General features: G+C 43.9%; 6 protein-coding genes, 2 long non-coding RNA genes and 1 other non-coding gene across 16 annotated transcripts; 5 read left to right on the forward strand and 4 right to left on the reverse strand.

The window, feature by feature from the left end:
- The first annotated feature begins 1625 nt into the window (after positions 1–1625).
- Positions 1626–51065, forward strand: ELOVL2 (ELOVL fatty acid elongase 2). Of its 2 annotated transcripts, none has more exons than XM_027524288.1 (8): positions 1626–1729; positions 30407–30470; positions 36263–36450; positions 40445–40522; positions 42956–43127; positions 45527–45651; positions 46069–46203; positions 47991–51065. In XM_027524288.1, exons 1-8 carry the CDS (start codon positions 1727–1729, stop codon positions 48108–48110), a joined length of 885 nt encoding a protein of 294 aa, XP_027380089.1. In that variant the 5' UTR covers positions 1626–1726; the 3' UTR covers positions 48111–51065. The 2 variants fall into 2 exon arrangements, with proteins under 2 accessions (XP_027380089.1, XP_027380090.1); XM_027524289.1 differs by lacking the exon at positions 47991–51065 and adding an exon at positions 47351–47425 and having other exon boundaries at positions 1642–1729.
- A 4690-nt stretch (positions 51066–55755) lies between these two features.
- SYCP2L (synaptonemal complex protein 2 like) lies at positions 55756–117931 on the reverse strand. The gene is made up of 33 exons (XM_027524511.1): positions 117907–117931; positions 117015–117163; positions 116885–116953; positions 115249–115317; positions 113276–113410; positions 113072–113191; positions 108252–108356; positions 107823–107847; positions 106137–106222; positions 105948–106036; positions 103834–103868; positions 102315–102457; positions 100622–100674; positions 99634–99679; positions 96677–96769; positions 96515–96575; positions 89422–89564; positions 87548–87638; positions 86961–87058; positions 85825–85882; positions 85643–85724; positions 80201–80249; positions 79041–79191; positions 78206–78255; positions 75402–75531; positions 74258–74331; positions 74035–74104; positions 66241–66342; positions 63887–63993; positions 62759–62850; positions 62456–62555; positions 62292–62350; positions 55756–56287 (listed from the first exon to the last, which is right to left on the reverse strand). The coding sequence occupies exons 1-33, from the start codon at positions 117929–117931 to the stop codon at positions 56233–56235; spliced, it is 2814 nt and encodes a 937-aa protein (XP_027380312.1). The 3' UTR covers positions 55756–56232.
- A 1670-nt stretch (positions 117932–119601) lies between these two features.
- GCM2 (glial cells missing transcription factor 2) lies at positions 119602–128091 on the forward strand. The gene is made up of 7 exons (XM_027524512.1): positions 119602–119627; positions 120571–120644; positions 121698–121822; positions 124660–124912; positions 125104–125216; positions 125845–125970; positions 126883–128091. The coding sequence occupies exons 1-7, from the start codon at positions 119602–119604 to the stop codon at positions 127822–127824; spliced, it is 1659 nt and encodes a 552-aa protein (XP_027380313.1). The 3' UTR covers positions 127825–128091.
- Positions 128092–144297: 16206 nt separating this feature from the next.
- MAK (male germ cell associated kinase) lies at positions 144298–195691 on the forward strand. Of its 6 annotated transcripts, none has more exons than XR_003508033.1 (15): positions 144298–144382; positions 151720–152052; positions 156580–156634; positions 157902–158023; positions 160116–160195; positions 164433–164565; positions 170091–170262; positions 171234–171401; positions 175340–175651; positions 179011–179183; positions 180635–180783; positions 186398–186529; positions 189597–189716; positions 191053–191215; positions 193533–194005. XR_003508033.1 is itself a non-coding variant. In XM_027524454.1 (15 exons), exons 2-15 carry the CDS (start codon positions 151952–151954, stop codon positions 193685–193687), a joined length of 1947 nt encoding a protein of 648 aa, XP_027380255.1. In that variant the 5' UTR covers positions 144298–144382; positions 151720–151951; the 3' UTR covers positions 193688–195691. The 6 variants fall into 6 exon arrangements, 5 of the variants coding, with proteins under 5 accessions (XP_027380255.1, XP_027380251.1, XP_027380253.1 ...); XM_027524454.1 differs by lacking the exon at positions 191053–191215 and adding an exon at positions 188731–188805 and having other exon boundaries at positions 193533–195691; XM_027524450.1 differs by lacking the exon at positions 191053–191215 and having other exon boundaries at positions 193533–195691.
- TRNAE-UUC lies at positions 148796–148868 on the forward strand. Its single transcript has one exon. It is a non-coding gene; the product is annotated as a tRNA-Glu (tRNA).
- Positions 195692–197837: 2146 nt separating the features above from the next.
- Positions 197838–200389, reverse strand: LOC113881373. The gene is made up of 2 exons (XR_003508010.1): positions 200225–200389; positions 197838–199944 (listed from the first exon to the last, which is right to left on the reverse strand). It is a non-coding gene; the product is annotated as an uncharacterized LOC113881373 (long non-coding RNA).
- A 726-nt stretch (positions 200390–201115) lies between these two features.
- Positions 201116–207867, reverse strand: TMEM14C (transmembrane protein 14C). The gene is made up of 6 exons (XM_027524392.1): positions 207774–207867; positions 206706–206761; positions 206320–206396; positions 205381–205482; positions 202564–202651; positions 201116–201646 (listed from the first exon to the last, which is right to left on the reverse strand). The coding sequence occupies exons 2-6, from the start codon at positions 206726–206728 to the stop codon at positions 201592–201594; spliced, it is 345 nt and encodes a 114-aa protein (XP_027380193.1). The 5' UTR covers positions 206729–206761; positions 207774–207867; the 3' UTR covers positions 201116–201591.
- Positions 207868–211005: 3138 nt separating this feature from the next.
- PAK1IP1 (PAK1 interacting protein 1) lies at positions 211006–222934 on the reverse strand. Of its 2 annotated transcripts, none has more exons than XM_027524144.1 (10): positions 222727–222934; positions 219864–220029; positions 217199–217319; positions 217052–217126; positions 216395–216447; positions 215560–215705; positions 215356–215453; positions 213322–213421; positions 212469–212592; positions 211006–212330 (listed from the first exon to the last, which is right to left on the reverse strand). In XM_027524144.1, the coding sequence occupies exons 1-10, from the start codon at positions 222808–222810 to the stop codon at positions 212128–212130; spliced, it is 1170 nt and encodes a 389-aa protein (XP_027379945.1). In that variant the 5' UTR covers positions 222811–222934; the 3' UTR covers positions 211006–212127. The 2 variants fall into 2 exon arrangements, with proteins under 2 accessions (XP_027379945.1, XP_027379946.1); XM_027524145.1 differs by having other exon boundaries at positions 212061–212330; positions 219864–220026.
- A 274-nt stretch (positions 222935–223208) lies between these two features.
- On the forward strand, positions 223209–237855 carry LOC113881259. Its single transcript, XR_003507983.1, has 5 exons — positions 223209–223591; positions 224845–224973; positions 235769–235946; positions 236905–236950; positions 237564–237855. It is a non-coding gene; the product is annotated as an uncharacterized LOC113881259 (long non-coding RNA).
- The last annotated feature ends 5339 nt before the right edge of the window (positions 237856–243194 follow it).

Here is a 243194-nt window from a genome sequence, read left to right on the forward strand (position 1 = left end):
TTGCATATTAATTATGGACAAATGAATGGGAATTCATGTTATCTCTGGTCAGAACGTGAAGATATGATCCCAGTTCCGTGTTAACAGGGGTAGAACCATTTCCTTTTTCTATTTAATGAAATAATTAGTGGGAAAAAGAATACCTTCTGGCATTTGCCATCTCCTATGTTCCTTTATTGTAGCGACAAGAAAAGCCGTAATTTATTTTAAGTGATGGATAATAATATATCCGTGACATTTTAGACCTCCTTCTGGACCTGTGGGCTGATAAATATTTTAAAGTAATAAACAAGAATTATCAGACCAAATGGGAAGTATAATTCAAAATTTAAGGGTTTACACATGTGAACCTGGTGTTCTTTGCAAGGTATAGATGACATCAATGGTATAATTTCTACAAGCAAAGAGCAGAACGCTTAGCGGCTAGCTGTCACACTCTCCCCCCCTTCCCCCACCTCCGCCGTCTTGTTAGAAAAATAAGACTAAATCCTTCCAGAGATGACGGACTTGTGTTCTCAAAATGTGGTCCATGGCCTACGTGCCTGCATCAGCCTCACTTGTTATGCTTGTTAAAAATTTGCATTCCTGATCTGCAGCTGAGAGCAGCTTGATGCATCCAGGTCTCTGTAGTTGATTAAATCCTCAGGTGCAATTTATACACAATAATGTCTGAGAATACGTTGAGAATTCACACTGCGTTACAGTAGATTAATTATACAGTGACACTGAGCCAGTCTTTTCCTAGTTGAAGGTCCAAAGAATGTGAGAACCATTTTTGTGGATTTAAAATTATAAAATAATACGTGTTTAAAAAAACCCTGAAAAATGAAAAAATATTAAGACAAATCATTTCATAATATGGCTATTGGGGGGGAAAACAATTTGGGGTGAGTACTGGGGTGAATTTCCTTCCCACACACATTTTTAATTCAAGGAACAAGACCATCCTCTTGAGCCAGAGCCTCACGCGAGACAAGGGATCTCCTGCGGAGACTGACCAGCTCCCGACCTCATCCCCGAAAGGAACCGGACTGACCCCTCCATCTGACCGCTGCATCCTGCAAAATTCAGGGTCATCCTGCATCCCAAGTGGGAGCCTTCATCTGCCTTTAACGTGTGCTTGAAAGCCCTGGAGCCGAGTCAGCGAAGGACGAACGACGACGTCCTGGCCCCCTGCAGCCCCCTCTTCCCCCAGATCGGCTGCGCTGGCAGCCTCCGGGGCTGGGGGTGGGTGAGACCGGGGTACAGCCGGCAGGGTACAGCGGGCGGGCGATGCCTCGGGTCCTGGCTGAGCCTCCGCGAACGCTGAGCTTCCGAGCGCAGCGGGCGCCCGCGGGGCCTGCACCTCGCCGCCCGGTCGGTAGGGGGCGCCGGTGTGTATGTGTGTGTTTGTGGCGGGAGCCGGGCCTGCACATCGCCGCCCGGCCGGCAGGGGGCGCCGGTGGCGGGGGGTAGCCGCCGCCGCCTGGCCCGCGCGCCCCTCCCCCGCCGGCCCGCACGCGCGGCGTTCCGCGAAGCCCGGGCGAGGGGCTGGGCGGGGCGCGGCGGGCGCCCGAAACGGCCCTGCGGCGGGGGGCGCGCGCGCGAGCCCGAGGGGGCGGGGCGGCGGGGGCGCGCGGCGCGCGGGGGCGGGGCGGCGGGCGCGCGCGGCGGGAGCGCGGGCAGAGGGACGCCGGCTACCCTGGACAGCGCACCGCCGGCCGCCGGGGTCGCCGCGCCTCCGGCCATGGTGAGTGGGCGCCGCGCGCCTCTCGCCGCCGCCGCCGCCCCTTCCTCCTTTCCGCCACCGACGCGCGAGGCGGGAAGGGGGCCGAGCGGCCGGCGGCGGCGGCGGCGGCGGCGGCGCGGGGCGCTGCGGGTTCGGCCGCTGGAACCCGTCGCTGTCGGCGGGCCGCGCCGCGCGGGCCTGGGGAGGGGGCGGCGGACGTTTGGGGGCGGGGGGCGCGCGGGCCGCGCCCGGGCTCGCCGTGTCGCCGGCTCCGCGGTCCCGCCCGGCCCCTCCGGCGCCCGCCGCCGCGTCCAGTCCCCTGTTGCATGCACGTGCCCTCCGCGCCGCCCCCCTCGTCCCGCGGCGGCCGCTCCACGCTCCGGGTCCGGGGGACGGCGCCCCGCTTCGCGCGGGACCGGCCCCGCCGCGGGACTCACGCCGGCTCCGGGGCGCTAACGGTTGAATTCCCGCCTGCACGGAGCCTGCAAGCGCCGGGGGTGTGTCTGCGCGCGGCCCCCCCCAGGTTTGCACGGCGGGGTTGGGGCGGGGTGTCCCCGTGTGAACCGGGGTGAGCGGGCCTCTCTGCTCCGTTCTTCTCCCCCCGCAACCGCTGTCTCCGCAGGCTCCGGCTCATTTCCCAGTTTACGAGGCTTTCTGCTGGATCTTAGGCTTAGTTCCCGGAGAGAAAGGGGCGTGTGTGTGTGTCCCCGCGTGTCCCTGACCCAGGCATCGCTCGAGACTGTTGGTGGCAGAGCCCTATTCTGTGACTCCAAAAAAAAAAAAGGAAAGTGTGCGCGGAACTCAGATGTGAAGTCTCGTACGTCCTCGGTGGCCCCTGTTTATCTTTGCTTCTCTCCTCCCTCCCAGATGGCCCCCTCTCCCCCACTTCAGGGCTCGTTAAAAGAACGCGCATCTCCTTTCACCCCGCTCCAGCTGACACCAGTCAGTCCTAGATTTTTGTCCACCCTCTCCCTTTTAGGGCACACGCAATCTCCCTGTGGACGGAGGAGCCTTCTTTTTTGGCCACTCACCGCAGTTCGTAGGACCCTAGTCGGCTTCATTTTCTCCCCGCCTGAAGCATCTCTATTGTTTAACACACTCTCTATTTAGTTTATGGACTTTCTTGAATGCGTTCCCCACCGGACTGTCAGTTTCGGTAGGGCAGAGTTGGGGTTTTTATTTTTATTTTTTGTCATTTTGTTGACTGCTCCATTCCTGGTGCCTGCACAGATGCCTGGCCAATCGCCAGTGCTCCGTAATCTGAAAAAAGTAGCCCAGTAAAGGAGCATACTGATGCTAATGTACAAATAAGAAACAGCAGCACGACTATAGGTTTATCTATTCAATTAACAGTTGTAATGATGAGAATCACGGGTGATGTTGAGAGGAGACATGCTTTTGGATGAGAGGGACTCAGTGTGGTGGCCCTTGATGGTAAGAGTAGAGTTGGCCGAGCTTTTGGTAGCTTGGCACCTGGGTGGACAAAGGGTTTTTAGGGCTAACTGGCTGTGTCCTTCCGGTCCTGAACCTTTGCTCCAAATTATTATGAATTACAACGAGTAAGGGAAATGTCCAAGAAAGTCTGCTTAACTGAATGGAAGAATCATGGGAACCTAAAAAAGCCAGAATAAAGGGCAAGCTGATACTGCCTGAAGACAAGCATTTTTCAGAAACTTTGGGTCTTCAGAGAATTATTTCACTTGTAAATGTCCAAATCCGAGTCTTCCCACTTGGGAAAAAAAAAAAACGATGCAGAGTGTGTGAAACTTCAGGGTTTATAAGGTAGTGGTTTGGTTCAGAGACACCCCTCTGGATCCAAGTCCAACATGAACAGTCTCTCCAGGTGTGTCTGCCAATTCATCTTACTCCAAAACCCGTTTTTCTTTCAAGTTCCGTTTTTTCCACTTCCAGAGTATAAATTTATGGTAATCCTTTGTTTAAAGCCTGGGAAAGTGTGCTTTTATAGTCTGAGCCAAACTGCTTAATCTACCTGGTTAATGCTTAATCATTTCTGTAAATGATGTGATTTTAACCATCATTGTGCAAGTCTGTGGTTCTGACTACTGTCTTGCCCAGATAGGTAGTAAAAAATTAAACAGGAAAGAAAATTTTCTTTCTAATTAAAAACTAGCAACCAACTAAACCAAATATAAGATATCTCACTTTTATGCAAGTTTATATTTTTAGGAGATTTTGCTATGTATGACTCTAGTCAAAATATCAAGCCATTTTTTTCTTTTCTTCAAAAGCATATCAAATCCATTTTAAACGCATCCAGTTGGGTAAGCTTACTTTTTGGTTCTCCAACAAAAGGCTGAAATTTTAGCTTCCTCCAAGACATGTTTTTGTTTTTTTTTTTTAGTTAAGATATAGTCAATCCCTTCAAAACATGTTAATCACAGTTTTGGAGTCTTGTCTATCTAGTCATCTTCAGGAGGCAGGGCCCTTCTGGTTAGAGTTAGTTGCGTCCAGGATCACCTGCCTTGGACATGTGCTGTATACAACCTAATTCAGCAGGTTTGGGTGTTAGGTGTAGACGTTGACTGAAGGCACGGAGCTGCACTGGAAGCTCTTCTTTAGGCTCAACATAGACAAAGGAGGTCAAATTGCTGCTGCTAAGTCGCTTCAGTCGTGTCCGACTCTGTGCGACCCCATGGACTGCAGCCTACCAGGTTCCTCCGTGCGTGGGATTTTCCAGGCAAGAGTACTGGAGTGGGTTGCCATTAGTTCCCATAATTCTGAAGTTACAAATTTGCTCACTTGTGTTTTTTCTTAACCTTGGAATTAGGACATTGCTGGTATTTCACCAGCTCTTAACAATGAACTATTATAATAAATTGCTAGTTTAAATACAGCCATTTAAAATTTAACAATTTAATAGCAGAATATCAATTGTTCTGGGGTTGATGTAGCAATTTGGAACCTGAGGCGTGGACTCAACTTTGGGTTTGAATTCCAGCACAGCATTTAACTGTGACCTTGGGCAGATTAACTTCTCTTGGCCCCAGCTTTTTATTCTGTGAAAAAAAGATGCTAATGTTATTCCATAAGGTTGTTTTCGGAGAAGGCAATGGCACCCCACTCCGGTACTCTTGCCTGGAAAGTCCCATGGATGGAGGAGCCTGGTGGGCTGTAGTCCATGGGGTCGCTAAGAGTCAGACACGACTGAGCAACTTCCCTTTCACTTTTCACTTTCCTGCATTGAAGAAGGAAATGGCAACCCACTCCAGTGTTCTTGCCTGGAGAATTCCAGGGACGGGGGAGCCTGATGGGCTGCCGTTTATGGGGTAGCACAGAGTCGGACACGACTGAGGCAACTTAGCAGCAGCAGCAAGGTTGTTTGAGGAACAAATAAGATAATGCACTTGGTGTGGCTCATTTAGTCCTGCGCATGTTCAGTAAATGTTAACTGTTATAATGACGTGTTTTTTTTTCTTTCTTTCTCGCATATGTGTTTGCAGTTCAGACCCTCCTAAATGATGTATGTGATTCTTCTCAGAATTCTCTTCCCCTTATGTGGTCCTAAAACATTCCTAGTATTGTTCTGTATGCATGCCTTCCAGGAGAAATATAATGCAGGCCATATGTGTGATTTAAAATTTTCTACTAGTCACTTTAAAAAGTAAAAAGAGACAGGTGAAATTAATTTTTAACATATTTTTAACCTAATTCACAAAAATGGTATTTCAACATGTAGTAAGTGTAGAAAACAGTGGGTGCTTTTTTTTTTCCATGTGTAATCTTTAAAATCTGGTATGTGTTTTATGCTTGGAACTTGTTCCATTCAGCCTCACCACGATTTCTCAATAGCCACACATGACATGGTTCGAGGTCGAGGTTACTGTGTTAGACAGAACAGCTCTGGGGTGATCCACACCTTCCAGATGTACCTCCTGTCTGCTGGGCCCTTTGCTCTCGCGAGAACCTCCCTGCCACCTTAACCCAGCATTACTGAAAGAGAACTACTCGCCTTTCAGGCTTGCCTCCGGTCCCTCTTGCTGTTAGTAATTCCACCAGCTCCGGCATCTACGGTGTCAGAAATCTGATTCTTACTCTTTCTCTCTTCTTTGTGTTGTTTATCGTCTAATCTCATATTTTAACTTGAAAATGTCTTTCACTGTCTCCAGCCCCTTTTCCACTATTGCTTTTTCTCCAGGTTTCCTCTTCTGTTGTCTGATTGTTTCTTTACTTGAAGCTTGTTCTTTCATCATCGTTTTCACGTAGCTCAATGCTGGGGGCTCTGTCCTAATATTTTCACTCCCTCCCACCTCCCCAGCCCCCTGCTTCCCTTCCCCAAGCCTGCCTCTCTCTCCAAACCACCAGCCTCCACACCCTGTCCATTCTTTCACTGGCTGTTTTTCGTGAGTCACAAATGGTTTCCATTTGATCGCTTCTTTCCATGTTGAACATCTTTTCCTTTATCAAATATCCAAAGCAATAGACTTACTGTAACTGATGATGGGCTTCAACTGATGATGTGATATTAAAATGAACCATCCAAGAAAAGCAGCACAGGTAGAGGGAGGAGAAATATCAACCACAGGCCGCGAAAAGGACGTTATTGTTGAGCTTCATCTACTTTCTAAGAACTGTCAATGGACCCGGTTAATAGCAGCAACCAGCACATCAGTGATGACACCCTGCCTTTCTCAGTGCCCTAGCGGGACAGGGCACCGCCCTCTGTGCCTGGAGAGCAAGGGCACAGAGCAGAAGAAAGGCCTGAATGGGGAGCCAGGAGCCCTAGCCTCTCATCCTGGGTCTGTCGTGGACCAGCTCTGTGCCCTTGACCAGGTTACTCTGGGGCACTGGTTACTCATCAGCAAAATGGGCTCCTCTCGTTTTCACAAGATGATTTTGTCAGAAGCAAATGGGGCCTTTACACTGGCTGTTCTCTCTGGCTGGGTGTTTCCCCTGCGAGCTGTGTGGTTGTCTTCCTAATACCTTCTTAGTTGGGCTTACCCTAACATCACTATTTAAAACTGGAGCCTGCTCTCGGCCGAATTACATGCATCTCCTTACGGCTCTCTGCTTTTTCCATAACACTCCAACTTTATAATTTACTCATTTACATAGCCCTGGGAATCTTCTGATCATTTATTACGTTGTGTGCTTTCTTGTCCTTCCTACATGAAGGCAGGCTTCGCAAGGCCAGGTGTCTGTCTGCGTTCCTCAGTGACGTAGCTCAGGCACCGAGCCTAACCCCTGACGGTCGGTGAACGCTGAGCCACTGTTGACCAAGTGCTGGCAGGTTCTGCTGGCTCCCCGAGCAGTGCTCCTGTCTCCTTACGTCCCATTTCCCACCTGCCGAGGACGAATTGGGAAACGAACTTTTGCTTTGCAGACATATCCACAGTAACTTACTTCAAAGGACAGTCTCTTAATGCGTTTAAAATCACCACCATTCAGTTTAGGCCTGTTTGAGCAATATAGATACTTCACCAAGGCACAGACGCCCGAGTGACCTGTTAGTAAATGATCATGTGTGTGTATTCCCACATCTGTATTATACTTCATAATCGTTATATTTATGAAAGGTTAGGTTGTTATTTCTAAATAGGGAAACCTGTAATTTCATAAGTTCTTATTGAAATCAAAATGTGTGTGCATTTCTGTAATTCTGCTTGCATTTCATAATTTGTAGACCAGGCCAGATTATATTGTTTTTACATAATGAAATCTATAATTATAGATTTAAGTTCTATAATTATACAATTAAGTTCTTTAAAAACGAATAGTTTAATAATATAAACAAAGTTATCATGCATAAATTTACTGAATAATTACATATGTTGCCTTTTTTTGGCTTTGAGTAACCACTTCAATGCACTACAAGTATAGTAATATTCTATAGTTATTAATCAGTAAGATTTTTTTAATGCATTTTTACACACATTATCTGGTTTGAAGCCTCACAAAAGACTTTTGAGAGAGACAAGTCCTGTAGACTCTACCAATTTACAGGTGAGAAAATTGAGTTTCAAACAAGATAAATGATTTACTCAGGATCACATACTACAGGTAACAAAACCAGGCACAAGCCTTCTGACTCCAAAAATGTCATCTCTTTTGCTAATCCTTATATCCTTATCCTAGAACCAGCGCAGATGTACTCTTCTCATACAAATATGATGAAAGAAGAGCTGTTTCTTGTTACTGTAGATGAGAAGGGAAAAATCAGAATGACTTCCCCATGTAATTTTTTTCTCATAAATTAAAAGAATAGGTAGGTAGATGGATAGAGATATACATACACACATACATTCAAAAGTAATGAGTATACATAAAACCTAAAAGTCTGTTTCATTTGTATGGAAATGGAGCACATAAGAGAAAGCCATTTTAAATGGAGGTGATCATGAACAATATATGTGTGTATCAAACCTAATCTACTTACCAGTATAATAAATATGGAAACACCTGAATAGTAGATAATTAATTTACAAAGGAAGTAAAGTCTGTTTTTGAGTAGAATGACTGCAGTGTTGAGACATCACTCAGACCAACAGCAACTCTGCACAAGAATTTTTGGTTCATAATGAAAGTTCACCATTTGGGTTTATTTCCAATACTTAAACAATGTACTGATTTTTCTATAAGGCTCAGTAGAATTTGGTTACTAGAATTTTCGAGTTTAATAACACATGCTATGGCGACTTGGGAGACCGTAATTTTTTTTTTTTTTGACCAGGTTCAAAAAGTTTATTGACCATTATGCTGAAGAGTTAGGTTAAAAATTAACTCGCGCCTTTCAAGAAGAAATCAGAAGGTGTGTATAAGGCAAAAATCAGTGAGGCCACTTGAGTTTTCCGGAGGGCTCAGCCTGAGAGCGACTCTCCTCTCTGCCTCTGGGGGGTCCATGTGGGGCTCACCAGGCACCGTGGGAAGGAGGGCCGCTGCGCTTCGACTTTCTCAAAGGCTTTCGTCCCAGGAAGACACCCTCTCTTGGAGCCAGCAGCTTCCTTGATTTTTGGAAATTACAGATTTCATGGCTGTTTAATGTCAGTGAAGTTATGCCTGAGAGAGGGTGTCTTGGGTTGTCGGCAAAATACTCTGCTGTCAGAATTGTACCTGGAAGCTGTTTCACATCCCTTCTCTCCACGGGCTGAAGAGTTGTTAGTTCTTTGTATATTCAAGGAAAGCATTGCTGTCCTTTGGCCTCTTATCTATTCCAATTCCTAAAAAGGAATGGCATGTGTCACAAGTCATCTTGGGATTTACTGGCTAAAATCTGTTTCAGACTCAAAGCACACTGCCTTCCCTACTGTGTTTCTTCAGCAACGGTGTCATGCTTACCTTGACCCCTTCAAGATCCTGCCTCTCCTACTAAAATGTTTCTGTGGTTTTTTGGTTTCTTTGTAAATTAGATTTCAGTTCAGTTCAGTCGCTCAGTCGTGTCTGACTCTTTGCGACCCCATGAATCGCAGCACGCCAGGCCTCCCTGTCCATCACCAACTCCCGGAGTTCACTCACAGTCATGTCCATCGAGTCAGTGATGCCATCCAGCCATCTCATCCTCTGTCGTCCCCTTCTCCTCCTGCCCCCAATCCCTCCCAGCATCAGAGTCTTTTCCAATGAGTCAACTCTTTGCATGAGGTGGCCAAAGTACTGGAGTTTCAGCTTTAGCATCATTCCCTCCAAAGAAATCCCAGGGCCCATCTCCTTCAGAATGGACTGGTTGGATCTCCTTGCAGTCCAAGGGACTCTCAAGAGTCTTCTCCAACACCACAGTTCAAAAGCATCAATTCTTCGGAGCACAGCCTTCTTCACAGTCCAACTCTCACATCCATACGTGACCACTGGAAAAACCATAGCCTAGACTAGACGAACCTTTGTTGGCAAAGTAATGTCTCTGCTTTTGAATATGCTGTCTAGGTTGGTCATAACTTTCCTTCCAAGGAGTAAGCGTCTTTTAATTTCATGGCTGCAGTCACCATCTGCAGTGATTTTGGAGCCCAGAAAAATAAAGTCTGACACTGTTTCCACTGTTTCCCCATCTATTTCCCATGAAGTGGTGGGACCGGATGCCATGATCTTCGTTTTCTGAATGTTGAGCTTTAAGCCAACTTCTTCACTCTCTTTCACTTTCGTCAAGAGGCTTTTTAGTTCCTCTTCACTTTCTGCCATAAGGGTGGTGTCATCTGCATATCTGATGTTATTGATATTTCTCCTGGCAATCTTGATTCCAGCTTGTGCTTCATCCAGCCCAGCATTTCTCATGATGTACTCTGCATGTAAGTTAAATAAACAGGGTGACAATATACAGCCTTGACATACTCCTTTTCCTATTTGAAACCTGTTCCATAAATCTTTTTCTCTTTACAATTTAAAAGTAAGTGGATTTGTCCCTGTTGTAACAGATTTCTGAAAAGAACACTGATCTTAGTGGTGCTTGCTTTGTGTAAGATAGAACAGGTGTCTGTCATAGTCGTAAGTCTTTGGTGCACACTTTGCGAATTGATAGAATTGCATTGATTTTTGAAATTGCATTAAGTTTTCTTTTGATGAAAAGAGAACTGTTCTCTACATCGAGTGCCATGTTCTTTAAAATTGACATCAAGGAGACATGGCCGTACATGCCTCAGTGAGCCTTTGAGCAGGTGTGCCCACTGGTCATTCATCTGGCACGTGGTCGTAACAGGCAGTGTGCTCGGCACTGTCAGTCAGCCGCGTAGCGGGAGACTCCTGGGTCCTCCAGCAGGAGCGTATGCCCAGGTCAGCAGCCGAGACAACCAGTCACTCAGGCCAGTAAATGTGCTTTATGTAACATTTTATCCAGTAAGAAGACTTACATGATAAGGTGAATAGTTGTGTTAGTAAAAAAAAAAAATCTAAACCCTGCAATACAAGGCACGTTTGCTTCAATATCAGGCCAAGAATGTGATCAGGACCAGGAGGTGGCTGGTAACTGAAGAGCCGGAAATCATCAGGGTTGATAAAACTGAGGTCAGGATTTGAGTCTGTGACACCAGTGTACTCAGAAGAGGAGGCAATTCAGTGAGAGGGAAAAACATCAAACCTATCATCGGAGAGCTAGCGTGGGTTGAAGGAGCAGGAATTTTAAATGTACATCTCCAGACTTGGTGAAGCCACACGTGCGGACTCAATCTGAATGCTGGCTGTGGAATCTGTTCGCTTGGAATCTCGTGTACATGAATGTGGAAGCTAGTGTTCTAGATGGAGTTCTCAAGGAACGAGGGACACTTCGTAGCAAAGGTTAGTGTATGATCATAAAGGTGTTGGGGGTCAACACTGGATCTTGAGTAGGTTGGATTTTAGTAGGTAGGAAAAAGGAAGGTAGAATTGAACATTCCATCTAGGGATATAACTTGGTAGGGAAGCAGAAAGCAATAACAAGTGCATTTGAGTAAAAGCTGTGTGCTATGAGCAGCTTGTGGACAAGGACACATCTTTGCCGAGCCTAGCACAGAACGGGTGCTCAAAAAGAGTTGAGTTGGAAGGTTAGAGACCAAGGGGATTACGGGATGAATCGAGCCAGATTTTGAAGAGTCTTGAATCTGAGGCTGGGAAGTGTCTTCTAGATTTTGTAAACTGGATTTTGGAATGGAGAGCCAAATGATGAAAGCATTGTTTAGGAAGATTAAGCTGGTTTCCATAACAGCTGGGGCTGGAAGAGCCTAGATAAGGAGGTTATAAGGGGGCTAGTTCAGTGCGTTAGTTCTCTTATTTTCATGTTGTCAACTTTTGAAAACAACTCTTTCACCACACACTCCTAGGTTCAATTCTCTACTCCATTTGTCTCATCTATAAAATATATATAGTAACATAAGGTGAATATTAGATCAAATAAGATAATATATAAGGCCCCTCTTAACATATAAGCTAGCCAAGAGTAAATACTTAAAACTGGTGGCTGTTGCCCACAGAAACTTCATCATATTCATATTTACAAACCTAACTTTTCTCTGTGCTTGGGATAGAGATCTTTTAAAATCTAACTTGATTGATATATTTACATTAAAAAGTTTTTCATATTCCTGAGACTTTAGTTTTGACATTCAGGACTTTTTCTGGAGAGAATTAAAAAGTGATAAAGACTTTATTCTTTGTCCTTTTCTTTAGGCTGCATGAATTCTGTTAAATAGTGAAAAATGAAAGGTAAACTGTGTTCTCATCTTAGAGCAGTTTTTCTCAATGATTCTCACCCACAGATGCAGTCACATAACTGAATGTATTTTGAAAACTGTTTAATGGATTTGAAGTACCATTTTGGAACCTGCTAAGAGTGCCATGTAATCAGATTAAACTTCAGCTATTTTCCCAACTGCCCACATCAAATTGCCTGTGTCTTGAGCCTCTTAATTGTGCTTAATCTAATGCCTTAACCCTTACAAATGTACAAGAAAACAGATCTTCCGTGCTCTGCCTTTGCCACCAGATTGCCATTACTTCACATACTAAAATCCTAAATATAGCTGATTCTTGGATTGGTATGTTGTATTGCAAATCATGAGGAAAGAATATATCATATATATATGATATACATGATTTTATATATTTACTGCTTCTTTTCCTAATTTTCTCCTATCAGTTTAGTAGTGGAAATTGATTAGAAATTTTAGTGTATTTGTAAAACCAAACAAAATAGGTGGACGATATGGGGCTTATTACTTTTCATGATCTAGGAGAGGACAGTGTTAGAAGAGGCTAAGATTAGGTGAGAAAAGTCAAAGACTCGTGCGGGCAGGGAACAGACCCATCTGCCTGGCATGAAGTTGTTGCTTAGAGGACTGGTTCAGGCGAGGCTGGAGGAGGACTTTGAACCAAGGGAGGGAAGTCTCCAGGTTGCTGGTCCATGATGCCCTCGCGCATGAAACCCTTTCCTACCTAACAGTTACTTTGCCTTGTATGGTTCATTCTTTTTTAAAAAGAAAAAATAGGATAATTCTACCTTCAGTGTGTGAGCAACCTTAGAAGAACTTTCCACAATGTCCCTCACAGTGATAATCATAACACGACATATTTGTATGCTTTTCAATTTACAGAACACGTTCACAGCATCTCAGTTGTAGGTTAATTGCTTAGTTCATGATCTGCCTTCCCCTCTGCAGTATAAGGTCTGTAAGGGCAAGAACTTTGTACATCCTGCTTACTGCTGCAGTTGCCACACTAGGATGGTGCCAGTATGCAACAGATACCCAAAGAATACTCGCTGGATAAACGGTCAGATGTGTCCAGCAAGAGGAAACAGACTTGGGTTGTTTTATTCAGAGTCCTATGACTAGTACATGGTGGTTTGAGGATTGAAGCCCACTCTATACCTGCGTCTCATCCACCATCGCTTGTTTCATTATAGTAATTGACTTTCCTGCTACCCATGGTAATTTCAGCAAGACTGAAAAATCACAAATCATAGAAAGTGACAGGTTTGATCACATCAAAATGTTAAATTTTGACATGGCAGAAGACACTATTAGGCAGAGATTTAAAGAACAAGCAACAGACCAGGAGAAGGTATTTGCCATCTGTGTAAGAGTGTAGATTGCTATATAGATGACTTACATAAACTCAGTAGATGAAGGCTTCCCAGGTGGCTCAGTGGTAGAGAATCCGCCTACCAGTGCAAAAGACACAGGAGGTACGGGTTCAATCCCTGGGGCGGGAAGAACCCCTGGAGGAGGAAATGGCAACCCATTCCAGTATTCTTGCCTGGAAAATCTTATGGACAGGGGAGTGTGGTGGGTCCATGCGATTGCGAATAATCGGACATGACTGACCACGCACACATAAATGCAAACGACAGATAAGCAACCTGTTAGAAGCATAGGTGGGCAGCCGTTATTAATGGCAGCTCACTGCAGAGGAAACCACAAGTCAATAAACATTGAAAGGCATGCACAACCGCAGTAGTAATAAGGAAATGCAAATTAAAGCCACGCAACACACATGAACTTGACAGAAACTTAAAAATGCTGACAGCAAATCCTGTAACTTTTCGTAGAGCACTATGGTAGTTTTTACCAAAATCAGAAATTTTAATAAACAACATGGCAATTCCCAGAGAAATTCTCGCTTATAAACACAAGGAGACTTGTATAAAGCATCATCATTTGTAATAGCCCCCAAACTGGAAATAACCTATAAAGCCTAAAAAACCTATAATGCATAACATTATAGAATATTCATATGATGAGATACATACAGCAGTTACAGTGAGTGAACTGGAATAGATGAAGCTGCAGAAATCAAGTATGATTTATATGCACCCTTAAAATGTACAAAAGCAATGTGATTTTTGTTTGAATATCTATAAATATATAAAAAATGGACAAGAAGGCCTTATATCAAAACGATTGCAGTGGTTATATCTGAGGAGGGAACAAGGGACTCGTGGTCAGGGAGGCATACAAAGGGAAGGGCGACTTTATCAATTATGTTTTATTTCTCTATTCCCAGCACCTGCTAGGTGTATTCGGTAAATACTGAATTAGTTTTAAAAGATTTGAAACAAATGTGATAGTTTTAACACGTGATACTTATTTTACTCTTCTTTACCTTTTTATGCCTTTCCGTTTTTTTCTTAAATTGAAAATGGATGTGGGATCTGCATTAGAGATCGGATATGAATAGCACATGTAGGACAGATGAGCTGCAAGACAGGATGGTCTTCTGTTTTCTGAGACCCTAGTCCATCCTTTTTGGCTGGCGGAACCAACTCTGAAAGAAAGACCTTACAGGGTCAGACTCGGTCGCCATGCGGTTTTAGAGGACTAAAGGATAAGCTGCAGATGGGCCTGTTTGTTGTTCTCAACATTCATCAGAGGAAGAAGGGTGTTTTCCCAGGAGCCATAAATAGCCAAACACCAACAATAGCACCTGATCACACTTAGTAAGCCAGAGCTCCAGGAACTCTCAGGGGAACCTTTCCTGTATTTACTCATCCTCAGGGCAGGCCTGTGAGGTGGTACCAACACCTCCTTTTAGCAGACAGGGAAATCAAGGCAGGCTGGGGAGAGACGCTCGTGTGTCCTCTCAGGAGGCCGTGGGGAGGGACTCTGAACGCCTGCACGCAGCAGCTGTTCGCTCTCTCTAACTGCTAACTTAGGCAGTGCTGTCTCTGCGAATATTCACGTTGAATATCCCTTGGGTCCTTTTCCTGTGTTATAACTCAAACTAGAATTTCATTCCTCTCCTTTTACACTACTGCACTTCCTCTTCTAATTTTTTGAAAAAGGACCATTAAAAAATTTTTTTTTTAAAGACATCACTGTTGAGATAAGCCTAAATTCAAGAAGGGACATTTCTCCTATGACATCACTCCCTCTAGATGATCCAAGGGTGATGGTGGAGAAGAGACACAGACGTGACAGTGTGCTGCTCGGTGGGGGCCTGAAAATGCAGGGAATGAATGAACACCTGTTAAGCGTCTGCTTCGGGCGCAGGCCCATCATAGATGCTCTCACAGATATGACATCCGCTAAGCTTCACATAAGTTAGGATACTTATTTTATAAATAGCAAAGATGTTACTCTCAGATGATTATCTTGCCCAAGGTTATACAACTACTTAGTGTCAGAACCAAGACTAGAACCCTTGTAAAACTCCCATTCTTTCCAAGGAACCACCCTGAATGCCATGCTGTCTCCTTTAACATAACCCCCCCCCACACAAGACCCAGGATTGGCTAAAAATAATCACCAGCTGAGTGGGTGGCAAGAAGGCACAACATTCCTCTAAGCAGAGGGTAGTGGTTCATCATTTATTAGCTCATGGAAGTTAGACAAGTCGCTTTACTTCTCAAAGCCTCACTTTCCTGCTCTGTTGAAGGAGGTGAAAATACCTATTTTATAGAGTAGCTGAAAGAATTAAGTGAGATAATAGTATCTAATATCCCCAATAAATACAACAGCTTATTCCTGATAAACACATTCCATTTTCATTTATTACTGCAATTATTATTATCTGCGTGTGTGCTGTGTGCTCAGTCGTGTCCGACTCTCTGCAACCCCATGGACTGTAGCCTACCAGGCTCCTCTGTTCATGGGATTTCCCAGGCAAGAATACCGGAGTGGGTTGCCATTTCCTCCTCCAGAGATCAAACCGATCCTAGGAGATCAAGCCCATGTCTTACCGACCCAGGGATCAAACCCACGCCTTAAGTCGGCAGGCAGATTCTTTACCACTAGCACCACCTGGGAAGACTATTATCATCTAGTTTCTATAATGAAGAAATCAGTGATATTGGAGGTAATTCTGAAATTAGGAATTCCTCATTATTTTAAAATTCAAAAAACTTTTTTTTTTTTTTTTAATCTTGCTTCCTGACAGCTGTAGGTAACTAATGAAGGAGAATGTAGTGCTTTCTTTATGAACCAGTCAGTAAGTAAAAAGAAGGAAAGGAGAACCTACACCCATTTTTACAACTCGTAGGCAGTTCTCTGCTGATGGAAGTAGTTACTCTGGGCTGAAGCCATTCAATCACAGATCAGCCTGTTCGTTGCCACCAGCTTCTTGCCAAGAGTAAAATCTATAAAAAGTGGCCAAACTGAAGAGTCAGATAAATGTAAAGTTAAATGAAGCTGGAGCTTATCAGAGCAGCCACCGCAAGGGAGGTGTATAGCCTTCTAGGGCAAGAAGCTATTCTATTCCAGAGTTAAAGCGCTACATCCAAATCTAAGGCAAAACCAAATCCCCAAAGAGATTAAACAACTCATACACTACATTAAGAAGCTCCATAGTCATCATTTAGTTGATGGAAGAGAAGAGAAATCTGTGTCGGTAGATTCTCCCCAACAAAAGTCCAAATTCAGCCCATTTGGAGGTATGGTATTGGAGGAAGTTTTTAGGCACAGGCAAAAGGAATTGGTTATATCAATGGAAATTGGTTACTCCTATTCACAGTAAGGTAATAGTTCTACCACATTCTGAAAATGTTCACTTCTGAAGGCTCTGTATTCTACAAAGATATTGACAGACTAACTGGAATAAATCCAGAAGAGAAAGCTGAAGAAAGCGAGGGTCGAGAGTGCCTGTCACGTTTGTGGATGGGTGTCTGATAGTTTATGAATTAATGGGAGGAGGAAGAAGGGAGCAGGAAAGGCCAGACAACAAAGTTGGGAGTGAGAGCAGGGAAGGGGAGTTTACTGAGGCTTTTGGAAGAAGTGATGGCTTGGTGTGAAATGTCAGGTATGTTCAGGGCTCTCAGGTGAAAGGAAAACGGTCCTGGTCGTGTGTGATTTTAGAGAGAACTAGGACTGGTGGGTAACCGTTGGATGGAGAAAGATTTTTAACCCAAAATAAGGAATGGTTTCCTAAAAATGAGAAACACTCTAAAAATAGACTGTGCTACCTTGCCAAGCAGTGAGAAGTGTTTCTCTAGAGGTTTTCCAGTTGGGTGGGTGGGTTTCTATCAGAATTATTGTGGAAATCAAGCATTTCCGACTTCGGCTGCAAAGTTGAATTAGATGCCTTGATTTTTCCCCCCATGTTTTGTAAATGAGGTTCACGGCCACAATACTTGTTGGTGCCGGTTTCCAGGCAAGAACTGGGTCCCTTAACTCGTGTTCCAGTGCTTTCTGCCACATGAAGATGGTTGCTGACTTTATAGGGAAGCAGTCATCTTTACTAAGTGGGTAAATAAATGTGTGGGCATCTCCTTTAAGAGATCTCAGGGAACTGGGAAAGCCCCTTCTGGGAGCTTTAATTAATACATGTGTAACATTGAGTCAGTCCTACATTCTGACACTCTGCCAAGTGCATGCAAGTTACCCTTATGAGACTGACATGAATATATTTTATCCTAAAAGATTTTATCCTAAGCTAAAATAACTATTGGAAGGACTGATGTTGAAGCTGAAATTCCAATACTTTGGCCACTTGATGTAAAGCACTGACTCATTTGAAAAGACCCTGATGCTGGGAAAGATTGAGGGCAGGAGGGGAAGGGGACAACAGAGGATGAGATGGTTGGATGGCTTCACCGACTCAACAGACATGGGTTTGGGTGGACTCTGGCAATCGGTGATGGACAGGGAGGCCTGATGTGTTGCGGTTCATGGGGTCGCAGAGAGTCGGACACGACTGAACTGAACTGAAAATAACCATTGCTGTCATGGAGTTACATAGCTTTGTCTGTGAACATATTTAAGTGACTCTATTAGGAAATTCTTGAGATTGAAGGAATAGCAAGCTAGAATAAGTCCCTGGTAGCTCAGTCTGTGAAGAATGTGCCTGCAGCACAGGAGACCCAGATTCAATCCCTGGGTCGGGAAGATCCCCTGAAGAAGGAAATGAAAATCCACTCCAGTATCCTTGCCTGGAAAATCCCATAGACAGAAGAACCTGGTGGGCTGCAGTCCACTGGGTCACAGAGAGTCGGGCACGACTGAGTGACTAACATTTAGGCTTATAAACAGTTAGGTGAAAATCGGGCTCCTCCTCACTCAGAAGGAAGAGAGAACCCGGGGAAAGCGTGTGTGTGTTGTAAGGTTTTCCCTTTGATGTTAGCAGCTGCTGCCTCATGCTGCGTGTCCTGGTGGGCTTAAGAGCTCTATTTTAGTGAGACAATGGACACGAAAAAAATAAAATGCTTCCATTTCCCCACAATTTCTAGCTTGTCTGGTGAAGAAACCAAGGAGACTTGCTATTTAAGAATCAGCTGCTTGGTGGCTGTCCCAGAGATCTGTAATATAACACCTAACCCGAGTCCAGGATTAACGTGGAAGAGTTGGCTGGTCCTTGGTGTTACAGCCGAGAAGGATTGCTAAGGATTTCCCACCACGTGCTGCTCAGCTGAAGCTCGCAGCCCAGCCAGCGTCTTCTGACCTTTTCGCCCAGCCTGCTGCTGGCTGCGGTGGTCTTTCCATTTTCAGCCTCCGGGCTGTTTAAAAGCCATGCAAATTAGTTGGTCAGACTTTCTTTAAAACAACAACAACAAAGAAAACCAAACAAAAAAAACCCTGTCTAACATCTCCTCCTTTGACTTTCCACGTTTATCTAAGTCCAACACCCATTTTCACACACTCAGACTGGGGAGCTTTTTCTGTCTCTTAAGTCTCTAGAGTCCAAGTTGGGCTACAACTTGAGAAATAACTAGAAACAACTAGAATCAAGAGAGGTCACCAGTGAAGTTCACATGCTCAGCATCCTGTGCCTTCCTAAATAGAACTCTGGAATGTTGCTCACCCCAGTTCTACTGCCCAGAGGTGGTACCCGTTAGCATTACTGAATTTATCTTTTCTCTTTTAAAGACTGGGAGGGAAAACACTGTGAGCCTTTTATAGCTGCTTTAGCTGGGTTGGGAAGATCCCCTGGAGAAGGGAATGGCTACTCACTCCAGTATTCCGGCCTGGAGAATTCCATGGGGTCACAAAGAGTCAGACACGACTGAGAGACTTTCACTTCTTCAGGCATGTATTCACTTTAAAATATTTCTTCTACTCTATTAGAAGTTACATGGCAGATAAGCATTCAAAAGGCCTTGCTTGCATAAAGTTAAACTAAAAAATTACTGAATGAAAATGAGTGAAGTAACCCAGCTTGCCAAAGAAACGAGTCAGTGTTCCTCTGAAAGGCTGTGGATTCAGTTTCACCGACTTCAGTCCTGTATGCCCAGTTCATTTCCAAATTACCTGTTGGGCCAACATACTTCAGACACTGGCACCATACATGAAGTTAAACATATTTTTATTTAGTTATAAAGTAAATCACTGTGTTTTATGTTGATCTCCAGTAGTAGCTTCAAAATTCTTATATAGGCAAAGAAGGGGACGGCTGTCTTAATTGGAAGAATAGATAGAGGGTGGGGACCACAGAGGAGGGCTTGAAGCATCTGTTGCTTAGCACTTTAAAGAAAATTGAGAAAACACACTACAAAATACTTTCTATTCTCCACTGAATAGAAATGACTTGTCAATAAGATTAAGGATAATGAGCCTTCTCTGGTGGTCCAGTGGTTAAGGCCTTTCCACTGCAGGGGACTGAGGTGGTCTGGGAACTAAGATGCCACCTGCCATGAGGCTAAAAAAAAAAAAAAAGATTAAGAATGGTAATACTTCATAAAAGTGCTCATCTAACAGGATTCAAAACAATAGCTTGGGAAGAACTAGGAGAGATTTGTGATGCAATGCTGTTTTAAATGGAGAAGGAAATGGCAGCCCACTCCAGTGGTCTTGCCTGGAAAATCCCAGGGACGGGGGAGCCTGGTGGGCTGCTGTCTATGGGGTCACACAGAGTCGGACACGACTGAAATGACTTAGCAGCAGCAGCTGTTTTAAAAAATATGGGTGTCAGAGACTTATATTTATGTAATTTTCTTTATTTTGACATGGTATCTTGGCAGAAATAATTGGCTTAGCCATGCATGATGTATAGTTATAATCATTGTATCTTCTGCCTTATCTCATCTGTCAAATAGATAATACTTCTCACTGCTCTCTTCTCTCCACACCCCCCCATAGAGTTGTCTTGTTTTTATCCTCAGTGCAGTGTTTTGGGAGACAGTGTTGGCCTGATGGTTGAATGTTGATTGATGACATTAATTAAGGTGACATCCAGAAGGTGCTCAGAATAACATGAGGTACCTAAAATCAGTGTGTAAAATTCTGACGTCATCATAAATGTCAGTTCAGTTCAGTTCAGTTCAGTCGCTCAGTTGTGTCCGACTCTTTGCAACCCCAAGAATCACAGCATGCCAGGTCTCCCTGTCTATCACCAACTCCCGGAGTTCACTCACAGTCATGTGCATCGAGTCGGTAATGCCACCCAGCCATCTCATCCTCTGTCGTCCCCTACTCCTCCTTCCCCCAATCCCTCCCAGCATCAGGGTCTTTTCCAATGAGTCAGCTCTTCACATGAGGTGGCCAAAGTATTGGAATTTCAACTTCAGCATCAGTCCTTCCAATGAACACCCAGGACTGATCTCCTTTAGGATGGACTGGTTGGATCTCCTTGCAGTCCAAGGGACTCTCCAGAGTCTTCTCCAACACCACAGTTCAAAAGCATCAATTCTTCGGCACTCAGCTTTCTTCACAGTCCAACTCTCACATCCATACATGACCACTGGAAAAACCATAGCCTTGACTAGATGGACCTTTGTTGGCAAAGTAATGTCTCTGCTTTTCAATATGCTATCTAGGTTGGTCATAACTTTCCTTCCAAGGAGTAAGCGTCTTTTAATTTCATGACTGCAGTCACCATCTGCACTGATTTTGGAGCCCAAAAAATTAAGTCTGACACTGTTTCCACTATTTCCCCATCTGTTTCCCATGAAGTGATGGGACCAGATGCCATGATCTTCGTTTTCTGAATGTTGAGCTTTAAGCCAACTTTTTTACTCTCCTCTTTCACTTTCATCAAGAGACTTTTTAGCTCCTCTTCACTTTCTGCCATAAGGGTGGTGTTAATCTGCATATCTGAGGTTATTGATATTTCTCCCGGCAATCTTGATTCCAGCTTGTGCTTCTTCCAGCCCAGCGTTTCTCATGATGTACTCTGCATAGAAGTTAAATAAGCAGGGTGACAATATACAGCCTTGATGTGCTCCTTTTCCTATTTGGAAGCAGTCTGTTGTTTCATGTCCAGTTCTAACTATTGCTTCCTGACCTGCAAATAGGTTTCTCAAGAGGCAGGTCAGGTGGTCTGGTGTTCCCATCTCTTTCAGAATTTTCCACAGTTTATTGTGATCCACACAGTCAAAGGCTTTGGCATAGTCAATAAAGCAGAAATAGATGTTTTTCTGGAACTCTCTTGCTTTTTCAATGATCCAGCAGATGTTGGCAATTTGATCTCTGGTTCCTCTGCCTTTTCTAAAACCAGCTTGAACATCTGGAACTTCATGGTTCACATACTGCTGAAGCCTTGCTTGGAGAATTTTGAGCATTACTTTCCTAGCCTGTGAGATGAATGCAATTGTGCAGTAGTTTGAACATTCTTTGGTATTGCCTTTCTTTGGGATTGGAATGAAAACTGACCTTTTCCAGTCCTGTGGCCACTGCTGAGTTTTCCAAATTTGGTGGCATATTGAGTGCAACACTTTCACAGCATCATCTTTCAGGATTTGAAATAGCTCAAGTGGAATTCCATCACCTCCACAAGCTTTGTTCCTAGTGATGCTTTCTAAGGCCCACTTGACTTCCCATTCCAGGATGTCTGGCTGTAGGTGAGTGATTACACCATCATGATTATCTTGGTCATCAAGATCTTATTTGTACAGTTCTTCTGTGTATTCTTGCCACCTCTTCCTAATAGCTTCTGCTTCTGTTAGGTCCATATCATTTCTGTCCTGTATCAAGCCCATCTTTGCATGAAGTGTTCCCTTGGTATCTCTAATTTTCTTGAAGAGATCCCTAGTCTTTCCCATTCTGTTGTTTTCCTCTATATCTTTGCATTGATCACTGAGGAAGGCTTTCTTATCTCTCCTTGCTATTCTTTGGAACTCTGCATTCAGATGCTTGTATCTTTCCTTTTCTCCTTTGCTTTTCACTTCTCTTCTTTTCACAGCTATTTGTAAGGCCTTCTCAGACAGGCATTTTGCTTTTTTGCATTTCTTTTCCATGGGGATGGTCTTGATCCCTGTCTTCTGTACAATGTCACGAACCTCATTCCATAGTTCATCAGGCACTCTATCTATCAGATCTAGTCCCTTAAATCTATTTCTCACTTCCACTGTATAATCATAAGGGATTTGATTTAGCTCATACCTGAATGGTCTAGTGGTTTTCCCCACTTTCTTCAATTTAAGTCTGAATTTGGCAATAAGGAGTTCATGATCTGAGCCACAGTCAGCTTCCGGTCTTGTTTTTGCTGACTGTATAGAGCTTCTCCATCTTTGGCTGCAAAGAATATAATCAGTCTGATTTCGGTGTTGACCATCTGGTGATGTCCATGTGTAGAGTCTTCTCGTGTTGTTGGAAGAGGGTGTTTGCTATGACCAATGTGTGACCATCAAAAAAAGCCTCTTTTTTTTCTTCTTCACATACAGCTCAGACTGCATTTTGCCTTTCTATGACTTCTTTTCGTCTTAGAGCCTGCTAACGGTGCTCAGTTTGATTTGACATCTGGATTAAAATGTTAAGGAAAAGGTAGATTTTCCCTTATCTTTTAGAAAAGGCCGTACATGGTGAAGTGCGACGCAACTGTCACTATGACTAATACTTGAAACAGAGAGGATGTGATGAGGCTCTCCCTCAGCAGGGGGAGATGCTGGGGTGCTCAGTAACTCCCGCTTATCGGTTGATTTTTATAGCTTGAAAGGAGGAGAATATAATATAATCTATCCATGTGACTCATAGATGTCTCTTAGGATTAGCAGTACACATCTTTTGATGTTACCATGAATTTACTGAAATGCTGTGGGTATTGTTTTTGAGGTGTTTTTTTTTTTTTTAATGTGGACCATTTTTAAAGTCTTTATTAAACTTGCTACAATATTGTTTCTGTTTTAAGTTTTGATTTTGGGGGCCTGAGGCATGTGGGATCCTAGCCCCCCGACCAGGGATCAAACCCACACCCCCTGCATTGAAAGGCAAAGTCCTAACCACTGGGCTGCCAGGGAAGTCCCTGTAGATATTTTTAGACCATATAGAAATAGAATATAGATGTATAAATAGGTAGAAGACAAAGGTGTGATTATCGCTAAAAATTAGAAATAAAGTCTGGCCCATGTCTTTTACAAGAAACCATTAAAAACATTGCTTTGTTTTCATTTTTGGAAGGATAGCACTTGTACATGCAGAACAGCCAACCTGCCTCCCCTCTGGTCAGCACTTGATAACCAGAGCACATACAAACAGAATCTCCTTTCATCACTGCTGTTAATTGTGAAAGAGCTTCATTCTTCCCCATGTGCCCAAACACAGAAGCTGGTACTGTTCCAAGGTGTCCTGAATACAACTATCTGGCCTTGGGTTAAATCTCCAAGGAGTTTGGTATTCACTCACAACTTCCTGGGGAAATAGAAGTTGTGGTAATCATTGCAAATATCTTGCATCGCAGCCTTAGCAGCTTTCCTGGCTCCTCACATACCCCGTATAGAATCCCTGAATGGCTGTATTTTCTAACTGTGAGATTGACTCTTTTTCTGTATAGCAGATTTCACTTTATACACTTGAAATTAAGGCAAGTTATTTAATAATATCTTTTAATGAGACCAGAATATTATAAAAGAAATAATGTTGGTTCAGTTTTCTTTCCTTATTCTTGAAGAGAAGGTAATAACTTGCAAAACGACTGGCAGGGGAACCTAATATAATTAGGGCACTAATCCCATCATGAAGACCCACCCTCATCAGGTCATCAAAATCTAATTATCTCCCAAAGGCCCTGTCATTGGGGGAGAGGCTTCAACATACCAATATGAGAGAAACAAACATTCAGTTTGTAACACGCAGACTATGCCACTTGTTTTAATTAGTAATTTGAATAAAGGTGCCGAGACTTTAAAAGTGACTAAGCCCAAAGGGAAAATAAATATTTGGAGTTTGCATAATCTTCAGAGTACAAGGTGGGGCTAGAAATGAAGATAAATTCAAAAGGGATAAAGGTCTAAATTCCATTCAAGTAAAAAAAAATCAGTTGTGTAAGTATAGAATGGGTAAAGCTTGAATTTAATAGCAATTAACATGAAACATAATGGCAACCTCGGAGATGGCAATGGCACCCCACTCCAGTACTCTTGCCTGGAAAATCCCATGGACGGAGGAGCCTGGTGGGCTGCAGTCCATGGGGTGGCTAAGAGTCAGACACGACTGAAGGAACTTAGCAGCAGCAGCAGCAGCATAATGGCAATCTGCTCTAGTACTCTTGCCTTTAAAATCCCATGGACAGAGGAGCCTGGCTGACCACAGTCCATGGAGTCGCAAAGAATCGGACACGACTGAGCATGCACACACGCAACATGAGACGTACCTGGAAATGCTTGTTGACAGTGACTAACTGGTGTGAGTGTGAATGCAGGCTTCTGATACTTTAATAGAAATACAGCATCCTGATCAAAAGGGGCCACCAGTTTCTCTGCACTCTTCCTCAGTAGGCCACTTTCAGCATATTGTATTCAGATACAACACATAAAAGGAAAAGTGATTTTATTTCTGTTTCCACAGTGCAGACGCTGTCCAATGGGTTTGTAGAGACAGGTAATTACTAAACTGCCTGTGAAATGTGTGGCCACATAACCAGTGTACAGTTACAGACTCACAGTGTACAGTGAGTGTGAGTTTCACAGAGTAGAATATGCAGTGAAGTGCTCGGTGCTGTGCTCAGTCACCTCAGTCATGTCTGACTCTGTGACCCCATGCCTGCCCAGTTCCCGGTCCATGGAGATTCTCCAGGCAAGAGCACTGGAGTGGGTTGCCATGCCCTCCTGCAGGGGATTTTCCCAACCCAGGGATCGAACGTGCGTCTCTTACATCTCCTGCATTGACAGGCAGGTCCTTTACCACTTGGGCCACCTGGGAAGCCTTGATTATAATCAAAGCACATTTCAAGAGCATGAAATTAGAGCATGGAAAACTTTTAGTTGTGTTCAGTGAAAGCTTTAAAAAAGAAATCTATGGTGATGTCCCCAAACTTTCTTGTATGAGTGACGCAGTACTTCAGGTAGAGTGAAAGTGAAGGATGATGTGATATCGATGGGTGGTCTCTGAAGGCGGGCTCAGGCGTCACCTGGGTGACCCCCAGCACTGCTCCGGGGGTGGGATGCTGGGGGTGTGGGAGGGAATGCTGGCGTGGCAGTGAATGTGGTCAGGTGGGCGGAGGTTAGCTGGCTCTGGGTTGAGGCTCTGTGATCAGGTAGAGACATTTCGGATGCTCTTTATTCTTCTCTGTAAATGCTACTTTCCATATGGAATCATTTCCCACTAGATTTTTTTCCCTAAAGAACAACACCCTTCGCACACCTTGGGGTGTCGTTCTGCTGCTAGAAATTCTCTCACACGTGTGTATGAAAATGTTCCCTGTTTCCCTCTCATTTTTGAAGGCTATTCTGCTCCTCTCTCCTGCTGCCCTGGGCAACCACTGATTTTGTGTCACACAGATAATTTTTTATTTTCTGGAATTTCATGTAAATGGAAGCTGTGTATTTTTTTGGGGGGGGGTCTAGCTTCTTTAATGCAACATCATAATTTTGAGATTCATCAACACGTGTTTGCATCAATAGTTCATTCCTTTATGTTGCAGAGTAGTATTTCATTGTAGGCTATATCACAGTCTGTTTATCCATTGATCCGCCTGTGTTTCCACACGCCGGACCCAGAGTGCAGCTGCGAACTCGGTACCCAGGCTCCGCTCTCACCCTTTGCTCAGAGTTCGTCCTGGGTGACTAACGCTGCCCCAACTCTATACTTCAGCTTACCTTTTCCTGACCCGGTGGGAACTCTGATTTGTTCTTCCGAAGCCATCTCATCCTTGTCTTTTTAAACTGCATCCTCAATAACTGTTTTAAAGAACTCAGAACCAAAGAGGTAATTGTCCTCAGGTTTCTGACCTTCCCCGGTTCGCTTTGCTTCTGTCTGTCAGAAAGGTCACCAGGGGCCCTGGCCACGAGCGTCTCCCAGCTGAGCCTCGTCTCCGTGTGTTTGCTGCTGCTTCCTCTTCGTCTAGACGATGTCCTGGAATCCTTCAAAACTCAACAAAGCGGCAGCTCCTCCTTGGAAGGCTAAATTTATAAGAGATTTAAATGAAATCTAGTATTTTTCCTTTTGTTTCGGGTGTACAGTATAGTGATCTGGTATTTATAGATATTGCAAAATGAACACCACAGTAAGTCTAGTTAACATGAACAGTTACCATTTTTTTCTTGTGATGAGAACTTTTAAGATCTACTCTCTTAGCAACTTTCAAATACTCAATACAGTATTGCTATTATTTTGTAAATTGGAGTATAATCGCTTTACAGTGTTGCGTTAGCTTCTGTTGAACGACAGCGGGAATCAGCCACAGTGGCCTGCTGTTAGTTGCTCAGTCATGTCTGACTCTGCGACCCAATGGACTGTAGCCTGTCAGGTTCCTCTGTCCACGGGATTCTCCAGCAAGAATACTGGAGTGGGTTTTGCCATTTCCTTCTCCAAGGATCTTCCCAACCCAGGGCTCAAACCCATGTCTCCTGCATTGCAGGGGATTCTTTATCATCTGAGCCACCAGGGAAGCCCAGCCAGCAGCCATAAGTATACACATCTCCCCTGCCCCACTCCCCCCAGCCACTCATCTAGGTCGTCACCGAGCACTGAGCGGAGCCTCCTGTGCTGTGTAGCGGCTTCCCACGAGCTGTCTATTTTACGCACGGTGGTGCCAACACAGTGTTGCTGACTGTGGTCACCATGCTGCACGTTGCATCGCTGGGGCTCAATCTTGTTTAATAACTGAAAGTTTGTACCTTTTGACCCCTTCAGCGCTTCTCCCACCTCCCAGCCCCCACCTCTGGCAACCAGCGATCTGTTCTCTGTATCTCGGTTTGGTTTTGTTTCTTTCAGATTCCGTACGTAAGTGAGATCATATGGTATTTGTTTCTCTCTCTGACTTATCTGTTCACCTAGCATCACGCCCTCAAGGTCCACCCACGTTGTCACAGATGGCAGGATTTTTCTTTTTTTTTTTAAAGTATGTTTATTTTTTTTAAACTATTTATTTATTTGGCTGTGCTGGGTTTTCGTTGCTGTGCAGGCTTTTCTCTAGTCGGGGCAAGCAGGGCCGACTCTAGTTTCGGTGCTTGGGCTTCTCATCGCAGCAGCTTCTCTCGTCGCAGAGAGTGGGCTTCAGTAGTTGTGGCTCCCTGGGCCCTCGAGCACAGGCTCAGTGGTTGTGGCCCATGGGTTTATTAGTTGCTCTGCAGCATGTGGGATCTTCCTGGACCAAAGATCAAACCCGTGTCTCCTGTCTTGGCAGGTGGATTCTTTACCACCTTCTTTGCCACCAGAAAAACCCAGGACTCCCCCCGCCCCCCACCTTGGGAACAACCTTCTTTCCCTTTTTATTCATGTAATTATGAACAATATACTCAAGGACGCTTTTTTATGGCTGGAGTGACTTCGCTTTCACTTTTCACTTTCATGCATTGGAGAAGGAAATGGCAACCCACTCCAGTGTTCTTGCCTGGAGAATCCCAGGGATGGAGGTGCCTGGTGGGCTGCCGTCTATGGGGTCGCACAGAGTCGGACACGACTGAAGCGACTTAGCAGCAGCAGCAGCGGCAACATTTCCTTTCTCATGGTTCTTACAGCGCACCGCTGTTAACCCTTCCTATCATACTTAAGAAACTGACCCCTAATTACTGATGACTTGTCTGTTAGCCTATGTGACGATAAGGGCCATGCCTCATTTGACTTCATATGTCAGCATCTAACATGGTGCTGATACATGGTAATGTCCAGAAAATTGGTTAATAAATCATGAAGTTAATGACAAAGAATTCATTCATAGTTATCTTTCATTCTGTTTACTCTTCCTGTCTTCTCTTCTTAGCTTTTCTTTTGTTTCTGTTTTCCTCCACTGTGACTGAATTTCTGAAAGATAATAGAAGTAATACAAGCCTTGTGACTTTCAGCATTGTATTAGATCTGCTGACACTGGAAGATGGATTTTGAATGCTAGCAAACAAACTGGGAAAGTTTAAGCATTGTGGGTAGATGTGGCAATGGAAAAGATTTCGTTGGTGTTTGTTGTGAGGGTGGGTACATCAGCGAGGTTAACCTTCTTTGCTTGGGAATGAGAGGCCTCTAGACAGGTCTGCCCTATTTGGACAGCAGCGCAAATAAAACCGTTTCACCTTGAGATGTTAGGTAACTGACCTTTCCCCAATCTGGAGGTCTCCCAGGATGTCCCTCATGGAAACCAAAGATAAAAACCCTATTTAAAATCTTCCAAAGTGGGTTTAGTTCAGATAGTTGTTTGTTGTTTTTTTTTTCTAATTTATCTATTTATATATTTTTGGCTGTGCTGGGTCTTCATTGCTGTGTGGGCTTGTCTCTAGCTGGGGCAAGAGGGGCTTCTCTGTAGCTGTGGTGCGCGGGCTTCTCATTGAGGCCTCTTCTTGTTGCAGAGCACGGGCTCCAGGCACACAGCCCAGGCTCAGTAGCTGAGGCGTGCGGGCTTAGTTGCTCTGCCGCATGTGGGGTCTTCCCGGACCAGGGATCAAACCCGTGTCTCCGGCACTGGCAGGTGGACTCTTTCCCACTGAGCCACCAAGGAAGCCCAGTTGAGTCTATATACTTTCCATAGAGATACAGTGAAGTAATAAAGGTCCTAATTCACTGGTCAGCAAGTCGTGGGTGCTCATAAATGCTCGTCTTTCATCCTCATCCTCCTCCCCAAGCTGCCTGAGGTTCCCAGAGACCTACGTTTCCTTGAAATTCCCTCCAGATCAATGTCATGAATGTGGGACAGGTGCAGACAGTAAGTGCTGATCACCAACACACACGTCTTCTTTTCTGAGTCTCCTCTGTGGCACTTAGATTTTCTTTGAGAATAAACTGCGTTTGACTGCACACCAGCTGTTGATCAGGGAGAATGTTCTGCGTGAACTTCCTGACAACCATCCAGGAAACTCACTTGCTGTCAAAGACCAGTCCACTCACCTGAAATCCTTGTCAGAGTTCCCTTTCCTAGGAACACTGTGCATTGTTCTTCTCTTCCTACCTTTCCTGGAAGGAGGTGCTCCAGACCTTAGCAGCAGGGGAAGGGAACACCTGAGCAGGTATTCTGAGCGGTGTGATGGCACTCCAGCGTGAAGAGGGGCCAGCAGCCAGTTTATCAGCCACCCGATGCTCAGCAGAAACTCTCCAGTCCCACCCTGAACCCACTAAAGTGGCGGTAATTAATTTGGGGTACCCTAGTGACACTATCTATTGTAATAGTAAATGGATGCTAATGTACTGAAAATGTTTTGAAAAACAAAACATAAAGACAATGGGAAAAATAGCCATAGTACCTAATTTCCTTCCTTGAAAAATGAGTTGTCTTTGTAGTTTTATGTTTAGCTTTGTGAAATACAGTTCAGCTGAATTTTTCTTTAATATTAGGTTGTGTCCTGTGGGTGTAGACTCTCCCTGTGGCTTGCACACAGATATTTCACACATCCTGCGAGTGTAGACTCTCTGTGGCTTGCCCACAGACGTTACGTGCATCCTATGGGTGTAGATTGTCCCTGTGGCTTGCTCAGACATTATGTGCGTCCTGCGGGTGTAGACTCTGTGGCTTGCATACAAACATTATGTGCGTCCTGCAGGTGTAGACTCTCCCTGCGGCTTGCACACAGATGTTATGTGCATCCTGCGGGTGTAGACTCTCCCTCTGGCTTGCACACAGATGTTATGTGCATCCTGCAGGTGTAGACTCTCCCTGTGGCTTGCACACAGATGTTGTGTGTGTCCTGCGGGTGTAGACTTCCATGTGGTTTGCGCATAGCCCAGGAACTGCAACGGTAGGAGTTGTTTGTGGAGAAGCTTCTACTTCTCTAAGCATCCTCAAAGGACATGGGACAGTCAGTCACCCTTCAGCGTTTGAAGGTTCCAAACTGTCCTCCAGGACTCCTTTTACCTAAGAAATGGAAAGAGAAACTGTTTCCTTCCCAGTCCTTACAGGCTGGTGATGGTGAGGCCGCATCCCTGGTCCACCTCCCGTAAATCTCCGCAGTCAAAAGTCCCCGAGGCCAGGACCCTTGGATTCTGTCAACCGTGTGTTGTTGGCAGTGGTTCATTTTGAGAGATTCCAGAAGCATCTGCTTAAATCATTTTTTCTTTGTCTTTTCAGGAGCATCTAAAGGCCTTTGATGATGAAGTCAATGCTTTTTTGGACAATATGTTTGGACCTCGGGGTGAGTGAGAACTTGAGAACTCAATGTGGAAGGAGCACCGTCTAGTTAGAGAAGAGGATGGTGCCCTTGCAGGTGTCTGGGGAACAGTCTGGCGCCTCCCCTGAGAGACCTGCCGCCCCTCCCCCCAGGGCCCCTCCTCCCCTGAGAGACCTGCTGCCCCTCCCCCCGGGGCCCCTCCTCCCCTGAGAGACCTGCCGCCCCTCCCCCGTCCCTGCAGGGCCCCCGCCTCCTGCCCTCCAGCCTCTCCTGGGGGCAGGAACACAGCCCAGTGCCATCCGTGTCTCTGGTCCCTCCGCGGCTGCCATGGTGGCAGTCCTTTCCTTCCAAGCCTGCTTCTTCCTCTCTTCCCCTCCTCCACCCGCCTCCCACATCCTCACACACGGTCTCTCTGCCCCTCCCTGTCGGATAGACTCCCTCTAGACACTCTGGGCTTTCCCTGCCCAGAGCCACGGTTCAGACTCCTCAGCTCCCAGCCATCCGGAGGGTCCTGGTGGTTCATCCATCACCGCCCACTCAGACCACAGGGGGCCTCCTGACGTGGCTGCCCTTCCTCATCGTCTGCTCAGTGGCAGCTGCAGTAAGACTTCAAAAGCCTAAGTCATATTGTGCAGCACTCTAGCTTAAAACCCATCAGGTCTTCCCTGCGTCCTCAGGATAAAACCCAGCTCCTCGTGGACTACACAGCCCTGTACTGTCCGGCCCCAGCTGTCCACTCTCCCCATGCTCTAGACATCTTTTCCTTCCTCTGAGTGTAAAATTCATTCCTATGCTGCTGCTCCCCAGCACGGTCAGCTCCTTCTTACACTGTCAGATGTCCGCTTAACCGTCCCCTCCTCAGATAGCCTTTCCCTCACCAGGACGGCGGAGATCTGCCCTCAAAAGCAGCGACTCTTAAACCTCTCATTATGCTCTGTTTCAGCTTCTGTTTATTTCCTTCATGCACTTGATTAATAGCTCTTTCTTCCATGAGGACAGGACCCATGACTGGTATCTCCACGGTGTCTTAACGGTCCTAGGAACCTATTAGACACTATATATTTTGCAAATAAATGAGGAAAGTCTCAAGAGCATGCTTTTGTTTCCCTTGAGCCTTGCTGGTTCACAAAGCTGGAGAATTTACAAGTTGTCTGCTCAGCATTAGGGGGCGGGAGGAGAGGGAAATGAGGTTTTCCAGTTTCTCAGAATCTTTAAATAGAATCATGCTGGGACACAGGCTGCGTAAACTGTCCTGAGCGTGGCCACTTGCATAGTGTTAGTGAGATGCTACTCTGATTGTAGAGAGCTTTCAAATATACTCATCTGTGTATTCACATTGTCTTTGGTCTTCGTTTTGTTTTCCATTTCCTCCTTGTGATGACGCCGTGGGGCGGGCAGAGTGGGATGTCGGTCGCTCGTAGCCCGCTTTGTGTGACGTGCCCTCTGCGGCACTGCTGTAGCAGGCAGTGTCGAGGGCATGGCACTCCAGCAGGCACACGGGGCTTCCGGGTGACGGGCCAGCACGTGACGTCTCCACCAGAGACTTAACAGGCAGTGTCTGAGCCAAGGTCACACTGAGCTTTGGCATCAGTGAGGCCACTGTCACCTGGAATTACGTGGACAGGAGCAGTTAAGGACGGGATTGCAGTTGTTTGCTCAGTTTGGGTCATTTTTATGGAAATTTCCTTTGCTGCGAGGAGACTGTGAGGTTGACAGTTGACCGCTGATCAGGTGACGTCCGTGGTGACAGGAGGCTGAGCCTCCCGGCCGGCAGGCACCCTCCTCTCCCTTGAGAAGTGGGTGGGCTGAAATCGTGTGGCAAATCCCCTGGGGAACCGACAGGCGTCCCCAAGCCTTTTCCGGCTGTACCCGTGCCATGTTGGCACCATCCAGAGAGATTGTTCTGGGCAAATACCTGACCCCGCTGCAGAGTTAACGTCTCAGGTCCCAAAGACGATGATTTATAAGTGCTCGGTCCTGAGTTTTGGTTAGGGCAATTGTGAGCCTCCCTAACAACCATGGCCATTGTTTACAGTACTGTGACACAAGACAGTCACAGCCTTGAGCACTGCATCACGTACTTGACCTGTCGGCGGGCATGCGTTTGATGACTGTCCCCTTCACCGCCACACTAAGCAGCTGTAAGTTACGAGTGAGACTGAGTAGAAATACAAGGTAGTCTCACCTCTCAGAGTACACTGGCTGGGGCCTGAAACCACAACCTCTGAGACAGAAAGCGCGGAAGTCAACCGCATGTGTTCGTTTCCGGGGCTGTCGTAGCAAAACTCCCACAGACTGTGCGGCTTAAGACAACAGCAGTTCATTCTCTCCCTGTTCTGGAAACACGGTGTCAGCAGAGCCTTGCCCGCCCTGCGCTTCCGGGAGCGCTCTGTCCACACCTCCCGCTCAGGGCTTTCCGGCCGCTGCCCTGGAGCTCCATCGCTCCATCACCCCTGTCTCTGCCTCCGTCTCCATGTGGCCTTCTCCTCCTGCACCTCCCCTTCTTATCAGGACACAGTTCCCTGAGCAGGGCCCACCTCACCTGGTACAGCCTCATGTTAGCCGGTTTGTGTCTGCAAAGGCCCTATTTCTCAGTAGGACCACATCTACAGAGACCAGGAGTTTGGACCTGAACACACCTTTCTGGGGGACACTGTTTAAACTCAATACCATAAGCAGAGGCAGGGTAGGGTTTAGTGCAAGTTACTTAACTGTTTTACTCAGTTTTTCTCTATTGTAAACCAGAGATAATTCCACCTATAGGATGGAGTTATCCATCACCTTGACTGTGGTGTTGGCAGCACAGGGGTTTGCATATGAATGGCACCCCACTCCAGTACTCTTGCCTGGAAAATCCCATGGACGGAGGAGCCTGGTAGGCTGCAGTCCATGGGGTCGATAAGAGTCGGACACGACTGAGCGACTTCACTTTCACTTTTCACTTTCCTGCATTGGAGAAGGAAATGGCAACCCACTCCAGTGTTCTTGCCTGGAGAATCCCAGGGCCGGGGGAGCCTGGTGGGCTTCTGTCTATGGGGTCGCACAGAGTCGGACACGACTGAAGTGACTTAGCAGTAGCAAACTCATCGGATTGTACACAGGAAAAGTGTGCAGGGTTTTTTGTATATGGCAGTGACACCTCTATATAGCTGTTCAAAATAAGATCACCTATATAATTAGATTGTTTTGAGAATTTTAAGTTAACACATATAAAAGGCTTTAGGTCTGTGTGTGGCACAGAATCAGTGCTCAGCAAATGTTCATTATAAAAACAGTGCTATAGCCACACGGGCTTCCCTGGTGGCCCAGATGGTTAAGAATCTGCCTGCAATGCAGGAGACCTGGGTTCAATCCCTGGGTCAAGAAGATCCCCTGGAGAAGGGAACCCACTCGAGTATTCTTGCCTGGGAAATCCCATGAACAAAGGACCCTGGCAAGCTACAGCCCATGGGGTCGTGAAGAGTAGGACACGACTGAGCGACCAGCACACACACTATCGCCATGATAACATGCAAACTGTAAATTGATCACTGTTTTGTTACACTGAAGAGTTGTAGTTATGGAAGAGCAGTGGGAAGTGGCTTCCCTCAGAGGCCAGGCCCTTGACGTGGGCCTTGAAGGACGCGCAGGCTTTAGATGTGGAGGTGGACATTAGGAAGTGGCACGGTGTGCAGACCTCAGGACAGATGGTTATGAGCCCCTTGTGCAAAAGATAACTTGTTACCTGCAGGAACGCTGCCCTTACCTTTCAGCTCCGTCACAGATGTGGGAAGTTCACAGCATCAGTGATGCCACAGAGCTCGAGAAGGCACTTGGCTCATAGAAACTGTGCTCTGCAGGACGGGATGTGGAGAGCCCGGGGCTGGGTGGGGTGGCAGGGAGCAGAAGGGGAACTGGGGCTCTGGGGACCAGAGGGATCCCGGAAAGGGAGAACCCAGCTCCAACAGCTCTGTTTACAGAGATCGGAGTCAGTGTGAAGTTCTCATAATTCTGGGCCAAACCATTTTCTCTCTCTAGACTACAACAAAAAGGAGCAGAACAGAGAACAAAAATCACTTTGTGCCTCCAGTTATTTTCTAATTACTGACTGTATTATAGTTCTATTGTGTATGTTTTCTTTAGGTTGTTTTTTTTAATAGTGAAAACTTTTATATTTGGAATTAGCTAGCTGGACTCCGTTTCAGTTCAGTTCAGTCGCTCAGCTGTGTCTTGATTCTTTGTGACCCCATGGACTGCAGCACGCCAGGCTTCCCTGTCCCTGACCAACTCCCAGAGCTTGCTCTAATTCATGTCCATTGAATCAGTGATACTGTCCAACCATCTCATCCTCTGCCGCCCCCTCCTCCTGCCTTCAGTCTTTCCCAGCATCAGGTCTTTTCAAATGAGTCAGTTGTTTGCATCAGGTGGCCAAAGTATTCGAGTTTCAGCTTCAGCGTCAGTCCTTCCAATGAATATTCAGGACTGATTTCCTTTAGGATGGATTGGTTGGATCTCCTTGCAGTCCAAGGGACTCTCAAGAGTGTTCTGCCACACCACAGTTCAAAAGCATCAATTCTTTGGTGCTCAGCTTTCTTTAGAGCCCAACTCTCAGTTTACATGATCCCAATTTTGTTGGCAACATCCAAGCATCATAGTCCGGAGCCAGTCAAACATATGCCTTCTCCTCTCCATCAGGCCTGATCAGGGTGTTGACCTTGGCCACGTCAGCATTAGAGGGCTTCTCCACAGCCTGTTGGATTGGGCGCTTGTTGGCCTTGACACCCACAGTGGACACCCGTGTGGTGTGGTCTTCTGTCTTCTTCACGGCTGACTTGGTGGTGAGGGGGAACTTGACGATGGCACAGTGGTCCAGTTTGTTTCTCTTGGGGGCGCTCTTCGAGAATGTTTGAGCTGCCTCCTGAGCCACAGTGTTCTGGGCCACTGGAAGGTGGGTGACGTCCGGTCTTTGTTTGTGGCTGTGGATGCCTTTCAGCACAGCTTTCTTGGCCTCAAAGCCTTTGCTTTGCTTTGGCTTTAGGAGGGGCAGGGGCTTCCTTCTTCGCCTTTGGTGCCATCTTCATGAAAAGCTTCTTCAGGTTTGTACGTGTTCACTCTCCAGAGTGAGGGACACTTGCCTCCTGGCTGTGCGTACTCTTGGTCCACGATCAGATTTGGATCCTTGGTTTGTTTCCTGTTCTCCATTCCAAACCCTCAGCTCCAAGGCTCGTTCCAGCCTCTCGCCCTCGCCCTCCTGTAATCCCGCTGCCCTGTTTGGACCAGCTGGACTCTAACCACTCCTGGTTTCTATAGTGATCCTAAGCTGATTCCAGGGGGTGCGGGTGCTAGGAGCTAGGGCGCAGTATGGACGTGTGCTCTGTCCCGCCTCCCAGAGCTGCTCCGTGGAGGCAGCAGCAAGGTGCAGTGACCCAGGAGCTGGGTGTGGATTCACGTCCTGACAGCTGCTGACTGCCCGATGGCCTCCTGCAGGTGCTGACGCTTGCTTAGCCGTTTGTGTGGGACAGCGTAATACACATGCCTGCTGCTTACTGAGCGTAAACACAGGACTCTGCCACTTAGACATCGAGAACGGTCACTTCCCACCTCTCTGATTTGTCACTGCGTGTTCGGCCTAAGCCCTGTTGGCGCCGTGGAACCTTCCTTAACTATTTCAGCCCCACTGGTTTCTTCTTCCGAATGGAACCCGAATCCAGCTTGCTCACGCTGTGGCCCACGGTTCCCTGCTGGGCCTGGTGAGAGACACGCAGCGCACGAGACGGCATCTCCTTACTAAGCACGCAGGGTGCTCTGTGGGATTCTCACTGTGTGTTTCTTTTCAGATTCTCGAGTCAGAGGGTGGTTCATGCTGGACTCCTACCTCCCTACCTTTTCTCTCACTGTTTTATACCTGCTGTCGATATGGCTGGGCAACAGATGCATGAGGAACAGACCTGCTCTTTCCCTCAGGGGCATCCTCACCTTGTACAATCTTGGAATCACACTTCTCTCCGCATACATGCTGGCAGAGGTAAGTGTCCGCAAAACAGTTACGTCTGGCATTCCAGAACTTTCCACGGTTTCTATCAATACTGATCTTTAATATCTCAAGAAGCTGTTCCAGCGTCTGATATTATTCCTTCCACATGGGTGGAAGTCTTTGTTTCTAACTTGAATTTTTCTTACTGTAATTTAGACCTATTTCTTTAGTCCTTAGTCTTTAGTTGTAATTTAAAGTCACAATTTAGATCTAAATGGGCTTAAAGGTCATGTATTATTGTTTTCTCCTTTTATAGATTACCATACTGAGGCTTAGAAAAGTTAAACTGGTTTGCCTGAGCTATTGAGTAACAGTATTTTTTTCAATTAAACATTAAATACAGTTAGTCTGACTGAAATGCAAACATAACATCCCTTAAAGGATGCTCCTCGCATCTCCGGGCCACTGTGTGTCCTGAGGACCACCTCCCGGAGGCCTGGGGTGACATCCCAGCTTGGCTATAGTAGCCTGCATTGCATCATGTCTTCCCTATTCCTTTATAATCTGCCAAACCTGAGTGATTTCACAAGAAAAAGAACAAGTAATGATGGCCCTGCCTACACAGCCAAAGGGTATTTACTGTAATACAAGAGGAAATCTTAAAGTGTTAAATAAACCTCGAGAGAGAGAGAACTAAAACAGAATCTTTTTGGAGAAAAATTAGGATAAAATCATTCATATATATTATAAATGGCTAACAGTGGCACACACATAGCTGCCTTCCTGGGCTCCTTGGATTCTGAATGGAAATAAATTCTTGTCTAAAACAGGCCCTCTCACCCCTAGTTTTTAATCTGTGTTTAATTAGCCTAATAGGCACCATCCTAATGATGGTTAATAACCATCATCTAAAATGTTTTGAAACGCTAATTATGGGACTGGAGGCATCAGAGTGCAGGTGGCAGAGCTTGGGGTCAGGAAGGCCACCCTGACAGCTCTAAAATCACACCACCTGAGTCTAAACGGGGAACTTGCATTTTAGTTTCCCTCCTGGGTCAATTTTAATTTTCTCTTGCGAGAGAGTAATTTACGGGCTTATTCCTCCCTGTGCAGCAGGGAGAGGCACTCTTCCTGGGGCGGGTCTCAGCGGCCACGCCTCTGCAGGGCCCGCCTGGTGGGCTCACTCGGTCAGAGGTGTGAGCCCCGCGGGAGGAGTCGGCGCGGCGGAGGCGGGAGGCCCGAGCGCGGTGGCGGCTCTCCACGTCCTCTGCGGCCCTGGGGGACTCACTCAGCCAGCTTAGCTGTAAGATGGAGACGCGACGTCTGTCCTGCCTCACTCCCTCCTGGGCGTCAGGACGTCAGTTCTGTTCAGCCGGCACTCAGCGAGCACGCGCTTGTTGCGGCCCAGGGGCCACAGCGAGGTCAGAGGTGGTTCCTGTTCTCGAAGAGCTCACAGACTCACGCAAGTGCAGGAGACAGTCAGTCCTATGAGTCAGGACGAAGTCCGCAACAGGCACCGATGGCAGGAACGAGAACGGCAGTTCAGTGCCTGAGCCGCCACATACATGTACGGGGTTTGTCTCTTTTAGGGAGAAACCCCAGCACAGAGCGCATTCTCCACTGTGAGCTTTAGCTCCCACTGGTCTGCTGTTTCTCTTCTCAGACTTTTCCATCTCTCAGTTCAAAATCACTGCTGGTGGTTGAGTGCCTCCTAGTCTCCTGACCTAACCTCTTTCGGGGTTTAAGGTCTTCCCCCTTACACTACAGGCTGTGTTCGTAGACTAGTCAAGGGGTAGCTTACCTTAACCTTGCTAACCTGTTACACTCAGGCCAGATGTGTGCTTAGGCCAGGAAGCTGCCCTGAAACCACTAACACTGTTCCAGCAGGCGCACCCTGCAGGCCCTGCACGGTGTCAGGTCGAGTCCCAGGCTCTGGAGCACAGCCTCGGCCCAAGTGCAAGCGGGAGCACTGGCCCAGGCCGGGTTGGGGAGGCCTCTCTGAGGAGGCGATGGCTGAGCTGCGCGCAGTGATGAGAGCAGGCCAGGCAGGTCAAGATCTGGGGAGGCCTCCAGGCCGCAGCAAGCTCAGGGTGGTGGTCGAGGACCACGAGAAGCAGCGGTGTGCCAAGGAGAGTGGACAGAAGACGGGTGATGCGAGACGAGCTGGACGGGAGCAGGTTACCCAGGGCCTCGCCAGGAATTTGGCTGTTCTTAGGAGGAGCCATCGAAGGATGTTAATGGATGAGTGATGGGATCTTCTACATGGAGAATGGACTCAGCGAGTTGGGGCAAGCATGGAAGCAGAGGCTCTGCTGGGGGGACTTGATGGTGCTACAGTCACAGACACCAGTGGTGTGGACTGGGAGTGGATTCTAGTCATATTCTGGAGCGAGTTGGCCCACACCTCCTTAAGGCTGACAGCCCTGTTTGAAAGCCTGGTTTCCTCCTCTTCAACACTCAGGTTGGGTGCTTCCTGCAAACCAGCACGCCCAGGGCAGCAGGAGGGGTCTGGGGTGAGGCACTCTGAGCCTTCCCCAGCCTGGCTGCTTGCTCTGCCACTCAGTCTGTTAGATGGTTCTGCAGGGGCGCGGTGGGGAGGGGACAGCCGGGGGACAGCTGACTAAGCAGAGCATGGCCTGTTCTTTCCTACTGTGGTGTTGCTATTACATAAACATGGTAGATGGTAGAGCCCCGAGCTGCAGAACTACAGCCTGACCATGGAGGTTTTTAATTAATCTTTCTAAACAAAGTTAAGTAACTTTATTTTGAAAAAGGCAGAAAAAATTTACATACACTTCTAGATATTCCTGGATCCACTGGGGCCTCCCACCAGCTCCCATTTGAGAACCAACATGGACAGCTCTGGGACCTGGGGGTGACTTGATCTGTAATAGACCCACCAGGAAGGTTCAGTCTCTCTTACTTTCCCTGGATTCATTTATCCTGATAACCTATACTTATCACAATGTTAACTGGGGTGATTTTGTTAGAAGAGAAGCAGTGGAGGATATGGAAGACTCATGAAGGTTCTGAAACATTCTGTGTTCTTTGAGTTTATCTCTTTTTCTTTGTGTTCAGTTCATTAACATCCCTCCCTCCCTGCTCTGTCTAACAGTCGGTCCCTTTACACCTTTTTGATAAGCTACAGAAAATTATAGGCTTTCACATATATCATATGTAAATCAAAGCCAAAGACCTTATAGTCTAGAATTTTAAGTTTCTTAGTAACAGTGAGCAAGAAGGCAGAAAACTTTTATAGAATTTCCCACAAAGAAAGTTCATTTCCTTAAGTTGTAGAAGCAAAACTAGACAAGGAATTAGAAGACCTGAATCCAGTTGCCATTCTACTACTTACAGTCGTGTGATCACAAGCAAATAGTCATTGAGGACTTTCTCTGTGCCAGGCATTGGACAAGGAATTGTAGTTGCAAAAAATGAGCAAAGGAGGAGGCATGGACTTTATGGAGCTTTGTTTTTTGAGCATAATGGGGAAAACAGATGTGTATCAGTTATAATCGCACAAATGACTGATTACAACATAGCATAAACACAATGAAGAAAATGACTTCAGAATGTCTGTGAGCCCTGGTTTTCTCATGGAAAATGGTAATAAATACATAATTCATAACTTTGGGATGATCAAATAACAAATACTTACATGTAAGCCAATAAAGTACTTAAATTTTAGTGTAGTTTCTTCACATCTGTTTACATTTAATTCTATATTGTATTTGTAGAGCATATGATTAGATAATTGCTTACGGAAAATATTTTGTTACTCAAATGATAGCTAAATTCTGTTTCTGGTGGCTGTGAAGGTTAGAAGTAAATCCTATATTAACCAAGGATTTTAACCACTGATACCAGTTCAGCAGCAAGAAATTAGGTCCTTTGATACTGTGTGTTTGGGAACAGGATTGAGTAAAGCTCATACTGGGAAGAACTCAAACCTTGAATAGATGCCAATCAGAAACATGAATAGGAAGTTGAGTTTTCGTCCAAATTTTTGCACTGATTTTTTTCCTCTCCTTTGTTTCTTTGGCAGCTTATTCTCTCCAGTTGGGAAGGAGGGTACAACTTACAGTGTCAGGATCTGACCAGTGCAGGGGAGGCCGACATCCGGGTGAGTCAGCTGTTTGTAACCATTTCTCACTGAAAAGGAGAGAAAGCTTTCTCCTCCCAGAGACGAGGATGGAGGCTGGGCTTAGATAAGCAGGGGTCTCCGTCGTAGTAGAAGGTGCTCATTTGGGGGACAGATGGAACAAACCTTGAATAGATCCCTTTGCAAAGTGGAATGGGGATGACCTCTGTCCTGATACAGAATCATCTCCAGGATGGAGCTCAGTGAAAACAGCAACCCACAGACCATGCTTATAGTACAGGGCCTCATGTGCAGAAAATGATAGGAATATGCGTGTCTTAGCTTTTAGTTTATTCTGCCATTGTTTCTTTTTAAAACCATAAGCAAACATGCTTGTTTCCTTTTAGAGGAGGGACCAGGGCAGAGTAGATAGAGGTGGAAATTGGACTTCTCTGAATGTCCCTTGTCTAATTTTCAGAAACAGTAGGTGTTTTCACATAATTATAAAGCAAATTTTAAAAGAATGCAAGGCAGCCTCTTATTCCACATCTTGGAAATAAAATAATTACCCATATATTAAGTTGCTGACATAACCACCCAAGGAATTCTTTCATGTGCCTTTAAACAGTGTTTGAGTGCACACCCTGAGCGAGATGACCTCAACGGCATTCAGTAATTTGGAAGGGGGGGCTGCTCTTATTAATAAAAATATTGGTATTGCTTTTTGTGGGACTATTACAGGTATACTTAAGATAAAGTACATAATAATGTTAATATCATTACAACTAATATTTGAAACATAGAAAAGAGAAACCAAGACTCAGTAATCATAGATTTAAATCAGAAATATCAAAATGAACATTCTTTCTAAAACGTGCTTTTTAGCTCTGTTCACAGGAGAGGTCTAGTTAGTCTCTGAGAAACCAGCAGTGATACCCACATCATGCTCTCTAAATATAATCCACCAGGAGGGTTTAGTGCTCTTAGAGAGTTGACCGATTCCTGTTTGGTTGGGGGGAAGTACATATATGAGAAGAATCCAGGGCATCATGTGACAGAGCCAGGAAGCTGGGGTCACGACAAGAAGATGTAAGGGCCAGCTTAAAGGGACTCCCACAGCTAAAGTGGGACAGTTTGAGTATCAAAAGGAATACTGACAAATTTATAAAAACTAAACGAGTTTAAAATGACACTAAAAAAATCGTTGTTACTTTTTGAAGGTTACTAGGACACCAAGTAATTCTAGAAAAAAAAATTGAATCAAACATCTATCCTGCCATTCATATGTAAGTTTCCAAATAGCTAAAGAGGAGGAGCTTCCCTGGTGGCTCAAACAATAAAGAAACTCCCTGTAATGGGGGAGACCCAGGTTCGATCCCCTGGGTCAGGAAGATCCCCTGGAGGGCATGGCAACCCACTCCAGTATTCTTGCCTGGGAAATCCCTCAGACAGAGGAGCCTGGAGGGCTATGGTCCACGGGGTCACAGAGTTGGACACGACTGAGTGACTAACATCATCTCACCTGCTATGTAAAGTTTCCAAATAGCTAAAGAGGAAGAACTATTTCTATAAAGACAAAAACATGCACGTAAGTATGAAGAGAATTTGAAAAGCACCATTTTGCAGCTTCTAGTGAAGGGTAATGGGCCCAGACGGCAGTCATCTGTAAACGATGAAGCTACCGGGTGAAAGCTGAGTGGAAGCTTCGCGATGATTAGGTGAGGCTGTTAACACCTGGACTCTGCTGCTGTTAGTGTCAGCGGGCCACCCAGAAGCTGGGTGCCTCTTGACGTGATTCCACAGGAAGTACACAGACCCACGCCTGAAGTACAGATGACCACTAAACCACGTGGGTTTGAATTACACGGGTCCACTTAATACACAGACTCTTTTCAGTACTAAATACTAAGTGCTGTACAACCCGACACGGAGGAACCATGCTACAGAGGGCTGGCTGTAAGTTATACACAGACTCTGGCCTGTGCAGGGGGTCAGTGCCATGACCATCCCTGCCCCGTTGTTCAAGGGTCAACTGTAATCTTACCTCCAACCTTAAACCTGAATCCAGCTAAGCCTCTGTCATTGCTCTTTACAGAAAACGTGGAGGATAGAGAAATAAGTTTAAACAACACTAGGAAAAATAAGTCACCTAAATCCATACTATTAGGAATTCTATACAACTGATCAAGTTTAAGAAATAAAAGATCAGAAAGAAAACAGTGGAGCACAGAAAGGGAACAGACTTTTTGGTCCCCCCCAATATTTTGGAAAGGTACAATAATTCCTTTCACTAGATGGGGCTGGATTGCTGGGAATAAGGAATAGATGGCAGCAGAGGCCGGGTGAGATGGTTCTCGCTGGTCTGGGAGCAGGGCAGGTGAGCCGGTGGAGCATGGCCCGGCGCCCGCAGGGGCAGGTGGCCCCGGGCGGCGTCACAGCTCACCCTGTCTTCCTCCCGCTTGACTTCTCGTACAGGTAGCCAGGGTGTTGTGGTGGTACTACTTCTCCAAATTAATAGAGTTCCTGGACACAATTTTCTTTGTGTTGCGGAAAAAAACCAGCCAGGTCACCTTTCTCCACGTCTACCATCACGCCTCCATGTTTAACATCTGGTGGTGCGTCCTGAACTGGATTCCTTGTGGGCAAAGTAAGTATACATCTGTCGGTTCTGTGTAATGGGCCTCCTGCCCGTCACACGGGGAAGCACACGTTTGCTGGTGGCCGTTTCGTTTCTCATCTTTGATCCTGGCAAAACCTTTGAGTATTAGGATAAATTTTAAAAGTGTCTTCTCTTCCATGCACCATACATCTGATGGCAGGAGCGCATGCCCCAGCTGGAGCAGGTTACCCCACGCCCTGGGCTGGTAGAAACAGCGCCTTCCAGTCACGACCCCTCGGCTGTGGTACAGATGCAGTCATTTCAACTTCAGGGGCTTGTTTATCCATTCTGAAAAAATAAAATTACATCCCTCTGACCCACCAGAGCAGTGGCTTTCAATTTTTTTTTTTTTTACTAAGGCATCAATAAATATTACATTATATCACAACCCAGGGCACTCATACTGAATGAAACAAATTCCATGAAACAGTATTTAGCCTGGCTCTGTGTGATTCACTTAAAAAAAAATTGACCTCACTTTTTCAAAAAGCTAATAACTCTCACTGCACTGACTTTCACAGTTGACATGTCAGTTCTGACCTGACATATCAACACAGCGCTCAAGAGAGAACAATACTTTTCTATTGGATATTTATTGGTTTATACCCAAGAATTCAAAAGTATTCTATGAAAAATCAGGTACAACTCAGGTCAGAATGATTTTCTCCTAGGATATAGGAACTTGTAGAGATGATACTTAAAAAAAAAAAAAAAACAAAACTGGGGTATCTGCAGCACATTGACTATGAAGATGTAAATTTAAACTCCAGTAAGCTTGCTGGAGGCGCAGTGGACAGAAGAGACCCTTTTCCACCTCTCCTAGACTGACATACTCTGGTTTCAGTTTAGTTATTAAGAATATAGTAGACTGATGATATAATCAGTATGTAGACTAAAATCAATACCAAAGGACAGTTGTCAAGGCTAAGTATTTTTTTGATTATCAAGTTTCATTTCTAAATCACTAAAGCATCTAAAAGTCGATCTTAACCATTGTGTAAAGACATTGTATTTCATTCACGGGAATTCTATGTGTGTGATGGTTTCTTTTCAGTCTAGAATACTATGAAAATTATAAGCAGCAACTACTTTTTTAAAATTAATTGATGGAAATGAAAACTCAGGTTGGTAAAAAAAAAAAATCACTAATATTGTGCTGCCTGGTACTCTGAAACTATATTTGTGCTTTCATATAAATCCAGTGTCCTGACAAGTCATTCCAGCCAGTGTATAAGGACTTGCTAGATTCCTGGTGCTGTTCCTCTTGTCATATTCATTGATTTGCATTGATCTATCCAGATTGTTAATCCAGGACTGGGAAACCAGGCAGGAGAATTTAAATTAATTAACCCCCATATGTGCAGTGCCTTTTAGTTTATATAGTTAACCCCATCACAACCTTAAGTGGTACTTACTTATATCAGTTTTCCAGATGAGAAACAAAATTTACAAAGTAATATATGCAAGGGGACAGAGCTATTTAGGTGGTCCTCCAGCTGCACAGCCCGTCTCCTGGGCAGCTCACAGACCAGCCGCCTGGATCCTGGACCCGCCCATTGCGCTCACCTTCTGCGCGCCCCGTCCGGAGCCCTTCACGTACGCTGGCGTTGTTCTCACACCCTGCTTCCCGCTCCTTGGCTTGTGCACTTCCTCACCTCTTGCAGCTCAATCCTTTGACCCTTAGTTGAGCCAACACAGGGCTTAGCCCTTGCTTCTTAGTTTCCTGAAACACGACTCACCCACGTGGATGACAGCACCTGTCATGAAGGTGACTGCAGGGGACAGAGGGCAGGGGGGTTCCCCGCCACAGCTCAGCACAGCAGATACCCAAAAGTGTTAGACACCCCTTGTCCCAGAAGTTCAGGAGGCTTCCTGGCCACTGGGAAAGTCCCCAGCCCAGCTCAGCCTCTTCTCATCCTGCGGGACCTTCCCCGATTCACATTCTGCAGCATCTCCTGGTTCTAGGTCCCTTCCAGGGAGATTCCATTTACCAAACTATGAAGGGCAGTACATTTTCCCTGACTCTCAAGTGCCCTGTTCAGCCATGTACTAAGGCTATAATCATATAGTCTGTCTACAACCCAAATGGCTGGAAGGTTTAGTGAAAGCAGACACACGTTCTTTCTGAAATTCTGCCTCCTGGTTAGATGGTAGTCATGACAGAGACTGCATAGCCCTGGCAAAACGGTTTTCAGAGTCCCAGCCAGTCCCGGGTGAGCCCCCTCTCTAGGTGTCTGGTGGAATCCTGCGATGATGGCACAGGAATCGGGTAAGTCATGTGAGCGCTGGGTTGTTTGTGCTCAGTTATGTCAGGGGGAACAGTGCTTGACGAAGAACGGCCGGTCCTGCCTTCCAGAGGAACGATAATGCCTCCTGTGCTCTCCTAGGTTTCTTTGGCCCCACCCTGAACAGCTTCATCCACATCCTCATGTACTCCTACTACGGGCTGTCCGTGTTCCCGTCCATGCACAAGTACCTCTGGTGGAAGAAGTACCTGACGCAGGCCCAGCTGGTAGGTACCCCCTCGCCAGCTCCGCCCCGCGGGCTGCGGCGCATGCTCGGTCCCAGCCCTGGAGGCTGGAGGGACGAGGCTGCCAGGCTCTCTCTAAAAACGGGCTTTTAAGAGTAAAACCTTATTAAAGTGTCCTTCGTGTACGGAATGCGTCCTGTGTGTATGGAATATGCAGCTAGCTCACTCCTTGCTGTGAAATGTAGACGAATACTTTTGAAGTTACTCTGCTGAAGCGTTTCTAGCTAAATGGCCTGAGATGTTCCCCAGAGAAAATTAACGATGGCCAATTTTACACACTTCTAACTTCTGACAAAACTCCCAGAGAGGAGAGTGGGCCCCTCGGGCGCTTTGGGGGCTGTCTCGCCCCGGGAGCAGGCTTGCAGCAGAGCCAGAGCAATCTGCCCCTGCCGCCCACAGGTGCAGTTCCTGCTCACCATCACCCACACCATGAGCGCCGTGGTCAGGCCCTGCGGCTTCCCCTTGGGCTGCCTCATCTTCCAGTCTTCTTACATGATGACGCTGGTCATCCTCTTCTTAAACTTCTACATTCAGGTACGTTTAAACTCAGTCAACAGCGAAACATGAGACTGAGCATCTCTGCGTTACGTTTTTAATTTTACCAGTTAAACGTTATGGGAGTGCAGGCTTGTTGATCAGCTCAGATAACAGAGGTGCACAGAGTCCACCCTGCAACCTGCATTCCTAACTCATCTCCCTGCACCTCCTCCACAGGAGAACTAACCCCTGTTACTGCTTTGGTGGGCATTCTGCCAAACGTTTTTCAATGCATGCCTATGAAGTTTAATCAAAAATACTATGTATTTGAATCCTGTATTTGCACCAGGCTGCCAAAGTCTCACCTCTTAAAGTTAAACACTGTGTATAGTAACACAGATCCAGGAAATCTCTATGAATGGAGGAAAACATCGACTAAATGAACCTAATGGTGAAAACCTGTTGCCATTAGCTACTGCAAGGTTGTAGACTTCCTGTTTATGTGAAAATGTTCTTTTGAAGTGAACCAGGATGAGAAGGTCACATTGACTTTTCCTTAGGTGCCATTTTCTTTTTAACAATTTACGTGGAAGGGATTTCCAAAACGCAATTTCAGAGCAACTCTGTTCTAAAGAACCGGTGGCAGCAGTTACAGCACAGGCCTCAGGCGGTCGGTTTTGAATTGCTGCTCTGTAGGCTGCGGAAATAGAAAGCTTCGTAAGAAAAATGAGAATATACAGTTCATTCAGAACAGTACTTCTGAAATTGTATTGGCTGTATTTTCTCCTGCAAACAAATAAGTGCCCACTGACTTTAGTTTGGGTTGACTTTGAGCAAATGTATGGTGGTTTTATACAGAATACGGCTGGGGGAGCAGAACTTCTGATAGCTTTTCAGCTCTTGTGTTTTGGAAATTGGACTGGCGAGGCTTTGTCTCCTGTGAGATAAAAGTTTCCTTTGAGAATTTCTAAAGAAGCAACCATTGATAGAACCAAACAAAGCCACCCCTCTCCTAAAAAAAAAAAAAATGATGAATGTTGCTGGCAGACTAAGGGAATCATCTTGGTGTTGAAACTTGAAGGAATCCATAGTCCAGCAGTGGGGAACAGTGGTGCTCAAAGCCGTAGTCAAGGTCAGCCCTGACCCTGAGTTGATACTATTCGCTTTTTTTAAAAAAGTGAGATCATATATTTTGTCTGAATAGGAAGGCTGTACCAAGACATACATCAAGCCAAAATCTCAGGTACCAGTACTTTTGAAATAACAGCACTTTTTCACTTGAATTGTATTTTTTTTTTAATTTATATCCTTAAGTAAGTCATAGTGCATACTTGAAAGTTGCTGAGACTAGATCTTAAAAGTTCTCATCACAAGAAAAAATTCTAGTGGGATGGGAAATGTGGTAAATCGTGTATGTGGGATGGTAAGCTACACAGAGTGACCACTTACCAAGCAGTAAATCATTTACAAGCATTAAATCATGTTATACACCTGAACTGATGCACTGAATTTCACTTATACCTTGATTTTTTAAAAAGACTTCAAAAAATCATTCCCTCCATATAAGCAACTAATGCAGAATTTGAATGCTAATCCCATAAAACAGTATATCAATACTAACCTGATGTGGGTAAGGTGAGACAGCTTTTCCTTGGAATTCATGCATTTGTCTTGTTTTTAATCAGAAGCTTAACAACCGTCATTAAACAAATAAGCATTCATACTAGAAAGTTCAGTACCCAATGAAATCATGCATTGTTTTAGACCCTAAGTCACATTACAGACAAGGTTCTATTAAAGAATCCCTTTCTCTTTTTCTCTTCAACATGTACACATCCCAACAGACATACCGGAAAAAGCCAATGAAGAAAGCCATGGAAGAGGCAGGGAAAGAAGTCAAGAATGGTTTTTCCAAAGCCTACTTCAGCACAGCGAACGGAGTAATAAGCAAAAAGGCACAATAAGTGTCGCGTCTCAAAGACAAAGCATATATAATAGCCTAACAGATCCGCTTGTTTTAAAGCAAAGACTGAATTGAAAGTTATATATGTTTTAGCATAAACTAATTTCTTTTGAGTTTATAAATCATTTGTATCCGGAACGTATTAATATATTGCTGTTGGGTTGATCTGTTAACTGAATGCTTTCATCAGCAGTGAGGCGAGAACTCCGCAGAACTCAGAACCGGTGCGCCTTCTCTCCTCTCCCCACCAACCTAGCTCCCCACCCCCCGCCCCACCCCGCCCAGACACGGTCCCCACCACGCCTTACACACCTGCAGAGCCAGGGCACAGGGAGCGCTGTTTCTCACAGCAAGTCTGCAAATAAGTTAGTTTTGTTCAGATTAAAATGTTTAAAACAAAATGTTATTATTTCTAAATACAGGGTATGCTCTAATCTATATTTAGCAATAATTGTCAGTACACAATCGGTCCACTTGTTCCTTTAGGAATCAACCCCAGAAAATATTAAAATGGTCACATAGATGGACAACCCAGCAACCCCTTTTCTCTCTCAAGTCTGTCTTGTCTCCAGAATCTCAGATTCCCACAATTACTCCTAATTCTCAACTTAGTGACATGGTAATAGTTTTTTATTCCTTTTTTTTTTTATTTTGAAGAAAAATCTCCCAAACCCTCATAGCACAAGGGCTCGGGATAGGCCTAGTTCTTCTGTTTTAACTGGGTTTCCTTAGTTATTCATGCATTCACATCTACATCCTATGTTAAGGTACCCTGGGTTAGGATAACAGTGTTCATTTTAAAAGTAGGATCCGAGTTTGGCTGCCTATCTCCTCTCTGAACAAGGACTCGAGCCCACTAATCTGCATCACTGGGCCCTTAGAATGATCTGTCACTGGAGTATCTGTAAGTTAGAATTAATAGAGCATCGAGGGAAAAATAGATACTGACCTTGTCAGCGATTTCTTATGAGCCTACTTGAGAATATTATCCCCAAATAGCTGCTGTTTGTCTTTACAGGTTAGGTTTTTGAAAATAGGAAGAAAGAGAGGGCTATGGAAAGGTTCCAGCACTGCCCGCAGTAAAAAGCGCCGGTTTGGCAAGCCCAGCACACCCTTGCCCTGCTTGGGTAACCCGAGCCCCGCAGAGAAGCACACAGAGGAAGGCGAGAGGGACCACTCCTTTCTCCCCAAGGGCAGGGCGGTCATCTACCATTAAATTGTCCCAAGAATGGAAACAGGGTATTATCCGAAGATCTGATACAGATTTACACCCTATAAAATAATTCATACCCTGTAAAAACGAGATTTGCGCACTTTGACACTCTCTCTGCTTTCCTGCCTTACTTTAAGAAGTTTTTAGGTCGTAACATTGACATCAGAGGCTTAAATGCCCCAACACATTACAGCACAAAAGGACTTTGTCCTTTGGGGACCATTTCTGTTTTCTGAGCTTCCGTTTGAAAAAAAATTTTTTTAATGGGAAAACAAAAACACGGACTGTGGTACTGACGTGTACACTGACACTGGGCATACTGACACTTCCAACGTCTGTTTCTTGTAAACGCCCCTCGGGGTTCCGCTGCCCTGAAAGGCAACTGACCTTACCAGCCTTCACGGTGAGGGCATCGCGCCCTCCAGCCCCTCCTCTGCCAGCGGACCCATTTCTCTGGAACAGACATCTTCCGTCTGATGTCCGCTTTCTCTTGGGTCTTTCTAGTCTCCTAAAGCTGTCTTGTTCTAGGGTGCTCAACCCCCTCCTTCCATCACATCATGCCTGCACAGCTCTAAGTACTGTGTCCTCCCAGAAACTCACTTTAAAACAAGGGCTCGCTTTGAGTATGACTCTCCCTGCTCCCGTAACAAAGTCCTCGACGGACTGGGGAGGAAGCCCCTCGGAGGAGCTAGACTTTGGTGCAGTTTTAGGTCTCAGAGGGGAGCTACAATGTTATCAAAATGCACTCACCGCAGGTAAAAATGAGGCTCAGAAGGCAGAGGTCACGGGTCAGCTGCTGTCTCCAGCTTCCCCTCAGTCATCAGGCCCCGGCTCTGCACTCAGCCTCGCAGCTGCAGCTCCGGAGGCTCCCGTGGGCTCCATCCCCACACGGCAAGGACAGAGACGTCCTTCAGCCGAGGCAGACCCAGACAGCTGGAAACCGCTGATCAAAGGGGAAGCTCCATTAGTTTACACTCTCCAGCTCGATTTGGATAGAGGCTTCAGGATGCTTACTTCTGACTTGATCTGTAATCCTAGGGAAGCTTCATGAAACACTTTATAGCCTTAAACCATTCAAGGGCTGGTTAAAAAAAAATACAGAGTTATGAAGTCTTAGTCACAAAAACTGAATCAGGTAACTATCTTCACCTGTTATTAAGTGTTACAATTTTAAACAAAATGTTTACTTTTAATGTGATTTTCCTAAAGCAAAGCTGTTTTAAAAAAAAGTTCTGTATAATTTGTTAGAAAAAAAAGGGAAGTTTTCCCCCCAAATAAATTTCTCCTCACTCATAAGAATGAAAACAGTTATATGAGTATGGTAAGCATATGTTTATTCCAATTTTTCAAACAAAAGAATGTTCACTTACTGGAATTAAATACAGAAATCTCAACCCATCAAAATTACATACTAAACTATTTAGACATACTGAGGGGAAAGTCCTCCCCACATTGGAGAGGTATTTTTAAGGCAAAAGGTTACTATGATGGACAGAACTTCATTTCTTGTGTAAGAAACCAGTCTAGTTCTTTCCAGTATTTCCATTTCATTTTATGTTTCTGGGGACTTCCTTATTTGGAAAATAAGGATAGCACTTTTTGGATTTTCCTTGGAAAACACTTATATCTTAAGAACATAGTATCATGACTGAGGTGGCCAGGGAGGCAGGAGAAGCCATTTTTTCCTGTTAGATAAAAAGCATCTGTATGATTGTTGTATAATAAATTGATTTTTACACTAAAGTATGTCATGATTCCTTTTATTCGGTTCAAAGAAGTTAAAAAGTGTTCTGCATGCTATTCCAAATGACCTATTACTCAGGAATTTTTTTTTAACAAAGTTATATTTTAGCAATTAATTTTGGAGGTGTAATTCATGTCAGTAAGCAGTGGGCTTTTATATAACAGTGTCACCTTTATGCAGTGTTCATATACCAAGTTAAACTCTTTCAGAAAACGGTCATTCGTAAGGAAAAGTTAAGAGTAGACTAGCAGAGAGGATATGGTGGTGGTAATGGTAGAGTCTACCTGCCGATGCAGAAGATGTAAGAGATGCAGGTTCAATCCCTGGGTCAGGAAGATCCCCCGGAGAAGAGCATGGCAACCCACTCCAGTATTCTTGCCTGGAAAATTTCATGGACAGAGGAACCTGGTGGGCTCCAGTCATGGGTCACAAAGAGTCGGACACAACTGAAGCGACTTAGCGTTCTGCACAGCAAGCAGAGGATAGAAAGGTTATAACAAAAACAGCTACACAGCACGACCCAGGGGACAGTGCAGGACTGGCTGAAGAGGCTAGGCTGGGCACAAGCAACGTGCAGCCACGCTCCAGCCCTGGGCACTCTCTTCGCAGGGTCAGGCAGACAGGAGGCCGCTGCAGCAGCTCAGGAGTGGGTCTGAAGCCTGAGGCAGACTTAAGGTCGTGGGGCAGATCACAGACTGGCCTAGTGTCGGTGTAGAGAGAAGAGGTTTAATGTGACGTTGACAGCAATGCGCAGAATGGTACAAGAGAGCTCCAAGTCTGCTTAGGAAGTGGCTTAAATTCCTGGACAGTAACAAGGATGGGGCAGAATATCCTGAAGAGCAGGAGCGGAGGAGAGTGGGAGGTGGCCCTGGAGAGCGGAAACTTCACCTCACCTCCCCAAACGGGGGCCACAGACCTCCCCATCACCTCCTGGGGTTTCCTTACCTTAAACAGTGGGTGCAACCCGTTCATTAAAAGCCTAATAACTTGTTGCAAATTAAAAGCTGCTTGTACATGACAAACGTTCACCTAAATAAGTTTCAGTTTCTCAGTATAAAGAGAAATTCAATGTGTTTTTATTATTCAGTTTATTATTACCACTTAAATTTATTATTTAGGATTTCTTCAAAATCAAATTATATTCACATTAAAGAAGAATTCTAAAAATAGAAAATAAAGGGTTCTACTCCAGGGCAAGTTAAAATAATAATCACTCTTACAACACCTAAACGACACTCACCTAAAATATCCCTTGACCTTCAGTAACACATGACTTTCAGTCATGGGTAGGTGGGGGAGCAAAAGCTATCGATTCGTAGGTCATTTTTCTGTCTTGAGAGGCAGCACTCAGGAAACACTGGGATGACACCAGGAGGACAAGCAGATGTGAAAGTCAAACCCTCACTGAGCACTACGTGAATCAGTCAGTTTGGCTCTTGGAAGCAACCCACTGGGAGCCCATTATAACCCTGTGTGTGTGTCCCCAGCTGCTAAGGCACGTCCAACCCTTTGCAACCCCACGGACTGCAGCCCGCCAGGCTCCTCTGTCCATGGGACTCTCCAGGCAGGAGCACCGCAGTGGGTTGCCACTTCCTCCTGCAGGGGAACGAACCCACGTCTCCTGCATTGGCAGGCAGCTTCTTTACTCCTGAGCCACGTGGGAAGCCCTTTTATGACCCCATCTGAAGCCAGATCCCGTCTGACAGTGCAGCCGGGCTGCAGCAGGCACAGCCACCCTCCAGCCCTGGCAGGTACCTTGGCATCTGCACGCACCAGCCTGACCCTGAGACGGGAGCTGTGTTCTTGTGTGACCAGTTACCACCACTCATCCTCTTACATTCGGCCTGTTCACCCAGGTGACCCCCGAAGGCATCTGCATTTGTGACACCTGAGCACTGAAGAACAAAAGGAAAAATTCTGCACGGTTTTGCCTAGACCGAGTTCACACATTTCAAGGGAAATGAACTTCACTTTCCTGTTGACTGTGACCCTAATGATAAATATCACAAGTTGCAAATTTCTCTCAAAGTTTAGGCACTGTCCCAAAGATGGTCTGTGTACAGAGCTAGCCTTTATTTTTTAAGTCCAGTTTAATCCTATGAGCCTTGATAAACTCTGGAAATAGTCATGTTCAATTGCAAAATTCATTAAATCTACCTTCCCAGTGCTGTATGTTATTATGGTGATACAAAAGTGACCCAGATGAAATATTTGCCCTTCCGAGTTCATAGTCTTGTAAAGCAAATGGAGAAACATGTAAAATAATAGAAATATGGAAAACTGCTTACCAAGAAAACTTTTCCAAAGGAGACAGTGTCTGGGCTTAGCTTTAATGGGTGAGGAATTTTCCAATGAGACAGGGAGGGAACTTTGTCCCAGCAAATCCCAGAGGTTAAACACCTAGGATTTTACCAGGACTCACCATCCTTCCACAATGAGGAGGCACTTCTCCAGTGCCCCCATGTGGCTGGCATTGTACCAGGGCTTTGGAATAAAGTAGTGAAGAGATCAAACAGGGTCTCTGCTCAAAGAGCTCAGGTTCTGGGTGGAAGATGGGAGGTTGAAGAGGGAGGGGACATATGTATGTATCTATGGCTGATTCATGTGGATGTGTGGCAGAAACCAACACAATATTATAAAGCAATTATCCTTCAATTAAAAAAAGAAAGAAAGAAGGGCTCACAACCAGTGAGTACCTGCTAGAGGAAAACAGGGGTTACCGCAAAACTGCAAGAACATGCTGTTGGTGCTCTTCCAGGTGTCAGGATTCGGTCTCCCCGTGTCCCGTGGGGAACCAAAGCCGAATGCTGAGACCACTGTTTGCACCTGATTCAGCTCCCAACACCACTCTGCTACTCCTGGCTCGAGCAGAACGACCCAGACAGCTGAAACGCCGTCACCACGGGTGAACAAGCGCACTTTGGGAGTCTATTTGAAGTTTTCCCTTCTTTTGGTAACAACTGCACTGTGTATTCGGGTGCAAGCTGAGCAGCAGAACCGCTAGGTGACAGCCACGTAAATCCCCCAGAACCTGACCTCACACAGCTGCGGGAATGAAGGAGGAGCCTTGGGAAGGTGGCTGTCTTCAGGTGTGATGTGGGCGTTCAGAATGCACACCGCAGACATTCGGGAAGAGAATATGGACCTGGGGTGGGGAAGACCGAGAACGAGCCTGAGCTGCAGCCCACGCAGACAGACAGGTGCCTCTGATCTCGGTGGTGAAGGTGACCTGCGGAAGCCAAGGCCTGTGTCCCAGAGCCCTGCACACACCTGGCCCAGGAGGAGGAGCTGATAGACTGCTGGGGAAGCGGAGCAGCTGCAGGGCCAGCACGTGCCTCAGGGGGAGCCTGCGGACAGGCCATGAGGCAGGCATGCAAACCAAGCCCAGTCCTCTGCCCGCAAGCCTCCCCCTGGACCCCCTGCTGTGGCCACTCTCACCAGAAAGGTACAGGGGCACGAGTCGCCCTGCCCAAGTCAACAGGTCGCAAAGCCACCATGTCCTGTGGCGACAATCGAAAGTGCCGTGCACGTAGAGAAAGATCCAGCAACCCCAGCTTAGCTTACCTGAATTCCCAGCAAGAGAGGTCTCAGTCAACAGTGGCCAGTCCTCCGGATCTGAGACGGTGTCTGCTTCTGCTTCTCTATTATCTGGTCAGTAGTAACAACCGTATCATAAACGGGAGAATCAAACCATTCAAGGACCAGAAACGTAAGCGCTCAGTCAAGGACAGCTGGGCCTCCACCTCAACAGATCCCAGTTCATGTGGAAACAAGTTTCTCCAGCTTTCCTTGACCCAAGGCAAAGCCGAGGTTTTTTGTTTTGTTTTGTTTGTATCTTAATTAGCATACTCATTTTCTAAAAGCATCAGAATGCTGAACTGACACCTACTGTCCATATGTTCTAACCACTCTGACCCCCTTACACTTTCCTGTCACACACACACACACACACACACACACACACACACACCTTGCATTCCGTAGGCTCCTGGGAGAGGTCTCAACTACACTGGATTGGAGACCTGTATTAGTCAGGATTCTCCAGAGAAAGACAACCAATAGCACATAGATATAAATATCTTGATGTACAATTTATATGTGTATATAACATATAAACATATATATAACATGTACACATATAAATTGTATATAAAGAGAGAGAGGGAGATATCATTCAGCAGTTGGCTCCCAAAATTGTGAGAGCTGGCCAGTGTGAAATCTGCAGGGCTGGCCATCAGACTGGAAACTCAGGCAGGGTTTCTAGGCTGCAATCTTGAAACAGAATCGCTTCTTTCAGCAACCTCAGTCTTGACTCTTAAAATCTTCAACTGATTAGGCGAGGCCCACCCACTTTATGGCAGGTAATCTGCTTTACTCAAAGTCTACTGATTTAAATGTTAATCATATCTTAAAAAAAGAAGCTATTAAATAAGTGCTCTGATACTCTTATAGCTTACAATATACTAAAACATAGCTCATTAAAAAATTCAAGGAAAATGACAAATTGGGATTATAAAGACTGTTTTAGGCATATTAAACTATAACTAAGCTATATTATATAACAATTATATACTGTATAATCTGGCCTTCAGTGTACAGTCTTTAACTGCAGTTATCCAATCATGTTCCTTATAGATGGGCTTAGCTTATGTAGGTTTCATTTTTCTAAAATAAATCCAGTCAGCTGTATATACAACTCCACGCACCAGACTTTATTAGAGCATTTAGTAATTATCAAAAGATGAATATTTCTCCTCTGCTAAAGCTGGAAGTTTTGTTAAAGTTCCAGAGAAACCAGAATATCTGCCAAACAGAAGAAGAACTATTTCAAAATACAACACTGTTTTCATCTGAGCTCTTTTCATCCCAAAGTAAGCTCTCCCTTAAAGCGACACGCTAAGTGGTATATACACACAGATGCTGAGGTTTCCCTTCTCCAAATAACTTGAAGCTGCTTCTCAAAAATCAATTTTACTTTCAAAAATTAAAAAAAAAAGGGCACCATCACTCCAAGTTGCTAAACATCCTGAACTTCTTATTTTCTGACCAAATTTAAATACAAAAGGTAAACCTTTGTGACCAAATGGACAAACGACCAACATATTTCAGTCTATCCCGACTTGGCAGGTCTCAGGAACTCCACTTGCTGTGAACGTGCACAGAGCACTAAGGCACAGCCTGTGTGGCCGGAGGCTGCTTTGTCTCCTCCCCGTGGCTCAGGCTGGTGGAAAGGGAACAGGAGAACAGCTGTTAGTGAAGCCTGAACCATCCCCCTCCTAGGCCCTAGAACTCAGGGAGCCAACGTGAATGTCACTCCCTGTCATCGGCTACCTCCCTAACTCAGATAATAACTTAGCTCCACTGGGAGCTAAGGTCACTGCACTGGGGGGAACTGCCCAGGGTCAAAATCACTCTCAAAAATCTCTTAAACGTGCTGCTTTCAAGACTCACATATCATCTCTCCACAGTCTAATGCATGATTTTTTTTTTCCTTTGGTGTTGGAGAAAAGACAGCTATTTCTTGGAGGGAGGGCCAGTTAAAGTGGCTGGTCTGACCTTTGGGAAAATGCCCATTGTTAATAAGCAGACTGAGTCCAGTTGGAGGTTCACAAAACAAGAGGTGGGTAGGGCCCATATTCTCCCATCCTAAAGTGAACACTAGGGCATGTGTTCATTGAGAAGAACAGACAGAATCACCTCTGAGATTTATTTCTCAATCTTCTCCTGCATTCAGCACATACAATTTAATTTGGGCATGACAGACATTGCTGGTTACCTACCCAACATCTATACTCCCCTTTCTCCTTATTAACAGAATCCCACTTTGCGGGAAGACAGTAACAAGCTCAGTTTAAATCTGTAGCCCCAGATTCCCTTGTAACTAACAAGCTTCATGTGATTCGGTTCCAGCCAATAATATGGAGACAAAAGTCTACTGATTCAGCTTCCATGAAAACTATTTCCCTAATTTTTTAAAAAGAAAAGAGAGTCTACTGGCACACATCTTTTACCAAATCCTTCACCATCTGCCTGCCCCTCCCTGCCTGGAGAGCAGATGTGCTTGAAGGTAGAGCTGCTGTTCTGTGACCATGAAACCCAAAGCCAAAGGAAAGATAACAGAGCAGGAAGTGAAAACAACCTGCGTCCCTAACTAGCACTCAAAGCTGCCGTACCAGCCTTGGATGGGTTTCCCCGATGACTCAGCCAGAGAAGAATCTGCCTGCAAGGCAGGAGACACAGGAGATACAGGTTTGATCCTTGGGTTGGAAAGATCCCCTGGAGAAGGAAACGGCAACCCACTCCAGTATTCTTGCCCTGGAGAATCCCATGGACAGAGGAGCTTAGCGGGCCATGGGGGTCTCAAAGAGTCAGACGTGACTGAGCTCAGCACCAGCCTTGGACAAAATCCCTCTGGGCTACTGCTCACAGGATTCAAACAAAACCTCTATTTGGTTCAGCTTCTGGAGTCTGATTTCTCTTATACATGACTGATCATAACACATACATTTAATTCACATTAGATCCAATTCCCCACTAGGGCTGGAATTCTAATATACTTAGCCCAGATTAGGCTTTTATCCATATCCTCTTTTAGTACTATTTTGACTTGGAGATTTTGTTATTTTTGTTTTCCCCAAATAAAACTGTAATGTTTCCCTGATACTGAAAGTCATTCAAGATACAGTTACAAGGGTATTCACTAAGATTTGTTTGTGATAATTTAAAATAATCTGAATGCTCATCAACAGTAAATCAAATGTGAAAGTATAATAGACCCATAAACTAGAACAGCTACAGTTATTTTAAAAATTAGCAGATCCTTATTATTGACTTGGAAAGAAATCCTACTTCTGTTACTGAGAGAACAAAGGAAGAACAATGCACATAAAATTTAGTATGTCATTTATGTTACTTAAAATACACATACTGAAACTTATCAAGATGTTTGTATATATTCTTATGTAAACATAGAAACATAGCTGAGCACCGAGAAATTGATGCTTTTAAACTGTGGTGTTGGAGAAGACTCTTGAGAGTCCCTTGGACTGCAAGGAGATCCAACCAGTCCATCCTAAAGGAAATCAGTCCTGAATATTCATTGGAAGGACTGATGCTGAAGCTGAAACTCCAATACTTTGGCCACCTGATTTGAAGAACTGACTCACTGGAAAAGACCCTGATGCTGGGAAAGACTGAAGGCGGGAGGAGAAGGGGATGATAGAGGATGAGATGGTTGGATGGCATCACCAACTCGATGGATGTGAGTTTGAGCAAGCTCCAGGAGTTGGTGATGGACAGGAAGCCTGGTATGCTGCAGTCCATGGGGTCACAAAGAGTTGGACACGACTGAGCAACTGAACTGAAACAGAAAAAAAATCAAGAAGAATATATACTAAAGAGATAGTTCTCTCTGGATCATAAAAAAGAGGGAAGGTTAGGGAGAGAGGAAAATTCACTTACTTGATAAATGTTATGTTGTTTGAGTTTATTACACAAGAGTCATTTATGAAAGTGAAAGTGTTAGTAGCTCAGTTGTGTCCAACTCTTTGCGACCCTATGGACTGTAGCCCGTCAGACTGCTGCATGAATTCTTCAGGCAAAAGTACTGGAGTGGATTGCTGTTCCCTGCTCCAGGGGATCTTCCTGACCCAGGGATCAAACCCAGGTCTCCTGCAGTGCAGGGTGGACTCCTTACCATCTTAGCCACCAGGGAAGCCCAAAGTCATTTATATCTTGCACTACATCTAAAAAAATACAGAACAGCCTAAGTTAGAAAAGTCAAGTCACCTAAAATGTCACCACACAGAAATAACCATGGTTGACATTTTGATGAAAATCTCCTAGAATCCAGACCTCTCACTACATATGCATGCGCACACATCTTCTCACCCTCTGCAACACCACCCCCTCCTCGCACCATCCTCTCGCCCTCTTCTGCTGGCTTCCTCTCCCTTACCAAACTTCAGCTCCTTGGAGCATCCCGAGGATTCTGTCCTGGAACAACTTCTCTCTGTAACTGGTCCCTAAGTCAACTCATCCGGTCTCATTGTCAGACCCTCCACCATGAGTTTCAGTCTTGACTATCCGGTTACCCACTTGAGAGCTCCATTCAGATGCTGAAACCACAAATCTAATGTACACTCACACCCAGCCTTTAAGATCCAGCCACACCCCCTTCCTTCTCTCTCCATCAATAAAAGCAGAACTTTCCCAGTCTACACACACACACACCCCACTACCAGCAGTTCCCAAAGTGTGAGCCTTTGGGATGTCTAAGTTTTCAAAGATTCTGTGAGGTCAAAACTATTCTGGTAATACTGTGATGAAAACTAGCACAAAATTTGCTTCCTTCATTCCTACTCTCTCTACAAACATACAGTGGAGTTTTTCAGAGCCTACCTGATGTGTAGTGTCACGATGGATGGAATTCAGAAGCAGATATAGAGGCCCTTATTAAGGCAGACTGTGTGGATCACAACAAATTGTGGAAAATTCTTAAAGAGATGAGAAAACCAGACCACCTGACTTGCCTCCTGAGAAACTTGTACAGAGATCAAGAAGCAACAGTTAGAACTGGACATGGAACAACAGACTGGTTCCAAATAGGAAAAGGAGTACGTCAAGGCTGTATATCGTCACCCTGCTTATTTAACTTCTATGCAGAGTACATCATGAGAAATGCTGAGCTGAGTAAGCACAAGCTGGAATCAAGACTGCCGGGAGAAATATCAATAACCTCAGATAGGCAGATGACACCACCCTTATGGCAGAAAGTGAAGAAGAACTAAAGAGGCTCTTGATGAAAGCAAAAGAGGAGAGTGAAAAAGCTGGCTTAAAACTCAACATTCAGAAAACTAAGATCATGGCATCTGGTCCCATCACTCCATGGCAAATAGATGGGGAAACAATGGAAATAGTGAAATTATTTTCTTGGGCTCCAAAATCACTGCAGATGGTGACTGCAGTTATGAAATTAAAAGATGCTTGCTCCTTGGAAGAAAAGCTATGACCAACCTAGACAGCATATTAAAAAGCAGAGACATTACTTTGCCAACAAAGGTCCATCTAGTCAAAGCTATGGTTTTTCCAGTAGTCATGTATGGATGTGAAAGTTGGACTATAAAGAAAGCTGAGCGCCAAAGAATTGATGCTTTTGAACTGTGGTGTTGGAGAAGACTCTTGAGAGTCCCTTGGACTGCAAGGAGATCCAACCAGTCCATCGTAAAGGAGATCAGTCCTGGGTGTTCATTGGAAGGACTGATACTGAAGCCCAAGCTCCAATACTTTGGCCACCTGATGCGAAGAACTGACTCACTGGAAAAGGCCCTGATGCTGGGAAAGACTGAACAGAGGATGAGATGGTTGGATGGCATCACCGAGTTGATGGACATGAGTTTGAGTAAACTCTGAGGGTTGGTGACGCACAGGGAAGCCTGGTGTGCTGCAGTCTATGGGGTCGCAAAGAGTCGGATATGACTGAGCGATTGAACTGATTAAGCCAGACATTAGAGATCTGCAAAAGCACAAAACACTAATCTTCTCATAGTTCTTGTTTTGAAAAGTCTGGTTATTTTTCATAAAAATCTGTTATTTATATCAATAGGTAAACATTTATTACTGTTCTTTTAATTTTTTAAATCTACTTATTTTTAATTGAAGGAAAATTGCTTTACCATATTGTGCTGGTTTCTGCCATACATCAACAATTACTGTTCTTTTTAAAGGAACACATTTCAAAAACTGTCTCAGAATATTTCCTACATGACAATAAATATACTATTTTAAAATTAAAAAAAAACTCAGTCTCAATTTTTAACGTGGAACATATTCACAGACAGCTGACAAAGCCCAAGCTTTCTGGGGATCCTCAATAAATTTTAAAAGTGTTAAGAGATCTTAATTCCAACCAGCTTGAGAACCATTCTTAACAACCATGGGCATTTAGTGAAGAGATCTGAAATGGCTATCCACTATCATCATGCGTAATGAACAGTGCACGGAGTGGGATGTGTGTTTGGAAGAACTTTGGAAATCTAGAGGCTACACTGTCAATGTTATTTCTTGTATTAACTGAGAAAACAGTAGGATGGCTAATTCAAACGCTGACAGTTTTTGTTCTGGTTTGAAATACCTGATATGATCAGAATAATATCCTTTTTGAAACCACATGACAGATTTGTGTGACAAAAGCTGATTCTTATGTGATAGAGAAGGCTTTATTTAGCTAGTGTAAATTTATATAGGGATCCCTTTTGATTCAAGAAAGAAAAAAAACACTAGAATTCCTCCCAGGGCACAAGCACCAGAGTAAAGGACTTCACTATCCATTTGCCCACTTCCTCCCCTCTAGAAAGAGGAAACGATTCCAAATGGACAGAAGCAGCAGCCTCAGAATGGACATGGGCTAACCACAGTGAGAGGAACACCCAACAAGATAAACCCACATGTTGTTTTAAAATGTATATATACATGTTTAAAACTGGACTCTCCTGGTGGTCCAGTGGTTAAGAATCCGCCTGCCAATGCAGGGGACGCAGGTTCGATCCCTGGTCCAGGAAGATTCCCACATACCTCGGGGGCACCTGAGTCCGTGCACCGCAACTCCTGAGCCTACACTCGACAACTACGGAAGCCCGCACGCCTAGAGCCCTGCTCTGCAACGAGAAAGCCGCTGCAATGAGAAGCCTGTGCCCTGCAACAAAGAGCAGCCTTCCCTCACCGCAACTAGAGAGACTTTGGTGCAGCAACAAAGACCCAGCGCAGCCAAAAATAAACCACGTAAATAAAATTGAAAAAAAAAAAAAGTCTACATATACTACGTATATAAGGTGTGTAGAATGTACTCTATCAAGTACACAGTTCAGTTTAACTGAAAATGAACTGTTCACTCAGGAACCTCGATATTTTTCTCAAAATCTGTTTTAATTTTTTAAAATCTTGCTTAAAAAAAAAAACAATGTGTATCCAAAAAAAAAAAAAAATGAAGTTTTCATGATCCTTTTTATGCTTTTCAAAATGTATATGTCTTGATGGGTATTGTAAGCCATACTCTATGCCCAGGGAGTCCCACAGAAGCAGCTGGTTAGAAAAGATGCAGCTAATTAGCTACCTAAGTAAGGTTTTACGGTTTTACTAACATCAACCACTCATGCTTTAGCTAAATACCTCCTACTTCAATGAAGATACTTCTAGGAAAGATACTTGTTAAAAAACAAACAAAATACCTCTGCAGCTGCAGTTCACAGAATGATTTCAGGTCAGCTGACTGCTTCCCCCAAAATTCCTAAAATTGAACAAGAGGTGGGTTGGTTGAAGTGGTTGACAGTTTTTCTACAGCAGAACACATCCTCTTAAGTCACAGAGAATGTCCCAAACAAAAAGAACTTACCAGAACATCGTCCTCAAGGCGTTGAAGAACCTCAAAATCCTTGTCAAGATTGCTCAGCTCTTGAAGAACAAAACTGTGAAACTGTTCCAGTTTATTCAGTCTGAGAAAAAATAAGAGCAACAAATTTCACCAGACAGCTGGATGTGACAAAGACATCTCTAATCTTATTGCAAAGATACTCCATATTTTTCTCTAGATGTTTCTTGTCTTAAGAATATACATCTCCTTTCTCTTCTTTCCCCTTGGAAATGTTCTTTTGAGGAATCACAATTCCATAAACTTGCGTTGAAACCCAACACTTACCTGCGATGATGTATCTGGTTTAAAAGTTCTATCAGGCAATCTGGTACTTCCTTTGCATTTTTTGAATAAAGTGGGCTCCTTCTGTACCTAATCTAAACCATAACAACAACAAAATGAGCACATCCGGGTTAAACAGAACTACATAAATTGGATGTAGTCTTCATATTAAAAAGATGTTGCCCGCACATAATATTCACAGCAAACATCACTAAAGCACTGTGCATTTCATATATTACCTCAGGTTTGATATCAATAAAGGACAATAAGCTAAAATAGGAAAACGTGTATTCATGCCACGGATACACATATTGAGTATCACAAACAAATTTCCATTATAAACCAGCTTACATTAGTATTGCAGAAAATAAGACTGGAGATCTTTCAAGTTAGTTCAATGAATATACGTTAGGGTGAGATCGTAAGTACTTTTCTCAAATGTGCTAACAAATAATTCCTTAGGGATTTATAAACAGTAGGGAAATGGACAGGACACAAATGGTTTCAAAGTCCTCTTGCAGACAAGGTTCTGTGACAGCCTGCATGTGTGGCGTCTCGAAGATTTGCCCTAGTCAGCTGACCACCCACACCCAGTCCACCTGCGTCTCCGTCCCAGACGCCTCTCTTATCCCCACAGTCCCCTGGTCCTCCCTTCCTTGTCTATCACTGTGACCAAATCAATGCTTCCCGCTTGTCCAGTTTTCTGAGACTGCAATCAACAAAAACCAAAGCCTTTCCATACAGGTCCATCTGGTCCCATGAGAGCAAATGGACATGGAATAGCTGCCCTGGTTTAAGCTGGGGTTTTGTTTTTGGGTTTTTGGCGGAGAGCCACACTGTGCAGCATGTGGGATATTAGTTCCCCAACCAGGGATCGAACCCACACCCACTGCAGCGGAAGCTCTGATTCTTACCCACTGACCACCAGGGAAGTCCCCAGAATAGCTGTCTTATAAATACAAACCACAGTTCACAAAGACATTAAATTCAGCAACCACAGCTAGAACAATGTACCTCCCCAGAGACTCAGGCACACCTTCACACAGGAAGGACCACAGTGGTGTTAATGAATGTGAACCTGTTACTTCAAATGCATAACGAGCTAGCTTTTCATTTTTACTGGACCATTACCTCATAGTTTCTTTTCAGTTCTCTAGTGAAGTTTTCAAAAGCAGTGATCATCACAGAACCTTTTAAGTTCTCTGGCAGAACGTTTAAGGATGAAGTTGAAATGCCTTCTGCACAAGAAGAATAGAACATTAAGTAAAACTAACAAAGGGCTCAAAGTAGGTATGCTCAGCCTGCCTGCTGCCCAGAGCATGGGAAGTCCTTTAGAAACTCAGGCATGACCCAAAGAAGACCTGCTGGCTTCTGTGGGTCACGGACTTCGTGACCCACAGAAGTCCATGGCTGCAGCAAGACTGACTCCAACCGTGACTGACCAGACCAGCTTGAGCCAAGAGTCCTCAGCTGATGCTTCATGCAGCTTCCCACCAAAACTCACTGTCTGGCAAGGGCTCATTTCAACAAACTTTCCCAGCACCTTGAATCAGAGCAACTGATCAGATCAGATCAGATCAGTCACTCAGTCGTGTCCGACTCTTTGCGACCCCATGAATCACAGCACGCCAGGCCTCCCTGTCCATCACCAACTCCCGGAGTTCACTCAGACTCACGTCCATCGAGTCAGTGATGCCATCCAGCCATCTCATCCTCTGTCATCCCCTTCTCCTCTTGCCCCCAATCCCTCCCAGCATCAGAGTCTTTTCCAATGAGTCAGCTCTTCCCATGAGGTGGCCAAAGTACTGGAGTTTCAGCTTTAGCATCATTCCTTCCAAAGAAATCCCAGGGTCGATCTCCTTCAGAATGGACTGGTTGGATCTCCTTGCAGTTCAAGGGACTCTCAAGAGTCTTCTCCAACACCGCAGTTCAAAAGCATCAATTCTTTGGCACTCAGCCTTCTTCACAGTCCAACTCTCACATCCATACATGACCACTGGAAAAACCATAGTCTTGACTAGACAAACCTTTATTGGCAAAGTAATGTCTCTGCTTTTGAATTTGCTATCTAGGTTGGTCATAACTTTCCTTCCAAGGAGTAAGTGTCTTTTAATTTCATGGCTGCAGTCACCATTTGCAGTGATTTTGGAACCCAGAAAAATAAAGTCTGACACTGTTTCCACTGTTTCCCCATCTATTTCCCATGAAGTGATGGGACCGGATGCCATGATCTTCATTTTCTGAATGTTGAGCCTTAAGCCAACTTTTTCACTCTCCACTTTCACTTTCATCAAGAGGCTTTTTAGTTCCTCTTCACTTTCTGCCATAAGGATGGTGTCATCTGCATATCTGAGGTTATTGATATTTCTCCCGGCAGTCTTGATTCCAGCTTGTGTTTCTTCCAGTCCAGCATTTCTCATGATGTATTCTGCATATAAGTTAAATAAGCAGGATGACAATATACAGCCTTGACGTACTCCTTTTCCTATTTGGAACCAGTCTGTTGTTCCATGTCCAGTTCTAACTCTTGCTTCCTGACCTGCATATAGGTTTCTCAAGAGGCAAGTCAGGTGGTCTGGTATTCCCATCTCTTTCAGAATTTTCCACAGTGTATTGTGATCCACACAGTCAAAGGCTTTGGCATAGTCAATAAAGCAGAAATAGATGTTTTGCTGGAACTCTCTTGCTTTTTCCATGATCCAGCAGATGCTGGCAATTTGATCTCTGGTTCCTCTGCCTTTTCTAAAACCAGAGCAACTGACTGCACCTTAAATCAGAGTATGTCTAAGAAGCAGGCTGAGGTGTTGTTAGAGATCTCTAGGATAACGTAATGGGTAAGACATTCTAGGGACTGGCGTTTAACAGCTTCTGGGTACCAAGAGGCTTTACAAGGGCTCACGAAGGGTCTGGCACTGTGTGGACCAACTCATTTAATTCTCAGAAAATCCAAGTGAAGCCGGTACTGTTCATGTCACTTTTCACACAGATCACACAACTGGTGCGAGCTCACACTGACAGCTCCAGGATCAGAATGCAGGGCTGCCCGGCTCTCACCACCCACTTCGAGTACCTGGGGGCCTCCAAATTTGCCTTCTTAGAGCCTTTGGTCTCAAAGGATAGGCGTGTTGCTCATCCAGAAGGCCAACCCCATGTACGCAGACACTTCAGATCATTCTCCTTCATCTGTGGAGTGGATATTTCTAACACAAACATTTGGCTATACTAAAGCAGATACCTGTAAGTTTAAGAACACTTGGGGCCTGGAAATTGCCACAAAGACTTAAGAGGCAGAAATCAAAATGCCAGGAGGAGACAGTGCTTGCTCTTATCTACAGTTTGTGCAACGATTTACTTATGTCTGAAGACAAAGCACTTCGTTTTTTGGCTCCTGCAGCCACTATGATCTTAAAACTCTAGCTGCCTTGTAGTTCACATTGGGACTGTAAGTGCTCACACATCTGAAACATCTGGGTGCCCGGCGTTACCTGCCAACTCAGCTTCTTCTGCCACCGAGGAAAGGGCCCCTGGTTCACCACCGTCTTCCAGCCATGGCTGTTTCCACTTAGCACCGTGACGGTCAGCTCTGTCTGAAGGCAAGCGGAACACACTGATAATCACACACACACGTCTCCTTGTTCCCAGATTTATCTTGCTCTCTTTTCGCCAGTGAATATCTAGCCATGATGAGCGGCAAGTGAAACGTGTTCCTGCCTTGTTACAAATTGCTTATCATTTGGCACGTTGACTAAGGGCACGTCTCAAAGCACGAGGTGTGCTGTTGCCTGAAAGAGGACCCGAGCATCCTTCGATGAGCTCAGTGACATGCAGGAGCACTCTCCTTTCCAGGATACGGGCTGGCTCAAATGGAAAGCAGTAATGGTTGGCATCAACCAGGGCTCCTGGCTAAAGGGGCAAGGTAGCAAGGTTTCCAGGCCGCCTGGCCCTTGGAAGCTGATCGGATCAGCTCAAGGAGGGCGCCACCTGCTGGTGATGTGGAGCCTCAGCACCGGACTGAGGGCTGTCTCACGAAGGAGGGCCTCACCAGTGTGAGTGATCACATTCTCACTCGGAACCTGAAAGAGCTCACAACCAGCTTCTCTTTTTTTAAAAAAGTGAAAAGCATAAGCAATACTCTCAACCTGGAGAGGTGCAACTATCTCTTTTCACTGCTCTAAGATTCAGGTGTGTTCCTTTATTTGAAAAGTATCAGTTCAGTTCAGTCGCTCAGTCGGGTCTGACTCTTTGCGACCCCATGAATTACAGCACACCAGGCCTCCCTGTCCATCATCAGCTCCCGGAGCTTGCTCAAACGCATGTCCATCGAGTCAGATGAGTATTTGCTAGGGAGTCTGGAAAAGACTCTCATGCTGGGAGGGATTGGGGGCAGGAGGAGAAGGGGACGACAGAGGATGAGATGGTTGGATGGCATCACTGACTCGATGGACATGAGTTTGAGTGAACTCCAGGAGATGGTGATGGACAGGGAGGCCTGGTATGCTGTGATTCATGGGGTCGCAAAGAGTCGGACAGAACTGAGCGACTGAACTAAACTGCACTGCACTGTTTCAAGGCTAAATGATTTTTTAAATCCAGGGAAGAATCCAGACACAGCCCAGTCCTCTTCCAGCCTCTAAACAAATGGCACTCAGGCTTAAATCTCACATGGTGCCTACACCCCGGTCAAGACCCAAAGAAACCACTTAGAAAGAATTCTAGCTAGCCCCAGTTAGGCACCCATGAACAACTACTATGTTTCTTTACATTTCTCTCCTTTCTGCCTCTTTTGCCTCTTCTGGTTTCCCCCCCCGCCCCCTCCCCCGACATTTGTAGCAATAGCTCAAAGCATGGCCTTGAATGTTCATGCCCCACCTGTGGACAAACAAAGCATCTACTGGCATCGACAATATAATAGCTACCTCCAATGGAGAGAGGAATCCAGGAACCCTGTATAAACAATGTGATGGTTCCCTGAACAAGCTGCTTGGAATTTGTGAACCTACTATATGGGGATCATCCCAGAGGGCCCACTTCAGCGACATGGAAATAATCTGGCACAGAAAACCCTTTGGAAGGGGCAATCCTGTAAATTACTTTACCTGAAATAGAGGAGCGGCTCTCCAGAGAGAACAAGTTCCTCTAGGGAAACCAGCGCACTCCTTAAAGCATGCAGGTCCTAAGTGATGCAGCTGACTCAGCTTTGTTTCCATGGCAACTGCATGCCTCTTTGAACCAGGACCTTTGGACATTCTCATAAAGGGGCTAAAACTATGTACATGCAGCACTTAAAAAACAAACACAGTCAGTAAACACACCGTGGCCGAAACTAAGGTGATCTCGAATGAATGCTGGTTCTCTTGGTGGCTGCTAAAGGAGTGTCCACTTGCTTTCGGACACAGGTGTCTTCATCTCTGTGAAAGCTGAGGGCTTTTGCAATCTGAGGAGCTTCTGAACTTATTTTAGGCACAGGTTGTATGTAGTGAATAATCTGGTGTCCATATTGCATTTACTCACTCATATTTCCGATGAAAACAGTTTTTAGTGCATGAATACCCAAGTTCTCCCAAGTTGAGGCATTAAAAGAAAATCTTACTCTGAAGTGACACCGTGTGGCTATAAATGATAAAGGTCAAGAGCCTTCACTACGACAAGAAAAGTCTTTTTTTATCGAAATACCCTTCCTATGGAGGTACTTTCCTAATGCCAGTTCCTCTGTTTATTCTACCAATGTGTACTATGCTAAGAATCTGAAAGTTAAAGACAATCTTTACTGTTGAATTTATCAGCCTGATGGAGACCACTGAAAAATATTTTGTCTGGACTAACGCATTTCGATTGCCAATGCAGGAGACTCAAGAGCTGCGGGTTTGATTTCTGGGTTGGGAAGATCCCCTGGAGGAGGGCATGACAACCCACTGCAGTGTTCTTGCCTGGAGAATCCCATGGACAGAGGAACCTGGTGGGCTACAGTTCATGGGGTCGCAAAGAGTCAGACACGACTGAGAGCATGAACACAAACCAACTAATAATAAATACTGATTTCTGAGTATGTATGGATAATTATTCAAACACAGAATTCTGCAGAGGTTCGTCACTACACGACAGCATGTTCTAAGTTTCTTATTCACTTTCTAAGTTTCGTATTCTTCTTTCTAAGTTTCGTATTCTTCTTTCTAAGTTTCTTATTCTTCTTTCTAACTTTCTTATTCTTCTTTCTAACTTTCTTATTCTTCTTTCTAACTTTCTTATTCTTCTTTCTAAGTGGTGTTGTTGCTGTTTAGTCATTAAGTCACGTGTGACTCTTTGCGACCTCAAGGACTGTAGCCTGTCAGGCTCCTCCATCCATGGGATTTTCCAGGTAAGAATACTGGAGTGGGTTGCTATTTGCTTCTCCAGGGGATCTTCCTGACTCAGAGATCAAACTCGGGTCTCCTGCATTACAGGCAGTTTCTTCACTACTGAGCCACCTGGGAAGCCCCTTTCAAAGAAGGTACACGATGAGGGCAAAATGCAAAATCATGAGTAATCAGTCATCCTGTCTGCTCACAGCTCTGGGAGCCCAGCACATCCAAAATTCCAGAGAAAACATTAAAACAACAGCCCATGAGCAAAAGAGCCAAACAGGAGATACCAAGGGAACATTTCATGCAAAGATGGGCTCGATAAAGGACAGAAATGGTATGGACCTAACAGAAGCAGAAGAAATTAAGAAGAGGTGGCAGGAATACACAGAAGAACTGTACAAAAAAGAGCTTCACGACCCAGATAATCATGATGGTGATCACTCACCTAGAGCCAGACATCCTGGAATGTGAAGTCAAGTGGGCCTTAGAAAGCATCACTACGAACAAAGCTAGTGGAGGTGATGGGATTCCAGTTGAGCTATTTCAAATCCTGAAAGATGATGCTGTGAAAGTGCTGCACTCAAAATGCCAGCAAATTTGGAAAACAGCAGTGGCCACAGGACTGGAAAAGATCAGTTTTCATTCCAATCCCAAAGAAAGGCAATGCCAAAGAATGTTCAAATTACCTCACAATTGCACTCATCTCACATGCTAGTAAAGTAATGCTCAAAATTCTCCAAGCAAGGCTTCAGCAATATGTGAACCGTGAACTTCCAGATGTTCAAGCTGGATTTAGAAAAGGCAGAGGAACCAGAGATCAAACTGCCAACATCCGCTGGATCATGGAAAAAGCAAGGGAGTTCCAGAAAAACATCTATGTCTGCTTTATTAACTATGCCAAAGCCTTTGACTGTGTGGATCACAATAAACTGTGGAAAATTCTGAAAGAGATGGGAATACCAGACCACCTGACTTGCCTCTTGAGAAACCTATATGCAGGTCAGGAAGCAAGAGTTAGAACTGGACATGGAACAACAGACTGGTTCCAAATAGGAAAAGGAGTACGTCAAGGCTGTATATTGTCACCCTGCTTATTTAACTTATATGCAGAATACATCATGAGAAACGCTGGGCTGGAGGAAGCACAAGCTGGAATCAAGACTGCCGGGAGAAATATCAATAACTTCAGATATGCAGATTAACACCACCCTTATGGCAGAAAGTGAAGAGGAACTAAAAAGCCTCTTGATGAAAGTGAAAGTGGAGAGTGAAAAAGTTGGCTTAAGGCTCAACATTCAGAAAATGAAGATCATGGCATCTGGTCCCATCACTTCATGGCAATAGATGGGGAAACAGTGGAAACAGTGTCAGACTTTACTTTTTGGGCTCCAAAATCACTGCAGATGGTGACTGCAGCCGTGAAATTAAAAGATGCTTACTCCTTGGAAGGAAAGTTATGACCAACCTAGATAGCAAATTCAAAAGCAGAGACATTACTTTGCCAACAAAGGTCCATCTAGTCAAGGCTATGGTTTATCCAGTGGTCATGTATGGATGTGAGAGTTGGACTGTGAAGAAAGCTGAGTGCCGAAGAATTGATGCTTTTGAACTGTGGTGTTGGAGAAGACTCTTGAGAGTCCCTTGGACTGCAAGGAGATCCAACCAGTCCATTCTGAAGGAGATCAGCCCTGGGATTTCTTTGGAAGGAATGATGCTAAAGCTGAAACTCCAGTACTTTGGCCACCTCATGGGAAGAGTTGACTCATTGGAAAAGACTCTGATGCTGGGAGGGATTGGGGGCAGGAGGAGAAGGGGATGACAGAGGGTGAGATGGCTGGATGGCATCACTGACTTGATGGACGTGAGTTTGAGTGAACTCCAGGAGTTGGTGATGGACAGGGAGGCCTGGCATGCTGCGATTCACGGGGTCGCAAGGAGTCGGACACGACTGAGCGACTGAACTGAACTTCCCCAAAGGACACCGTTTTTTGAAAATCACCTGACAAAGGGGCTTTGTGGAAGTCTGAGCATCCAGTGTGAAGACCTGACACATTGTTGGACAAGGAAAAATATCCAACTGGACGCATCCAAGAGGATAACAAGGACCATCACTTGAGCCACATCAGCGCATGCTCAGGGCAGCCCAGCTCAGCACCGAGAGAAACCCTCTGAGCTCAAGCTTTCTCCCTCGGGGGAAGGCGAGAGCATCTGGGTGAGTGCTCAGTTACCCCAGGCGAAGAAGACAATTTCTTTCTTGCTCCAGCCAGAATCCTGAGGTACACTACATGGCCTGGGGTGAGGAAGGGCTTGGAGAACAGCATCCAGGGTTCTCAGGGAGCATCGAAGGGACGCAGATCCTGCTACCTGCCTCAGGTGCCCCATAAGGAGGCCTTCAGGGACCCCATAAGGAGGCTTTCTCAAGAGCTGCTGGGCACGCATGACCTACGGGATAACCCTGCAGCTGGTCCACAGACACCACACACAATCTGGACGGCTCGCCCATGCACAAGCCCACCCTGGGGCTGGCTCATTTTGCACACTCCCAAGAGCACGCCAGGATTCCTGCCTGGGAAATCCCATAGGACAGAGGAGCCTGGTGAGCTACAGTCCACGGGGTCGCAAAGAGTCAGACACAACTGAGCGATTAAGCAACAACAAAGCTCACTGACTGTGAGCATTCATAAGACGCCAGGCCTATTCAGCAGGAAGCACTGAGCATGAGCACCCCCCAGCCCCAGGGGAAGCGACCGGAGGCTGCCAGCACCCGGCCTGGCTGTGCAGGTTGCAGAGAAAACGCAGTCTGCAGAGGTTCCCTGGAGAAAGAAAAGCGTGGAGCAGGAACATCCCTAGAAAAGGCCTGGGAAGGCTTCAGGATCCCTAGGAGACAAAACGCATTTCTCTCTTGAAGCCAATCAGTATAGACTAAATATGAAGACAGCAACACAAAACTTCAAGGAACATGAAACTCAAGGAAACGCAACCCGTCCAAAAAACACAACAATTATACAGTATGCTGGCCTGGAGAATTCCATGGCGTGTATAGTCCATGGGGTCACAAAGAGTCAGATGTGACTGTGCAACTTTAAAAAAAAAAAAAAAATACAGCAACTGACCTCCACAAAAAAAAAAAAAAAAAAAAATGGAGCTCTGCAATTTGCCTAAAAAAGAATGCAAAACAGCTGCTCTAAGGAAGCTGGGTTAGCTATAGGAGCACTCAAAGGTACAAACTTCCGGTGACAAAACAAGTTAAGTCCTGGGAATGAAATATACAGGCAGCGCGGTGATTACAGTTAAGACTTTATTTGAAAGTTTCTGAGAAAGTAGACCTTAAAGGTTCTCATCACAAGAAAAAGACTCACTATCCCAGAAGGAGAAAAAAGGGAAAAGGAGCAGAAAGCTACTTAAGAAAATAATGGCAGGCTTCTCGGGTGGCTCAGTTGGTAAAGAGTCTGTCTGCCAATGCAGGAGACGTGGGTTCGATCCCTGGTCTGGGAAGATTCTACATGCCGCACAGCAACCAAGCCCATGCGCTACAACTACTGAGCCTGTGCTCTAGAGCCTGGGGACCACAAGTATTAGCCCACGTGCAGCAACCATGAAAGCCTGTGCATCACAGCAAGAGAAGCCACCACAGTAAGAAGCCAATGTGCTGCAACAGAGAGTAACCCCTGCTCACCGCAAGTACGGAAAAGCCCAGGCAGCAGCGAAGACCCAGGTACAGCCAAAAACAATAAATAAAATTTAAGAAAATAACAATGGCTGAGAACTTCCAAAATCTGGGGAGAAATTTGGACATCCCAGTTCAGGAAGCTCATAAACTCCCAAAAGATTCCCTCACAAAGATCTTCTATAAGACACACTATAATAAAACTGTCTAAAATCACACACACCCACAGAATTTCAAAAGCAGTGGAAAACAATTCCTCATGGTTCAGTTCCTAAGTTGTGTGTAACTCTTTGTGACCCCCTGTAGCCCACCAGGCTCCTCTGTCCATGGGATTCTCCAGGCAAGTATACTGGAGTGAGTTGCCATTTCCTTCTTCAGGGGATCTTCCCCGCCCAGGGATCGAACCTGGCTCTCCTGCATTGCAGGTAGATTCTTTACCAACTGAGCTACCAGGGGAGCCCTGTCCACTTGCATAGAATACCCTTTTCCATTCTTTTACTTAGAGCCTTTGTGCATCCTTAAAGCTGAGCTGAGTCTCTGTAGACAGCATATAGCTGGGTCTTGTTATTTTTATCCATGAAGCCACTCTCCATCGTTTGATTGGACAGTTTAATCTACTTACACTTAGAGTAGTCATTGATTTTTAAGGACTTACTAACGCCTTTGTATTACTCGCTTTCTGGCTCTTTTGTAGTCCCTTTCTTGCTGTTTGCTTTTGCGGTCCATTTTCTACAGCGGTATGTTTTGATTTCCTTTTCTTTATCTTTTATGTATCTACTATAGATTATCAGAAAAATGGACTTCAGGTTTAAAAATGTAACGAGAAAAGAGGGCCATTACACAATGACAAATGGATCAATTCATAAAAAGAAGGTAACACACTGTAAATATATGTGCACCCAGTATCGCGGCACCCATGTTACGCAAACGTGAACAGATTGGAAGGGAGAAAGCAGCAATGCTACAATAGAGCGGGATTTCAGTACCACCCCGGGGGGCAGAGAGGAGGCGGGCTGGGTGACGGGACCCGGATCCCAGGCCACGCGCTTCCTGACACAGACCTTCCTGTTTCGCGAGAGAAACCCCTGCTCCTCCCGTGCCGGCTTACCACTCGGGGCAGGGCAGCAGACGGCACTGCCCTCTCCAAGGTCTGGCAACTGTCGCTCTGTATAGTGATTATATCTGCCTCAGTTTGAATAACAGCCCTGTCAGCCAAAATCAGATTAATTTTGCTTAATTCTGCAAAATAAAAAAATTTAGAATTCTCTCACCTCTGTCCTCCACGTTCTGCAGTTTATGTTTGAAAGTAGTACTTTTCATCAATGACTCTGGGGCCACAGTCTTAAAAAAAAAAGAGGTGGTCAGAAATACATGCATTTATGTCAAAATAAGCAATACGCGGTATTACTTCATCCCTCAAGAAGGAATAAGCCAGTATATTAAGTATAATATCAATTCTGGAAAACAGATAAATAACCAACAATTAAATAGTACCTTCGATTCATTTTCTTCAACATCTGAGTGCTCCAGCGAAGAGAGATCGCTCAGTGGGCTGGGGCTGTGAAGTTCTGAGTATTGGAAGAATAAATAGTTATAAGAGAATAAACATGCTAAGAAGCAAATGAGGAAATGACATTTCACTATCAATCTATAAATTAAATTTCAACATACCCTGCCCCCTGTAAGGGATACAGTTATTAAAAAAAAAAAGAAAGAAAAAAACTCAAACCAAAAAACATTTTGTATCTTTCAAAGTATACATGGGTACAAGGTTTACAAGTTTGCGGATAAAATGAATAGCCAGTTGCCTCCACTAGGCCAGCATCTTTTGTGGCTGCCCATGTGGCCCCAAATACATGGCGAGAGCTCTATCACCTCACCGCGGTAGCTCTCTTGCCTCTCTCAGATCTGTTCCTTTGTTCCCCTCACTCTCTAATGCTGTTTCCCTCTCTGCTATTTTTCTTTCCCCACTTCTTTTCTTCCAGTGGCAGCCAAATTAAGAGGCTGGCACTCGTGCCTGCTAAGTGCCTGCCAATGTGCTAAGCTGTAGAATGATAAAGGTGAAGAAACAATATCCTGACTCTCACCAATTTAAAAGATGTGAATTGTTTCAATAAAATACAGTGGGGGCTGAGATAAACCTTATAAGTCAAGGGTTAGCACACCCTGGCCCCTCAGGTCAAATCCCATCTGTCACTTGGTTTTATAAATAAAGTTTTATGGAAACACAGATACAGCCATTAGTTTACATCTTGTCTGTGACTGATTTGGGACTATGAACACAGAGTTGAATAGTTACAACAGAAACTCTAGGGGCCAAAAAAGCAAAAAATAAATACTACCTGTTCCTCTACAGAAAAAGTTTACCAAACCCTGCAATCAACCACCATTTGCATTTGTTGCTATTTTAAAAGCAGATGAACACCAGCAATTCTTACACACAAGGTGATCTCAAATGTTAAACGGAATTAAAACACAAAGTCCTCTGTCTTTTGTTAATCAGGACAAGAAAGAGAAGATTAATCAATCATACCTTCACACTTTCTTCAACAGGTATCAAGAGAAACATATTTTGCTTTTTTAAACTACCATTTTCAAAATATATTTTTTCTATGTAAATCAACAGAAAATCACATACCTGTTTTCTGGGCAGAATCTTCAGGAGTTAAAAAGGCAGAACTACTTTGAAATTCGGTTCCAGAAATTTTGGGAGGTGTGACATTATTTTGCCTGGAGGAATCTTTCCGTAAGGGTGTTAGAATTTTAACCTAAAACATAGTACTTTTTACAAAGTGCTAACAGTCACAATCACTCAAAGCAAGTTGTCAAAACATTCGAAGACACTTCCAATATCCTTTTTAAAAATGTTTAAGAATTGGACATGATCCATTTGAAAAAAGAAACAGTAAGACCATAAGATCCCAGGGCTAGAAGCACATTAGGTCATGAATCAATAAACTAACTCAAAGCTGACTCTAAGTTCTCAAAGTGTGGTCCCAGACCACAGCCTCAGCAACACCTGAGAACCTGATGGAAATGCAAATTCTTAAGCCCCACTGACAACACACTCAATCAAAACTCTGGGGACAGGATGCAGCGATCTGCATTTCTGGTGACCATTCTGGTCATTCTGATGATCACCAAAGTCTGAGAACCACTGCTCTAAGCCAGGAGTCAACAAACTACAGCTCTCCAGCTCAATGGGAATGAAGTTTTCGTAAATAAAGTTTAATTGGAACACAACACATCCGTGCACTTGGGTATTGCACGTGTGGTTGCCTGCATGCTACAATGGCAGAGTTGAACAGTTGCATAGAAACCACCCGCCCCATACTGCTTGACCCTCCACAGAAAAGGTTTGCCAACCCCTGCTTTAAGTTCTTTTCTTAAACTCCAGCACAGAGACGTCAGTGTCAGCTACCAATGTCTCTATAAAGACAGCAATGCCCTCGCTGAGAATCACCACAGACTTCCTGGCAGCTGCATATCTTAAACCTGTGGATTCTTAAAGCTTGGAGGTTTTTTGGTACCTAATTTTTTTAAAGCTGTATATTGTTAAAAACTGTTCTTTGTGCCTATTTCTTTTTTTTTTTAAGATTTTTTGATGTGGACTATTTTTTTAAGTCCTTATTGAATTTGTTACATATTGCTTCTGTTTTATGTTTTGGTTTTTTGGCTCAGAAACATATGGGATCCTAGCTCCTCAACCAGGGATCCGACCTGCACGCGTTGCCCTGGAGCCAAGTCTTAAGCACTGGATCACCAGGGAAGCCCTTCTGTGGTCTATTTCTAACCGATAACTCCTTATCTCAGGTTGAACTCCTCAACAAATATTTAGGTACTTGCTCTGGCTTATAGTTTGAGCTATAAACACTCCCTGTCATTGCAGAACATAAGAGACCCCTGGGCAGATGGAAGAAGGCTGGTAGGGGGAGGGCAGTAACAAGCTATGATTAGAGCGCTGTGCTGTGCCAAGTCGCTACGGTCGTGTCCGACTCTATGTGACCCCAGGGACTGCAGCCCGCCAGGCTCCTCTGTCCATGGGAATTCCCAGGCAAGAATACTGGAGTGGGTCGCCATTTCCTTCTCCAGGGGATCTTCCCAATCCAGGGGTCAAACTCACGGCTCCTGCATTGGCGGGCGGGTTCTTTACCACTAGCGCCACGGCCAGATCCCATTAGGGCACTAAACACATTATATTTTCGTACAGGTGAGCAGGGTGCTGTTGATGTCCTCAGAATCCCAGCACTGCTGTAGAAAATCCTTAAACACTTCACACTATATTCTTTAGTGTGTCTGTGTTTTCATGTGTATATGCACATTTATACAGAAGTGTATGTATTCTATATATATGTACAAATTATATATAATATACATATTATATACACGTGATTATATATCACATTACATATCATATATAAAATATATTTCATATATATATGATTATATATTATATGGCAACCCACTCCAGTGTTCTTGCCTGGAGAATCCCAGGGATGGGGGAGCCTGGTGGGCTGCCGTCTATGGGGTTGCGCAGAGTCGGACACGACTGAAGAGACTTAGCAGCAGCAGCAGTGAAAGTGAAAAGTGAAACTAGAAAATTCTTGAACACTTTGCACTAATTCTACAGTGTGTGTGTTTTTGTGTCTGCATATACACACACACACATAAAATATGTGTTACATATATACAAGATTATATGTGTATATATGTATATGTTTTATATATGATATATAATGTGATATATAATCATATACATATAGTATATGATATATATTTATATACATGATATATTATATAAAATATAATCATATACACACATACAAGGACAAAAGCCAACTGCTAAGAGAGGTAATTCTGCTAAAAACATGGTAAATTAATCTTTGAATTGGTCTGGAGGACACTCATGTCCATGTTCTTAACTGCTTTCCTATAAAACAAGTATAACTGAAGGGATTTAAGAAACCTTCAGGGTTTATTCAATATTTATGTAAGCCTGAAGGTATTTCAACCTCTGGCAACATAAAGATTTAAATAATTAAAATCTATGTGAATAACATGTCCACAAACTGAAAACTAAGAGAAAAATTAAATCAAGAAGTTTATTTTAAAATACAAATTCAAAAGAGCACATATTTGTAGGAAATCAGAATAGCCCAGATTTCAAGCATTCTTTGTAATAAACATCTTTCAATAAATTTTCAACCAAAAAAAAAAAAAAAAAAAGATACTAAATCTTTGCCCAAGATTCATACTAAATGTGTGGAACTCCTTTAAGTTTCTACTGAAAGTGGTTTACATACTAGTAAACCACTGGTTTGTTATTTTTCTCTTCCAGAAAGGAGTTTTTTTTAAAATAAAGGTAGTTCAAACCTAAACAGATCAACTTGTTTCAAACTTACCCCATAAAGGGCACATGCAGCACAGAAAAAATTTACTCACTTGATCTTTCTCAAGGTCACTGCCACTACTGGGAGGAAAAAGAGGCAAGACTAGAAGGAAAGGAAAGGAGAGCCCAGTGGATACGTTTACTTAGGAGAAACACAAAATACTCTCTAGAAGCAATCCCCACTTCCCACAGCTTGCTGAAATGTCTAACTCTCTAATTATTGAGCTTTGTTCTTCTCTGGCCAGCGGGAATTCTTGGCTCCAGATACTGTTTCTGAACGCTCTTCCCATGTTCTTGCTGCTGTTGTTCAGTCGCCAAGTCGTGTCCGACTCTTTGCGACCCCACCGACCCCACGGACTGTAGCACGCTAGGCTTCCCTGTCCTTCACTATCTCTCGGAGTTTCCTCAAAGTCGTGTCCATTGAGTCGGTGATGCCACCCTACCATCTCGTCCTCTCCCACCCTCTTCTCCTTTGAGCTGCCATCTTGCCCAGGGACCGGCCCATGTTCTTCTAGCTTTACCTAACCAGAATACTTCCTCTTCTCCATACTTCTTCAAATCCTATTCTTTTCCCAAGGATTAGCTGAGGTCCCACCTAGCCTTCCTTGAAGCTTTTTCTGAAGATTTCAGCTTAGGTCAGCTTACATCAAACTCCTCTTATCTGAACTCTTTACTCCATTTATCTGTAGTTCATATTTCACAATTATTGGTCAATTCCATATTCTTTAGTACTGTTTCACATACGAACATTTTCCCTTTCCCGTGTAACGGTAGCAGGATCACGTGATCATACATCTTGTTGATACCCTTTCCCATCACATCCCACAAAAGTAACACCTACTGATTCACTTGAAAAGTGACTGGAAAGAAAACACATACCAGACTTACTTCTTAGGCTGCTTCTTCCGGTTCTTGTCTTTTTCCTACTAGTATACGACTTCAAGGATTTCCTTTTTCGGTTACCGGCCCAAGACAGCTCACTGCCGCTACTACTTGAATCTTGATTACTCTCCGAGAAAAGGTGTTTCCTATAATCAAACTTTTACAAACACAGGTGATACATGAGAGCTGCTGAAAGGATGCCAGTAGCATTTATGTACAATTAAACACATGACTATGAAGTTAGGCAAAAGAGAAGTAACTCCTTGAGAAGACTGGGCTGTCTTACACAATAAAAGAGTACAGAAGTACAGAGAAGGGAGAAAAAGAAGATGATTATATCCTTAGACAGCTGCTGTTGCAAAAGATAACAAAATCCCCTCTAATCATAATTGTAGAGATGGTAGGTAACTTTCCAAAAGCTGATGCACCTGATTACGTGCTATCACCAACTTCAAAATGCTAGCCCATAGGACTGAGAACCACAGCTAAAAGAAAGCCAGAAGGAACTTTGCTTGTTTGGAATCCATGATCTCAATTTTAGGAACAAAAATCTCATTTATTGTTCACATACAGATTTCTTTTTTAGTGCACTGATGATAGACTTAAAGCACTCTGCTTCCCAAAAGAAGAGCAGCAGAGAGATGGAAGCGGACATGTAGGAACAGAGCAACATCATTGACTTAGAACAAAACATTTCTTTTCAATTCATTAACACTTCTGATTCTATTCAGAGGAAATCTCAGCTGCTAGAAAGTCTTTAACACTTCTCTTTTACTTCATAATCTTCTGTTAAATTTACTTTTAATTTGGAGGATAATTGCTTTACAATATGGTGTTGGTTTCTGCCATACAACATCATCAATCAGCCTTAAGTATACATGTGTCTTTTTTGACAGACGTTTGGCTCAAAGCCGAATACCAGGAAAAGTATCACAATTCGATAAAACTTTGCTCTTCTCCTTGTACTTACTTGAGGGCTTTACCAACTAGTTGTTAGAATTAATGCTGGTTTTCCACTTGAAAGTGAAATACTTCCTTTTAAAAAGACCTTAAGATAAATTTAACTGAGAAACATAAAGACGCAGAGCCAAGGCAAAGTTTGAAGATGGTATGCAAATAACTAAAATGGGAAGGACTGCCCAAAACAATCAAAGTGATTCCATTACCGACATCCGTGTTTCTTGCTTTCTATTATCCTCGAAAGCAGAATCTTTCCTGAAAGCAAAATATATTGAATTAACGGAAGTGTGGCAGCAACACCTTCGCCCTTCTTTTTTCTGCCATGTGCCCTTTGCATACTGTGAGCCCAGCGCACCAAAAGTGCCCTATTCTGTGACAAACTTCTTGTCTTGCCATCCATTTCCATACATCTTCTGCCTGCCAACAATTCGCTGTTTAAAACAAAACCTATGTTGAGCCCATCTCCGTGAGGCACATAAAGACGAGGATGCAGGACAAAAAGGGCAAGGCAGCAGCGTTTCCTACCCGGTTGTGTCTTAGACCCAGCTGGGCGCTACGAAAGCCTTTCTGGATGGTCAGTGACTGTGTCTTAGACCCGGCTGGGCGCTACGAAAGCCTTTCTGGTGATCAGTGACGTCAAGCATCTTCTCACACACGTCTTGACCATTTGTATATCTCCTTTGCAGAAATGTCTGTTGAAAGCCTTTCCCCTCCTTTTTTAATCAGATGATTTTTTTTTTTTGGCTATTGAATGTAGGCATTCCTTATATTTTTTGGATATTAACCCCTTCTCAGATAACATGGTTTGCTATTATCTATTTGCTAGCATACAGAAAGAAATTTGATTTTTGTATACTAATCTTTCTTTAAGGTTTTAAAATAACATTTATGTCTTAAAAGTTAACACATGCATAATAGGAAACCAAAAAAAACAAGGAGCGAAAAAACAAAGTGATTCATAATCACAAGTACTTTACCACTTGGTGTGTCCTTCTAGGTCTCTTGTATCTTTCAATTTTGTTAAATTGGGGAGTTGTTTAGTGGGGACAGCATTTCAGACAGGGAAGATGGAAAATGCTCGGGAGATGGGCGGAGGTGATGACTGTACATACAATGTGAGTGCACTTACTGCCACGGAACATACACTCACAATGTGAAGATGGCAAACTTTACATGATGTCTATTTTATCACCATTTTTTAAAAAGTCAGCCCTATACTAAATGTTATTGCGCATGTGTGTGTAGTCTGAAAAGGGATAGAATAGGATAATCAAAGAGCTAGTTTAAAATCCCACTTGTTGCCAGTCCAGGTTCGATGCACGATACTGGATGCTTGGGGCTAGCGCACTGGGATGACCCAGAGGAATGGTATGGGGAGGGAGGAGGGAGGAGGGTTCAGGATGGGGAACACATGTATACCCGTGGCAGATTCATTTTGATATTTGGCAAAACTAATACAATTATGTAAAGTTTAAAAATAAAATAAAATTAAAAAATAAATAAATAAATAAAATCTCACTTGGAGACTATAGGTAGACGGGGAACTTGAAGGAACTTTGGGAGACCAATGTAAGTTAATGATCACCCCAGAAAGCAAATGGAAAATCATGAAGCAAAGCAGGCTTGCTTAACAATGAAACTAACAACAGAAATACACATCAAGTCAATGATGTTTGCATCCTGCCGGTTGAGGTCACTAGGTTAATGATTCCTAGGACATGCTCCTCTGCATACATTAAAAACAAAAATAGAGGGGAAAGGTGACATTCCAAAGTGGAAACCCCTCATCATACCGATTGCTGTTGTCTAGTCACTAAGTTGTGTCCAACTCTTGGTGACCCCGTGGACTGTAGCTGCCAGGCTCCTCAGTCCATGGAATTCTCCAGGTGAGAATACTGGAATGGGTTGCCATCTCCTTTTCCACGGGGATCTTCCTGACCCAGGGATCGAACCCACGTCTTCTGCATTGATTCTTTACTGAGCCACCTGGGAAGCCCCATTATACTGATACCTGACATGCTTTACCATAGTCTAGCATACATAACCATTCTTCTGCTGATTTGAATAGTGCCATGATGGTCCCAGTTTGACCATGTAGAGACAAGAAAACTTCCCAGCCTGACATGGAGGAGGAGCCGATGATGGAAGCTTAACTCAAAAATAAGGAAAATGGTGGTCTTCTCCCTGCTGTTCCTTTAATTATAAAAATGTAACCTGTGAAGCGCTCAAAGCCCTCTCACCTGCCTGCAACTCGCACCTTTTTAGCAAGAGCGTGCTCGGCCATTTCTGACTCTTTGGGACCCCACAGACTGTAGCCCTCTATCCAGGGAATTTTCCAGGCAAGAACTAATAAACTCTTTCCTTACCTGACACTCTGCTTCTCATTGAGTTCTTTATGCATTGAGACAGAAAAACCTGTGCTCTTCTGAGCCCTGAATTGCGTTCTGTGGTTTCAGTCTGAATGTAAAAGCAGTTGTACGTGCTGTTTTACTTATTTCAACACAAAAGAGCTAAAAAGCTCTGAGCAGTACCCAAAATTTCTTTGCCGTAAAGGCATCTGAATGTCCCTTTTAATTGAGGTACTCGTTTACAGACAGAGAAACAGAGACCCAGCGATGAACAGATTACTCCAGTCTAGAAACCTTAGCTCAGAGTCTGTGGTGGTTTTGCTAGACGTTCTTGGGGAATTAGTACCCTCCGGAAGACAAAGACCTACCCTCTGCTCTACGTGGACATATTCTGCAGGATGACAAGTGAGCAGCCCCTTCCCAAAGACAAATCTAGACTTCTCGGAGCAGCAGCAACAATGTTCCACGCTTCCCAGAAGGAGACAAAGGATTCTCGGATTCAAGCAGGGCTGGGGAGTTCTCACATGCTGAATGGAGGATCAGACAGGCACAGAGAAGGGCAGCAGGTTTCTGGGAGGAACAGAGCCCCAGAAGAAGGCTGCTGGGTCGCCTGAGCCCAGCACACTTCCAAACCAGGCTGCACAGGCCCTCCAGCTCCCACTCCTGCTGCAGTGGGCGTGAGAGGAAGAAGTAAAGCCGGAAGAAACCTGGATTACTCTACGGATCTGAAATGATGAAACACTGGATGCCTGGACAAGAAAGTATGACGAGAAGGAAGCAGAGTGGTGGTGTAGGTCTCTGCTCTCTTCTAATTGAAAGAGACCTCTGCCCAGGAAATGGCTAGCTTCAGCGATGATACAAAAACACTCCTTTTTAGTTCCTGGACAGCCTGACAGGCTGTAGGCTTCGAACTTTCATTTTTTAAGGTCAGACAGGAACAGATTTCACAGCGTGACAAAGAGTACTTTATTAATGTTAGTAAAAACATTAGTAAAAATGTTAGTAAAAACTAACATTATTAAAGGAGAAATAGAGCTGTTCATTGGTAAAGCATCTGCCTGCAATGTAGGAGACACCGGTCCGATCCCTGGATCGGGAAGATCTCCTGGAGCAGGAAACAGCAACCCACACCAGTATTCGTGCCTGGAGAATCCCATGGACAGAGGAGCCTGGCGGGCTACAGTCCATGGGGTTGCAAAGAATCGGACATGACTGAGCACAAATGCAGGTCCTAGAGCTGCATTACAACTTGGGGATTTACATATGTAAATTACACGTGTAATTTACAACTTGGAATTTACATGTGTAAATTACACGTGTAATTTACAATTACATATAAATGGTAAACCCTTAAAGCCCCCAAATAATAAATGCTGACACAGATACACAACACAGAAAGATATCTAATAATTCAAAGAAGAAGAATGGTGTTTGGGAGGTAGAGCCATAACAATATATAAAAACTAATGAAGTAAATAAAGGAAATTATCACTCACTGAGGATCCTTTGTGGGACTGTGTCTGGTAGAAAGAAGCAGCAGCCCACATCAGTACTGAATCTGTTCATTCATTCATTAGTTCATCCATTAGTGAAATTATATTACTGAACCTACTAATGAGAAAGTCTAGCAACCAGAACCCTCAAAGACTGTTGGTGCTAACATAGAATGCTCTAAAGACACTGGAAAACATCTTGGCAGGTTTTAAGAAGTGAAAGATACACCAACTATGATCCAGCTATCCCACTCCTATATATTCACCCCAGAGAAAAGAAAACATAATCTCTATACAGAGGAGTTTCCCAGGTGGCACAGTGGTAAAGAATCTGCCTGCAATGCAGGAGACTGGGGACCAGGAATGCAAGATTCCTGGGTCAGGAAGATCTCCTGGACAGGAAATGAAAAACCACTCCAGTATTCTTGCCTGGAGAATCCCATGGACAGAGGAGGCTGGTGGGCTACAGTCCATGCAGCTGCAAAGAGTCAGATGTGACTTAGCAGCTAAACCACCTCCACCTCCACACAGAGACTTATACATGAAGCCTAAAGGGCTTTACTTGTAACAACGAAAATACTGGAAATTCAAATGTCCATCAACAGGAGAATGGATAGACAAGTTGTGGTATATCCGTACAATAGATCCACTATTCTCCATACCGCTCATAACATAAAGGAATGAACTGCTGATACAACGTGAAGAATCTCAAAATACTAGGTTGGCCAAAAAGTTTGTTCAGATTTTTCTATAAGTGATGAGAAAACCAAACTTCTCGGCCAATCCCAATAATTACAATGAATGAAAGATGCTAGGAAAGAAAAAAAAAAAAGAGTGCGTCCAGTTTGATTCCACTTAAGTAAGATTTTTAAAACTACAAACTCATCTATAGTGACAAAGCAGATCACTGATTGCCAAGGGTGGGGGTGGGCATGGAGAAAGAGGGAGGGATTTCCAAGGGGCAGGAAGAAATTCTTGGAAATGATGGATATGGTCCTTATCTTGATTGTGGTGATGGCTCCCGGGTGCAGACAAATGTCAAAACTCAAATTGTATACTTTACATAGGTACATGTTATTTCAATTATATCTCAACAAAGCTGTAAAAAAAAAAAAAAAAATCACATGCATGGCCCATTCTTCAGAGGCCTACAGAGAAAAGTGGCAAATAAATTATTGCCAAGTGATACTCATTTTCTGTCTCGGAGTATCCAGTGTTCTGCTAGGGAAAACTACGTCACCAAAGATAACACTGGGGCTACAGTTTCCTCCCCCAGTGGACCACGCTTTGTCAGAACTCTCCACCACGACCCATCCGTCTTGGGGGGCCCTGTACAGCATGGCTCATAGCTTCATTGAGTTATGCAGGCCCTGTGGCCACGATAAGGCTGTGATCCTTGAAAGGGGTAGAGACCCACAGGACAAGAGAACACTCCAGCCCTGCTGAAATTATTCACAGAAAACTGCACACAACGCTCTCTCCTTGTGTGGGGCAAGGCCAGGTGCAGGAAAGGGGAAAACCCAAATGGTCAAATTGCAATTAACGAGTCACATTAACAACAATCTACGTGGTTTATGGGCTTCCCTGGTGGCTCAGATGGTAAAGCATCTGCCTGCGATGCAGGAGGCCCAGAGTTCGATCCCTGGGTTGGGAAGATACCCTGAAGAAGGAAATGGCAATCCACTCCAATATTTCTGCCTGGAAAATTCCATGGACAGAGGACCCTGCTGGCTGCAGTTAATGGAGTTGCAGAGTCAGACACGACTGAGAGACTTCACGTGGTTTATGACTTCTGAAAATCACTTACCTGGACGCATCGTTTAAAGTAGGAAACTGAATTGTTGCTGATGATTCTTGTAAATCTACAGAATACTCATGTTCTGAAGTAACTTCCAAGCATAAAAATGGAAAACAAAAATTGTTAAGCATCTGAAGTATACATTGAAATATACCATTCAAGTCCTACGATAGAAAAAAAAAAAATCTGACCTTTTTGTGTATCATCCAGTTTTGACTTTTTGGGTGAATTATCAGCTGTATTTGTTTGCTGCAGGAAAATGCATAAACATCTGCTTAATTAGGGTGCCTTTGAGACTTTTTGGAATCATTCTATACCTCCAAAGAAAAGCATTTGAATACTAAGATATCAGGCTCTTTCTTCATTAAATTTGGTTCCAAGTGACTATTGGCTATTAAAAAAAAAAAAGATACCCACCCACAGGAGAAGGTTTACCACATCCAAGATAATCAAGAGTGTCTCATAGTCACTAAGGGAGACATCAAAGGAAGACTTACAAAAATGTCAACAGCATCATAACTGTTCAAGTTCCCCAAAAGACAGTCTATCTGTAGAAATAATCTTTGGTGTATATTTGTTTAAAAAATATGACACTCTCATCACACTTCTCTACAGTCTGTCCATGTGATCAAACATAAGAAAATGGACTGAACATCGATACATGCCAAGCCTTGTGTTAGGTGCTTTACATATATTCTGTTTTTAGTCCCAAGAGGGCCACACTATAAAGCAGGTATTGCTTGTTTTCTCTAGTCACTTAAGACATATCCAACTCTTTACGACCCCATGGACTGCAGCCTGCCAGGCTCCTCTGTCCATGGGATTCTCCAGGCGAGAATACCAGAGTGGGTTGCCATTTCCTTCTCCAGGGGATCTTCGAGATCCAATAATTGAACCTGCATCTCCTGCATTGGCAGGTGGATTCTTTATCACTGAGCCACCAGGAAGCCCAAACCAGCTTTGTTCTATAGATGAGAAGCCTCAGTCCCAGGGATGTTATGTCATTTCCTCAAGTTCCCACAGTCAGTAACTAAATGCCAGGTCTGATTCCAGAAATGATGCTGCTTCTCACAAGCTCAGTCTCCAAATCCCAAATGAGGGAATGAGGCAAAGCCAGCCAAGTCACACATTCCACTGGAAACCCAAGTTGAGGGAAAGGCAAGGAAAAATAAGTACAACTGATGAACCTAATTTAGAGGAGGGGATCGTCAAAAAAAGCCATGCCTGGGCAGGAGAAACTGGAGAACCAGCCGGGAGAGTCAGCTTCCACCTGCCAGCGCCCCAGTGGACACGGTTCAGAATCCTGCCCTCAGGTCCTTGTACTTACAGCAGGCTCAGACTGGTTATTTAAGGGGAGAGTTATCAGGTGGTGGTCATCTTCAGCCCTGGTTAACTCTGCTGGCTTGGTAGAGTCCTTTTCTTGGTCTGTACGCATGAAGAAAAGAGCAATAAAAAATGGTAATAGCCATACAAAATGCTGCATACATCCTGCAAATGCTCGTCATGGGATCCACACTGCTGGTACAGCGCCATCTTCTGGTAAGAGCTGGTAATTGGGACCTGCCTCAAACACCAAAAATCTAGAGGCACCTTGGGCTTTGGGTCTAACTCATAAGAAATATTTCACCTGTGCAGGGCCAGCTTTGTGGGCAGACAGGCCCCTACATACCCCTAGCATTTGCCTCCAGCCACCCCATCATTATTTCTCCTTTGTCATTTCCAACTGACTCCCAAAGAGACTGTATCAGGTGGACAAAATAATTCAAGGTTTAATTTGCAACTTTTTTCTTCAAAGGTGTAACACATTAATTACTCTTATATGACCACAGGTTTTCAGTAACTGCTTTCAAGTAACAGTTTGTCACTGCTTCTACAGGGAATCCAGGTAAGAAATTTTGCTGTTTCCCAATATACCTGTCTCTATTTTATGGCTGCTAGGAATCTCAGTGTCTTCTTTCTCTAATTCACCAAAAACAGCAGAGATTTTTGTCTGGTCAGGCATCACCTGAAATGCACACCAAAACCACACAGTTTTTAAAAGCAGTAATTCTTTTATAAATTTAACATTAACAGGTATAGAGAGAAATAGACAGCAATATGATAATAGTGAAAGTGAAGTTGCTCAGTCGTGTCTGACTCTTTGTGACCCCATGGACTGTAGCCGACCAGGCTCCTCCGTCCGTGGGATTCTCCAGGCAAGAGTACTGGAGTGGGTTGCTGTTTCCTTCTCCAGGAGATCTTCCCAACCCAGGGATCGAACCCGGGTCTCCCACATTGCAGGCAGATGCTTTACCATCTGAGCCACCAGGGAAGCTATGATAATAGTAAGGGACTTTAAATGGGGGCTTCCCAGGTAGAGCTAGGGGTAAAGAATACACCTGCCAAGGCAGGAGATGCAAGAGACGTGGGTTCCATCCCTGGGTCGGGAAGATCCCCTAGAGAAGGGAATGGCTACCCACTCCAGTATTCTTGCCTGGCAAATTCCATGGGCAGAGGAGCCTGAAGAGCTACAGTACATGGGACTGCAAAGAGTCGGACATGACTGAGTGACTGAGCACACACAAGGGACTTTAATATCCCACTTACATCAATGGATACATCATTTAGATGGAAAATTAACGTGAAGACATCAGCCTTAAATTAATGTTAGATCAGATGGACTTGACATACATATCATTCTACCCAAAAGCAACAGAATACACATTCTTTCAACACACATAGAATCCAGGAAACACTTATATATTAGGCCACAAAACAAGTCTTAATAAATTTAAGACTGAAATCATATTAAGCATCCTTACCGACCACAATGATGTGAAACCAGAAATCAATTACAAGAGAAAAACAGGGAAATTCATGAATATGTGGCAACTAAATGACACACTTCTGAAAAACCAATGGGTCAATGAAGAAAGCAAAAGAGCACTTAAAAATACCTTTTGGCAAATGGAAATAAAACATACCAAACTTATGCAGCAAAAGCAGTTCTAAGAGGGAAATTATAGTGATAAATGCCCACATCAAAAAATAAAGAAGAAAGATCTCAAATAAACAACATATCTTTACACTTGAAGGAACTAGAAAACGAAAATAAATGAACCCAGTTAGTAGAACGAAGAAAAAAAGAATGGAGATAAATGAAGTAGAGAAAAAAAAAAACAGAAAAGATCAACAAAACTAAGAGCTATTTCTTTGAAAATATAAACAAACCTGACAAATATTTCTCTGGAGTCACATATGTACTTTGACATAGAATATTACACAGCCATTAAAAAGAAGCAAATCTGCCATTTGCAACAATACGGACGGACTCTGAGGGCCTTATGCAAACTGAGGTAAGTCAGACAGAGAAAGACAGATTCCGTGTGGTCTCACTTGTATGTGCAATCTTGAAAATAACAACAAAAATAAGCTCACAGATACAAACAGCAGGTTGGTGATTCCAGAGGAGGGGGTTGAGGGTAAAAGAAACGAGTGAAGGGCGTCGAAAGGTACAAACTTCCTGTTATAAAATGAGTATGTCAAGGGGATTTAACGTACAGCATCGTGACTATAGTTAATACTATACTGCATATTTGAAGTTGCTAAGAGAGTAAAAGTTTTCACAAGAAGAAAAAATTTCTAATAATGGTGATGACTATCAACTAGTCTCATAATGGCAATTATTTCACAATATATACAAAATGGAATCGTTATGATTTATACCTGAAACAAATGTTTTATGTCAATTATATTTCAATTTATAAAACCCCAATATGGAAATGAAACAGAAGAATTAAACACATCACCTGTTTGTCTTCTCCTAAAGCTTTAATGGAAGCTTGTGATATGTTGAATTGCAATTCAAAATGGATTTCTATTTTCGTCACTTCTTTGTTTCTGATATTAATAGGCTTCTTCAGGTAAATTTTGAGCATCTTCATCTCAGTTTCTAGCAAAAAATAAAGTCAATATAGATCAATAAACTGAAAGGGGTTGTGTTTTTAAATTTCATAATTTTAAATGACTGGGATATTTGCTCACTGTCCAGATTTTTCTGCAATGAGAAGTTGAAAAGACATTATTTAAATAAAGTTACTCTGAAATTACTTTTATCAAATGCACATGTGTTTTTATATACACACATTATGTTTAAGTAGTTAATCTTGCAGAAACAGAAGTAATTTAGCAGCATAGCAATTGAGACGGGTCTTCTAAAATTCAATCCAGTTTTTAAAAGAACGTTTGTGAATACAAAGCTATCATCTCTGACAGATATTTTACTTCTCAATATATTAAGCACAACCTTCATTCTCATTCTTTCTCTTAGATCCCACCCATTTCTATAATTCAAAATAAAATCCACCGTTTCCAATATACAAACTGAAATAATCCACGCTCATCTCAACAGACTCCACTTGGAGAGAAATGGAAACATCCTCGGAGAGGCCTGCTTCTCAGACAATAGTCTCCTTGAGGGTCTCCGACCAGGACACCAGCTCTTTACTGACAAATAGTAGCTGGTTTTAATAGAGGAACCAGTTCAGACCACAATTCACAGAAAATCCAAGCGTAAGCCGCAGCGAGTACAAGCTGCATTGGAAGCAGTAGGAACAAAAACTCATGAGAGCTGGCAAAGCTTGTTCACAAACTGATGAGAATGGAAAAAGGAAAAACAGACACACACCTGGATCCAGATCTGTGGCCCCTGATACTCGAAATACGGCTAGTACAACATGAGATGTGTTATAAGCACAAAACCACAGCTTATAAAGACTAGTACCAAAAAGAGAAGGTCAAGTATTTCATTGATTGTTCATACTGATTACATGTTAAACTGTGAATATTTTGGACATATTGAGTGAAATACACATTAAAATTAGTCCACTTGAAAAAAAACTTTAATGAGGTTACTAGAAAAATTTTAATTAAATATATGGTTCAGATCATATTTACATAGGATAGTGCTGGCCTCTAGTGAAATTCAACAATCCCCCAAAGGCTGATCTTACTGGACATTCAGTCTCTGCAGGGTAAGTCTCAAACTCTGCAGCAAAAACAATTTAAAACAATATCTGAAAAAGTAAATAGCTAACTGTGGTGTTGGAGAAGACTCTTGAGAGTCCCTTGGACTACCTGGAGATCAAAAATCCATCCTAAAGGAGATCAGTCCTGAATATTCATTAGAAGAACTGATGTTGAAGCTGAAACTCCAATCCTCTGGCCATCTGATATGGAGAGTTGACTCATTGGAAAAGACCCTGTAACTGGGAAAGACTGAAGGCAGAAGGGGACAGCAGATGATGAGATGGTTGGACAGCATCACTGAATCAATGGATATGAGTTTTAGCAAGCTCTGGGAGCTGATGATAGACAGGGAAGCCTAGTGTGCTGCAGTCCACGAGGTCACAAAGAGTCAGACACAACTGAGCGACTGGACTGAACTGAGCTGTGGGGCTAAATGCAAAGATACAAGGGTGAGAAAAAATAGCCCAAGAACTATACCAAACCCTCAACAGGCTCCTAAAGCACGGCCAACCCCTTAGCAGGAAGGGCTGTGCACACAAAAGGCAAGTCTTGCTCACCAAGTTTGCTATACAAGCCTCAGTTTCCTCAACTATAAAACTACCCCAAGTCACAGCTACCTCCACCAGCTCCTACGAAGCACTTTATGAATCTCAGAGTCTCCCCAAAAGGTGATATATTTATGAAGTATAGGATATTGACTTGGCAAGTGGGTTACTGAAAACCACCTCAGCAGCAAAATTCAGGGTTCAGAAACTTACAATATGCAAAGTAATATTAGGATGTGACCACAGTCAGATCCATGGGAAGTCTCTATAAAATACTGACTTCAGAGTAAACATCAATGATAAGTTATATATCTTAAATAGTAACAGGTGGTGACTATACAGTATCCCCGGTGACTCAGACAGTAAAGAATCTGCCTGCAGTGCTGGAGACCTGGGTTGGATCCCTGGGTTGGGGAGATCCCCTGGAGAAGGGCATGGCAACCCACTCCAGTATTCTTGCCTGGAGAATCTCATGGACAGAGGAGCCTGGCAGGCTACAGTCCATGGGTTTGCAAAGAGTTACTCTTAATTTATACTTATATTTAATTTAAATTTTTAGTGAGATGTTTATAAACCCCTTTCCTAGAGAGAGGGGGCACTTCCAGCTCAGCATATACTGTGACTACAGAACCGCTGGCTTCTGCTCCTTCCCATCTGTGTCACCATAAAAAATATACATTTGATCTTGGCCTCGGTTCCTGACACAGAACTCCTAAAATCCATTTTAAGCAACGGGGTGCTAGAAGCATCTTTTGCTCTCATATTTGGTCTTTGACCTTGGTTCCTGACACCAGAGCTTCTAACACCCTTGGCATCTCCTGAGTGATGAGTGTGTTTTGTAAGTTCATGAGGTGACTGGGGGCTGGAGGAGCCTAGACAACTTCAGGATGCACACTGGTCCCCAGAAAGACCAAGGAATGGTTAGAGGGTTGGAACTTCCATCTTCCCAACCTTCAGGGAGGGGAGAAAAGGCCAGAGATGGAGTTAATATTGGATCATGTCTACATGATAAAGCTTCCATAAAAATCCCTAAACTATGGGGTTCAGGGTTCACAGAGCCGTCGGGCTGGTGAACACCAACATTCCAGGAGGGTGATGCAGCCGACCTCCTCAGAAAGGCAGGCCCCTGCACTGTGGACCCTCTGGATCCTTTATTATGTATGTCCCCTATAATAAACTGATAAATGTAAACAAACATGTTTCCCTGAGTTCTGTGAACCATTATAGCAAATTATGAAACCTGAGGAGGAGCTTGTGGGAACCTCTGAGTGGTACCCGGTTGGTCAGACATACAGGTGTCAACCTGTAATTGACTTGCAATCAGCATCTGAATGATGGGCAGTCTTTACCACCTTTTCCTTCTCCCAGCTGCACAGTGAAAGGCTCTCCTTCTGCCTCTTCCTCTACTGCCTCCTCATGCCACAACTTCCCTCTTTTTCTAATAATATTTAACAGAAGAAATTAAATAACGCAAGTGATTCTTGTTCATAGAAACTCAAATTGTGTTTATCAAACGCATCTATTTACAAATCTATTTGTGTAGTTCTTTGCATCTTCCTGGTTACTATATCTTACCAATTATCTCATTAATGGGGCCTTTAATCCACATTTTATTAATGTATTTTTATGAGGGTCACCATGTCACCTTTTCAAAAATTATCCTTTAACAAAACACTGAAGTTAACTTATGTACCTAGGAAAGTCCAGCAAGGAACACTGGGGGCTGAGTGAGGTCCACCTTACCCCCAGGAGCCCCTTGGGAGAACCTCCAGTGAGAGTTTCCAGCTGGGAAGGATGGGTCCGCTCTCTCCAGGGCTTGTGGGGTGAGAATCATGTTACACGTGGTCCCACTTTTCACCCTAATCTGAACCTCCACGGTGGCCAAGTTCAATTCAGCCTGCATGAGAGACACTGTCCTTCTTGTCTGTGGTTTCAATTTTCCATTTCTATTATTTCGGTATAAATAGGCAAGCTGCCCTAGATTCTTTGTGAAGTAAGCATAGCATCCATATAATTGCATAGTATTTTAACTCTTTAGTAAACCCAATTCTTCAATGATTATGTGTATGGAGTTATTTTCAAAACATCCTTGTATTTTTTTAAAGACCCAATTCAGGGATCCTGGTTAAGTGTGATTACATCTGAAACACTCAACTAGACCAGCACCTTACTTTTATCTACCCATAAAAGAATCACTCCCCAATTCCATGCCCCTCAACTCTACCTACCAAGCAGAGAAGAAAGGTGAGTGGTGGAGATTTAAGAAGAGGGGGGCAGAGGGCAGATATTTACATACATGTTGAAATTGTCCCTGTAACTCATACATTGCTAGTGCAAATATGTGGGAAACAGAAGGGAGGTACCATCAGTTCAGTTCAGTTCAGTCGCTCAGTCATGTCCGACTCTTTGAAACCCCATGAACCGCAGCATGCCAGGCCTCCCTGTCCATCACCAACTCCCGGAGTTCACTCAAACTCACGTCCATCAAGTTGGTGATGCCATCCAGCCATCTCATCCTCTGTCATTCCCTTCTCCTCCTGCCCCCAATCCCTCCCAGCATCAGAGTCTTTTCCAATGAGTCAACTCTTCACATGAGGTGACCAAAGTACTGGAGTTTCAGCTTTAGCATCATTCCTTCCAAAGAACACCCAGACTGATTTCCTTTAGATGGGACTGATTGGACCTCCTTGCAGTCCAAGGGACTCCCAAGAGTCTTCTCCAACACCACAGTTCAGAATCATCAATTCTTTGGGGCTCAGCTTTCTTCACAGTTCAACTCTCACATCCATACACGACCACTGGAAAAACCATAGCCTTGACTAGACGAACCTTTGTTGGCAAAGTAATGTCTCTGCTTTTGAATATGCTGTCTAGGTTGGTCATAACTTTCCTTCCAAGAAATAAGCGTCTTTTAATTTTATGGCTGCAATCACCATCTGCAGTGATTTTGGAGCCCCGAAAAATAAAGTCTGACACTGTTTCCACTGTTTCCCCATCTAGTTCCCATGAAGTGATGGGACTGGATGCCAGGATCTTCGTCTTCTGAATGTTGAGCTTTAAGCCAACTTTTTCACTCTCCACTTTCACTTTCATCAAGAGGCTCTTTAGTTCCTCTTACTTTCTGCCATAAGGGTGGTGTCATCTGCATATCTAAGGTTAGTAATATTTCTCCTGGCAATCTTGATTCCAGCTTGTGCTTCTTCCAGCCCAGCGTTTCTCATGATGTACTCTGCATAGAAGTTAAATAAGCAGGGTGACAATATACAGCCTTGACGTACTCCTTTTCCTTTTGGAACCAGTCTGTTGCTCCATATCCAGTTCTAACTGTTGCTTCCTGACCTGCATACAGGTTTCTCAAGAGGCAGGTCAGGTGGTCTGGTATTCCCATCTCTTTCGGAATTTTCCTCAATTTATTGTGACCCACACAGTCAAAGGCTTTGGCATAGTCAAGAAAGCAGAAATAAGATGTTTTTCTGGAACTCTCTTGCTTTTTCCATGATCCAGTGGATGTTGGCAATTTGATCTCTGGTTTCTCTGCCTTTTCTAAAACCAGCTTGAACATCTGAAGTTCACAGTTCACGTATTGCTGAAGCCTGGCTTGGAGAATTTTGAGCATTACTTTACTAACATGTGAGATGAGTGCAATTGTGTGGTAGTCTGAGCATTCTTTGGCATTGCCCTTCTTTGGGATTGGAATGAAAATTGACCTTTTCCAGTCCTGTGGCCACTGCTGAGTTTTCCAAATTTGCTGGCATATTGAGTGCAGCACCTTCACAGCATCATCTTTCAGGATTTGAAATAGCTCAACTAGAATTCCATCACCTCCACTAGCTTTGTTCATAGTGATGCTTTCTAAGGCCCACTTGACTTCACATTCCAGGATGTCTGGCTCTAGGTGAGTGATCACCATCGTGATTATCTGGGTCGTGAAGCTCTTTTTTGTACAGTTCTTCTGTGTATTCTTGCCACCTCTTCTTAATATCTTCTGCTTCTGTTAGGTCCATACCATTTCTGTCCTTTATCGAGCCCATCTTTGCATAAAATGTTCCCTTGGTATCTCTGATTTTCTTGAAGAGATCTCTAGTCTTTCCCATTCTATTGTTTTCCTCTATTTCTTTGCATTGATCGCTGAGGAAGACTTTCTTATCTCTCCTTGCTATTCTTTGGAACTCTGCATTCAGATGCTTATATCTTTCCTTTTCTCCTTTGCTTTTTGCTTCTCTTCTTTTCACAGCTATTTGTAAGGCCTCCCCAGATGGCCATTTTACTATAACCACTTCTTAAAACTGTGCTACAAAATATAACACTTCCCTTGTTAATCTTTTTAAGTGTAGAGTTCAGTGGCATTAAGTATATTCATGTGGTTGTGGAAAAGATCTCATCTTACAAATCTGAAACCCTGCACCCACTGAACAACTCTCCATTTCCCCCTCCCCACGGCCCCTGGTAACCACCATTCTGCTCTCTGTCTCCATCAACTTGACTTCACTTCAGACACTTCATTTTAGTGGAATCATACAGTATTCGTCTTTTTTGTGACTGCTACTGCTAAGTCACTTCAGTCGTGTCTGACTCTGTGCGACCCCATAGACGGCAGCCCACCAGGCTCCCCCATCCCTGGGATTCTCCAGGCAAGAACATTGGAGTGGGTTGCCATTTCCTTCTCCAATGTAGGAAAGTGAAAAGTGAAAGTGAAGTCGCTCAGTCGGGTCCAACTCTTCGCGACCCCATGGACTGTAGCCTACCAGGCTCCTCCGCCCATGGGATTTTCCAGGCAAGAGTACTGGAGTGGGGGACTAGCATTTACTAATTAGCATGACATCCTTAGGGTTCATCTATGTTGTAGCATGTGCCAGAATTTCCTTTTTTATAAGGTAAATAACAGTCCACTGTATGTACAGATTACATCTACTTTATCCATTCATCGGTCGATGAACACTTGGGTGTCTTCCATCTCTTGGCTATTGTGAATAAGGCTGCCATGAACATTGGCATGCAAATCTATTCAAGTCCAACTTTCAATTCTTCCAGATATAAATCCAGAAGTGGAACTGCTGGATCCCATGGTGACTCTATTTTCAATTTGTTCAGGAACTATAGCCATTTTTTACAGTGAGAAAATCAGGCAAGCCACTGAACCCCAACATTACAGACTGGAGGAGTCACCAGTCCTTCCCTGAGCACAGCCCGGCTTCCACCACACTCACCAGCTCCCTCTACCTCAAGTGCAAGCAAAGTTCACCCTGAATTAACTAAGCATACACAGCAACTGTAAACAGAAATAACACTCAGCAGTAAAATGTGGAGTGGTTTAGAATGCACATCTTACCTAGTATGCTGAAATTCATCACTGCTTCCTTCAAAAGTCTTACTGAGTCCCACAGATCACTCTTGAAAAAAAAAAAAAAGTGAAATTCATGAGCACTTAACACACACTGGATATCAACATTCTCTAAGCACTGAGGTTTAAACAGGAATCAAACATGATTACCTCAGGATTGTTTATACAAAAAGTTACACTCTGACTCCCTAGGTTGAAATCGATCCAAAATTTCTCTAATTTTTCATCTGCAGGTTTTCTCATCTGTAAGATATAATTTCAGCATTAATATGTGAAAGAGTCAAATGAAAATTCCACTGAAAACAGAACTTCTTTCCCTAGAACAATCCTACTTTAAGATTACAGGGTCTCCTATTGTCTCTCACTTCTGCAAAACAGGAAGAGGGTTTCAACTGTAATAGCTCACCTACTTCTGAAAAAACTCTATATACTTATAAAAACTCTATACTTAGCAACAGATGTTTAAATGTGTCAGATAACTATTCACACCATTTTTTTTTCTAGTGCAAGTCACAGAGGAAATAGTTCTCTGTGAAAGCAGTAACAGTCCACATGGCATATGGATAGGAACTTCTAGCAAGGAGGTGCGGTGATCAAATAAAAATGGTGGTTGGCTGTCTAACTTGCCACGTGTTGGAAGAAGGCTAAGACCTGAAGATTTCACGTTATCCTCATTTTCACTGATTACAGACACTCCTCCGTATCCATGGGTTCATTCAAACAAATGTGGATTGATTCAGAAAGTTCCAAAAAGCAAACCTTGATTTTTGCCACATGCTGGCAATTACTTACATAACATATTAACTTCTATGCAGAGTACATCATGAGAAACGCTGGACTGGAAGAAACACAAGCTGGAATCAAGATTGCTGGGAGAAATATCAATAACCTCAGATATGCAGATGACACTACCCTTATGGCAGAAAGTGAAGAGGAACTCAAAAACCTCTTGATGAAAGTGAAAGTGGAGAGTGAAAAAGTTGGCTTAAAGCTCAACATTCAGAAAACGAAGATCATGGCATCCGGTCCCACCACTTCATGGGAAATAGATGGGGAAACAATGGAAACAGTGTCAGACTTTATTTTTCGGGGCTCCAAAATCACTGCAGATGGTGATTGCAGCCATGAAATTAAAAGACGCTTACTCCTTGGAAGGAAAGTTATGACCAACCTAGATAGCATATTCAAAATCAGAGACATTACTTTGCCAACAAAGGTCTGTCCAGTCAAGGCTATGGTTTTTCCAGTGGTCATGTATGGATGTGAGAGTTGGACTGTGAAGAAGGCTGAGCACCGAAGAATTGATGCTTTTGAACTGTGGTGTTGGAGAAGACTCTTGAGAGTCCCTTGGACTGCAAGGAGATCCAACCAGTCCATTCTGAAGGAGATCGACCCTGGGATTTCTTTGGAAGGAATGATGCTAAAGCTGAAACTCCAGTACTTTGGCCACCTCATGCGAAGAGTTGACTCATTGGAAAAGACTCTGATGCTGGGAGGGATTGGGGGCAGGAGGAGAAGGGGACAACAGAGGATGAGACGGCTGGATGGCATCACTGACTCAATGGATGTGAGTCTCAGTGAACTCCAGGAGTTGGTGATGGACAGGGAGGCCTGGCGTGCTGCGATTCATGGGGTCACAAAGACTCGGACATGACTGAGCAACTGATCTGATCTGATCTGATTGTATTAATATTTACAACTATTTGCACAGCATTTGCACTGTGTTAGGCACTGTAAGTAATCTAGAGGTGATTTAAAGTATGTGGGAGAGTGTGTGTTCATTGTATGCAAATACTAAGCTGTTTTAGATAAGGGACTTGGGTATCCACAGATTTTGGCATCCACAAGGGGTCCTGGGCCTGGCCCCCCATAGGTACCAAGAAATGATTGTATTACAAAATAAATACATGCTCTTAAAGAAAGGAGAAATAAGGAAAGAAAGCTAGATTAAAACAGTACAGTACTTACGTGTGTGAATGTGTGTGTATGGTGCTTATAGAAAGAGTAAATATCTCCTTCTTTGTCCCCCAACTTCACAGAGGTCCTTTTTCATAGGAACCATTAACAATGCCTTTGTTTCTTCCCAGATATGTTAGACACGCTCAGCAAGCATATATAAAGTTTCTATTCCTCAGCAAGTGGGACAAACACTAGACTTACTATTCTCCCACTTGCTTCTCCAATAAACAGTATTTCTTGGCCACCATTGCATCAGGCATGTCTACTTTTTATTAATGACAGCTACAGAGTTGAGCAAAGGTGTTAACACATGTCTGTGGCGTGGAAAGCCAATGTACGGACCCCCTACTGAAGCTGATGGAAATTTAGAAGTCCTAGAAAGAAGCAAGCAAGCAGGGACTGGAGTCCTCAGACAACCAGAAGGAAAAACAGACAGACCTGAGATGCAGGAACCAAGCTACCAAAATCAGTTCGAGAGAGAAAGAGTTTATCATGTAGTCATGATCTAACAGTTCAGCTCACAGAGGCCAAGAAGGGCGCGCTAGACCCAAAACAAAGAAAGGGTTAACTAAGACATTTAAGAGACATGATCCAGGAAACCTCAGTGAAGTCCAGGTCCAGAGACCTTTGAAAATTTTACCCCAAAAAAAAAACCTGAGATGGTGCAGGTTGGAGCACTTTTACATGAAGGATCTTGTTCCTCTAGGAGCCAAAGAGGGTGAAAAGAGACTACACAATTTTGGACTATGAAGTACAAGGTAGAATGACCTAGAGAAAGGAGAGTGACCCCAGTTGCTGGGAGTGGGAGGCACTTACTGGAAGGAAAGAAGCAAGGCCCTGCCCTGTTCCCTCCAATCCAGGTGTGAACAATGAATGATGCCCATCACCAGGATCAAGTATGACAAGGTTCCTGTAACTGACCTCGTGAACAAAGTATATAAACTCAAAAATTCATTTATCAAGTAGTAACAGCAGAGCTCTTAAATAATAAGCTTCAGAGTTGAGGCCTCTAGGAAGAAAAGCAAGATTTCTTAAAAAAAAAAAAAAACACACCCTTCTGTGTAGCGAGAGCAGTTTGGCCTGATGTACATCTACCTATGGATCTCACCATATAGCACCCGACTTCACAGCCCCAAAGACAGACATACCTCATGCTCACCAGCAAAAGCAGCAGTGCATGGAAATGAATAGACCCTGCAAAACATCTCAGAATTAAAAAGTAAAATAAAATATGGATGGACCCCACACACAAGCTACAGACATTCTACAAACAAGCATGGATAACTAGGTGTGCTGTTAAGTCCCTTGGTACAAAGTATGGAAGAGGCTCTCAAAGCTGCAAATGGAGATCTATTACCGTGGGCAAAATTCACATCCCACCTGGCAGGTTACAGGCCAGGTTTTCCAGTACAATATACACCTCAACCCAGCTGCCTGGCAAGAGTCCTAAGGAAAGGAGTGAATTTAGCCAATATTTTCTCAAAGACTTAACTGTCCATAATATGTCTTTCTCTAGTTATCCTCAGACCTACAGGAAATCATTCTTCATAAAATCTCTCTGGAGGATATAATGTTACAACTGCTCTAAATCACAAATAAATATGTTAGACTGAATGAAACCATTTTACACACACACTAATGAATCGCTAGGCACAATGAGTCTTCTCTTCTGAGCGTTCTACTCAATGGATAACCCAGTGATGCCCAGTAAATTCTGTATTCTGTATTCTCCCCTAAAATAAAACAGATTCTAGATTTCTTAAAAAACATTAGACATTCAGTGATTTCTCTGGTAGGACGGGATAAGAATCTGCCTGCCAATGCAGGAGACACAGGTTCGATCCCTAGCCTGGGGAAGATCCTGCATGCCTTGGAACAGCTATGCCCATGAGCCACAACTACAGAAACCCATGCACCCCACGGCCTGCGTTCTGCAGCAAGAGAAACCACCCCAAGAGAAACCACCCCAAGAGAAACCCGTGCACCGCAATGAGGAGGAGCCCCCGCTTGTTGCAATTATAGAGAAAGCCCGCGTGCAGAAACAAAGACCCAGAGCAACCAAAAATCAAATAAAATTTTAAAAAGACATTCAGAAAAGAACTAGTTAATAAAGTAAAGCTCAGAGAAACGTCTTACCTTCTTTGGTCACCAAGTCTGTCATTTAGGTGATTGATAAACCGTCTACAATCCTTCAAAGTAAATAATGCAAACTTTTTGTTAAACAAACCAAGATATTCAATATATCTTTACCCTTTGCAGCATAACAGAGACCAGTGTTTGCTTCTACATTTTCAGGATCCAGTGACATCAAGACTCCATAAGGACTCATTATTAACCATGATAACTGTAACAGAACTTTGTATCAGAAAAAGGAGGCTCCAGGCTCAAGTTCTGAACCCCCAGCTGAGGAATACTTTATGTGCAATTATGTTTCCCTGGGTTAAAAGAGTGAACGAGAGGAATACCTCTTACTGATGATCTAGACTGTAATATTTGACTAACCCTTGGGCATCCATCTCCCCAGCACAAGCCAACCACAAACCCATAAAACTTATCAACTGGGGGTTTATCCTGGTGTATTTATCCACTGCCAATTTTCCTTATCAGCAGTTCTCTCTCCTGCTCCTTCCTGAAATCTCCCTCCTGCTATAAGTTCTAAGAATAAAGAATACGTCTAGAGTTCTCCTAATCAAAACCCATTAGGGAGGCAAACTTGCCAACCCCCAAATTCTAAAACTAGAGAAATACTGATCCAGGCGTTTTTCCCTCTTGTTGGCGGGGGATGTCTGTTGTGGTAAACAGTCCTCACGCTCCACGTCTACATTCAGCACTAAAGGGACACGGATGTGAGCCTTCCTCTAAAAGCAATTCCACTAAGAAATTGCTTTTCTGACGGAAAATGATTTGAGAAACAAGGTAATTACTTTTGTTTTGCAAAACTGAAAGTGAAAAGTGAAAGTGAAGTCACTCAGTCGTGTCCAACTCTTTGTGACCCCATGGATTATACAGTGCATGGAATTCTCCAGGCCAGAAGACTGGAGTGGGTAGCCTATTCATTCTCCCGTGGATCTTCCTGACCCAGGAATCAAACTGGGGTCTTCTGCACTGCAAGCAGATTTTTTATCAACTGAGCTACCAGGGAAGCAGGTTACATGAAAGACACCAAAAATTATTGGCTTTTCTAGTGGCTCAGCTGGTAAAGAATCCGCCTGCAATGTGGCAGACTTGGGTTCGAACTCTGGGTTGGGAAGATCCCCTGGCAAAGAGAAAGGCTACCCACTCCAATATTCTGGCCTGGAAAATTCCATGGACTATATAGACCATGGGGTTGCAAAGAGCTGGACACGACTGAGCGGCTTTCACTTACTTCAAATTGCGGAGGTTGGAGGGCCCAGGTCATAACCACCCCACAATACTCCTCTGCCAGCAGAGCCCCCAGGCCAGCTTCAGCCTCCACCACCACCCCAGGTGCTCTCTGCAAGGCACATTCTTTTCTTCTCTGACTCTCCCTACCTGTCAAGGTTTGTTGAAAGTCACTTCCGGCTCCATGACATGGTCTCTGACTGGATCCATCAAATTCACACAGTTCTGTCTCCAGGCTGTCTCCTATAAAGATGTCCTAACTCTAAGCTGGTATTTGTTCCACACATACTCTATTTCTATTGTCCTCAACTTATTTTCACATAAGTGGGAAACAGGAAGCTTCAAAATGCCAACACAATCACACTCGAAGGAAAAAACCCTCCCCTAAGCCCAACATACACGAAGGCTCTGAGAAGTTGCTTCATGAATATTGATTAAATGGAATTTTCATGACCATAGATCTCACCGTCTCAAATTCTCGGTCGTTAATTTCTTTGAAAGCCTTAGCAATGGTGTCATCTTCAAACCACTGAGGGACAAAGTCCTCCCTGGATTTTCTGGTCGTCAATCTACACAATGCTTCACAAAGAGCCACCTGCTGGTCATAATCTAGAGATTAAAGACAAGGCAGACAGGGATGATTCTGGGCACCAAGCAAACACAGCAACAAGGTCCACAGACCAGCATTTGCTCTAAGAAGCTCCAGCTTAGACGACTAGCACGTGGCTTCTAGTTTTAAGCAGCAAGCTGTATCCTGGAGCAATTATAATCATTTAAAGTGTGAACGTGTTAGTTGCTCAGTCGTGCCTGACCCTTTAGAACCCCATGGACTGCAGCCCGCCAGGCTCCTCTGTCTATGCAATTCTCCACGCAAGAATACAAGAGTGGGTTGCCATTCCCTTCTCTGGAGGATCTTCCCGACCTAGGGTTCAAACTCAGGTCTCCTGCATTACAGGCAGATTCTTTACAATCTGAGCCACCAGGGAAGCCCCGATAATCATTTAAATTCATCTGTAAGAAATTTCAGGAGAAAAATCCAAACAATAGGTCAATAAGGAAACAATTTCTAAAAAAATTAAATGTTACTTCTGTATTCTGTATTTCAGATATATTAAAACATTCAAAACCAACTATGGTTAAGACTCATAGACATAGAGAACAAATTCGTGGTTACCAGTGGGAAGAGGGAAGGGGAGAGGGGCAAGATAGGAGTGAGGAAGTAGGAGGTACAAAGTATTGGGTATAAAATTAGCTATAAGGACATACTGCACAGCATGGGGAATACAGAAAGAATTTTACAGTAACTATAAACTGAGTATAACCTTTATAAATTCTGAATTACTATATTGTATACCTGTAACTTATATAATATTATACATCAACTAGACCTCAATTAAAGAAAAAAAAGGAGATTTCCCCCCCCAGCCTTAAGAAATATTTCTACTATAACAAAATCTCAAGATAAACTATGGTTTTTCAGAGCAGATAAACAAAACTACATATCCCAACATATTTAAATATTAAACAATTTTAAAGGTAAAAACCAAATAGCAACTGGATATGCAAACTTAAATTTGCAAAATAACAGTGTATGCTGCTTGTGAATATATGTATTAAAGTATAAACACATTCTTGAAAATGGAAAACAAGTCCAAGTCAAGGATTATCTCTACAGATAAAGAGGGGAATGGGATGGGGATTTGGACATGGGCCTTTACCTGTAACTCTGATTTACTTAAAAAAGAATTTGAAGCAAATGTGGAAAAATGATCAAATTTGACTCACTTCATTGGAGAGTAAAGGAATATTCATTAACTATTCTTTATGGTTTCAGCATGCTTAATGCTTCAATCATAAATTAAAAATAAAATTCTACTTCCTATTTTCAATTTGACCATACTTTATTCCCCATAGTTCCAAGATGCTCATTAAACCCATGTCCAGTATTTAATATTCTCATATTTAAAATTCTAAATGCTTCTTACCACCCACAGTCAAGATTGTCCTTGCAAGGTCTTTCCTGAAATATTTAGATAAATTTCATTTTACTGGGATGAACATAAATAAGTAAAACTTTACTACATTGGCATTAAAATTTTAAACCGAGATGTATATATTTTTTTAAGTATTTCAAACTCATTATCAGAATGTCCTCAATGTCAAGAACATATTTTTATGGGAAAAGTCTCAAATTTATATATTGACTTAAATATACTTTTTTAAAGAGAAACTAGAACTGCTACACATTATGAGATTCTAGTTCTTCTATAAATGAGTTTGATCCTCTCCAGACAATTCATCAAATGCTAAGATTCTGGAATTCTATAATCACCTCACCACCCTGTGAAGATATATATTCTTTATTATTATTATTACATAGCTTGACCCTGGAAGAAACGATACAGCAGGTGCTGTGGGTCTTTCCTATTGCTGTTTGGAATCAATTTTTAAAACTGATAAAGTTACAGATGTAATGGGGTTATCGCATTACTGTAACCACCAGAGATTCCCAAACTTCATGTTCATTTAAGAATTTCAATTAAATGCTGACAAGGGTGATGCAGATCTTTTTTAATGTCATAACTCCAAAGCTAAAGAATGGATTTTAGAAATCTTGTAATAGTTCAGTTTCTCATAATAAATGGATGGATTTGTCACAATTTAATAGAAGTCTTAGAAAGGTCTTATCAAGAGTTCTACTTAATTTTATGTTTGCAGGTTTTACATTTGACTAGAAATGCAGAACATTCCAGATGAGAACACGCAAACGTTAAGACAGGACCATTGCATTAGTCTGAAAACTGAGCAGAGACCATCAGGTCGACTTCTCTCCAGATCTAAACACATGACTAAGGGTAATAATTAAACTAACGTATTCAAAGAAACTGAGCAGGAAAAATTCAGAGGAAACACTATCCTGCAAAGAGTTAAACAGACAAACACGGTGAGCTCCACAGTCACCAATCACCTTTTTCAGGTCTGTGCTGTGCAGAGTTGCTCAGTCGTGTCTGACTCTTTGTGACCCCATGGACTGTGGCCCACCAGGCTCCTCTGTCCATGGGGATTCTCCAGGCAAGAATACTGGAGTAGGTTGCCATGCCCTCCTCCAGGGGATCTTCCCAACTCAGGGATCGAATCCATGTCTCCTGCATTGCAGGTGGATCCTTTACCATCTGAGCCACCAGGGAAGCCCACACTGTGATAAACTGGATCCCCTCCTCTTGCAGGCATGGCTGCGTGTCACTTGAACAACGGAGGGCCATAATGATGTCTCCGATGCTGACTGGTGCTCAGCACACAGTCACAGGTTCAGGCTGATATCTCTAAACAAGGTACTAGTGTTGCTTCCCATGGTCAACACGACCATCTTACCTCCAAATTTCAATGTCCCAGGAACCATGTAACTGTGAGTGTGTCACCAAAACCCCCAAAATCCATCCCGTGGAAAGTGCATTGCTGTACTGGGACAGCTAACAGCTGGTAACCTGTGAGTATCTGCTGTCTACCAGGTGATATGCTAATCGCTTTCAATGGATTGCCTGATTCGGCCTGCACTCTATCAATCAGGTATTAATCTTGGTTCCACTTTACAGGTGAGCAGACTGAGGTGTAGTGAGTTAAGACTGTGGTCTTAACCAGTGAACAACCAGTGTAAGTGGAGAAACCAGGATTGTATCTCCCATGAGTTGCTAATTCAGTTCACATTCACAGTGAAAAATAATCTAAAGCCTGAGAAAGTATTTCACCTCACAAATGTGATAGAACCAAAAAAAAAAAAAAAAACCACCACCGCAAACACCTAAACAGAACAAAGACTGCCTGTGTGTTAGTTGCCTAGTTGTGTCTGGCTCTTTGTGACCCCATGGACTGTAGCCCATCAGACTCCTCTGTCCATGGGATTCTCCAGACAAGAATCCTGGAGTGGGTTGCCATGCCCTTCTCCAGGGGATCTTCCTGACCCAGGGATCCATCCCAGGTCTCCTGCATTGCAGGCAGATTCTTTACCATCTGAGCTACCAGGGAAGCACAACAGATTGGGGTAGTACAGTTCAGAGATTTTGCCCCTACATCACCACCAGATCAGGTCAAGGTCACGTACATAAGACGACAGGGGCCTTCCAACAACAGGAGCCGTTTTCTCTCTTCCCGAGGTACAGCTTGCAGAATGCCGTTCAAGGTCCTCAGTGCCTGTTGGGAGTTGGGAAAGGTTTTCAGAGGAAGAAACAAAAGACAGGACTAGGCACAAACTTCTCCACGGGGCCCAGGGCAACTGCTGTCAGCAACTCACCTCCCGTTGGATCAAAGGATTTACAGCTTCTTCTGTCACTAGAAATCCCAAGGTAAATATGAAGGAATTCAACATCTGAATTTTCCCTGAAAGCAGAATTTTCAAAGAATCACACTGATGCTAAAAAAAAAAAGAATAAGGAAATGATTGTACACAGCAGGAGTGGCAAAGGGTGAAAAGCCATGGGCAGCAAATGTTTCCGAAACTATCTAGGCTGGATAAGGGACACATGCTAGCCTACTGCAAGTTCTAGAAAGCCCCAGGCCACAGTAGATCTGCAGGGCTTTTGTTGTTGTTCAGTCGCTAAGTCGCGTCAGACTCTCTGCGACCCCATGAACTGCAGCACGCCAGGCTTCCTTGTCCTGTGTGACCTGGACGCCCATGGAGAGAAACAGCAGCAGTGCCTGCAGAGTCTGACTGTGATCATTGCATCTCAGGCAAAGCTGCTTTGGTATCCAGAGTGAGCAACATGCAAGGGCGGCTCCTGAACACAGTTTCCCACTGTTTCCATGCATTTCTCACATTTGTGTATTTTATGAAAGTCTTAGGCGGCTTCCCTGGTGGCTCAGACAGTAAAGAATCTGCCTGCAATAGGGAAGACCCAGGTTCGATACCTGGATCAGGAAGATACCCTGGAGATGGGAATGGCAACCCACTCCAGGATTCTTGCCTGGAGAATCCCATGGACAGAGGAGCCTGGCAGACTATGATCCATGGGGTCGAAAAGAGTCGGACAGAACTGAGCGACTAAGCACAGCACAGCACATTCACTGCAGAATGTAGTGTGAATTTAGTAGTAGCTTTTCAAAAGGATGAAAAAGATGGAAAATAGGGAGAGGACATAAAATGTCCCCAATATCTATCCATCTTTGTTTTCTTTATTTTGAAGTGGAGGATAATTGCTTTACAGTGTTGTGTTGGTTTCTGGCATACAACATCGTGAATTAGCCGTAAGTATACATGGCACAAATTAGCACAAATTAGTCCCTCCCTCTTTACCTCCCCCACCCAAACCCACCATCTTTGAATGCATGGTTTCATAATTCAAAATGTGGAATTACCTTTAACGTGAGCTAAGCTGAACAATATCACCCTAACATCCAAATAATCTACCTTTTGTGCTCTTGAAAGACAGAGAGAGGCACAGAATTGATTTTAAGTTAAATCAGTATTAGGTAATTTTGCTGGTTTGGATGATAAAAGTGGCTCTCCATCCCCGACCAGAACTGAATGATCAAATGGTGGTAAAAATGAAGTCGCTCAGTCGTGTCTGACTCTTTGCGACCCCATGGACTGTAGCCTACCAGGCTCCTCTGTCCATGGGATTTTCCAGGCAATAGTACTGGAGTGGATTGCCATTTCCTTCTCCAGCAGATCTTCCCAACCCAGGGATCGAATCTGGGTCTGCCACATTGTAGACAGACACTTTACCGTCTGAGCCACCAGGGAAGTAAATGGTGGTAGAAGCAGCGAGATAAAGATGCACCAGAGGTGAACGAGGCACACTTTATGGCAAAATTCGCTGCAGCACCACCATCTGACTGCCATAAAACGGTCAGTTAACCCAAATATAATAGTTAAACCCACAGCACTTTTACATATCATTTAGATAAATATTCTTCTCTATTCAAGAATATTCTAGTAATGAGAGGTCAAAGGCCAATTAGTAGTAAATAATACACTTACCTTGACTACTACTTCTGGAAATAATCTAATGAAAAGAAAAAGTAAAACTTCTATTATTTTTTAAAAGCATTATCAACTGTAACATTAATGTATTAAGGCTGATAATTCTCTAACAGGCAGAAGTTGACTTTAATTACCATAGAAAAAAATTATAGAGAAATCCTATTTGACCTTCAATCCACTTTATTAAAATCAGCCTATTACCTCCAATCAGGTGAACAACATATTTGAAAATAAATCACCTTATTTTTCTATAACATTGGTTACACATACTGTTTGTTACTATTTCATATAACATTTCTAATAATAAAATACGAGTCTTTTAGTAAAATCCACTTCTTGGAAAAACACAAGCTTTATAAACAACCTGAAGATTCCTGCAAATTACCAATGGTATCTGCTCAGTAAAGCACCCGTCCTTATCCTTACCAAGGCTGTGTCAAAAAAGTCTTCCGTCAAGTTCTTCAGAGATGTGTCTGAGGCTAGGTCTGCCATGGTCAGAAATCCCACTGTTCTTTCAAACCAGGAAACCATGTACACAATAAAAGAAATACTTATACAACCTCTAGGACTAAATCACTACTCCCCATTCATTAAAATTTCACAACTCTATCATTTTAAAGACCTCTTTCCATTCCCTGTCATTTCGATTAGGTCTAGTCCTGAAGTCTTCATCTAGACCACTCCAGAATGGACTCAGACCACTACAGAGCTGCAGTAAGTTCTCAGATACCAGCAAGAACTGGAGACTTTGCCAGGATTATCCACACCAGAAAGCCTTATAAAGGGGCTAGTGAGTGGCCAAGAGAACGCAGGAGAAATTCCTCATTCCTGTAACCTCGGAGATTACAGAAAACAAGCCATCCAATATCAAAGGACAGCAGATTCCAGAGAGCTCTCCAGAAGTGGGCCAGTGCAGGACACAGGCCCGACCAACTTCCTTCCTTTTTTCTGCCAGAAGCTTCCAGCTAATTGGAGATCCCCACCCCTCACCACTGCCTCCCACCCCATAGGAACATCTATCTAAGTTCATATTACATCGCTAGAATTGGTGTGCTTTAATTAACTTATATAAACCTCCCTGCTCTGTGTGTGTGCTCAGATGCTCAGTTGTCTCCAACTCTTTGCAACCCCACAGACTGAGCACACCAGGCTCCTCTGTCCATGGAATTCTCCAGGCAAGAATACTAGAGTGGGTTGCCATTTCCTTCCCCAGGAGATCTTCCCAACCCAGGGATCAAACCCATGTCTCCTGCATGGGCAGGCAGATTCTTTACCTCTGAGCCACCTGGGAAGCCCATAAACCTCTCTAGAATATATTTATTCAATAAAGCGAAGGCCATCTTTGGATGTTTTTTGCAGAGACTAGACACTCTTATAAAAAAAAAAAAAGAAAGAAAGAAAGAAAATCCTGGCATGCACAATCAGAAATCAGTTGAACAAGAAGTTGGTGACATGAGTTTGTGATGAGAAACTCTTATAGGAGTGGGGCCTTGGAAACTCTCCACTTTACAGTCAAGAACCCGAGGTACCATCCGAAGGCCACAGATGAACCCAGCAGCTCCCAATCTTGGCTGCACATTAGGAAATCCTGAGGAGCTTTAAAATGCCCTCATGAGTGAGACCACTGCAGACCCAGTAAATCAGAATCTCTGGCAATGGGACCCTCACATGATGTCTCAAAGCTCTCTAGGCAATTCTAAGGTACAGTGAGGTTTGGAAGCTCTATTAAGTTCCAGGTGATTTTCTTTTATCTCAAATCAGACAAATATTTGCATTTGATTGAATCATCCACCTCCTAAAGCAAACTTTTCTCCAACAGTCCATGGAAGAAATGTCCCAGAGGTCAGTGGGGTAGGGGATAAATTGAGACTGATCTATACATGGCACTATTAATATATATATAACAGATAAATAATAACTTGTTGTATAGTACAGGGAACTCTACTCAACACTCTAGTGGCCTACATGGGGAAAGAAATCCTAACAAGTGGATATACGTATAACTGATCCACTTGGCTATATACCTGAAACTAACACGACACTGTAAATCAGCTACTCTCTAATAAAAAAATTTTTTAAGTGTTCCTCTACAAGCAGAACTCACTGCTAAGGCACTTTTTTCTCCCTCCCTATACTCATGCTCAAAATTCTATGCTTTTAAATACATTTCTGTCACTATCCCCCCAAATCCTGTCCCCCTCCCCAGCTCATCAAAATCCACTGAGTATAGATTTAGAAAGCTGGGCAAAATGCCACGTTATTTGATCAAAACCTGGACTAGGAATTCACTCTGAAGGCATCTCCGTGCCAAGATTAAGCGTAATAACTGTTACACCAGCTGCCCCTACAGCTGTGTCATTACCAGAAATCAGACAGATAATTATTGACGGGTGCAATAGCTCTTACTCGTGACACATATAGCAAAGGAGAAGTCACTCAGTCCTCCTGAATCTTCAAGTACAGGGCCAAACTTGCTTCTCTCTGTAGGAAATTCTTCTATGGTGAACCACCTTCCAGCACACTTTATGTTGAGCCTGTGAGCCCAGTGGGCTTTAGAAGTATAAAATCTGGTACCCCCCTGCACTCTGATAATATCAACCTACACAAATTAACACTACATGCTTTACAAGGTGTTAACTTATGGCTGTGGCATTTACATCACCAGCTAGAAGTCTAACAGAATGTGGAAATTCCTATTTGGTTTCAAAACTCCAGTGGAGACTTGATCTGACACTTTTCAACCCTTGGGAAGGCATTGTGAAGTCTAAATACAGATTTCAGTTCAGAGCAGATCCCAATTCATCCCCCCAAATAAGCTTCAGCTTCCAAGGTACCTTGGGACACCCTGCTCCATTCCTTTGGAGTTTGGCTCTTTGTCCCTGCTTCATATTACCTGCATAAGTAAGTATATCAGGGAGCTGTTGCTTAGTCGCTCAGTCATGTCCAACTCTTTTAGACCCCATGGACTATAGGCCTCCAGGCTCCTCTGTCCATGGGATTGCCCAGGCAAGAATACTGGAGTAGGTTGCCAGTTCCTTCTCCAGGGGATCAGAGAGTTGGGTGGGGCTAAAATCAATATGAAATACACGTGTTAATATTTTTCTCTTTATGATATATATACACACACACACACACAAACACACTACCATGTGTAAATAGATGGCTAGTGGGAAGCTGCTGTATGGCACAGGGAGCTCAGCTCAGTGCTCTGTGATGACCTAGACAAGTGGGATGAGGGGTGAGGTGGGAGGGAGGTCTGGGAGGGAGGGAATATATGTACATATATAGCTGATCAGTCCTGAATGTTCACTGGAAAGACTGATGTTGAAGCTGAAACTCTAATACTTTGGCCACCTGATGGGAAGAACTGACTCACTGGAAAAGACCCTGATGCTGGAAAGGATTGAAGGCAGGAGGAGAAGGGGACGACAGAGGATGAGATGGTTGGATGGCATCACCGACTCAATGGACATGAGTTTGAGTAAACTCCAGGAGTTGGTGATGGACAGGGAGGCCTGGCGTGCTGTAGTCCATGGGGTTGCAAAGTCGGACACGACTGAGCAACTGAACTGATAGCTGATTTACTTTGCTATACAGCAGAAACTAACAACACTATAAACAATTATACCCCATTAAAAAAATGAAATACACAACTTGCATTAAGTACAGCCCTTAGATTTCCACTCCCTCCTGCAGGCCTCCCTCTACACACCAGCTGCTAACACTTTTATAGTCCCCGAGAGAAGTTAGGAAAACCTGGAGTTAACTCTCTCCCCGCCATGGAGGGGCAGCCCCATGATTATATGCATTTTAAAGTGAAAAAGGACAGACACATCTCCTTGGCCTAACCCGATCTTGATAAACTTGAGATGCAAGTACCTGCAGAGGGTAAGTAGAGATTTTATTGCCAGCTCTGTCACCCTTCTGTCCCCTACCTACCCTCATGTCCTCATCAACAATCAAGCTCAGGGCTGCAAATCTTATCATGAAAAAAAAACAAAACAAAACCAAAAAACGTGCAACAAGAGACTGGGAAAACTCTGCTTTGCTTCCAGATGCCATTATCAAAGGCACACACGATGTTACCTTCTGATTAAAAAATAGAACTGTGTAATTTGGGTGACCTAGAATAAGCAACAGAGAAAGCAATGGCACCCCACTCCAGGACTTTTGCCTGGAAAATCCCATGGATGGAGAAGCCTGGTAGGCTGCAGTCTGTGAGGTTGCTAAGAGTCAGACACGACTGAGCAACTTCACTTTCACTTTTCACTTTCATGCATTGGAGAAGGAAATGGCAACCCACTCCAGTGTTCTTGCTTGGAGAATCCCAGGGACGGGGAACCCTGGTGGGAAGCCATCTATGGGGTTGATAGAGTAGGACACGACTGAGCGACTTCACTTTCACTTTTCACTTTCATGCATTGGAAAAGGAAATGGCAACCCACTCCAGTATTCTTGCCTGGAGAATCCCAGGGATGGGGGAGCCTGGTGGGAGGCCATCTATGGGGTCGCACAGAGTTGGACACAACTGAAGCAACTTAGCAGCAGCAGTAGCCGCAGAATAAGCAAAAGATACTTTTGCCATGTGTTTTTTCAGATTTAACTAGGCTTTTAGGAAGTTGAAAAAGTGGCCTGTGGCAAAGGATAAACTGATCATTTATCTAGGTCCAATCTTGTTACTGGAAAAGACCCTGATGCTGGAAAGACTGAAGATAGGAGAAGGGGATTGACAGAAGATGATGGTTGGGTGGCATCACTGACTTGATGGATATGAATCTGAGCAAACTCTGGGAGATGGTGAAGGACAGGGAAGTGTGGAGTGCTGCAGTCCATGGGGTTGCAAAGAGTTGGATGTGACTGAGTAAATGAACAACAACAATCTTGTTAATAAAGTATATTGAAATAGTTATAAAGCTTTTGGGGGAGGGGTGTAATAGTCCACTCTCTTCATTCTATATTTAAGCTAAATTCACTGAAATAATAAAATCATACTATTACTGCATTGACTTGTCAAGGGGAGGAGAGGTTGTGTCTTATTCCTGTGCACTCCCCAAGTGTCCTGTCCATCCCACATATCAGGAAACACGTGGAACTTCAGTTTTGATTGGATATAGGCAACAAGCCCTGGCAGCAATTCCTTTTCAAATCTGACTTCAAAGGAATATAAAATACCAAACTGGGTAACTGAATCCTCTCTTGTTCTTTAAATTATCCAAATCCACACAAAATTAAAAGATGACACTTATCTTTGGGATCAGACCCTGCTTAATCAGTAAAGGCTCATCTTCTTTGAGGCCATCAATGAAGAATCGCTGGATACATTTCAGCAACAGAGAAACACGCTGGAATTCATTTTTATCCAGTTCCTTGGGATGAGACCAGGCCAAGTTAAAAACCTTACACAGTTACACATTGGTACTCTGATTACAAAACAAACAAAACTCACTTGCCTTATTTATTGATCTGTCGAGAAGGCGTAATAAAAGATTGTTATATCTTTGAGGAACATGGCGCTGTTCCTGAAAATATTCTTTGATTTTCTGAAATCCTTCATCATGGAATGCATTAGTAATAAGCGATTGAAGCTGGAAAGTTGACAGTTTGAAAATTACTCTTTTTCCCGAAGAATAATATTTCATAGTGATATTTCTAACAAGTGTTATCAATAACAATTCAGTGCAGAAAAATTCAGTGCCGAAAAAGAGGGTAAGAATAGAGAGTTATATCTTGAACAGTAACCATGCAGGCAATGATTTTGGGGGCTTAAGACAGTAGTTTGCAAAACCACCACCAGCACAGCACGGATGTCACTGGGGCACGTGTTAGGAGTCAGAAACTCTGGGAGCAGGGCCCTTCAGGTGATTCTCAGTATGCAAAAGTCTGAGAACCACTGACTTACGGAAAACCACACCTGAATTACAGATATCTGTGGGCAGAGACTTTATCCCCAGTGATGTTAGAAACTCTAAAACACTACAAAATGCATGCCTATTATCACTCATTAAGTTATATACATGATATTAACAGGAGAAAACGAATTCAACAAATAGTTACAGTTAAGGGAACTAATACACACAAATTGCTATGATGAATGAAATTGAACTTTTCTGCCTGAAAGTTAGTCAGTCAAGACCTATCTCTATATGTGTGTCTCTGTATGTGTGCTTGAATAAGATATATTCTTAAATATCTGTACTATAAAAGATATGATTTCTTCTTTAATCAAGAAAAACCCAGTCCAATCCTATAGGCTAACTTACAGTATTTTAATGAATCATTTTACTATATCTAGCCTGAAATTCCATCTATTCCTAGTATTGATTTAAATGAGGAGAGAGCATTTGAAATTAAACATTTAAACAGAATTTAAGTTATCATATATTAATAGTAAGTTTTTTTGAACCAAGGGGGTTTAGGCGTTCTGCAGATATTCTAATTTACTCCTCGCCACTGATCTAGGTGTTAGACTCTCTATCTGGGGATAATAATACAAGGTTGGGAAAGGTTAAGAACGTGTATGAGATCACCCAGCTGGGACTCACGTTCAGATTCTCTGACTCAACAGTCAGGCTTCTTCCTACTTGCAGCTTCTCTATACTCAGAACAAATCCAAACCCTTTGCCTTGGTCTGTAGGGCTCTGCATGATTTGATCTGTCAGCATATCCTGTCTCACTTCCCTTCTGAGTCCCAGAATAAGTCAAGCTCTTCCTGGCCTCAGGGCCTTTGCACTGGCTATGCCATGCCTGGACTGCTTCTCCCCACCACGTACCATTCTGGCTCCTTGTCACCCCTCAGTTCTCAGCTTTAGTATCACCTTTTCAGGGAGGTCTTCTGGACCTTATCTAAAGTTGCATGCATGTGCGTGCGTGGGTGCGTGCGTGCTCAGTGGTGTCCAACTCTTTTCGACCCCATGGACTATAGCCCACCAGGCTCCTCTGTCCATAGAATTCTCCAGACAAGAATACTGGAGTGGGTTGCCATTTTCTACTCCAGAGGATCTTCCTGACCCAGAGATTGAACCCAAGTCTCTTGCGTCTCCTGCATTGGCAGGTGGATTCTTTACCACTGCACCACCTAGGAAGCCCCTATAAAGTCAGTCAAGTGCAATTATTCTCCATCACAACATCTGTTTCATTTTCTTCCTACTGTCTTACTTTTGTCCTTATTCTGTCTCTTTGGCTCTCTGCCAGGCTGAAAGTTCTAGGAGAGCCAGTATTGTGACTATTTTGTTCAATACTGTCTACCTCCACCTAGAATAGTACAACGGAATGGCCTAGATTAGGATATTAGTAGGGTAATCAAAGAGATGGTGATAAGTTGATGCAGATTAGAAAAGTAGAAAAGGACTTCTCAGGCTTGAAGAACTGGAGGAAGGAAACAGAACAAGACAGCACACACGCAGAACACAAACTCGATCTTTACAGAGAAAGCATCCCGGGGCAGTCCACTCTCGTCCTTTTCCTGAACGGGCTGCAAAGGACCTTCATTCTCCTGTGTACAAAACACATTAAAAAAATTTTTTTATTTCAAAGAAATGCACTAAGTTTTAAAAAGAAATAAGGTTTATATTATTTTCCTGAACAAGCTTTCTTCATTCACGCCACTGACTATAGGTCTAAGAAAACTATGACTTAGAAGAAAGCCCAAAAGCTTTATCCAACGCTCTTTAACACTTATGACAAATACAAACTACCGCAAGAAACAAAGTAAATATCATTGTAATAAATGACCACATAAAATAAATTTAAACTCTATAGCAGCAACTATAATAAAAAGAAAGGAAGGAAGAAAGAAAAGGCTTTGAATTAATGAACCATTTTCAGAATGAGAGCTTGTAAAATAAGGTTTTCTAAAGCGAGTTTCAAGCCCAGTCATGAGCTTAAGCTTTATATTTCTGACTTGCATGAATTTTAAATGTGACTCTAGGACTTACTCTTGCCTGGAAAATCCCATGGATGGAGGAGCCTGGTGGGCTGCAGTCCATGGGGTCCCTAGGAGTTGGACAAGACTCAGCGACTTCACTTTCACTTTTCAGTTTCATGCATTGGAGAAGGAAATGGCAACCCACTCCAGTGTTCTTGCCTGGAGAATCCCAAGGGACGGGGGAGCCTGGTAGGCTGCCGTCTATGGGGTCGCACACTGAAGCGACTTAGCAGTAGCTAGGACTTAAAACTGAAACTTCAAGGATCAAAACAGCAACAAGAAAACTTACTAAACATTGGGTTGTTGCACATTTTCTTCAAGAAGTGATTCCTGGATTACCAACCTAGTTTTCACAAACACGCTAAACAACGGCATCTCACCTGCTCCCGACAATTAAAGAATAACTTAAAAAAATTTTTTTAATCTCTCTCCCAAAGAGGTTGTTTAAAAAAAAAAAATCTAGCTTGGGTTAACAGTCCTTTGTGTACTGGACAAACTCCTTAAATGTCAACATATTTTACAATAATATTATTTATAAATGGGGGGGGGTGAATTCAAAGACTCAAATCCAGGCTTGTTTTTTCCACCAACAGTGTATTCAAGAAGAGGAATGAGGGAAAGTACCAACCCACCTTGCCCTCTCCAAACCCTGGGCGGCGGGGCTAACAGAAGCCCCAGAATCTTGGGGCCTGGGTAGGTTTGCGTCCTTGCACTTTCCACGAAACAGGAAAAACGGGCTGGGAAAACATCCCGAGCATCTCAAAAAGAACAACATCGTTGCCTTCGGACATTAATTCTCCAATTCCCCCTTCCCCAAACGCTTTACTGGCGAGGGACCAGAAGTTTCTATTCTACCTTACGGTCTCCCTGAAAGCGACCAATAAGCTCCCAGCAACCCTAAGAACGGTGAAGCGCCGCAGCGCCCCTGCGAAGGGCCGGGGGCACGCCAGGCTTCCCAGGGCGCAGTGGTAAAGAATCCGCCTGCCAATGCGGGAGACACCGGTTCGATCCTTGTGTCAGGAAGATCCCCCAGAGAAGGAACTGGCAACCCACTCCAGTATTCTTGCCTGGAGAATCCCATAGACAGAGGAGCCTGGCGGGGCTACAGAAGCAGAGTCGGTCACGACTGACCAACCGGAGCATTCTGGGCGAGCACGCCAGGCTCGGAGCCCAGGGCCCGACGGACGTGAGCCCTCGCGTCCCCCTGGAACGGTGGAGAGGGGGCCGGGGTTCTACGGTGCTCGGGTCCCCCCGAGGCCACTCACCTCCCCCATCCCGAGGCTCAGGCAGGACGCCACGTACCCGAGCCAGGGCGCACGCCGGGAGCCGGACGCGCCGCGCTCGGCCTCCTGGGTTCCGCCGGCGAGGGCTGGGGTAAGCCACGGCTCCCGGACGCCAAGCTCCGCCCCAAACTCTAATTAATCATCCCGCCCCTGAAAACCGAGCAGAGTCCCGTGATTGAGAAGCGTGTTGAGAAACGCTGGCATGTTAACTAGGAATCAAGGTAAGGCCACCTGGGCGCACGCAAGCGCACCTTAAGAAAAAGCGATTTCTCCAGGGATGAAAACATGTCAATTAACAGACTTTAAAAGGGAAGTTCTAAGCTGATAGGCGCACCCTGTGCTGAAGCCGCAGTTTTCTCTCCACCTTTAAACAGATAGCAGAGCTGGTTTCGATCCACTGATATTAACAGACTGAAGCCGAACTTTCCCCATAGGAACCAGATTTGTACCCGAAACTGTGACTTTAAAAAGAAAGCGTTTTAAAATATACACACCTCGCTGTGCTCAGTCAAAATAAAATAAACATTTTCATCCAGTCTGCTTGTTTTCTGCCCACTTACTTTAGCCCCACAGGAATGTGTACCAGGTTTAGGCTGATCGTTTGTCTGATATGGGAACACGGTGACAAAATAAGTTGAACTGGAATTTTCTTTAAAAAAAAAAAAAAGAAAAAAAAGCAGACAAAAGGACCTCTCAGATCCAAACATTCCTTGTAAAAAATTAACTTGTATGATAATTGGGTGCGGTGGGTACTTGGTGTCATGACCTTTACAGAAGATATTTGTTTGCATCAAAGGTAAACTTAATATAACCAGAATCTCTGCAAGTCAGCCCTGAACTCTACCTTGTATCTCCAGTCCATTCAATAAAGTACTTGCTTCAAAGCTCATCATATCCATTCCTGGTAAATATGAGGTAATTTACTTATTTAAATATAAACCAAACTTTTAGATTCCTTTGCTTTTAAATTAATAAACTACGATTTCAAAATCAGCTGTGAATATAGTGTTCTGAATCAATGTAAGTATTAATGCAGAAAAATTTTAAGGTTGATAACAAATAATCAAATACAGTTAAAATGCACTTTATTTTAGAGAATAAAATAGGTAATACAGTAAGAATATAATGTATGACATTTAAGTCTTCTTGATATTAGTTTAAAAGTTTTAATCAATTATTTTCAGACTGTAGGGAAAATATAACAGCCTTTCAAACTACATGGTTGTTAATGGATTCAAAAATTCAGGAGAAATTAAAGACAACAACACAGACAACACCATTTATTTATTTTTTTATGTTTTCACTTTGATTAACTTCTTTTACTAACATGTTTTACCCAGACATGATTTTAGGACAACTTGGAATATATATTCTAATTCTGCTCAAACAAAATACAGTAGAGACAACGACTTTTCTTTGGATACCAGAATCTATTTAGAAAAAAAAGTACTTGATTAATTGACTTGGCTTTCTTTTTCTTTAATTGTGCTTTTTTATATTTTTGAAGGGTAAGGACTCTCTAGGAATATTCCAAAATTACAGAGAAAAGCAATAGTTTAACAATGGTTACAGTAAGACCAGAAATTAGTTTCTACATATTTTCACAAGTGATTTTAAGTTCGTTTTTGAAGTTATATTAAAAACATTTTGTTGTTAAGCTGTGTCTGACTCTTTACGACTCTATGGACTGCATTATGCCAGGCTTCCCTGTCCTTCACCAACTCCCAGAGCTTGCTCAAATTCATATCCCCTGAGTTGGTGATGCCATCCAAACATCTCATCCTCTGTCGACTCCTTCTCTTCCTGCCTTCGATCTTCCCCAGCATCAGGGTCTTTTCCAATGAGTTGGCTCTCTTCACATCAGATGATCCAAGAATTGGAGCTTCAGCTTCAGCATCAGTCCTTCCAGTGAATATTCAGGACTGATTTCCGTTAGGATTGACTGGCTTGACCTCCTTTAAAATGTTTTTAAAACATTTTAAAACGTAATATTATCTTAAACTTGACAAAGAAATGTCGATTTGTAATAAATAAATGAAAAGAGAAGGGTCAGTAATTTTAACCGTGGAAAAAGAAGACAACCCAAAAAGGAACTGAATTATAGAAGTTGCCAGGAGGTTCAGTGCGCGGTTGATACACTGAAAGTCTGTGGATCAAACTAGTGGGTGAACAGTGAACACATTTCTCTGTTTCCTCCCAGACTTTCGCTTCCTCCCAGACTTTCGCGGCAACTCTGTGAATGATTTTAATCAGAAACGCTGACCCACAAGAACATAGAAACTTTAGGGGCAGGGTGATCGCGGTAGGGAGGCTGGGGAATGAACTTGTCACTTTCTCTTACAAGAACTTTGCGCCTCTGCTTGGCGCGGGGAGGGGGGTTTGGGGGAGGGTGGGAGCAGAGAATCCCAGCTTGAAACTAGAGAGAAGAAAATTCGTGTCATTACCCAAATCTGGCTTTTACCCTCTTGGGAATTCTCTGCCCCTGCGCCGTCAACGGCAGCGGCTCTGAGTCGAACTTCACTGTTGGTTTGACTTGCCCTCCACCAGGAAAGTTAAGAAGACTGGGAGCATGGACGAGATTCGCTTCCTGTGGTTGTAAGTGCGCATCTCTTTCCTCACCTTTCGCCAAAGAAGAGGCTGCAATCCTGCAAGAGGCGCTGGACTGGGCGTCCTTCCCTTAGGGTGCCACGCTGCATTTGCATGCGCGCTCCGCGATGCCAAATTCTAGGTGCGCGGGGGTGAGGATTTGGCGGGATGCAGGTTCCAAGCGTCCTCCTCTAACAGTGAACATCTTTAGAAGCCGGCCTCCATCTGGCTGCCTAAAGAATCTGCCTGCAGTGTAGGAGACCCGGGTTCTATCCCTGGGTCGGGAAGATCAGTGGAGAAGGAAATGGCAAGCCACTAGAGTATCCTTGTCTGGAAAATCGCATGGACAGTGGAGGCTGGTGGGCTGCAGACCATGGGGTCGGAAAGAGTTGGGCAGGACTGAGCAACTAACCGGAGAAGGCGATGGCACCCCACTCCAGTACTCTTGCCTGGAAAATTCCATGGACGGAGAAGCCTGGTAGGCTGCAGTCTATGGGGTCGCGAAGAGTCGGACACGACTGAGCGACTTCACTTTCACTTTTCACTTTCATGCATTGGAGAAGGAAATGGCAACCCACTCCAGTGTTCTTGCCTGGAGAATCCCAGGGACACGGGAACCTAGTGGGCTGCCGTCTGTGGGGTCGTACAGAGTCGGACACGACTGGAGCGACTTAGCAGCAGCAGCAGCAGCGCAACTAACAGGTCACTTCTGTCTGGCTATGCTGGTAGAAGGAGCGTGCCATCCCCAAGAACAAAGGCGCAGGGAATGAATTCTGGAAACCCACTCTCCCTCGCTAACCGAAGCGGCCAAAGAGCAACTTAAACCCCTTCCATTGGTTTCTTGTATTGGGCCCTTCCAATCACCCTAAGGAAGTGGGTGCACAGCTAAAGAAAGCTTGGTCTCAGCCCTGGGAAGCCCACAGCGCCCTACGCACTCACCTGGTTCTTCTAGTCTCCAGAGCCTCCGCAGACGGAATGGGTGTAAATACGATTTTGTTGTGATATTTCCACGACGATTTCTACGCGGTTAGGGAGGGGAAAAAATACTATTTTTTAAAAGGGTCGTTTCATGTGGATGGCGACTGAGAAATCCCCTAGCCTCAGATCCTTTTCCTAGCAGAAAGAAAACAGGCTCAGAAGTAGCCAGGGCGGCAGAGAAAATACAGGTTAGGGGGCGCTTGGGGGCCGCAGAGTTCCCCCCTCCTTCCCCTTCCCACTTCCTACCTGATGCGAAGAACTGACTCAGAAAAGACTGAGAGGCCGGAGAAGAAGGGGACGACAGAGGACGTGATGGCTGGATGGCATCACGACTCAGTGGACATGTTTGAGCAAGCTCCGGGAGATGGTGAAGGATAGGGAAGCCTGGCGTGCTGCAGTTCATGGGTTCTCAGGGAGTCGGAGACGACTGAGCGACTGAACAACAACATCAGCCGGAACAAAATCCCCGAAAAGAACGCGCCCCAAAGCTAGTAGGCGTGCGCGCATCTTCTCGGACAAGGGCGCTCGGCCTCCCAGGCGTTTAGAGGTGGTTCCCGAACTGCCTGGGGACTGAGAATTGCCTCTTGGGGACTTTGCTGGAAAGGTTCTGTCTCAAAAGCCTCTCTCTAAATCCAGTCGGAAACCCCAGAGATGGGGCGCAGTTAGGAAAATGAACATGATTTTCAACTTAAACTAGACATTCCAACCTCCCCCGACTCTGGCCCGTCTAGGCTTCACTTTCCCGTCACCTCGAGGGCTCAGGTCCACCTCCCCTCCGTCCCTCGCCTTGCCTGGAAGTGGGGGACCGGCCCTGGCGGGCGGGGAGCGAGGAAAGGCGGAGCACAGCGCGCGGGGCCGCTGGGCGGGGGACCTTTATAAACGTGCGGGCAGCTGCCTGGCGCCGCGGTGTGCTCCAGGTGGAGACTTTTCAGCACTGCGACCAAGAACAGGGCTCCACCCGAGCCTCCCTGAACCCCTGTCCGCCGCTTCTGCATTTCTAAATCGGCTTCTCTGTCTGTCTCTCTCTCCACTTGCTTTTAAAACAGGGGGAAAACAATCTTGGGCAGCTCTAGGTTGGTTTGTTTTTCTTGTGTCTTTCAGGACCCTTGGCCGGGAGTGCCCGCGAGGAGGACCGGATGCCGGCGCCGGAGGCGCAGCTGGCGGACTGCGCGTGGTCCTACGGGATGAAGCTCAGCTGGGACATCAACGACCCGCAGATGCCGCAGGTGCGTGAAACCCGCTGCGCGCGCCGCTCTCCATCCAAAGAGGAGGGATGTCTTGGCAGGGACTGTGAACAGGCCGCCCTACCACCACCCTCCCTCCAAAAAAAAAAAAAAATACACATCCCTGAGAGCCCGCCAGTGTTCAGGAACTCCATAAATGGCAGAGCTGGGGTTAGAGATGTGTCTTCTCCCACCTGTTTCCTCGAACCCTTTTGAAAACACCGAAAGGAGCGGGAACTGTCCAATTAGGCTCCACGTTTCAGGTCGTCTGGCCGGCGGGAGCCTGACACCTCGTCCCTCACTTTCTTTTAACGGAGGTAGAAATCCGCTGACTCTTCCTTGTCCATTCTTCGACATCCACTAGAAAGGTGGAGGGGCATCTTGGTGAATATAGATGCCACCTCTTCTCACGCAGCAGAACTGTGAGATAGGTCCATAAATTGCAGTGACTGAATCTTAAACAGCAGGACTTGGGCCATTTATCCTGGCTGCCAGGATGAAGCGTGGCTTTTGGGGGGCTTTGTAGTCATGCTAACCAGGTCACAGGTGCCCAGACAGCCTCTGGAATCCAGGTTTTGGACACAACTTCTGAGTTTACTTCTCTAGTGAGGAGAAAATCAAAGTCATCTGTTTAGGATGAATTTGTTTTCATTTTTAACAGAAGGAAGGGGTCTCAAGCCAAGTCCCAGGAATGGGCTGGGCAGTTATGCTTGGTCACGGTGGTTGGGAGCAAAAACTGGGGAGTGACTTTAAAGTCCTGGGTGTAGTGGAAGGAGAATTAGGAGTGACCCGGAAGCATTTGCAGAGGTGGACTTCTGGCAATGCCCTGGTAAGAGTGAGAGAGACTTGACCTTTATTCAGCATCTATACGTGCCATGCAGGTGTTCAGGTGGACAGCAATTCATTAGCAATGTTGTGTAGCCTCTCAAAGAGATAAGTACTTTTGGGGTACACATTCATGGAAATCTATTTGTTTGTTTTCAAGCCTGCCTACTTTAGGGTCACACTGCCATTCTGTGAAAGTGGACCTCAGTACAGCAAGGGCATCTCCTTCTTACTGACCTCTGTCCATGTAAATCCCCACGGGGCAGGGGGGAATCTGTTCTTGTATTTTAGAAAAGAGCCATATCCAAGTAAGGGAAGGATGGGTTCTCTCACAAGGATTTTCTAGACTTCCCATGTAAGTGTGAAGAACTTATCCTCTGGGAGATTAGTTCTTAAACAGAGAGTGAGTGTGCTGTCTCTAAAGAGGCAGGTGCTCTGGGCTGGAGAAAGAGGATCCTGCTCTGGCTAGCCCAAGGAGGAAGGGCTACCCTCGAGGTGTGACCTTGAGACGGTTCCTGAATTTGCCTTCGTCCCGGGTCATTCACTTGTCATCAAGCAGTGGAATTAGATAACGATCTTAAACTCTCATCCCATGTGTGTTTAGTGCACTCTAGAGTGAAAACAGACCAAATGCAGACAAATGTACATGGCCGTGTTCTAATACAACTTCATTATGGATGGCAAAATTTGAATTTCATGTGACTTTTCATGTGTCACAACATATAACTCTTTTGATTTGTCCCCTCAACCATTAAAAAATGTCAAAATCATTCTTAGCTTGTGAGCTGTACTAAAACAAATGGGAAGCTGAATTAGGCACATGGTCCCTAGTTTGCAGACCCCTGCCATAAAGAGTACCTGGTAAATAGTAAGTGTGCACAAAAGGGTAATTTTATATTAAACTTACAACAAGAAAGACATTGCAGTATAAATAATGCATAATATGGACAAGGACCACCAAACACGAATAGGAAAGCGGTGCTCAGTCTATTAGATATCACATTATTTTAGCCAGGCAGCTGTTTTTGTAGGAGAATGACAATCCATATTGCTCTGGAGAGAGGCCCAGGACTTAGCAGGCTCTACCAAGTGCTCGGGTTTATCTTATAGCCAGGCTGTCATCGTAACGCCCTTGTAAACCTGGAAGGCTGGGCTTCCCAGGTGGCAGTAGTGGTAAAGAACGTACCTGCCAGTGCAGGAGACATTAGAGAGAGACATGGGTTCAATCCCTGGGTAGGGAAGATCCCCTGGAGGAGGGCATGGCCATCCACTCTAGTATTCCTACCTGGAGAATCCCATGGACAGAGGAGCCTGGGGGCTACAGTCCATGGGGTGGCAAAGAGGTGGACACAACTGAAGTGACTTAGCACGTATGCATGCAAACCTGGAAGGCTACTTTGGGAAGCTGTTCTTGTCTCTCTCATGTTGTACTGGGTATCAAGCCAAGAGCTTTGGAAGAAAAACCTCTGGATGGAAGAAAAGATACAGGCTCAAGTGTATATCAGTGAAGAACTTTCTAACCACTTTCTGCCCTGGCACTTTAATACTTACCTTAAAAATATTTGTAATATGTAAATATACCAAGAAGTGGTATAACCTGGTGGTAAGGAGGACAGGCTCTGGAGTCAAACTGTGTGGGCTCAAATCCTACAGCCAGATCTTACCAGCTGTGTGACTTTGGGCAAATCGATGAAGCTCTCTGGCCTCCATTTACTATTCAGTTAAATAGGGATAACACTAGTGCCTATTGTCTGTGGGCAGTATGAAAGCCAGAGCTAATACCTGTACCATTTTTGTAGGAAGCACTAGAGAAGCATCAGTTTATAGCCAGTTGTCAGAAGCGTACACACACACGATGAGTGACATTTCGTAAGAGCACGACTTCTGGGTTTTACAGTATTTCTGGAATTAAAAAGACTCAGTTTTCATCCTGATATGCTTGGAGAAGATTAAAAGCTTGCTGCATGGCATTTGGGGTGAATAAACTTGATTGCTGTCTTTGGATACCTTTGCAGAAGCCAGCTCACTTTGACCGCTTCTGCGAGTGGCCGGACGGCTACGTGCGTTTCATCTACAGCAGCGACGAGAAGAAGGCGCAGCGCCACCTGAGCGGCTGGGCCATGCGCAACACCAACAACCACAACGGCCACATCCTCAAGAAGTCGTGCCTGGGTGTGGTGGTGTGTGCGCAGGACTGCGCCCTGCCCGACGGCTCGCGGTTGCAGCTGCGGCCAGCCATCTGCGACAAGGCGCGGCTGAAGCAGCAGAGTAAGCCGTGGGGCCGGGTGGGGGTGGCCCTGCAGGCCTGAGTTCCCCTTCCCAGTGAGTGCGTTCCCCTTCCTTCCTTCCTTCCGGGGGGCTGGGAATTATTAATATTAATTAATTAATTTTGTTAACATTAATATAGTTAATATTTATTAATATTAATCATTAATATTTCACCACCTCTGGCGTTGCAGAGAAGCCTTGTCCCAACTGTCACTCTGCTTTGGAGTTGATCCCCTGTCGAGGGCACAGCGGTTACCCTGTAACCAACTTCTGGCGACTGGATGGCAACGCGATCTTTTTTCAGGTAGATGAGGGAACCCCACAGTTTGAGATGGACAGTCTCATCGTATCACAGCGACCAGGCCACCTGCCAGGTGTCTCAGAAACTCTTGTTTCTGGTTTAGTCCCTAAGCTGTGTCCGACTCTTTTTGACCCCATGGACTGTAGCTTGCCAGGCTCCTCTGTCCATGGAATTCTCCAGGCAAGAATACTGGAGTGGGTTGTCATTCCCTTCTCTAGGGGATCTTCCCTACCCAGGGACTGAACCCCTGTCTTCTGTGTTGGCAGGCAGATTCTTTACTGCCTAAGCCACCAGGGAAGCCCCTTAGAAACTCTGAACCAAACCAAATACAGCTCAACTGGTCAGAAATAGGTGTTGTGGCTTCTAGCCTAGCCTTACTAGGCTCCTAGAAATTAGTTCACCTACTGTGTGCTCTCTAAGAGTGAACTTAGTTATAGTTCTTTTCATATTTAAAAGGACTATTAGGTCATCTTTTAAGATGTCTATTATTAGTGCAGTTTTATTTGTTTAAGAATTTTTCCCCCCGTTTCTTTGAAAAAACAACAACATGGGATGTTGGGAAAGGCATATTTAATTTTTGCCCAGCTTCGCTGCAGAGGAACACATGTGATTCATCCCTTTATTAATACAGGCCAAGGGAGTTCATGATCACCCAAGACCAGAGAGCAAATCAGAGACGGAAGCTAGAAGAAGTGCAATCAAGAGACAGATGGCTTCTTTTTACCAACCACAGAAAAGGAGAATTCGAGAACCTGAGGTAATGGGGAGCTGATGTTACACTTGTGGTCTGTATTTGTCGTCATCAGAAAATACACTGAGAATTACGCTAAATAGGAATGCCATAACTTAATTTAAAAGGTTTGATTTTATGTGAAAGTTCTATGTCTCTAACAAAATGTCAATGAATCAAATTTTTGAATAGGGTTTCTAATCCCTTCTTCTCCTTGGGGAAAAAAAAAAAGAGCTGAATATCTCTACAGTTAATGATAGACTGGGGATATGAGCTGACATTCTACTACAAGGGCAATTATCCAACGGTCATACAGAAAAACATAGGTGCATCCCAGTGAGTTAACAGTACAGCTTTGAGAGGGCCCTTTGCATTATTAACGTAGAACAGATAAAAGTTCTTTGTGCAACTTGAGCCAGTTTGGCTTCTCTACCAAAGTATGCCAAGCAGGCAGAATATTTGCCTGAAGATAAGAGGCACTGGTCTTGTCTGAGCACTTTCTATGTGCCATGACATACAGGCAAAGAGATTTACACTTCTTAAGATCACAAAAGCCTTAAGAAGAAACTACGGTTATTGAGCCCCATTTTTAAGTGAGGAACCTGAGGCTCAGAGAGAGTAGGTAACTTGTCTAACTCATGAGGGACAGGCAGGATTTGAACCCACGTCTGCGGCAGGCTCCTAAGCCTCTGCTCTCCTGCACATAGTGTGCGGAAGACAGGATCGTCCACCACTGAGACCCACCCTCCCAGGCTATCCTGGACCCTCTGAGGTCAGCAGCGTGGAATTCAAGACTGAGCTCAAGCCGTGAAATTCCTGGACTGGGTGCCCGGAAAGTGTTTGCTTGTTATTTGGTTGGTTGGTGACTGTTGACAGGTGAAGATGTCCATGTAATTTACATCTCTATTTACAAATAAAAACTTTGGGTCATTTCTTTAGGCAGGAGAGAATCAGGATCACAGCAGACATTTCAACAACATCCCTTCCCTGGAGAACCCAGAGGGCTTGGATGTGATTCCTGACGCTGGCTTCCCTGTTTCGGGCCAGCACTGCCTTTCCTTTCCAAACTCGGATGCTTGCAAAGCTACCTGCGACCTCACCACCTTCCAGGGAGACATAGTACCACCCTTTCAGAAGTATTCGAACCCAAGAATCTATTTGCCCCGGCCCCCTTGCAGCTATGAATTGGCAGGTCCTGGGTATGCAAATTCAAGCCCGTATCCCACCTTTTATAAAGATGCCGGCAGTATCCCTAAGGACTCGGACTGGGTTCAGCTGAATGCGCTGCCGTACAACGTCAACACCTACAGCAGCTTTGAGAGGAGCTGTGATTTCACCAGTAACCAGCACAGCTGGAAACCAGCCCTTGGAAAAGCTGGCCCAGGGGAGAGGATGGACCAAGGACAGTTCCCGGTCGAGGCCACTCACCCTCAGCACACCCCACAGCCCCCCTGCAGGTACCTTGCGACCGCCCCGCCAGCCGCTCCAGCCCTTCAGACGGTGATCACCACCACCACCAGAGTCTCCTACCAGGCCTGCCAGCCCCCCACCCTGAAATGCTGTGACAACGTGCGGGATGCAAAGAGCCTCTCCAGCTGTGACTATGCTTCTGAAAACACCCAGATGTCCATCTACCCAGGAGCCTTGGACTTTCCAGCTCCAGTCGTCACGACAAGCTCTCCAACAGCATCGCTTCCTCTGAAGATTCCCAGAGATTGCTGGACCGTCAGACAACATTCTCTGCCTTATCCTCTAGGAGCAGCACCCTCCCGGACAGACGGAGCAGAGGCCTGGGAAGTGTGTTCCTCCAGACTGGGGTCTGCAGCCAACTATTCAGATCGAATCAGTCCATTCTTTAGCTGTGACAATGAGGACTTTTGAACAGCAGTCCTGGGCACAGCATAATACTGGTCTTCATGTACGCAGTGGAAGACGACATGGAAGCTCTCTCTTAAATTGGGAGATTCATTTAGCATGCAAAGAAATATATATTATATCAATGATATTTATGTACATATATATGATAGGAAAACCAATGATCAGAGTAAATTATAGACTGGAAATATTTAGTTACTATAGTACATTTTGCACAGGAAAGCCTACTATAGTACATAGAATCAGGTCTGGAATGTGACTTCCAAATGAACAGATAAGCATGAAAGTTGGGTCTTCCAGGTGGCGCAGTGGTAAAGAATCTGTCTGCCAATGCAGGAGACACAAGAGGTGAGGGTTTGATCCCTGGGTCAGGAAGATCTCCTGGAGGAGAAAATAGCAACCCACTCCAGTATTCCTGCCTGGAGAATCCCATGGTCAAAGGAACCTGGTGCGCTGCAGTCCATGGGATCACAAAGAGTTGGACACAACTGAGCACAGCACACACACACACGGGCGTGCACGCGTGCGCACACACACACACACACACACACGGGCGTGAGAGCAAACGTTAATGAGCTACGTTCATTTAGTTTGTTAGTTGGAGTAGAAATCAAGAATCTTTGTTCTCACTCAAAGCCTCCTCCATTGGATCCTATTAGAGAATTTCACAAATCTTTATTTGGCTCTTAGGGATTGTCAAAATGGCTTTGGAAAGATATCTGTACAATCTTAACCCCTGAGTCATTTCCTAAGACTTTCATTAAGCATTTACAACCTGTGAAAATACTTCAGGAAGTAATTTGCATAATTTTATCTCCAAAGTATGTATCTATAGCTTTTAAGGAAATCTACCATGTACAGTGATAAAGTGCAGTTGTTTCTAAGTGAATTTTGGTTTCCAGTATCAGTTGAATATCTTCTCTCAACGCTGATGAATGTTTGCCTAACAGAGACAGCCTAACACTGATGATGTGTATTTAATGGATTTTTACTGTACTAAAGCATATTTTTTGACTAGGTTTCAAAATTAGAATTGAGATGTTTTATTCAAATTTAGCTTTACTATTTGTAAAGCTCATAAATGTATACCTCATAAATGTAAATGATAATGTTATTGATTAAACATAATAAATAACATTTTAAAATAATGTAGCTGAATCTTCAGTTACTTCATAACAAAAATAGAAAAAAATTGTTCATAGTATGACCTGTAAAACACTTGTTTTAATAGATTAAACATACTAGTTTAAGTTTTGTTTATTTAAGAAAAAACTATTTGCTATCTAATAATAGAAATTTTCTTCCAAATACTGTGCATGGGACTTCCCTGGTGGTCCAGTGGCTAAGACTCTGAGCTCCCAATGCAGAGGGCCCAGGTTTAACCCCTGGTCAGGGAACTAGGTCTTACATGCCACAACTGAAGATTCCACAGGCCGCAACTAAGACCCCGTGCAGTCAAATAAATGAATATTACCAAAAACACAGGACCTCCCCAGTGGCTCAGCTGGGGGAGAACCCATCTGCCAATGCAGAAAACAGAAGAGGTGCAGTTTTGATCCCTGGGTCTGCAAGATCCCCTGGAGAAGGAAATGGCCACCCACTCCAGTATTCTTACTTGGGAAATCCCATGGACAGAAGATCCTGGCCGGCTGCAGTCCATGGGGTCACAAAGAGTGAGACACAACTTAGAGACTGAACAACAACAACAACAAACTCAAAGAAAAAACAAAGCAGTGTGCATACATGCACACACACACACACTTCTGCGCAGCTCCAGCACACACACACACACTTCTGCGCAGCTCCAAGTGCTTAATGAAAATGTTCAATTTTCAAATAAGAACAAACTGTAGAGATAAATTTTTGAGAATTGATGGGGAGGAGGATTATTCACAAATTTGATTACTGTGCTCAATCTGCATAACTAAATTGCAGTCAATCATATGCCATTTAAATCACTGAGCACTGTATATTTATTGCTACTGCTCACCTGATTCATAAAGCCCTCATACACTGCTGTAATGAATGCATGCATTACTGGCCACGAGATTAAAAAAAGTATAAGCACACTCCTGTTCCATGGCCAACTTTTTCTCAAAGGAAAGGATGCCTAATACATTCATGGACTACTTTTTTTCTTTAGGTTTCCATTGCCAGAACTTGCAGCTTCTAATCATATCTAGCAATCACATAGCAATTATGTGGGCCAGATACTGTTCTAAACCCTGAACAAGTATTAATTTATTTGATCTTCATAGTAGTCCTCTGAGCTACCTGAGAGAGGCCAAGTGATTTTCACAGTGAGTGGCAGGGCTGGAATTTGAATTCATCTCCAGAGTCCCCACTTTTAGCCACATCACATTAGCTTTGATTATAGCTATTTATCAACAAAATCCCACTTGTACTTAGCAAGTGTTGTGCTTGGCATGGAGTAGCGAGTTTTATTACTGCCAAGTGCTTATCCCCTAACATTGGACACAAGGGTTCTGTACAGGATGGTAGATAGGGGAGGGGTGGGAGTGGACAGACAGACCCTGGGCAAAGCCCTGAGGTGACCATTCCCCAAAGTGTGGCACAAGGGTGTTCTGGGTGACAGGATGATTCTAGATGGTCCACAAATATTGTATGTTAATAGTTAGGACTTATTTTAATGTGTAATAGGGAAAGAACAACACATCCCAACTATGATTTCAGGGTATTTTTGCTGAGACAGAGCAAAGCCACAAGGCAATTTAAGGAAAAATATTAAGCAAATAATAGTACAGATGTTACAAGAAATGCCAAAAAATCATCGAAATTGTTGAAAGCCACTGAGTAAGAAGGCACGCGGTAACAGAGAAGAATAAACCTGACTCCACATCACATCCACTCCTTTAGCAGTAAGCCCTGTGCTCTGTCAGGCTGACTCTCCACCTTCATAAAAGAACGTTGCCTAGAGCCTGAAATATACAAGATAGCCCACCATCACGGCTCTGCCTCCAAGTCTTTAAAGTAGGAAATGGCAACCCACTCCAGTATTCTTTCCTGGGAAATCCCACGGATAGAGGAACCCTGAAGGCTACAGTCCATGGGGTCGTAAAAGAGGTGGACACAACTTAGAGACTAAACAGCAGCATTCAACAATTAGGCCGGAAAATCAATAAGGATAAAGAAGATTTGAGCAATATAGTAAACTAAGGAAACTTGACAGGCATCAAAGAACACTCAACAACAACAGATATACAGTATTCCAAAGTGTGCATGGAACATTCTCCAGAACAGAACATACGTTACAACATAAAACAAGCCTCTGTAGATTAAAAAGATAAAAGTCCTACAAAGCAAGTGTTCCTACCACAATGGAATAGAAATCAATAATAGAAGTAATCTAGGAAATTCACAAATATGTATAACTTAAACAACATACTTCTAAATAATCAGAAAATCAAAGAAGAAATTGCAAGGAAGAGTAGAAAATATTTTGAGAGTAATGAAAGCAAAAGACAACACACTGAAACTTATGGGATTCATTTTATTGGATCTGGCAATGTGGAAAGCATTGGTGACCATGATAATAATAATTGTTTCCATGATGTGATGGGCTCTGTGTGCTGAGAAGCAGACAAAGCAGCTGGTGACAAAACGATTAAGCTCAGTTGGTAAAGAATCCGCCTGCAATGCAGGAGACCCCGGTTCGATTCCTGGGTTGGGAGGATCCCCTGAAGAAGGGAAAGGCTACCCACTCCAGTATCCTGGCCTGGAGGATTCCATGGACTGTATAGTCTGTGGGGGGTCCCAAAGAGTTGGACACAACTGAGTGAATTTCTCTTTCACATTCAATGTAGATTTGGACTGTAGAGAAAAGTCTATATTTTCAATTAAAAACTATATTGAGAGCTTCAAATTCCCTCCAGTGAAGTTTGTCTTAGTGATGGGGTTGCCAGAGTTAGCAAAAAATTTAGAGGGTTCCCTATTAGGTTTGAATTAAGATAAACAATAAGTACTTTCTGAGTGTAAGTATATCCCAAATAGGGCTTCCCTGGTGGCTCAGACCTTAAAGGGTCTTCCTGTGATACAGGAGACCCAGGTTTAATCCCTGGGTCAGGAAGATTATTGCATGGACATACAAAAGTATTGCTTATCTGAAATTCAGGCTTAACTGGGTGTTCTGTATTTTATTTGGCCTTCTTTCTTGGGGAGAATGTTAAAATGTAATTTCATTCCTGGTCAAAATGTGGTAAAGGACATTTGATAAACTGAGAGGCTGAAAATGTCATTACCTAGAACAATTTGGCTGCTGAACTTTTGTGTGGGAAAAACATATTTTTACGAGTTGTTTACTTAATGGGAGAGAATATATTTGTATCATTCTTTAGAATGTAAAAATCATGGTATGTGAATCTCCAATTATAGATATTTTTGTGTTTTGTTTTTTAAAAACATAGTTTGACATTATTTCTAGCACCTATACGTTTTTATGCTTATATCACTTTATTAATGATATTGCTGTTTCCTCTCCTTTCCAAATCTAAAACTACTGCTTCATGAAAGAAAAATATACTCGCATATTTTCTTAAAAAAAAAGCTAAAAAAAATAAAAATCAGAGATAACTTAATAAAGATTTTAAAAATCCAAGCACATTTATATTTACCGACCTTGCGGGTCGGACAAGCAGAGTCCCGCGACCTACCCCTTCAGCTGATGCTCACCCTGTTTATTTCTATTTTTATACCGCCTGGTTAAAGCAAAGAGTGTTCTGCACCAGTAATGGATTTTCCATTAATCAGCCCTTGAGAACTGGGTCTTCTGATTCTCTCTCGGGCAGCTGCGCTACCCACATTGTGTCTTACAGCTCGTCTGATGAATCTTCTTTGAACTCGAGGCAGTCCGAGCCTCGGTGTGGGGGGAAGAGGGTGTCTAAGCCTTTCCATGCTCTCAGCCACCTGTGCTGCCCCGCTGATGAATCAGAAGGGCACTGCTGAGTAAAAATGCCACCTGGCTACCTATGGGGGCCTCCGCCTGTGGAAAATAAGCATTCTCTTGTTTAATGTTTCTTAAGGGCGAGATTAAAAAAAAGCCAATGGAAAAGCCTTCTGCCTGGAAACGTTCTCTCCAAACAGACTACACTGCTGACCCAGGTTTTCATAAACCACCTGAACTCCTTCTCTTAACCACCCTAACCACTGTGCTTTTAAAGACCTTTTCTAACTGTTGCCAAGATGTAGCGAAAAAACCCACCTTAATTCAACTGCACAGGGAATTCCAGAGAGGGGATGTACAGATGCCATCTATTCCAGTCTCTATGTTCGGGCATCAGTGCCCTTGGTTATAGGTTATAGAGAAGAGTATAGTTTAATGCCCTAATTTCCCCCGTCTCTGCTAGTCGGTGCTCCCTGTCTTTCCCCTCCAAAAGGCCTATTTTAATAAATTGAATCTGTTTAAATAAATACCCCACCTTCTGCATCCCACCTTTGACAGCGGACTCCTACACCCAAAGGAACGGTAGAGCAGAGCCTTTCAAAAGAAGGACAAAAACGTCCTTCTCTGTGTATCCAAAACCTCATGGCCTGCTTGTGTTCTATCGAAAGGCTTTTTCTAGTATAGGATTTTGATCCAACTGGTGCTTGGACCAAATTTTTGTTGTTCAGTCGCTAAGTTGTGTTGACCAAATTTAGTAAGAACCAATATAATATACCTCTAGATGAGATTATGTCTATATCCTTATTCATATCTAGGGCTTCCCAGGTAGCTCAGTGGGTAGAAGAATCCGCCTGCAATGCAGGAGGTGAAGGTAGATGATAGTTCAGTCCTTGGACTGGGAAGATCCCCTGGAGAGGGGCATGGCAACCCATTCCAGTATTCTTGCCTGGAGAATCCCATGGACAGAGGAGCCTGCTGGGCTGCAGTCCACAGGGTCACAGAGAGTCAGACACGACTGAAGCGACTGAACATACACATCCATATCTATCTATCTACCTATCTATCTGTATACGAAATTGGCTCACAACTGTCAGATCTGACCTTCAGAAATCAGTAAGGCAAGTCCACAGGCTAGAAATTCTGGCAAGAGTTGGTGTTACAGTCCTGAGTCTAAATCCCACAGGGCAGCAGGCTGGAAATTCAGGCAGGGTTTCTGGCTCCTGTCTTGAGGAAAGATTGCTTCTTTTTCAGGAAACCTCTTTCTTTCCTCTTAAGACTTTCAACTGGTCCTGTGAGGCTCAGGCACACAGTGGAGGGCTATGTGCTTTTATGGGAAGTCTACCAATCTAAATGTGAATCACGCCAGTACACACCTTCACAGAAACATCTAGAATAAGGTTTGGCCGAACGATTTAGCCCAGTAACCTTGTATAACTACCCAACTTACTTGATAAAGGTGGATTAAAGGGACCAGGAATATACAGCTAGAAAAAGAGACTCAGATGGAATGTGATAAAATCTAGAAGTATTTGCAGTCATCTCCAGTACATATGGGCTACCCTGTGGCTCAGCAGTAAAGAATCTGCCTGCAATTCAGGAGCCTCAGGAGACATGCGTTCCATCCCTGGGTTGGGAAGAGCCCCTGGAGGAGCACATGGCAACCCATTCTGTATTCTTGGCTAGAGAATCCCATGGACAGAGGAGCCTGGTGGGCTACAGTCCATGGGGTCACAAGTCATACATAACTGAGGAGACTTAGCAGGTATACACAGATGGCGTTGTAGTACTGGGTGGCGTTTAGGGACATGAGCTTCAGACAAAACTGAAAATAGCAGAGGAAAGGTTCTGCTGGGACTCTCACAGCTGTGTAGTGGGAGCTGAGATTTGACCCCGCCCTTCCTGCCACTGTGAACACTGGGAAGGCTGTTCCTTTTGTGGGACGACTTGAGGGCTGTAGTTCCTTCCTCTCAGTTCAGTTCAGTCACTCAGTCACGTCCGACTCTTTGTGCCCCCATAAATTGCAGCATGCCAGGCAGCACGCCTGACCATCACCAACTCCTGGAGCTTGTTCAAACTCATATTCATTGAGTCCATGATGCCATCCAACCACCTCATCATCTGTCATCCCCTTCTCCTCCTGCCCTCAATCTTTCCCAGCATCAGGGTCTTTTCCAATGAGTCAGTTCTTCGAATCAGGTGGCCAAAGTATTGGAGCTTCAGCTTCAACATGAGTCCTTCCAATGAACACCCAGTACTGATTTCCTTTAGGATGGACTGGTTTGATCTCCTTGCAGTCCAAGGGACTCTCAAGAGTCTTCTCCAACACTACAGTTCAAAAGCATCAATTCTTCGGCACTCAGCTTTCTTTACAGTCCAACTCTCACATCCATACGTGACTACTGGAAAAACCATAGCTTTGACTAGATGGACACTTGTTGGCAAAGTAATGTCTCTGCTTTTTAATATGCTGTCTAGGTTGGTCATAACTTTTCTTCCCAGGAGCAAGCGTCTTTTAATGTCATGGCTGCAATCACCATCTGCAGTGATTTTGGAGCCCCCCAAAAATAGTCTCTCACTGTTTCCATTGCTTCCCCATCTATTTCCCATGAAGTGATGGGACCACAGGCCGTGATCTTAGTTTTCTGAATGTTGAGTTTTAAGCCAGCTTTTTAACTCTCCTCTTTCACTTTCATTAATAGGCTCTTTAGGTCTTCTTCACTTTCTGCCATAAGGGTGGTGTCATCTGCATGCTGCTGCTGCTAAGTCACTTCAGTCGTGTCCGACTCTGTGCGACCCCATAGACAGCAGCCCACCAGGCTCCTGTCCCTGGGATTCTCCAGGCAAGAACACTGGAGTGGGTTGCCATTTCCTTCTCCAATGCATGAAAGTGAAAAGTGAAAGTGAAGTCGCTCAGTTGTATCTGACTCTTAGTGACCCCATGGACTGCAGCCTACCAGGCTCCTCTGTCCATGGGATTTTCCAGGCAAGAGTACTGGAGTGGGGTGCCATTGCCTTCTCCGGTCATCTGCATATCTGAGGTTATTGATATTTCTCCTGGCAATCTTGATTCCAGCTTGTGCTTCATCCAGCCCAGCGTTTCTTATGATGTACTCTGCATATAAGTTAAATAAGTAGAGTGACAATACACAGCCTTGATGTACTCTTTTTCCTATTTAGAACCAGTCTGTTGTTCCATGTCCAGTTCTAACTGTTGCTTCTTGACCTGGATACAGATTTCTCAGGAGTCAGGTCAGGTGGTCTGGTATTCCCATCTCTTGAAGAATGTTCCACAGTTTGTTGTGATCCACATAGTCAAAGGCTTTGGCATAGTCAATAAAGCAAAAGTAGATGTTTTTCTGGAACTCTCTTGCTTTTCCGATGATCCAACAGATGTTGGCAATTTGATCTCTGGTTCCTTCCTCTCAGAGGAACTGAAATTTCTCCTTTTTATTCAGGAGCAGAGGTTTTACATTTTTTAAATTATTTATTTACTTATTTGACCTTGCTGGGTCTTAGTTGCAACATGCAGGATCTAATTTAGTTGTGGCAGAACTCTAAGTTGTGGCTTCTGGGATCTAGTTCCCCGTCTGGGGATTGAACTTGGGCTTCCACCGGGAACGTCCCTGAGATTCTATATTATTTAGAGGATTTGAACAGAAACCTGGGAAACTTGCGCTTTACAATCTGAAATAACTGAGTGAAAATGAGCCAGAAAACAGGATGTGGTCTAGAAGTCTGCTTATAAGCAACCTCCCTAAGATACAGAGGAAAAGACTGAAGGATAATGCATCAGACGAAGCAAAAGCAGTTTGTTATCCTAGAGTCTTTTCCATGGACCTTGGAATCCTTGGATCAAGCTCACCCCTCTGAGAATGGGACTCAGTACATCCTTAGAAGGAAGACATATGGTGAGACTCCAACATTTCAAATACAGATTCCATCACACATCTCCTGTTTTGTCTTCTTTCGTGATTCATTCCCAACCAGAGTTCAGGTCACACTGATAAACTGCCTACATGTAAAACACAGCTTAGAATACTCAGACTTTATTATATATACAAAATAAATGTATTTGGCTGTGCCAGGTCTTCACACGTGATCTTCATTGCAGATTGTGGGATCTAGTTCTTCGACCAGGGATTGAACCCCGGCCCCCTGCATTGAGGGCAGGCAGTCTTAGCCACTGGACCATCAGGGAAGTCCCTGGAATACTTAGACGTTGAAGGCTTGGTTTGACATATAACTGATTCACTTTGCTGTATAGCAGACACTAACAACAAAGTAAAGCAACTAATATTCCAATAAAAAAAATTTTTAATAAAATGGAATAAAAGCTTAGCTTGTTTTGACAAAATTTAGTATAATTAGAGGCTAGACAAGATTATGCATTAAAAAACTGAAATGGATTTTATGTGGAGAAGAAAAGAGAACTAATTATATGCAAAGTTCATAAATGTAAGACTGTCTACTCCTCAGCTGGTAAATATACCATATTCTCTGGAATTCTTGTTTGCTACTCTTCGGTATTAATAGCTAATGAGGTTGCTCTACACTGCACTGCTGGTGGAAACACTGAAGAGAGACTCAGGATTTTCATGAGACCCTGGAGATTCATTTCTTTAACGAGGACAAGATGCCTTGAATCTGTGAAACGTTATACTAAGCATTTGCTGAACCTGAAGGTGTAGCAAGTGGTGACAGAATAATGTTATCAGTGACCTGTATCCGTTGTGCAAATGCCAGGAAAATAATTTCAAGGGGATTTCTCAGGTATTTGTAATAGATCGTAAATCAAAAATGGCTGCTGACTAGTAACATCAGACATTCCAAAAGAGTTTCTAGAGTATTCTTTGAACTGCAAATGTAAAAGTTGTTCTCAAAAGTATAAATATATCTACTTTAGGTAATCCAGAAAAGAATGGATAAATATAATTTGAGTCTCCACAATTATCTCTTAAAGTGCTCTCCAAGGGAAATTCTAAAGTAAGTAAGAAGTCAATTCTAAAATGTAGAAAATGGCATCTTTCCTGGTAGTTTAGCAGTTAGAACTCTGAGGTTCTACTGCAGGGAGCTTGGGTTTGGTCCCTGATCAGGGAACTAAGATCCCACAAGCTGCATGGTGCGACCCCAAAAAAAAAAAAATGTAGAAAAGGAGTAAGGAATGATGAATTATCCTTTTTTTTACTGGACGTTTGCAGTGGTGATATATATCAACTGAGACAGGTGTTGAGTCTGCCTCAAGGCCACAGGTGCAAAGCCCTGTACCAAGGCCACAGAAGCAGAAAGCAGAACCAAGGTCACCCCCAGAACTGACTGAGCCCCTTTGTAACCATTGCCAAAGGCCCTCCCCCAATCATCTCTAGCAGGCTTCCTGACCCCAAATTAGGCAAAAATGCCCACCCATGGTAGTCACCCTATAGCGCCCAAACTAATCACGTAATACGAACCTGCCAGCAGGAATTTTCTTTGTCTTGGGGCTATAATTGGCCACTAACCTATGAAAAGCGTTAGGTCTCACTGGTCTGACAGGAGGTCGGCCTACTGGATCTGCAGCGCCTTCATTAACTCTGTACTTTGTCCTTAATAAACTCACTGCTTTCTGCAGGACTCTGTGTCTGAAAATTCTTTTCCAACTCGCCTTCAGACTGCCTCAATAATGGGGATGGCTGAAGGGAGAGCACTTTGGGGAAGTGGGGCAAGGAGACTATTAGGAGCTGAGTTTTAACACATTAAGTTCAAACTACTAGATTTCTCAGTAAAGTGTTGAGCAGGTTATTGGATATATGGGTCTAGAGTCCAAGATGGAGGCATAGAATTGGAGATACAAATTTGGGAATCATCAACATACAATCAAACTTGCCATTGGTAGGTTGTAAAATGCTATTCAAATATAAAGTATCATTACTAGTAGTTACTCATGAACAACACAGCAACAGTCATTGACCCACTAATCCCTTTGTTTGGAACACACACAGTTACTCTTTAAAGAACGAAATAATGTCATTTGCAGCAATTGATGGACCTAGAGGTTATCATACTAAGTGAAGTAAGTCAGACAGAAAAAGATAAATATCATATGTTATTGCTTATAGTGGAATCTAAAAAATGATACAAAAGAACTTATTCACAAAACAGAAATAGACTCACAGACTTAGAAAACAAACTTATGATTACCAAAGGGGAAAGGGTGGCGGGGGGTGTGGGGGGGTATAAATTAGGAATTGTGGATTAACAAGGGCTTCCTAGGTGGTGAATTGGTAAAGAATCCGCCTGCCAAAGTAGGAGACACAAGAGACGCAGGTTCGATCCCTGGGTTAGGAAGACCCCCTGAAGGAGGAAGTGGAAATCCACTCCAATATTTTTGCCTGGAAAATTCCATGGACCGAGGAGCCTGGTGGGCTACAGCCCAAGAGATCACCAGAGTCAGATGTGACTGCACTGGGGGTTAACAGACACAAAATATAAAACAGATAAACATCAAGGTACAGCCCAGGGAACCATATTCACTATCTTGCAATAATCTATAATGGAAAAGAATCTGAAAGAGAATCTAGCTGTCTATCTCTGAACCACTTCAGTGTATACCAGAAACTACTAGAACATTATAAATCAACCATACTTCAATTTTGAAAAAAGATACTTCATGAAAAATATATATTTTTAAACAGAATACAATTTTTGGAAAATAGGACATATATACATGTGCTAAATTTTTCTTGCTCTATTTCTCAATTATTTTATTGTCAATTTTAATTACTAAGACGTTCAGAGGGTCTCAACTGATTTTAGGCTTACAAAGTATTATCAATTGGAAGCTCTGAGAAGGCCATGTAATGACATCTTCTTCAAGAGTGCTTATTTTCCTAAGGAATGAAGAGCTCAAAATGTGAAATATAGTCTCAAAAGAACCTCGAGGCTGCTAGGTCAGCCACGGTCTTGATAAGAATCATGTAACGAAGGATATGCTGCTAATCTTTGATAAGGAACATGCAGGTAGTTTAAAAATATACATACTTTTCAACACTCCATCCTGTAAGGAGAATTGAAAGAAACATCAATTAAGGTTTAAGCCCTGAAAAATTGATTATTGAGGATGACACAGTTTATGGAAAGTAGAAGGATGAGGGTTTATAGAAGGGAACTCCCTGGATGATACCATTAAACCACTGCCAATCCTGATGCTATGCTGGGCTCAGAACACATATTTTGCCATTTTGCTGTTACATATCTACATGTCAGTCCATCAGATTACAAATAGGAATATTTAAGAATACAACATTGCTCTGCAATATTTGAAGTATCAACACTTGAAAGTAAATTGTTGAATTTCTAGCTCTGGAAAGGGTGGAGTGGCTTGTATTGAACTAACTCTCCTTCAGGTGGCGGTTATAAACTCTGGACAAATATAAAGCTTAACTATTTGAAGGCCCTGGGAAAACCACCAAAGTCAAATAGAAGTTGGGAGGGGGCGGGGATACGGGGATTGGAGCCCCGAGGGAAGAGAACCAGGATGACTGGCGTCCAGGGCTACAGAGTGCGTGTCAGGTGTCTCCTCAGGGTGCATCCCAGTCTACATCGGCAGGGCAGCTAGAACCAGAGCAGAAGACCGCAGGGCTTCTGGCTTGTCAGAGAAGGGAGGCTAGAGATGCGGGCGCAGCTGGAAACTGAGCCGGGGAACCACAGAACAGCCACGGAGAGGAAGTCCCCCAAACCTGGGTACAAATTCACTTTAAAACTCTTGGCTAACCCCTGACCTGTGCTTGTTTAGACAAGACTCCAAGGAAACTGTGAAAGTCACAGCTGGAAAAAACTGCAGAAATAGAGCAACTGTGTTGTCTGCTGGCTGCTAGGGAGACCTAATGTAGTGCTTAGTCTCACCAAGTTGGAGGGGACCGCAAACACCGTAGGCCTTCCATCAGAACTCTAGAAGGGCCTTAGGGCGTAAAGGTTACATCCTAGATCCAAAGAATATACCCCAAAACTAATGGCAAAACTAAAACAAATTCATCTTTATTATTATTATTTTTTGGCCATACTGTGTGGCATGTGGGATCTTGCTTCCCCGATCAGGGATAAAACCCTTGCCCCCTAGAATGGGAGCCCAGAGACTTAACCATTGGATCACTAGGGCAGTCCTTTATTTTGTTTTATTTATTTATCTGTTTATTTGCAAACCCATCTTTAAAAGTGAATTAAAAAAATTAAGGGAATTCCCTGGTTAGGACTCAGGGCTTTCATTGCCAGGGCTTGTGCTCAATCCCTGATTGGGCAGCTAAGATCCTGCAAGCCATGGGAAATACGCCCAAAACGATGAACTAAATAAGTAAATAAAAACATCTAAATAAATACCTCTTAAGTTTTCATCTGTATGGAGCCAATTAAAAGTTATACTTACCAATCAAAGACTTGTGTCGTATTTTTATTTTTTTATTGATGATGTCGGTCTTTACTTTTATTTTTTTAATTTCTTTATTTTTAATTGGAGGATAATTGCTTTATAACATTGTACTGGTTTCTGCCATACATCAACATGAATCAGCCATACGTATACATATGCCCACTCCCTCTTGAAACTCCTCCCCACCTCCCACCTCACCCTACCCCTCTAGGTTGTCACAAAGCACTGGGTTTGAGTTTCCTGTGTCATTCAGCAAGTTCCCACTGGCTATCTGCTTTACATATGGTAATGCGTGTGCTTCAATGCCACTTTCTCAATTCATCCCACCCTCTCCTTCCCTCTTTGTGTACACAAGTCTTTTCTCTGTGTCTGTATCTCCATTGCTGCCCTGCAAATAGGGTCATCAGTACCATCTTTCTAGATTGAATATATATATATATACGCATTAATATACAATATTTGTTTTGCTCTTTCTGATTTACTTCACTCTATATAATAGGCTCTAGGTTCATCCACCTCATTAGAACTGACTCAGATGTGTTCCTTTTTATGGCTGAGTAATATTCCATTGTATATATGTGTGATGTTTTTAAAACATGAAGTTTACAGTTACTTCTCATGCTTTAAAAAGCTGCATTGATTTTCTGAGTTTTTAAACTTTTAACCTCCTCCCAAGTATCCCACAGCAATCCAAATCAAAAAGTATGCATTTTAATAAATGAAAAAAGGTGGGAATGAAAATTTGGATTTCAATAGTCACTTGTCTTTACGATGTCCCTCTAGTATTAAAAAATTTTTTTTCAGAGATTTTGAACTTCCTTTTGGGCAGGAATTTGATGATATATCGTATTACAGTAGAATCATCTAAGTCAGTGAATAAAACATAAACAAAGTTGCTGAACCTAGAAACCTATTGATAAAGATCAGCTCCAAAAATTCCTTTGACAGAAGCAAACACACTTGAGGTGATATAATTTATGACTTCCTGTGAAGCAAGACAGATTCTAGACTTATTTGTGAAAGTTATGAAGTGAACTGAATAGTCTGTGTAAACACAGAGCAGTGAAGTAGCTGCTCCTTGACAGACAGGCCAGGTCTCAGGTTCCCAACCCGGCCCATGGCCCTTCAAGACGATCCAAGTCATCCATAGGGATTCTTCCTGGCTAAAGTTCCCATTGAGTGTTTCGGCTTCAATGTCTTTTGATCTCTTCCATGTGAGCCCTCCCTGGCTTCTGCCTGAAACTTCTGGGACCACCCTGGGGCAGGTGCAGAGGGTCCCAGTGCTAGGATGGCACCATCTGTCTAAGTCACATGGTCCTGTCAATTTGAACTCTTAAATATCCCTTGATCTATCTCTGTCATTACTGCTGCAGTTGGATCCACCACTTCTTCCTGATCAATTGCCATAGCCTCCTTTTTATTCTTTTACCTCTAGACTCACTGCTGAAATCTACCTTACCCACTGCTGCTTTTGTGATCTTTCTGAAATGCAAACGTGAACATGTCACTCCTCTGTAGAAAGTTCTTCATAGTTCTCTCGTTACTGCCTGGTAAGGATCATAGCTGGGCTATGACCTCGATGATCTAACTTGACACTTCTTATTAATACTTTCCCCATCTTTTTCACTTTAAGCTGTAAGAGAACCATGACTGTCTGTCCTGCTACCCTGTCATTATTCCAGAGCATTGACACATAATGGATAATTGCTAGCAGGTATATCACTACCCCATGTCTCATGCTTCTAATTTATGGGCCTTTTTGCTAGCTAATTGAGCTTCTTCTAGTAGAAACACAAGGGTGCCCTTCTCTCACAACCTGAGGCTAGTTACCATCACTTGTTGTTTATTCACCATTAACCCATTTATCTTGTGATTTACCACAGTATTTTTTGGGCTCCAAAATCACTGTTGACGGTGATTGAAGCCATGAAATTAAAAGACGCTTACTCCTTGGAAGGAAAGTTATGACCAACCTAAATAGCATATTGAAAAGCAGAGACATTACTTTGCCAACAAAGGTCCGTCTAGTCAAGGCTATGATTTTTCCAGTGATAATGTATGGATATGAGAGTTGGACTGTGAAGAAAGCTGAGCGCTGCTTATTTACTTATATGCAGAGTACATCAGGAGAAATGCTGGGCTGGAAGAAGCACAAGCTGTAATCAAGATTGCCAGGAGAAATATCAATAACCTCAGCTATTCAGATGACACCACCCTTATGGCAGAAAGTGAAGAGGAACTAAAAAGCCTCTTGATGAAAGTGAAAGAGGAGAGTGAAAAAGTTGGCTTAAAGCTCAACATTCAGAAAACTAAGATCATGGCCTCTAGTCCCATCACTTCATGGGAAATAGATGGGGAAACAGTGGAAACAGTGGCAGATTTGAACTGTGGTGTTGTAGAAGACTCTTGAGAGTTCCTTGGACTGCAAGGAGATCCAACCAGTCCATTCTAATGGAGATCAGTCCTGGGTGTTCTTTGGAAGGACTGATGCCAAAGATGAAACTCCCATACTTTGGCCACTTGATGCGAAGAGCTGACTCATTGGAAAAGACTGATGCTGGCAGGGATTGGGGGCAGGAGGAGAAGGGGACGACAGAGGATGAGATGGCTGGATGGCATCACCGACTCGATGGACGTGAGTTCGAGTGAACTCCGGGAGTTGGTGATGGACAGGGAGGCCTGGCCTGCTGCAGTTCATGGGGTCGCAAAGAGTCAGACAACACTGAGCGACTGAACTAAACTGAACACCGTGACTAAATTCTTTGAGCGAATGAGTGAAAATGAATTCAGAAGTGTGGCCCAGGAGTTAACATATATCTGAGAAGTTGACCAATATAAAGAATTGCAATCCAGTGCAGTTTTCCCCAGGCAGTACAAAATACAAGGGTTACGAGGCGAACAGTTGGCTTCCTCTTGCTCTTCACAAGCCTGGGAACCAGATTCAGCGAATCAGGACTTTATAGAACGAGTGGGAACAAACAAAGGGCAAACAACCCAACTTCTTATAAATAAATGCAAAAGTAATCAGGACTGCCCCAAGCTCCAAATGAAATAGCAGAAGAGCAGAACTCCAGCAGCTTCCAGGCGGTCCCGGAGGCCCCGCCCCTCGGAGGCGGGCTGAGCGCCCATGGGCGGGGCCTTCCCGCTCAGCCCCGCCCCATGGGCGGGGTGTAAGCGGGCGGGCGGCGCGGGGGCAGACGCACGCCCGCCGTTTCCTAGGAGATGGAACACACAGGACGCCTGAGCTTCACAAGGGAGCGAACGAGGTAAGCGGCCGGCGCAGGCAGGTAATCCCCAGCGGGCAGAGAGGCGGCCACCGTCCGTCCGACCTGAGCCTGTCCTGCGAGGCGGCCCGGCATGTCCCCTGGGCGCCCTGTCCTACCGGGGCGGACCTCTGCTGAGAGAAGGGGCCTGGACACCGGTAGGGGTGGGTGACTGGAGGGAGGAGGACTCGGAGAGGGGCGGGGCTGGCCGGCGGGGACGATCTACCTGCTCCCAGCGCGGTGGGTTTGCTCCGAAGCGCCCCTGGCCACTTTCCTACGCCCCTAGACGGCGGGGTTCAGTCCTGGGTTGGAGGATGACAGTGGGCATCCTTCAGCCTCGGAGACCCTCACCCCCGAACCTCGGATCTAGAGTCTCCCATCGTACCCCCTCACCCCGGACCTCCGCTTCTCCCTTTAGTGCCTGGGCTGGAGGGGACACTACTTTGAGGAGTGAGGGGGCGGGACCGGGTCTCGAGAAGGCAGCGGAATTGAGTTCAGAACTGTTACAAAAATGGAAAAGGAGGAAAGAGAAACTGGGTCCAAATTCCGTGCATCCCAAACCGCTCCCAGGTAAAAGCGGAATCCCGGCGCAGGGTGGACCAGCGGGCCCCCGGGGCCCCCCACGCCGAGTCCGCAGGTGCGGTCGGCGGGACACACGGGCCCCCCGGGACCACCCGTTCCCGCAGGCCGGCGGGACTGTGCACCCTGAGTCTTAAGGGCTCTGGTTTGCTGGGGGCGGGGGGCGGGGCGGGCTGGAATATCAGAAATCAGAGCGTCAGGGAACGAAAACTGCTTCCTGACTTGCAATAAGACGGGCACTTAGTTTAAGGACAGAGTTGGAGTCGGGGGAGGGGAGGCAATGAAACTGGCTTTTTATAAGGTGTTTGTAATCTCAACTCTAAACGGAAAGAAATGTATGTAATTGTGTTTAATTTTTAAATGATCAGGCAATTGTTCTAATTGTAACGGAATTCTCATAGAGTCAAAGGTACCGGAGTTATTTTAATCAGAAAAACAATCCCTAGAGTCGAAATAGTAATGGAGGCAAAAGTTACTATCCAGCCTTTTGGCCTGTCTTTACCGTCCCGATCCTCCCAACCTCCATCTCTGCCGAGTGACCGAGTGACCTGAAAAGGAGAGACCCTTCTCTCCGCCCAAGGAGGCTACCTTCTGCCTGGGCAAGGCAGAAGCTGGCTTTGGGCAAAGGTGTTTGATCCATCTGTTGGGGAAGGGTTTTATTTATTTATTTGGGGGGGGGGGGGGTTGGTTTTGCTTCGTTTTAAAAACAGTTTGTGAATATTAGCACAGAGCACCATGCTTTTATTTTTAAAACACAAAATCTTTGTTTTCCCATTGCAAAAGCTCCCCTTTTAATTTCTGTAAACGTATGACTTGGTTGGCTTGAAAACTTTTTCTGTTTTGCTTTTTAAACAACGTAATGATTTTTATGGCATTACTTTAAAAACAAACAAACGTTAATTCCAGCCTTAGAGTAATAACATTACGGCAGATTGTACCACAACAAGTTGAAGAGGAGCAGAGGTTATCTGCTCAGTGATTGGGCAGACACAGATTTTACCCTCCATTTGCCCTCTCTCTTAATCGTCTTTAATCCTTTCTAAATCCCTTATTAGCTGGTAGAAGCTGTTGAGAATAAAGCTCCAGTTTACAGGAGTTGTGCACTTAGCTAAAAATAAGACAACTAGAATGGGAGAGAAATGGTAAGAGTATTTATATAATGTAAGCCTGTGATTGAGCCTCTCAATAAATGTTTTTTTTTCCTTAAACCAGAATATAAGGTGTGTATAACTCATAAGAAAGTACTGTAGCTTGATTGTAGAAAATTCCAAGTTCCTAACAATTCTGTTAAATTAATTGAGGATCATAGTTAAATTACATTTACTTGTGTTATGCCTTGTTGCATCCATGTTGAAATATATACATGGAAATATTCATGTGCAAAAGAAATCATATTAATACACCCCTATTTTGCAGAATTAGCTTCCAGGGGTCCACAGAGAAGACCTGTTGTTGGGAAAGGTTGAGGGCAGGAGCAGAAGCGGGCAACAGAGGATGAGATGGTTGGATAGCATCACCACCTCAAAGGACATGAATTTAAGCAAACTCCGGGAGATAGTGAAGGCAGGGAAGCCTGGTGTGCTCCATGGGGTTGCGAAGAGTTGGACACGACTTAGCAACTGAACAACACAAAAACAAAGAAGAATATACGTAGTTTGCAGAGAAATATCATTGAATGTGAACTGGGGGCCTATAGGCAGTCTGTCTTTTAAATAACATATACTGCTTTTTGACTAGTAAATCAGTTTAGGATCTTCCTATGCTACACTGATAAGAACACTAATAAACAGTTGTTTATGTGCTATCAATGAGTAGGTGCTGTGCTGTGCTACGCTAAGTCGCTTCAGTCATGTCTGACTCTGCGACCCTATGGACTGTAGCCCGCCAGGCTCTCTGGCCATGGGATTCTCCAGGCAAGAATACTGGAGTGGGTTGCTGTGCCCTTCTCCAGGGGATCTTCCCGACCCAGGGATCGAACCTGCATCTCTTGAGTCTCCTACATTGGCAGTTCTCTACCACTAGCGCCACCTGGAAAGCCCCTCAGTGAGTAGGTACATGGGAATAATTTTAAAAACCCTTTATACATCTATGCCTGTCTACATTGGGCCATTATCCTTGTTTTCAGGGGGATAAGGAGATAGCTGGAATGGTCAGCTTCTCACCCTGGACAACTGCTTACTTTGTAATTAAAATGACTCAAAAGAGACCTTTCTGATGCTTTGTTTGGGAGCATAGTATGTAAACTTGTGTAAACTCCAATTGTCTTGGAACCACACATCAGACTTTTTAAAATCCACGTGATTCCCATAATCTTCACCCCCTCAAACAAAAGAAGCCGAGAAACGGCCGTGTACCTCTTTTATTTTTCCCTGAGTATGAGTATCCTATGCTATAGCACTTGAAGCAAACTGTGTTTCCAGTGTTTTTTCTTTTGGAAGACTTGGAGTGAGGTTTCTATTACAGCCACTCCAAAACAAAAACAAGAACAAACAGCTGGGCTTCCAAGCTGGAGCAGGAAGGCATCAGTGGTCTGTTGTGCTGTAATAGTATTGGTGGTGTTATGGTTGATGCTCTTTACAGTGTAAGAGAAAGAGGCAGTTTATTCCACTTTTGCAGGTGGTTGAGCCATTGCAAGGTGAAATTTCCACGTTTCTGGCAGCCCTTACCTCTGAAATTCTCTCCCAACCTGGGCAGCTCCCTCTTCACTCCTTTATCTTTTGTCCCTTTCTAGAGGTGCCTATCGGAGAAGGCGATGGCACCCCACTCCAGTACTCTTGCCTGGAAAATTCCATGGACGGAGGAGCCTGGTAGGCTGCAGTCCTGATGCAGGACTGCATCAGGTCCTGCATCTCTAAGAGTCTCTAAGGTCTCTAAGAGTCGGACTCGACTGAGTGACTTCACTTTCACTTTTCAGTTTCATGCATTGGAGAAGGAAATGGCAACCCACTCCAGTGTTCTTCCCTGGAGAATCCCAGGGACGGGGGAGCCTGGTGGGAGGCTATCTATGGGGTCGTGCAGAGTCGGACACAACTGAAGCGACTTAGCAGCAGCAGCAGGAGTGCCTATAATCACCGCCTACCTCTTAGACCCTCAATGTTTGTCCTCGCTTAGGTGTTACCATGAAAATAATCTGTTGCATATACAGCAGATTTGCAAAGAAAAGATGCTGCTATTTATCCCATTAAAATTTAATTCAGTAACTTGGGGGTGGGGTAAAAATAATAACTTTCTTAACAAACTCCAAGTAGACTCCCTTCTCCCCCACTCACTCACTCCGCCTTCACTGTTTCTGGCCTAATTTTTCAGTGTCCTTCCAGGAGATCTGCATGAGCCAGATCTAGCCCCACGGCGTAGTCGGGGTGGGGAGACCTCTGTGTACTTTTCAGGTTGTTTATAGCATCTTGCCGTGTTGGGGTGAGGAGTTAGGCATCTTTAGTGGGTGGTGGGGGTGGGCAGCCTTCATCGTGGGTTAGATTCTACATGGTTTGGGAGTGAAGAGTGGTGGTTCTTTTACTGCATCAGTGATTGTAGTAGCTAGCAAGGATGGGTTGTTTAGAAGGTGGGGACCGCACTGAAAAACCAAACAGCTTCAAGCTAATGCAACTATTAGACTAACTCCATCACTGATTCTCTTGATCGATCCTAGGTCATTTAATCCCTCTGCCTTTTTATTGTACATTGTTACTGTTATGATGAACACTGTGGCCTTTTGGACAAATTTATTCTCTGTATTGTTACTTAACCAGAAAGAATTGGTAAACCTCTGAAGAGCACATTTCCTTAAAAGACCTTAAATAGTGAAGCTAGAAAAGAATGTCAAGCAAACAGTAGGTGAACTCCCTGGTGGTTCAGTGGTTAGGACTTGGCACTTTCGCTGCCAAGGCCCTGGGTTCCATCCCTGGTCAGGGAACTAATATCCTGCAAGCCATGTGGTGCAGCCAAAAAAAAAAGAGTGTTAAGCAGTTTAACATCTAACAATAAACTGAAAAATGCTGATTTAATAAAATTCTAAATGATCAGAAGAAATACATTTTATAGCCTATGTTTTGTTTAATCATAGCACCAAACAAACCCCTTCTGCATCTAAGAATACAGCCTTGTAGCAGGATGATAAATTTTTTAAAGCAACATAAGAATGATAAACAGGTATTACCAAACAAACCCCCAAAGAGCTTTCAAAATTATCTTTCCTTACCTAGATAATGGAAAAATTAAGGAAACCAAATACACAGTCAGGAACTGTGCAGGGGGATGTTGCCTTTCTCTATATTAATGCCCTCGTGTTTAGAACCTGTGTCTATGTATAATGTAAAGACCACTTGCAAAAGAACTTCATTTTCAGGCAAATGGGGAAGCATTTGCTGGCATTTGTTGAAACCATTTGCTAAGACATAACTGAGCCAGATGATCAGATCAGATCAGATCAGTCGCTCAGTCGTGTCCAACTCTTTGTGACCCCATGAATTGCAGCACGCCAGGCTTCCCTGTCCATCACCAACTCCTGGAGTTCACTGAGACTCACGTCCATCGAGTCAGTGATGCCATCCAGCCATCTCATCCTCTGTCGTCCCTTTCTCCTCCTGCCCCCAATCCCTCCCAGCATCAGAGTCTTTTCCAATGAGTCAACTCTTCACATGAGGTGGCCAAAGTACTGGAGTTTCAGCTTTAGCATCAATCCCTCCAAAGAAATCCCAGGGCTGATCTCCTTCAGACTGGACTGGTTGGATCTCCTTGCAGTCCAAGGGACTCTCAAGAGTCTTCTCCAACACCACAGTTCAAAGGCATCAATTCTTCCAGATGAAGGAACCACTAAATAGAAATGGAATTTACTATGGAGATCTCTTTGTCAAGATCCTGGCCACAGAGTCAGTGTGGCTTAAACTACTCATGCGCCTTTGAAGGGGTTGCTATCTGTCATGAAGTAAAATAAATGACAAATGAAAGCACACTCCTGTTATTTACAAGCCCCACAGGTCCTTCCAGAGCTTCCTGTGGACAAATGTGTCCCGTATAAAGGGAACCGCGTCGTTCAGTGCACTTGTCTGCTGTGCTTCCGCAGAAAAGCCTATTTTTGGAAGCCTTGGGTACTTTGACAATTACAATATATTCTTGTTGCTCCTACAGTTCTGCGTCTAATAGAGAAGGAATTTCTGTCATTTTATTTTGTGGAAGTAGTGCTACAGTGAAAGAAAAATAATCACTGATTGAAGCATCAGATTATAAAAGGCATTTTATTTTTTTGGCTGAACCACACCACTTTTTGGATCTTAGTTCCCCAACCATGGATAGAACTCAGACTCTTGACAGCAAAATCACAGTGTCTAACCACTGGACCTCCAGGGAATTCCCTATAAAAGGCATTTTAAAACAGACTATGTCCTTCCATAGTGCCAAACGTTGTTACCTTCTGCAGCTAAGAATACAGCCTTGTAGCAGGAGGATAGATTTTTGAAAGCAACATAAGTATGATAAACAGGTATGAAATGAGAAATTGTTCCTTGAAAGCTGAACTGAGACAGAAGAGTGGGAGGAGATTATTGAACACAGTTATAATGAAGGAGGTACTATGGCTTTATGTGCTTCGGTTTTGTTTTGTTTTGTTTTTAATTGTGATAATAAAATCAGAACCTATCGAAACCTGTACCCTTCTAATATATACACATCCACAACCCCTTTTCTGTAGTTTTGAAATCCACAAAGCTCTGAAAGATGAATTTTCAGAAATTAATTTGTGGAAATTCATTTGCAATAAAATACGACCCGAATGATGTGAGGCCACTTACAGTCTTCATTCCTTTGCTTAGTGTTCTTCTCGTACATTTTTGCGCAGGCACATTAAGCTGCTCTTTGGGAGATGTTATGTACCCTCCTGCTTTTCTGTGGTTGGTGGTTTAGTCGCTAAGCCAAGTCTGACTCTTTTGACACCATGGACTGTAGCCTACCAGACTCCTCTGTCCATGGAATTTTCCAAGCAAGAATACTGGAGTGGGTTGCCATTTCCGTCTCCAGGGGATCTTCCTGACCCAGGGATCGAACCTGCGTCTCGTGTTTCAGGTGGATTCTCTACCCCTGAGCCAGCAGGGAAACTCTCTATTTCTTTTCTAAAATACGCAAGTACCTGGATCCCAAACACATCTGGCCCAGGAATTTCACATAAGGGATTGTGGTCCAAATTAAACACGATGCAAAAATTGATTCTAAGAATGGATAGAGTGGAGAATCTGATTTTCCACAGTCTGATGTGGACTCATATAGATTCTGTTGCTGCTGTGTCGTTCAGTTGTGTCCGACTCTTTGCGACCCCATGAACTGTAGCCCACCAGGCTCCTCTGTCCATGGGGATTCTCCAGGCAAGAATACTAGAGCGGGTTGCCATGCCTTCCTCCAGGGGATCTTCCCAACCCAGGGATTGAACCCAGGTCTCCCGCATTGCAGGCGGATTCTTTACCAGCTGAGCTACCCGGGAAGCCCATAGATTCTATTATAGTCAGTTAAAAAAAAAAAAAAGGAATCACAAACATCATTAAGTCAGTGTTTATTGGGTTCAGTTTCATTACATGGTACCATGTATTAATAAATGCATTCTGCAGTGATTTTCATCAGTCTATCATATGTGAACGTCATTCCACATGGCACAAGTGATTTATTGGCACGTGCTTAACAATTAGTCTTTGTCTTACAGTTTTCCTAGGTTACCAGTACATTTTTGGAAGTGATTCTTTAATGAACACTCCTTTTATTCTTGTTGTTTTTTTCTACAGGGTGTTCATAAGAATGGAAGCACCGTTTCCTTGCCAGATTCCTTACTGCTGTATCTTATGAACCTACAGAATCTTGGGGAAGAACTTGTATTTAATGATGACAAAGCCTGTCACCAGTGTAGCAACAACGGTCTAAGGGCAGAAACGAGTAAAAATAAAAGACGCATTTATATTTATATACAACAAAGACGTTATTTCCCGTGGACAGCCTGCACTGCATCATTCTTCCAAGATGAACCGGTACACGACCATGAGACAGCTGGGGGACGGCACGTACGGGAGCGTGCTCATGGGCAAGAGCAACGAGTCCGGGGAGCTGGTGGCCATCAAAAGGTACCACGGGCGGCCCTGCCACGTTCACCCGTCTTTCTGTTCCTCTCCTTTGCTTGCTTGAGAACGTATACAAGCGCAGAGAGAAGTCTGGTCCAGACCCCACACTTGTTAGGCCATCGTGGAATGCCATTCTGGAGACAGCACTGCAAAAAAGGAGTTCTGCTGGTCCCCACGTATATGAATTTAATTTTCTGGTTTGTCCAGCAAGAAATATAAGGGCTCTGCTTTTTGAAAAAAATGTATTTATTTTTAATTGGAGGGTAATTGCTTTACAAGGTTGTGTTGGTTTCTGCCATACATCAGTATGACTCAGCCATAAGTGTGCATATGGTCCCTCTGTCTTGCACCTCCCTCCCACTCCCGATGCCATCCCACCCTCTAGGTTGCCCCAGGGCACCAGGTTGAGCCCCCTGCGTTACACAGCAGCTTCCTATTAGTTACCTATTTAGGGCTCTGCTTCTTCTGCATGATAAATCTGAACTGAGACTGAAGGTAATGCTTAGAGCACTTAAAGTGGAGTATAGAGTAGAGCCTATTATTTCTTTAAAACAACAGGCCTCAAAATCAGATGGTATTCATAATATCCAACAGTTCTGAATGGCATATGGTATTTCCCCAAGCTTACCAATGAAACAGAGGACTTATTAATTATTTCTTTAATCTACTGTATTTGATATGTCATATGTAAGAAAAAAAAATTACCCCAAAGCTTAGTGATTTAAGACAAGAAGAAACATTTAGTAACTCATGGTTTCTGTGGGTCAGGAATTTAGGAGCAGTTCAGCTGTGGTTCCGGCTCCAGGTCTCTCTGCGGTGCTGGTAGAGGTCGGCCAAGGTCACAGTCGTCTGTCTGCAGGCTGGACCAGGGCCTGAGTACGCACTTGCAAGCTGGTTCGCTGTGTCAGTTTGCTGGGGGCTGCTCTCACCAAGTACCCCAGACTGGGTGGTTTAAGCTACGTATTTATTTCCCCACAGTCTGGAGGCTGGAAGTGTGAGAGCAAGCTGTTGGCAGGCTTGGTTTCCCCTGAGACCTCTCTCCTCAGCTTTCAGACAGTTCTCTTCTCCCCTGTGTGTTCACCTGGTCTTCCGTCTGTGTATGTCTGGGTCCTAATCTCCTCCTCCTATAAGGACACCAGTAATATCGGATTAGGACCCACCCCAAAGGCCTCAGTTAACCTTAATTACCTCTGTAAGGTCTATCGCCAAATGCAGTCATTCTCCGAGGTACCGGGAGGTTAGGACTTCAAGATACGGATTTGGGGGGACACAGTGTGGCTCAGACTGGACTTCTGTATGTGCCAGTTTAAGCACAGGCTGGTTGGCTTAAACTGTAAGGATTTATTGAGACAGTTGGGAGGTTACAAGTCTAAAGTCAAGGTGTCAGCCGGGTTGGTTCCTGCTGAGGGCTGGGAGGAAGGGATCTCTCCTAGGCCTTTTTCCTTGGCTTATCGATGGCATTTTCTCTCCATGTGCCTCCCACATCAGCTTCCCTTGATGCATATTTCTTTGTCCAAATTTCTTTTTATATAAAGACAAATTTATATAAAGATAATTTCTCTCTATATGGGATTCTACAGATCATCACTCGAGTGTTCTCATGACACGGTAGCTGGCTTCCACTGCAACAAGTCTTGGAAACTGATTACCACTTCAACCAAAGGATGATCATCCAAAATTTAAATGCTTTAACAAATGTTTATCAAATGTTAAAAACTTTACAATATCGTGATCTAAAATATTACATACATAAGGAAACCCTTTTATAAAGTATTGTCAAATAGCCATTAGTATCAAGTAAGTAAATGTATAATGAATTGGCTTCCCGGGCAGCACTAGTGGTAAAAAAAACCTCTTGCCAGTGCAGGAGACTTAAGAGACGTGGCTTTGATCCTGGGTTGAGAAGATTCCCCTGGATGAGGGCACTGCAACCCACTCCAGTATTCTTGCCTGGAGAACCCCATGGACAGAGGAGCCTCATGGGCAAAGGGTTGGATACGACTTAAGTGACTTAGCATGCTTACATAACTGAAATGAAAAACGGGAATAAAAAGAAATTTCCCTGACCTGAAAGGTGAAATATTACAGGTACTTCCCGTAAAGTTGGTTTTAAGACCAGTATACCTGTTGTATCCACTACTGATCAAGATTGTACTGGAGACCCTAACTGGTGCAATAAGAGAAAAAAGTAATAAACGGGGTGTAACTATCAGGCAAAATGAGATGAAATCATTCTTAGTTATAGGTTAAGTGATTATGTAAATTCACAAAAATACTTCATTACATACAAATAAATTTATGTGCAAAAATATCTTTAAAAGGACTGGAAAGATTTACAATAAAATCCATGAATAAAATCCATGAATGCTTCTAGGGAGAGAGGGATAAGAAAATGAGAATGAGGGTTGGGTCTCATGGTATGATCTTGGAAGACTTCCCACAGAAAATGAGATCTTGAGAATGAGAAAAAGCTATCAAGAGGAGAGGGAAGCATAGCCAGGCTTTAAGGATATGTATGAAGGATATGCATGTATGAAGGCCTAGAAGCAGGAGAGATTTTCCTTCGGGAAATTTTACTGTAGGTCACTGGTAAGAAACCTTGTAGTATCTGCTGCCATTTCAGGAAAAAAAAAGCAAAAAAAAAAAAAAAAAGCTATACCATGGTCCTTCTAGGGGCTGGTGATAAGACCCTCTCACCTCATTAAATTAACAAATATTTATTAAGTCCTGTGTCCTTTAAAGACCTGAGAGGCAGTTCCATTCCAGAGGGTCTCCTGTTTGTGGGACAGTTCCTCAGGAGCCCCACCTGTGGGTTTCAAAACCCATCAAGCCACCATTTAGTGAATATCTATTGAGACTTAAACTGTGTCTCAAAAACTGATCAGGCAGGTGGCGGTGTCCTCAGAGAGCTTGCTGCTGTGCTTGAGGAGAGGGGACAAGGTCTAAACGTAATAATTTAACTATATGGTACATAAGAAAGTGGTCAGTGCTATGGGAGAAAAAGCAGAACAGGAAAGGTGACCTCAGAGCCCTGAAAGCCAGCTTCTGGCATTCAAGGAATAAGAATCAGCCTAAGGTGAAAGTTCTCTCCATTCTTCTAACCAGCCAAGCTCTTTCTAGCTGTCTTTCTCTGGCTGGTGCGTTCTGTCTTGCAGGCCTCATCTGAAACACTGCCTCATCACAAAGGCCTGAGGCCTGGCCAGTTTATCTCATGATCCTCAAAGCTGATCTGTATGTCTATTTTGTGTTAACTAAAGTCGATTTCCTGTGAGATGCGAAGCACCGGTAACCATCCCCGATTTCATCATCCGGGCACGTAGTAGGTGTTGGATGAATAAATAAATGGAAGAGAAGCTGGCAGGGAGTCTAAAAGGAATTCTAACAAATTGGTTTAACTTCTTACAATTAAATTAATTTCTTTAAATTGGTCTAAGAAATTGCGATAATTGTTTTGTGAAGAAACTTCTATATTTGTTGCATATAGATACCTGTATCACTTTAAGGTAGTATTGATAAGAAGTAGTAACTGTTGAGGAGAAAGTAGCATGTTAGTAAATGTGGATTGCAGCTAGTACAGATTTTTCAGAATAAACATTTCAGTTTGTACTAAATTTTGAAAAAGAACTTGAATATGTTAACTAGCCTCTAAAGGTTGGATTAAAAATTCTATAATTATTTTTTAAGAATTATAGAGATTATATGTACAGTTTTGGATGGATCTGACCACTTGATGAAAATACTTTTATACTATATTTGAATTGATTTGTATTTTATTTCAAATTGAGCACTGGACTTTCTTCATTTCAGCAAGACATTTATGGCTATAGTACTGAAAAGTATCTTTTGGTAAGTCAGTAAGCCCTTAATTTTTAGCACCTGAATACATATAAGTGAAATTCGGATTCACTAAGAGTATTTTAGGAATAATAGCAGTGATGCCCTTCTTATCTCATTGTAGCCAACCACAGATACTGGTGAGGCTTCCCTGCTGGCTCAGATGGTAAAGCGTCTGCCTGCAATGTGAGAGACCCAGGTTCAATCCCTGGGTTGGGAAGATCCCCTGGAGAAGGGAATGGCAACCCACTCCAATACCCTTGCCTGGAAAACCCAATGGACAGGGGAGCCTGGTAGGCTACAGTTCATGGGGTCGCAATGAGTCGGACACGACTCAGCGGCTTCACTTTCACTTTCACAGATACTGGTAAAAATAGGAACATCTAATATTTACTAAGTCCTTACCTAAGCCTTTTACAATAAGCTTCTCTTATGCAGCGGTTTCTACGCTATAGCTAAGGAATTTGCGGCACGGAGGGTCATTAGGTAATTTGTCCAAGAAGTGACATAGTCATGAGCGTGCACGAAGTGGCCTTGAGATGCACAGAATGGAGATGATCTGCTTTTAAGGAGGAGGGAAGACAGATACACAGCTTGCCTGAAGCAAACTAATAATAGAATGAGAAAGCCAGCAGTGTAATTTGTGTCTTCACACCCTCCGTCCCCAGGCACTAAACTTTTCTTTTTTAATTTCAGAATGAAGAGAAAGTTCTATTCTTGGGATGAATGTATGAACTTGAGAGAAGTTAAGGTAAAACCCCAGAGATGAAAAGAACCTGAGAAGACCTCAGTTCTACCTCACACGTCTCTCATTTCCGAGGATGGTAGCTAAGGAGACTGTTTCGTTCTCTGTGGGAAGCAGACCAAAGATAATTCTATTTCTTATGTTTTTCTTTATCTTCCTAATTTCTCATCAGAATGTCAGTGGAGAGCAGAAAATAACTGTACCCTCACATTTGAAAGTACACTCACTTTTTTAATGCCAGTGATCTCCATTTATTATTTTTCTAAACTTTTAATTTTGTATGGATTAACAAACAATGTTGTCATAGTTTCAGGTGGACAGCAAAGGGTCTCGGCCACAGAAATACACGTATATGTATGTGTATCCTCCCCCAAACCTCCCCTCCCATCCAGGCTGCCAAATAACATTGAGCAGAGTTCCCTGTGCTCTACAGGAGGTCCTTGCTGGCTATCCATTTTAAATATAGCCGTGAAAGTACACTCTCACTTTTAAAAGAGCGTTTTAATTCATACTATCAAAGGAAAGATAATTTTTTAAATTACCACATACCATTTCTTTATATTTTATGTGTACAATGTGGATGCATTTTCGGAGACTTTTGCATGGAATTGCACACAGTTAAGTCAGAAGAGAGGTTAAACCTATTTAATGACCAAGAAAAAAAAAAAAGTTGACAGACTGAAATGCTTGACAGCTACTGTTGACCTAGTTTATTTCTGCACTTATATTCATTCCTTAAACAATCACTGCTTACTTTAAGATTTTACTTCTTTATTTTTGGCTGTGCTGGGTCTTTGTTGCTGTTCGGGCTTGCTCTGGCTGCGGCGAGTGAGGACTCCTCACAAGTTGTGGGTGCATGGACTTCTCCTTGCGGTGGCTTCTCTCGTTGCAGAGCACAGGCTCCAGGGTGCTCGGGCTTCGGTAGCTGCAGCTCCCGGGCTCCAGAGCACCGGCTCCGTAGTCATGCTGCACAGGCTTAGCTGCTCCTTGGCACGTGGGCTCTTTCCAGACCAGGGATCGAACCTCCGTCTCCTGGTTCCCAGACAGGTTCTTTACCCCTGAGCCATCAGGGAAGCCCTTTCTGCTTACTCTTAATAGGTGTTCTAAGATGTTTTTAAGATGTGTAAAGTATTATAGGTATTAAAACATAATTCATTAATGAATTTAGAAGAAATGAAAAATTATGTAATTATCCTATCTAGCATTGATGAGATTTTGCTAGATTCGGTACCTTTGCCTTAAGAATTTTTCATATTTACTTGCTCTGTTGCAGTCTCTGAAGAAACTTAATCATGCCAATGTGATCAAACTGAAAGAAGTTATCAGAGAAAATGACCATCTTTATTTTATATTTGAATATATGAAAGAAAACCTCTATCAATTAATGAAAGACAGGTATGTCTTTATGAAAATTAAGTTTTGCCTTACTGTCTCCTCCCTCAGTCCCTTAGGAGCCCTTCAATATATCCCACTTTGCAATATACAGGTCCAAGGGGTAGCTCTAAATTAGCTGTTATCTTTATGAAAGGATAATGTCTAATTGGAGAAGAACCATTTTTCTGTTGTAATCTCTTAGAAGTCAAGATAAATATTTCATATAAACACACTATCTATAGTTTTTGAAACAAAATCTATAGTTTAATACTCAGTAATAAAGCTGGCCTTGGGCAAAACTAAGAAGAGCATCTACCTTGCTCTCCCATGCATCTTGTGAAGGTTAATTAAGGAATGGAGGAAAGAATGAAGTTGCTTTTAAGAAAGGACCTAATAAACTGGTTCATTAGAATGCTTAAGTGAATGACAACAACGTGTTACAACACCAGGAAAATTCTCCTTTTAAACATACGGACAGAATCTCTAAACAAGGGCAGTTTTCAGTCATGTGCCATGAGCATGGAAACAACTCATGGTAGCTACTGATCACATCTGGAGTTTAATGTCCATTTTGCCTGTCTTTAAAGCCAGAGGCATTCAGCAAAAGATCCTAAAATATGAGATGAATTTCCCAGTGGATTGATGCTGATTTCTCTCTCTGTGTTTCTTCCACCCACACACACACACATACACACTTTCTCAAGTTCTAAGGATGAACTTGAGAAATCCTATTTAATCCTATTTTTCCTTCTTTCAAAAATACTGAATATATGTTATCTTCCAGGCTGATAGCATTATGACATTAATAGCAGTTAAAAGTAAAGAAAACCTCTACCTCTCAAATCAGTGTTTATTTTTCTCAAGTTCTTCCTAGCTCCTGTATGCAGGCATGCGTGCTTTATATGTAGTTGTAATTTTAGTGGTGATACATTTCTTATTTGATTTATCCACTTACAGGTTTTCTTTTTAATGCTGATACATAATACCCATAGTGACCACAGTTAGAATATTCTGTTAAACGACTATACAAAGCTTCACCTATCTCTGAACTATTTAAAATAAGTAACTATCAATGGGAGAAAAGGTTGGTAATTATAATGGATAATACTGATGTAGTTATTTTGTAGCCATTAGAAGTGATAACTATGAAGATTATGAAAGTGCTTGCTGCTGCTAAGTCTCGTCAGTCATGTCTGACTCTGTGCGACCCCATAGACGGCAGCCCATCAGGTTCCCCCGTCCCTGGGGTTCTCCAGGCAAGAACACTGGAGTGGGTTGCCATTTCCTTCTCCAATGCATAAAAGTGAAAAGTGAAAGTGAAGTCGCTCAGTCGTGTCTGACCCTCAGCGACCCCATAAAAACAGAAACCAAAGTTATATTTATGTAACACTGACATCTTATATAAGAATTATACATGTGAATTATGACTGGATTAGAATACTGAAAAATCAATATAGTTTCTTCATCAGGTGGTATGATTATGGGTAATCTTGGCTTTGAATAATAATTTATGCTCTTTTAAATATATAAGATGATAAACAAGATACGTTGAGATATAATTTTGAAGAAAAAATTAAGTACATATAAATATAACAAATATATTCATCTGATTTTTAAAAAATATATAAACCTTTTGGTGGAAGTAATTAATACAATTGCAAATGAGCACTGAAAAAGAGGCAGCTTTGGAATTTCATGATTCTATTCTGGATTTCTAAATTAAATGGAAATAAAAGTGATATTGTTTAGAATATTATTTCCAAGTATAAAAGTACAACTTATTTCCAAGTCTCCTATAAATGTGTTATCATACTTTCATAATTTAAAAAAAAAGAAAGAAAAAAGTATAAACGAAAGTACTAATGACTGTGCATGGTAAAAGGGCTATTTGAGGGTAAGTGCCATTTTGACACTGTTTTTGGTAGCTTAACTTCCTGAAATATTGTTTATGAGGATTAATTTACAAGCCTTTCCTATTCAAGTAACCTTTTCCATTTCAGCTGAAGACCCGTGTACAAAACATTGTGTCTGATTCTATGACTGTACCTTCAGTATATACCATTCTTTTTACAAACTGAATTACATTACTGTTTATTTGTTCATTTCTTCACAGAAACAAGTTGTTCCCTGAGTCTGTCATCAGAAATATTATGTATCAGATATTGCAGGGGCTGGCATTTATCCATAAACATGGTAGGTTTCATATCCCTACATCTTTAGATTATCATCAGTTATGGATAGGAATTATATGGAAGCTATTATTAAATAAATAATATTATGTTAGATAACTACAACTTTGGAGTATGTGCCTACTAAATGACATATTTAAAAACTTCAGAATTTCTACAATTCTAAATAAAATAGAATTTCTATAACCTATAATTATCTTCCTCTATCGAAGAAGGCAAGGGCAACCCACTCCAGTACTCTTGCCTGGAAAATCCCACGGAGGGAGGAGCCTGGTGGGCTGCAGTCCACCGGGTCACTAAGAGTCCGACACGACTGAGTGACTTCACTTTAACTTTTCACTTCATGCATTGGGGAAGGAATTGGCGACCCACTCCTGTGTTCTTGCCTGGAGAATCTCAGGGACGGGGGAGCCTGGTGGGCTTCGGTCTATGGGGTCGCACAGAGTCGGACATGACTGAAGCAACTTAGCAGCAGCAGCAGCATCGTCCTCTATATATCAGAATTTTTTAGCAGTTTGATCACCAGCATTTAGTCTCAGTCATCATAAACCCACCCTGCTACCTTATTCCACCTAATTTTACCATGGAAATAAAAAAATTATAAGGTTCCTCTTTTGGAAAAGGTTGAAATGCTTTGATCTATCATGACCAATTACTAACATTTAACTAGGTTAAAGCCACCCAAGCTATAGTATTTTCTAGTTTTTCTTAGTACTCATAAATAGTTATTTCTGTTCTTGAAGAAATTAAATCAAGTGCTTGTTCTTATTTTTATGAATTTCTTATTTATGTTAATCTTAACTGATATTGTTTTTTGCATCTCTATCAAACCAAAATAATTTCACCTGAAAAGTTAATATGATTATTATGAAAACTTTTAATGAATGTTTAGAATCACTAGCTGTTTCGATATTAAATTAGAAAAGTTTATGCTACCATTGCTGCATTTTGAGCACAAGCATTCAAAACTCACCATTATTAGTCTCCTTTCATGTTTCATCTGATATTTTCTTTACTCTTTTAACTGCTACAGGAAATAAATAGAATTTTCTAAAAATGCCATGCAGAATTCCATATAAACCTTGTAAGAACATTCTTGAATTCCCAGTTTTATATAAGCTATTAAGGTCTTTCAAAATCTAAAACCCATGATAATTTACTACAATTGATTGGTAAAAGTCAGTCATTTGTTAATTAAAATTAAGGATATATACTATTTTAATTGTTTGTAATGGATTCCTTATCTTCAATCCATTTTAAAACTCTGGTCAGCATGATAACTCTTGATTTTTGCATGCGTTAATTTATGCTAATGGAAGCAAGTGTGGTGTGAAAAATCAAAAGCCTCATGAATTCTTTTGATTTTTTTTGTAAAGAGCTTTGTATTTTACTGTTATTTTTTAGGCTAGTAATAAAATTGGTTTAGATTTCTTGGATAGATGGGCATACCAGACCACCTGACCTGCCTCTTGAGAAACCTGTATGCAGGTCAGGAAGCAACAGTTAGAACTGGACATGGAACAACAGACTGGTTCCAAATAGGAAAAAGAGTACCTCAAGACTGTATATTGTCACCCGGCTTATTTAACTTATATGCAGAGTACATCATGAGAAACGCTGGGCTGGAGGAAGCACAAGCTGGAGTCAAGATTGCTGGGAGAAATATCAATAACCTCAGACATGCAGATGACACCACCCTTATAGCAGAAAGTGAAGAAGAACTAAAAAGCCTCCTGATGAAAGTAAAAGAGAAGAGTGAAAAAGTTGGCTTAAGGCTCAACATTCAGAAAACGAAGATCATGGCATCCGGTCCCATCATTTCATGGGAAATAGATGGGGAAACAGTGGAAACAGCAGCTGACTTTATTTTTTTGGGCTCCAAAATCACTGCAGATGGTGAATGCAGCCATGAAATTAAAAGACGCTCACTCCTTGGCAGGAAAGTGATGACCAACCTAGACAGCATATTAAAAAGCAGAGACATTACATTGTCAACAAAGGTCCATCTAGTCAAGGCTATGGTTTTTCCAGTGGTCATGTATGGATATGAGAGTTGGACTATAAAGAAAGCTGAGTGCAGAAGAATTGATGCTTTTGAACTGTGGTGTTGGAGAAGACTCTTGAGAGTCCTTTGGACTGCAAGGAGATCCAACCTGTCCATCCTAAAGGAGATCAGTCCTGGGCGTTCATTGGAAGGACTGATGTTGAAGCTGAAACTCCAATACTTTGGACTTTGGCCACCTGATGTGAAGAGCTGACTCATTTGAAAAGACCCTGATGCTGGGAAAGATTGAGGGCAGGAGGAGAAGGGGACTACAGAGGATGAGATGGTTGGATGGCATCACCGACTCGATGGACATGGGTTTAGGTGGACTCCGGGAGTTGGTGATGGACAGGGAGGCCTGCATCCTGCGGTTCATGGGGTCGCAAAGAGTCGGACATGACTGAGCGACTGAAATGAACTGAACTGAACCAGCACCTTCAGAGCATAAGGGATTGAAAAAGGAAACTAATTTAGGATTTAAAAATTGCTGCTAAAAGTAAAGGGTAACCTAGAGATGGCTTTTTAAGTGTCTACATTGTGATTTGGGAAAGCAGACTCAAGAACAATAGACATTTTTACAAAAGCTAATTTATTCTTGTCGTATTTAAACGTCTCAGATGTAATCCTTTGAGAAAACAGACACTTTTAAAATGGTAGCTGTCAAAAAATTGAACTAATACTTTAGTTAAAATAGGACCAAGTTACCAATATATTTATACTATATAAGGTGGGGAAAACTTCAACTCTGGTTTAATTCTCTGCTGCTGCTGCTAAGTCGCTTCAGTTGTGTCTGACTCTGCACGACCGCATAGACGGCAGCCCACCAGGCTCCCCTGTCCCTGGGATTCTCCACGCAAGAACACTGGAGTGGGTTGCCATTTCCTTCTCCAATGCATGAAAGTGAAAAGTGAAAGGGAAGTCGCTCAGTCGTGTCCGAGTCTTAGCGACCTCATGGACTGCAGCCCACCAGGCTCCTCCATCCATGGGATTTTCCAGGCAAGAGTACTGGAGTGGGGTGCCATTGCCTTCTCCCGGTTTAATTCTCTAAGATTTTATAGATTAATGTCACGTGCTCCCTCTCCTGTCTTCATTGTGAAAATACAACATGTTTCTCTTGAAAGTGAATGAAATGGATCTCAATAGCTATTTGGAGTAAGGGGTACCAGGGGTGCCGAGTCCATCTGTCAATGTCACACACAGCCGACAACGGCTCTGAAGGGATTAGAACAGTTCAGGCTTAGAAAAGTCTTCTGAGCTCAAACCCTATTGGAATGATGACGATCACCTACAACCGATTATCAGGCCGTTCTTAATTCTCCACCCGGAAGGGTCATTAGGATACAGGCCGTCTGTGTACAGCCAGTGTGCTCTGCATACTCCTTAGACGTTTGCAAGGAGGGCTTTTTGCTTCATTTTCACAGGGCTGCCGTGTAGCTTCAGGAACCGTCTATTTTATACATTAGTTCGGTAAATAAGCACATTCCCATTGCACTTAATGCACTTCTCAAATAAGTGATTATACTCAAGGAATTGCGGTTAAACTGCCAGCAGCAGGAAGACCAGCTGCATTGGCGTGAACTGATGCACAACCCTCCTTGAGCTTCACATGGCCGCCTCTCTCCAGGCTGAACCTTCTCGTCTGTTACACACTCGTGATCACAGGGCCTCCATAGGGCTGCTTTGCAGATTCACGGAGATAATCGTAATGTGGTAGTACCTAACCCAGTGCCTGAACGCATCAGATCCACAAACAGAAATACTAATGGAGGACTTCACCGGTGGTCCAGTGGCTAAGACTGTGCTCCCAATTCAGGGGGCCTGGGTTAAATCCCTGGTCAGGGAACTAGATCCCACATGCCGCAACTAGAGTCCACATGCCACAGTGACGATCAGAGATCCTGTATGTTACAGCTGAGACCCAGTGTAGCCAAATAAATAAACATTAAAAAAAAAAAAAAGGAAAGGAAATACATGTGCATATTTATTTTTACCCATCATATATACTGTATAATTTCCTTGCCAAATTATTCTGAAAGCACGGTCCCCACCTCCCATCATTTAATAGACAATAAATAAGGTTTAATTTCCCCCCTAAATTCACATTCCTAATTAGAACAGAGGTTCAGCTTCATCTTGTTAATAAATCAAATATGTCCAGATACGATGATTTATTGTTTTTCCTCTCTATATTACCAAGGTTTTTTCCATAGGGACATGAAACCGGAAAACTTGCTTTGTATGGGCCCAGAACTTGTGAAAATTGCTGACTTTGGACTTGCGAGAGAACTAAGGTCACAGCCCCCGTATACGGACTATGTATCCACCAGATGGTGAGTAGTTTATGCAACTGTCGGGAGACGTTTGTCCCTGGTGAAGTTTTCCTACAGTAGATTGTTCTGTGTCTTTCTGGAGGTTCTATATCAAGTACTTAAAATATAGAACTGATTTTTTTTTTTTTAATATTCTTTGGAGAGAGTGGAAGATTGGCTCATGACTCTTCTGATTAATAAAAAGAGAAGGAAAAAGGATTTCACACATCCATTCACTCATTCAACAAATATTGCTGAACACCTCCTGTTGGATACTATTTTAGGCACTGGGAGCACAAAAGTGAGGGCTTCTCAGATGGCTCAGTGGTAAAGAATCCACCTGCCAATGCAGGAGGCACAGGCTCAATCCCTGAGTCGGGAAGATCCCCTGGAGGAGGGCATGGCAATCCACTCCAGTATCCTTGCCTGGAGAATCCCATGGACAGAGGAGCCTGGCGGGCTACAGTCCATGGGGTTGCAGAGTCAGACAGGACTTAGTGACTAAACACCAACAACAACACAGAAGAGAACTAAACAGAAAAGAATTTCTGCCTCATGCTACTTACATGACAGCCAGTCCATGAACAAATTAAACACGGCATGAGTTACCCACAGAGAGACATACACAGGCCCATCGGAAGACATCAGAGCTCATCACGTCTGGGTAGTCTGAGACGTGATGCCTAGACTGCTTTATAGCAATGAGATTCAGAGGCCTAGAAACTGCATAAGCAGTTCGATGAATCTCACGGATACAGTGCGGAGAGCAAGAGCCAAACGGAAAAAGAGCACGTTACGGGATTCCATTTAATGAACAAAAATAGATCTAATCTATGCTGTTAAAGGTCAGGATAGCGGCTACACACTGGGGTGAGGAGGGGCAGAAATGACCGGAAGAGTGCAGGAGAGGGACCGTCTGGGGTGCTGACAACATGCAGCCCCTTGATCTGGGTGCTGGGTCCGTTCTAATTGTGAAAATTCAGCAAGCTGTATTCCTGGGACACATGCTTTTTTCTGTATGTATCAGTTCAGTTCAGTTGCTCAGTCGTGTCCGACCCCATGGACTGCAGCACGCCAGGCTTCCCTGTCCATCACCAACTCCCAGAGCTTGCTCAAACTCATGTCCATCACGTCGGTGATGCCATCCAACCATCTCATCCTCTGTCTTCCCCTTCTCCTCCTGCCCTCAGTCTTTCCCAGCATCAGGGTCTTTTTCAGTGAGTCAGTTCTTCGCATCAGCTGGCCAAAGTATTTATATTATACTCCAATGAAAGCAGTTAAGAATATTTGAGTATCAGATAGTGATACTGAGAAAAATTATTACAGAGAAAAAATTATTACAGAGAAAAATTAAGTCTGGAACGGGACACGGGGTTGGAGGCGGCACGGGAGGGGAAGGGCATGTTGCTGGTTTTTTTTCCTTCTGTTTTGGGTTTTTCTGGCCTCTTAGCTCCCTGATCGAACCTGCGTTGGAAGGCCTTGTCCTGCACTGTCTTGCATCCCCTCCATTGGAAGGCAAAGTCTTAGCCACTGGACCACCAGGAAAGTCCCCGTGTTGCTGTTTTAAACAGAAGGTCTCAGTGATGCTGGGGTGCAGGGGTGGGGAGATGCCGGTGAGAGCTTTTCAGGCGGTGAAAATGCTGAGTGTAAATGCTGAGACCAGGCCTGGAGGCAGGAACACTCTGCACAGAGTAGAATGAACACGCATGGCAAGAGCAGGAAACGAGGTTAGAGTGTTTGAGGGGTGGCCAGCTCTCAGAGGTCCCTGTGGATCATGGTAAGGACAAGGGTGGCCTGCTGATCTGCGAGAACTGGCGAGACCCTTGGGAGGCTCTGAGCTACTGGATTGGAAACAGAATTTAGAGGAGCACAGGCAGAACTGGGAGAGCAGGGAGGAGACTGGGGCAGAAGATGGCAGAAAATGACTTGGCTCTCGTGGCCGTGAAGGTGGTGAGAGGGACAGGATGCGGGTGTGTTTCTAAGGCAGAGCAGACACGGGGGATCAGACAAGGGAGTAAGGAAAGGAGTCAGGCACTTCAGGGGCTTTTTGGTGAGCAGCCAGGAGGCTGGAGTGGGCCCTGATGGGGATGGTGCTGCTGTGGAGCTCCGGGTTTGGGGAAGGCTGTTTTCAGGTGAGGGGTGCCCCTGAGATGTCACAGTAGGCGGCGGGCCCTATGACCTGGGTTCAGGGGGCAGGGCTGGGCTAGAAACTTGGGAGATCTCAGTGTTTAAAATTACAGGGTTGGATGAGGTCACTGAGGGAGCGAGTGTGGTTAAAGAATGAATCAGTCTGAGGACAGAGCCGGGAAAGGGTGGCAGTATGTCCCGGTTTGCTCAGGACAGTCTTGGCCGAGGCCTGTGATCAGTAGTTTCATTAAAGTGAGCTGACTCACGCCTGATCCCCCGACACTCTATGCTTCCTGCTTCTCCCCCAGTCTTAGCTGCTAACATGAGAGACAGTGAACCAAGGTCACACTTTAACACACAGCTAATTAACAACGCCAGCTCTCTTTTTTTCTTTTTAATTTTTTAAAAAATTTTAAACAGTTTAAAAAAAATGAGCGTCTTCAAACTGGCTAGTTACCTTATTTCTAATAATGGTTTGATTTTTTTCATCACAATCCACGGAATCAATATGAAGCTTTAGGAAGGTCATTCTTTGAAAAGTGAAATGGCTGACATGACTGGGAATGCTACTTAATTTTGGTTAAAAAACTTGTGCATTGAAAATAGCATTCTTTTTGAAGTGATAAACCAAACACAAGTTTTAATGATGCTGAACATCATTAAAACAGTGTTCTTACTAAATTAAGAACCCTAGAAAGCTGAAGGGTATTGATGATGCACATCTGTTTTGTAACTGCTTCCAAATAGGCTTCTAAATTACATTCTAACAAAATAACAAGTTGCAGTTGTCAAAATATACACATTACACACACACACAGACAGAGCCTAACCAAACCACAAATTTTCTTTGATGACATTGAGGTTGACTTCAAAGACTGCTGCAGCATGGCTGTGTATTTTTCTCTCTTTGCTGTCATTCGAATTTTAGAATTGTTTGAACCTTTGAAAAACTACTTTGTAAGTCAATTTCAATAATTTACAGTAGTACCTAGCTTTTTTGTACATAATCCCTTTATATTTTGGTTGCATTTTGTTTCAAATCCCTTGGAAATCTTCCTTCAGAATTTTTGATAAACAGTGCCAAAAACTCACAGTTCTGAAGTTTATAGCAAACTGGAATTATTGAAAATGAGGCTTGCAAACAGGAAGATGATTTTTATCCCTATAAAAGCAAAAGAGGAACTGAACAGATTAAATGCTAAGAGCTCAAAGTATACTAGTTTTTTATCTGTTTAAATGTATAGTTAGAATTGGAAAGTCTCCTCTTGCGGGGAAGAATCTTTTTAAGGAGCTTCTATTTTCAGCTGGGTAAATTTAGATCCTGTACTGAAATGGAGTGAAACTGAAACTATTTGTTTTCAGTATCTAAACCTGGCAAAACGTTTCAAATAATTTTGCCTCATAAAACTATCAAAACATAGTAACAGGTGTTGGCAAGGATGCGGAGGAATTGGAACCCTCATAGGTTGTTGGTAGGAGTGCAGAATGGCACAGAACAGTCTGGCAGTTCCTCAGTGGGTAAACTTATAGGTGTACACCCAAGAGAAATGAAAACATATGTCCACACAAGAACTTGTAACTGCTCATAACAACATTATTTGTAATAGCCCAAAAGTAGAAACACCCAATGAACAGATAAACAAAATGTGGTCTAGCCCTACAGTGCAATATTGTTGTTGTTCAGTCACTCATGTCTAACCGTGTGACCCCATGGACTGCAGAACGCCAGGCTTCCCTGTCCTTCACCATCTCCTGGAGCTTGCTCAAACTCATGTCCATAGAGTCGGTGATGCCATTCAACCGTCTCATCCTCTGTCATCCCCTTCTCCTCCTGCCTTCAATCTTTCCCAGCATCAGGGTCTTTTTCAAAGAGTAGGCTCTTCATATCAGGTGGCCAAAGTACTGGAGCTCCAGCTTCAGCATCAGTCCTTCCAATGAATATTCAGGGTTGATTTCCTTTAGGATGGACTGGTTGGATCCCCTTGCAGTCCAAGGGACTATCGAGAGTTTTCTCCAGCACCACAATTTGAAAGCATCGATTATTTGGCACTCAGCCTTCTTTATTATTCAAATCTGACATCCACACATGACTACTGGAAAAATCATAGCTTTGACTATACAGATATTTGTTGGCAAAGTAATGTCTCTGCTTTTTAGTACACTGTCTAGGTTTGTCATAGCTTTTCTTCCAAGGAGGAAGTGTCTTTTAATTTGGGGGCTGCAGTCACTGTCTGCAGTGATTTTGGAGCACAAGAAAATAAAATTTGTCAGTGCTTCTACTTTTTCCCCATCTATTTGCCATGAAGTGATGGGACTGGTTGCCATGATCTTAGTTTTTGAATGCTGAGTTTTAAGCCAGCTTTTTCACTCTCCTCTTTCACTTTCATCAAGAGACTCTTCAGCTCCTCTTCACTTTCTGCCATTAGTATGGTATTATCTGCATATCTAGGGTTGTTGATATTTCTCCCAGCAATCTTGATTCCAGCTTGTGGAGAAGAAGTTCTGATACATGCTACAACATGGATAAACCTTGAAAACATGTTAAGTGAAAGAAGCTGGTCACAAAAGACCAGACAGTGTATGGTCCCATTGATGTGAAGTGATCGAACAGGCAAATCAATAGATAGGTGGCAGACTAGAGACGCTGGACCCAGGGCTGTTGGAGTGATGTGGGGTTTCTTTGGGGGATAATGAAAATGTTCTCGAGTTGATTGTGATGATGGATACACAACTCTGTGAATATACTATATTATCAATTAAGGGAATTGAGTCAGTTGAGGAACTGCTGCTTTCAAACTGATAAGCAAAAAAAAAAAAAGGATAAATAAGCACAGGATATACTCAATATCCCGTGACAAACCATAATGACTATGAAAAAGAATGTATACACATATAACTGAATCACTTTGCTATACAGCAGACATTAACACAACATTGTAAATCACTATACTTGAATAAAATAAACTTAAAAAAAAGGGGGGGAAAGCTCACTACTCAGGGATAATCTTTGTTAATCTTTTGTTTTCTGTCCTTCATATGAATGTATCAGGATGTAATGCATTGTAAAATTATACAGCTGTTCCCATTTAGGATATATCTGCTTCCATTCAGAGCTTCCCCCCCCTTTCCTTAGTATTTTATATAGCATTTTCACATCTGTTTGTTGGAGTTCCTATCTTAGGTCACTTGGACATTTCATTGATATTTGTCTCGAGCTCCGCTACATGTTATGTGGTCAGGAAAAATCTGCTCCATCCAATAGAAACCCAACCCACTGTGCAGACGCCTGATACACAGAAGGCATTTAACACCCAGTCCTTGACTGGAATACACAACCAAACAAAATGAGAGCCTGCTGTCCCTCCGTCTCATGAACGACACCCAGAATGCCTGTTCGGTTTTGTGTTCTCTTTTCATAGGTATCGCGCTCCTGAGGTTTTATTAAGATCTTCAGCTTATAGCTCTCCCATCGACGTGTGGGCTGTCGGCAGTATAATGGCTGAACTGTATACATTAAGACCACTTTTCCCAGGGACAAGTGAGGTCGATGAAATCTTTAAGATTTGCCAGGTTTTAGGGACTCCTAAAAAAGTAAGTACTCTTGTCCCTAAGTTGTAACTTTTCATTATTTATAACTTTTGGCAAGCTAGCTGGTATTTGAATTTTTCAAATAGGCTTATGCTTTAACAGTTAATTTTCTTATAATCTTTTTTTTTAAATTGGGATGGAATGAGGATTGCAGAAGCTAGAATTCTATCAGGTTGTGGAAAAATGGTGCTTGCCTCCCTTGAAGAACATAAGGGAGGATTTTCTATATTTAGAGTTCTATATGTTTAACTTCGAGCAGATGACCAGCTGATGGATACAGAGACATCCTTGCTCAGAATCTTTCCTCCTTGTTCTTGAATGTCCATTGGAATCAATTTATTAATGCCAAGTGTCCTAGATTTTATATTCTCTTAACCTTTTCTTGTTTACTTTTATATACCTCTGCCACAGATATTTAATTTCTTGAAATTAGGACTTTTCAATTAACTATTGCACTCAGCTAGACTTCACTTTCTGAGTTGTACTTATTTAATAAGTTTAAATATATATAATTACACCTTACTTGGGTGTGTGCCTCGTACTTAATATTAGACAAGTTAATGCAGCTATTAAAAGTTTAACAAAACTGTCATTTCCCAGCTGTGTGCAGTTTTTGACATTGGAGGCAATGCATTAACATATAATGAGGATCTTTGTAATAGTTATTCTCTTTGTAAATCACTTGTCCTTAGTTGTTCAAACTCACCTGGGTGCCATCATCACAATCGTCATTAACGTTTTGAAATTTATAAAAGTGCCTTCTCATTTTTCCCCTAACTCTTAATTCAGTGTTCTCTCTATACTGTTTGTAGCACTGAGCTAGGTATGCCATTGGCTATTTCGTTTTCACATTTATTTATGAGTCAACACTTCATACATGAGGGATTCTTATATTATTATGTTTGTATTAAACTGATCACTAAAAACAATTTTCTTATTGCTGTCTCTCCCCCACTTATATATTCCTTCAACAGAGTGACTGGCCAGAAGGGTACCAGCTTGCATCCTCTATGAATTTCCGCTTTCCCCAGTGTGTTCCTATAAACCTAAAAACTCTTATTCCCAATGCCAGTAACGAAGCCATTCAGCTTATGACTGAAATGTTGAACTGGGACCCAAAGAAACGACCAACAGCAAGCCAGGTAAGACAAATCTCCTTGGTATAGCTTTTTTTTCTTCTTTTAATTTGAGGTTTTACTATATCTGGGGTATCTTCCTTTGCAGAGACAAGTCTATTTTTGACCAGAGTTTTACCAAGAGAATTAAGCCCTAAAACTTAAGGCACACACTGTACCTAATGAATTAACTTCCAGGCGTGTAAGATTCTTGGAAGGATTGCAAAAAATAGCCACTCCGGTGATTTTCTGTGTTTTGTGGTTCAAATGAGGAACCTACGGAGGTTGAGGCTGAAAGGAATCAATCTCTAATGATAAAAATTCAGGCATGGGACAGGCTAATTAGGAAGCAACTTGTCATGGGTGGTAAAAGAGCATCTCTTCAGTTAGACAGTCTCGTAGAATTTCCACTGCTCTCCTGCTGTTTAGAGGAGTCCTGTTCCCTCCACACAGCACGGTCGTCCCTCCGCGGGAATGGAGCCTCCTCTCTCTGGCTCCCACAGGAGGGCAGCATGTGACACCCACGCTTGGCTTCTTTGTGACTTATACCTTCAGCACCTACAGAGGAACCTTGTCTTGTGGTCTTAAAAACAGTACAGTTTTATCTGCAAATGGCGTAAATTAAAACGTTGTTATGGGCTTTATGGTGGTCTTATTTAACTATTCATTAAGTGTTGAAATAAACCAAATAATGGTTTGGCTTTTTAAAAATTTAATTTGGGAAAATATTTTCTAAAGATCAACTGGAAGAACAGATAGGAAAGAATAACCAAGACAGGCTTGAATGAGAGTAAGTAACTTGGGGGATGGTGGTAAGGGTAGACAGTTTGCCCTTTCAAATATTAAAGTAATCTGTAATGGGACTTCCTGGCAGTCCAGTGGTTCAGATTCCACGTTTCCACCACAGGAAGGGGTATGGGTTCCATCCCTGGTTGGGGAACTAAGAGTCCCACATGCCTCACAGCATGGCCAAAAAAATAAATTGTGTGTATTACAAGAAAGTCATAATCTGTTAAGTGATAGTAATAACAGTGAAGGTGCTGGCATAAGTGTGCTTAGTCGCTCAGTCGTGTCCGAGTCTTTGCAACCCCATGGACTGTAGCCCACCAGGCTCCTCTGTCCATGGGGTTCTCCAGGCAAGAACACTGGAGTGGGTTGCCATTCCCTTCTCCAGGGGATTTTCCCGACCCAGGGATCCATCCTGGGTCTCTGGCATTGCAGGAAGATTCTTTACCATCTGAGCCACGCTAGTACTCGTGTGGAGAAGGAAAAGGCAACCCACTCCAGTGTTCTTGCCTGGAGAATCCCAGGGATGGGGGAGCCTCGTGGGCTGCCGTCTGTGGGGTCGCACAGAGTCAGACACGACTGAAGTGACTTAGCAAGCAAGCAAGCACTTGTGTATTATTATTATAACAGTAATGCTGTTATTAATTAATGACAATAACTAATATTTATTGAGCAGGGGCTTTATGTAAAATTTCTGACAGTCCTCACAAAAACTCTATTAGGTACACATTATCACTGCTTAAAAATAAATAAACTGAGGAACTCCGACATTGCATAATTTGTGCAATGTTGTATAGTCAATAATTGGTGGAAGTGAGATATTGTTAATTAAGGTAAATGGCAAAAGGCACAGTCACAAAATATTTTAATAGGGTCATTTTCTATTAGGAATTCTCATAGTTTAATACATTTTGAGTGGTAATAGGCTTTTCTGTTTTCATTTTTTATAAATACATGTGTATTTACAGACTTAACAGCTTCTGCAACTGTAAGTATCTATGCCAGTAACTTCACTGTTGTAATTACTATCACTTAACAATTATTTTTTATGGTAAATACAATTTACTTTTTTTTTTTTTTGCCACACCATATGTATGTATATGAAAGGTAATGTAAATGAAAGACTAAAAAGAAATACTAAAAAGAAAAGCATCAAAATGTGAGCAGTAGTTTTCTCTTTGGTGTTGGCTTTAGAGATAATTTTAATTTCTTCTTGAGAACTTTCTATACATTGCTTATTGTATGCAATCAGTATTCCCTCAACAAACAGGAAAAAAATGTTATTATTTTTAAAGATTTCCTGTTTCTTTAAGGATGGTAGCTGGTATCTTAAAGGGGAAAAGTTACAGATGAAGCTTTGAAATTGCAAAACACACTCTTATAAATGTGTACATTCTTGCCTGAGTAATACTGACATGCTAATTAATGAGACTACTTGATTCAGAATTTGCCTCCTGGCTGCCAGGCACTGATGTATTTAAATCATCTACAGTGGTTGAGTTCCACCAAGCAGTGTCTGTGTAATTAACACATGCATGGGGTGTGGTAGGGGACAGAACGAAGTGTCTAAGGGGAAAACTCAGAATAAAACTCCCCCCGACTTCTGCCAAAACATACCTCCCTGCCCTTAACCTCTGTCTTGTTCACTATTTCAGTGCCAGGCTTTTCAGTGGAAGCAGGGAGACATAGTTCGGGAGAGGTTAAGTTCTGGATGCTGCCTCTATTCCTTCAAAATCTGCCCTTGCGCACCTAAGAAGTTCACTGTGGGTCATGGTTCTGCCTCTACATGGCGGGTGGGGACTGGCTTAGGGCAGGAGGTGCAGGAGAACTGGACTTGGTTATCTTAAGGAGCCACCCTCCACCAACACACACATACACACACACACACACACACACACACACAAAAATAGAACTGGGAACTTCCCTCCCCATCCAGACATGTAATACTGACAAAGATCTATATGTACAGCTGAGCTGCAGATAAACCTTCAGACAGCCTCCAGACCAATTGTCATCAACCCCGGTGTCGTTAAGTCATTTAGTCGTGTCCCGCTCTTTGTGACCCCAGGCTCCCCTGCCCTTCACCAACTCCCAGAGCTTGCTCAAACTCATGTCCATCGAGTCGGTGATGCCATTCAACCTTCTCATCCTCTGTCGTCCCCTTCTCCTCCCGCCTTCAATCTTTCCCAGCATCAGGGTCTTTTCCGATGTTGGCTCTTTGCATCAGGTGGCCAGAGTACTCCGTGGTATTCCTGACATTTTTGACCCAATGATTCTTTGCTGAGGGGACGGGTTGGGGGCGGGCTGTCCTGTTCGTTGTAGGATACTTAGCGGCATTCCTGCAGCATGCCTAGACACCAGGAGCACTCCCCATCCCCTGAATTTGTGACAATAAAAAATATCTCCTAAGGGGCAAAGTCTCCCCAGTCCAGAACCCCTGCTCAAGACTGTGTCACCCAATCATCAGGTCCCCCCACCCAACTTCCACGTAATAGCAGCAGTTTGATGACCGATCCAATTAAATAGTGACCATTTTTACTAGTATTTTCTCTCTTGTTTTAACTAGTATTTTTATATTCTATCCCCTAAGTAATCTTCTCTTTGCTGGCATATTGTTAAATTAGGCTTTATAAGTATGTGTTTGTTATTGTCTTTCTTAGAATTTTTTTATTGCTAGTCAATATGGAGTTATAGTTACAATAACCCTGAATTTTATATGATGGTAGAGTTTTTCATTAAAAACAAACTATGTAGAAGGCTTTCTTAACTCATTTCTCTTAATGCCTTTATGGGGTCTAAACCATTATCAGTATCTACCATTTTGGTTTGAATTTTTTTCAAATTCAGCCAATGTTACAAGCTAGAGTTTGTTTTCATATGAAGTCTTTAAAAGAACATTTGCTTTTACATTGACTGGATGTGAAAATTACTGAATGTGAGTCTTAAATTCTTCCTACTAACATGTACTTTTTCAATTTTTAAATGAAATTTAGTTCTCAAATTATTTTTTCCTGGGTATCTTTTTAAAGTCATCACATAAGGGAAAAGGTGGATGCTCTGTAAATCTTTGAAACTTACCCAGACGAGTGATACATGCCTAGCCCAATGCCGGATGGTAGTGTATATGCAGTAAATTTAGGAGAAACCATTTTTCATTTGTTATTTCCATGCTGCTACAGGCCTTGAAACACCCATATTTTCAAGTTGGTCAAGTATTAGGCCCTTCCTCACATCATTTGGAATCGAAACAGCCTTTAAATAAGCTTGTGCAACCACTCGAACCAAAGCCATCTGCAGCAGATCCAGAACCTCAGCCTCTGCCGGACATAAACGACCAGGCTGCCGGACCGCCCCAGCTGAAGAACAGCCACCAGCCACTGCGGTCTATCCAGCCGCCGCAGAACGTGGGTGTCCAGCCAGCACCCAAACAGCACAGTCAGCAGAAAAGGCCGCCAACCCTCTTTCCAAGTATCGTCAAAAGCATGCCCACCGTAAGTAGCCCAATATGACACTTTGGATGGTTTGGTTCCACTAGGATTTCCTTTCTAGGCATTCTCTCAGTGTCGGGGAAGATATAAAAGATGTTTGTCTGTTTCGTTTATCAGTACAGACCCAGAACCCAGAACAGTGTCTAAAAGTGAAAGTGTGAGTTGCTCAGTCCTGTCCAACTCTTTGTGACCCCATAGACTGTAGCCCACCAGGCTCTCTGTCCATGGGATTCTCCAGGCAAGAATACTGCAGTAGGAAGCCATCCCCTTCTCCAGGGGATCTTCCCAATCCAGGGATCAAACCCCAGGTCTCCTGCATTTGCAGGTAGACCCTTTACGATCTGATCCACCAGAGAAGCTGTCTGGCACATGGTAAATTCTCAACAAATATCTGTTGAATGAATAAATAAGTAAATGTCCACACTGATTTTGAACCACCCTGAGGGTCTTAAGGAGTCCACGTTACCTTTCAGACAATTCTGACTACTAGAAAGTTCTTCCTCACAGTGAACGAAAATCTGGTTTCAAAAAAAAAATTTTTTTTTTATGTGGGCCATTTTTTAAAGTTTTTATTGAATTTGTTACAGTATTGTTTCCATTTTCTGTTTTGGTTTTGTTTTGGCCGGGAGGCACGTGGAATCTTGGCTCTCAGACCAACGATCAAACCCATAGCCCCTGCATTTGAAGGCAGATTTTTAACCACCAGGCTACCAGAGAAGTCCTTGGTTTCTGTAGCTTTTAATAAAAGTGAATCAGTCTTTCAGAAAGGCAGCCTTCAGATACTGGAAAGGCAGCCTTACCTTACCTGCCGTTTTCTCCAGGAGAAACACACCCCCAGTTCCCTCTCAGGCTCCGCTGGAACTCACTGATGGCTGACTCCCCGAGTCCCCTCCCTGTCCTTCGTTCCCCTTCTCCAGAACTAGCGGCAGAGAGCAGGTAGGAAATACCTGTGGTGGGTGAATCACCACCACAGTTCCGGAACGGTGTTCACTCACGCATCAAGGGTTATCTTTTTTTTTTCCCCTTGAAAGGCACATAAAATGGTGACTCGTACCGGGAGGGAAAGATAAGGAAATTCAGTCGTAGCTACTCAGCGCCTTGCACTATGCAGCCCCCGTGTGCATTCCCAAAGTGACCTGAACAATTTACCGCCTTTCCTTCCTAGCACGCTGTCTCTTTTAGTAACTGCCGTTAGTCTTTGCCCTCAGCTGGTACCAAACTTACTACTGTAGAGTTCGTAAAAATCCACCTGCTACTTTATAAAAGTTATTAATGCTTTCCCTTTTCCAATCTTCTCAGACATAAGACGACTAGATGTTACTGGCGTTGTTCAGCAGCTCCTAACATAGAGTTCAACTGAAATACGAGTCTCGGGCTCAGACAAGGATAACTTTGATTAACTCTGCCCATCTGAGGCTTTGGATCTCCTTGTTCTCCTTAGTCTGGAGCTCATTCTCTCTCAAACACCACTTTTTGTTCATCACCCATCACTATGGCACCATGAGCTTCAAGCAATGGCATATCCACTCTTTAAGCATCTTCTTGCTTCACATGCAGCTGAATTTGCTGACCTTGCTTCCAAATTCCCAATTCTCAGTCACCTTTTACATGAGTTTACGTGAGCCCCAGAACACCCACGTTAATCTGAATAAAACCGCCTTGTTGTCTGCCCCAGCCTAGGTCTTCCTCATTCCTTATTAATGGAGCCACCCCTCTGAGAAGCCAGGCTCGCGCTGTGAAGTCACGCCTGCCTCTCCTTCTCTGTGTCCTGTAGGACCACACTCGGTGACTTAAGACAGAACCTGACCCCTTGTGGCTTAAACCAGGAGGGGTGTTTTTCTCTGATAGCAAGAAGGCGGGTGGTGGACCAGCCAGGGCTGGTGCCGCTTGTAAAGAGCACCGGACTGCCCTGTCTCCCTGTCCCCACCACCACGCTCAGCGGGGGGCTCCCGGTCCCATGGATGGCTGCTGCTCCCTGGGGTGGTGTCTGCCATCCCCAAGGGGGCAAGCGTGAAACACACAGGCACACGCCACCAGCAGAGCCTAACGCTGGCCCTCCTGGAAGCCCCTCCCAACAGATGCGCACTTCATCTCACTGGCTAGATCGTGTCCCCTGGGTACACAGAGCTGCGAGGGAGGCTGGCATTTTGTTTTAGCTATTTTACATGGGCAGACTGCCGCCCAGAAGAGAATCCTAGGAAGGAGACAGAGGAGGGTGGCTACTGAGGGGGCAACCAGCAGTGTCTGCCACACTCACCTTGACCTCTGTTCAGAGAGACACTGAGTCCACACCTTTTATTCCTTGTTAACAGAAGCGTGTGCTTTCTCGAGCATTCCAGCCACGATGAATCTGCTGTCCTTGTCACTGCATGCCACTCTAACTGCAAAGGCCTCCTCTCTGAGGAGCCTGACCTTTCCCAAAAAGGGCCTTTATCACATGACTTTTTTTAGCTCAAAAACATCCAGCGTTCTCCGTGGTCCAGAGGACAGCTGCCATGTCTTAGGGATTCATGCAGTCCTGCATCACAGAGCACCCGTCTGTCTTTACAGCCTCGTCCTCCAACAGCACAACACATCCAGTCCACTCAACTCCGTCTACATTTTCTCCCCAGAACACCCACTGACACTTCTCTATTAAAAAGATATACTTCATCCATTTCCTTTTCCAAACTGTAGAATAACAACAACAATACCTAACATACCTAATACAGTCACACTTACGTGCAAGGAAGTGAAAGTCGCTCAGTCGTGTCCAACTCTTTGTGACCCCATGGACTATACAGTCCATGGAATTCTCCAGGCCAGAATGCTGGAGTGGGTAGCCTTTCTCTTCTCCAGGGAATCTTCCCCACCCCAGGGCTCAAACCCAGGTCTCCCACATTGCAGGTGGATTCTTAACCAGCTGAGCCACCAGGGAAGCCCATACAGGCAAGGGCCCCTGCTAAAAACTTTTGATATATTTTACTATCAAATCCAAAACCACTAAGATATGAACACTGTATCCCCCCCACACACACACCACCATTTAAGGGGAAGGAAACTAAGGCTTTGAAAAGTTAGGTCATTTGCCCAAATAGCCACCCACGGGAGTTTTCTAGATTACACGTCAACGAAGACTCAGCTCTGATCCTGAGTACTCAAGCCTCCCGCAACCCAGGTTCACGGAGATCTTTCTCAACAGCCTATCACACTTTTAACCTGCGCTGCCTTTGTCAGCGTCTTAAAACACTGCGTGCCCGTGTGTCTCCTTAATTGTGGAAAGCCCCTTGAGGACGGGGACAGGCAGCGCCGAATGTGGCAGCCTGCACACAGTAGGCCCTCGGCCCCTGATTAAAGACGGCGACGCTGCTTTCCCACCACAGAAGCCGGGCGGCGCCCTGGGCCACAAAGGCGCCCGGAGGCGCTGGGGCCAGGCCGTGTGCAAGGCTGGAGACGGCTGGGCAGACCTGGAGGACAGCGACTTTGGAGCCTCCCACTCCAAGAAGCCAAGCATGGGCTCGTCCAAGGAGACGAGGAGCAAGGAGTCTCCGTTTCGGTAAGGGAGGGCTCACGTTTTCTCAGGAACGTATATTTTCAGCCCGCATCAACTTGACTCTACTCATTAAGCGCAAATGAGTGTAGATGGCAAAAGGTAAGAAGTAGCTTGGTGGTGTTTTCTTCTCTCAAACCCAGATCTCTGCGCTTCCCTCTGGGGAAGTTTAGACCCCTGACTCCGCACAGGAACGAGTCTCGGGATCACTGGCTGAGGGTGTGGGGTGAGGGGTTATCAGGTGCAGCGTTGAGTGTGCCCCCGCTGAATTACGATCCACCATCACTGCCCTTTGAAGCCCACACGCCTCTTTGCAAAAAGCCAAGCACAATCTACAAAGGTCATGGTTTCCTCTGCCAGTAGTGTTCAGAGTGGATCATTTGCTTGCTGCTCTGAACATTTTTGCTCGTTTTCTGGACTTTTCTTGAAAGCTTGATATCTCTAGCAGTCTCTTTTTAAATTTTTAATTGGAAGATAATTACTGTACAATATTATGATGGTTTCTGCCCGACATCAACATGATTACATGTGTCCCCTCCCTCTTGAACCTCCAGTAGGGCTGTTTCTCATGAAGGGTCTCCCGGTGTCCAGGGCCACCCCAAAGCTGTGGCCAGTGGTTCAGAGAGGACCAGTCACCTGAGTGTCCATCTCCCAGGGGGTCAAGTGGGTGGGGATCTCCCAGGGGTGAGCATGGAGGCCGGGGATCAGACAGGTGACAAGAGCAGCCAGTGTGGCCAGGCCTCCACAGAGGAGCCGGGAGAAGGTTGTGGTGAAGGGCCACATGCAGAGCAACAGGCAGCAAAAAAAACACAAAATCACAGCCGTCTCCTCTGGCAGTGATGGCCGCTGCTCAGAGAAATGGCCTCTGCGCTAGACAGAGCCAGGCCGGCACGCCGAAGGCCTGCGTTCGGGCACCAAACCGGGGCCTGGGGAAGCGGGCGTGGTGGGCAGCGTGGGTCCCTTCTCCCGGCATGTCTCACCAACGTGTTATTTCCCTGCCGGGCATTAGGCTCACCGGAAGTTTTGTCTGGGATCTCTCCTAGCCCTTCTTCCCACTGCAGCCCTCCTTAGCCCAGCCCAAAGTGTTTCCCAACACCCTCGTGGAGCCGCACCCCCGGAGTAGACGGGTGGACACGGCTGAGAGTCTCTCCCCTTTCAACACAACATCTTGCCACATCCTGAAGCCACAGCTGCCGCAGGTGTAGACAAAAAAAAACGGAAACACACTGTACTCAGGGCGATTGCTGCTTAGTTCTAAAATCTTTGTGCTGTACGCTGTCCAGTATCGGGAACGATTTCTGTGCACTGCAGTGTCTCTGCTCAGCCGGAGTTGACACTCGGGGCGTCTTATCAGAAACCAGTGGCGGGTCTGAAAAGGTGTGCAGAGGGTGGGGAGCGCCGAGCGGCTCACCTTGCTCTCCCCCACCCGGTGACACCCCTTCGTGTTGACTTTCGAGGCTTCCAGAGTCGGTGCCCGCGGGCTCCAGCTACTCAACGAGGGAAAACAAGAGCTTACCTGCTGCTGTTACCCTGAAATCAGATTCGGAACTGTCAGCTGCTTCCACGGCCAAACAGTACTATTTGAAACAGTCAAGATACCTTCCGGGTAAGTAGAGACCACAAAGTGTTTCCTGGTGGTGAAAGCATGCTAGCAGGTCATGCTCCAGGGCCTCTGAGTCTTTGACCAAAGGGCGCCCGTGACCCGCCGCTGCAGCCCTCCGCTGGCCTGCCTGTCACCAGGTACTGTTCTGGACCTTCTGCCTCTGTGAAATGGGCTCAAGGAACGCCTGGGAGCCGCAAGTCAAGATGATGAGTATGCTAGAGAAATACCACCCTCCCCACCAAAGCTGCGCCTTCATAAACGCAAAACTTTATTCAGACAGTTCTGCAGTCCCATTACAAGTTTTTTTTTTAAACAGATAGAATTTATATATGTTCCCTAAATAATCTGATGTGTGCTTTTAAAAGATCATCTAGCTGCTAGGTAGACCACGCTTAGGGGCTCAAAAGGGGTCGGGGGACTGGTCGCGGGCCTGCTGCCCATATCTGGGTAGAGAGGGCGAAGACTTGTTCTGGGACTGAAGTCCTTAGGACCGTGGTGAGAGGAGTGGGAATTATTAAGACCATAAGAGAGGGTGCACTTTGGAAAAGTGCAAAGGCCCCAGTCAGTGTCAGTTCTGGTGTTGAAACCATGAGGAGGTTCTGTTCTGACTGCGAGAGCAGGGGTGTAACAGGGTTTTCCGAACACAGATTCCTGGGGGACATTTTTCCTTTTTTTTTTTAAACTGAATCCACCTCACTGAAATAAAATCAGTGATTGTTATCTATAGAAGTTCGCCCTCTGGTGGTGGGAAAGGCGATTGTAAATTTTTCAGCAGAGGATAGTATTAGTGGCTCAGTCATCTCCTGACTCTTTGCCACCCTGTGGACTGTAGCCCATAAGGCTCCTCTGTCCATGGGATCCCCCAGGCAAGAATACTGGAGTGGGTTGCCATTTCGTTCTCCAGGGGATCTTCCCGAACTGGGGATCAAACCCGGGTCTCCTGCATCGCAGGCAGATTCTTTTAGCATCTGAGCTGCCGGGGCAGAGGATAAATGGATCCCAAACACCCTTTTCCCAGTTCTGCTTGTTTCCTAATGTAGTTTTCAAGTTATTTCAGGGTATCTGAGACCTGTCTGATTGTTTCCTTTTTAACCAGAAAGCTCTAACCAATTCTGCTTACTCTGGGTCAGAAGCATGGCTGTAAATTGAAGCTTAAGAAACACAGATAATCACGATGGTGTGATCACTCACCTAGAGCCAGACATCCTGGAATGTGAAGTCAAGTGGGCCTTAGAAAGCATTACTACGAACAAAGCTAGTGGAGGTGATGGAATTCCAGTTGAGCTATTTCAAATCCTGAAAGATGATGCTGTGAAAGTGCTGCACTCAATATGCCAGCAAATTTGAAAAACTCAGCAGTGGCCACAGGACTGGAAAAAGTCAGTTTTCATTCTAATCCCAAAGAAAGGCAATGCCAAAGAATGCTCAAACTACCACACAATTGTACTCATCTCACACACTAGTAAAGTAATACTCAAAATTCTCCAAGCCAGGCTTCAACAGTATGTGAACCGTGAACTTCCAGATGTTCAAGCTGGTTTTAGAAAAGGCAGAGGAACCAGAGATCAAATTGCCAACATCCGCTGGATCATCGAAAAAGCAAGAGAGTTCCAGAAAAACATCTATTTCTGCTTTATTGACTGCCAAAGCCTTTGACTGTGTGGATCACAATAAACTGTGGAAAATTCTGAAAGAGACGGGAATACCAGACCACCTGACCTGCCTCTTGAGAAACCTGTATGCAGGTCAGGAAGCAACAGTTGGAACTGGACATGGAACAACAGACTGGTTCCAAATAGGAAAAGGAGTTCGTCAAGGCTGTATATTGTCACCCTGCTTATTTAACTTCTATGCAGAGTACATCATGAGAAACGCTGGGCTGGAAGAAGCACAATCTGGAATCAAGACTGCCGGGAGAAATATCAATAACCTCAGATATACAGATGACACGACCCTTATGGCAGAAAATGTAGAACTAAAGAGCCTCTTGGATGAAAGTGAAAGAGGAGAGTGAAAAAGTTGGCTTAAAGCTCAACATTCAGAAAACTAAGATCATGGCATCTGGTCCCATCACTTCATGGGAAATAGATAGGGAAACAGTGGAAACAGTGTCAGACTTTATTTTTGGGGGCTCCAAAATCACTACAGATGGTGATTGCAGCCATGAAATTAAAAGACGCTTGCTCCTTGGAAGGAAAGTTATGATCAACCGATATAGCATATTAAAAAGCAGAGACATTACTTTGCCAACAAAGATCCATCTAGTCAAGGCTATGGTTTTTCCAGTGGTCATGTATGGATGTGAGAGTTGGACTGTGAAAAGAGCTGAGTGCCGAAGAATTTATGCTTTTGAACTGTGGTGTTGGAGAAGACTCTTGAGAGTCCCTTGGACTGCAAGGAGATCCAACCAGTCCATCCTAAAGGAGACCAGTCCTGGGTATTCATTGGAAGGACTGATGCTGAGGCTGAAGCTCCAGTACTTTGGCCACCTCATGTGAAGAGTTGACTCATTGGAAAAGACCCTGATGCTGGGAGGGATTGGGGGCAGGAGGAGAAGGGGACGACAGAGCATGAGATGGCTGGATGGCACCACTGACTCAATGCACATGAGTTTGGGTAAACTCCGGGAGTTGGTGATGGACAGGGAGGCCTGGAGTGCTGCGATTCATGGGGTCACAAAGAGTCAGACACGACTGAGCGACTGAACTGAAGAAACACTCAAAATTAGAATGAATTGTTTGCAATCTAAACTTGAGCCTTACTGTACCCTGTTCTGACACGTTCTGTCTCAAAGATGGCCCCTCTAGAGCTGGGTGAGAATTGAAACTAGAATTGAGCTCAGCTCAGTCACTTGGACAAACATTTATTGAGCACCTACTGTGAGCCAGCAGAGAACAGATACACAAAAGTGACCTTTGACATTTATTTATGGTCCATAGTTACTCATTGAATATCTTCAGGAATAACAGAGAATATTACTTTTGGGCCCCACCTTTTTTTTTTTCAACTGTAAAGCCAAGTATTAAGGTCTTATTAAGCATCAACCTTCAGGATCATGGGAGCTCCAGAAATGTGCCATGTAATTTCAGGGCAGCATGACATTATACTACAAGGACTGGCAGATCTGTGACACTGGCCTTCAGGGAGAGAGACACAAGAGTCACAGTTACTGACCTGCTGCTGACCGGCTGTGAACTGGAGCGCGACTCTGCGGTTCTGTTTTGTTTCTTACGGTGGGACTGTGGTCATCAGCTCGCCCTGTAAGCCTTAGGTACTTAATGATCTCAAGGTAGTTGCTGCAAATAGAGTGTACGGAGGACATGCTAACCAGCTCTGGGACGCCCTCTGGTCTCACTCCCGGTTCCGGCACTTTTGAAACCTGGCTCTGGTGGACCCTTCTCGAGTCTCATCGTCACATACAGTCCTTCCTTCTACCTGGTGAATCCAGCATCCTGTGTCATTTCTGTGTGTGCCCCTCCCACCTGTATTTTCAATTTCTTAGCAAGACATGAATTCTGGGATCTGCCACCCGCTCGCCCCCCACTCCAGCCCCATTCAGGCCAGGTCCCATTCCCCCCACCCTCCTCCATCCTTGGGATTGGCTCCAGGTTTTTTCCCTTCCAGAAACGCACTTCCCTACCAACTACCAAGTCCCCAGCATGATTCACATTTCAGCTTTAAAGTACCTTTTTAAAATAAAGACTGGCTTAGTTGCTTCTGTTTTTTGTCCCCTCGGCATGAGATTCTTCTAAATAATCCCCACACTGCTAATTGCTTCTCTACAGCTGTTGATGTCTCCCTTTTTATCAGAGTAGATTGTAAGCAGAGACGGCTATGGCACCCCACTCCAGTACTCTTGCCTGAAAAAACCCATGGACGGAGGAGCCTGGTGGGCTGCAGTCCATGGAGTCGCTAAGAGTCAGACACGACTGAGCGACTTCACTTTCACCTTTCACTTTTATGCATTGGAGAAGGAAATGGCAACCCACTCCAGTGTTCTTGCCTGGAGAATCCCAGGGACGGGGGAGCCTGGTGGGCTGCCATCTATGGGGTCGCACAGAGTCGGACACGACTGAAGCGACTTAGCAGCAGCAGCAGCAGATGGTAAGAGCCACAAGGGCAGAGACGGGTCTGTTCTGTTCACCACTTTTTCCCCAGTGCCACACACACTGCCTGGCATGCGGGAAGTGCTCGGTAAATATTTGCTAACTGACTTTTTAACTTCCTTTGAGAGGAGGGATGATAGTAGAGTGATTTCTGCATCTCTTTAAGACTGTTTAGTTTAAGAAGGTGGTCTAGAAAAGCCTGTAAACTAATACATGTTTTAAAATTCTACATTTTGTCTATTTCCAAGAAAACTGAAATCTTTAAAAAGACAAAGAATTGAAGCAGTTACCTTCAAAAGTGTAGTATGTATGTCCTTTTAAGAACTCGGAGTATTGCAAGGCTAATTGTCTTAAAATAACTATTCAGGGCTCATTCTTTGTTGAACTATAAAAAATGTTCACCTAGATAGATTTGTAGTTTTTCCCCCTGACCTGATACCTTCATTGTGGGTAAATATTTAAAGATGTTTTTAACCTGAGTAATTGCTACTTGGTGCATCTTCTTTATTGTTGGGTAATTGCTTATTGTAGTTCTATTTGTAGGTATTTTATTAGAAACCAAAATCCATAAGGAGCTACATCCTATAATAAAGGGAAATGATTTACCTGATGGAGTGTTTCCTTAGAGAACTGATGATAAGTAACCTTGAGGCTCAAGTCAGAACCACCAGGAGTGTTTCTGGCTTTAAAACCGGGGATATTATATGTCTCAGAAACGTGAAACCTTGCCAAGAAGCTCTGTGAAAAGCCAGAGCCTGTATCACCTGGGGCCAGCTTCTGACTCACTACATTAGTGGTAGAGAACCCTACACATACAACCCAGAGGCTTAGACAGTGTAATGTCTCTGGTGTCTCCTAAACTGAACCAAATTTAATTATCAGTAAAAAGACAGTAAGTTCAGGAAGTGTTCAAATCTCTTTAAAACATATTAAGCCAACACCTTCTGGCCACTGGGTAACAAAGGCTGATTCCACCTTTCCCAGATTTTGGAAAATCATAAATAAATTGTTGAGATTTTACTGTATCTGACATGCAAATAAGCTTGCCAGATGAATCTTTATGTGTACTTTCCAACTTCTCAGTTCCCCTGGGTTCTTGGCCACATGTCTGTTTTTCCAGCTGAATCCAGAATGTTTTCCCAGCTTGAAACCAACCAAGAAGGGTCTGGCGTAGATCGCACACTCAAAATGAGTGAGTGACATGGAAGTGTCTTTTGGAAGATTTTTGTGCCATCTCAGTTTTTACGAAACATTTAGCAGGAAATGTCCAATGTTTATTTGCATTAAAAAAAAAAAAAAAAAACACCTTACATTTCTAAAAGACACTGTGAGGATTCCAGGTTATTGTATTGAGGGTTAGGAAGGTGTCACATAGCAAATATTTGCTATCCTACAGCCAAAATTTATTTCCATTCCCCCAAGTTATTTCTAGTCTTAGTTTTAATGTATATTTCTCCTTCAAGTTTACAATCGCACTCTAACCTCTGAAATGACTGTTTTGTCCTTCTAAGGTGTCAACCCCAAGAACGTGTCCATGGTTGCCAGTGGAAAGGATATGAACCCGTATGTCTGGAACAACCGGTTGTTTCCTAAGTCACTGGGACCCTTGGGGGCAGAACTTGCTTTCAGAAGGAATAACACAGGTAAAGCAAGATTGCATCCAAAGTATGAATTTGCATCATTCTCCTTCTGCAGATTTTTACTTTTAAATGTACTGGCTGCCTTCTTCCAACCAAGGTGGCTTTGGGGGCAAAGGAGGGTTTCCAGCTGGTCCTCAGCATGGAGAGTTTTCAGGAAATCACTAGCTAGATCTTAACTTCTCTGTGGGTTCTTTCCTAAAAGATCTGCCTGAGCAGGGGTCTCTTTTCTCCTGTTTTACAAAAGAAAAGACTTGTCAGCACTCACACCCACCACTCAGGTGTGAAAATATCTGGGGTGCCAGTCAAAGGGCAATTTGATGTCTTGGTGTCAGTGTTGAGACAGTGAGTCCCTCTGATGACTGGGGGACAGATTCTTTTTAAGTCTGTTTCCATTTCTTGTAAAAAAAAAAAAACAGAAGGTGAACCTGAGTTACAGCTGAATGATAATTAAAAATCATTCTTAGAACTAATACAATACTGTATTAGTTCCACTGTACTCCAACATAAAATTTAAAAACAATTTTAGATCATTTTTTATGAGATCACTGTGTGATATTTGGTAACTCTGAACAGAGTTCAAAGACTACAATCATAAAGCTGTAACTAAACACCTTTCATTTCCTACTATGCATTTATGAGATTTCTTGTTACTTACCATCTTAAAAAAAATTAAAGCTGAATTCTGTCTGATTTTAGCAATAAATAATATTTATTTGGGCTTCCCTGGTGGCTCAGCAGTAAAGAATCCATCTGCAATGCAGGAGATGGGAGTTCAATCTCTGGGTCGGGAAGATCCCCTAGAGGAGAGCATGACAACCCACTCCAGTATTCTTGCCTGGGAAGTCCCATGGCCAGAGGAGCCTGGCAGGCTATAGTTCATGGGGTCTCAAAGAGTCAGACACGACTGAGCATGCTGTATTTATTTATGGATACATGAACCACTTGTATAAGGTTCTATCTTTCTCATTAAGAGATGAATTTCAAAAAAACATCCAGCCTTTCATTTTTAATAATAAAGTTTTATAATATTCACCTTTTTGATTAATTATATACAATGAATCATTCTAACTAATACAGAAAAAAATTTTTTAATATACTTATGGTTGGTTACGAGACCCTTTTTTAAAGGTTTTAATCTATACATATTTTTGACTGGTTAAAGACTTTTAAATCTATGTTTGGATAAAATGAGTTGACATATGAATAAAAATAAAATTTTAGAGAGAAAAGAGATTCATGTGAAATTCTCTGTCACAAAGGACTGTGGTCACGTATTTCTTAAGTCAGAATTGCTGCTGCTGCTGCTGCTGCTGCTGCTGCTAAGTCACTTCAGTCGTGTCCGACTCTGTGTGACCCCATGGACGGCAGCCCACCAGGCTCCCCCGTCCCTGGGATTCTCCAGGCAAGAACACTGGAGTGGGTTGCCATTTCCTTCTCCAGTGCATGAAAGTGAAAAGTGAAAGTGAAGTCGCTCAGTCGTGTCCGACCCTCAGCTACCCCATGGACTGCAGCCCACCAGGATCCTCCGTCCATGGGGTTTACCAGGCAAGAGCACTGGAGTGGGGTGCCACTGCCTTCTCCATAAGTCAGTACTGGTGAGGGTTAAATCACTATGGTTTAGGTTCCATTGGTTGTATTTAAGAGAGAGATGTAATAGTTTATTTTTAAATATCTATAATCACACTAGGCCAGAAGGTATATCCTTTGGCATTGCTAAGACTTATGGTGAAACATTTTAGATAGCAGCTGAAAGTGAGCTCTTTTTTAGAAAGGAAATGTAGGTGGTATTGGATCAAGAGGGAGAGGGCCACTGTTGTAGCAGCTGAGGAGTTCTGAGTGCCATCACATACTCTGACAGCTCACAGGCTTTCTCCCTGCTGTGGAGACTCAACTTATCCATCTAACAGTGCTGAGATGTCCGACACTGCAGCTCTGCAATTTCCTTCTTTTTTTCTCAGTTACTTAAAAATAGTATTTGCTGGACCGACTGGTTGAATACAGTCAAATGACAGCCCCACAGCTTTGAGCCTCAGGGGAATAGATGATCAACAGCAAATGAAAGCGGTGACTGCACAGAAAACATTCTCCTTTCACGGTTTCTCTCTGGATCTTTTCACTAATCATGAAATTCATTTTTTCCTCTGCTTTTCCTGTTAACAGTCTCCTTCTTGTTCATTCTTTCTTTCTGTCTGCCTTCTCTTTAGAAGAAAGCATAATCAAACCCATTGAAAAGCTATCATGCAATGAAAGTTTCCCTGAAAAATTAGAGGACCCACAAGGTAATTTCTGGGCATGGTAGATGAGTACGGTGTGTCCTCTGAATCTCCTGTCCAATGTGCCTCTCAACATCTACCCCAAACCTTGTCGTAAGAGGACCCTGTGATGGCCAAGGGCCCCTGCTTCCAGGGGTCAGACCAGGACTAGGAGAGATGGGAGCGTCCACACCGCGAGTGGCCTCCTTCAGTTGTTGGGATTCTAAGCATAACTTGCTCTCAAAAAAGCTCTATGCTTGTCTTCTTAAATTATGACAATTTATAGAAATCAAGCAAATCTGCTGAAAATAACTGAAAGAGTATTTTCACTGATAGCGATGGAGGGTGATGACAGCTGACACGTGATGGACAGCAGATCCTGTGCTAAGTGCTCCGGATCCACCTCGCTCAGTCCGTACAACAACCCCTGTGAGGACAGGTGCACTCGTCAGGGTGATTCTACAAGGTGATGAAGTGCCAGAGGGACAGGGGCTTCCTGGAAGGAAACCCACTCTCAGGTCACGAACTGGAGCCATACAAACCCAGGGGCGCTCAGGGTGACCTTCTGGGTTCACGTTTGATCTTGGTCACTTACTTTGAGAACTTAGCCAGGTCCAGCGTGGGTAACATGCCTCTAAGGGGGTTGTTATGCGGACTGAATGGGAGTGAGTGCCTGTACGCTCGTAGTACCTCGCATGAAATATAGAGGATGCCCTCCAAGTAGAATTTAGCATTAGTAGTGGTTGTAATCAAAGTTACTCTCCGGTGCTTTAAAAGTATTAACCTTTTGACTCTGAAACTTTATGATACATCACTAGGAAATCTTGGAAGTTATGCTCCTTACAATCAGTCAGGATATATTCCTTCCTTTTTCAAAAAAGAAGTGGGGTCAGCTGGCCAGAGGATACACTTAGCACCGATTGGTGCAACAGCTTCAGGTAAGAACAACTTCAGATAACAGTTTTTGAGAATTCTGATGAGAACAGAGCGTCCAAAGACTGGAGTCACTTTTCCTGAGTGAAAACTTTTCAATTAGTCTCATCTATTAACTACAGTTCTAATTGCTTTTGGCAAAATGTCCCATTTTCCTTCCAAAGATGTGGTTTGATGAGTCTAATGATAGGAGTCACTTACACAAGGATGTTGCCACTGAATTGTCCCAACGACCTCATCAGGTCGACCTTTTTCAGATGAGGAAGCTGGTGTTGTAAGAGGCTCACTGAGGGTCACTCAGCTCGTAAACGGTGGAGCTGGGACTGACCCTGTTCGTCTTAAGTCCAGAGAGAGTGCTGCGCTGCACGATGAGATGTGAGAGGATCAATCTCTCAGAGCTCCCTGCCTGGTACCCAGCACTGAGCAAAACTCTGAGAGATGCTGAGGCTCTGCTGCATGTTAGTTCACGGGCGGCTCTTCTGCAGGTTCGTCTTAGGCTTTAGAACTAAACCACAGAACTCTCACCGGCACTTGCCTTGCAATATAGTAGGTGGTGAAGTCTCCTTCCCCACCCTCCAACGTAAGGACTAGTTAGGTCACTGCTCTGCAGTTGTATGGCGTACGACAGCCACATTCAGGGGGATGCTCTTGAAACGGAGGTGAGGATTCTGAACTTGCGTTGACAAGATTTGACCATGAATGTTGTCTAAATTATTTCAATCTAAAATAGATATCCTGCCTGATTAAAGCACCTAAAATTAACACTGAGGCAGATAACTTCAAGTTTGATAAGGTACCAAGGTACAGTTTAATTTTTATGAGTTGACTTCAAAAGTCTTCTCCCAGCCAGGATCTTATATTAGAATTCCTGGTTAGAGTCACCAGTCACACTCTTGGAGTTAAAATTGTAAAAACCACTGGACTTTCATATTTTACATCTTAACCACAGTAGAAGTGCTTACGCAGTACTAAGTTACCTTATCTCTGAAAAGAATTGCTTCAGGATTTCTCTGCTGAAACAAAATATACAAGTAATTTTATACAGCAATACTTTTTATAAAGCCTCAAATATTTTAAGCCAGCCTTATCACGAGTCATTAGCCACAGCTTGCTAGCACTTTTTAATATGAAGACAGAAAATTATAATGTCTCAAAATTAATCTGAGTACCTGAGAAAGTAAGAGTGAGTATTTTTGAACATATTTTTTATAAGAGATTGGAGGCCTTTATATATTAATTATTCTGTCATATTAGCATGCATATGCCTGGTTTCATTTTTTTTTTCCTAAGTAAAATGCTCTCTCATAACTTTTCATCTCTTCCATTTACTCTGCTTATCAGATTTTCCTACAGATCGTGATAGGAGGAAAGGTAAAAAAAAGAAGTAAATATTAACCATTCTCAAGTGGTCAATGCAAATCCTTAGGAAAACACTGTTCTGGAAGAGATGTGTCTTCCAGCCCTCCCACTGGTGTGACAGTTTCCCACAAGAGAATAAAACCAGGTCATTACCGTATTTACTCGACTATTTCCCCGTCTCTCGGCCTCCCTCTCTTCTCTAGTCCTCATCCTCGAGTTTGGAGAAGAAACGTCAGATTAGCCACAGCCTCCCTCGCCAGGTCGTCTCTCATCCCGAGCCCCCTTGTACCTCCCTGTCCCCTGAGCTGACAGCCACAGGGACTTGGAGCAGGGACCCGCTTCAGACACCACCTGTCCTGAGGCACGGTAACTCACTGAATTCTCCCAGAGCCTCTGCGGCAGAAGGTGCCATCGTGAGCTCCACTGCACAGAGGTTTCTGTCTTGCTAAAAGTTACAGATCACGTTCTTAACTAGAGGCAAACACCTTTTCCTTTGGCCAAGAAGGAACTCCTTGGTTTCGGGCAAGGGGTTAAACGCCTCTGAGGATACATGCAGGTTTTAAAACAAACACACAGCCAGCATCCACGGGCTCTCAGCTCCGCTCTGGGGGTGGTGCAGGGTGGGCTACCAGGTTCTTCACCCCCAGGGGGCTGGAGTCCTAAAAGAGTTACTTCTCAGCAAAGACTCCTGCCTCAGTGGCAAAATGATTCCCTTTTGGGGGAAGGTTTCATGAATACTGGCCTGAACACAGTCTCCTTCAAATGCATTTAGGACTTGACTTAGTCACTAAGTCACGATGTGGAGAAAAAGCCGCTCTGGGTGTTACTCCCCGGGGCCCTCACTTCTCACCCACTGGTAACTTAGGAATGGGTTCCCTTTCCCTTCTCTGAGCTACCGGGGCCTCCTCCTGAGTGCCCTCTCCTCCGCCCTCCCGTGGTACCATTCTGCTCGGTTGGAGTCTTCAGATGTGAGGGCGCTAATTTATCATACTGATGGTAGTCTGTATCCCAGTGGGTTATAACTAAAGGGCAGTTTCTAGAAAACAGGCACACTTAACTGGCCCTTCTAGACGCTGTCCCTGTCTTTGTTAGGGAGCTTTGTATTGCCTCTGAGAACTTTAAACCAAATAAGTGTGGGATGAAATGACCTGTTAAAACCAAGAAAGAGCTCCTGGCCTCCCTGTCCCGACCAAACCACCAACCTCCCAGGTGACCGTCACCAGGATGGCGCCTCACTTAAGGCTATGTTCTCTGTCAGCCAAGGTTAGCAGCATGTCAGGACCCACCTGCCCCCATGAGTTCCTCCTACACTCCCGATTCTACGGTAAAAATGTAAGAAAGAAACGGGAAAACCACGCAGATAAATAGAGCAGAGCTATTATTAAGTGTACAGAATGGTTAGTTATTTCAAAATTGACTCCTATAGAGGATAATCCAAGAAAGACACCGACCACACAGTGTCAAAAGGTATTTAAATCCCAAACAGAAAGATGGACCATCAAGTGAGAACAGCTTGACACCTGGCTGCCAGTTTGAAGCAAGGAAGGGGCAAAGCAGGGACTGAGGATGTTGAAAAGTTCTCTATAAAATGACTTTGTCATTTGAGATGTTCAAGCAATCAGAGCTCATAAACTGTTCAGGTAACAAATGTCTAACACAGTAAAATGTTTCACAAAGTTCTCATCAGCCAAATCCAAGTATGAATAAAACGAGCCTCGTGATGAAAGGTTTGGGGTCATGTTGTCATCCATGAGTTGCCCAATAAAACATTTAGGTTTCTTGACTTAAAACCACATTTTCAAGTTTAAAGAGGAACCTACTATGGGGCCCCATGAAGTCAGACTTTACAGGACAATTCTGAATGCATTTTCTGTAGAGACCCTGTGTTCAAGTGTCATTTAGATGTAACCACAGTGTGATATAAATACTAACACGTGGGAAAGACTGCGGGCAAGAGAAGGGGGCACAGAGGATGAGATGGTTGGATGGCGTCAACGACACAGTGGACATCTGAGCAAACTCAGGGAGATAGTGAAGGACAGGGGACCTGCTCCCTGGGGATGCCGTTCATGGGGTCGCAGAGTCAGACATGACTTAGCGACTGATCAACAACTCTGTGGGTATTGTCCATTGAACTGAAACCAAGGAGCTGCTCTTGGTCACCCAAGATGGTATTGCCTATCTAAATATGATGGGCGCTTCAGTGAGCAAAACTTGGAAGAGCAGCAGTGTCAGAACTGCAAACCAGAAATTACGGCTCGGAAGCTGCTGAAAATGCGAACTGGCATCAGCACAATTCTACCTTAGAATTTTTGGTTTATATTTGTATATGCATATATATAAAAACTTTAGAAAACACTGAATTAATCTTTTAAATTCAGACATCCCCCCATAAAATGAACTGCTTTATTTTGCATGGTCATCTGAATAAAATTCTAATTTCTGATTGTGCTTTCTTTCAGAATATCCCTGGAACACCAAAACTGGTCGGGGGCAGTTTTCAGGACCTACTTATAATCCTACAGCCAAGAATCTAAATATTGTGAACCGTGCACAGCCAGTGTCCTCCGTGCACGGGAGGACAGACTGGGTGGCCAAGTATGGAGGCCACCGGTAGGAATCTAGCGTGAACCCCACGGCGTCACGCCACGGAGTCCACCAAGTCCCCCTGACCCTGGGACATGTCTACAGCTGTCTATTTCTACTGTGTTCTGGAAGAAATATATAATAGTGGGTACTCTGAAGAGCAAAAATCATCTCCTATTTTTTTCCTAGAAATGAAATGCATTTTCTTAGCATCATTGCCCACAATGCTGATACGGGTAGGACTTTAAAAGTATTGAATAAACTTTATTTGCCAAAGTATCAAGTATTTGATCTACAAATTAATAGATACTACTCTAAGAAGCTTTTTTTTTTAAAAAAGAAAAATGCCTCCAGAAATTAAGTGTTTAGAGTGTTTTATATTTGCCCCGACTAATACTTTGTTTGGCCTCAAAGGTTTGTTTTGGTTTTGTACAGCAATTACATAGATGCCTGTGGGCTGTCAATTACGGTTCTTTGCGACCAAGGTTCTCCTCTACCATTTGGCAGTGGTAATTTATAAAAGATGGTAATTCATCATTTTCCTCTTTTGGAATGAGATAATTTTGGGAGCAATGATAATTCCAACCTACAGCAGGGTGTCTTTCTTAGAAATACTTCAACAAAGATTTCAAAATTACGTCACCTGATTATAGCAGAGAAAGTCTCCTGTTTGATTTTGACCGATACAACCGCTTTGCATTAATGGTGATCATCAAACCCACTGCTTGATGACTTCCAACTTAACCAAGTCAAGGTTCTGTCATCTTCACATCAAGTGTGTTCATTACTTTCAAAATGCATTCTTTCCGTGTTCCCACCACAGTATGCCAGCTTGTTCTCCAAAGCAAATTCTTGCTGCTGCTGCTGCAGACAGATCACTGACTCAGCTCTGAATGTCACACTTGTTCTGAAGAGCAAATGCACTTGGTTGCTATAGCAGTGATCTCACTTATGACATATTTTCTTAGTTTTATTTTTAAATTGGTATTTAAAATTGACATTTTGAACTTAGAACTGGTCTAGTTAAGCCTGTCATTTTATGGACTGGATATTCTTTTTAAAGAATAATGTTATCAAACTGCTGATATCTTATGCATTTTACGACTTTATAACAAATGCAATTGGTATCATTTTGTGGATATTATATAAAGGCACATTATAAGATAATAAGAATATGGTATTTTTGTACAAAAGACTCACCTTGTTGGAAAATGTTAAAATCTAAAGAATAATTTATATTAATATTAGTGATAATGGCCATATATATATTTGTAGTTTTAATGTCTCAAAGCTAAAATACTCTTTTGTGTTGCTGGGAAACTTTTAAACTGTGAATAGATATTAAAATTGATATAGTTAACTAGTCTGTTTTCTTTACATTTTTAAACTTTATACTCGTACTGAGGCCTGTTTTTGTTGTTAATGTCAACTTTTTTTAAAACCAGTTTCAGGTTTATGAAGCATCTACTCAGAAAGGAGAGTTTCCATACACTCCCTCATCTCCCCCTCCTCATCCTCCCTACTGTGACTATCTTGCCTAAGTGTGGCACATTGGCTACACCTGATGCACCAATATTGATTCACTGCTATTAAAGCCCACTGTGTACATTAGGGTTCAGGGTTCTGCGCTGTACATTCTGTGGGTCTGGACAGCATGTATAATGACATGTGACAACCGAAGTTGTAGAGTATCATACAAAACAGTTTCACTTCCGCAGAAATCCCTTCCTCCCTGCAAACCTCTGGCAACCACTAATCTTTTTATTATCTCCACAGTTTTTCTTTTTCCACAATGTCATGCAGTTGGAATTACATACCATATAGCCTTTTCAGATTGGCTTCTCTTGCTCCATAATATCCATTTACAGTCCCTCGCTGTCTTTTCTTGGCTTGGTATCTCATTTCTGTTTATTACTGACTAGTATTCCATTGTCTGTATGTGCACTGTATCATCGTTAATCCATTCACCAGCTGAAGGACATTTGGTTGTTTCCAAAGTTTGGGCAATTATGAATAAAGCTGCTGTGAACATTCACGTGCATGTTTTTGTATGGATGTCAGTTTTCACTTCACTTGATTCACTGCTGGATCATATGGTAGGAGCATGTTTGATTTTGTAAGAATAAAACTATCTTCCAAAGTGGCTCTACCCTTTTGCATCCCCACCAGCAGTGAATGAGAATTTCTATTGCTCCACATCCTCACCATCTCTTGGTGGTGTCAGTGTTTTGGATTTTGGTGTTCTAATAAGTGTGTAGTAGTATCTCATTTTTAATTTGCAACTCCCAGAAGCACAAGCTGGAATCAAGATTGCCGGGAGAAATATCAATAACCTCAGGTATGCAGATGACACCACCCTTACGGCAGAAAATGAAGAGGAACTAAAAAGCCTCTTGATGAAAGTGAAAGAAGAGAGTGAAAAAGTTGGCTTAAAGCTCAACATTCAGAAAACGAAGATCATGGCATCTGGTCCCATCACTTCATGGGAAATAGATGGGAAAACAGTGGAAACAGTTTCAGACTTTATTTTGGGGGGCTCCAAAATCACTGCTGATGGTGATTGCAGCCATGAAATTAAAAGACGCTTACTCCTTGGAAGAAAAGTCATGACCAACCTAGATAGCATATTGAAAAGCAAAGACATTACTTTGCCAACAAAGGTCTGTCTAGTCAAGGCTATGGTTTTTCCAGTGGTCATGTATGGATGTGAAAGTCAGACTGTGAAGAAAGCTGAGCGCCGAAGAATTGATGCTTTTGAACTGTGGTGTTGAAGAAGACTCTTGAGAGTCCCTTAGACTGCAAGGAGATCCAACCAGTCCATTCTGAAGGAGATCAGTCCTGGGTGTTCTTTGGAAGGAATGATGCTAAAGCTGAAAACTCCAGTACTCTGGCCACCTCATCCGAGGAGTTGACTCATTGGAAAAGACCCTGACGCTAGGAGGGATTAGGGGCAGGAGAAGGGGACGACAGAGGATAAGATGGCTGGATGGCATCACCGACTCAGTGGACATGAGTTTGGGTAAACTCTGGGAATTGGTGATGGACAGGGAGGCCTGGTGTACTGCGATTCACGGGGTCGCAAAGAGTCGGACACGACTGAGCAACTGAAGTGCACTGCTCCATATAAACTTCTAGTATTAGTTTACCACTATGAACAACATAACTGGGTTTTTAAAATTAGGATTGCAGTGAGCAAGCAATATGGGTCAAGTCGGGAAGAACTGACATCTTGACACTCTTCAGCCTTCCTGCTGCTGCTAAGTCGCTTCAGTCGTGTCCGACTCTGTGTGACCCCATAGACGGCAGTCCACCAGGCTCCTCCGTCCATGGGATTTTCCAGGCAAGAGTACTGGAGTGGGGTGCCATTGCCTTCTCAGTCAGCCTTCCTATTCATGTACAGTAACTGTCACTCTAGGTACATCTTCTTTGACTTCTTTCATTAGATTGTCATTTTCCTCATAGATCTTATATGTATTTGTTGGATTTATACCCATTTACTTGTTCATTTACAAGGAAGCAAACGACTTTTTTATACTAAAATTGTACCCTAATACCTGTTTTAATCACTTATAACATTAAATAATTAAATCCAGGACCTTTCCCACCCCCCCAGGAAAATTTCTTTGAAATTTTCTACATAGACAATCATGTCACCTGCAAACAAAAATAGTTTTATTCTTCCTTCTCAATCTATAGCATACTATTAATTTCCTTTCCATGTCTCATTGAACTAGCCAGGACTTCCAGTACAATGCTGAATAAAAGTGGTAAGTGTGAACATCCTTGCCCTCATCCTGATCTTAGCAGGAAAACATTCAGTTTTGCCTTATTAAACAAGATGTTAACTGTAGGGTTTTTTGTTTTTTAATAGATTTTCTTGATTAAGTTGAAGATGTTCCTATATTTTCGAGAGTTTTTATTATGAAGAGTGTTAGATTCTGTCAAATGCTTCTGCATCTACTGAGAATGATCACTGATCGTAAGATTTTTGTTCTTTAGTCTCTTGATACGATAGATTACAGTAATTGATTTTCAAATGCCTGAGACAGTTTTGTATACCTAGAATAAATCCCACTTGATCATGTTATGTAATTCTCTGTATATATTCTTGGATGTGATTTGCTAATATTTTGTTGAGTATTTCTACACCTACGTTCATATATAGAGAGCGAGCTTTTCACTAGGTTTGAAAATATTTTAAATTAAATGTGAAAACAACATAAATATGTGAAGCAAAGATTAATCATAAATACCAGAAAAAACAGAGTTGGAGGTTTTTCTTATAAAACAGATCAGAGGCCTTAAAAATAAGACATGAGTAACACAGCAAACAAAGTGTATCCAACATACATACTATGTAGATTTTTGACCAATAAGGCAAAACGCTAACATTTAACAGGCACAGAAAGTTTACATTAGGCTACAAAGAAAATGTCAAATATAGAAATATGTAAACTACTTCTTTATACAGTAGAGTAATAGTAGAATAAAGTATTACTTAAACATTATCCCTTAAAAATTCAAAAATATTTTTCTAAACACTTCAAAGTCAAAAGGGAAAATCAAATCTGAAATAAATACCCTTAGAAATGGAAAATGACAGACCTCTGTATTAAAACTTGTAAAAGTCAGTCAAAACAGAGTGCAAAGAAAAAACTATTTTTTGTTCCACTTATGAGAGAAACAAAACCACTGAAGACATGGTGAACCTGAATGTTTAAGAGACTAGAAAGAGGAATAACAACTTTCAAAAGTACAAAGGAATTAAGGTAAAAGGATAACATAATGTCCCAGGAGCAACAAGCGTCATCCAGCACCAGCTCTTGGCTTCCAATACACTGTCCAATAAAAGAAACCAGGGCTCCTTGGAGAAATGGTGGATTCTGGCGCTGGGGTGTGAAACATACAAGATGTGCCTGGAGCCTCTTACAGTGCCAGGAAATAGTGAAGTCCTATAAAAACAAAAGCAAGAAAGCAAAAAAAAAAAAAGCCTACACTGACTGGCTGTATCAATGGGCCATGGGACAACTAAAAGAGCACCCCATGTTCACAACTGCAACGATCTGAACAAGAAAACCGATGGAGAAGTACTGGATTACAACCCAAACCAGAAAATCATCATACCTAAGCCCACACTGAACGAGTGGATGGCTGGATGGACCTACAGACAGAGACGAGGAGACATCTTCCATGCACCCAAATTCCATGTAATTTTTATGTAGACACTCTGACCTCCGGAGGCAGAGCACAACTCTCCATTTCTTAAGCATGGAGCACGCAGAGTGAGTTCCTTTCAGAGTACCACATGGGAAAGTGGGGAAAAAAGGAGTAACTTCACCATGGAGAAGCCTGAGGAACACTACCTCAGCCAGATGACCAATGTCGGCATCAACAATAGTGTATGTATGTTCATATATGTAACCTCCATCTGATGTGATGAAATCGACACTTCACCTCTGTGATCTTCCTCCTAAAAAAACCCAGATCCCAGTCTAACCACGAGAAAGACACGAGACAAATCTCAACGGAAACGCATTCTATACAACAACCTGATCAGTACTCCTCAAAACCCGGTCACCAAAAACAAGGAAAGTCGAAGGGATGGTCACAGCCATGAGGACCCTACGTGGCAACTAAATGTAATATGCTACCCTAGATAAGATCATGGAACAGAAAATGGGTATTAGTTTAAAAATAAGAAAAACTGAATAAAGTATGAATTAGTGATAATGTAGCAGTATTGCTTCTTTAGTTGTTAACCAATGTATCATGCTAAAGTAAGATTTACTAATAGTAACAAAACTATAAAATATCCTACAATACTCTTAACAGAAATGCAAAGAACTATGCGAATAAAACTCTAAAATGTTTTAAGACTAAAAAAAAAAAAATTTGAATTATATGAAGGGACACACAATGTCCTAGATGGGAGAGTAAATATTTTATATACAGACAGCTCATACATTTCAATATATTAAAAAAAATTAAAACTGGAGATCTAAATAGACATTTTCCCAAAGACATACAGATGGCCAACAGGCACACAGAAAGATGTTCATCGTTGCTAATCATTATAGAAATGCACATTGAAACTACAAGGTGTCACTTCACACCACTCAGAGTGGCCACTATCTCAAAAAGTCTATAAAGAACAAACGCTGGGAGGGTGTGCAGAAAAGGGAACATCCTGCAGTGTCGGTGGGAATGTAAATCGGTGCAGCCACCACAGAGGACAGCGTGGAGGTTCCTTTAAAAATAGAGCTCCCATACGATCCAGGGATCCTATTCCTGGAAAGGTATCCAGAGAAAACTGTAATTCAAAGACGTACGCAACCCAGTGTTCACAGAAGCAGTATTTACCACAGCCAAGACAGAGAAGCAACCTAAATGTCCAAAAACAGACAAATGGATAAAGCCAGGGTACATACACACAATGGAGTATTACTCAGCATAAAAAGGAGGAAATAATGCAGCGCGGATGGACCCAGAGGCTTCTATACTAAATGAAGTGAGGCGAGTATGACGTCACTTCTAAGCGGGATCTAAAACATGATGCAGACCAACTTACCTATGAAACAGACTCAGAGACACGGAACAGACTTGTGGTTTCCGAAGCGGAGGGCAGGTGGGAGGGATGGTGTGGGAGTCTGGGCTTAGTAGATGCAAGCTATTATATACAGGATGGATAAACAAGATCTTATTGTACAGCACAGGGAACCATATTCAATATTCGGCATAAACCATAATGGAAAAAATATGAAAAAGAATGTATGTGTGTATATATATATATGTGCATATATAACAGAATCACTCTGGTATACGACAGAAATTAACACATTGTAAATGAACTATACCTCAATAAAATAAATCAAAAAAAAATTGGCTGTGGCAGACGTGTCAAACCACGTCATACACAAAGATGAGAAAAGTAAAGTTTCTTTCAAGGAACAAGCCAATCCATAAAACTGATTCATAAGTGCCTGAATAATATAGAAGAAATCCAATCAATACCAGTGAGAGTTGACGTAAGTAGCAAATGTATCCCCTCCCTTTTTTTTTTTAAAGTGGAAAAGCAAAGGAAGGGGTACCAGAATGAGTTAACTCAATGTTGAAAGAAAGTGAAAATGTGTAATTAGTAACATGTCCAATGTAGAGACCAAAGTAATACATTCCAGTTATAAACAGTTCTCTCAGGTTTCACATTTATAAATTAAATGGTTAACCACAATTTCATTTTTTCTTTTTTGATTATGCAGTCCCACTAATCTTAGAAATGCAAGCCTAAATGCAATGTATAATCAAATAACTTCCCTTCCTTGGTTTTTAAATTATTCAAAATGGCTAATTCCTAAATAAAATATCAATAAAAACATCTTCATGCTCTTTTATCTTGTTATTCATATCTCATTCTAGAGAGCTGTTCTAGAGAGCTCTGGCAATGAAGAAGACACTGCAGAAATATCATTTACAGTAAACTTTATTTTAATTGATTTTATTTAACATAATTTCAAAGTAGGTCTGTGCTCTAAGATAAGCAAAAGAATAGATATCGTAAATCTCATTAAGAGATCCTTTTCATACTGTTCCTTGAGCAGCGCAAGGGGCTTGGAGGGCCCCAGTGGTGACAGCCTAACATTCTATCCCTGGAGATGTTACCTAGAGATACAGAAAGAACAGGTAACACCACAATACAAGAATTAAACTGTATGAGAGTACCACAGGAAGAAACTCTTTTGTGTTACACCTTACCCATCTCTTTAGGGCTGTAATGATAATGACCGATTTTTTATCTCTGCAAAGTTCAGTGCTGTTTTTTGGTCTGTTTTTAAGAAAAATGTCAAGAATACATGAAAATGCTGTACTTGTTTATCTTAGTACATGAAAAAGAGTAGAAGTTTTAAAAATTCTTCAGGAGTCCAAGCTGGGCCATGACTATTACTGATGGGGTTTACTCAAGGCACTGATTCCAAGTTTGACGACCATCAGCAAACTGTGCAAAGCAAACACATAAAAAAAAAAAAATTACGTCAAGAATAGCACAGGCACTCGACTATTTTTAAGGGACTAGGACTCAGCAGGTTCCCTCCCCTCAGTACGTGCCGAGGTGGTGCCAAGGTAGAGCCAGCAGAGATGGACTCCAACTCTGCTGGAGTAGGACTCCTGGAGCCGCCAAAGGAAGAACACGCCAAGGGCAGTTCTGCGCTCAGGCTTTGAAATCATACACGGGAGTCAAAGTTCCTAATCGAGCTGCCAGTACTTCAAAGACGAGAAACAAGGCTGCAGAGCCCACGGCCTCCCCTGCCACAGAGGCCGGTAACGCAGACCTCCAGCCTGCCAGCTGACATGGCTCTTGACCTTGGTCTACACCGAGTGTAAGACTTTACTCCTGACAGCACCCTGACTACGATCCAAGTCGGTGAGGAAGCTTCTTTCAAAGCAGATTTTAAAAATTCTATCTTCAGGTTTTCTTTATTAGACTACATTTTAAGATCAACCTGGTTTGGATTTTACAATCAAAGTTAATTACAAAACAGGATTCGATCAGAATTTCTTTTTAGCAAAATTTTCAATAATAAAGGACACCAATACAGCTGAGATATGTACGGACCCCAAGCTGCAAATCACAGCAGTGGGTGCAGTCACAGCTTCGCAGCGAAGCCACCTCCTCTGCAGGGAGGAGCCAAGCGGGACCAGAGCTCAGATGTGAGAGCAAAACCATTTCAGAGGTGAATGAGTATCCTCATCTCATGATGACATGAAATCAACTGTTTTTGCAGTCTTTGCTATTTGTGGATAAATCCAATCATTTCAGGTGATGCTCAGCATCAGGTACACTGAAACAAGGACCCTTCTGAATGTCTACAGCGTTGGGGACACTGAACTAAAGCTAGCAATAGAGCAGAGTACCTGGCACCTGCAATCAGGCCTGCTGGCATGAATTTTCTAGAGTTGTAGAATCTCATCCCCATGATGCCAGCCAAGGTTCCAGATGTGACTGGTGGAAAGATAAAGAGAGTCACAGATCACTACATCTTATAGGTGACAGGACGGAAAAGTGGCCAACTTCCCACCCATCTTTCAAAGGCTCAGACCCCATCTCATAATCCTCCTCCCCCAAGCTGGGGACCTCCACACTGTCCACATTTAATGGGACCAAGTATTAACACCAACACTGGAATCAAAGGCTCTCAGTGTCTGAGCCCAGCCTGCCTCAGCCTCACCTCCTACCACTCTTCAGCCATAATTCTCGTTTTCTCCTACACTGCTGTGGGGGTTTTTGTCCCCTACTCGTTGCCGATGCTGTTTGCCCTGTATGCGCTCAGGCACTTCCCACTCCATGTTTTATTAATTCCCACCACCTGTCCTGCAGCAGGTGCTGGGGACACAACCATTATCACAGAGATCTCTGCCCTTGAACAGCGCTTCAAGCTTGATGCGGCTGACTTGAAAGAATCACACAAAAATTTAAAAGTACAATCTGTACTGTCGTTTGAGTCATGAAGTCGTGTCTAACTCTTCTGTGACTCCGTGGACTGTAGCCCACCAGGCTCCCCTGTCCGTGGGACTTCCCAGGCAAGAACACTGGAGTGGGTTGCCTCCAGGGGATCTTCCCAACCCAGGGAACGAGCCTGTATCTCCTGCACTGGCAGGTGGATTCTTTGCCACTGAGCCACCAGGGAAGCCTGTAATCTGTGTCACAGGTGCAATGAATGCAATACAGATAACGTCATATCAGGGGTCCAGCCCATTCAGGGAGAAGGGCTTGCTGAGAGAGGGGAGACTGAGCCATAATGTGAAGAGAGGTGGCGGATGAGCTAAGGGCAGGAATGCGGGTCCAGGCAGGGGGCCCGGCGGTGGGGGATGTGCTGAGGCACAGAAACCCACCAGAGCCAGGGAGAGGGCCACCCCTGCAGAGCCCCGCGGGCCCAGGCAGGGACTGGGGTCTTCAGCCGGGTGGTGCGAAGCCATTAACAGACACGAGCAGAGGGATACGCAAGCAGAGCTGCCGTCTGAAAATACAGCTGCAGCCGCAGCACAGGGAACCGGCTGCAGGCTGCAGGGCACCCGTGAGCAAACTCCCTCGGGAACGCAGGCAACGGCAGAGCTGACAAGACGCGGGTGATGGCCGTGGAGGCTGAGAAGGGGATGACTTGGGATGTGGGCTGGGGGCGGGGCTGACAGGACCTGCTGATGAAATGGACAAGAGGGATGGGAAGAGAGGAAGGGAGACCCAAGTGGATGGAGCACAAGAGAAGACGTGAAGCCAGGTCGGAGCTGACGCCTGGACACGCCTGGAAACTTCCACGCAGGAAAGCGGATACACACGAGCAAGGCTTGGCGGAGAGAGAAATCTGGGTGGTCTGTGAACTGGTGGTGATCGGAGGCCTGGGCTTCAATGATCTTGCCAAGTCAGAGAGTTTGAAGAAGATAAAAAGAGCCAGGTTTTAAGAACCTTAGTATTTAATGGTCAAAAAAGATGGGTGGACAAAACAGACAGAAAAGACAGACGAAAGCGAATGAGAAAATACAAAGGAAAAAAACGAGAGAATGGAAAACGGATTGGTGTACTGTGCTGAGAACAGCGGAAAGGTCAAAGTAAAGGACTGAAGGACTGAAAAACGTACACTGGATTTGGAAAAACACAGCGTCCTGGCAGCCTCGGGGGAGTTATTCTTTGAGACGAACAGAAGTGGAGGCCGAAGTGGGTTAAGAATGTGAGCTGAGGAAGTGAAGATGGCAGGGTGATGGATTTTTTTTAAGAGAAGTTTCTGAAGAGGAAGAAGGGCAGCAACTGAAGAAAGAAGTGGGGTCACGAAAGGTCCCTTTTCTGTTGTTGCTTTTAAATGGGTGAGAGCTGAGCACGTGGGTGTGTTCAGGGCTGGCATCACGGACAGGGTAGAGCTCAGAGAAGGGGGCAAGCAGAGACCCGCAGCCCGGGAGGAGGGACGCGCCTGGAGACTGGGCATTCGCTCGCGTGGAGGGACGGCATCGGAAATGAGACTTGGGGATCTGAGGCGCTTGGGGTCAGAGCTGGGCGCCTCCTCGTCCCCCTCTGCTGACGGGGACAAAGGACTAGGGCTCCCTCGCTCCCGGCACAGCCGTGAGGACCAGAACTGTGGTTTCCTCGAGCGGTTTGGGGCAGGGGGTGGAGGCAGCAGGGGGCCCACAAGCCCCCATAGGGTGTCTGGCACAAGCCCTGTGGGTGGCGCTCAGGAGAAACACAGCCAAGCCACTCAGATAAGACAGAACCTTCACCCTCACTCTCTCACATCTGGGCTGCTCACAGGACATGGCAGAAGCCCGCGGCCACCTGCAGTCCCCAGGCTCCCTGAAGGCCGGGCCTCCGTCTCATACACTTCGCTTATATCTAAAGGACGAATAAACGACTTTCACACGGGAAAAACGCAATACCGATGCGGACCTCACCAGACACACAGTCCTTCAGCGATGCTCCAGCAGACAGTTCTCAGAGGGCAATCACAATGGTTAAGAGACACGTGCTTGCCCTCTACATGTTTAAGGCTGACCTCACGGGGTCAACTTCCATTCGGGAGGGAGGAAAACTTTATCCTCTATGTAAAAGATCAGCAGCAACGGGCTCAAACCCCCTCCTTTCAAACCTTCCCCAGGACTTGGCAGAAGCGGGAGAAGCATCTCAGTCTGAAGAACCCGCCGCGTCCCACCAACCCAGGGACGCATCAGGGAGACGGTGAAACGACGTACCTAAGAAAAGCCAAACGTTCTTCGGATCCTGAGACAGCTGATAGGACCCCAGGCCGGCGAGACCACCGAAGAGGAGCCCGGCAGCCAGGGATGGAACACTGCCTGGAGGGACGCACACACACACCTGCGTTGTCCTGGCAGACACTCATCTCTGCAACAGAATCCCCAAGGCGCACCACCTCCCCCCACCCCCAGCCCCGAGGAAGCAGCAAAGGGAACGTCTCCCAGTGCCGTTCAAGACCAAGGTGTCCTCATGCAGAAAAATGTTTGGGGGAGACTGCTTTTTCTACTGGAGAAGTCAGGGCCATAACCACACCACCCCCCTCTCCTCTGACAGGCAGGGCAGCTCCAAAGGAGAAGAGGAGGCTCCTGGCCAGGCTTGATTAGCCTTGAAAAGACTGGAACTGCCCATGGGCACAACCTCGGGCTCAGCCCCAAAGGAAGGGGAACAGAGTCAATGAGTTAAAAAAGGATTTGGAGAACGGGTTCCGGTATGTGTGCTGGTGGTGGGGAGCAGGCACGGAAGGCTCCTGGAAAACAGCCAGATTCACAGACACACCTGTGCCTGGCTTCACGCAGAGACTTCAAAATTGTTCACGTGAAGACAAGAGGCTTTCTCCCACTTAAAGAGCAGGGATGGCCCTCCGGGGTCAAGGCTGATGTATGGCAGGTGATGATAATGACCATCTATTACCATCCCTAACTGGCATCTTTAGATAAAGAGGCAAAAACAAGTGACTGGACAAGAAGCCTGGTTTAGCTCAGCCAGATAACCTCGAGGCGAGTAAAGGAGCAGCTATGGGGCTGATGATAAGCAGGCTCTCCAAAGAGGAGGCTTAAACCAAACCTGACTCCAACAAGACTGTAGTCCGGGAGCACTGGGGACTTGTTCGTCAACGGGAACAAGATTTCACGAAGTTAAATAACTGCAAACCATACCTGCTTTTGCATAGCCAATAATCCCGCCGGAAGCAACCAGTGCTGCATAGCCAAAGCCAAGCCAGTGTAAAGGCACTCTGAAACAGAACAGTAAGACATTGGTGCCAAACGTGTTCTAAAAAACACGTAACCGTAGGATGGGATCAAAAAGGTCATCAACCCTATCACTGTACAAGTGCTTATAAATCCCGGAGAGGTTAGATGACCTGCCTAGGTCAGCAGCAGAGCTGGGACCTAAGCACAAGTTCCTGTGGGGGGTGTACAGTCCATCCTTCCATAACCCAAGCTGCCCTGCAGTCTTGGCTCAGTGCCCTTTGCAGATGAGGAAAGAAACTCTGCGTCTGAGAAGCTCCTGGCTATTCCACCCCCACCCACCGGGCACTTACAGCGGGCCGGAGTCCTTCGGCATTGTTCTTTCACCTTCTCCAAACCAGGCCTGTACCTGCAAAGGAGGGGCTGGATCAAAGATGGTCAACAGCACAGCTCCCTAGCAGACAGAAGAGGTGGGTCAAGTTCCAGTTCCAGCCCTGGGGAGCTAAGAGGTAACGGCTCAGCTTCTCTAAGCCTCAGTTTCCTTCACTGTTTACCTACCCTGTGCAAACTTCCCATGGCTAGGACCAGCATCAAATGGGATAATACCTAAAAAGTGCTTTGCACTCAGTAACTGCTGAACAGACAGCAACCATTCTGATAATAATCTAAGTTCTAATAACATAGGCCTACGGGAAACTTTACTGACCACCTCTGTACAGTTAATAAGCTAATCTTTTCATTATCTAACCAAGTTATAATTAAATTGTAAAATAAACACTTCTGTGCCCTTAATTCAAGTATTTTAATTACCCTTTCTGGGAGGAGGGGTTACTGCTTTTCACCCCCGCCCAAAGAATTAGATTATTTCAAGTCAACATTTATAACACTTTCAGACAGTTGATTTTACATCTCTCATAGTTACCGTTAGATGGGGGGCGAGAGGAAGGATAAAAAATACAAAAACCCAAGCCGTAATTACGTAGAGTGCTACACCTCTGGCAAACTAGGATGTAACTAATTTCTTAAATGCATCTGGTATCCACTGGGGCTAAGCTTGAAAGCAACACACAGCTCTTCTGTTTAAACTATTGTCTATAAGGGTTAGGTGACTTGGAATCTTACCACCGTCATTAACTCGACGTAGCACTGCGTCGAGCATTGCACCCAGATTTTTAAAGAGATGGACGGATAAAATCTCCAGGAAACTAATTAGCTAATTAAATCAGTAAGCACCTGCCAAGAGCTCAGGGTTCCCGCAGGATTCACTACCCACTAGAAGGAGAGCAGAGAAAAGCAACCATCGCGCAGCCTAAAGCCGCCACCTGGATCCTGGGGAAGAGCAGAGGGCAGCAAAGCCTCTCATGTAATTTCTAAAAGTCAAAACCTGAGTGAAATAATTAATAATTCCAAAGCACACGAACCTCCTTCCCGAATGTCTGCCCGCACAGGTCGACCAGGGCGTACTCGCCTCCGGGCGGGGAGTCGCGATCCCGCCGGAAGTGTTGCGGCGCGTTTTCTGCGTCCCGGGGGCGGGGCTAGAGAGATGGGGCGGGGTTGAAGCGTGGGGGCAGGGCTAGAGGCCTGAAGTCGTCGCACTCTTTGCGTCCTGGGGGCGTAGCGTGGGGCGGGGCTAGAGGTCGGGAGTCGTCGCGCTCTTTGCGTCCCGGGGGCGTAGCGTGGGGCGGAGCTAGAGGCCTGGCGTCGCAGCGCTCTCTGAGCCCTGGCTTGCTGCCGACGGCCCGGCGCGTGCTCTGTCCCCGAGGCCAGGAGAGTCGCCGAGCACATGTGTCCCGAAAGCTGGACGCGGGCAGGGCCGTCCAGCATCCAGCACTTGTCCCAGATCCAAGACGGCCTGGCCAAAAGCCGGAAACCCAGGACTGGAGTCTAGTTTTGACGGAGTCCTGGCGAGCTGGGCCAGGCCTGCGGTGGAGGTCACCGATGGGGGAAAGAGCGTGTCAGAGACTGGATTCTGAAGGATGCGTTAACGCAGGGCTCCAGTCCTCGCCAGGTGTCAACCATCGGAGATGGTCCCTCTAGCCTGATCACCTAGTTTGCTACCATGAGAAGGGACTATTTTCTACCTGCAGAAGATAAGGTGGTCACAGGCTAGATAATCTGGCTCACTTCCCTTTGTTTTAGGGAGTGAGGCTACTTGAAGAGTACTTGAAGAGGCTACTTGAAGAGTGAGGCTACTTTAAGACTGACTGTAGGTGAGTTAAATTTGCAAGTACCTCTGCAACGTCTCCCCACCCCGCCCCCCCCCCCCCCCCAGATTAACTCCACACCTGCTCCTCTTCCCTGCCCCACCATACTCTCAGTTGATGTAACACCAAAACGTGGGTGTCATCCTTGATGTTGCTTTCATCCCCTGCAAGTACATAACAACAGATCATACATACACAAACCAGTGAAAAGACAAATTGCAGGTCACGGGTATCTTTAAAAAAAAAAAATGCACAAGGAGAGAGTTGTAAGCTTAAGTTTTATTGGAGGCAAAATGAGGACCATAGCCCAGGGCACAGCCTCTCAGTTCTGTGCAACTGCTCACTGAAGGGCAGGGGGTGTCAGTATATGTGATTTTAGTGAAATGGGTTACTGTGCACTCAAGCACACATTTTGACAGAATGTTGGTGCTAGTCACCAGGAGCAGATGTCTCTGTTAATGATGTCTCTCTTAAGTGCTTTCATAGATAAGAGAAGACGCAAGAGATTGGGCTCATAAACCTCCTGAAAAGTCTCCATCTAAAGGCCTGTTCTGCCAGTTTTTCCCAGAGTGCCTTTTTCCTGATCTCTACCTAGAACTCCTTTCAGAGTGCGCTATAGGTCAGCAACTGCAGTGGCGCGGGACCTAATCCTTGTAGAGACGGATGGCAAGTAACATTTTGGCAGCATACATATTCTGAGAGAAAACTTTTCCACTCGCAACAACGCCTACCTTTCAGATATCAAAACTGAAGCCTGTGTTTACCATAGCTGACTTCAAACAGCCAAAGCTGAGAGTAACTAAGACCTGAACAATTCCACTTAGGCCAGACCCTCACCAACTTAATGGAAGACTCTGCTGAAAAAATCGATAGGACTTGCCTTAACCAGCTGGGATGACACTTATAGGAACTAAACCACCCACAACCCAGATAATCACTATGGTGTGATCACTCACCTAGAGCCAGACATCCTGGAATGTGAAGTCAAGTGGGCCTTAGAAAGCATCACTACGAACAGAGCTATGGAGGTGATGGAATTCCAGTTGAGCTATTTCAAATCCTGAAAGATGATGCTGTGAAAGTGCTGCACTCAATATGCCAGCAAATTTGGAAAACTCAGCAGTGGCCACAGGACTGGAAAAGGTCAGTTTTCATTCCAATCCCAAAGAAAGGCAATGCCAAACAATGCTCAAACTACCACACAGGTTGCACTCATCTCATAGGCTAGGAAAAGTAATGCTCAAAATTCTCCAAGCCAGGCTTCAGCAATAGGTGAACCGTGAACTTCCAATGTTCAAGCTGGCAGAGGAACGAGAGATCAAGTTGCCAACATCTGCTGGATCATCGAAAAACCAAGAGTTCCAGAAAAACATCTATTTCTGCTTTATTGACTATGCCAAAGCCTTTGACTGTGTGGATCACAATAAACTGTGGAAAATTCTGAGATGGGAATACCAGACCACCTGACCTGCCTCTTGAGAAATTTGTATGCAGGTCAGGAAGCAAGAGTTAGAACTGGACACGGAACAACAGACTGGTTCCAAATAGGAAAGAGAGTACCTCAAGACTGTATATTGTCACCCTGCTTATTTAACTTATATGCAGAGTACATCATGAGAAATGCTGGGCTGGAAGAAGCACAAGCTGGAATCAAGACTGCCGGGAGAAATATCAATAACCTCAGATATGCAGATGACACGACCCTTATGGCAGAAAGTGGAGAACTAAAGAGCCTCTTGATGAAAGTGAAAGAGGAGAGTGAAAAAGTTGGCTTAAAGCTCAACATTCAGAAAACTAAGATCATGGCATCTCGTCCCATCACTTCATGGCAAATAGATGGGGAAACAATGCAAACAGTGGATGACTTTTATTTTTCTGGGCTCCAAAATCACTGCAGATGGTGACTGCAGCCATGAAATTAAAAAACGCTTACTCCTTGGAAGGAAAGTTATGACCAACCTAGATAGCATATTCAAAAGCAGAGACATTACTTTGCCAACGAAGATCCATCTAGTCAAGGCTATGGTTTTTCCAGTGGTCATGTATGGATGCGAGAGTTGGACTATAAAGAAAGCTGAGTGCCGAAGAATTGATGCTTTTGAACTGTGGTGTTGGCGAAGACTCTTGAAAAGTCCCTTGTACTACAAGGAGATCCAACCAGTCCATCCTAAAGGAAATCAGTCCTGGGTGTTCACTGGTAGGACTGATGTTGAAGCTGAAACTCCAATACTTTGACCACCTGACGCGAAGAGCTGACCCATTAGAAAAGACCCTGATGCTGGGAAAGATTGAGGGCAGGAGAAGGGGACGACAGAGGATAAGATGGTTGGATGGCATCACCAACTCAATGGACATGGGTTTGGGTGGACTCCGGGAGTTGGTGATGGACAGGGAGACCTGGCATGCTGTGGTTCATGGCGTCTCAAAGAGTCGGACACAACTGAGCAACTGAACTGAAACCACAGATTTAATTACATACAGTCCTAGGCCCTGGTAGAGCTGTTTTTTGAAATAAGATACAAATAATTAAGATATAGTTTTAAGACTACCTTTGTTAGAAGATTAACTAAAGCCTACAGCCATACCACCCTGAACGCGCCGCATCTCATCTGATGATGGAAGCTAAGCAGAGTCGGGCCTGGTTAGTACTTGGATGGGAGATTAGCCAAGTGTTTTTTTTAATGGGCTGAAGCAGATTTAAAATAAAGGAAATGTCATTTTCCTATCTTAACATTTCCTTGTCATCCACTGGAAATAGAACAGTTTAATCAAGTTTGGCAGCCTCTCTTTAACCTTCTGTTCGGAGCCCTGAACTTCAGCATATGCATTATACATATGAATTTTATTTATCTGTAGCTCTTAAGCTTGTCTTAACTTCCTGGTATGAATGTCTTTTTATACCATTTGTTATCAAAATGAACAAAATCCTCATTAAAATTATTAGAACCACTTGAAGAGGCCAAAGTAATGCAGGTTTTTCATTCTTCCCCCACTTAAATAGAAAATCTGAAAAATAACTCCTTTATCCACTTTTGGTAAAAATGTGTTCAGGATTTTATATTATTTTAAGCCACAATATTTAGAGAAAGATCTTTATTTGCTTTACACAGCAGTAAAAATTATATATTATAGGTTGCATGTGTGTGGGCTCAGTCATTATGTCATGTCCAATTCTTTTGTGAGCCCTCTGGACTGTGGTCCACCAGGCTCCTCTGTCCATGGGATTTCCCAGGCCAGAATACTGGAGTGAATTGCCATTTCATTCGCCAGGGGATCTTCCCAACCCATGGATCAAACCTTTGTCTCCTGCATTGGCAGGTAGATTCTTTACCACTGAGCCACCTGGGAAGCCCATATTATACATTAAGATACTATAATATCACCATGATATATAATTAATATTGCCTTTCAAAAAGTTTTACCACAGTTTTTAAAAAAAACCTGAACGTGATTTTTAAGCTGTACGTTTTCTTCAAAAGAAGAAATTCCAAGCTTTTACTTAGGGGAAAAAAAAAAAAGTATATTTGAAAAAAATTTCCTGCTAGGAAAAATCTGGGATTCAATGCATCATTCATATTTTCTTCTTTTTTCTCTTTTTTTCCAACATTTCTACTGTTTTTCTCTTCTTGGCTGACACCAGGCTGTTTCCCCTTGTTGGCTTATTACTGTCACCAGTTAAACTACATTTCTCTGCGTCTGGTTTTGGCTGCTTTTCTTCCTCCTGGACTGCATGGCCAGATTCCTCTTTGTTGCGTCTGGACTGTTCTTTACTTACTAAAACACAAGAGACAGGGTGTTTAAAGGCTGTTTTTCCCTCTAAGGTAAAATAAGTTGACAATAAAGTGAAGTTATCTGGCACTCCTCCACCTCAAGAGATAGCTTAAATTTTTTTAAAAGATCGGTTTCACTTACCAGGAGCAGGCTCGGCGGCAGCAGGCGGGCTTTCTTTTGTGTCTGTCCTTCTGTCCAGCCACACCCCAAGACACGTCAGCCTGGCGTTCGTGTTTATTTCACACAATAGAGACGGGGAAACTTTCTATAATGTGAGAAAGAAAATGTGAGATAACATAAAGGAATTTTAAATAATTTTGTTTCCATAACCAAGTTACCTTAATTAAAAACTTACACAGCATTTTCTTGAGTATAAAAGGAATACTGTTTAGAAAACACTTGTGACCTTGACTCGTGATTGGTTTGACTATGTCCACCAATTCCTAAGAAGCACTTCACTAAGGAAAGGCGCTATTTGATCTTGTTCAGTTCCAGGTTTTAACAAAGAACCTTGCACAAACTAGGTACTCAACAAACCACACTCAGAGACTGTTTTTAAGAGAATAAACCAACACTCTGTAAGAGGGAGACTACCAGAGAATTTAAATGTGTAATTATCTGGTTCAAAACTATTGTTAATTCTACAATTGATCGCAAGTTCCCCATTTTTTCCTAGCAATGGCAGGATTTTTATCTAACAGAAGGTTATAGAGAAGATCATCGATACACAGAAGAGAAAAACATGCTGTTTCTCTGACTGAATGAGCAGGAGTTCTGGGATCCAGCCAGTTCAGACTCACCAATACCAACCCCTGGGGCAGCACTACGGAATCCTAATCTTAAAACCATGAATATCAATCAGGCCTTGAAGAGATGTAACATGTAAAAGATCTGTGCCCAATGAACCTTTAAGAAAATCCACCTCACTTAACTCAAAGTCATACTGACAGTAAGACCTGCATTTGGTTTATTTATATTGTGTTGAGACACTGACCTTGTCCTGCTTAAGCTTCCACATTTTGATGAAACCATCACTCGATGCTGTAACAAGAACGTGATGCTCTGGAGTTTCAAAACTGAACATGTCTTTTACCCTAGGACAAAAACAGTGACACTGTAAAGGAGCCTTTCCTCCAGACAGTATGATGCTGCTAGAAAACTTCCAGGCACATAGTCTCGACTTTTCAAGGCTTCGGGTATTTCCAAACTGCTCAAACAACAGTGCCAAAAATTTAACATGCCTCACAATCCCATGAGTTGGTTGAGTCATTTTCAGGGTCTAAATTCCAAGATAGAATTGACTGTCAACCATACCTTAAGAAGGACTTGAAAAGATGATAGACAACTATAATCAGATTATCAGGAATAAAAGGAATTATCAGGAATTAAAGGAAATAAAGATATTCAAACCCCCTCCACCTCAGGAAACTATTGAGAGAAAGACCGAGGCCTCCTCCCCTTGTCCTCAGGGCCCACCACCCACCTTCTGAGCTACTATCATTTTCCTTCTGGATTATGGAGTAAACTAACTGGCCTCTCGGCTTCCATTTTTGCACCCTAACAACTTTTAAAAAAATCAAACCTTGTTATTCCCAGGCTTAAAATTCTACAGAGGTAGGTTCGGTTTCAAAACACCACAAGAGGGAGGAAGTGGCTGGGACATAGAAAACCCAGCACCTACAAAGGCATTTGATATATAACTCAAACTCCTTCCCACAACATGTCAGGCCTGGCACCATCTGGCTCCCTCTGACCCAGTGACAGTCTTCTATCTGTTCCTAAAATACACCAAGCTCTTTTCTCCCTCAGGGCCACTGTGCCTACAATTCTCTGTTTTAGAAATAGCTCCTTTATCCCAAAGGTCTCATTCCCCCTTCCCCGATCATCCCATCCAAATAAGTTACCTGTGTTATTCCCAAATTGTAATACCTATTTCCTTCCTGTTAGGATTACCTGAGTTCTTGTTTATCCTATTTGTTGTCCCTGATAAGATAAGAGCCAGGAGAGTGCAAGCTCCTGCTGCAGTCTTTCATTACTGACACTCAGCGAATACTTGTTAAACGAACAACCAAATATCCATGAAGAGCTACATGGCCTTGAAGAATAGGCTCCCTTCCCCAAAACTAGGCGGGCAGAAACCAGGGCCTGTCTAGTGAGTGCAGTATTCTATTTGTAAAGAGAGATTTCTTAAAGCTAAACTATGACACAGAAAACGAAAACTGAGAGTTGTCTGGGACTTCCTTGGTAGTCCCATGGCTAAGGCTCCACGCTCCCAGTGCAGGGGACCCGGATTCGACCTATATCCCACATGCCACAGCGTGCTGCAACTAAGACTCTGTGCAGCCAAATAAGCATTTTTAAAAATAACTAAGAATTGTTTGAAACATAAAAGAACATGCAAATAAAACACATGATCACCGTTTTACAAAATTACAGCAGAAAAAGCAGGAGCAGTAAACTCCTGGGTGGTTAGAACTGGGTTGGTTCCCTTCTCCATCACCTAACAGGGTGGTAACCTTGGTCCGGTTATTAACCATTGACCCTGAGACTCACGTCTGCCTGCAGAGATACAGTGAGTGGTAAGAGGTGACGGAGATGGATGCAAGACAGAGGTCAACATGTCATTTATTTCTCCTGCAGGAAAAGCAGAGTGTAGGAAGGGGCCACTGGACAGGCAAACAGAGGGAAAATAGACAAGAGTGGTTGGGGCAGAGCTAATTTTTTTTTTCCCACTCAAGTATGAATTGAGGGTTCCAGGCCCCAAGTGTAATGAAATTATTGAGAAAATAAGTCTGTTGTGCCAATGACTAGTCCTGGTGACGACTTCACCACTTTTGCATCACTATGGCCAAGACAACATTTCCACCATCCTCTTGGGAAAAAAAAAAAATCAGCTATGTAGATATGTCTATTTCTGTAGTCGTTCACAAAAAAGTCTGCCTTATGAAGCTACTGCATTTATAAGAGACCCTCCACATACAAGCACACAGAGATTAGTGTGTTAAAAAAAAAAAAAAAAAAAAAGTACCTGTTTTCATGAGCTTTAAACTCAGAGAGGCATGTTAGGGAATCACAGTCAAAAAACCTTACAACCTCTTCATCTCCAGCCACTGCGAGGACAGATTCCTAACAGAGGGGAAAATAAAACACACATTAACACCCAGAATGTCATCAACAACTCTGACCATCACCATATACACTCAGCTCCCACCATTGACTTCCGATCACTTACTGAAAGAAATGTAACAGAAGACACTCTCTTTTCATTTGTGATGGTGCCACTGACGGATGCAGTGTCGAGCTGATAGACGTCTATTCTGTTCAGTATGACAACTACGTATTTCTCTCCTTTTGGCGACCATTCCACTATGTGAGCACCTGTAAGTTACAAGAACAAAGCTGTTGTATTTCACAGATAAAAAAAAAAAACTGATCAGGGGTCATAAAAAAAAATACCAAATATTTACACTGTGCACTTTCACATCCATTATGCCATTAAACCTTCACAGCAAACTTATGATGCATATTTTTGTTAAATTTTAGACAAGGAATTGGTTTGAAGAATCATTAAGGTCATACAGTTCATAGGTGGCAGAGCCATGCCAAAAATCCCAATAGAAAGAGGAGGGGAAAAAAGTGACCTAAGGCCTATGCTCTCAGAGAGAACCACCACCACATAAGGAAATAACTGTAGGTGTGCGGACACGAGAACTTGTGTGTATACACATTCACAGCCTATCACATTTTCAAATGCATTCTAAACAAAAACACTCACTTTAGGCTTCCCTGGTGGCTCAGTGGTAAAGAATCCACCTGCCAGTTCAGGAGACATGGGTTTGATCCCTGATCTGGGAAGATCCCGCATGTCTCAGAGCAGCCAAGTCTGTGTTATTGAGCCCTCATGCCTTAGAACCTACGCTCCACAACAAGAGAAGCCACTGCCGTGGGGACTGCACGCCACAGCAAAGAGCAGCCTCCAATCGCTGCGACTAGAGAAAAAGCCCTCACGATGACCAAGATCCAGCACAGCCAAAGATGAAATTTAAACAAAGTCAAAAAACACTCACTTTGTTTTATGTTTTTTATGAATGCCGATCTTCCTTCCACAAGATTCCATGTTCTGCAAAACAGGAAGCTCATTTACCACATAATCACTGACTGACCATGTGTAAAGCTAAGTTTAATGAAGACACAAACGAACATTTACTACGTGGCCATTCAGAAGAACTACCTTCTTTCTTATGGCAATGCCCGAAATATTTCCTATCAAGCAAGATTAAAACTCGCTCTGTTCCCACAGTCCTTTCCTCTGCTGAGTTCACTGTATTTTCAAAAGGCTTCACTTCCTAAAAGTCCTCTTTATATAGACCCCTCTCTACTCCACAGCTGACGATTGCAATGTAGCATGTGTGTCTGAATTTAGAGCTTTTCATTTCCCCCCGCCTTTCCTTATGAAAAGGTTCATAAGCGTTCAGCTTTACCCTGGTGTCTGACAATGGCAGACAGTATAGAAACAGTACCAACACCAACTTCCCTGGTGGCTCAGATGGTAAAGAATCTGTGTGCAATGCAGGAGACTTGAGTTGGGAAGATCCTCTGGAGAAGGGAAAGGCCACCCACTCCAGTATTCCTGCAGGACAGCTACTCACAGGGGCGTGGGCTCTTAAATTTGAAGACCAAAGTCCACAGCTTAGTAAAGGTGCTCCTGGGCCTTCATGACTCACCTCAGTGTCTTATCTGTACCCACAGACAGGGCCAACTTGCCAGATGGGTGAATGGAAAGGAAGGTCACATGTCCTCTAAAAGGAAACCAACAGTTAGCCCCCAGCTTGACTGGCACCTGGAGAACACTGAGAGCAGGCGGGACTCACTTGTGAGCTCTGATCGACTTCAGGCACTCCCATCTCCTTGCGTCCCAGACACAGATGAGGCCGTCCTCGGCCCCGCTGATCAAGTGCCTGTTGCCATGGAATTTCAGGCAAGTGATCGTGCCTGTGGAAAAACCAATCAACGGTCTCTGTTACGTGTACTCACGTCTGCAGCTGCAGTGCCAAGCCAGCCACAGACCTTTCGTGACTGAATGAGCATGGCCATATTCCAGTAAACCTGCATTTATAGAATCAGGCCATCAGCCCAGATTTGGCCTGCAGACTGCTGACTCCTCTGGCTGCAAAGTCTAAATATTTATATTTTGTCCTTTTCAGAATAGAATATGAACCCCTGGGTCAGTGCTGTCTCTGCACAAATCCAGATCGATTCTTCACATGGCTCTTTATACTGAAAGTCAAAGATCTGTGAGGAATAACTGTGCACACACCCCCTCTAAAAACCAAGAAAAATATGTGGGCCTATGTACTCCTCACAGTGGGAGATTCTAGCCATGTCTACCCACGTCTTCCTCCTTCACTCTTGTCTTATTTCTTATTTTGGAAATGCTGTTTTCCCATATCTTCTACTACTTCTGCCCATGATTCTACCTGTTACCTGGAAAAGAGCTTATGTACTACCAGCTGTTTGAAAACAACACTTGTATAAGAAATGAAAGAAATCAAGAATCCTGTTTCATTCATCCCCTATCTAAACTCTTCCCAGGTCAAACTCTGTCTTGAGGTTGAACATCTGTGCAGACCAGGTACAGACCAGACTTGTTCAGCTTATGTCTCCAAGCCCAAGGGAGGGAGAAGCCTTCCTTGTATGAACTGGGACTAGGAGACAGAGGAAAAGGAATGCACACTTAAGTCACCCAAAGCTGAGCTGCTTCCGAAAAGCAAGACACTTGTCAAAGTAGCTAAGGACTATCTCACAGGGCACTTAAGGAGGACACTGATCACTCCAAATTTCTGCTACGAACAAACAGCAGACTCGCAGCTGGCAAGAACCTCTGAAATAGATGAAAGGTAGTGTAAAAAAAAAGGGGTATTTGTCTTATCTGCCTTTTGTTGCAGAAAACTACTTTCCTCAGGCAAGTTTTTCCTAACTGAGCACCTGAGTAAGAGGCTCTACTGTCCTGAGTTCTTCCTTCCCCTTCTTCTCCTGGAGCACACGTGAACCCCCTCCCTGTCTGTCGCCTGGAAAGACGCAGTGACAACAGCATATGATGCTCAACACTAGGGGCTTCCCCCTCGGCTCAGCTGGTAAAGAGTCCGCCTGCAATGCAGGAGACCTGGGCTCGATCCCTGGGTTGGGAAGATCCCCTGGAGAAGGGAAAGTTACCCAGTCCTGTATTCTGGCCTGGAGAATTCCACGGACTATACAGTCCATGGGGTCGTAGAGAGTTGGACACAACTGGGCGACTTTCACTTTCACTTCACTGGGGAATAAATCACCTGTTGGGTCTGTCTGTCCCCCAATCCTGGTGCTATCCTGCTCAACTTCACCATCAATGTGAAACCCCAGCTGTGACTAGGGGATCACTCCTCCTGACCTCCTCCACTCCAATAACCTCCACCTCCTTGCACTCCAGTCCCTCACATGGCTATCCCCTGGAGCTTTTCCACAGTAAATCTCCAGCTCTAAGAATCTATCCCCTGACCGCAACCTCTCACTGTTCCAGCCCTTCCCGGCCTTCCTCCACTCACGCTCGCCTGCTTTATGTTCTGGAGATCTGCAGATCCTTGACACCCTACTCTCTCTAGGCCAACAACCTATTCTTTGTCCAAAACCCTCTGTTCCCATGTAAATCAATCCTTCTCTCACACACACCAAGTAACTTTCCTTTGACTACAGAAGTGTGTATAGCCTACTGCAAGCAGATGTCCATCGACAGCTTCTGACTCCAGCAGGCAGGCTCTCTGCTGGTTCTCAGCGTCTCTCCCACACTCACACTGCCAGCACCTTCCTCAGGCCTGCACTGCTCTCTGCCCCCATTCAATCCCAACCTCCTCCACTCGGGGTCCCCTGGGATCTGACCCCACTGCCTCTCCAGCCACCCCAACCTCCCTGTTAGCCTTCTCAGAACACCGAGCGCCTTACACGTCCCCAGGCACACCAACAGTCAAAAAAGCACAGGCTGAAGCTGCAGGCTCAGGTTCTGGTTTTAGCATTTTGCGACCGTGGGCAGTCCTGTGACACCTCTGAGGCTAGGCTTCCTCTTCTCTGAACTGAAGCCACAGCTGGCCTCTCCTGGCACAGCGCTGGGCACCTGGCCCTCTCCCAGAGTCAGCTTCTCCCATGGCGCGGCCACTTGTGCCCCTTGCACGGCCTGCCCTACCCTGAGCATCCTTTTCTCCATCTTGCCAGTTTCACCTGCCCAACAACTGACCTTTTCTTATAAAACAGTTGATTTAATGTCATTTTAAGGAAGCTTTCAATGAAAACTTGCTTCCTCCTTCTGCCCCACTAGACTGAGTAAAGTGTTTCCATTCTGGCCCGATACAGACTGTGAATAATGTAAGGATAAAGAACCACATTTTGTCCACTTCTGTATTTCCTAGCACAGATTCTGCTCATGAGACACTTATGAATTGTTCAGCTGAAGTCGAACCATAAAGTAGTAATGCCTCAACACTGTTATCTGAAAGGCCACGATTTTCTTACCATTGTGATGCATGAGCGCCCCATGGTCGACTTTCTTTTTCATGTCGTAAATGTGAATGGTTTCATCTTTGCTCCCTGTGACTACAAAGCGGCTGTTGACAGCCACCGCTGATAAGGAGGCAGTGTGGGCGTGGTGGGTGAAGTCGGCCACAGGAGCCCATCTCTGCTGTAGGGAAAAGCACGTGGTCAGTGAGCGCCACGGTCACATCACAGCTCCCTACAGAGAGGTAAGTGGCTTCATGATCCATGAAAACTGAATGGATTCTACGAACGGAGAAAAGACAGGACAGATTCACAGAATTGAATAAAGAAGGGACAGTAAGAGAAGGGGAAGGCAACAGTGAGCACCATGACTTTAAAAACAATTACGAAGACTGGACTGGGGCTTCCCAAGTGACTCAGCAGTAAAGAATCCACCTGCCAATGCAGGAGATGTGGGTTTAATCCCTGGGTCGGGAAGATCTCCTAGAGGAGTAAATGGCAATCCACTCCAGTGTTCTTGCCTGGAAAATCCATGGACAGAGGAGCCTGGCAGGCTACAGTCCACGGGGTCACAAAAAAAAAGACTCGACTGAGCACATTTACGGACGAAGATTGGGCTACAGGGACTTTAAAATCTCATCCAATCCCTTAACTCCTCAGCAGGTTTACTTATCCGTGAACCTCCATACCGTTCATTCACTCACATGTCCAAATTTTGATTTGAATTTATTCACTCAAACACTGAATGACTATTACGTGCTTGGCACCATTTGACACAGTGAACGAAACACACAGAGCAGTGAACAAGAGAAACAAAAGCACGTATTCCAACGGAGCGTCATTCTGTAGGAGTGACAAGACAGTATGATATCACACAGAGCATGTATCTATATAACAACAAGACCTATAAAGAAAAATAAATAGTATTTGCATTAATATCAATATAAGCTCTGGAGAATGACCAATAATGAGGTCTCAAGACCTCTACGCTTGCTGCGATGTAACTCTCAGATTGAACGAATGAGATTTGCTCAGTGCAAAGAATGACTGCTGAATACACACACATATCCTGCCTCCCATAAAAGGACATACATCATGAAGTATTAGCAAAATGAATAAACCAAGGAAGAAATAAATTCACCAAATTTGTTCAAATACACTTAGGAAGTGTTATAAATTAATTCCTAAAAAACGACAGCAAAATAGTCCTTCTGTCAATCAGGACAGAATAGCCCTCTTTTGAGTAAAGGTGCAACATTCCTGAGGGGCTGCTGTGGCCATAAATCAGAGAATAACCTTTGTCTGTACATCTTACAGAACATTCATCATCGGGGCTACTGCCTGAATAGCTTTAGAGGCAGTACTAGGTAATAGTTAAGAGCTTTGAGAGAGAGGGGAGGGAGGCTCAAGAAAGAAAGGATATTCATGTAACTATGGCTGACTTGCGGTCTTGTAGGGTAAGATCCAACACAATGTACAGCAATCTTCCTCCAATTAAAAAATAAATTAAAAAAAGAGCTTCAAGCATGGGAGACAGCTTGAAAGGTGAGTCCCAGGTCAGCCAATTATTAGCTCAGTGGCCTTGAACAAGCAGCTTAACTCATCTCAACTTCTGGATTCTCATCTGTAAAAGGGGGACAACTGCATCTGCCTCAGAGGATTGCTGTGAGGATGACTACGTGTCTGCAACATGGAAAGCGCCGTTATTACAAACAATAACACCATCAGTAGCGTCATCTTCTGAGTGTTCAGACCACGTCACCTTTCAACCAGAGGCAGATGAATAACCAGAGTACACAACAAAATAAACAAAAGCAATTTAACTAAGCTACATACTTCCAATTTTCTGGTTAACTCAAAACTGACACCACAACATCTTCATAAAGAAGTACTCAATAATTTCTAGGAAATTATCTAAGGAAGTCCTTTAGAGGGAAAACACAGTACTGGGCTAAAAATTAGATCTTATTTCTAGTAGGAAATTTCTGGGTATTTCCTAACTACCTGTTTGAGCACTCCCAATTTACTTAACTTTTATATTACTACACGTAGTAAAATACTGAACATTTTTGGTGGTCTTGAGTCTCGTCAGACTCTGCAACCCCGTTTTCTGTAACAGGACAAGCTCCAGGGGGGTCTGTAGGCAAGAACACTGGAGCGGATGGCCATTTCCTTCTCCAGCGGATCTTCCTGCACAAGAGACTGAACTCTCGTCTCCTGCACTGGCAGGCGGATTCTCTATCACTGAGCCACCAGAGAAGCCCACAATACTTACCATACTTTGTTGTAACCTTTTCTCTACGTTACTTGCCTTCCTCATCATCTCCCTACGTGGTTAAGCTCTCCAATGCAGAATCCATACGTATGGCTTCTTCGCACCTTCACTGCAAGTAATGGTCCCCACTAGAAGGGCCCAATAATTAACTGGTGTCGTTTTACCAACGAAGCGTTTACCTGAATCCAGCGCGAATAATTTGCTAAAATTTCAGGACAAAAACTCAGGGAAAGAGCTAACTGTTCTTTCAACTTATAGGAACGACTCTTAAATTCGTAACCGACGGCCCACAGGCCCGTTTGCAGAAACGCAAACTTGCTTTGTGCGCCGTAGTCACGACGTTCACTACAAAAGCCAGATGCCACGTCTTACTAAATGCCTTCTCCATGCTTCAAACGGCTAAGTATATTCTTAGTATATGTTCTAAGAATATTCTACGTGTATATTCTAAGTATACTCTAAGTCTCTTGAGTTTCATTCATCGATGAAACCCTAACACAGCAGACAATGTGCTCCTCTGAGGTGCTGTTTACCTAGGCCGCTGGGAACCAGGCCTGACGCCCCGCCTCCCCACCACCCGCGGTCCCTGCGCGCGCGGGCTCTCACCTCGCGGTGGCCGTCGCCCACGGGCTCAGGGTGTACAGCGAATCCAAAAAGGACCTGCTCGTAGCATCCAGCAACCACCTCCATCCAGCGGCGAACGCGTCTCCTCCTCAGCGAACCTGACGCGGCGCAGGGCGGAAGTGACGACAGCGGATGCGACGGGAAGGAGGGTCCTTCCCGGTCGGCGCTCAAGTTACGTCAGGCCCGTGGGGCTGCCTTTTAGATGCCTGCATCCATGATGGAGGTGGGGGAGGGGAGCGGGTGGTTTCCGGCGGGTCAGACGGAATTTCTAGACGATCAGGCGGAATTTCCAAGGAGGGAATAAGGAAGGACGCCCCTTGACGAGGTTGCTCATTTCAAGGAGGGAAAAAAACCTGGGGGCCAGCAAGCATTTTCGAGGGAGCCTTGCGCTAGGCGCTTCCGAGGCGAGTGGGCTAGACAGCCTCTGCGGAGGCCCCCCGTTTCCGGGGCGTCTACGGAAGGGGCGGGCACTTCCGGTCAGGGCGGGAGTCGGAGAGCGCGCCCGGCGCAGCAGCGAGACGTGTGTCTGTGGATTTCGGGCTGCGATGGCGAGTAGGGAGCTATGTCTCCTACTTGTGCTGGAAGCCGTTTCTCGCTCTCATTCTCTGTAACTGGAGGAGGAGGGGTGGCCTTTAGGGTTCGCCTTGATCGGAGGGGTCCGGTTCCCGCGCTCCCGCCCGGGCCGCATAATCTCGCCCAGCACCTTTTCTTCCTTCTTGGTTATGGCTTGACGAACCCTTAAGGACTCGTCGGCCAACGTTGTGGCACATTCCTGAGAAGGACAAAGACCCTTTACCCGAGGGGAGTAAAGACAGTACTTGGAAGATGACGGGTCTAGTCATCCTTGGTGAGTTTCCGGAAGGCAATCTCATTTAATTTCTTTTCACCACCTTTCCCGAGTTAGCTGCAAAGTCAAACGGTAATAAAAGCCAGTATGAGTTGCTCAGTCGTGTCCGACTCTGTCCCGTCTCCTGTGTCCATGGGATTCTCCAGGCAAGAATACTGCAGTGGGTAACCTTTCCCTATTCCAGGGAATCTCCCGACCCAGGGATCTAACCCAGGTCTCCCGCAATGCAGGCGGATTCTTTACCAGCCGAGCCACAAAGGAAGCCCAAGAATACTGCAGTGGGTAGCCTTTCCCTACTCCAGGGGATCTTCCCAACCCAGGGCTCGAACCCGGGTCTCCCGCCTTGCAGGCAGATTCTTTACTGTCTTGAGCCGCAATGAAAGCAAAGATAGTCGTAGTTTAGATTTGAGATTTTCGTGAAATATAAAGATTCAGAGATGTGTCAGAAAGGACAGCTTCGTACAGACTTCCAACAGAGTAAATATCGGAGCGTAAATGACGCTTACTCCTTGGAAATAAAGTTATGACCAACCTAGATAGCATATTCAAAAGCAGAGACATTACTTTGCCAACAAAGGTTCGTCTAGTCAAGGCTATGGTTTTTCCTGTGGTCATGTATGGATGTGAGAGTTGGACTGTGAAGAAGGCTGAGCGCTGAAGAATTGATGCTTTTGAACTGTGATGTTGGAGAAGACTCTTGAGAGTCCCTTGGACTGCAAGGAGATCCAACCAGTCCATTCTGAAGGAGATCAGCCCTGGGATTTCTTTGAAAGGAAGGATGCTAAAGCTGAAACTCCAGTTCTTTGGCCACCTATGCGAAGAGTTGACTCATTGGAAAAGACTGATGCTGGGAGGGATTGGGGGAAGGAGGAGAAGGGGACGACAGAGGATGAGATGGTTGGATGGCATCACTGACTTAATGGACGTGAGTTTGAGTGAACTCCGGGAGTTGGTGATGGACAGGGAGGCCTGGCGTGCTGTGATTCATGGGGTCGCAAAGAGTTGGACACGACTGAAGCTCCCTACCGGTGAATATGACTATGGGAGGTTGAAACATACGTTGCTGCGACTTTTGTCAACTCACCCCCATCCCCTTTAGACTGTAGTACAGGCCTGTAGCGCTTAGCCTCTTGTCTCTGAGGACGTTTGTTCACCGATGTTCTGAATCGTCAGTACGTGTTTAACTCGGATTTGTTTTAATCGATGCTGGTTTGGGTCTTGTACAAATGAGGTTATTTTGGTTGTCATTTCAGCACAAGGAAAGCCTTCTGCGCGCTTTGGCGTCTGTACATGTTGGGACTCCTCAGGCACTGAAATACTGAAGTCCAGCTCATTCTCAGTCTCTTGAAAACTGTGTTCACTGTTGGACAGTACTGGCACAGGTGAGAAAGATTGCAGGTTCATTTCCAGACCCTCCAAGTAACGTGTCACACAAAATCTTTTCTTTCCCAATGTTAGGTGTATATTATACTGCACTCTATTATAGTGTGCAATCCCATTAGTCTTGGGCTTCCCTGGTAGCTCAGTTGGTAAAGAATCCACCTGCAGTGCAGGAGACCCGGGTTCGATACCTGGGTTGGGAAAATGCTCTAGAGAAGGGAAAGGCCACCCACTCCAGTATTCTGACCTGGAGAATTACGTGGACAGTCCATGGGGTCTCAAAGAGTTGGACATGACTGAGCCACTTTTACTTTCACCATTATGTCTAAGAAAGGCATAGTCTTTAATTGAAAAATATTTTATTGCTAAAAAGTCCTATCACTTGAGGCTTAACAAGTCCTAGTAGCAACATCAGAGATCACTGATCACCATACAAAATAGACTAATAATGATCAAGTTTGAAATATTCTAAGAATTACCAAAATAAGACAGAGGGACCCAAAGGAATCAAATGCTGTTGGGAAGTGGTGCTGATAGCCTTGCTCCGTGCAGGGTTGCCAGAAACTTTGATTTGTGTTTTTTAAAAAAGCTGGATCTATAAAGGACAATAAATTGAAGTACAAAAAAAAAAAGGAGATACAGCTGTAATTCCTTCACTTTGCTAGTTATGTTATTATGTTAGTCCCAAATTGTTTTACTTTTTAAATTCTTTTTTTGTATCTTGCTTGTTTTTCTGGTGGCTCTTCTATCAAAGAACCACTAAATCAGAGGCGTGTGAATTGCTGTAGGGGTGTCCCCTGGGCATGGGATGAAGTAAGGAGGACATTTCTTGAAGTCTAATTTTCTTTTTAAATACATGACTCTTCGCATATCTTTATTTTAGGGGGAAGTGGTAGTCTCTCATGCAAAAAGAAAAGGAACACTGAATAAAATTGTTTCAGAATCATGTGCTCTATGTATTTTGTTGCTTCAGGAATCCCCCTGGTGCCCCGCCTCATTACCCCAGTGAAATTTCAAATGCTGTTTGTAAAGAATTAGCATTCATTTGAAATTAATTTTAACATGTCATGATAACAGGGTAATTATCATAGTCAGCATCTATTACTATGCTTGTCAATTACAATCTGGTACATGGATTGTCACACTTTTACCTGCTTAAGTATCTGTCACATTTTATTTTTAATTAAGTTTTATTGGAGTGAAGTACGGTAAAGTCACATTTTAGAGAAGAGCCTTGTGGCTTAAGAAAGTCTTCTGCTCCAACCTGGAGACGTTTAGAATAGCGTGAAAACCACAGTGCACGCGACATAAGTGTAAAATGGTTTTTCCTCCTCTTATTTTTTTAATTGTAAAAAGTTAGTGGAGCTAGGCATAGAGCTTAGAAGACCTTGGAGCATCTGGTCCTGGGGCTCCTAACGTGGGAGAATTGATGGATAAGTTTTGGGACTTGTGAATGCCCTGAAATTATACTCAGAATTGTATGCGTTCGTTTATGGAAGAGAGCATTCGTAGGATTTCGTCACATTTTCAAAAAGATTAATGCCTCTAAAGCTAAAATACTCTAATCTGGTCTGAGGATATAAATGGAGAAGTCGGTCCAAAACTCTCCCACAACCACACAGCTCGGCAGCAGGAGACTGTGGTGTTGCTGCTCCTTTCACTTCTCCTTGGGCTCCAGTGTTGTCTCTTAACGAAGAAGAAAAGTGGTTTTTCTCTGTCTAAAGAAAAACACACAATGCAATATACACCTACTCAAGTGGATTCAAACAGCATACTTCCTGCCAAGCCGCGTGTTCTCTTTCCAAACACAGGGTGGCAAAAGCCATTCAGTCTCATTCTCAGAAAACTGCAATTGCCAAGAAACCACCAACCCCTGCACGATAGGGCTTATTAACTCTAAAGCACAATGGGGTTTTTAGTTTTGCGTTTATATTATTGATAGAAAAGCTTTTTGCGCTTGAGCCAGGCATTGATTTATTCATTCATTCAACCAGTGTTTAGTAAGCACTTGGCTTTGTTTGGTTTGCTAAAGAAAAAAAGCCAGTCTTTGTTTTGCGGGGTGGGTGAGGGTGGTTAGAAGGTCGATATACTGAGCTAAAAGCAGGATACTGTGGAGAGAAATTGGCCTTGTTAAAAATCTCATGTGAGTCTAATGCTGCACTGTTACACTCCTTTCACAGTGTCATAGGTAGCAAGTCTGTTAAATTTGAGGACTACAGAGAGTGCGTGTGCTTGTATTCTCAGAGGACTTTGATCTCCTCTGCATGTAGAGCTCAGGGAGACAGAAAGTGGGCTACTTTCCCTAGACCCAGACCTGAAAGAAATTGTTTCACCTGCTTCATGAGAATAATCAGGTGAACTATGGGAGGTTTGCATTTGAGACTTTTGGAGATCAAAGCAATATTTGTGAACTCTTCCTTGTCACCATCATCTAAAATTCTGCCTGAATGTCCATCTTCGTCTCTGGAGTCTTGCTCATAGCATCTGGCCCCTGCCGTCTTCCTGGGTGGGTGCAACATGCCTTAAAGACTTCCTCGCAAATCCCAGCCTCCTACCACCGTATCACGAAGGGTCAGCTCCCACATTCCTTTCCCGCTACAGCTCCATCTCTCACTCATAGAAAACATTTTCATTGTCTAAAAAAGTCCAAAATAAGAGAAGGAAAAAAGATAATGCTTTTCTGAAAGAATCTTAACTGATAACATGAAGTTTGATTTCTAAGCTGCTACAATATTTAAGAATAGTTTTTTTCTAAAAAATTCAATAAACTGTGAATACAGCAAAAAAAAAAAAAAAAAAGCAGGCTCCCAGATAACAGAGAACAAACCAGTATTACAGTGTGTGTTGGGTGGGGTCGGGGGGGCAGGGGAGGCACAAACTGTTGGGTTAAGATTGGCTCAAGGGTGTATTGTACAACATGGAATATAGCTCTAATAGCTGTTAATGGAAAATAACCTTCAAAATGGTATTAAACATTTTAGGAAATTACTATTTTTTAATGTTTCTTTCAATTTTCCACTCCTCGCCGCCAATTCTCGTTAACTATGCCCATTGCTGCTGTGCTCTGCTCAGCTGTATCTGAATCTTTGCAGCCCCATGGACTGTTGTCCCCCAGACTCCTCCATCCATGGGATTCTCCAGGCAAGAATACTGGAGTGGGTAGCTGTCAGGAAGCATTTAACAGGAGGCTTCCTGTATGCTGTTCTGGATCTGTCAGGAATTCTCTGTTCCTTATTAATTCCTGAATATTCAGGAATTAGGAGAGGCAAGCCTCTCCCAGGGGGCTGAGGAATCCAGGCATTTCCTTCCTTAGTTTTTCTATACGTTAATAAGTACCCTCTTCCTTTTTATGAACCATATGGTAAAAGTGATTATTTACAACTCTCTCTCTGTTTAATATGGATTGCCTATGTTTTTTAAGTCTGGAATTTTAATCTTTATCTTTGCTGAGAATAACTACAGTATATATGCCCACACCATGTTGATTAAAACACCTTTGCTCCATCGGAGCTTTGGTCCCCGTGTCTTGCTTGCTTTCTCTCTCTCTCAGGCTGTTCCTTTGGAGTGCAGAGGCTCTCTAGTTCACTTTACTGCCCTGGCTTCTAAGACCCTCTGTAGAAGGCGCTCTGTGCCTTCACCCCATCGAGAAGGCGCCTGAGGCCTCCGTGAACAGAGCAAGCCCCGTGCAGGGGCTTTATTGGCTTTCTGCGTAAACCAAGGAATATCAGCCTCTTTCTCTATCCTTTACTTTCTTATTGGCTGACTCCGGACCACCAGGTTCCGGTCCATTAAAGGACCTCACCAAGTGGTGCCCAGAACAGGAGCTTGGTATACATATGCAGATTCGGACGGATGGAGTGACCCCAGGGCCCACTGAGGCCGGTAAGTACTAAGAGATAGGTAAAACGGCTGGAAAGCCCCATCACTTTGCTACTTTACTTCATCACTTAAAGGTCAGGGACTTAATAAAACATATGCTGATTTTTTAGATAGATTACAAACTGCTATTTCGCATACTGTAATTGGAGAAGAAGCCAAAAGGCAACTAGAGAAATTACTTGCTTATGAAAATGCAAATCAGGAATGCCAAAAAGCTATAGCTCCATTTCGTGAGACATGGAGTATTACTATTTGAAGGCTTGTCGCAATCTAGGATTAGAAACTCAAAAGATGCAAATGATAGCTGAAACAGTGGTTGCTGCCTTAAGAAAGGAAAATGAAGGATGCTTTACATTTGGAAATAAGAACCATTTAAAAAGGGACTGCTCTAAGAAAGCTAAAAAATATATATATATAAAAATTAAAAAACCTCCAAAAATCTGTCCTCGCTGCTGTAGAGGACTGCATTGGGCCCAAGATTGTAAATCTAAATTTGACATTAAAGGGAAACGTATTCCGAGAAACTCCAAACAGGGGACCCACCCAGGTCCCCTTCAACAAAAACTGGGGCAAATTCCATCTTTTCCCTCAAACCCTCAACATCGGGAAGTGCTGCTGTTGATATACCAGCTTTGTTTTTAGATAATATGAAGTTAATGAGCTCTATTTAAATTAAAATTCACGTGAACTGAAAAATGTTTAATAATGTTTATTTAAATATAAATATAATTTGAATATAATTGCTAATCTAATTAAGACATGTCTTAAGTCATCAACATTATATAATACTTTTATTATGCCTAGGTTTAAGGTAAACTAAATTTGTCAACAAAAAGGTAACTATATATATAAATGAGATAAAAACTTTTAGATAAACTCTATTAAAATAATTACTTTTTAATAGAATAATCTATTATTATAATCTAAAATAATCTCTTGGGATTGGTATAACTTAAATTTCTAGAGCTGTACTGAACTAAATAATACAAGTTTATTAAATAACTAGGTCATTTCCAAATAAGATTTTGAAACATTAATTACTAAACATTAACTTCCTCTTACAAAAAGTTTTTCTTACATAAAAACTAGAGATTTCAAACTATTAATATATAATGTATAATATATGTATAATGAATATATATATCGTAATATGATACAATTAATATACTCACCAATCTATAAAATGCTAATATACAAGACACTTCATAGTTGCTAAAAAAGGTAAGATAGATGCTTTTAATAAAAAGATATAAGATACGACAAACTCAGATATACATTCCACATTTTTCCTAGAGGCCACTGCTCATTTAACAAACAATACAATTATTAAAATAACTTGGAAAAATGACGAGCGTACTTGGACAGAGCAGTGTGGCCCCTCACGAAAGAGAAATTACAGGCGGCTAAGGAACTTATAGATACACAACTAGAATTAAAGCATATTGAGGAATCTTGTTCTCCTTGGAACTCTCCTATTTTTGTTATAAAAAAGAAATCTAACAAATGGCGTCTCCTAACAGGCCTCTATCCATCACACAAGGTATTAAGCCTCGCGGTTTACAACCTAATGCTTTTATTTGGGCCACACCTCTTCGCGGTGAGGCTACACAAAACATTATAACTCACTTACTAGCTTGTTTTACAGTAATGGAAACTCCTAGTTCCATAAAAACAGACAATGGCCCTGCCCATATTTGTAGAGACTTTAAACAATTTTTACAGTATTTTTCTATTAAACATATTACAGGTATTCCTTATAACCCACAGGCACAAGACAGAGTCAAACACATCACACACTAAAGTTACAAATACAAAAAATTTTAAAAGGGGGAATACACAAGGTGCGCTACTGTCTTAACTAAAGCAGACTTTACTAGATTCCAACATAAGATATTTTCTAAACCTATAACTATCGTTAATATAGCTTTATTTGTTTAAAAATTTTTTTAACCTCTTCAGAAGATTCAACCCAAGGGGGGCCCCAGCATTCAAAATGGAGATGAAACAACAAGACCCCCAGGAAGAAGAAATTCTGATACGGGCTATGTCCGCTCTAAAGATCTCCAGAAAGCACCGCCCTCAGCGGCATCACCCCCATTATCTCCCCACTTGGGGACAAATAAAAACCCTTACTAATCGAGCTGAAAATTTGGTCTCTCGATAGGGATTGCCTGGGAATCCTGAATACATTCTGGCAATGCTCAGTCTTTTGGCCTGTACCACCCACCCCCCCACCCCCGCTCAAGCTCAACTAATCCCCAACCCATCTCTATTACAGGTGGTCGAATGAGCAGAGAGAGGACCAGTCGTTTCAGCTACTGACTACATATGCCCCCTCCCTAGTAGGAGGAGCCATCACACCCTGGGGAGGAAGGAAAACTAATTAACATTTCTTTAGGCTATGAAGTCTTTTCCCTGTTCAAGGGCCCAGCAGTACTACGCATAAACAACAAACTTGGGTTTTTGTCCTGCCTCCAAAAGAAGCCCTTCCGACGTAGCTTGGGTTATTTACTGTGAACCACGTTTACACTACTGAAAAGTTAGCTGCTAAGTCGCTTCAGTCGTATCCAACTGTGTGACCCCATAGACGGCAGCCCACCAGGCTCTCAGTCCCTGGGATTCTCCAGGCAAGAACACTGGAGTGGGTTGCCATTTCCTTCTCCAATGCCTGAAAGTGAAAAGTGAAAGTGAAGTCGCTCAGTCGTGTCCAACTCTTAGCGACCCCATGGACTGCAGCCTACCAGGCCCCTCCATCCATGGGATTTTCTAGGCAAGAGTACTGGAGTGGGTTGCCATTGCCTTCTCCACTGAAACGTTAGGGAAAGAACAAAAAACATTATGTAAAAGGTTACTTATGAAACATTACCATGACAAAGGATTTCTTGGCTGGCTTAATGGTGGAATGGCACTCCCCCGCCCCGCCCCGCCGCCCCCCCCCCCCCCCCCCCCCCCCCGCCCTCCTTGAACTGCCCTGGATAAACACATTGAGCCTGAACAATGGGACATTTGGAAACTTGCTGCGAACACCGAAAAATTTGGAACTTGGACCGGACATTTCACAGAGACCTGTCGTGGTCATAGTAACTATCTCTTTTGCTGTAATCGGTCATACTTCATACAAGCCCATGTCCCACTCCCTTTTGTTACAGCTATAGGAAGTTTACAATTTAATAAGACTTTACGTTCCATAACTTGTATTAATTGCAAACTATATACTTGTCTTGCTATTGCTACTGCTAAGTCACTTCAGTTGTGTCCAACTCTGTGCGACCCCATAGACGGCAGCCCACCAGGCTTCCCCGTCCCTGGGATTATCCAGGCAAGAACACTGGAGTGCGTTGCCATTTCCTTCTCCAATACTTAACTCCTCTATTTATTTTAGCTACTCAATTTTGTGTTGTGCCTGTTCAATTCAATCACAGTGCCTACAACTGGGTACAAATCAAATTTCATTTACAAAATATACATGATAATGCCTCTCTGAATGTACATTTACTGCAAAAAGGAAATCTTTAAAACTTTTTCTAAAAATCTGCCCTCTTCCCCTAATTTGGAAACTTTAGCTGAACAAATTATCTGGCTAGACCCACGAAGATGGTTTCAAAGTATTACCACTATCAGGTCTGGAACTGTAACTTTGGTGATTGTCTTGATAATTATATTTGTTGTTTACCGTCGCCTTTCTATAAGGTTGGTTAATGCTAACCAAACTCATTGGGTCTGGACGTTTTTTTTTTTTTTAAGAGTATAATAAAATAGGGGGAATTGTCAGGAAGCATTTAACAGGAGGCTTCCTGTGTGCTGTTTTGGATCTGTCAGGAATTCTCTGTTCCTTATTAATTCCTGAATATTCAGGAATTGAGAGGCAAGCCTCTGGCGGGGGGTTGGGAGGGTGGGGGGGGGCAGGGGTGGTGCTGAGGAATCCAGGCATTTCCTTCGTTAGTTTTTCAATACGGTGATAAGTACCCTCTTCCTTTTTATGAACCATATGTTAAAAATGATTATTTACAACTCTCTCTCTTTAATATGGATCGCCTATGTTTTGTAAGTCTGGAATTTTAATCTTTATCTTTGCTGAGAATAACTACAGTATGTATGCCCACACCATGTTGATTAAAACACCTTTGCTCCATCAGAGCTTTGGTCCCCATGTCTTGCTTTCTCTCTCCCTCTCTCTCCCTCTGTCTCCCAGGCTATTTCTTTGGAGCACAGAGGCTCTCTGAGTTCACTTTCCTGCTTGGGTGTCTAAGACCTTGCGAAGGTGCTCTGCGCCGTCACCCCATCGAGAGGGCGCCTGAGGCCTCCGTGAACAGAGCAAGCCCCGTGTCAGGGACTTTATAGGCTTTCTGTGTAAACCAAGGAATATCAGCCTCTTTCTCTTTCCATTACTTTCTTATCGGTCAACTCTGGACCACCAGGTTCCGGTCCATTAAAAGACCTCAACAGGTAGCCATTTCCTCCTCCAGGGGATCTTCCCAACCCACGGATTGAACCCATATCTTCGGCATTACAGGCAGATTCTTTAGCCCTGAGCCATCATGGAAGCCCCGACAATTATTTTTAATTTCAGGCAATTTACAGCAGTGGCTTAAACGAGATTTCTTTCTTAAGACAAAGGCTTTTAGAGGCAGGTTGGTCCAGTGCTGGTACAGGGAGTCTCCAGTCATCAGGGACCCTGACCTGTTTACTCTTTAAGATCCTGTGTTTGGTTGTGTGACTTCCCCTTTGATATCACTCATAGGCCAGGAGAGATGCAGAGGTCTTTTGGTTTCATCCATCACATCTGTAATCTCGGCTCTCGACCTGTGAGAAGGGCAGAAAACGACAGCAACAAACACCTTCCAGCTAAGCAGACTCCCTCTGCCCACAAAGCTTTCCTCAGCCCCCTTGTGATGGTGCTATTTACATCTTATTAGCTCGACTTTGGCCACCTGGCCACAAGGCACATTGCTACTTCGAAATAAAATCTAGGTTCTATTATTAAGGAAGAAAAGGAAACTGGATATTGGGTGGCCCCTAAGTGTGTGTGCACAGCTGCTAATCAACAACATCTCCCTTGAACACACAGGGAAATCACATTACTAGAGTATCAGCTCCACTGTGGCACCAATGCCAGGCACCTGCGTTGTGTATAGGAGGGGCTCAGTAAGTGATGGTGAATGGTTGAACGATTAGAATTCTTCATGATGATTATTTTTCACATTACAGGTAAATAGAAACTACATTAAACATTTGAATGGGGCTTCCAAGGTGGCCCTAGTGGTAAAGAATCCACCTGCCAGGAGACATAACAGACTTGGGTTCGAGTCCTAGGTCAGGAAGATCCCCTGGAGGAAGGCATGGCAATGCATTCCAGTTTTGCCTGAAGAATTCCATGGACAGAGGAGCCTGGTGGGCTACAGCCCAGAGGGTCACAAAGAGTCAGACACAACTAAAGCGATCTTAGCATGCACACAAGCATTTGAATAGTGGGCTCGTTATTAACAAGTTAACTAGTTATTAACAAGCCATTTCCATTAACAAGGAAATGGCCAGGCCCTATGTGTCCCTGTTTAGACTCAAAAGTTATTTTCTTAGGTTTTGACATTTTGTGTAGACTTGTTGCTCAAAGTGCATGGAAACTGGCAGAACCTCAGGCTCCCCTCCAGATAGAATTCAAACCCACATTGTAAACACACTCAGGTAATTTGAATGGGCCTTAAAGTTTAGGAAGCAGTTTGTTGTGCTTTAAAAAAACTACTAACTTACAGAGATATTTCTTTGAAAATTTTTCCATAGTTGCATTAAGCTATGGGTGTGTGTGTGAGATAGCACCACTTCTGTGGTTAGGGTGTGTGTGAGAGAGAGAGAGCACTTCTTTCCACCAGCTGGTTAGCGGCGGGCGGGGTGTGTGTGTGTGTGTGTGTGAGAGAGACACAGCACTTCTGTGGTTGGTGGGGGTGTGTGTGTTGGTTAGGGGTGTGTGTGTGTTGGTTAGGGGTGTGTGTGTGTTGATTAGGGGTGTGTGTGTGTTGGTTAGGGGGTGTGTGTGTGAGATAGCACTTCTGTGGTTGGCGGGGGTGTGTGTGAGAGAGAGAGAGCACTTCTTCCCGCCAGCTGGTTAGGATGCTGATTTCAGCCTGCAGTGGGCGTTTAAAGGAAAGTCCACTGGACGCTGGTTCCAGTGGTCATTCTTTGCAGATAACTGAGGAGAGAAACAGCAAGCTGTAGTCTTTGTCTTAAGCTTTTAATGAGTAAAAGTGACTCCCTTACACATTATTGTGTGGGGGCTGGAGACTTCTGTGTGCTTCGTAGTTGCCCACCACACACTCCCTTTCTGCCCCAACCTCCCCTTTCTGACAGCTTCCCAGGATCTGACAGTTGGGGGAGGAGGCAGGCAGCTCAAAGCCCACCCCACAGTTTGCAGGGGCTCCTCCAGGTGACTCCAATACACTCCTGCCTGTCCGCACCCACTCCTTAACCCACCTGAAAGTCAAGGAATTAATTACCTGGCAGGAATGATCACTGCAGGTATTTCTGAGGCAGCTGGAAGTGCTATTAGTGGGCTTGAGAGGGTTTAGACCAGGGGCTGGGATCTTTGATGCGGGGGTTAGAACTGTGGATTCCCAGTCCTTTTATCAAGGGTCTGGATAAATGGCTGGACAGGAGAGTTTTGCAGGTCTGGGCTCAACTCAACAGGATACTTATTACTGGTATTGGCAAAGGTGCGCCGATTTTTCCTGTTCTGAATGAAAAGGCGGATAGTGTTCTGTTTTGTAACACAGTTTGGCAATTGACAAACTACCGCTTTGGAAATAGGTGTTCTTAGTGAAAGCGGACACCCTCCTTACTTGGAGAAAGAAGAATCGAGTCCTAGGGCTTTGAGCGATTCTGCCTTGGCTGTTGATGTCCTTTCCCTCTTCTCCCCGCTGCTCTTAGAGTGAAGCCAGACTTCCCATCCTGCCAGCCTCACCCCTTCGGCAGCCGGTACGAGCAACAGCAGGGCGGTTACCCTCCTGGCTACAGCTCTGGCCTCGGGGCGGGTGGAAATGGACCCAACCTTTATTCTGCGTGTGAGACCTCTGGACACCCCTCTGAGACTTCGCTTCCACCCAAGGTATCTCTCCCTGGCATAGATACTGCGTTGGGCGCGTGTCCGGTATGGGGACATCTTTTTCCTTTCTCCATGCCCTGGAGAAATCCCCTTGAATTTCCCTCAGCCTGGATTCTGCTCCCTGATATGTGTGTGTGCTGTGTGCTTAGTCACTCAGTCGTGTCCGACTCCTTCTGACCCCATGGACTGTAGCCTGCCAGGCTCCTCTGTCCATGGGATTCTCCAGGCAAGAATACTGGAGTGGGTAGTCATTCCTGTCTCCAGGGGATCTTCCCGACCCAGGGATCGAGCCCAGGTGTCCTGCGTAGTGGGCAGATTCTGTACTGCTGAGCCACCGGTGCCTGTAGAGAGGAATGGTAATAACTTACACTGCCCCTAGAGAGCCCATGGAGTCTGGAGTAACTAACCAAGATCTGTTTGGGGGGTGCTTCCTCACCTGAGAAGATGATGGATTGGTTTACTTTCCTGTAGCCTCTGCGTTTCCTCAGCAGCTACCGTCTGGTCCTTAGCTGAGCCACGGGGTTGGGATGGGATTGGAAGGCCTCGAGGGATATGTGCCCATGGAGACTTTGCAGATTGTCACCCGGAAGGAAGGGCAGAGCTCCAGGTGCAGGTCTGGGTGCAGGGATTGTGGAGTCTGATGCCAGGGTCCTTGCGGTCTGGTTCCTGCCCCCCAGACCCCAGGGGGCCACTTAGATCCCTGAAACTTCAGAGAAGGCAGGTGCCTTTGACCAGTGCTCCTCCTGTGTGAGTTTTCTTCTATGGGCTCAGCTCATCTGTTGCATAATTGTAGTATTTTGTCATTTAAAGTCTCTTTTAATCAAAATTCAAAATAAAATTTGATCAAAAGGGATTTTAGTGTTGTAGATACTATTTTTGAGAGCTAAATTCTTCCAGGAAAGTGTCAATAGCAACCCTTTAAGTAAAAAAAAATTTTTAAACATACTGATTTTCATTGTAGGAAACCACATCTCTAGCTGAAAACCAAGATGAAGATTCACTAGAAGGTAACAGAAGCCTTATGTTTAGTTGAAAACAAAACTAGCCCTTTTCCCAGGTCCCTCATTCACTGAGCTGGCTATAAACGGAGAGATCCTACCAGAAAGTTCCAACGTAGGTCTCCCTCCCTCAGTTTCTGAATTAATTGTTATAAACCATTTCTTCGTTTCTATCATTCTCTTAACTGAACAGATGAAGCAGCACGTTTATTTTTTAGAACCCTGTCTTAGGGATCTGGTCCTGGCTCAGTCCTTGGGGTCATATCCACCCAGGTCCTCAAGCTAGAAACTCAAGACTCGCCCCCCACCCTTCCTCTCTCTTCTGCTCCAAGTTGAATGCATTTCCAAGTACTGTCCATTCGTTTCCAAATTATCTCTTAATTCTGTCCATTTTCTCCATTTCTCCCACCATCTACTCATTGAATCCAGTAGCACTGCTCTTGTAGCTTCAGTTTCTATTTTTAAAGTCTTAACGAAAGGAAACACACCATTTAAAAAACTAACATTAAATATCTGCACTATTTCCTGCTGATGTTTTTTAAAAGCTCTAGTTTTAAGCCATTTCTAATATGTGTCCTGTAAAACTCTATTTTTCTCCCCTATGTATTATTGGCTTGTGCAGATCCAAATCTCCACTTGAATATTGAGGAACTCAACAAAGAATTTATGGTGAAAAGTGAAGAGCTCTACCAATCTCTCATGAATAGCCACTGGCAGCCTCTCGATACGGTATACTCAGAAATCCCAGACAAGACCCCCCAAGAGCAAGATGCTGATTAAGCTACCAACTATCATATTCATTGTGTCTTATTTTGTTTTTGTTTAAAAAGTTCTCGCAGGAAGGCACTGGATTGTGTGTATAAATACAGATTCTTGAGGGAGTGTAATGTAAATAAACGTTGCCAGCACGTTCACTTCTGGGAGTGTGTTGTATTACATGGGTGCCAGCAGAGGTCACGTCCAGCTTCCTTGGTGGTTCTGGGAAAGAATCCACCTGCCAGTGCAGGAGACTCAAGTTCCATCCCTGGGTCCGGAAGATCCCCTGGAGAAGGAGATGGCAACCCACTCTTGCCTGGAGAATCCTGTGGACAGAGCAGCCTGGCGGGCTGTAGTCCATGGGGTCACAGAGAGTCGGACAAGAGTTAGCAACTGAACAGTAACGACAAAGAGAGGCCACAGAACTATCAAGTTAGACCAGGCTGCACTGCAAGGCGTTTGAAAATAGGTGTCCTAAAACAACATTGTAAATCAACTATATTTCAATTGTAAATCAGCTATAAAACAACATTGTAGATCAACTATATAAAACTATATTTAAAAAAAAGGTAATAGATTTAATATGACATGTGCCTGATCTAAACTGATGGTGGCATTAGCTACTCTGATACACTGAATGATTTGCTGCTTTCTTCTGTTCACAAATGGCCATGTCCCTGGTGGCTTAGATGGTAAAGTGTCTGCCTACAATGCGGGAGACCTGGGTTCAATCGGGAAGATCTCCTGGAGAAGGAAATGGCAACCTACTCCAGTACTCTTGCCTGGAAAATCCCATGGACAGAGGAGTGTGGTAGGCTATACTCCATGGGGTCGCAAAGAGTCGGACACGACTGAGCGACATCACTCACTCACTCTGTTCACAAACGGCCATGTCCCTGGTGGCTCAGATGGTAAAGTGTCTGCCTACAATGCGGGAGACCTGGGTTCAATCCCTGGGTCATCGCAAACAGTCCGGAGATGACTGAGCGACTTCACTTTCACTTTCACTTTCTGTTCACAAACAGTGCAAGCCTTCTTGCCTGCATCTGGTGTAGAAAAATGCAGATTAGAACGAGATGTTTGATCTCCATCGCCAGACCCTCAGGCTCTCTTACAAGAGCACTAGATGATAGAAGACAGTGGAGCTCACCTGTCACAGTTGAGTCCTCAGCATGGAAAGAGTGTGCTTGATCGAAACAGCCTGTCAGCCTTCTGAGACAGAGCACGTGGACCCCCAGTGACACCACTGTGCAACTTCAGTGCATTGGTTGATAAGCACTTTCACTCTGGGGTTTTACTCTTGCAAAACACTTCCACCATCATGCCAAGAAACCCACTCAAACCTAAAGATTAGAGGTCGTGTTGGGGGTGCCCCAGTAAACAGCCAACCCACAGCCCCACTCACCTGACATCTTGGACTGTCCGCTGACTGTAACCCCAGATTGATTCCAGGAGAGACCAGCAGGGGAGCCCAGCCCCTAGAGTTGATCCTGTTTTACACGCCAGCCAGGAGAATCCCACGCACGGAGGAGTCTGGTGGGCTACAGTCCACGGGGTCACAAAGAGTCGAATGTGAGTAAGCACACAAAAAGATTACACTATGATTTGACAATGGAGTGAAAAAGACACAAACAAATCAGCATGGCAAAAAAAATTTGAATTTCAAGAGTAAATATTTGTTGTTAGAAGAGTGACCACAAATCCATGTTTTCTTGCGTATTTGTTGTCAAGAAATAGCCAGTTTGTTTCACTTACATCCAACTTGCTGCTGCTGCTAAGTCGCTTCAGTCGTGTCCGACTCTGTGTGACCCCATAGATGGCAGCCCACCAGGCTCCTCTGTACCTGGGATTCTCCAGGCAAGAATACTGGAGTGGGTTGCCATTTCCTTTTCCATCTTACATATAAATAAAAGGAAAATGTGATTTAAAAAAGGTGTCTAGGATTTCCCAGACAGTCCAGTAGTTAGGACTCCATGCTTTCACTGCTAGGGCCTGGGTTCAGTTCCCGGTTGGGGAGCTAAGATCCTATAAGCCTCATGGTGCAGCCATGAAAAAAAAGTACAGGGGGCTTCCTTGGTAGCTCAGTGGTAAAGAACCCGCCTGCCAATGCAGAGACATGGGTTCAATCCCTGGTCTGGGAAGATCCCATATACTGCAGACCAGCTAAGTCTGTGTGCCCTGACTATTGAGCTTACACTCTAGAGCCTGGGAGCCGCCAACTACTGAAGCCTGCGTGCCCTGGAGCCTGTGTGCCACAAGAGAAGCCACCTCAATGAGAAGCCCATTCACTCCCCAAAACTAGAGAAAAGCCTGTGCAGCAAGGAAGACCCAGCACAGCCAAAAATAAATAACATTAAATATACATATATACATACAAATATATGAAGGAACGAGTGGAAGCTTCCAGCTCAAAAAAATCCTACATAAACACAGCAATTTTTCTTTCCCCCCATTTTATATTGGTGGAAGCTTTTCAAACGGCATTTGCCTAGATGACCCCCACCCCTTGGAAATATTTATTGATTTCATACCCAGATAGGAAAATTTCCATATGTGGTAATGACTACAGCATCAGTAAGTTTCCTACTCATTCAAATTATTTCCCTACCAGCCTGTCCTGTATTTTAAGTCACTCTGTTGCTTTTTGTAGCCATTATCCCCAAAGAATCTGTTAAGGACTGCTTTTTCTTTTTAAACCATCATTCTTCCACTGGGTCATCTGATACACAGCCAGCCATGCAGGTGGAAAGCCGAATTCAGACACTTCCTGCTGGGTCCTTTGTGAAAGCCTCCATGGAGTGCTAATCGTGGGGTTATCATGCCTCACCTGCTCAGAGATAACACGTCAAGAACCAGAGTTTCAATCTGTGGCCCTGGTAGTCATCGGTACTTTCCCTCCTCGCTCTTCAAGACCCATTACACCTATTTAGTCAGAGCCTAAGGAAATGAATCGAGAGTTTCCCAGGCAGCGATCTGTGATATGTAGGACACGGTTTACTGCTCTACCCTGCTGCTTTCCCCACTGGTTTCTTCGTGCTCTGGCTGTGGATTTGCTCTGTTCCCCATCCTCTTCTTTTATCCCATTCCCATACTCTAGATAAAGAATATACAGACTTGTCCTTTTCTTTTTTTTATTAAAACATTATTTATGGCTGCGCTAGGTCTTCGTTGCACTTGGGCTTTCTCTAGTGATGGCAAGTGGGGCTACTCTTGTCGCAGAGCACAGGCTCCAGGCACAAGGGCTTCAGTAGGGGTCCTTCAGAATGTGGGATCTTCCTGGACCAGGGATCGAACCCGTGTCCCCTGCACTGGCAGGTGGATTCTTAACCACTGGGCCACCAAGGAAGCCCAGATGTTTCCTTTCCATAGTACAATCTTCACCATGTCCCCTGCACTGGCAGGTGGATTCTTAACCACTGGGCCACCAAGGAAGCCCAGATGTTTCCTTTCCATAGTACAATCTTCACCATGTCCCCTGCACTGGCAGGTGGATTCTTAACCACTGGGCCACCAAGGAAGCCCAGATGTTTCCTTTCCATAGTACAATCTTCACCATGTCCCCTGCACTGGCAGGTGGATTCTTAACCACTGGGCCACCAAGGAAGCCCAGATGTTTCCTTTCCATAGTACAATCTTCACCATGTCCCCTGCACTGGCAGGTGGATTCTTAACCACTGGGCCACCAAGGAAGCCCAGATGTTTCCTTTCCATAGTACAGTCTTCACCAGGAAATGGTATTTGAGACCAGTCCAGTCCGTTTCCGTCATTTGGTTTAACATGAAGGCGCTCCATGTTACTGGGACTCGCCTTACCCATCTGGTCTGTCCGGCTCCAACTCTCAACACACAGCCAGCACAGAATTAAAAACCAAGCAAAGCTGATTTTGATCACTGAACTTTGATTTTGTAAGACGTTAACCTTAGACATTGACAAATTCTCCATACCATTTTGACAACTTTTCTTTGAAGTCTATAAAGTTTTTTAAAAATAAAACATTTTGGAAAGTCATCAGAAACCTTCCATTTTGCCTTCAATACAGTTGATGCCTTGAAGTTCACTGATAATTCACTTTAATGGAAATAAATAGCCTGAAACTCATAAATAATTCACTTTCACTTTGACTCACTTTTTCAGTGATTCACCTAATAGCCTCAACTCCTAATCACATGCTTGAGACTCACTTTTACGGTTTGACACATGATGCTGGCTGTTGGTTTCTGAATTTTGGTTCTTTTTGGAAGAACCCGGTGTGTGTCTGTGTCTGTGTGCTTGCTTTCAATTGTGTCCAACTTTCTGTGACCCCATGAACCGCAGCCCACCAGGCTCCTCTGTCCCTGGGATTCTCCAGGCAAGAATACTGGAGTGGGTTGTTATTTCCTTCTCCAGGGGATCTTCCCAATCCAGAGATCAAGCCCGTGTCTCTGCCATCTCCTGCATTGGCAAGCGGATTCTTTACCACCAGTGCCCCCTGGGAAACCCCTTTTAGACCATTCAGCCCCCCTGTCTACTATAGCCCCCAGGATCCTTCCCAAGATGTAGGTCAGACTTCCTGGGCTCCCAGCAGGATTCACCCCAGTTAATCTTCCCGACAGCCACCATGGAAGCCCACCACGTTCAAACCTTGTAGGTATTGAGAAGTGAACACAGTCAGCTTCATCTCTTTACCTTCCTCCTCCCAGAGCCATCACTGGCAGACCTCTTGCCAAAGTCAGAACTTGGCCTTGGGAGCGTGACCTCCAGTGTCTTTCCCATTGGCTTGACCTTTTAATCCCTCAGCCGTCCTGACCAAAAGAGGGAGTAGTCACAATAGAAAATGTAGTTCTGGCATTACTGAACTGGAAGACTGGAGTCTTCCCAAACTCCAGTTATTCGCTTAGTCTGTTCACATGGATCTCGGCTCCCATTTCCCACTTGGCATAGACTGCTATCCTAAAGTCTCACCATGTGGGACTTCCCTGGCGGTCCAGCGGTTTAAGATGCTACACTGCCACGGTAGCGGGGGTGGATTTGATCCCTCATCAAGGATCTAAGCTGCATGGTGTAACCAGAAAGTAAAAAAAAAAAAAAAACAGGACAATTCTAAAAATAAAGTTTATTTTTGAAGGGCTCAAAAAAGCAAGTTACAAAAAGCTATAATTCTATTATGTATCTATATAAGCAACACTTAAAAAAAAAAAAAAGCTAGTCTGTGTGTCCTTGTATTTCCGCTGTATAATAAGCACAGGTACATAATGGTTGTGTAGCTATAGAACTGTGCAGTACAACAGCCACTGGTCACATAAAATAAGTAACATTTCCTCAGTCAAACTGGCCACATTTCAAGTGCCCAATAGCTAGGACGAGTGTCAGTATCTTGGACAGTGCAGATGTAGAATGTTCCCATCACGGCAGATTCTTTTGGACAGCACTGCCCTAGGATATCTGAGTGTATATTGCCGTACTGAAAGGACACTGACACCAGACTGATCACCTCTGGAGAAAGGAGTTCACTTTTTAT

This window comes from Bos indicus x Bos taurus, chromosome 23 (assembly GCF_003369695.1).
Source record: "Bos indicus x Bos taurus breed Angus x Brahman F1 hybrid chromosome 23, Bos_hybrid_MaternalHap_v2.0, whole genome shotgun sequence".
Lineage (NCBI taxonomy): Eukaryota > Metazoa > Chordata > Mammalia > Artiodactyla > Bovidae > Bos > Bos indicus x Bos taurus.

Excerpts from the sequence above, each read along its gene's own strand:
- SYCP2L (XM_027524511.1), bottom strand. The coding sequence starts at position 117,931 with ATGGATATGATGAGCTTTGAAGCAA. Across the intron at positions 113,411-115,248 it reads TGCCCCGGGATGCTTTCTCT|CTTCAATCGCTTATTACTAA; the intron begins GTAAAGATCGAG and ends TCAACTTTCCAG. Across the intron at positions 106,037-106,136 it reads ATCCTTTGATCCAACGGGAG|GCACTGAGGACCTTGAACGG; the intron begins GTGAGTTGCTGA and ends AACTCCCAACAG.
- MAK (XM_027524454.1), top strand. The coding sequence starts at position 151,952 with ATGAACCGGTACACGACCATGAGACAGCTGGGGGACGGCACGTACGGG. Across the intron at positions 164,566-170,090 it reads GACTATGTATCCACCAGATG|GTATCGCGCTCCTGAGGTTT; the intron begins GTGAGTAGTTTA and ends CTCTTTTCATAG. Across the intron at positions 171,402-175,339 it reads AACGACCAACAGCAAGCCAG|GCCTTGAAACACCCATATTT; the intron begins GTAAGACAAATC and ends ATGCTGCTACAG.
- TMEM14C (XM_027524392.1), bottom strand. The coding sequence starts at position 206,728 with ATGCCGAAGGACTCCGGCCCGCT. Across the intron at positions 202,652-205,380 it reads GAACGTTTGGCTTTTCTTAG|TCACATCTGGAACCTTGGCT; the intron begins GTACGTCGTTTC and ends TCTTTCCACCAG. Across the intron at positions 201,647-202,563 it reads GGCCTGATTGCAGGTGCCAG|TTTGCTGATGGTCGTCAAAC; the intron begins GTACTCTGCTCT and ends TGCTTTGCACAG.
- ELOVL2 (XM_027524288.1), top strand. Across the intron at positions 40,523-42,955 it reads CAGGGGAGGCCGACATCCGG|GTAGCCAGGGTGTTGTGGTG; the intron begins GTGAGTCAGCTG and ends CTTCTCGTACAG. Across the intron at positions 43,128-45,526 it reads CTGGATTCCTTGTGGGCAAA|GTTTCTTTGGCCCCACCCTG; the intron begins GTAAGTATACAT and ends GTGCTCTCCTAG.
- GCM2 (XM_027524512.1), top strand. The coding sequence starts at position 119,602 with ATGGACGAGATTCGCTTCCTGTGGTT. Across the intron at positions 119,628-120,570 it reads GAGATTCGCTTCCTGTGGTT|TCTCCAGAGCCTCCGCAGAC; the intron begins GTAAGTGCGCAT and ends TGGTTCTTCTAG. Across the intron at positions 124,913-125,103 it reads GGCGCGGCTGAAGCAGCAGA|AGAAGCCTTGTCCCAACTGT; the intron begins GTAAGCCGTGGG and ends CTGGCGTTGCAG.
- PAK1IP1 (XM_027524144.1), bottom strand. The coding sequence starts at position 222,810 with ATGGAGGTGGTTGCTGGATGCTACGAGCAGGTCCTTTTTGGATTCGCT. Across the intron at positions 215,454-215,559 it reads CTTCTGTTACATTTCTTTCA|GAATCTGTCCTCGCAGTGGC; the intron begins GTAAGTGATCGG and ends CCCCTCTGTTAG. Across the intron at positions 212,331-212,468 it reads TGCCGCCGAGCCTGCTCCTG|TAAGTAAAGAACAGTCCAGA; the intron begins GTAAGTGAAACC and ends CTTGTGTTTTAG.